Source organism: Culex quinquefasciatus, chromosome 3, assembly GCF_015732765.1.
Source record: "Culex quinquefasciatus strain JHB chromosome 3, VPISU_Cqui_1.0_pri_paternal, whole genome shotgun sequence".
NCBI classification, from domain to species: domain Eukaryota; kingdom Metazoa; phylum Arthropoda; class Insecta; order Diptera; family Culicidae; genus Culex; species Culex quinquefasciatus.
The window spans coordinates 25964991-26167490 of record NC_051863.1 but is presented as its reverse complement, the minus strand read 5'-3'; the positions used below and the strand labels follow the sequence as shown (position 1 = coordinate 26167490).

At 34.3% G+C, this 202500-nt stretch overlaps 7 protein-coding genes and 1 long non-coding RNA gene across 11 annotated transcripts in view; 4 read left to right on the top strand and 4 right to left on the bottom strand.

Annotated features, from left to right (window-relative positions):
• Positions 1–12799, bottom strand: part of LOC6039438 (venom carboxylesterase-6) — a 55405-nt gene extending 42606 nt beyond the window's left edge. The window contains exon 1 of the mRNA XM_038263465.1: positions 12045–12799. Coding sequence (XP_038119393.1) covers positions 12045–12278 — 234 coding nt within the window. The 5' untranslated portion in view covers positions 12279–12799. The remainder of the gene's footprint in view (positions 1–12044) is intronic.
• Positions 12800–17925: 5126 nt separating this feature from the next.
• LOC119770816 lies at positions 17926–19506 on the top strand. Its single transcript, XR_005279003.1, has 5 exons — positions 17926–18130; positions 18458–18719; positions 18789–18940; positions 19008–19093; positions 19173–19506. It is a non-coding gene; the product is annotated as an uncharacterized LOC119770816 (long non-coding RNA).
• A 1940-nt stretch (positions 19507–21446) lies between these two features.
• On the top strand, positions 21447–84781 carry LOC6049288 (DENN domain-containing protein Crag). 4 transcript variants are annotated; one of them, XM_038259259.1, is made up of 9 exons: positions 21447–21504; positions 22320–22629; positions 69047–72358; positions 72418–72747; positions 76978–77061; positions 77204–77642; positions 77703–78158; positions 78220–78398; positions 83582–84781. In XM_038259259.1, exons 3-9 carry the CDS (start codon positions 69120–69122, stop codon positions 83898–83900), a joined length of 5046 nt encoding a protein of 1681 aa, XP_038115187.1. In that variant the 5' UTR covers positions 21447–21504; positions 22320–22629; positions 69047–69119; the 3' UTR covers positions 83901–84781. The 4 variants fall into 4 exon arrangements, with proteins under 4 accessions (XP_038115187.1, XP_038115190.1, XP_038115189.1 ...); XM_038259261.1 differs by lacking the exon at positions 21447–21504 and adding an exon at positions 21733–21970; XM_038259262.1 differs by lacking the exon at positions 76978–77061.
• A 4549-nt stretch (positions 84782–89330) lies between these two features.
• LOC6049284 (dual specificity mitogen-activated protein kinase kinase dSOR1) lies at positions 89331–104683 on the bottom strand. Its single transcript, XM_001866034.2, has 3 exons — positions 103624–104683; positions 90098–90433; positions 89331–90038 (listed from the first exon to the last, which is right to left on the bottom strand). Exons 1-3 carry the CDS (start codon positions 104389–104391, stop codon positions 89925–89927), a joined length of 1218 nt encoding a protein of 405 aa, XP_001866069.1. The 5' UTR covers positions 104392–104683; the 3' UTR covers positions 89331–89924.
• A 3085-nt stretch (positions 104684–107768) lies between these two features.
• On the top strand, positions 107769–124125 carry LOC6049283 (chromatin assembly factor 1 subunit A). The gene is made up of 5 exons (XM_038262585.1): positions 107769–108216; positions 113328–115668; positions 115727–115893; positions 122050–123020; positions 123088–124125. The coding sequence occupies exons 1-5, from the start codon at positions 108133–108135 to the stop codon at positions 123542–123544; spliced, it is 4020 nt and encodes a 1339-aa protein (XP_038118513.1). The 5' UTR covers positions 107769–108132; the 3' UTR covers positions 123545–124125.
• An 11502-nt stretch (positions 124126–135627) lies between these two features.
• Positions 135628–144672, top strand: LOC6049281. The gene is made up of 3 exons (XM_038265807.1): positions 135628–136003; positions 143019–143479; positions 143537–144672. The coding sequence occupies exons 2-3, from the start codon at positions 143033–143035 to the stop codon at positions 144494–144496; spliced, it is 1407 nt and encodes a 468-aa protein (XP_038121735.1). The 5' UTR covers positions 135628–136003; positions 143019–143032; the 3' UTR covers positions 144497–144672.
• Positions 144673–179033: 34361 nt separating this feature from the next.
• On the bottom strand, positions 179034–180399 carry LOC119769817 (SLIT and NTRK-like protein 6). The gene is made up of 2 exons (XM_038263501.1): positions 180200–180399; positions 179034–180144 (listed from the first exon to the last, which is right to left on the bottom strand). Exons 1-2 carry the CDS (start codon positions 180214–180216, stop codon positions 179064–179066), a joined length of 1098 nt encoding a protein of 365 aa, XP_038119429.1. The 5' UTR covers positions 180217–180399; the 3' UTR covers positions 179034–179063.
• A 2685-nt stretch (positions 180400–183084) lies between these two features.
• Positions 183085–184437, bottom strand: LOC6054427 (leucine-rich repeat-containing protein 40). The gene is made up of 2 exons (XM_038266339.1): positions 184263–184437; positions 183085–184206 (listed from the first exon to the last, which is right to left on the bottom strand). Exons 1-2 carry the CDS (start codon positions 184277–184279, stop codon positions 183120–183122), a joined length of 1104 nt encoding a protein of 367 aa, XP_038122267.1. The 5' UTR covers positions 184280–184437; the 3' UTR covers positions 183085–183119.
• Between the last annotated feature and the right edge of the window lie 18063 nt (positions 184438–202500).

Sequence of the window (202500 nt, the reverse complement as noted above, 5' to 3'; positions counted from 1 at the left end):
TTTTTAAAACGTTTTTAGTGTTTTTTTCGATGAAAAATACGTTTTTTCGGAATTCTGAGTATGCCACCAAAGCGGGCGTCTAATTTTACATAAAAGTCACTTTGACACCAAATTTCTATCTCATCACCGTTTCAGGCTGCAAATTATTGAAAAACACCTCTTTTTTCGCATGTTCAAAAATGGAAGGGGTCGTACCGCCCCTCCGTCACGAGATATCAAAAAACGGACCTCGGATTCGTGTTCAGGAACAAAAGTTACCCCTTAGGACAAAGTTTCACGCAAATCGAAGAGAGGTCGGGGCAACTTTTCCCGATTTCCTGTGAGTTGATAGAGAATTACCCATATGTTATGATTAGGGTTAGTGAAATTTCACGATTTCGTGGACAGCGTGAAATCCCGTGAAATTTTATGTTTGTGTGAAACTGTAACGATTGTTCTCACAATGATTTATCAAGTACAAATAGTAATAAACATAATCTTATGAACTACTGTAGAATCAAACGAATGAATACTTTTTTTAATTACTAATATCCAGCTTTAAGCAAGAATGGCGTTCGAATGGCGAACGCTCGAAATGTCAAAATCACGCAGCGGTGCCAACATTTCGAAAAAAGTTTGCCATGGCATGACAGCCGCATTTTTTTCTAATGTTGGTGCTACTGCGCGATTTTGACATTTCGGACGTTCAACATTCGAACGCCATCTCCGCTTTAAAACCTGGATAGTGTTAGTGTTTTTTGACGTATTCGTGGACGACGTGAAATTCTTGAAATTTATCAATTTTGTCAAAACATTTTTTTTTTTTCAAAATTTAACAACATAATAAATATTTCATCCATACAGACTATTCAAGTAAATTTTATTAGTTTTCAATTGGAAAGCTTGATATGAACCATTTGATGAATTGATCATATTTTTATTTTTTTTTATTAACTAAGTTTAGTAATATTGTCATTCGCTGTTATAAAAAAATTACTGCTATTTTATTTGAAAGGTAAAGAAATTAAAAGAATCAAGCTTTGTTTTATTTAAAATAAAATGAAAGCTTTGAAATCAAATTTTAAAAACATTACAGATTTTTTCTGTGTACTGTTTAATTTTAACGATACAGAGAAACCTCTTTTTAAGCAGTGGCGTTACGCTTTTTGTTTCGTAGATTTCTCTTAAACCATACAATATTTTTGCAAGTATCAAAAAGCGTTTTGTAGATCTGAATAAATCTACAAATTGTTTTTAAAAGATTGCAAAAATGTTGCGTCATTCCAGAGAAATCGACAAATTAGAAAAACGTAACGCATCGTGTAAATAGAGGTTTTACTGTATTTGATTATTTGGGTGGTCGATTCCCGTGAAAGATAAATTACTACGTTTTGTTTTGTTTTTATTTAAAATAAAAATGTCAATTTCGTAACAAATTATATTATTTTTGCCTTTTCATTTAAAATTTAAATTTTGTAAAAGGATATAAAAACCTTTAAAAAAATGTGAATGTGCCAAATTTCGCAAAAAAAAATATTTTACTCATTTTTTGCTGGACAAGATTGTTAAATCTTTCTTTGATATGAAATTCAATTAAATAAAGCAAGTCAGCGAAAACTTTTTATTTTATTAGTCGAATATTCAAAAAAGCAGTACAATAAATGAAAATACGAATGCTCTAGATTTTATTTCAAAATATATATAGAGTAGAGCCTACCCATAAACCAGATAAAATCTTTATTAAAAATTAGGAGTTTTTTTTGTGTCACCTTCAAATTTATTAAAGATTTTTTAAGTTTATTGAAGAATAATATATATTGAAGCATAAAAAGTAGTTTCTGTGATTTAAACATAAGAATTTCAGAGTTATTTTAAGATTTTTATCGTTCCGCGAAATTTGCGTGAAATTTTGTGTTTTGAAATTGAGGTCCCCGTGAAATTTGCAATTTTCGAGCGTGAAAAATCACTAAGCCTAATTATGATGTATTGTGTACAAATCAAATATGAGAGGAGACTTCATTTTGAAATTAGGCCGATGCAAATTTTTTTCAAAGTTTACCTCATGAAAAGATGATTTCTATAAAAAGGTGCAAAAAAAGTTTGTACACCTTTCGAAAAATTAACATAAATAAAGTAATTTGTTGACAAATCATCATAAATCCAGTCTCACAACTCCAAATATGCATCCTTGACTGATTAAAAAATAATTTGGATTGAATATAAAGTTTACTAATTACTTAGTATAAAAGTTTATAAAAGTTTGGAAATTCTATATAAAACTTATCTTAACTTATTTTTGCAAAACTTTTAATTTAATTAAATGTCAATATATTATCATAGAGTTCTAAATAAACATTTTGGGGTGGGTATAACACCGTTTTGGGGTCTTTGTACCGATAGAATAGATTTTTCGTTGGAATTTCGTACCAACCCAGAATTACGTCGTCGGAAAATCCGCCGGCATCCGAACCGGTCCACAATTCACAAGTCAACTTTGTGGCATCGGAAATATCGGTAATTTTATGCTGGGAGTAAATGCGTTAAACATCATTCTACATAATAAGTCCTATCCGGAACATCCATCCAGCTCCGCTCTACCGCTCAAAAAAGGAGTGAAAAGTAAAATAAATTGAAATTTAATACGCGCTCTTCATTTCCGCCTCGCAGTTAAAACTGTAACCATCAAGGGAACGCTCGCAAAAGCTGTGAATAAAATTACGCTGGAAAATGCACACATTCTTGAGCTTTACAAACGCGATCCACACCGTCGACGACGGCGTTGATGAGGATGGATCTTTTAATTGCATTTTGCGTCAACTCGCGCTTTTATGGCGCACACACACACACATACTTTGAATAGAAGAGAGGGGAAATCTTTATGACACAGTGAGCGCAAAGGTGTTTTTTGCACATTTGAATTAATACACTTAAAAAATTGTCAAAAATTTGAACTGCTTGGACATTTTTAAGACTGGGTTTTTTTTTCTACAAAGTTATATTTTAGCCAGAAACTTTACTGTAAAAAAGTTTAGTGTGCATATTTCTGACGACTTCCACCGTTTCAACAAGATGAATGTATGCTAATGCAGATAAGCTAAAAGGAGTTCTCAAATGTGGCTGAGATTGTCCTTGCCAGTTTTATGGCACATAAAAAAATTGTCGTTAGGATCTTTATATATGCTGACTTCAACTTTTATGGTATCTTTTTATGGGTTCGACTAGTCTAGCAATCGTCATATTATTCAATGCGTTTTATTTGGTTGTTTATTACATTTTCAAAAGAAATTATTTCACCTCAAAAACGTTGCAAAAAACATATCTCAATAAATCCAACTACCATTAAATAATTACGTCAAACGAAACCGGCTTCGGGCATCCGTCCACCGGTAATGCCACCAGCAGCACTATAATTGACACCCCCTCTGGTGGAGAACCCTCAAACCCTCAACCTTGACCACATCTAGCACGTGCTCCTGGTCCTACCACATTCTGCATGCATGCACTGCAATTACATTTTTGCTCCTAATGACACTTACCAGCAGCGACCAGTGGGCGGTCGCGATCGTCCACGCCGTGCTCTTTTGACGTTTCAGTCATATACAAATTCATGAATAAAATTCACGATTTCATTAAATCATCGTGAACTTTCATTCACGCTGACAAACTGTCAATTGCGCCAAGAGATAACCCAAGCAACGAGTTGATAATTGTCGCCCAAGCCGCAGAACGTTCGGTTCGTTCAATTACCGCGACGCAGTGTCCCTCCCTCGTTAGTTGCTCGACCTGCGTAATACAGTTGTAACCCCCCCGCACTGCTAGATCGACAAACGATGACGTCGAGGACCGGTTTGATTGACCGTTCAACACTACAAAAAACACGTGACGAGGTGCCATAATGGCGTTTCTGTTTGTTTACCATCATCTCAACAACTTTGTATTTCGCAGCCGCAACAGTCATCGAACCGAGCGGCGAATGCGGCACGACAAATTGAGTGTAAACAGCAATACAACAGTGTCGAGTGTCAAAGATCGCGGCCATTTTGGCGAACGGCACGTTTGATGGCGGCCATTATGGCACATTCGTGACAGGGGGTAATTTGAGTAATTTGAGCATGTTTGGCATTATCGATCGCAAAACAATTTTTTTTTTTGCTTTTATACATTTGAAAAAATTAAGCTAGAATGTGTCCAGGTATCGGAGTTCTGCTGTATAGAGTTTCTGCCACGAAATCTGGAGTTGTATTGCGGTAAAACCATTGATCAATCGATTTGTAAGCTCAACAAATCAAGGTCAGAGACAAACACACGTCATTCCAAGGCTTTTGACAGTTGTATTAAACTGTGCTGCGCTTCACTAACTCGCCGCTAGGTGACTCTGTAGAAATATTTATTGATATTTTTTTTTCAACGATTTAAGTCCGTTTGTCTGTAATACGGTTGTGGCGACAAGAACAAGTTAATTCTGCAAAACCACAAACTGCAACCACCACTCGGGACAGGGCAGAAATAAATACAGCCGCGTACGCGCTCGTGTGTGTCTTAATCTGTCAAAAGCAAGTTATTATGTCGCGGTGCGGCGTGACTTTGCGAACTTCATTAGTGGGAAATGGTGCCCGTGATAATGTGACGGCTGGTTAATTATGATTCTTTTCGCAGGTACATTAAAGTGGTTATATGCTTATCAATCCACGTAAAGTGACATTTATTTGTAGCATGCAGATTCCATCAATAATTAAAATTCAAGCCCAACCTTTGAAAATGTCCAAAATAAGTTTGTTAGACAATTGAAAAGGTTACCCTTGATTCTAAAAAAAATAAAATTATGCTTCGATTTCTCCAAAAGTCATCTTTTTCAAAATTTCATAACTTCGGAACCAGATTTTGCACCATCCTTATCTCTGCCGCAGAATATCAATTACAAACGAATAAAAATAATTTGCACAAATAAAAAATAATTTAAAAAAAGTTTTAAAAAAATAGAGATCTAGATTTTTTATTAGGTCTTATAAGGCCGATGCAAATATTTAAAAAAGTTTTTGTCCCTCGGCCCTGGCCGAGGTCAAGGGGGGGGGGGGGGCAAAAAAATAAAAAAAAATTAGAAATTTAAATAACAAGCCATAATCTTCACATTTAAATGATAAAAAGTGTTTTAAAATGCATTTTACACTAGTTCAGTTGTTTTGCAATCATTAGTTTTCAAAAAATCTAAGATCTGACAAAAACAAAAATTGTATCGAAAAAAAAGATTTTGCATCGAAAATTTTCAAAAAATCTTAAGATTTTTTAAATAAACCCAAACATGCTAAAAATGATTTTAAACGCAGGAGAATGTATTTTAATTTGATTTCAGCTGGTTGCACTTGAATTTTCATTGAAATTTTGAAGTTTATTGTAAAAATATTTTTTTTGCCCCTGATTTTTCGGGCCAATTTTGAAGGGGGGGGGGGTGACAAAAACTTTCAAAAATATTTGTACCAGCCTAAACAAATGTAAACATTGAGTGTATCCCACTCCGATGGGCATTGAAATAAGATGTGAAAAAGATACACTCAATGTTCACATTTCTACAGCTTTTTTTTAATAGGTCCGATAAGCTATAGTGTTTCATATGTTTATAGGACCTTTTAAAAATAACTCTAGGTTTTTCAATAAGGTCCTATCACCAAAAAATCGAGAGCTGGAGTTTTTTTTTTATTTTGAAAAAGTCCAATAAACCAAATTTCCAGTTTTTGGTTTTTGAGTGTTTTTGAAACCACCTTGAATCAGGGGTATTAAAAAACACCCAACAAGCAAAAACTGAAAATTTGGTTAAAAAAAAACTCCAGAGAGGTATTTTAACTGAAAGATCGTAATCACAACCATAACCATCATAACTTTGAAGAAGACACCGAATCGATCAGAAATCAATTCTCAAGATACAAATTTTCACATATTCACAGGCCCACTTTGTATGACCAGCTCGCAAAATTGTATGGAAAACTTATGATGCAAAATTACTTCTTATGTCATAGGGAGCGTTCTTTTATTACGAAACACAATAATTTGGATTTTTGAACCCCCTCCTCCACCCCGCCCTCGTAAGAAAATTTCCATACAATTTTTTTAAAGAATGTATGGAACTTAACACGGCCTTCGACCATCCCTCCTTCCTCCCCCTCCAAATGCGTTACGTAATAAAAGATCGCTACCATAAGCAATATTTCATCATTGTCAAAAAGTATTGAACTAACAAAATTAAAAAAACGAATTTCTAGAAAAATAACTCATTTGCAGAATAAAAAATTAAAAATCTATTTTTTTTTTTTTGGATTTCATAAGAGTTTTACAATCGAAAAAAACATGGCATTTGGTGAAAATCTAAGGATTTTGTGATAAAAAATCGAAAATATTGGTTTTTTCACAAAATTTTGCGTCGCACGATACTCATATTGAAAAGTACGAAATTTGAATTAGATTTCAAAAGCAAAGGTATTTGGTACAAAAATGAGAATGTACTATGGGTATCAAATGATCAGGATTTTTTCATAAATTTCGGATGTAAAGACAACATTTTTTGAAAATACTCAAAATTTTCATAAAAAAATTACTAAAATTTTCAGGTTTTGCCACTCATATTCAGAAAAACTGAAATTTTGAGTATTGTTTCGAAAATTCGTTGTTTTGAGAAAATTTTAAGTATTTTCAAAAAATTTTGCCATTACATTAAAAATGTATGAAAAATCCCGATCATTTGAAACCCATATTGTGAAAATCAGAAGTTTTGAGTATTTTTTCGAAAAAGAACGTAGTTTTGTGAAAAAAATTAGAATTTTCAAAAAAATAGAAACATTTGAAATGTTTGACAAAATTCCGATGATTTGATACCCATAAATTTTGAGTATTTTCATAAAAAAATGTGTTTACATTCGAAATGTATGAAAAATTCCGATTATTTGATGGGTATCAAAAAAATAAATTTTAAGTATTTTTCGGAAAATACGTAGTTTTATGAAAATTAAGAGTATTTTCAATAAAAAATGGCATTACATTCGAAATGTATGAAAAAACGTGATCAATTGATATCCATATTGAAATCATACCAATTTTGAGGTTTTTTAAAGAAAAAAGGCATTTTTAAAATAAAGGATAAATACGTATTTTTTTGAAAATTTTCAGGTAATTATAATTGCTATGGATAGCTGCCATAATGGCGATGATTTGGATAGCTGCCATCGTCTCGATTCAAAGCACTTTATTTTTTTTTTGTTCGCATGATTTTTCATACGATGATCGCCACACAGAAAAAAAATCTTGGGAAGGAGATCATTTTTTATGTCAAAAAAATGTGCAACTTTACCTCTGAAAATGTGTAATTTTACAACTTTTCTGTTGTAATGTCACTTTTTCAGTCTAAATTGAGGTAAAATCACATCTTAAAAGAAGTATTTTTTGACCTTCCAAAATTACTCCTTTCAAATTAACACAATTTTTTACTGAGCAATGTCTCCCAAATAGCAAAAATCCCATAAGCTCTATGCACGCGTCGGTTTTGCATGCCCGAGGCATGACAGTACACACTAAATAACAAGGTGTTATGTTGAATGTTAGAATGAGTACTTAATCACACATTTCAACTATAAGCTACACTTTCAAAAGCTTTAACTGAAAACATTTTTTCAGTTAAAGCTTTAGATATCTGATTTTTCTAACATCGCAGGAACTTTAAATCTAAAAATATGTAAATTTTCCAATTTTTTGTGCAATAACACATTTTCAGTCTAAATTGATGTAATATTACATCATAAAAGATGTAATATAAAACCTTCAAAATTTTCACTTTTTTTTAAAGTTAAGTTATCGTCGGATGATGAAACAAATTGAAAAGTGTTTTTCTCTTACTAAACTAAATTAAATAAGGTGGTTTTTCGGCTCAGCAGTCACACCTCGTCACAAATTCCAAACTGAATTGAGTCCCTACGCTCTCTAGCTTCTACGATGTAATTTTTTAACACGGCCGCCTTGATTCAAATAGATAAATTACTGCGTTTGCCACTTTAAACTAAACACATTAAATTTTCTAAAACCAGTTCATTCCAAGAAGGTAAATACAAATTTGTCTGTAGATGCACGCATTTGTCATTCAATTTAATAGCATTAGTTGGTGTTGTTTTTTGCCTGCCGGACAGCTTTGTTTTTGAGTTTAGAATATCAACTCGGGTACAATTAAGCATGAGCTGTATTGTTAAGTCATAAAGTGACTAAGAATTCAATTAACTAACATTGTTTTTTTTTATATTAATAGCAGAATTGCAGTTAATCAGTGATCTTAAAATTTTGTGAATTTGTTTTTATTCTTAATTTGGTTTGAAGTGTCAATAAAAGTAAAGCCATTTAAGTTTTAATGTTAAATTGTGTAAATAAAAACGAGGTTATTTTGCTTAACATGCCCTTAAAACCGTTTGTTTCACATTTACGGTACAATTTACTCAGGAAACGAAAAGTTGCACTAAATTTGCATTAAGATAGCCAATTAAATCACGACTTTACGATTACGGGGAGGGGGAGCGCTCAGCAAACACGCAATGGGGAAACCGCAGCAAACAGTTCCATGCACGAGTAGAAAACTTTTCCAATATCAGAACCTCACATATATTCAGTGGTGTAAAGTTTTGCGATCGAGATTGAGGGTAGGGAATTTACATGTTTTTTTTATGAGTGAACAAACTGGCATTTTGCATCAAGGCTTTTTTAACTAAGTTTCTAATTTTACGGAATTATCAAGTTTATGGGATAAATGCAAAGTTTCCAGGAAAATTCAAGACTTGAAGTGAAACATTGATGGTGAAGCATTTTCAAACCATAAATTAATTGAGTATAACCGCAGCATTTTCTTCTCAAGTGATTATGACTATTTCTTATGTAACTTATGACAAAGATTGTTATTGACAATTTTCATCAATTGTTTCAATTAAAATTTCAAACCTCAACTAAAACAAAACTTCAGGGGAAAAAAACCTCAAGCCCTTCCCAAACACCCCTCCAGATGCAGCCAAGATGCACTTTTGCGCAAAGTTCCCCACTCTGCAGATCCTGTCAAGAGTTCTCAGCGGAGAAAAGTGGTCTGCTGCACAGCAAAAAGTAGCTCGGCAAATCGGCAAACAAAGGAAAGTTTTCCTCCTCGTCTAGAAGTGGTGCCAGCGTTTTTCATTAACGACGAAACAGATAAGGACATCTTACACACAGTCGGAGTGGTATAGTTTACCTGGGCCAGACTCGTTCTCTCTGTGCTTAATTTTTAAGTTTCTGCTTTAGACAATTTTAAGAGGGGGAAACTGAGACGGTATAACTCTGTAAAAGTTTGAGGAATGAAGATGATTTGACAACAGATAAACGGGGGAAACAATTATTTTAAAGTGAATTAAAAACTCCTCATGCAAGTGTAGGTATTATACTATTAAAGATTAAAAAAATCAAAAAGGTAAAATCTTTCGATAAATAATTATAAAATGAAACACATTTTTAAAGAGATATTTTTTAAAGTAACCTGAAAGTGGAGAAAATAATTAAAATTTAACTCAATTCCTTAAGGACCTATTATACTACGGCAAACAAACAACAAACTCGCACTTTATGAGAGTCTGCCAATTTGCCTACTTTGTTAGCCTGTATTTGTCTGCACAAACGTCAGTCTGCATACATTTCGCATTGTTTGCGAGTTTGGCAAACTGTCAAACACGAAAAAGTGCAAGTATGTGTGTTTGTTTGCGGTAGTGTAATGGCTACTTTAGTATATAAATCATAAATTTTATTAAATGGTGCAAAATTTCTTAGAAATATTTTTTTAAGGTAATTTGAATTTTTTATTTAAACGTTAACAACTAATTTTAAATTTCAAAACCTAAATACATTTTCATAAAAAAAAGTGAAGACTTGAAAGAAAAACTTGAAAATTGATATAATTTCAAAACAGAACACTTTTTCAGATTTTCACAAATTTTAAATTTATTTGTTATTTTTCTTTCAAATCCATATCTAAAATACCGTAAAACGTGGTGACTTTGATAGGTTTGAGGTTTTTCTGCAAAATGAAGAGTACAAATTAAATACGTACGGAATGGTATGGAATCATACTGACCGTGGTAGAACGGTATTCTAAGTACCTCAAAAAAAACTTTTCATTAAATTTTGAAAGGTTTAAAAAGTTAGTCAACTATGATTAAGAAAATGTTGATGAATAGCCTTATTTTGATCTTCTCAAAGTGTCATGATTTTTTCAATCATTTTGAATCGGAAAATAGAATGCATTTTCGGATTCTTTGGACAATTTCACACTAGGAAAAGGTAAAAAATAAGTTTGTAAATAATTAATATTATGTGTTTTTGAAAAATATTTCAAAAAAAATCTACAAATTTACAGGAGTTTTCAGTTGAAAAAAATTCATAAAAAATGTGAAAACTGCACAGAAAAAAATCAACTCTCGTAATCGTGAAATAAGTTCACGAATGTGAGTACCACGAAGAAATTTATTTATGAGTATGGTGCATTTGCACTATAAACGTGAATATATTCCTTCGTGATTCTCACATTCGTGAATTTTATTCACGATTTCGAGAATTGGCTTTTTTCAGTGTGTTGATTAGTGCTTCAAATTCAGCAATATAAATCGATAATTTTATAAACAAAACTAGATTTAATTTATTTCAGGCAAATTCTGACTTTTTAACAATTTTTCTAAAAGTTTATTTTTATTTTGTTAAAAAGCTTTTAAACTTAGGCAACTCAATAAAAACATTAATTTGTTTCTCAAACCCTATATCAGCAACCTTAGTGACGTAAAAAAATGTTTGAACAGCCTAAATCTGATTTTAACGAAAAAAAACTATGACCATCAAGGTCACCTGGAATTCAAAATATTATTTTTTACGTAACTATTATTAAACACAATTGAAAAAAACTTTTTTTTTTTCAAAAATAATGCTTGGATTTGTGGGGTCTACCCTAGTACATGGTTTTAAAATAATTATCTTGAGAAAAACCTTACCTGTTGGAATAATTCCTATTTTTCTACTTTTCAGCACTGAAAAAAGTTCAACTTTTCGGCACCCATGAAAAGTTGAACTTTTTTAGCACTTGTTTCGAAAATTTAAAATTTTCAATATTGTTTTTATTTTATCGGTGAATTGAATAAACACATAGATAATTGACTTAAAATTCCATTCAAAGAGTATTTTTTGGAATTTAAAAAAAATTGTTTGGAACTCTTTGCAAAACTTGATTTTTTCAGCACTCGTCGTATTTATCCAACTCGGTAAACCTTGTTGGATAAATATACGACTCGTGCTGAAAAAATCTTATTTTTGCAACTTGTTGTATTTTACACTCATTTGGGTGCTATTTTACTATTCAGTAGTTGTTTCAAAAAATAACAAATTTTGTCACTTTGTTGGTGTTTCAGTTTCGGAGAAAAACGTTTCTCTGATAAATCCAATTCAAAGTGTTTTTTTGATTTCGGAATTATAAAAAAACTTGTATCCAGCTTGTTGCAAAATTTCAATTTTCAGCCACCGTTATAATGATTTATGACTATTTTTTTTTTAAATAGAACCAATTATTTTCAAAAAAAAAAACGGTAACACCAAATCGATTTTTTTTCTTTGTAGATTAATTGGAAAAGTCTATCACGAGATACAGATTTTCGAATACTTTACAAACCTATGTATGGAGAAGTAGTTTTCATTTCTACAAAGTTTAACAAAAATTCAAAGATTTAGGTTTCACGGAATCAGCTAATTTTGCAGTGAATGACCAACTATACATTTAAGATATTGTCTATTTTCTGTTTTTAAATTGAATAATTACACTATGAATAAAATATTTAAAAATATCACATCATTTTTTCTATGCTATGAATGGGTTGGAACAAATGGTAGAAGACTGAAAGTGCAGTTATTTTGTTTGCAGCAGTTCTGGGCAAGTTTCTGGACAAGTTGTTGAAACTATGATACTAAACAAAGTTATAGAGTTGTGCAAATTTATGATCAGTAAGCTGACTGCTGACTATTGAGACAAAATAATCTGAAATTACCTTGAACCTTAGGTCGCCAACCGGTGGCTTCGCGTACGGAACTCCCAAAAACGCCAAAATGCCTCGGCCTGTGAAGGAGTGTAAATACCGTCCCACCAGCACTCCACCGTGCGGCATTGTCACCTTAAGCCGGTCCGAAGTCCTGGCGCGAACATTGTAGTTCAGCACCACCAGTAGTGACAGCAATAAGAGCAGAGATTTGCTCCAGTTTCCGAAGATTTTCTTATGAGACATATTCACTTCAGCTGTTAGATCATGACCACTTCAGAGCTAACACTAAACAACACTTCTTCAAATCTTCACGAAACGCAGAAACTAACAGTTGAAGATCACCAAACCGGTTCCACCTGGACAAACCCCGAAAGCACTTTGACGCCGTTTTCTCTCGAACCGAACCCGTGTTGCACAATTCTTCACAATAAAACTGCTCACAGCTCACAACTTCACGCGCGTCAATTAATTAAACGCTCCTAAGGTCCATTTGGGTCTCCCCAAACGGTCAAAATTAGACAACCTCACGCCGCGGACTAAGCTTCCAGCGCGATCGACGCCTCAGTTTTATATGAGCGGCGTTAGACGTCTCGAGTCTCGTCGAAGGCTCTCCAAGCCAAGCAACTACTAAAACGAACATCGCCCAACTGACTCAACCTAACGAGCTGACAAAGTGAGCCTCCGCGATCACTCTCGATCTCGACACACGCGAGGATTAATTGCCACTCCGCGAGGTGTCGCTACCTGAATGCACAAGCAGCTAGTTCAAACCTAACCTAGAATTTCCAGCAATTACGGCATTCAGAAAACGGTTGAGGGTTAATCTCCCGCAGTGCTTTCGATTTCGAAATTTGTTTTTCTCGCACTCGGTCGAACAATTTTGTTCTAAGATCTAGTTTGTCCACTTCCAACGCACCAGAGGTAAAGCACTATTCAACAAACTTGATTCCATAACTCGTTAATTCCAGTGAAGATTAATCAGTTTGATAGATGGTCTTCGTACTGCGTTGCTCAGTTCTATAAAATCTACAGCGACTCCAAAAAAAACCAGTATTTTTGGTAGGAAACTTGTCGTGGTCATCAGAACTTGATCAGAACTTCACTTTCCATGGAACCTGCCCCAACACGGAATCGTCGAAATGTTCTACCGGTGAGTTGCGTTTTGGGAACCGGTTAGGAGGAGCCTGCGTAGGCGTTTGAGAGATCTCCGAAGCTGCAGCAGAGTATGAGATGATAAGTTATGGCTTCTTTCATCCAATGACGGGAATTGCTCCGGTTACAATTTAAACGTCGTAGACGAATTGCTTGGATATTGTATTTCAATAGTTCTCGTGTCAATTGCAAGTCAGATGAATGAATTTCATTAGAGGAATTCTATGGGAAGTCCAAACTAAAAACTAAAAACTAAAAACTAAAAACTAAAAACTAAAAACTAAAAACTAAAAACTAAAAACTAAAAACTAAAAACTAAAAACTAAAAACTAAAAACTAAAAACTAAAAACTAAAAACTAAAAACTAAAACTAAAAACTAAAAACTAAAAACTAAAAACTAAAAACTAAAAACTAAAAACTAAAAACTAAAACTAAAAACTAAAAACTAAAAACTAAAAATAAAACTAAAAACTAAAAACTAAAACTAAAAACTAAAAACTAAAAACTAAAACTAAAAACTAAAAACTAAAACTAAAACTAAAAACTAAAACTAAAACTAAAAACTAAAAACTAAAAACTAAAAACTAAAAACTAAAAACTAAAAACTAAAAACTAAAAACTAAAAATAAAAACTAAAACTAAAAACTAAAAACTAAAACTAAAAACTAAAAACTAAAACTAAAAACTAAAAACTAAAAACTAAAAACTAAAAACTAAAAACTAAAAACTAAAACTAAAAACTAAAAACTAAAAACTAAAAACTAAAAACTAAAAACTAAAAACTAAAACTAAAAACTAAAAACTAAAAACTAAAAACTAAAACTAAAAACTAAAACTAAAAACTAAAAACTAAAACTAAAACTAAAAACTAAAAACTAAAAACTAAAAACTAAAACTAAAACTAAAAACTAAAACTAAAAACTAAAAACTAAAAACTAAAACTAAAACTAAAAACTAAAAACTAAAAACTAAAAACTAAAAACTAAAACTAAAAACTAAAAACTAAAAACTAAAAACTAAAACTAAAAACTAAAAACTAAAAACTAAAAACTAAAAACTAAAAACTAAAAACTAAAAACTAAAACTAAAAACTAAAACTAAAAACTAAAACTAAAAACTAAAACTAAAAACTAAAAACTAAAACTAAAAACTAAAAACTAAAACTAAAAACTAAAAACTAAAAACTAAAAACTAAAACTAAAAACTAAAAACTAAAAACTAAAAACTAAAAACTAAAAACTAAAAACTAAAAACTAAAAACTAAAAACTAAAACTAAAAACTAAAAACTAAAACTAAAAACTAAAACTAAAAACTAAAACTAAAAACTAAAACTAAAACTAAAACTAAAACTAAAACTAAAAACTAAAACTAAAAACTAAAAACTAAAAACTAAAAACTAAAAACTAAAACTAAAAACTAAAAACTAAAACTAAAAACTAAAAACTAAAAACTAAAAACTAAAAACTAAAACTAAAAACTAAAAACTAAAAACTAAAAACTAAAACTAAAAACTAAAAACTAAAAACTAAAACTAAAAACTAAAACTAAAAACTAAAAACTAAAACTAAAACTAAAAACTAAAAACTAAAAACTAAAACTAAAAACTAAAAACTAAAACTAAAAACTAAAAACTAAAAACTAAAAACTAAAACTAAAACTAAAACTAAAAACTAAAACTAAAACTAAAAACTAAAAACTAAAAACTAAAAACTAAAACTAAAAACTAAAACTAAAAACTAAAAACTAAAACTAAAAACTAAAAACTAAAAACTAAAACTAAAACTAAAAACTAAAACTAAAACTAAAAACTAAAACTAAAAACTAAAACTAAAAACTAAAAACTAAAAACTAAAAACTAAAACTAAAAACTAAAAACTAAAAACTAAAAACTAAAAACTAAAAACTAAAACTAAAAACTAAAACTAAAAACTAAAAACTAAAAACTAAAACTAAAAACTAAAAACTAAAAACTAAAAACTAAAAACTAAAAACTAAAAACTAAACACTAAAAACTAAAAACTAAAAACTAAAAACTAAAAACTAAAAACTAAAAACTAAAAACTAAAAACTAAAAACTAAAAACTAAAAACTAAAAACTAAAAACTTAAAACTTAAAACTAAAAACTAAACACTAAAAACTAAAAACTAAAAACTAAAAACTAAAAACTAAAAACTAAAAACTAAAAACTAAAAACTAAAAACTAAAAACTAAAAACTAAAAACTTAAAACTTAAAACTAATGACTAAACACTTTTTATTTTAGATACAAGGCATCAAAATTAAAACAAGATTCAAAAATATCTGGAAAAAATCCAGGTTGTAATGGTTCAATTCACCCACGTGCTTGAAAATTGGATAAAAGCTCGAATAAAGCTTTCGAAGGAATCATTGGCAGTAGCTTTTTTCATACCGGTAGGAAAAAGCTGCAAATGCTTTTCTTACCGTTGCGCACTCTCCTGAAACTGATTTTTTTATTTGCTCTTCATACATTTTTATTCCTACAAAAATATTAAAAAAGATTGGTTTCAAATTAATTAACCCTATGCCGCCCAAATTATTTTTTCGAAATTTTTTATTTTGCGTTTGTTTTATGTTTTTCTTGTTTTGTTTTTAGTATTTATATTTGCATTAATCTTGTTTAGTTTATGCATATGTTTCTGATAGTATTTGGTTTCCCGCATAAAATTATATGATGATTTGCACTGTTAAAATCATGCAGTTACAATAGATATTATAAATTCTATGGTAAGTTTATTGTTGACTTTTTCGAACTTTATTGGAATGACGATAGAGCTACCTTAAAATTCATGGTTACAGCAAATATTATGGTTCTGTTATTGGAAATCTCATAATGCATTTTCTCCAATTATTTTTTACAGTAAGTTTCATTGTAATGTTATAGTTACGTAGTGTAATTTTTTTTAATATTGCGAATCTTGTAATTAAAGTATTGAAAACCGAGTTATATTTTAAATACAAAACATTACAAACTATTTTGACAAGCTCAAATCAAATAAAATCAAATTATTAAAATATTAAAGTACTTAAATATTAAAATATTAAACTATTTTCATTTTAAAAGTATTGAAATACTAGAAAAATAAACTATTTTCTTATAAAATATATTGAAAAATTAAGATGTTAAAATATTTAAACATTGAAATATTAAAAAAAAAATATTAAAATATCAAAATAGTCGGAAATAGAAATATTTCAGTAATAAAATATTCATAAAATAATACTAAATATATGGCAACATAAAAAATATTAGATTTTTTCGAAATTTTTACATTTTAGAATTAAATGTTGTTTGATTGCTTCTACACATTGTGAAGTTTTGATACTCTGAAACTTTATATTTTTTGATTTTATTACACTCAAACTCCGACGGTTTGATACCAACTGTTGTCAAACCAACGGGGTCACTTTTTAGTTTGACACCCCTTTTACATGGAGTTCACATACACTACCAAACGTTCGTTTTGATAGTGTGCGTGAGCGTCGTGTAAAAAGTGACAGTTTATCACTTTTTAGTTTGTTTTTTCAAACGAAAAAGTGACCAACCACCGGGGGTTGAGTGTATTGAAACATTTAAACATTTAAACATTTAAACATTTAAACATTTAAACATTTAAACATTTAAACATTTAAACATTTAAACATTTAAACATTTAAACATTTAAACATTTAAACATTTAAACATTTAAACATTTAAACATTTAAACATTTAAACATTTAAACATTTAAACATTTAAACATTTAAACATTTAAACATTTAAACATTTAAACATTTAAACATTTAAACATTTAAACATTTAAACATTTAAACATTTAAACATTTAAACATTTAAACTTTTAATCATTTCAACATTTAAACATTTAAACTTTTAAACATTTCAACATTTTTGATTTTTGATTATCTACGTGCGTATGTATTGCGTGTACGTACACGAAAACAAGTGAGGTTAAATTTTGTCCGGCCAGCAAAATCATATGGTGCGCTAGTGTGCGTACGCGAAACGTCATAAAGCTCTATATATAGCGCAACCTTCTTGTACCGAACGCACCATTACACCGAAACCGTACGACCCTCTACAAACAAACACAACATGGTTGAGCGAGCTGTCATTTGTTTTAAGGCTATTATGGAGATCGGAAGGAAAGGGGTCAAGAAACAGCTTTACGAACAGCAGAACAAAGGAGAGGGAGCATTTTCTTGGGGCTTTTCTTCACCCTCTCTGGCTTGCTTTCGCTGCCGCTGCTGCCCATTTGAATTTTTTCTTGACCGATTCCTTCCGAAGTGCATACACCGCTTTAATTATAAAGTATAAAAATAGTCCATCTACTCGAGATCTTTCTTGTATCTAATGTAAATCAAGTAAAATAATGTAAATTAGCCAATGTGGATTTGTAAACAACTGTCTATCCTGCTCATTTTGTATGTAAACACGATCTGACGTGATCAAGACAGACTGTTGCTTACAAATCCACATCAGCCCATAACCATTGTTTTGCTTGGAATATCAACTAACGTGAGTAGGATAGAGACTCTTTGTTTACGCTTCGACATTGGCCCAATTATATTTGTTTGCTTGATTGTAGATTTTTCAAGGTATTTATTTTTGTTTTTCTACAAATAATTAAAACAGAGTGAATCAGCTACCAAAAAAGCACAAGCTTACCAAACGAACGCATCAATGCAACTGACATGTAGCGTACTCAAACGAACGCACCATCGAGCTGTCAAACTTTTTCACTCGCGCGTGTTCGATCATGTCCGCGTAGTTGTTGGGTTCGGTGTCGAATTTTCCGCAATAAATCGCGTGTGAAAGTTTATTGGGCGCTTGCCCAAGCATGTTTTGATTTAGTTCCCGTCTTTTGTTGAAAAGCCCCGCCGGGGACCAAGCCGGAATCAGTCCGAGACGATTTTCTGCAACTTTGGTAAGTATTTCGAGAGTGGAGAAATTTGGATCTTGGAATTGTTTTCAACTGTGTTCGTGGGGGAGACCGGAGTCCCACCCCACTTTTTTTTTTGCAAGCAGTGACATTATCAAACTTTTCGGCACCTTCCGCAAACGTCAAACCAGTCCGAAGTTGGTGCCGGATCTCTTCCGGAAAAGATCCGGCAACAAATTGGTATGGTTTGACGATGCGGAGGATGCCGAAAAATGTCAACATATCGCTTGTTGCATTGGAAATAGTAGCGGCAGGCATTTTTCTTGCTTGGGCAGCTCGTTTTAGCAATCTTTTGTATTTGGTTTCCAACAGGGAATATTTCGACCATTGATCATTTGAAGCTGTTGGCGCTCGATTTGGCCGAGGAACGACACCAGCGACGAACTCCAACCACAGAGTAACCCTCTGCGCCTGCCTATACTCAAACTCCTTTCTCCATTCATGTCGTTCATCACCGGCCAATTTCGTCACTGTTGGCAGTATCCGTCACACCGTGCCCCGTGAAACCTGTAACCAGCAGAATGAATCTCTTCTACCCACACCAATGCTGTTTCCGTAAGCGGTTCTCTTTGTGGTAAGCTGATTTAATTTTTAAAAGAATCAATTGTTGAAATCATAACGAGGATAAATTCTCTAATTCCAGCGGACCAGTATGTACAACAAAATTGGACATCCGTCTCCGGATTCTGGTCAGACAGGAAGCAAGAAGAGGAACCTCAACCAGAGCTGACAAACGATGTGCTCATCGTTGAGATCTTGGAAGACACGGATGAGGTCGTCGAGTACAAGAAAAATGTAAGCTTTTTCGTTAATTTGGGAAAATAATTCTCCACATCAACTAAATTATTATCCTGTTCCTCAGGTACTCGTCTATGTACCAAAAGATTAATCCGGCCTTTTCCTTGAAGTCGGTGGCCCGCGGCAGGCTTGAATCTCATTTCTCGTTGGGTAAGTTTCACCGCAAAGCAGCGGGAGTTGCCAAAAAATAATTATTAGGTATTTACCAATAATCATTCGCAATCCACAGAGTTGAATAGAAACCCACATCGGAACACAAAAGCTACCAGAGTTTCCCGAGCTCATCATTCACAACGAGAATTGAGAACGAACGTGAACTGGTCCCGGCTCCAGCATTAAAGATAGATCTCCAAAGAAAAAAAAAGTCGCTGGAGTTGCAGTTTGGAGTGTTGGTAACGCAAATAGAATTAAAACAAAAGTGAAATGTTATCAAAGCGAAATAAAATTAAAATACATTCAATGTTACTGTACCTACAACTCATTGCACTGTTTGAATATAGTTTTTACAGTACGATTTAATAGGAAACAAACCATAATAAACTATAATTTTACTGTGAAATTCACTGCAATGATTATTTATTTCAATGTACGGATACAGTGAAAACAGTACTATTTAATAGGAAAAAAATTATAAAGGACTATAATTTTACTGCGTAATCCATTGTAATGCTTGCTGTTTTAACTGTAAATGTATGATGTTTTCTATAGTCAGGGCGAGTTTTTGAATAAAAATGCAACATTAGATTAACAGTAAAATGCGTCGTATTTGGAAAAAAAATGTATGGAAAAATTTCGAAATTTTTATGGTACCGGTGCATAACAACCCCCCTTTTTTATGGTAAAGTCCCAAAATACGACGCAAATTATCTTAAAAAATGATGCTGTCTACTGTTAAAACACTGTCAAAATGACAATATATTTTATCGTTTTGTAACGTTAAAATTTACTGTAAGTTCATCAGAAATCTTTATGCGGGTTACTCTATCACCTCCTATCATCCTTTTGTCTTATTAGTTTTTGCATGTATTTACAGCAATTTTTTATTTATTTTTTTTTTTTTGCATGATATTCCATTTTTTACTCTGGAATGAAACCATTGTAATTTAAATTGTTTAAAAATACTTAGAGACATATTTTTGGGCAATACAAAATTTACTGAATACTTATTTTTACACATAGTTCAGAAAATATTAGTAAAAAACACATCCAAAGTTGATCCCAGAAAAAAAAATTTTTTTAAACATTGTATTTTACATTACATTTTATACATTTTATAACAAAAACACACAAAAATATGTTGTTTCGGTTGAAATCCAAAATTCATAAATGTGATCTACAGTTGAGCATAAACCCAACCAATTACACTTTTCTGTAGTGATTTGTATACTCAATGGGCCCAGAAACATTTCTCAAAAAAGAATTCATCAAAATAATGATCTGAATATCAAAAACATTGCGGTTTTTGGGAAAGGGGTGTGCAATTTTATCAGAAAATCTCCCAAATTTCCAATAAAACCTTTATAAATTTTTTCCCTTATTTTCAATCACTTTGCGTGCTTTAGGAAAAATGTTCCTTGCATCATTTCCCATAAGAAATGATATGATCTGAACCATAAATCATGTCTATATAGACTTATAACAATACTAAATTGAAATAGACGAAATTTAACCCCATAGGAAAAAAGTCAAAAAACTTCAAATAAGGATAACTTTGATTTTTCCCGACCAAAGATTTTCGTTCGCCCCGCAAATGAACAGGGATGTTCCACACTTTCATATGTATATGAAAGTTTTCTTGCTATTTCTCAAAAAATACTACCCCCCTGAAAAAGACGCCGTGCAATAATTATATTGCTGATATTTTTTTTATATTGGACCTCATTATTTTACAGAGTATAAAATAAATCTAGAGTATTTTTGAATTTAAATTTTATTTGTTTTTTTGGGTGTTTTTGAGTACTTTTACTCAAGGCGCCAAATCAGAAAATAAAAATTTTGTTTATTGGAACTTTAAAAAAAAACTCCAGAAATTATTTCGGTAAATAATTAATGAAAATATATCAACATTTTTCATACACATTTAATTTTTATTTAACTCAGCCCGATATCCAACCGACACACAAGACTTTTATCCAACCGGGATGAACTTCGCCCGAATAAACAATGTGAATAGTAAGGAAGAGGTTATGGAATTATGTTTTAGCTTCAGTGTGTGAAATTTATTTTTTTAAATACACGATAATCTTTTATTTCAACGTTATTATGATTCCTTAGACATTACAATTTGTTTCATTGAGAATTTTACGCTATTCTAAACAAATTTCAAAGTTAAAAATAAATGACAAAGCTGAGTTAACGCTAAATTCCACCACATCGCCACCACCTGCATGTGTGCACCCGTGATGTAAACAGGCGAAATTTCGCCCCTTTACACCCATCTCACACACACTCTCTCCCATTCAAGGTTTTGCTCCATTCACAGAGCCGACCAACCACTCGGCTGTCAGTCTTCGTCGGTCATTCATTCAGTTCGGTCCTGTTTCGCGCGAGCTGCCGTAACTGTAACGATACTCATACATTTAATTTTTTTTATCAAGCATCGTCCTTCTCTTTCTGTTGCACCCACCAACACCACCTCGGCTGAATCCTTACGCTCTCTGTCGCACCGCAACAGTAGTAGGCGCTGGGTGTGTGTTGGTGCGTGTGTTGATAGTTGATTCTTGCTGCACTCGCAGCAACCCGTTCGTTGACAAAAATTGCCCAGTATGAATTACTTTTTTCGTGTTGTTGCGCTTGCTGGTGTTGGTGGAAGAAGAGAGTTACTCTCAAGAAGAAAACGTGTTTCTTTGGTGTTGCATTCTTCTGCACCACAGCAACCCCCTGGATTGTTGTTGACATCGGGTCGGGTTCTTTGTGTGACGGACGCGGTGTTGATCGTGGAATCAACACAGCGAACGTCAAACGTCGGGTTGCTTTGTGACGATCAGTGCTTTGGTAAAATTTAATTTAGTGTGCTGAAAAATTCAGGTGTGTTCTGTCTGTTTTTCCTTGCTGTGTGCAAGGCGGTTCGCCGAAGGGTGTGTGAGTGAGAGGTGCGCGCGGCGGTGGTGTGTTTGTGCGATTCTAGTAAGAAACGGGTGTGTAGGGAAAAAATAAACAGTGAAAAAACAACAAGAGTCGTAAAGAAGCAACAGAGAGCAAAGGACGTAAAACAGATATCGGCGCAGTAATTGACGTAGAAGGCGAGGAAGATCTCGGATTTTGATTTCGTTTTTTGCTAATGACGTCTGCGAATCTCAGTGCCTGCTTAATCATTTCTTTAATTACTAGAAGAAAAGTTTGAGTATCGGAAATTTACGTGTTATTTTATCCATAGAGTGTTTCGAAGAGCTGCAATTCAACCAGGAAAAACATACAAAATTTTGAAAATGAAAACAAGAAAAATCTAGTGGAATTTGACCACCTGTGAAAAGAAGGAAAGAAAAATGCAATAGTGTTTGACACCTCGAAAACCCCTACCGAAGGAGGATTATTTTGGATTTTACTTCATTGACCTGTCATCGTCGTCGGTTCTCCCGTACCAATACAGCGCAACTGAAAGCAGGCCAAAGGAGCGGTGCTGAAGGAGTAAAGAGGCGAGACAAAACGAGAGAGCTGTCATAATAGACGGAACACGGCTAGATTAGGTAATGTACCAGGCAATCCGACACTCGGTGCCAATAATCGGCTAATTCTTGTTATTATAATCGAAATTTGATTGCATTTTTTTTATAAAGAAAAACTCATGATAAAAAATCATCGAAACAAAATGATACTGTAAACATGAAATTATAATAAAAAGACTACAATATAGAATTCTGACTGTTGTTGGAAGGTTGAGGGGGATAAAACTTCTTTACTCATTAACACTGAGTGTTTATAACTTTTGATAGGGTTGTCAAATATTCGACATCTATGGCTCACCAGGTCTTTTGGTCTTTCAGTTCAAGGAGCAAAAGATTCGTTTTTTAATTTGTGATAATGTGATAATGTGTAGAAGAGCAAAAGTTTTTAAAAATCAAACTGGCAAAAATGTAGCGATTTTTGTATTGTGCCTTTTAAAAGTCCTGTTTCAGAGTAACCACTCAAGTCCTGAAAAAGTCGGGAATTCACCAAAATCCGTAAAAAATCGGGAAAAAGTCGGGAATTAGTGATTTTTTGTCAAAAAGTCGGGAAAGGTCGGGAAACCCAATCATTAGAGTTGGTGAATTTTCACGATTTCACGGAAAGCGTGAAATTCGTGAAATTTGAGATTTTCCGTGAAATTTATAAATTTTCTGTAATCAAATCTTCAAATTGATAACATAATAAATATTTCATTCATAAAAGGCTGTTAAAGTAAATTTTATTAGTTTTCAAAAGAAAAGCGTGATATGAACCATTTGAAGAATTGTTAGCAAAACATACATTATCATAACATTGATAGCACATTTACTGAGAAAAATCAAACGATTGACAAGTAAATTGTGATATTTTTTTAAAGATTGCGCCGATTTTTTTTAATTTCATTGATTGGTTCAATCAATTAAATCAATCAATTGAAAGCAAAAAATTATGTAAAAGTAACAATCAGTGAAAATAGTCTTTCCTGTTTTCCTCCAGACAATGATTTAACCGGAGGAGCAAAAAAAAAATGATTGAAAAACTGAAATCTAGCAGAGTAAAGAAAATTATTGAAAAAATAGATTGCAATTTTCGTGACATTCTAAATAATAGTTTGTCAATTTTTCATTAGTCGTAATAACAATTTAACCATTATATAATTTGAAATTTGAAAGATATAATTTTAAATGAAATTAAAATATTAAATCTTGGTTTATTCAATATTATATCAATATTTATATGTTTGTTTTTTTTACTATATATTTTTTCTATTTTGAAAGTCACATTTTGAGAACATTTCAGATTTTTTCTGAGTCCTGTTTAATTTTTACGTTATTTGATTATTTGGGTGAATGGGTGATTATTTTTTTGTATTCTGTTCTGATTTTGATGAAAATTTTGAAGATTTCGTTAAAGATTAAATTATTTTTGCGAAAAGTGAGATAAACCCCTAAAAATATTTTCAACTGAGCAAAATGTCGCAAAAAAGTTATTTTAAGAGGCAGTATTTATAGATTCTGCTCGGTTTGTTCTAGAGATCGTATCGAGGTGCTCCGATTTGGATGAAACTTTCAGTGTTTGTTTGTCTATGCATGAGATGAACTCATGCCAAATATGAGCCCTCTACGACAAAGGGAAGTGGGGTAAAACGGGCATTGAAGTTTGAGGTCCAAAACACATGAAAATTCTTAAAATTGCTCGTATTTCCGTAAAACTTCATCAATTCAACTCTCTTAGATGCATTCGAGTCTTTTGAAGCCCTTCAAAATGTGCTATAGACACCCAGGATTGGTTTGACTTTTTTCATAGCTTTTGCAAATTAGTGTTAAAAATTGATTTTTTAAAACCTTAATAACTTTTGGCAACAGCCTCCACCCATACTCCCATAGGTCAAAAGTTAGGGAATTTCATGGACTATAAGCCTACGGTATTAACTTTTTGGCCAATCGCAGTTTTTCTCATAGTTTTACGATTTTTCTAGAACAAACATTTTACAACGTTAGTTTTTGCCCTGTAGGCCAAGAAGAAGGCACTTTTTGGTCTCAATTGTCATATTCGGAATCTTCGGACAATTTCACGTAAATTAGAAGTATTGGAGTTGTAATTTTGATTTAAAAAATAATTAAATAAAACATTTTTGAAAAAAGAAATAGATTTTATTTACTCTATGATCAATACGTCAAATGCTGTATCAAGTAGGCGAAAACTTGTTTTACCCCTATCTCGACAAAATGCTAAATAAAATTTTAATTAATTTTAAATGGCATTTTTTCCAATCAAATTCAAAATTCTAAAACCTCAATCTAATGTAAAATTTTCTGAGGATTCCGACTATGTCAATATTGAGACCAAAAAGTGCCTCTTTGGAGGCCTACAGGCCAAAAAATTAACGCTGTAAAATGTTTGTTATAGAAAAATCGTAAAACTATGAAAAAAAACTGCGATTGGCCAAAAAGTTAATACCGTAGGCTTATAGTCCATGAAATTTCCTAACTTTTGACCTATGGGAGTAAGGGTGTTGGAGGCTGTTGCCAAAAGTTATTAAGGTTTCAAAAAAATCCATTTTTAACACTAATTTGCAAAAGCTATGAGAAAAAGTCAAACCAATCCTGGATGTCTATAGCACATTTTGAAGGGCTTCAAAAGACCATTCGAATGCATCTAAGAGAGTTGGAATTGATGAAGTTTTACGGAAATGCGAGCAATTTTAAGAATTTTCATGTGTTTTGGACCTCAAACTTCAATGCCCGTTTTACCCCACTTCCCTTTGTCGTAGAGGGCTCATATTTGGCATGAGTTCATCTCATGTATAGACAAACAAACCCTGAAAGTTTCATCCAAATCGGAGCACCTCGATACGACCTGTTTCACATCGGTGAAAAACTCGCTCTTAATTGTAAGATTATGGCTTTGATATGAAATTGAATAAAATAGTAGCAAATCAGCGAAAACTGTTTAGCTTTATATTAGTCGAACATAAAAAAGCAACTCAATAAATGACAATACGCTATACCCCTACATTTTGGTTTCAAAAAAAATATAAAGTCCATCCATAAACCTAGTGATTTTGTTTAAATCATTAAAGGTTTTTTTATGTCTCGTTCAAATTAAGTTAAGATTTTTTCAGTTTGTTGAAAACAATATATATGTAATGCATAAAAAGTGGTTTCTGTAAGTTAGACGGAAGATTTTCATAGTTATTTCAATATTTTTCACGTTCCGCGAAATTTCCGTGAAATTTGCTGTTTTGAAATTAGGGTCCATATGAAATTTGCAATTTTTGAGCGTGAAAAATCACTAAGCCTACCAATCATATTTGTTTGAAAATTATTTTCTAGATCTTAAATAATTTTGTCATATTTTGTACAATTTTCAAATTAAATTAACTATTTTTTTCTTAAGTAACTTATTTTAAATTTAAGGTTCCTTTCGCTATTTCAGTTTATTTCAGGATGAAAAGGCCATTTCAAACATTAATAATACTTATAAACATATGATAAGATAAGCATGTTTAATCGAAAAGTTTATTTTGGCAACCCGAACTGTAATCTTTTGATGCAACTGTCATGCAAAAAAACGCTACTAACAATACGTAAATATAACTGAAAAGAACAAAAAAGGCTTGTTAATAAATATTTACAAAAAAAATTGCGGAGAAAATATCAACCCACACGCTCAGCGTAACAGCGATGGCGTTCAAGCTACGACTTGTTGACATGCCATTTTTTTCAATTTTTTGATGAAAATACGAGAGTAAAAAATAAAGATGCATTTGTCAACGATAAGTTCCTCAACATATTAATAGAATGGATGGAATAATCATCATCAAAAGAAAATCTTTGGATATCCATCGAGTGAAAAAATCCGAAGTGAGAAGGGCTCTCCTCTCTCGCGCACGAAAGATCGGTAAAAGAAATCTAAAAAAATCATCATCTTGATCATTCGACGCAACATCTTTTTCACTACTACACTTACAAGTGTAACGTCACACGTCGAAAAATGACCTGTCGCATTTTGTGGATAGGCAATGTGGGTAAACAAAGTGAAATAAATATGTTTTAGTGGTGCTGATAAGAAAATTCACAAAAGAACATCAGCAGATTGATTGACTGTTAGTTTCTGTTGTTCTGTTGTTTCAACTGAACCCATCATCGGCCCGATAATATTATATATTGATCGCATCGAGGAGAAAGTTTAAGATCTCCTGAGTCCCCCCCAGCAGACCCTAAACGCTTAATCATGCAAAGGTGGATTGCCGAGTCGCCAGACGCCAGACTTTGCGTGGGCAAAACTGGACCCAGTGCAGACAAGTAACCGGCTCTATACTGCAGCCCTTTCGATTGGCCTCAGGATCAATTTTAAAAATGCATAAACTGGACCTGGTCCGAGTTGCCACGGAGGGAAATGTCACCAGAAATAGTCGCCATAAAAGTCACCATCCGTGAACCTTCACGGTGAACTTTATCGACGGCAAATAGCAAATGGCCTACCGCAGTAGCGGTTCTTCTGTACGGTTCCGCGGAGGTTGATGAATTATTCAATCGCTCCGGGTTGCTAATCTACAACCTCGGCCAAAAGTGGCATAAAGTGGCCGATTCGATTCGATCCGTCCCGCAGCACGGTGGTAACAAAGAGGCCAATTCATCAGAGGTTGGTTCTGCTTCTGCAGAATCGTAAAATAATGCGCTTCCGACCGGATCGAGAGGCAGGGCAATTTATGTTACGGCCTGGCGGCGATCCGCTTCTGCGAGATATCACACAAAGAACTGTGCGGAGAGATCGCCCAAGAAACTGGAATGGAATATGCGCGCTGAAACCGTCTGGCCTGAACGAACCGTCCGAGAGTTCAACCAGCGCAGCAGATCAAGAAGCAGTAGCGAAATCTGCGCGCGGCAACCGGTTGAGCCTTGGCGGCGGTTAAGCCAGGTCGGATGACTCATCCGCGCGCCAGTGTACGACGTCTCTTGGGCAAGAAAAAAACACGTTTTATTTCTTAGCCTTTGTGCTCCTTTCGCTTTTAAGCGATATCTTGGTCGGTTTTCTGGAGGCAGAGCTAGCAGAACGATTTTAGTGCGAGTTGATGCTGGGTTAAAAGTGGCCAGATCTGAAGGTTTGGAGTTGCACGCACCGTGGTGCAGATGACAGCCGGTTCCATATTTGGGAATGACCGGCGGAGACGACCCGCAAAACGGCACACGAGACGAGGAAGGAGGTCGTAAAAAGTTTGCGAAAAAGGCTGGGAATCATGAAATTTTCATGACACAGTTTGATCAGTTTCAAACTCAATTCAGTGAAAAGAGTAAAATGATCTCGGTTTGGATTGGGAGGATGAACTTCAGTTTGTATCCAATGAGTCTCATATACAAGGTAATAACATTTCCTTGATGATTGAGTCTCGGTGACCGAAACTGTAAAGGCACGAGTCTGGCGAGTCAAAGGTAACGAGTTCGATTCCTGTTGTAAGTCCTTTGTTTAAGCAACAATAAAAAAAAGGTTTGGTAAAACTAGTTGCCCATCCTCCTTGCCTCAACACCTATACTTCACTCTCAAATTCAGCTCGTTGGAATACATTCAAAGTTCTAATCTAAACCAATCAAGCATCAACAACAAAGCAACCATAAAACGTCGCAAATAAAAGCCAATTCCCGCACGTCGCTGTCAATGAAATTCGCATTCTTGTCGCAGAGCCGTCAAAATGCGTCGCAGCACGCCACGCCTGTTGTTTTTCAACGCGCGGATGACGTTCGCGGTCTATTTTTGAACCCGGCATCTCGTTCAGCTCGAAACGTCACCCACACTCGACGATGACTTTCGGGCCGGGTAAACCCCTTCAAAGGTCGATCTTCTCGCATGACGTCGCAGTTGTTTCGAGCGCGCGCGAGACATTTTGCGCATTTTGCGATCGTTTACTTGGTGATTCAAGCGCGCGTCTTCCTCGTGAACCGAGATTGATTAGACCAAGATCTTCAATGTGGTAGAGCCGGTGTTTACCCGGGCGAATCGGTTAGAACTTGACCTTCTCAATTGCTCAAAGGTTGGGAAACTGTAGATTTGGTCCGGAATGGACGCCGTTGATTACAATGCCGAGAGAACTAATTGACAATTAAATCTATACACGGAGGGAAATCCGTGGTCAAAATTGTGAAAATGCGTACATGAAATTCGGAACCACGAAAAATTGTTCAAATTCCATGAAACGTTTTTAAAAAAACTTACCATGCAATATGAAAACTAAGATAGCGATTCCGAATTTCATGAACGCTTGTTCACAGTTTTGGGAGCTGATTTTTCTCCGTGCGGAGACAAACCCATCAGAGCCGTTGATGTCTCGCTGTATTGAGGGGGGAGTGGCATCTCGTCTGTCTTGTGTGGGATCAAAGGTTAGGAATCTTTTCCTAGCGAGACAAACACACGAAGGCTGCAATTAAAGATAGACGCTTTGCAATTTAGACAATTTATTTGTTTATGTGATTGTTTACGGGGATTCCAAGAAGTTTTAAGATTTGGTGAAACACATCATAAACTCTTCTTCTTCGTTGTAAGTGATATGTTTGCATGTAAAGTGAAATGTAAAGCAGAGAACATTTTTTCCACAATGTTTTATGAGTAAAAAAAAGTTTAATTTAATCATCATTTTATACACAAAAAAACCCATGCAAACACATGCTTATCATATTTTTGAGAAAAGTCATTTATTATAAATAACACAATGAATAACGTCATGTTTCGAATTCTCGGACGCATCGAAACCCGGACACCTCATCTTGTTTTATCAATTATTTGGATATAAGTTCGCTAATTATTGTCAAAAAAAATTATTTAATGAATTCTAACATCAACTTTCATTTGAAATTTGTTTGAACGCTGTAGTTAATGCCAAAACAATAAAATAAAATAAAATTATAAGTTTACCAAAAATATGAAACATTTCACTGAAATATTTCAAAGGCGTCCAAAGCACCGGGAAGGCAAAGCAGAAATTTATGGTTTTGATTTCCTTAAATTCTAGCAAATTTTTATATAAAATATCCATTGTTTTGATGTTAACCAATTATTTAAGACCTAAAGAATGCCATTCACAAACATTTCAGTTCAAATTTGTGCGATTCATACGCAAAATCGAGAGTCCGGAATTCGAAGCAAAAGTGTTCGGATTTCGAATCAGCTTTTATCAGTGTCCGGGATTCGAAGCACAACAAATTATTTTAATTTTAAAATTCTGTTAATTTTTTTTAGAAAAGACATATTTTGCATGCATTTTAGTAAAACTGGCTGTTTATACTACATCCTGATGATATTTCTGAATTTCCAACTTATTACATGATTTTTTGCCAGATATAACAAAAACGATATGCTACTTAGTGTCCGGATTTCGAATCATGGCGTTATTTTTCTACACACATTTTTTTTAAATATAATTCTAAAGGAGGTATTAGACTACGGCAAACACACAAACCCGCACTTTTTGACAGTTTGGCTGATTGCTTGCTTTGTTTGCATTTGTTAGCAGAAACTTCAGCCTGCATACATTGCTCAAAATGCCAAATTTGAAAAAGTGCAAGTTTGTTTGTTTGTCATAGTATAATACCTTCTTATGTCCTATCTGTTTGAAGATACAGCGGCTTTAAAATAAAAAGGTCTAGAAAACAAGATTTTTTATTTAATTTTGTGGCGGTTTTTGGCCTTTTATATATAAGACTTGATTTTTCGGTCTCTAAAATATTTCGTTCCCTTTAGGCCGCTGCAAATATTTTTTGAAGTGTATGTCCTTCGACTCTGGCCAAAGTAATGGGGGGGGGGAATAAAAAAGTCTAAAAATTGAAATAACGAGTCATCGTTTCAACATTTTAATGAAAAAAGTGTTCTAAAATGTCCAGTTGTTTTGCCATCATTAGTTCCGAAAATATCCAATTATTGAAAAAAATCAGTTTATTTGTGGGTTCTTTTTCACATCATTTTTGTTTTACCACCCTTGAAAATTGAGGTTTGTATGTAATGTTTTAGAACAGAATGTGGCCCTGATTTTTTAGAAGCAAGAAAGAATGATTAACTAATACAACAGTACAATATTTCAAAAGTACATTTTCTGAGCCGCGATGGCCCCAAGTTTCCCAAGCTTTCGGAAAAGATTTTTTTCAAATTTAGCTTCTATTTGCTCACCTGCCGCAAACAGCACCGGTATCGTTTTCGAAGATAACACAACATCAACGCTACACACACGCTTGGAAGACTATCAAGCACTCACACACACATCACACTACAAGCATATAAATTGGGGTCGAAATAACTTCTTGTGCGTTGCCGGGCAATTCGCACGACCAGCTGACGGCGACGACCCAATAAAGGCTATCGACCAGCCACATGGGACCACCCATCATCGACAGTTCTGTTTATGTGCCCATCTGTTGTTTACGGTGAATGTCTAGTATTTTGAACTGTCAAACTTTGAATATTTACCTACACCGATTTCAAAACATTAATCTTAAAAAGAATATGATAAAAGTAACTGTCCATTTGGCGGTGTCAAACTATTCAGGTTTGACTGTGGTCCATTCTAGAGCAACTTGGCAAAACTGTTCAGCCGTAACTAAGGGCAAACTGCTATTCTATACTTCAACTGCTATACTATTCGCTGTTGGAGGAAGTATATCGACAGTTCTTACAGCATCGAAACTTTCAACTCCGTAACGAGCAAAGGGCAAAGTTGCCAATACTTGGTAACTTGGTAAAGGGGTTCGCACACCCCTTTATAATGATGATGACAGGTCGCGGCGACTGTCAACGCGTTGCTCTTTATTTTCTTTCTCATTTTTTTTTTCGCTGAGAAACATGTCGCAATCACCTCCGCGCGCGATCGATAAGTGCTTATTGCATCGTCACAGAAGCGCAAAATAAAAAAAAATGTGCTGCGTTCATTAGATAACGACTCCGCAGGGAGGGGACAGCCCCATCGTGTATCAAGGTGAGAACAGCCAATGAACCGGATCGGTTTCGATTGCTGGATGCACTTTTGAGCTGCTCGAGAAAAAAAAAAGTTGCATTGCAGATCACCGCCCAAGCGTCAAATGTCACACAACACACCTGATACTGTTGTTTTGAGCGCACATGCACAAATACATGCAAATGAATACTCGTTTTGACGACCTTGAATTCGACCAACTGCTACCTGCTGCTCTGAAATCGCACACCTCAAGAGCACCATCGGGGTCTGTCTGGCTGCTAATTTGCGCGAAATTGCTGGCGAGCACAATTTACAGGTTGTCGGAAGTCGTGTCAGTCCGGCAATATCGACAGCACGCGACTTTCAGTGTGAAGTCTGTCCTGTGGTGCTGTGGTGGGCACACTTTTTGAAGGACAACGAACCACGTGGACTGTTTGGGTTGATTGGAAAGCGTCCTATATTTTTTGTTAAGATATCAATGTTTGTGCCAAGTTTACCATCGACCGTTTAATACTTTTAAATATACCTGTATGAAAATATGTTGATACTCATAATTACCAAATGAATTTTGCTGTTTGCTTAACAACAGCGTCTTAATTTTTTATCTCAGCAATTTTTTTTCTCAATGTCATCTTAGTGGGCATTATCTTGGAAATTATTGGTTCAATTTTGAATGTAGAAAAATGAAACTTTTCAATTAAAATTAATTTGGACATTCTAACACAGTACTTCAAGTGTCCCAAATCAGTGTTTTAGCCCCCTTCAAAATGTCAATTTCGATTCTTAAATTTTAGAATTAGCTATTTCATAGCAACCAGCAGTCATTTTCAAATTGCCATACACTAAAACAGGGGTGACCAAAGTATGGCCCGCGGACCAAACGTGACCCGCGAGGTGATTTTTTGTGACCCGCGGACCCGTTATGAATTATCATGTAAAATGGCCCGTTGATCACTTGTAAAGTGATTTTATACTTTTTCAAAATAATGGCTTAATTTAAACATTTTTATGCTAATCTTCTATTAATTATCATCAAAACTTTCATCAAATATTTTTTATAGGAATTCTAGCTTTAAGGATCAAGGCAGACAACATGTTGAAATCGGAGGAATTAGGCTGTTCCAAGTATTTTACAAACCTTTTTTCGACATTCCTCCTCTCCCCCCATTATCGAAAATTGAAAAAAAAAATATTGTACAGTATGTAAAAAAAGTATTTACACCCCTTGGGCACTATGCACATTTTGTGATGAAACATGTAAAAAAATTTAAGTTTGACAGGAACCTAGTACTACGTTTTGTTGAGAAACTCATGCCAAACATTTTGCTACAAAAAGCTCATGAAAAGATGATTTCTATAAAAAGTTATATAGCAAATACTATTACGAAAATAAAAAAGTGCAAAAAAAGTTTGTACACCTTTCGAAAAATTAACATAAATAATGTTATTTGTTGACAAATCACCATAAATCCAGTGTCCCAATCCTTCCTGATGAAAAGAATTTGATTGAATATAAAGTTTACTAACTACTTAGTATAAAGTTTATATAACTCTGGAAATTCTATATAAAACTTATCTAAACTTAATTTGCAAACTTTTAATTCAACTAAATGTCAATATATTACCATAGAATTGCTAAATAAACATTTTGGAGTGGGTATAACACCGTTTTGGGGGTATTTGTATCGATAGAATAGATTTTTCGTTGGAATTTCGTACCAACCCGGAATTACGTCGTCGTAAAATCCGCCGGCATCCGAACCGGTCCACGATTCAAAAGTCAACCTATGTGGCATCAGAAAGGGCATAAAATTTCCGATCTTTTGATACTCATACATCCAGGTTTTCTATAAAACCCACGTTTTTAAATACCTAAGCAAAAACGTTGTTATGGTTTCGTTTTAGCAACTTGCCAAAAATGTATGGAATTTCGTAATTTTTGTTCTCGTGGATCAAACTTACTTCTTGCTCAGGTATTTAAAAACGTAGGTTTTAAAGAAAACCTAGATGTATGGGTATCAAAAGATCGGAAATTTTATGCCCTTTCCGATTCCACACAGGTTGACTTTTGAATCGTGGACCGGTTCGGATGCCGGCGGATTTTCCTACGACGTAATTCCGGGTTGGTACGAAATTCCAACGAAAAATCTATTCTATCGATACAAATACCCCCAAAACGGTGTTATACCCACTCCAAAATGTTTATTTAGCAATTCTATGGTAATATATTGACATTTAGTTGAATTAAAAGTTTGCAAATTAAGTTTAGATAAGTTTTATATAGAATTTCCAGAGTTATATAAACTTTTATACTAAGTAGTTAGTAAACTTTATATTCAATCCAAATTATTTTTTTAATCAGTCAAGGATGCCTATTTGGAGTTGGGACACTGGATTTATGATGATTTGTCAACAAAAAACATTATTTATGTTAATTTTTCGAAAGGTGTACAAACTTTTTTTGCACCTTTTTTATTTTCGTAATAGTATTTGTTATATAACTTTTTATAGAAATCATCTTTTCATGAGCTTTTTGTAGCAAAATGTTTGGCATGAGTTTCTGAACAAAACGTAGTACTTGGTTCCTGTCAAACTTAAAAATTTTTACATGTTTCATCACAAAATGTGCATAGTGCCCAGGGGGTGTAAATACTTTTTTTACATACTGTAAATATCGAAAATCATGGCCAAAAATATTGTTTCAAAAAACAACAAAATATCAATGGAAGTTTAAGTGCAACCGTCTGAAATCAATTAAAAATGCATTCTCAACATTTTTTTCAACTTCAACTGAAAATAGTAGTTTTTGCAATTCCGTCGTGAAACTATTTACTTTTTCTGTCATTCTTTAACGACGAAATAGCCTACTCGGTGAACCTCGTTGGATAAATGTACGACTCCTGCTGAAAAAATCCTCTTTTTGCAACAAGTTGTAAAAAGGAGATTTTTTCAGCACGAGTCGTACATAGAAGAACTTTTCAGCACTGGTATTGAAAGGTATTAATTTTCCATTCTGTTATTTTTGGTAGGGAAAAGTAGGCCGTTTCGTTTCTCCAAAAGGACAGAAAAGGTTGACAGTTTCACAACGGAATTGCAAAACTTTTTTTCTAGTTTTTCTAATTAAAATAACGTATTTTTTTAACTATCGACATACCAATCAGCATAGCGCACCAGGTACGCGTGCTATCTTAACTACCTTATCTTGTAAATTTGGCCCGCAAGCTCATTTGAGCTTCAACTTTGGCCCATCTTCCAAAAACTTTGAGCACCCCTGTCCTAAAACTTTGCAGAACTCAATTAGATCAAATCTGTAATTTTTGCGATCAAAAACATCCTTCCAACTCTAGCAAAACATTAATCTACACAGAAAAAAAAATCATGGTAATATTACATCTGGGAAGGGGTACATCTTTTATGTCAGAAAAAAGGTGTAATTTTACCTCTGGAAATGTGTAATTTTACCACTTTTCTGGTGTAATGTCACTTTTTCAGTCTAAATTGAGGTAAAATTAAATCATAAAAGAGGTAATATTCAACCTTCCAAAATTAAAGCTTCCAAATTTACTTTTTTTTTTCTGTGTAGGGTAATAGGGCCGAAGTCGAAGTGTAAACAAAGAGTCTAACCTGCTCGTTCCTAATGTAAACATCAACTGACGTGAGCAGGATAGACTGTTTGTTTACACTTCGGCTTCGGTCCTTCTACATTGTTTTGCTTGAACTTTTTTTTTCGCTTGTAAAAAAAATTCGCCAAAACTTCCGCGGAGGCAGTCTTTTTTTAAAAAAAAAGGTGGAACGATGTTAACGGTGGCAGAAACTACAGATTTGTTCAAATCAAGTTTTGCAAAATTTAAGGATCATCTAGACATTGGGTGGGTCTCGTGGCGCAGGGGTAGCGGCTTCGGCTGCCGATCCCGATGATGCTATGAGACGCGGGTTCGATTCCCGCCTTATCCACTGAGCTTCTTTCGGATGGTGAAGTAAAACGTCGGTCCCGGTTTCTCCTGTCTCGTCAGAGGCGCTGGAGCAGAAATCCCACGTTAGAGGAAGGCCATGCCCCGGGGGGCGTAGTGCCAATAGTTTCGTTCGTTTTTTCTAGACATTCTTACAAATCCCTGGAAACAAGAATCGTCCCGATTGATTGAGTTTTTCCCGAGAACCAGCGAGTTGAAGTAGCCGTCCCAACTTTTTTGAGAGGCTTGGGCGTCCGTGTAAGTTGGACATGCGTTGGGCGTTCCAGTGTCAATTCATACCATAAAATACAAAATGAAAAATCTCGAAAAAATAGCGAAATTCTTGATAATTACACAATTGCTCGTACAATAAAAGATAAGATGCTAATCTTAATCTTTCTAAATTATTAAGGTTCAACTTTCTTTTCTATTTTGAAGGATAGATTCTCGTTAAGACTCGTTTTTTATATGTTTAAGAGGACAAAAAAGGCAACTTTTAAGATAAAGAAAAATACGATTCACGATGATAAAAATTATTTAAATAATCATTTTATTTTCAAACATGTTGAAAATGACCTATTTTTTCAAAATTGATTTTTTAAAGTAAAAATTAGCGATCGAAAAATATTTGAGCAATTCTCTACCAAAACCGGAAATGGATTTTATTTGTATTTTTTTATTTGGCTCAAACTTTGTTAAGACCTTCCCTATGATCAAAGAAGCTTTTTTGTATCATTCACCCATACAAGTAACTTTTGAGTGAATTTTCTGATCAATTTGGTGTCTTCGGCAAAGTTGTAGGTATTGTTGAGGACTATTGAGAAAAAAATAGATACACGGAAAAAAAATTGCGGATTTTTTATCAACTTTTTTTTTTACAAAAGCTCAATTTCCCAAAATACGTATTTTTTGATTTTCGAGATTTTTTAATATGTTTTTTTGGTGTTTTTTTGGTAAAAAAATCTGCCGCCGAGTTATGTTTTTTTGAAAAAATAGTGATTTTTGGAAAAAATCGGAATTTATGCAAAAAAAAAATGACGTAATTTTTTAATGTAAAATTGAATTTCCAATCGAAAAGTACTTTACAGATTTTTTGATAAAGGGCTCAGTTTTCAAGATATAGCCACCAAAAGTTTGATTTTAGCGAAATATTTGCAGTTTTTTTTTTAATTTTTAAAAATAGTGACCATGAGTGACCATTTCTGAAAATATTTGGGTAATTCTCTACCAACTCACACGAAATCGGGAAAAGTTGCCCCGACCCCTCTTCGATTTGCGTGAAACTTTGTCCTAAGGGGTAACTTTTGTCCCTGATCACGAATCCGAGGTCCGTTTTTTGATATCTCGTGACGGAGGGGCGGTACGACCCCTTCCATTTTGAACATGCGAAAAAGAGGTGTTTTTCAATAATTTGCAGCCTGAAACGGTGATGAGATAGAAATTTGGTGTCAAAGGGACTTTTATGTAAAATTAGACGCCCGATTTGATGGCGTACTCAGAATTCCGAAAACGTATTTTCATCGAAAAACACTAAAAAGTTTTAAAAATTCTCCCATTTTCCGTTACTCGACTGTAAAAATTTTGAAACATGTCATTTTATGGAAATTTAATGTACTTTTCGAATCTACATTGTCCCAGAAGGGTCATTTTTCATTTAGAACAAAATTTTCATTTTAAAATTTCGTGTTTTTCTAACTTTGCAGGGTTATTTTTTAGAGTGTAACAATGTTCTACAAAGTTGTAGAGCAGACAATTACAAAAATTTGATATATAGACAAGGGGTTTGCTTATAAACATCACAAGTTATCGCGATTTTACGAAAAAAGTTTTGAAAAAGTTACTTTTTGCGTTTCTCTTTGTTTCGTCGTCCGTGTCTGTCGCGGGTGACCATGAACGGCCATGATCGATGACGACCAACTTTTTTAAAACTTTTTTTCGTAAAATCGTGATAACTTGTGATGTTTATAAGCAAAACCCTTATGTATATATATTAAAATTTTTGTAATTGTCTGCTCTACAACTTTGTAGAACATTGTTACACTCTAAAAATAACCCTGCAAAGTTAGAAAAACACGAAATTTTAAAATGAAAAATTTTGTTCTAAATGAAAAATGACCCTTCTGGGACAATGTAGATTCGAAAAGTACATTAAATTTCCCATAAAATGACATGTTCCAAAATTTTTACAGTCGAGTAACGGAAAATGGGAGAATTTTTAAACTTTTTAGTGTTTTTTCGATGAAAATACGTTTTTTCGGAATTCTGAGTACGCCATCAAATCGGGCGTCTAATTTTACATAAAAGTCCCTTTGACACCAAATTTCTATCTCATCACCGTTTCAGGCTGCAAATTATTGAAAACACCTCTTTTTCGCATGTTCAAAATGGAAGGTCACCGCCCTCCGTCACGAGATATCAAAAACGGACCTCGGATTCGTGATCAGGGACAAAAGTTACCCCTTAGGACAAAGTTTCACGCAAATCGAAGAGGGGTCGGGGCAACTGCTGTGTGAGTTGGCGGAGAATTACCCATTTTTTTTAAGTTCAGAATTTTTTTATGAAATTGTCTAAGAGACATTGAAGATTGGACCTCTGATTGCTGAGATATAGCGGCTTAAAGAAACAGAAACATTAAAATTGAAGTTTTCTAAGTCTCACTCGAACAACCCACCATTTTCTAATGTTGATACCTGCGCAACTAATGGTCCGATTTTCAATGCAAAAACATGAAACATTATTGAAATTTTCCGATCTTTTCGAAAAGAAATAAATCAAGACTAGCATTTTAAATGGGCGTAATATTCAATGTTTGGCCCTTTTAAAATGTTAGTCTTGATTTATTTATTTTTTCAAAAGTTGCGGATTTTTGTCCTTTAAAACATATAAAAAAATTCTTGAAAATAAAAAAATACGTATTTTGGGAAATTGAGTTTTTGTGAAAAAAAAGTTGATAAAAAAAATCCGCATTTTTTTTATGTACCTATTTTTTTCTCAATAGTCCTCAACAATACCTACAACTTAGCCGATGACACCAAATTGATCAGAAAATTCACTCAAAAGTTACAGCTGTTTGAATATTTACGTACTATTTTTGTTTGGGCAGCAGCCAAAATTGTATGAGCCAAATAAAAAAATACAAAAAAATGGTCGAAATCGGCCGATTTTGTAGAGAGTTGCTCATTTAACATTTGGTTTTGTTAAAATGTTAAAAATTTAAATTTTAAAAGGAAAGTATATTGAATTCTGTTCTCTATCTTCATTGGTTTTTCAAAACAACATTTGTGCAGATGAGAACTTTTGATAATTTGAAAAAAACGTTTTTTATACATTTTTTAAATCTTCCAAAAAAAAAATATTTCCAAAATTTAAAAATTAAGCCCGGCTTTTAAAAAGCACATAACAAAATTTTAACCCATTTGTTATGTTTTGCTTGACTTTGAGTTTTGTAAACATATTTAGAATAATAAGTTTTGCCTTTTTGTAAGCAATAATACATTATTATTAAAAAGTTTTTAGTATCATCTTTGTGCCGTTTACGTCATATTGTTAAATACATTTTGCAAGTCAGTTTATAAAATAAAAGTCATATAGTTGCAGTAGGAACTTTAATAATTCGGTAAGTTTATTTTACTAACATGGCTGTATATCGGCTTTGAAATGTCGAAAAATAACTTTAACAAAAAAAGAAGAAATTCGTAAAATATTTTTTTAAAGCTAAAACATGGTTGCAATCAAAAATGACGACTTCATGAATCAATATAAATACAAAGCAATGTTGGTAGAACCCCTAGCTATGATTTGTCGTGAGCTAAAATGTGGATAAAACTTATTTCAGAGCGAGCACTTCATAATTCTTTGAAATCTTTAGATGTATGAAAACAATGTTGTTGGCACAAAAATCTATCAAAATCCGTGTGAGTTAATTTTGGACACCTTAGCGAAGAAAAAAGACTTTTTTTCGGGTGGTCATTTTTGAACAAAGAAATGCAAGATATTTTTACGAAATTTGAGTTATTGTTCAAATTTGAAATTTGAATCACACTTTTTATTTAAGGGTTATCACCCCATCCAACTGCAACAATCACACCAACTTCCACGGAATTCCCCCTCGCCCGTTCCGACGAACCAGTACCAGTACCGTACTGTTTTGTAATCTTTGCACTGATAAGCAAAGCTTGCTTCGCTCAGCAAACAGGAAAGAGATTGATTTTTCCCAGGCGAGTTCACCAAGGGCAGTGGGGCAGCTAATATAAATTAGCCGCCACGCGGAGTACCCTCAAGATTCTGTAGCCGATGCCTTCTCCCGTGTCGTGTAAGTGCATCAAGATGTAGCACACATTTGTCTGTGAAATGTCAGTTTCGAGGGTGCGCTCACGACGACAACAATGATGATGATCATGCAAAATACTAATCAGTCACACCAGGTAAGGTTGTCTTGTTTACGGTGAGCTATTTGACACTGAACGTTGCAGGGGGTTGCCACAAGGGTTGATTAGAGCTTGGAGATGATGTGATTACCGTTGAGAGCGTATAGCTAAGAGTGATTTAAGTGGTTTAAGTGCGCGCTTCAGATACCTGGTTGCTTGCAATAGTTGCACACTGATGAAATCAGACTGCCGGTGACGATGTGTTGGAGTGACACTTCTCGTTTTAGCTGAGGTCAGTGTGAGAGCTGTGTTTACACTAAGACGCACGTGTTTTGCGCAAAGTTATGACTTGTTTTGTTCCGATGAATCATGACTAAGTGCTGCATTCTTAATCGGGTAGTGGAGAGCGAACTCTTCTTTAGTAGAGACGATTTCTTAGAAATCAAATTTTGTTTAAATTTTAAATAATATTGAAGATTTAAAAAAAATAATTTGATATTACATTCAAACTTCTTAATGGAAACTCACCACGATAACTCTCAATTCACCACAGCTCATATACTTGCATTAAATTGCAAGCAACTGTCAAAATCACGTACAAGTTAGCTGTGGTGAATTCAAAGTTATCGTGGTGAGTTTCCGAACTTTTGAGTTTTTCGTTAATTTTTTGATTAATCGATTTTGATAGAGAACCAAGTATGTTTGTCTGTGAATATACGTTTGTTATTAAGTGGAGTTATTTTCCTTTGCATTTTCTTGACATTCAAACAGAAGCTTCCTTTGTATTCACTTTTGCGTCCTACGAGTAACAGTTGCACATACATTAAGCATGGTATTTATATTTTGTTTGCCAACCAACTCTTTCCTCCTCTAACGGAATCGACCTCCACCCCCTCACCTTGTGGGGGAGGGGAGGCCACAAATGTCAAGGTTTGTTCCTTGCAACAACAACAACAACAAATCGAAAACGGACACAGGAAAGTTAGTACGACGATATCCGGTGGAAGTGGATCGCGTGACTAGTGCCCACTAGCGCACCACCACTACTTAGGTCTAGCACTAATACAAGCTCAAATGAGTTCGATTTTTCCCTGTTCTTGCATCACTTCCTTGTGCGGGGTAGAATGTTTGATTACTTTTTTGAAATGAGTTAAATTCCACCAAAATTGTGCAATAATTTAGATTAAATTTAAAGTCACGATTTCCACGAAGATTACATCATGTTATGATGGAATTTTAGAGGTGCTATTTTCGAGCAAATATATTCACCAAACATCATAGTGCATGTTCTTTACCGTTGAAAAATTCTGAAAGAGGGGGAAACCCCATGTTCGTGGAATAAGAACCAAAAAAAAAATGCCAAAGGAAGTGTGCACCAATGTCGAACAAAATGTTACACATTTTACAGAACGGCGAACTTTTGATGCACAAGTATGTTTTGAGGGTAAGAAGTTTGAAGAAGAAGAAGCAGGTGATTCTTGTTTACGGTTCGGTAACCATTGTGTTGAGACTTACAACTTGAGAGGTGCAGTTTTGCTTGGCAACATTTCATATCGATTTGTTGTCGGATTATGAGCTAGTGTTGTAAGGTGAAAATTTGACAGTTTTTTTTCAGAAATTTGATTACAAAACCACAGACAAAACAGGAGCAACTTTATTTAAAACTAAATCGTTCAAAAATTTAACTGTCAATTTGAATTGGTGGAAACTCACCACGGCAAATTTGAATTCACCTTAGCTGAGGCAACTGAGCAGTTCTCTACGGAATCGGTCTTTTTTCTTTAATTTTAATTTTTGTATTTTTTAATCCGGCTAAAACTTTTTTGGTGCCTTCGGTATGCCCAAAGAAGCCATTTTGCATCATTAGTTTGTCCATATAATTTTCCATACAAATTTGGCAGCTGGCCATACAAAAATGATATGTGAAAATTCAAAAATCTGTATCTTTTGAAGGAATTTTTTGATCGATTTGGTGTCTTCGACAAAGTTGTAGGTATGAATATGGACTACACTGAAAAAAAAACGGTACACGGTAAAAAAAAATTTGGTGATTTTTTTATTTAACTTTTAATCACTAAAACTTGATTTACAAAAAATAACTATTTTTATTTTTTTTATTTTTTGATATGTTTTAGAGGACATAAAATGCCAACTTTTCAGAAATTTCCAGAATGGGCAAAAAATCTTTGACCGAGTTATGATTTTTTGAATCAATACAGATTTTTTCAAAAAATCGAAATATTGGTCGCAAAAATTTTTCAAATTCACTTTTCGATGTAAAATCGAATTTGCAATCAAAAAGTAGGGGAACTATACCCTTTCTCAGCCTATTTCTATTATCGGCCTATCAGCACTTTGATCATGAATTACAGCTGTCATAAAATGTTTTTGACTGTTCCAAAGTAATAAATAGCTCAAATAAAAGTGAGCAAGCAACTTTCTATTGTTGATACATCTTAAAATGTTGATTTAATAGCGGAAAACGGCAAAAGTGATGAGAATTGGTCGAACGGCTTAGAGTGATTAAAATGGGCATATTTCCCCTACTTTAGTGAATTTTTGATAAAGTTCACCGTTTTCAAGTTATAACCTTTTTTAGGTAACTTTTTTGAAAATAGTCGCAGTTATTCATTTTTTAAAAATGGTGCCCATGTTTGCCCACTATTGAAAAAAATATTTTTGAAAAGCTGAAAACAGGAAAATTGATGTTTTCTAAGTCTCACCCAAACAACCCACCATTTTCTAATATCGATATCTCAGCAACTATAGGTCCGATGAACAATGTTGAAACATGAAACATTCGTTTCCGATCTTTTCGAAAAAAATATTTTCAAAAATTTTAAATCAAGACTTACATTTCAAAAGGGCGTAATATTCAATTGGCCCGTTTGCAATGTTAGTCTTGCTTTTAAATTTTTGAAAATATCACGAATGTTTCATGTTTTAACATTGTAAATCGGACCTATAGTTGCTGAGATATCGACATTAGAAAATGGTGGGTTGTTTGGGTGAGACTTAAAAAACATCAATTTTCCTGTTTTTTAACCTTTGCATGGCAATATCTCAGCAACTATGGGTCGTATCAACAAAGTTCAAAAAAGCAAAATATAGAGAATTTTCTCTTTTTTTCAAAAATATTTTTTTCAAAGGTGGGCAAACATGGGCACTTATTTTAAAAAATGAAAAACTGCGACTATTTTCAAAAAAGTTACCTAAAAATGGTTATAACTTGAAAACGGTGCACTTTATCAAAAATTCACTACAGTACTTTTTGATTGCAAATTCGATTTTACATCGAAAAATGAATTTGAAAATTTTTTGCGACCAATATTTCGATTTTTTGAAAAAATCTGTATTGATTCAAAAAATCATAACTCGGTCAAAGATTTTTTGCCCATTCTGGAAATTTCTGAAAAGTTGGCGTTTTATGTCCTCTAAAACATATCTAAAAATAAAAAAAAATAAAAATAGTGTTTTTTTTGCAAATCATGTATTAGTGACAAAAAGTTAAATTAAAAATCATCAAATTTTTTTTACCGTGTATCATTTTTTTTCAGTGTAGTCCATATTCATACCTACAACTTTGCCGAAGACACCAAATCGATCAAAAAATTCCTTCAAAAGATACAGATTTTTTAATTTTCATGCATCATTGTTGTATGGCCAGCTGCCAAATTTGTATGGAAAATTATATGGACAAACGAATGATGCAAAATGGCTTCTTTGGGCATACCGAAGGCACCAAAAAAGTTTCAGCTGGATTAAAAAATACAAAAAAAATCGAATTGCCGAAATCTCAGAGAATTGCTCAACTGTCAAATGCTTGTAACTAAGCTGTGGTGAATTCGAAATTGCTGTGGTAAGTTTCCACTAATTCAAATTGACCGTTAATTTTTTGATTTAATTTTAAATTGAGATTTACGTCTTCTTGTCTGTGACAAAACCTTGAAGAAATGCTCGATGCACTTTGAACAACACTGACAACCGCAAAACTAGTCCAGATCTCCAACCAACGTCAACACCAACTTGACGCATGTCGTCGTCGTCGGTGTGAGGTTATGCATTATGCTTCCCAGCTTAATGCTCGTTGTTTTATGTGTAGGCCTCCACCGACCGACCGACATTATTATGCAACGAGAGCGCGCGATTTCTCAACCTCTCCCTGGGCTTATAAAAGTGCAAACTTTAAGGCCTACCTTCGGCATCGATTATAGACACACTCGTGTTCAGCGTCGGCCAACCTCAAAGTGCACTTTAATTTTTGCCTATCAAGTTGCTTTTTTGTGAAACAGTCACTCTTAAGCGTCATTACGTCCTATCAAGAAGCTACTCTAGGGGAGGCTCGTTAACGTTTGACCCACAAAGAAGCGAAAAAAAGCGTGTGTACAACGTGTATATCAAAATGAAGAAAACAAAACTCAACCTTTCGCTAAACATTTTCTGGGGGTGCCAAAGTAAATAATCACAATAGCATAAACAGGAGGTGTGGAAAAGATGGAGAGCAGTGGAAACGCAAAACGGTCGAAAATGGATCCATTTTTGGTCGTATCCAAACAAACGCAACTCACCACCACCAGATGGGCTCTGAAAAAAGGGAGTAATAAAGTCAGTTTTACTGCCTAAAGTGAAGGGGGAAGAAGCTGCTTGGGTTAAGGTGTAAGTGTCACGCAACTAACTAACCAACTAACTTATCCCCTCTTCAATCAACTGCCCGCTGCTGTTTTTGGGGACTTTGTCCATTGGCGTCATATTTTTTTAAATGTTACAGTTAATGTTTTCACTTTTTTTTAGCTTTCTTGAGGTCATTTAGAAAAGAGTAGCTTTTAGTCGTCGTCGTTCCTAGAAATATAAATTGTTTTTTTTTTATGAATATTTTTTACAAAAAATATTCAACATCATTGTACTTTGTTCTCGCAATGACATTTTGTGTATTGTAAAATATTGTCTCAGTTTTGCCTAAAGACATTTTCCATGACAATTTGACCCGCCAATTTTCGCACCACCTTTAATTCATACGAAACATTCAGGGCTGACTTGTTGGCACTAAAAAACGACTTTTCGCAAAAAATATGACTGTTAATTAAGTTTTGGTAAAATTTTCAGTTATGTTTTACGTCATGTAGAAACTGTCGCCATACAATTTTGGCGTCTGATCTAAAAAAATTGTACGTAGGGGAGAGTGGGGAGACTTGTTCCCCTTTTTTTGTATCGCACATAACTCTGTCAATTTCTCACAAAACTATAAACTTTTTGCATGAATTGAAAGCTTAAACATTCATCTATGTTTGGGTAATAAGGGTATTTCATCAGATGAACTCTTCGAATCATGCCAAGCGTTTTGAAAAAATATTTTAAGCCGGCATTTTAAAAATGTTAGGGGTAACTTGATCCCCCTTTCAAAATTTTTAAGAAATCTTAAGCAAAATGTTTCTTATTCATCCAAACTTTTAATTTTCTTTAAGTTACAGCAATTTCACATAAAACCTGTACGTTTGTGTTCAAAATATAACAAGTTTAGTATGTAAAATATTTAAAAACTTAAAATATTATTTTTAAGACCAAAATCAAGCATGATTACAAAAGCTGGAAATATTTGTTTACAAAACTTTTGAAAAATGGTTCAAACTGCAGTAAGTTATGTACAACTATACTAAAGGAAACTATGTATGAAAACCCAGCCCAATTAATTAATCTTGAGGCTGATTCCAGTGACTGTAAAAATGCAGGGATCAAGTCTACCTAAACGCACTTTTTTAAACAATTGATTGTAAAAATAGTATGACGATAAATTTAACATCAAATGCGTAAGGGTTTTGGAGTTGATAAGTTTATCAAACAATTCATATATAAAAAATATTTTTTTGATTATATTTTGAGTGTTTTCTATACATATCTTAACAAAGAAAAAAGATCTCGTGGAAGTTTTATGCAACTCGTTTTAGAAAAATGTGTGTAACTCAATCTAAACATTTTTTAATTTTTTCTTTGTTTTCTACAATGAGTTTTAATTAATTTCACACAACTTTCTAGAACAAAGCTAATTGTTTTACCCACATGCTGACGAGATACAGGCTTGGGATCAAGTGTCCCCGGGGATCAAGTCTCCCCACTCTCCCCTAAATATTCAAAAATCAGTAACTTTTGATGGAATTTTCTGACCATTTTGGGTCTTCACTACTCAGAAAAAAAGTAAAAAAAATCGGCAAAATCAATTCTTCTTTTTTTTTTTTTTTGTTGTATAATTTTTGATATGTTAATGGGACAAAAATCCACTACATTTGAGCCTGGGTGCAGAATAGTTGTCCGCAAAGCGGCCTCAATTTAGAACTGCCAAAGCGGAACCAATTTACTGTTTGAAAAATGATGCCATGAATTGGCAAGTATTGTAATCGATCTATAATTTATTTCGTCAGGAATAAAAAAGTCGAGGGCGTCGAGCTTTTGAGTCAGTCTTAAGAAAAGGGATGAAATCGAGATTGTCTTGATTCGTTGCTAACATTTCCATAAGCGCTATGTCTCACTCAAAACCTATGTTTACAAATTGTTTAAGACGAATTATCAGTAACTGTGAATGGCACCTGCCAAATAACATTGAATAATCTTACTCCTGTATTATCACTGCGCTTCAAAGATACATAATCTCGTAACTTCCATCTGGTTGCTCTTCTGATTCACAAAATTCCCCCACATCTGACGCAATATTTCATCATGTTAAAAACAATGAAGGACTCTTTTAACCGCCCATCATTTAGTCTAGGAACAAAAAAAGCACGAAGAACTTAATTATTCAGCGAAAACTTTAATATCATCAGATCCAAAATGTTTCAAAACGAGTCACTTCAGCAGCAAAAAATATGTCACGCTTGAGCTTGAACAAAGCCTTCTACTTTGTTTATGTTTACAGCTGTAGTGCAGTTGTATTAGTGAGGAGCAGTGGGGATCATTCGGAAATCACGTTACGCATTCTGTCTTTTCAGCACCCAGATTTGAGCCATAGAGTAGTATGGAGAGTTATAATTTTTTGAAAAATATAGTTTTTTGTAAAAATGAAAAAAAAACTTCACGGTTTTTTTTATAAAGTTCAATGTGCCGATTTCAAGATATAGCCACTTAAAGTTAAATGATTGTCCATTCCTGAAAATATGTTTTTTGAAAAGTTTAGAAAATTTTCAATAAAATTGACAAAAAGAGCGAACAGCGAATAAAGGAAATAGAAATAAAAAAATATAAGTTTTTCAGGTCTCATCCAAAAATTCCCACATTTTCCTATGCCAAAATCTCAGCGACTAATGGTCCAATTTTTAATGTCCAATTTGTAGAAAGTATGAATAAATCTAAAAATAATATTTTAGATTCATAAATATGAAGTTTTTTTTATTAATTTTTAATCATGTTTTTAGATCTTGTAGATTCAAATGTTGAAATAGGTAGTGTCAATTTTCGCTTAATAAAATTTTAAATTTTAATGTTTATTTAATCTCAAATTTTAAAATCACGAAACTATAAATTATCAAAAAATAAAATCTATTTAACTTTGAAATATTCGTGTCCTGTATCTCAACAACATAAGAATAAATCAAAAATGTTTTTTAAGAAAATAGTTGAAAATTATCACAATTACTCGAATTTTGTTTTCAGAAATAAAAAAAACCTAGAGTTTTTTTTCTTGAATAGGTCCTATAAACATTGGAAACACAACAGCGTAAAAAAAACTCTTGAAAATGGTGCAATTATTCAAAGTATCACAAGTAATTTTTGAATTTGAAATTTTCAATGATTTTGTTATTAAATACTTTCAAATTTATTTTGCGCAACTTAAAAATAATTATTTTTTAAAATGCATTGATATACAAAAAAAATATGCCAAAAACAATTCGTCCGTCAAACACATTTGATCAAAAATGTTGCAATATCTGGTTCCAGATAAATGAACAGGATTTTCTCAAAAAACTTCAAAATTTCAATGGAAATTTAAGTGCAATCAGATAAAATTGATTTAAAATGCATTCCCCTGTGTTTGAAATCATGTTTAGCATGTTTGCGTTGATTTGAACATCTTTTGATTTTTTTTGAAAATTTTCGATGTTTAGGCCCTTGCAAATATTTTTCAAAGTTTATGTCTTGAAATTCTTGAAATTCTTGAAATTTTAATTCTTGAAATTTTAATTCTTGAAATTTTAATTCTTGAAATTTTAATTCTTGAAATTCTTGAGATTCTTGAAATTCTTGAAATTCTTGAAATTCTTGAAATTCTTGAGATTCTTGAAATTTCTGAAATTCTTGAAATTCTTGAAATTCCTGAAATTCCTAAAATTCTTAAAATTCTTGAAATTCTTAAAATTCTTGAAATTCTTAAAATTCTTGAAATTTTTGAAATTTTTGAAATTCTTGAAATTCTTGAAATTCTTGAAATTCTTGAAATTCTTGAAATTCTTGAAATTCTTAAAATTCTTGAAATTTTTAAAATCCTTAAAATTCTTAAAATTCTTGAAATTTTTGAAATTTCAATTGTTTTTTATTCTTCGATTTACATTTATTGAAAATTTAGTTCGTTTCCAAGGATGCTAGATGCCACCAGAAAAATAGCTTTCTTAAGGCATTTTTTCTGATCTTCTTTTTTGACGCTTGTTTTGATCATTCATTTGCTAAAAAAATAAAAGTTGTCCTTTTAAACAAAAAAATCTGCATTTCAAGACTATTTTATCAAGTGCAGCTAAACGCTACCTCGCTCATTTAAATGAGCGGCTCACAGAAATGAGCGGTTTTGCACACCACTAGCCTCAATAATCAGGGGGCAAAAAAATATTTTTTCGAAAAACTTCAAAATTTTAATGAAAATTAAAGTTTAATCAACTGAAAACCAGTTAAAATGCATTTTCCCGCGTTTATAATCATATTTAGCATGTTTGAACTCCTTTGAAAACATTTAAAATGTACATGAAATACCAATGTCTAACGAAAAGTTTTATTTTTACGAAAAAAAAATCCTTCTTTACTTCGATATTTTTTAAACTTATGATTGGAAAGCAACTGTACGCCTGTAAAATGCATTTTAAAACACTTTTTTCATCCAAATGTTGAAACCTAGGCTTTTAATTTCAATTTTAATATTTTTTTTTTTTGCCCCCTCGACTTTGGTCAGAGCCGAGGGAAATAAACTTCAAAAAATATTTGCAACGGCCTAACTGCAAAACAGCTTAACAAGTGTAAAATGCTTTTTAAACACTTTTCGCATTCGATTTATTATATTTTTATTTTTTTGCGAAATTGAACAAAAATAAATGTTCGACTAATTGAACAAAAAAAATAATCGACTTATTTTGCACCAAGAAAAAAATTATGAAATGTACAAGTTGTTGAATTATTTAAAATGCTCACTTTTCAAATAATTAACGTATACAATCCAGACTCGATCGAAGTTTCGACTATCCAAAGTTCGAATTTTCGAAGGTTTTTATGGGACTTCGGATAATCGAATCACAATAAAAAAAATCGTATTATTTAGTTTTCTTACTTTTGACATCAAATTCGAGTTCTGCCACCTTAATTTAGTCAAATTTGAATATTTTTCATGATTCGATTATCCGAAGTGAAATTTAGCCAAGCAATTTTATTTTTTCTCTAATTATTTTTTTCTTCTCTGTTTGCTTTTAGGTACTTTAACTTATGATTGGAGTTTAACAGTGTAACACCATCATTGTGATTCGGTAAATTATTTGGTCATTTTGCAAAGGTTAAATTTTGAACTAAATTGAATAATTTCAAACAAACACGGATTAGTCAAGCTTACGGGTAACAGTTGTAACACGTCCAACACAATACTGCTGACTAAGCCCGCGGTGTTTCTTGTAGTGCTTCACTCTTCGTCGTCGTCATCATCTACATCACCGCCGTTGTTTCTGCCAATTCACACCTGGTTGGTTGCATGCATCGTGCAGAAGGTGACGTGCTGAGTGACGTTATGTCGACCACCAGCCAGTCTGTTGGAACACAACCAGCAGTTGTTCACACCACGTCATTTCGGATCATTTTGGATTGAGATGTGTTTTTTTTTTAATTTTAAGTGAGCGATAATGTTTCAATTTGTTATCGTGTCGCGATAATGCCACTCAATCATACTTTGGAGGGGAAAGCGTCGAATTGTGCACGAGCAGCGGAAGTCGATTTGATTACCGAGCAATCCGTTCTTCCAGGAAGAAATTCGCTCTGCGAACTTAATCACGTCAAATATCTACCCCGCCGTTGGAAGTAATGAGTTTCGCGCGAGATCTCACTCGCTCGTCGTCGTGCCAACCTTGTAATTAGTGTCGCAATTTGTCATCAACCACCTCGCCGAGAGTTGATGAAGAAACCGTGGAATGCAACCGCACTGGAGTTACGGTGGTTGCGGTTGTGGGCGGAACAACAAAACGGGTTCGACGGAATTGGATTAGCTCGGCAAGTCGCAGGACTAATTAGGGGAGACGAACAAAATCAGGTCAACGTGTTCCTTCAGCGATGCACAAGACAGCGCAACGCTGGAATTGGTTCGTGTCCAGGATAAGATTGTGGCCTACTTGCAGGCGCATTCATTCTGCTACTTGACCCCTTCTCTCGTCGTGGGGCAAATTGATTCAAAAACTCTGCATAAGACGACTTTCCAATTTGCGGGTCGTCTTCCTCGACCCCAACTTCTCCCAGAGAGCAGAATCAGAGGGTTGTCCAATTGAAACGTTTGCACTCAATTCAGTGGGACGATTCCAAGACGAGACACACGGACAAAGTCGTCGTTGTCGTGTACGAAATGAATTTTAATTCGTTACAATTGAACAGCAAAAAAGGGCGAGATTGCTTTTGCTGCTGCTGCTGCTACTGCATGAATAAATATCCAATTTGCCTGATAAAAGTGTACTGTGTCTCATCCTCTTGGATTCAGCATCCGGACCGTTTTTTGTTTGTTTTTTGGACCACAACTCGGTGCATCCTCATTGTCTGGTGATGCACCAAATTGGATTGCAATTGCAGTATGTTTCGCTGTTTTATCGTCGGTCCAACACAGATTTATTGGCTTTTGGGGAAATTGGTGCTGTTTGATTCTGAATAAATTTCGAAACGAAAAATATTTACCAAATAATAAAAATTTTAAATAATATTTAACCAAAAAGTTTTAGGTAATATTTTCAGCTTTGCAACTCGTCGTGTATTCAGAAAAAATAGAATTAAAGCTATATTTAAATTTTATAAAAACCACACGGAAAGGTGTGATTTGTATTGTTTTTTCTACTTTCAAATGTTGTTAATCTATAAAATTATCGTCGATAATATATTCATCTAACGATAAGTTATCGTTATTTGGATAATTCTATTGGCGATAATCTTATCGCCAATACAAAAATACAAAAATACAGAAATACAAAAATACAAAAATACAAAAATACAAAAATACAAAAATACAAAAATACAAAAATACAAAAATACAAAAATACAAAAATACAAAAATACAAAAATACAAAAATACAAAATACAAAAATACAAAAATACAAAATACAAAAATACAAAATACAAAATACAAAAATACAAAAATACAAAAATACAAAAATACAAAATACAAAAATACAAAATACAAAATACAAAAATACCAAAATACCAAAATACAAAATACAAAATACAAAAATACAAAAATACAAAATATAAAAATACAAAATACAAAAATACAAAAATACAAAAATACAAAATACAAAATACAAAAATACAAAAATACAAAATACAAAAATACAAAAATACAAAAATACAAAAATACAAAATACAAAAATACAAAATACAAAATACAAAAATACAAAATACAAAAATACAAAAATACAAAATACAAAATACAAAAATACAAAAATACAAAATACAAAAATACAAAAATACAAAAATACAAATATACAAAAATACAAAAATACAAAAATACAAAAATACAAAAATACAAAAATACAAAAATACAAAAATACAAAAATACAAAAATACAAAAATACAAAAATACAAAAATACAAAAATACAAAAATACAAAATACAAAATACAAAATCCAAAAAAAAAAACAAAATACAAAATACAAAATACAAAAATACAAAAATACAAAAATACAAAAATTCTAAAATTCTAAAATTTTAAAATTCTAAAATTCTAAAATTCTAAAATTCTAAAATTCTAAAATTCTAAAATTCTAAAATTCTAAAATTCTAAAATTCTAAAATTCTAAAATTCTAAAATTCTAAAATTCTAAAATTCTAAAATTCTAAAATTATAAAATTCTAAAATTCGAAAATTCGAAAATTCTAAAATTCTAGAATTCTAGAATTCTTAAATTTAAAAATTCTAGAATTCTAGAATTCAAAAACTCAAAAATTCAAAAATACAAAAAGCTTTATCGCATTAAAATAGTATTTTTGAAAATACTTTTTTTTTAATTACAATGTTTTTTGGAAGTACTCAAATTTTCTAAATATGCAATATTGGTTTCAAATGAAGCGTTTTTTTTTCTTATTAATAGAGTTTTTTTTAAATACAAAAATTTCCACAAAATAACGTATTTTTCGAATGTATTCAAATTTTCATAATTTGATTTATGAATATCAAACGCAGCGAAATTTGGTATGCTTTCCCACTTGAGCAGTTCTCTACGGAATCGGTCTTTTTTCTTTAATTTTAATTTTTGTATTTTTTAATCCGGCTGAAACTTTTTTGGTGCCTTCGGTATGCCCAAAGAAGCCATTTTGCATCATTAGTTTGTCCATAAAATTTTCCATACAAATTTGGCAGCTGTCCATACAAAAATGATATGTGAAAATTCAAAAATCTGTATCTTTTGAAGGAATTTTTTGATCGAGTTGGATTCTTCGGCAAAGTTGTAGGTATGGATATGGACTACACTGTAAAAAAAATGCTACACGGTAAAAAAAAATTGGTGATTTTTTATTAAACTTTTTGTCACTAAAACTTGATTTGCAAAAAAACACTATTTTTAATTTTTTTTTATTTTTTGGTATGTTTTAGAGGACATATAATGCCAATTTTCAGAAATTTCCAGAATGGGCAAAAAATCTTTGACCGAGTTATAATTTTTTGAATCAATACTGAATTTTTCAAAAAATCGAAATATCGGTCGCAAAAATTTTTCAACTTCATTTTTCGATGTAAAATCGAATTTGCAATCAAAAAGTACTTTAGTGATTTTTTGATAAAGTGCACCGTTTTCAAGTTATAGCCATTTTTAGGTAACTTTTTTGAAAATAGTCGCAGTTTTTCATTTTTTATAATTAGTGCCCATGTTTGCCCACCTTTGAAAAAAATATTTTTGAAGAGCTGAGAAAATTCTCTATATTTTGCTTTATTGAACTTTGTTGATGCGACCCATAGTTGCTGAGATATTGCTATGCAAAGGCTAAAAAACAGGAAAATTGATGTTTTCTAAGTCTCACCCAAACAACCCAACATTTTCTAATGTCGATATCTCAGCAACTATAGGTCCGATTTACAATGTTAAAACATCAAACATTCGTGAAATTTTCCGATCTTTTCGAAAAAAATATTTTCAAATATTTAAAATCAAGACTAACATTTCAAATGGGCGTAATATTGAATGTTTGGCCCGTTTAAAATGTTAGTCTTGATTTTAAATTTTTGAAAATATTTTTTTCGAAAAGATCGGAAAATTTCACGAATGTTTCATGTTTTAACATTGTAAATCGGACCTATAGTTGCTGAGATATCGACATTAGAAAATGGTGGGTTGTTTGGGTGAGACTTAGAAAACATCAATTTTCCTGTTTTTTAGCCTTTGCATAGCAATATCTCAGCAACTATGGGTCGCATTAACAAAGTTCAATAAAGCAAAATATAGAGAATTTTCTCAGCTTTTCAAAAATATTTTTTTCAAAGGTGGGCAAACATGGGCACCAATTTTAAAAAATGAAATACTGCGACTATTTTCAAAAAAGTTACCTAAAAATGGCTATAACTTGAAAACGGTGCACTTTATCAAAAAATCACTAAAGTACTTTTTGATTGCAAATTCGATTTTACATCGAAAAATGAAGTTGAAAAATTTTTGCGACCGATATTTCGATTTTTTGAAAAAATCAGTATTGATTCAAAAAATCATAACTCGGTCAAAGATTTTTTGCCCATTCTGGAAATTTCTGAAAAGTTGGCATTTTATGTCCTCTAAAACAAACAAAAAAATAAAAAAAAAATAAAAATAGTGTTTTTTTGCAAATCAAGTTTTAGTGACAAAAAGTTAAATTAAAAATCATAAAAAAAATTTACCGTGTATCATTTTTTTCAGTGTAGTCCATATCCATACCTACAACTTTGTCGAAGACACCAACTCGATCAAAAAATTCCTTCAAAAGATACAGATTTTTGAATTTTCACATATCATTTTTGTATGGACAGCTGCCAAATTTGTATGGAAAATTTTATGGACAAACTAATGATGCAAATTGGCTTCTTTGGGCATACCGAAGGCACCAAAAAAGTTTCAGCCGGATTAAAAAATACAAAAAAAAATCGAATGACCGAAAACTCAGAGAATTGCTCACTTTATTCAAGTTTTTCTTTTGTAAAATATTTTAAAAAATCACAAAATACAGTTTTTTGCATTTTTTTTATTGTGGTATTTTTTCGATTTTTTGTTCAATTTTTTTTTAAATTTTGAATTTTTAAAATCTTTCATTTTTTATTGATTGTGGTTCATTCAAAGCAAATTATAAAAAAAAGTTGAGGTTTTTCATGGTAAATAATATTTAAATCCTCCTCCAAGTTGAAAGCTCAAAAAGTTCTGCAGGTTGCAGCAGGTTCTAGGTGTCCTGAATACTTTGGAACAGGTTATTTTGGTTTGCATGGTAAAACTCAAACCTTGAGGATTTCTAACTACAAAAATCCAGGTTTGGATAATCATTCATTTTTGTTAAAAAAAAAATTACATTTTTTGTTAAGAACCTTCTGCGTTTTTTATAAAATTCTGCTTGCATTATTCAGAATCTTACCGACAGGTGCACAAATCTCCTTGAAAACGTATGAACACACAACTCGTTTAAGAATCATTCACGTAATTTATTCTTGCTCTCAAATCGACAATTCTCTTCCAAACATGGCAAACACGGTGTGTTGTATTTACTCGGCTAGCTTCGGAAGGAGAGGTGTGGCGCCACTTTGGTCTCCAAAGGAAGTTGTGTTTGTTTATTTCAGAATTTTGCAGCCAAGACAATGCCAAATATTGATTTCTCCTAATTGCAGTATGAACAACAACTACTCCGTAAAAGGCAAAGAGAGAAACGGTTCGCGGTGCGAAAATAGTGCAAAACTTTGGTTTTTGTGCTAATGACTGGCAAACGGGTCAATATTAGCATTCCACGAGGCTGCTTCTCTTCCTCTTGCGGGGGGTGATAATTAGTTTGGAATAGGTACACAAAGTGACTTGTGGGTGCAAGTCGATATCACTAGGCATAGGCATAAACTTAGGTCCTGATGTTTTAAAACTCATTCAACGAAAAACTGCAAAAACAACATCAACCATTCTATAGTCCACGTCGTCTCGTTTTTATTGTGACAAATGCTCGGCAATGCATTTTCCAATCAACTTTTTGCGGTGCCATCGTCGAAATGGGGAAATTGACAAACTCATCATCCACTTTTTTCCCCATTGGGGAGTTATAAAGCAGTTGTCGAAGGAGGGTGATGGAAAATTTACAAGCATTTTTGGACGACGTCCAACTTTTCAGGTTTGATGAACTGGCCGTTCGGTGGCCTTTGAGTGGCAAATTTGATTGCATTATTACCCATTTTTTTAAAGATTCAACGTTAGTCAAACCTCAAAAACAGATGGATCTGCCCCAAACCAAACACAAAAAAAGAGCCGATTATCCTCCTCTTCGAAACGAACTAACGACTTAACGAGAGTTCACGAGGTTAACCCTGAACTCAAAACTGGCGCGCTAATTATACAGCGTTCATTATGTTTTCATTGGCGCGGCAGCTTCCATGCAAGCCTCAAATGGCACACTCAAAAAACCTCCAACTCGTCTGGTTGTCTGTCTGCAAAAGTTAACCCTCAGCCGAACTGTTACTTCAACTTTCTTTTGTTTTTTTTTTTATTTTAAGATATTTTTATCATTTGAGATTTCAGAAAAGTGTTCACGTGATTTATGGATGGTCCCTAGTGCTCAAAATAACAAAAAAACAATTTAAATGGATTTTAGGCGTTTTTTTTAAATCTAAGCTAAAGAGATGTTTGGTCGATTGAGGGTTAAACTGACCTCCTCGGACATTAAATTGAAGCAGAAGCAATGAAAACCTAAGAATTCCGCGGTTTGGTCGATAGTCTGACCGTTTGCAATCCCACAACAATGCCTTCGTACTTTGCATTGAAGTCTGCTAAGCTCAACGACATAAATTTTGTTTTACTTTTACTTTTACCGTCTTTGCAACTTTTTTAGATGAATCCACATTAAAACAATTTAAAATGCTGTTAAGCAGTAAACTACGTTTTCGCAAATCGACTTTTCATTGTAGCCTTTAATTTGGGTGAAACTTTGTCTATCGATTTTTTAAGTCCTAATCTAGAGTTTCTTTTTTTAATAGGTCCTATACTGACCCTGATCGCATAAATGTCCCATATGCATTTTCATCGATTTCGAGTTATTGATGCAGTTTGGTTCAAAATTGTGTGCTCTTTCAAAAGAGCCTATAACTTTCAGTACTTTGTTCCAGAAATCAGGAGGAAATCCAGTTTTTTCGCGAAAACTTAACACGTAGCCTTATGTATGGGACAAACTTCAAATGCGTTTTTCTCAGCTTGCTGTTTTTGCTTATGGGACATTTATGCGAACATGGGCAGTATAAACATATGAAACACAATAGCTTATAGGACCTTTTCAAAAAAAACTCTAAAAATAAGCCATTTTCCATTATTGGTTTCTCCATAGAAACTTGAGTGCGATGAAAACGTTCGAAAATCCGTATCTTGAGAAAGGATTTTCTGTTTGATTTGGTACCTTCGGCAAAGTTGTATGTTAGGATTTAAAAAAAGATACGCGGAATAAATCCCGATTTTTTATCACAAAAACTCGATTCTGACAAACTTTGCCCCCTTTGAAATTTTAAATTATTTAAATTAATTAAATTATTATTAAATGCCAAATTTTAAGCTGTATATATATTCAAATAAAATAGTTTTTTTTTTAAATTTCGAAAATCTTCATAAGAAACATTCTTTAGATAATGTTTAATTTAAAATTAAATTTGCAATTAAAAAAACAGCTTATTTGTAAAACACTATATACAATTAAGGTTGATATTTAAGTAAAATTTGTCTTTTTCATATTTATAAAATAGTTCAATTCTTGTCCACCACTGAAAACAAAGCAAATTAAAGATGAAGAGCTGATCTTTTTAACGTAAATGTGATTTAAAGCATTTTTTTTAAACCTGAAGAAATCTGAAAAAAATATGTTAATTGAGAAAATTCTGTGGAATTTTTATTTTTTGAATTGTTGATCCGACCTTTGATTGCTGAGAAAAAGTCTTACGACGAATGAAAATTAGAAAAAAAATATTTCTCAGCCCTAATTTTTCAATGGATAATATCTTGAAAACTATCAATGACAAAAAATTAAACTTTTTTGAAATTTCTAATCCATTTGAAAATAGTAGTTTATGCAACAAGTTGCAAAAAGAGATTTTTTCAGCACGAGTCGTACATTTATCCAACGAGTGCTGAAAAAATCAAGTTTTGCAACGAGTTCCATACAACATTTTTTGCAATTCCAAAAAACACACACTGAGTGAAATTTTATGTCAAATTTTCCTGTATTTTGTCAATAAATTGTTTAAATCAAAAAAATGTTGAAAAGTGTTACTTTTCAAAACAAGTGCTGAAAAGTTCAACTTTTCAGCACCCATTTGAGTGCTGAAAAGTAGAACTTTTCAGCATTTATTTTGTAAAGTGTTGCTATTCGGTTCTGTTATTTTTGGTACAGAAAAGTAGGATATTTCGTCGTTCAAGAATGACAGGAAAAGTAAGTAGTTTCACGACGGAATTGCAAAAATATATTTTCCGAATTTCGGAATCTCGACTCGACATTTCAAAAACGATTTATTTTATTTATTTTGTTCTTTTGAAATTTTAGACGAGATTTAGAAATTATGTAATAATTGTAACAAAATGTGTATTCTTAAGAATTTACATTGAATTTATTTTGGAATTTTAATTTATTTAAAACAAAAAAAACTTATGTTTTGTCGTTTCATTTTAACCCAAGCAAAGCAGGCTGCCAAATTTGATGCAATCTACCAGCTGACACACAACTTTGGCTCTCTTGTCGTACATAACAAAAACAACAGCAACAACGACGGCCATGTTGCACGAATTATTATCGCGTCATTGAACTTGAACCAATTCGAGGGAAAATTACCCAAGCTCAGTAGTTTGATCTGATTCGGGCCGGCCAAGCTTGCGTCATTGTTTACACTATGCTGCAAAAAAAATTACGAATTAATGATTTTTTTTTCAAAATTGAAATTGTCGGTACTTATTTGTAATGTTTTTAAACGTTGTTAATTTTTAATAAAGCGAATAATAAAATATTAAATTTCAAATAAACAGTGATTTTTCAATTTTAATTTTGTGATTTTTTACACTAATCTGACATACATTTTATTTGGTCTTGTTAGAAAGTTCGAGTTTTTTTTATATAATGTCAAAACAGAAACTATATCACTAAATAAAATTTGGTGTGACCTACGGTCCCAAAGATCTCCATCAAATATATTTATATAAAATATGCAGTTTAGAAAAGTTCATGATTTTTTTTTATTTTATTAAAAATGTATCACGACTAAAGCTCAGAAAATTTAACGTGTCTGAGCAATTTCAGCCCAAAACAGGATGTTTTTAGGTACTTTTTTCTCGACCATCTCTGATTTCAATAAAACTTTGTAGACATGTTATCCTACGCAAGTGTTTTAAATATTTTTGTGTTTCGTAATTTAAATATTGCTGTATCTGGAAGCCGTTGGTCAAAGACAAACTTGTAGGAAATTTGAGGCGCTTTCCAAAAAAAATAAAACACGCCACTTTTATGAAACTTTTTGATTCTTAAGTTTAAAAGTAAAATTTGAAGGTGAGCCAACGTTTTTTTTTTTCGTCCGAAAATTTTTGTGAAAATAGGCTAAGATGTTACAAAAAGACTCACAATAATGCAGGATGGAGCAACTCACCTAAAAAATACAAAAATCATTTACTGAAACTGGTTTTTTGAAAAGTGCTCTAAACTTCAAAATTTTCTAAAACTGAATACGGGAATCGATGCTCCAGACAATTTTACATAAAAGTCTCCATATTGACTAATGTTCTAGGTCCAATCCTTGTGAAGCTAGAGCAGTTTTAAAAATAAAAATGCTGAAAAAATTAGGTTTTTGATGGTTTTTGGCAATTTCTATATGACGGTACAACCTATTCCCTATTTGACATGGAATTGCTCATCTTAGTTTATTTTATTTTTTTTCATATTAAATAATTTAATACTGAAGAAAATTTATTACAAATCTGACAACTTTGTCTAACGTTATGTCGTTAATAAAAATAACTTTAAAAACTGCCCAATTTTCAGACATTTATAGATTTTTTTTTTTCGTTATTTTTGTTTAAAATCGCTTTAATCGCTTTTCTATCAAACTAAGGTTATCCAGAAGCAACACCAAAAGATGTTGTAATTATTTATGAATTCAAATTCGTTTTGATGTAGGGATGTCAACAATCATCAACAGGCTGATTAATGAAGGTTTTTCATTTGCTGTACAGTGTAAACCCTCTCTTACCACTCCATGTACTCCAAATTTCGTAATAATTATTATTCAACTGCTTTTTTTTAGATTTTTTTACCTCTTTATACTTTTCGTCGGCTGAGGGGGGGCGCATCCAACCAAACCCATCCACCCGGAGAGTTCAGAGATTCGCATCTCTTCAGCATCATCATCAGCTGCTGTTCAAAGCTTGTTTCGGCAACAGGTGCGCTCGTCAGCGGCTTAGCTCATCTGCCTTCTTTATATAAAGCCGACTCGGTTTGAGTTTGAATGAAGAAAAAGCTCAACTCTTTTCGGTTTCAAATTTCAGCTGACGAGCAGATGATGAGCTGGACAAAAAAGAGCCTGCATGACCAAGCGCCATCAAAACCGTATTTGGATGCAATTACGCGGTCGTTAATCTTCCCTTGAGGGACACTTTTCCGGTCATCCAGTGTTGGACCGCGAGTATCTGTTATTTTTATTGAGAGTTTTGATGCAAATGGGGATGGCTGGATGGCTTCCACTTTTGGGGGTTTATTAGGTTTTATTGAGACCACCCTCACGAGTATGTTCATCACAATTGGGTTTACCGTCAACTGGGGTGAAGTGGGCATTTAATGTTCAAATTCAAAATTATTTTTTATTAACATAAACCAAAGAAAATTATGAAAACAGCAAAACAAAGTTAAACATCTGTCCCTATTCGCCCCAACCAACGGTACCGTTCAATTTACCTTGGAGGAAAACCCGGCGTACGTGACGTGACTTCAACCGCGCTTCATCGCAGTTGAATTTTCCCTCGGGCTGACAAGGGATCTGATCACGACTAGAGAAAAAACATGGTAAAACGATCCGAAAATACCTCAATCAAACGGTGGATTGTGGCTTGGAGAAGGCATTTCAATTATCATGTCTTGGTAGAAATCTTGTAAGCTTTCAATTCTACGAATGTCACGAAAAAAAAATTGATTGATTTTTTTTATGGATAATGCTCACAACTTCAGGCAGAGTTGCCAGTTTATCGTTTGTTTTAATCATAAGAAGATCTTTTCATCAATTAGATTTATAAAAAAACGAAATTATTTTATTTAAATTACGTCGCTCTCAAACATTCACCAAGAACCGCTCAGTTTGAAAGCGGAAGTTCTAACGCGCTTCCTACTTTTGGACTCCAACAATACCGGCTAAAAAAAATTACGCATATTGCATAATACCGTATGCTTCAACACCTCTAAAGCTTTCCTCTGCGGATGTCGTCGGCTTTGTCGCCGTCGTCGTCGCCCATGCCGACATTTATTGGTGCGACTAGAATTTTTAATCGATCCACCGAAGACAGACCTCTCCACAAGAGACAGCACTTTGAAATTGCTTTTCGACACATTTATCGGAAACTTGGCTGGGCAACGGGCCAACGACAACACCGCACGGCAAAAACACTCATTTGGAAAGCATTTCAGGGTAACTTTTTGGTAAGAATGTAATGTTGAAATTTAAACACAATATTTGGTACATAATGCGTTTTAAAAAGTGCCACCCGAGTTGCGATTTGGCTTCTGAAATGACGATGATTATGATGATGGTCACACGTGGCGCCATTTATATACCAGGCGGAACAGGCAGCCAGCTGAAGCTCATGAGCAGAGGGTGCCCTAAACAGGAAGAGAGCCGGTTGTATGCAAATGACCTAATCAAATTACGACGCATCAGGCCGGCTGTCTATTCCGTTTTGGTCGATGGTGGTGGTGGTGGACGAGTTTATAAGGGCATGGAACCGAACCGACGACAGGTGACGAGTGAGCTCTGTTTGCCGTGAAGGGAAAACAAAAAAAAAGTGGATAAATTGAGAAGCATCCAAACATTTTTGTTACAAAAACCAGAAGAATTTTATATTTAGAATTAAAATCACTATAAACAACACATGGTAAAAAAAACCCAAATACCTAGAGTATCTGAAAACAAAATAAGTTGTAATAGCTGTAAAAATGCGTTCCCCTGTCAAATCTTATTTTGTAATTTTGGTGTGGTCCAAACCCGCTAAATTATGCAGATTTGGTGCCTTATGGAATAACTTTTCTGGAAAGTTTCTGATTTTTTCAGCAAGTTGTGAGGCATGCCAATGTAAACAACATTGTTCAAGACACCAACATTTTATTCCGAAATAGGGGAAATTTTCAATATTTAAATAAAATTGATTTGCAAATGATTTTTCATCTAAAAATGTGTAAATTTGTCACTTTCTCAAAATAGTATCACATCATATAAGAGGTATAATTGATTTTACACCTTCCAAATTTACACAATTTTTTACTGTGTTGATATAGGGTAAAAACGCTTTTAAGAAGCTCTTATCGAACGCCAAAGTGCGAATATGCCAAGATTAGGTGCCCGATGAAAATACATGCCGTTCCCCTATACAAACAATTTATCAAAAGCACCGCACAGTCAGCAGAAAAATCATGGTAAAATTACATTTGGGAATGTGGATGTGCCTCTGTAAATTAACATCGTTTTATGTGTAATTGCACTTTTTCCAAATAAACTGAGGTAAGGTTACATTGATAAAAAAGTACCGTAAAACGGGGTGACTTTGATAGCCGGGGTGACTTTGATAGGTTTGAGATTTTTCCGAAAAATGAAGAGTACAACTTAAATACGTACGGAATGGTATTGAATCATACTGACCGTGGTAGAGAAGTGTTCAAAGTACCTCAAGAAAAAAAATTCATAAAATTTTGAAAAGTTTAAAAAGTTAGTTAACTATAATTAAGAAAATGTTGATGAAAAACATTATTTAAATCTTCTCAAAGTGTCATGTTTTTCTCAACGAACATAGTTTTAAATCGGAAAACGGAATGCATTTTCGGATTCTTTAGACAATTTTCCACTAAGAGAAGGTTGAATAAGTTTGTAAATAATAAATATTATGTGTTTTTGAAACATAAATAAATAAAAATCTTTTGTTCCATAGGCATTTTCAGTTGAACAAATTTCATATAAAATGTGAAAACTTTTGATTTTTGCTTCTAATTCAGTTTTAAATGCAATATTTATCGATAATTTTATAAACATAACAAGTTTTAACAAATTTCAGGCAAAATTCTGACTTTTAAACAATTTTACTTAAAATTTATATGTATTTTGTAAAAAAGCTTATAAACTTAGTTAACTAAATATAAACATTGTTTTTTCCTAGAAAACTAAATTAGCAACCTTAGTAATGTTACATTTGCCGTAAAAATAAAGTTTGAACACCTTAAATCTGATTTTAACAAGAAAAACTATGACTATCAAAGTCACCCCGGATTTTAAAAATAGAATTTTTAACCTAACTATTTTTTAAAACACTATTGAAAAACTTTTTTTTCAAAAAAAAAGTATATTGACCATGTGTAGGCTACCCCAGTACATGTTTTAAAAATAATAATCTCAAGACAAGCCTTACCAGTTGGAAAATATTCCAAAAATAAATTGAAATCCTATCAAAGTCACCCCTGTTTACGGTACCTAAGAACCATACGAAATTTTTAAACCTCTGATTTTTTATTGTTCAGTTCTTAAACGAAGCAATTCAGGGTAATGTTTCCGAGAAAAGTGATGTTCCGCAAAACATTTTTTTTTATTAATTAAATTAGTTTTTATTAGCTTACTGTTTAAAAGTTACAGCCATTTATGAAAGCAGTATTAAATGCATTTTTTATTATTTTTGACTAAAACAAGTTTTTTTGATTTCAGTCTGCTTCATAATTAATTCAATCTTAATGTTCATTTTGAGTAATTCTGTGAGATTTTTCAGCCATCTGTTTTAATTTGCATTTTTAAATCTCGCTTAAACTTTTTGGGTGCCTTCCGTATGCCCAAGTTGCCATTGTGTACAACCAGTTAAGGGATTTTTTTATCGATTTGGTGTCTTCGGCAAAGTAGTAAGTATAGATTAGAACTACATCAAGCAAAATGAAACTGGGGAAACAATCTCATGGATTTAAAAAAACACTTTTTTTTAATAAAAAAAAAATAATTTCCAAAAAATACATTTTTTTAAATTTTTTCATGCTTTTAAAAAAAGTTTTGCAGAAAAAACCAGTAAGGCCAACAAATCTTTGACCAAGTTATCACTTTTGAAACAAAGAGATTAAAAAAAATCCTCAAGAAGATACCTTCATACCTTATCCATTTGTAATGTAAAATAAAATTTGCAATCGAAAAGTATCTTAGTTTCATTTTGATAAAGTGCACCGTTTTCTATTTAGAGCCATTTTGAGGTAATTTTTGTGTCCAAATTGCAATTTTCTTTAAAAAATAAATATGTAGTGCTTTGCTTATCTTTGAAGAAAAAACGGATTCAGTCCAGACTCGATTATCCAAAGGCCTCGGAAAAATTTCACTTCGGATAACCGAATCTTCGGATAATCGAATGAGAAAAAAATATTATTTTCGTTGTCTTGTTTTTGATTGCTAAGCTGGAATACGACCTCAAACATGCTTCAAAGTGATTTAGAATTTTTAATTCCAAGATGGCGGTCAAAATGGCGGGGTTGAAATACTGAAAAAATGTATTTGGTATGCTAAAAGGCATTCGACAACTCAATTTTGACTAAATTGGGGTCACAGAACTCGCTCAATGTTCAAAATAAGAAAATAAAAAAAATCGAAAAAAATGTTTTTTTTTGTCATGATTCGATTATTTGAAGTCCCATACAAACCTTCGGATAATCGAACTTCGGACAATCGAGTTCTGTACATTTTCCTTTTTTTAGCTTTGTTTTTTTAACCTTTGGTTGCCGAAATAAATAAAAAACAGGAAAAATTAGATTTTTTCTGTGTGATCCAATCAGCTCTCGTTTTTTGATCACCGATGGTAATTTATGGCCAGATTTTCAATGCTAAAAAAGTAAATTTTGTAATATTTTCTGTATTTTTCAATAAAAAAAAAATCTGTACTTTTTTCTTAGGTCCTATAAACAAATGTACACTTGGAGTGTATCCCCCTCACTCCCATTCACACATTATGTCGAAGTGAGTGGGATGCACTCAATGTTTACATTTGTTTAATTCTTTGGAGACTGAATTTAAAAAAAAATAATTAATTATGAGAGAAAGATTCTTTTGACTATACAATAGTTTTGGAAATTTTAATTTTTCTGTCATATTAAGACCTATCAGGCCTGAAAGGATTAAAGGACCTACTCAAAAAAAAGTCTGGATTTAGTCATTTAAAAATCAAGAAAAACTTTTTAAAAGTCTAACAACACTTACTTTTGAAATTTTCAAATGTTGAGCTTTAGATTGCAAAATTTCTCAAATGGCTGTAAATTGAAAACAGTGCACTTTATCAAAACTTCACTTGAGCTATTTTTATTGCAAAATTAAATTTAACTTTAAAAGAATAAAGTCAAGTTGTCAAGTTTGAATCATTTATTTCAAAAAACATAACTTCTAGCAAAATAAACAAAGAGTCTTTTCTGCTCGTTCCTAATGTAAACGTCAACTGACGTGAGCAAGGTAGACCTTTTGTTTACACTTCGACATTGGCCTCTTTTTCGAATTTTCAAAAGTGATGGCATATCAAGCAAAACAATGTAAATGGGCCAAAGCCAAAGTGTAAACAAAGAGTCTATCCCTAAGGGCAGATCACTTCTGATACTGAGGTGTGTATGGAGTGTGTATGTAGCGAGTATCATACTAGATATCGTGCGTATGATACGCGACCCAGCATTGACCATTATCTATAAAGATTTATTTCAGTGTTGAAACTTTTGACATTTCTCAACGTCAAACTTTTGTGCTGCTTTTGCTGTTAGCTGGATTCAGTTGGCTGGATGTGGAAATGAAGCTAGAGGAAGGAATTTTTCCTCGATTGATTGAAATTCGTCTTTGACGAGAAAGAGCTTACCCCGAGGCTTGCCCCCACTTGTTGGCTGAGGGAATTCATTAGCGAGCTGTAAGATGATGTTGCAAAATTCGTCGGAGCTTCCACACGCATAGAGCTGTACAGTTGGGGCAGATTCTTGATCGGGGAAGCGGTTCTGAGAGGGTTCCCAAAAACCCGAAGGTCAATTTCGAGGAGGTGTTTCTTAAACAGCACGGAATGATTTGGACCACAATCGGTTCCTGATTCTGCAGGGCGAGATTGAGTCGATTTTGATAACAAAACCAAAGGCGATCGCGGAGACCGATTGTGGGTTGTTGGAGTACATGTAGGACATTGTTGGAACGACGCGGTACAAGCAACAGTTGGTGAAGATTTCCGAACGCGTCAAAGCGCTGAACGAGATGGCAGGGGGGGGGGATGTTACTTCGGTGGATCCTGGGGGAAGCCAGGGAACGGGAGCCGTTAGCCCTGGGCTGTTTTCTGAACTTCTGTGCCCCTGGAGGATGTTAGTAGAGGACGGGCCACACGCTGGGTGACCCCTGCCGGAATAGGGCGAAGACACCTCAACGAAGCCGGTGGACATAAGGGTCGCCCACCGGAGGGAGTTGGCACGCTTCGGCATCCGGCTCGGAGACACCTCGGACACGTTACCCGCGCGTTGTGTGTGTGTGTGTGTGCGTGGGGGAGGGGGGGTTCTGGAGAACTCCCTGACACGCACTCGGAACTAATAAATCCAACAGAATCAACGAGTAGCAAAAGAAGGTCTCGTCCGAAAGAAATTAAAACAGTACCGCCCCGAAACAACCATTGGCATCATGCCACAGAAAAACGCAGGCAGCATTTCCAAAATTCTCGTCCGGCTGTAACATCTCAGAGCACTGTGATCCCATTGGATCAACTCGTAGTATTTAGACAAGCTGTAGTACCCTGGACTTTATCTTGGTCAAACCCGAGGTCAAAACGATGAACGACGCTAATTTCCCGGATCTTTGTGTCCAGATCAAGATTCCTTCTACTTATTCATTTTAAATAATAAAATTATAACCATTTGGCCGCCGCAGCTCGATTCCGTCCCCAAATGTGGATGAATTTCTAACAGATCTAACACATTCTTTTCCAGAACCTGGTCTAGAACTCAAAATATCCAAATTTATTTTTCTTATGTTGCCGAATAAACATGTGTTGTGTAAGCAATCTACTCTGTTTATTATTTTGAACGATTTTGACAACTACACTGATATAAATCGTATCAAAAAGTTGACCATACCATGCCAGTATTATGCGCGTATGGTACGCGCATATGGTACGCTGCCATACACAGTATGCGGTATACTCGAAGTGCTTAACCCTTAGGTCTATCCTGTTCGTTCCTAATGTGAACATGCACTGACGTGAGCAGGACAGACTGTTTGCTTACACTTCGACTTTGGCCCATTTACATTGTTTTGCTTGGTATATAAAATATAAAATTAAAAATATTATTTTTTGGCAATACGTTTTTAGTAGCAATGTGATTTCAATTATCAATAAAAAATAAAATTGGTTAATTTTTTTTGGGTGCAGTCTGAAGCAGCTGTTCCCGAGCAGACCGAAATAACTTGGGAATAACATTTTTTTGATATTTGAAAATATTAGGCCAATAACATTTAATGTTATTTTATAACATTTTTAGTTATTCCTCGAACAAATCTTTGTTATTATTTTTTGTTATTTTAACAACTAATCCGATCATCCCAATAACAGTTTGAGGTATTCTTCCATAACAAAAAAATTTATTTCAAAGTTGTTTTGACTTTCAACCAATATCAGGCCAATAACAAATTTTGTTATGATATCATAAACTGTTATTAAACTCTTATGCAAAAATGATTTTTTCAAGAAGATTCCATAACATTTTCTGTTATTTTAACAGTATTTGTTATTGAAATGGCATGAATTCTGTTATTACCGTCTGCCCGGGGAGCGATTTCTTGGGGTATTTCTTCACCCTCTCTGGCCTGCTCCCGCCGCCACTGCTGCCCATTTATTTTTTTTCTTTACCGGTTCCTTCCGAAATGCTGTTCACTAGGGTGCTATAAAAGCTATAAAAGGGAAGAGTTACAAAAGTGTTGCAGACAGTTGACAGCAATCTGACGGAATGACTTTAGTGATAAAGCAGTAAAATATTTAGCGTTTCGTTAAGGGCGATAACCTGACTAAGCACTCTTGTAGTCGCCATTTTGTTTTGTAAGGAAAGTCATTCCGTTTACCCTTATACAATTTAAATTTTCTTTAAGTATAAATTTGTTCAGTGCTGTACAAATTTGTCTAAAAAAATAAATATAATTTTATTATGCCTCATGAACAGTTATTTTGTGTCATTTTGTGTCAGAAATGTTCAACCGGTACAACTATCAAACCGGTTGGATGAACCGGTTCAGCTGAATCGGTTCAATTTTGTTACAGAATGCCTTTTCAGGCAATTTGAAAGAGTTAAAAATGTCGCATGATACATTTTGTGCCAGAAATGTTCAACCGGTACAACTATTGAACCGGTTGGGTGAACCGGTTCAGCTGAATCGGTTCAATTTTGTTGCAGATTGACTATTCATGAAATTTTGAGAAGTTATATATGTCGCATGATTATGTTTCTAATGAATAGTCATGCTTTTATTCTCTTACTGATGTTAGTATATAGAACAATAAAGGTTAACTTAACTTTTTTAGTAAAACTTTATGGAAAACGTAGTCTTTTTATATTTTTGACATAAAGTTCAGGTAACCTTTCCAAAGCACTATAAAACTTTGAGTTTTTGTCATGTTTTGCATAAGATATAAATTTTACAAATTTACTGTAACGCATTTTGCTCGGATATTTTTTGTTCACTCCCTCCCCCCCGAGCCCCGCCCTAAAATCCACTAATTTTCATATTTTTTCCTTAAAGTAGACATTCTGACGATTCCAAAACACTATAAAACATTGAAGTTTGGTGCTATTTTGCATATTCCCCAAGCCTGCGAAAATTTACTGTAACGCATTTTGCAGGCTTCGGGTTTTGACTGTTAATTAGGAAAAGACAATTCGGCACCAAAATTATTCACCATGTGAACTAAGGTGATAATTCTAAGCAACTTGTAAAAGGATTTTGTCAAAATATTGTCAGGGAAAACTTTTGGCAAAGATAGGAAGTCGTTAAGTTGAATCGACTCAATTGTGCTTTGGAGACGCACTCAGATTTTAAAACATATTGTTTTGTAGCATCTTATATCTTATCGAATAGATTAGAAAACATAAAGATGCGCCTTAATGATACTTTACCAAGTACGTTTCTGCGGATAATAAATTCATATTGCATTCGAAATCTCCTCACGTTCTTATCAACACTTTAGCGATCGGCACCATAACTGAATTTTAACAACAAGATTTTTAGAAACATTCAAATGAACCTCATAACCCACCGAGAGATAATCATCGCCACGCGTCCCAAATAAATCCGGAAACTAATCCCAACCAATCTTTTTCTCTCTCTCTTTGTCCCTCCCCTCAGATCGCCGCGGCTGATTGCGGGTGGTGTCCCCCGCTTCTCCCGGCATCCCGCACCGCTCCACCTCTAAGCCAAGATGGACGAGCGGCGGGTGGCGGACTACTTTGTGGTGGCCGGCATGCCGGAGAACCCCAAACTGCTGAAGGAGAACATCTTCAACGATTCGTCGCACCTGCGGTCGGCTGTGACGATCGATCCGATCACGGACATTGGCGTGTTTTTTCCGTCGCTGGGGGAGAAGATTCCGGCGGACTACGAGGTGTTGGAGAATACGCCGAGCGGGCTGTTGGCGGATTTGAACTACGGGTCGGTGCGGACGACGGCTTGTTTTATTTATTACCGGAGGGGGAAGGACAAGTCGCCGCTGGTTGATATTGGGGTGATGTACGAGGGGGCGGAGCGGATCATGTCGGATGCGGAGATTGTGCTGAATACGCCGGGGGATCGGTTGGCGAATGTGAACAACTCGTCGGCGAAGACGTTTATCACTTTTCGGCGGGCGAAGACGGATATGCCGTGCAATGAGTTGGTGGTGACGGATTTGTGCGTGGTGATTCCGTCGAAGGGGGAGAAGCCTCCGCACGCGTTCTGTATGATCCACAAGACGTTGAACAAGGGGATTATGGGGAGTGACGTGTACTTGTGTTACAAGAAGTCGATGAACCGGCCGAAGTTGATTAGTTATCAGCCGGAGATATTGCATCGGTATCCGACGGTGGATCATAATGATTTTCCGTTGAATTTGTGTCCGAGCGTGCCGTTGTTTTGTTTGCCGATGGGAACGACGCTGGAGGCGTGGCCTCACGTGCCGGGTGGCGATGGCAAACTGAAGCGCAAGCCCATCCAACCGATATTCAGTACGTTCGTGCTGACGGTGAACGATGGCACGTACAAAGTGTACGGTTCGGCGCTGACGTTCTACGAGAACTTTAGCGAGCGCCAGCTGAACGAGCAGCAGCGGGAGCTGCTCGAGTGGGGTCCGGAGTCGCACAAGACGCACTCGCTGCACGTCAACAAGTCGATCTGCCTGCTGTCGCGGTGGCCCTTTGGCGATACCTTCGAGAAGTGGCTCCAGTTTCTGCACCAGATTTCGATCTACAACGAGCCGTTGCCAGTGCCGATCGAGCGCTACATCACGCACCTGCTCGACGAAGTGCCATTCCCGTCGCCCAGCATCTTACTGCAGCTGTCGAATTTGAGTCAGGACCGGATCTTGCTGACGTTGCCGGAGGATTCGCCGTTGCCGCGAAGCGGCGCAGGGTTTCGGCAGTTGCTGTCGAATTTAGGGCCGGAGAACTGTCTGCACGTGCTGCTGCTGGTCATGACCGAGCAGAAGATCTTGATTCACTCGTTGCGACCGGCGACGTTGACGGCCGTGGCGGAAGCCGTTTCGTCGTTTTTGTTCCCGTTCAAGTGGCAGTGTCCGTATATTCCGCTGTGTCCGCTCGGGTTGGCCGAGGTGTTGCACGCACCGTTGCCGTACTTGATCGGGGTTGATTCGAGATTCTTCGATCTTTATGAACCGCCGAACGATGTGACTTGCGTGGATCTGGACACGAACAACATCAGTTTGTGTGAATCGCAGAAGCATTTGATAACCAAGTTGCTGCCGAAGCGGGCGGCTCGGGTGTTGAAGCAAACGTTGAGGAATTTGGAGGAGTTGAGCCAGAATGGATCGTACGAGTCGTCGAACAGCTTGGATCGGGACTTTAAGAAGAAGAAGCGGGAGCACAACTTGGAGCAGCGGATACAGGAGGCGTTTCTGCAGTTTATGGCGTCGATTCTGAAGGGTTATCGTGACTACTTGGTGCCGATTTCGAAGGCACCGACCTGCCGGGCGACCGATCCGGACGCGTTGTTCCAGATGAACGCGTTTTTGAGGTCACGCGACAAAGCGCATCACAAGTTCTTTCAGCTGCTGATGAAGACGCAGATGTTTATCAAGTTTATCGAGGAGCGCTCGTTCGTGTCCGACGGGGATCACAATCTGGCGTTCTTTGACGAGTGCGCCGAAAAGGTCAGTGCCTACGAAGATACTCCGACGGAGATCAAACTCATCGACTGGGATTCCGGCCAGAGCAGCGAGCGGACCAAATTCATTCTGCCGCCCGAGTGCGCACCGGGACTGCCCGAGCAAAACTACCAGTACTGCGCGTTCGTGTTAAACCCAGTCCTGCTGAAACAATCCCGACGGACCGTCCTCATGAACGCCCTCCAGCAGCACCAGACCAGCCTGGCGCCCGGTTCCCCCATGGCCCGACGAACAAAACACGAGATTAAAACCGCCCAAAAGCTAGCCCGCAAGAACCAAGCCAACCCGGAACTCTGGGCCAAACATCTGCTCGCGACCTGCTACTCAATCTACTTCATCGTCCTGCCCAGCCTGATCGCGGAAAACTCCGGCCGCGAGCACGCCATCCTGAAAGCCGCCTACGACCTGCTCAGCAAGGCCAGCAAGCTGAAGATCCATTGCGACGAGGTCTGCTACCGCATCATGATGCAACTCTGCGGAATGCACAACCTCCCGGTCCTCGCCGTCCGCCTCCACTACCTGATGAAGCGCTCCGGCATCCAACCGAACGCCCTCACCTACGGCTTCTACAACCGCTGCGTCCTCGAAGCCCAGTGGCCCTCGGACTCGCTGCTCTCCAGCCAAATGCGCTGGAACCGACTGCGCAACATCGTCCTCGGCGCCGCCCACTTCAAGCGCGCCGGCAAAAAGTTCGCCGCCCGCCGAAAACTCTCCATCTCCCACGAGAACAACCTCTCCACGCTGGAATCCGTCGACGGAACGTCCCGCACCAGCCTCGACTCGGGCATCTCCGGCGCCGCCGAACACACCTCCAACCCCGCCATCGACTTTGCCGCGTTCGACAAGCTGCGCGGACGCCTCGGAACGATCGTCCGCCAGTCGGGCGCCCCGCAGGAATCCTCCGACGTAGTCTCCAGCGCCGGCCTGCTCATCAGCGGCGAAGGCACGACCCACCACAAGCTGAACGGCACGGCCGCCTCCGGCGGCGGCAGTCCCAAAGACAAGCAACAGGTGTTCAAATCCCCCTCGTCGTCTTCGACGACCTGCGACCTCAGTCCGCGAATGCTGGCCCGAGCGGACAGCTTCGCCGGAGACTCCAAGTTTATCGACAAACTGCAACGGCACTCGCTGCAGAACGGGGGCACGCCGAATGGCGTGACCGTTGGCGACGGAGCGATTGGAAAGGTTAAGCGAGCGCTCGATTTCGCACCCGAAACGGCCGAGAACAGCTCACAGGAGGAGCTTGTTGAGGGGAAGGACGACTCCAAGGGTAGTCCAACCAAGTAAGTATTGACCAGTAACATTTAAAATCCTCTAATCAACTCGCTTCGCCTTAATATAGGGTCTCCGCCCGCACCGTGGTCACCCAGGACGACCCGCTCGGGGCGCTCAACGACGGCGACGACGAAGTTTTGGAGCTGCAGCGTTCCACCGAGAAGCTTTCGCTAGCAGGTGGTGACAAACCGAACGCCAACGGGGCGGCGTTGCACCACCACAACAACACCATCTACACCGACCAGCCGGTGCTGTTCAAGGGGCAGCGGTCGGCGACGTTTGACGACTCGCTGCAGCTGAACAAGAGCATGCACCGGTCGGAGACGATGCCGGTGGGAAGCTCGGTGACGGCGAGCTTCGCCAGCAGCATCGGGTCGACGCTCAAGTTTAGCTTTGGGTGAGTTTTGGTTTGTTATTGTTGAATTTTATTTTATCTTGAATGAGCAGAGCAATTCTCCCCAAATTTAGCATTTTTGTTGCATGTTTTAAACTAGTCAGAACCTTATTTTACCATTTTAAGATTTTCTCTGAAAATAGCGTAAACATTTTAGTTTTTTGATCATAAAAATGATGATAAAAGCAATAGAGTCAAGTAGAAGATGCAAATCAAATAAACTGAGAATATGAAATAAATAACAAGATTTAATTTAAAAATACTAATAACAACAACAATATTGACATTAAAACCAAAAACTGCTGGTAAAAACCCATCAGTCATGAATATTTAATGAAACCCGATAATACGGAAATGCAAAAAAAAAAAAACTAAGGATAAAAATTACAAAAATTATACAAAATACAGCACTCTGTATGTCTATATCATTATTACTCAATTTTTCTAGGCTTCATCCATAAAGTATGTCACGATGAAATCTGCCAAAATTTACCCCGCCCCCATTTGTCACACTTTTCCTATACTTGACTATTTTTTGAAAATCTAGCATGTTTCTAAGTAAAATATGAACTCAAAACAGTTCACAAAATACTGTATTTTTTCAAAAGTACTCAAATTTTTATTATGTGCAAAATTTTGCGAAGCGAAATTTTGTTTGCTTTTTCACTTTTTTAGAGTTTTTTTTAAAGACTAAAATTTTCACAAAACACTGTATTTTTCCAAAATACTCAAACATTCAAAATATGAAATACTTTGACACCCGTATGCGAAATTTTGTATGCTTTTTTCTTTCATTTTATTAGAGTTTTTTTTGGAAAATACTCAAATTTTCACAAATTACCGTATTTTTTTAAAAATACTCAAAATTTATGGGTTTTAAATGAAACAAAATATTGTTTGCTTTTTCACTTTTTTGAGTTTTTTTTTTGTAAAATAATAAAATTTTCACAAAATATCGTATTTTTCAAAAGCACTGAAATTTTAATACAGTCCAGACTCGATTATCCAAAGGCCTCGGATAATCGAATCTCGAAAAAAAAATTTTTCGTTCCCTTATTTTTGATTGTTGAGCATAGGTATGACCCCTAAACTACGCTAAAATTATTTAGAATTTTTAAATCCAAGATGGCGGCCAAAATGGCGGTGATGTAATATTTAAAAAAATCATTTTATTTCTTAAAAAGGCAATCAACAACTCAAATTTGATTGAAATGGGGTCGTAGAACTCAAATTTTATGTAAAAAAAACAAGAAAATGAAAAAATACAAAAAAATGTTTTTTTGTTCGTGATATGATTATCCGAAGTCCGAAGAAGTTTGATACCCATATTGCATATTTTGTAAATTTTAGTATTTAAAAAAATACGGTAATTTGTTAAAATTTTAATATTTAAAAAAAAACTCTAATAAATTGAAAAAGCATAAACAATTTCAATTCGTTTGCTACCCATATTGCAAACTATAAAATTTTGAGTACATATTTTCGAAAAAAATACGATATTTTGTAAGCAATTTTAAATACATATTTATGCTTTGATACAAACATGATTTAAAAAAAAATATTCCTAATAAAAGCATTGAAAATTTAACATGACATAGTTGAATTAGTCGATTTAAGAAAGATTTTAAATATGAGTTATCGTCCATTATCGGCGATAAGATAATCGTCGATAGAATAATCGAAATAACGATAACGATAGATTATCATTATCATCCCGACGATAACGATAACCATTATCGTTATCGTCAGACGAAAAAATTATCGACGATAATTTTATCGATTGCCAACCTTGGAAGAAAACAACATTAAATCTAAAAAAGTGAGAGCAAAAAAAAACAAAAAAAAAACCTTTAAATTGTAGGTAAAAATTTGAATAAACAATCTTAGAATGCAAAACCAAAATAAGTGAAAATGCAAAAATATTCACAAAGCACAGGATTAAATTGAATTAAAATTAAGTCCAGAAAAAAATTATAACTTAGGAATGCAAATTGAAAATTTCACGCAGAAATTTTAAAAGTAAATAAAATTAAAAATAGGCTACAAAAAAAGATGAAAAATTTATTAAAAAAGGTCAAAATAATAGATAATAAACAAACAAAAAAGTAAAATAATTAAAAGAGTACAACAATAATATATTTATTTATTTTTAACATTTTTTTTTTTGAAAGAGAAAACCTGTTGTTATTTTTTGAATAAATTCTACAAATATGCAGAATAGGGAAACGCAAATAAAAATAGAAAGTAAATAAATTATCAACACACCAAACAATTAAAAATTAAGGATAAAAAACTCTAATCTATAGGATAGGGACCATCCATAAACCACGTGGACACTTTTTTGGGAATCTGTTACCCCCCCCCCCCCCTCGTGGACAATTCTCCATACAAAAAAACTTTTTGTATGGACCGTGGACCACCACAATACCGCCCCCCCCCCCCTAAAGTGTCCACGTGGTTTATGGATGGTCCCATAGGAAATTTTATATTTTTTTCAATTATTTTTGGAAGCGTTTTTTTATCTTATTTTTATTTTGCATCGATTTTATAAATCTAGCCTTTTTAAATTTTAAATTTTAATTTAATTTTTTTTTTTGCGTATTTGTCTTTTTTATTCCCAGATTTACGCATTTACTTTTTTATGCATTCTGCATGTAAAATTAAAATGTATTTAAATCATGTAAAGTTCAACAAACATGGAAAAAAGAGAACAAGTGTAAATTTGGAGAACAGTGTAAATTTGGTGATTCAAATCAATTAAGATAGAAAAATAAAAATTATGTTTAAAAAAACTGCGATGTGCTGTTCAAAAATGAAATATTCAAATACCATTAAATATAAAGATGCAATTCAATAATTTAAAGAAGCAAAATTATACAATTCATTATAGAAAACAATCGAGAACAAGAACAAAAAAAACAAAAAGAGGGCAAAAAATTAAAAAGAAGGCAACAAGTAAAAAAAGTAAACATAAAGTGAAACAGATAATAAAAAATGCTGAAAAAGTTAACAGGTATAAAACCAATAAATTACAAAAAAAAATATATGATTGAAGATAAGGGTCCTGACAGCTAAAAAAAACTCATTTACTCGCAAGCACAAATCGAACGCGACGCTAATTTGCTCTGATGCCGTTTGTCACTTCCAGATTGGTCTGAACAGAAAAAAAATCTGACAAAAAAACTGAAAAAAACGGCCAAGCCACTTTTCTCAAAGTGGTGTGATGTATTTTCACTTTTTATGCATTATAGCTTCACAAAATAAACATCATACGTCAATTCAACAAAGTCCGGAAGAAAAATAAAATAAAATTTTACAAACAGTCACTCAAAAAAAACTGACAATGCCAGGTTTATCTGGCGACCTGGCATCCCTGCTTCCACAACTATCACTACCGAATCCCTCTTTTCTCTCTCTCTCTCTCTCTCTCTCTCTCTCTCTCACTCAAATCGGCGAGTACAGCGCATGGCTCAGAAAGGCTGATTGCACTTTGACGCTCAAAGCTGACTCAAAATTCGTCTTCGATCGGCTTTGTTTTGATAATTTTTTTTTCTTCTCAAAATCAATGTTATCAGAAATCTTTTGCAATTTTGCAACATAAATTTACGGCAAACTGTAAATTCAGGCCAAATGAACGCTGCGCTGGTTTTTTCGTTAGATTCTCTCTTCTCTGAACATATCCGTTTGTGACTGTGGTCGACGAACTAGCGAGCCGTGTTCGCTCACGAATGGTTGCGCGCTCCAGTCGGCAAAGATTCGCTCGGAGATGAGTGAATGATTTCTGATTTTCGTAATGGAAATTAGGACCCTTGATTGGAGTTTTAAGATTAAGTCTAAAACAATTTAAAAAAAACTGAAAAGACGGAATAAAAAAAAACGGTTAAAACGTTATTATTTAGGATAAAAAAAAGAATAAAAAATAGAAAAATAAAAATAGAACAAAAACAATTATTCTTTAGTATTAAGGATAACACAAACTAGATTCAAAAGCTGAAATCAATTGGTGGAGAATTGCTCACAAGCTCTTTTCGATGCCGTGTACGATATTTTTTTTCCGGAATGATGCATGCCAAAATTTTCTCCTAAATTTAGAACCTAATTTGCTCGCTCGATTAATGCGCGATCATCATCAAATACCACCTATCTATAGTTTTGTTGTTTTGTTTAATCGTAACGTTTTTTTTTTTTTTTTTTTTTTTACCATAACCCATTTTACATGTATATTTTCGGTAGCCGTTACTCACCCGCACGTTTATCCATGAAAAAAGATTTCAAATCCCTCTCGACGAATGTGATCGAAAGCATTTCCAGCGTCAGGTAAGTGAAGTGTGTCATTGCTCGTGTATTTTTTTTTCTCTGCCACGTTCGTCCAGTTTTGTTGTGTTTGTTCAAAGCCTCGCTAGAATTTTGAATTTTATTGTGAAAATATTTACTAAATTTAAATCCTAACTTTTCGCAGTCCCAGTCTGACGGGCAAGAAATCGAACGAGATTCTGCAGGGTGGCCTGAGCAGCATCAAGTACGCGGCCACGTCCGTGGCGAAAAAGCTCGACGAAATCAAGGAGGCCATCTCGGCCAACTCGACGCCGGTGAAGACCGGCTCCGGAACGCTCCACAACGGTGGCTCGCTGGACGGGCGCGATGGCCACGGCTCGGAGAGTGATCTGATGGGTAGTGAGCACGATGGAGGTAACGGAACGACGATCACGAACGGAATCAACGGTGGAAGTAGGTCGCGACGGGTGTCGAGCGAGTTTGACCTGTGGGGACGGTTCAGCGAGTCGCGCAAGAGCAGCTACAACAACCTGGTGCCGCTGGGGGAGAACGCGGCCACGTCCAGTAACAGCTTGAACACGTATCCTACGCTGCCGGACAATATCTACCCGGTGATTCCGGAGGTGAGTGGACTGAAAATGTTTTTTTTTTCAATTTTACTTACCAAGAAATGTCCCCGTCAGGTCTCCGAACCGCACGAGTCGGACTTTGTGATCCAGATCACGTCCTGTTCGCAGTGCCACAACTGCTCGGTGCTGCTGTACGACGAGGACGTGATGGCCGGCTGGTCCGCCGAGGATTCCAACCTCAACACGAGCTGCCACGCCTGCCAGAAGGTCACCGTGCCCTTCCTGAACGTCCACATCGTGTCCGAGGACCGGTCCAAGCTGCAGCTGCAACAGAAAGACCAGCAGTCTGGGGGCGATCAACAGGCGGCGTCAGACGTCATCACCGTGCCATACCTGAACCCGCTGGTGTTGCGGAAGGAGCTCGAGAACATCCTCGCCCAGGAGGGGGATTATGCGCTGGGAAAGGCCAGCTTCGTCGAGGAGCATCCGATCATCTACTGGAATCTGGTGTGGTTCATGGAACGGATCGACGTGGCGACGCACCTGCCGAATCTGAGCCTGCCGAAGCAGGTTTGTAACGGTGGCAAATCACAAGTGATTTTTTAAATTTCAAATTACATCTTAATTTTAGGAGGGCGAACACGTGGACCCGCTGAGCACGTTGAAGAATGTGTCCGTGCACTGTCTGTGGGACAACCAGCGGCTGCACTCGGAAGCAGGACCGGCTATGTACATGCTCTGGCGGCAGAATCAACCGGCGAGTCCGCTGCTGAAGGCTCTGCTGACGGATCAGACGTCGATCAATCGAGCGTGAGTAATTTTGTCATTGATTGTCGATTTGTGGAATTACTTGTAAAATTTTAGTTACTCAAGATAGTGTTTTTAGTAAACAAATCCTACATATCTCGGGTTTGTTTGCAATAGGTCCTTAGTGCCATCTCTAAATAAAGCCGTTTTGAGCAATTCTCTACGAAATCGGCCGATTTCGACCATTTTTATTTTTTGTAGCTATTTTGTGTCATTGATTCACCCATACAAGTCTCCATACAATGTTGACAGCTGTCCATACAAAAATGGTACGTAAATATTAAAACAGCTGTAACTTTTGAGTGAATTTTCTGATCAATTTGGAGTCTTCGGCAAAGTTTCAGGTATTGTTTAGGACTATTGAGAAAAAAATAGGCACACGGAAAAAATTGCATATTTTTTGATTAATTTTTTTTAATAAAAAACTCAATTTACCAAAATACGTATTTTTGATTTTCGAGGTTTTTTATAAGGCTGATACAAATTTTATTTAAAGTTTTTGTCCCCCCCCCCTTCAAAGTTGGCCCGAAAAATCAGGGGGCAAAAAAATATTTTTTCAAAAAACTTCAATATTTTTATGAGAATTTAAGTGCAATTAGTTAAAATCAACTTTAAATGAATTTCCCTGCGTTTAGAATCATTTTTAGCATGTTTGGGTTGATTTAAAAATCTTTTGAATTGTTGAAATTTTTCGATGTCTGCTATCGCTTAAGTTTTTTTTTTCGCTAAAATTTTTGTTTTCGTAAAATTTTACATTTTTTGAAAACTTTTATTGCAAAACAACTGAACTAGTGTAAAATACATTTTAAAACACTTTTTCCATTCAAATGTTGAAACTATGGCATGTTGTTTTAATATTTATATTTTTTTATCGAAAAAATCGAAATTTTATGCTTCAAAAAATTTGACCTCAATCTTTTATGTAAAATTGAATTTGCAATCGAAAAGTACTTTACAGACTTTTTGATAAAGGGTTCCGTTTTCAGAATACAGCCACCGAAAGTTTGATTTTAGCGTATTATTTACAGTTTTTCAATTTTTAGAAATAATGACCATGAGTGACCATTTCTAGATTATTATTTTTTAAGGTTCAGAAATTTTGCTATGAAATTGTCTAAGAGACATTGAAGATTAGACCTCTGGTTGCTGAGATACATCGGCTTAAAGAAAAAAAACAAGCTTGCGAGTTTTTGTCCCATAAAACATCCCCAAAAATCTCGAAAATAAAAAAATACGTATTTTGGGAAATTGAGCAAAAAAAATAATCTGTGTACCTATTTTTTCTCAATAGTCCTTAACAATACCTACAACTTTGATCAGAAAATTCAATAAAAAATAACAGCTGTTTAAATATTTACGTACCATTTTTGTATGGACAGCTGCCAAAAAAACCCAACTTTTTGGGCCACCCTATTTTGGACGGAACACCCTAATCTCCAAACAAAAAAAAAAAGAATACGGGACTGATTATTTTGGCCAAGAAAGTCCCATGCCGTTTGATACAAATATGAGCACGTTTTGATCTGGATGCTGTTAATTTGACGTGGAATCGCTGAATACGTTTTTAAAGGAGGTATTATACTATGGCAAACAAACAAACAAACTCGCACTTTTTGACAGTTTTACAATTTGTCTGCTTTGCAGGCATTGTTTGCAGAAATGCCAGTCTGCATTCATTTTGCTTTGGCAAATTGTCAAACACGAAACAATGAGAGTTTGTTTGTTATCTCCGATAATTTTATCGTTATCGAAATTCGATTATTCTTTCGGCGATAACCGACGATAACACATTAAAATTTACTTTTTGCAATTCCGTCGTGAAACTACTTACTTTTCCTGTCATTCTTGAACGACGAAATAGCCTACTTTTCTGTACCAAAAATAAAAGAATCGAATAGCAACACTTTTCAACATAAATTCTGAAAAGTTCTACTTTTCAGCACTGAAATGGGTGCTGAAAAGTTGAACTTTTCAGCACTTGTTTCGAAAAGTAACACTTTTCAACATTTTTTTGATTCTAACGATTTATTGACAAAATACATGAAAATTTGACTTAAAATTTGACTCAAAAGGTGTTTTTCGGAATTGCAAAAAATGTTGTATGGAACTCGTTGCAAAACTTGAATTTTTCAGCAACCTTCGTATTTATCAACTCGGTGAACCTCGTTGGATTAATTTACGACTCGTGCTGAAAAAATCCTCTTTTTGCAACTTGTTGCATAAACTACAATTTTAAAATGAGTTTATTAATACAATAGCCTCTTTAAACTTCAAAAACTAATTACTCACAGTTTTTCACAAAATATACTTTAACTTTAAAATACTCAAATTTGTTTACTGCCGTTCAAATCAAGTCTGTCCCATGTATAATTTCGTCAATTTTGAGTTAATGATGTAGTTTCATTGAAAATTTTGTGAACTATCAGAAAAAAAAAACAATAAAATTTAGTAGTTTATTCCAGAAAACCGCCGCAAATTTCACTTTTTCTTGAAATCCTAGCACGTAACCTTATGGGCGGGACAAATTTGCCTTGCGTTTTTCTCGGCCTGCTGTTTTACATATGAACAATTCTCTACGAAATCGGTCTTTTTTTTTTAATTTTAATTTTTGTAATTTTTAATCCGACTGAAACTTTTTTGGTGCTTTCGATATGTCTAAAGAAGCCATAATGCATCATTAGTTTGTCCATATAATTTTCCATACAAATTTGGTGGCTGTCCATACAAAAATGATGTATGAAAATTGAAAAATCTGTATCTTGTGAAGGATTTTTTGATCGATTTGGTGTCTTCGGCAAAGTTGTAGGTATGGATACGGACTACACTGGAAAAAATAATACACGGTAAAAAAAATTGAGTTTTTTTTAACTTTTTATCACTAAAACATGATTTGCAAAAAACACAATTTTAAATTTTTTTTATTTTTTGATATGTTTTAGAGGACATAAAATGCCAACTTTTCAGAAATTTCCAAGTTGTGCAAAAATCATTGACCGAGTTATGAATTTTTTAAATCAATACTGATTTTTTCAAAAATCGAAATATTGGTCGCAAAAAATTTTCTACTTCATTTTTCGATGTTAAATCGAATTTGCCATCAAAAAGTACTTTATTGAAATTTTGATAAAGTGCACCGTTTTCAAGTTAAATCCATATTTAGGTGACTTTTTTGAAAATAGTCGAAGTTTTTCATTTTTTTAAATTAGTGCACATGTTTGCCCACTTTTGACAAAAATATTTTTGAAAAGCTGTGAAAATTCTCTATATTTTACTTATTCGGACTTTGTTGATACGACCTTTAGTTGCTGAGATATTGCAATGCAAAGGTTCAATATTACGCCCTTTTAAAATGTTAGTCTTGATTTGAAAATTTTGAAAAAAAAAATGTTTTCGGAAAGATTGGAAAATTTCTCAAATATTTGATATTTTAACATTGAGAATCGGACCATTAGTTGCTGAGATATCGACATTGAAAAATGGGTTGTTTGGGTTAGACTTAAAAAACATCAATTTTCACCTTTGCATTGCAATATCTCAGCAACTAAAGGTCGTATCAACAAAGTCCGAATAAGCAAAATACAGAGAATTTTCTCAGCTTTTCAAAAATATTTTTGACAAAAGTGGGCAAACATGTGCACTAATTTAAAAAAATGAAAAACTTCGACTATTTTCAAAAAAGTCACCTAAATATGGATTTAACTTGAAAACGGTGCACTTTATCAAAATTTCAATAAAGTACTTTTTGATGGCAAATTCGATTTAACATCGAAAAATGAATTAGAAAATTTTTTGCGACCAATATTTCGATTTTTGAAAAAATCAGTATTGATTTAAAAAATTCATAACTCGGTCAATGATTTTTGCACAACTTGGAAATTTCTGAAAAGTTGGCATTTTATGTCCTCTAAAACATATCAAAAAATAAAAAAAATTTAAAATTGTGTTTTTTGCAAATCATGTTTTAGTGATAAAAAGTTAAAAAAAACTCAATTTTTTTTACCGTGTATTATTTTTTCCAGTGTAGTCCGTATCCATACCTACAACTTTGCCGAAGACACCAAATCGATCAAAAAAATCCTTCACAAGATACAGATTTTTCAATTTTCATACATCATTTTTGTATGGACAGCCACCAAATTTGTATGGAAAATTATATGAACGAACTAATGATGCAAAATGGCTTCTTTGGGCATACCAAAGGCACCAAAAAAGTTTCAGCCGGGCTAAAAAATACAAAAATCAAAAATAATAAAAAAAAAAGACTGATGTCGTAGAGAACTGCTCAAATATCTTTTAACATGAAAGGGCTATGGAGAAGATTTTTAATAGCGACTTACAAGAAGTTAATAGGGATCAAATGCGACCGGAAGTGTCCAAATCCGTTCAGCCATCTTCGACAATACGAAGTGACATTTTTTTTGACAATTTTCAAGTGATTTTAACAGCATTCCTCGGAAAGGAAGCCAAAACAAATAAAAAAACAGCTTTTTGTATGATTGACTTTATACTTTATACATTCCCAATAAATAATAAATATTTGAAGAACTTGCCAAAAATATCAAAATAGTAATTTATGCAACAAGTTGCAAAAAGTACATTTTTTCACAACGAGGCTCACCGAGTTGAATAAACACTGCGAGTGATGAAAAAATCCGGTTTTGCAACGAGTTCCATACAACATTTTTTGCAATTCCAAAAAACACACGCTGAGTGAAATTTTAAGTCAAAATAAATGAATTTTGTCAATAAATCGTTGAAATCAAAAAAATGTTGAAAAGTGTTACATTTCGAAACAAGTGCTGAAAAGCTCAACTTTTCAGCACCTATTTGAGTGCTGAAAAGTAAAACTTTTCAGCATTTATTTTGAAAAGTGTTGCTATTCGGTTCTGTTATTTTTGGTACAGAAAAGTAGGCTATTTCGTCGTTCAAGAATGACAGGAAAAGAGTTTTTTTTTCGGAATTCCAAAAAATTACACCACGACTCGTACTGAGAAAAAACCTGTTTTTCAACTATAAACGCAGAGAGGTTTCTGTGAACAGTTCACATTTCACAAGATCTATAGAGGAGGAAGGATGCGTGGACATACCGTACCAAAAACTCTGAACATCAATATAAAAATCGACACCATAATTGAAAATCTCAACCTGCAAATGATTTTTGTTTTCTGCCCTCTCTTAAACCCCAGTGTCATGCAGCAGGTGATCGCCTCCATCCGGTGCAACGACCTGCTGACGCCGATCAAGCGGCTCGCCAACGAGCGCCACAAGCTGAAGCACCGCGGCGTCGACCGGACGCACTCGATCTACCGGGACATTCTGTTTTTGGCCTTCATTGCGATTGGCCGGGCCAACATCGATCTGAACTCGTTCCACCGCGAGTACGCGACCGTGTTCGACAAGCTGACGGAGAAGGAGTGCAACGCGTACTACCGGACGCAGGACCTGCCTCCGTCCTCGGCGGCCATCTTTTGCCGCGAGTACTTTAAGCCGTTGATGCTGCCCTGACCCAGCGTCAAGCTGCTACAGCGGCGGAGCAGGTAGCAAACTTACCTCCAAAGGGTTGAGGTAAGAGACGGGACGTGACGTGTAAATTATTAGTTTTTTTTTTAATTTAAAACTCCCCCGGAAAGGACAACAATAAATTTATTTTTTAGTCGATAGAGCATCATTCACACATTCTGCTAGTTAAATTACATCTCATTAAAACAAGAGCACTAAATCAGAAGCTTAAACACGCAGACCAACTCCCCCTTTAAATGAGTGGTAATTAACACTAACGTAATTAGTAACTTATCAAAGAGATTACGGTGTCAAGCTTGCTCAATAGACATACTAAAAAAACACACACAGAAAAAAAAGCCTGACGTCAGCAATCATTCTACTTAACGAAAAAATAAGACATGAAAAAAAGAGTGTTTGTGATACAACTCAAATTAATGAGAGAGAGAAAAAAAAACATATTCTACTTAGAAAGAGGCAAACAATTTTCGTTGGATGTAAAAAAAGTTCTTTTCTGCAAACGAATAAAAAAGATTGCAAGTTTTTATGTGTTGTTGTTGCACACTGCGTGAACAAAATTTCTGTTACAGAGAAGTTGTGTAAAAATCGTTGTAAACCGGAAGGAAAAACAAATAATAATATCTACTTAGAGTTCGATCTTTTAATTATGTTGCTTATTCTGCACACAGAAGATTATTGCAAGGCAAGACAAGGGCTTTACGCAAAACATAACGAAAAAAAATCGCTGTAAAGACAAGTTTGGCTAAGCAGAATAACATTTAAAAAAAATAGTGTTGCTAATGCTAGCAACGATAGTAAAATAGAAAATGACATATACTGGTGAAAAGAAGAAAATATATATGTACGATTCTAAGTGATAAAATTGATTGCTATTTTTGTTGTTTAAAAAACGTAGAAATATCACACGTCCACAAAGTCTTTTTGGAACTTTTGAATGCTTTAGTCTTCTTTATTCTTCTTCGAAATTGATAAAACTGAAATAATAATAATCGCGGCTTTTGGATTCCCCAGCCACCAAATGGCAGATAATGTCAAAGATAAGAAAATCAACGCCACCTAAAAAAAAATAAATTATAAATAAAAATCAAGACAAATTTAATTTAAATATTACATAAAAATATAAAAACATAAAAATATAAAAACATAAATATTATAAAATTAAAAAATTGTCCTGGCCAAGGACAACAATTTTTGAACGCAAATTGTCGCAGAAGCATATCTGGTCAATTTTTACTTTTGACTAACTGTCATTTTCAGTTATTCTGTGAAAATAAAGGTATCTCCAAAAAATGTCCACGGTGTTTAAGATATTAAGATAGATAAGATAGATATTAGATATGAAATTTTTATATTTATTTTAAAGCTCATAAAAATATTCAGGAACTAAAAAATTGAAGAATTCAATAAGGGAATTTTAAAAATAAAAATCAAAGAATTATGGCCGATGACTGAAATTTAGTAAAGTTTATTGAATTTTCATCAACTAAATTTCAGTAATCGATTCAATAATTAAGATTTTACTGTACTCTCAGTTAACTGACATTTGCCACTTTGACAGATAGTTTACTAAAACTTCAGAAAAATGGTTGTCAAAACAACTGAAATTTCAGCAAAGGAAACGTCAAATTATTTTGCTGAAAATTCAGTAAGTTTCTTGTGTCAGTTTGACAGATCGTTTGCTGAAGATTTAACAATCGTTGTTGGTATTTCAGTTATCAAAATTTGATTTTGCTTTTTTTTGGATTTTCTCTCAGCAGCATCCAAACAATAAGGCCGATGCAAATATTTAAAAAAGTTTTTGTCCCTCGGCCCTGGCCGATGTCAAGGGGGGGGGGGGGGCAAAAAAATAAAAAATATAAAAATTAAAATAACAAGACTATGGTCACATTTAAATGAAAAAAGTGTTTTAAAATGCATTTTACACTAGTTCAGTTGTTTTGCAATCATTTGTTTTCAAAAAATCTAAGATCTGACAAAAACAAAAATTGTATCGAAAAAAAAGATTTTGCATCGAAAATTTTCAAAAAATCTTAAGATTTTTTAATAAACCCAAACATGCTAAAAATGATTTTAAACGCAGAAGAATGTATTTTCATATGAAATATAGCCCTTTTATTTTTTGCAAAATTTAAATTTCAGAAAAAAATATTTTCATAAATTTATTGCGAATTTCAAAATTTAAGTTAAAAATAAGGAATTCAGAAATCAAAAAATTAAAAAAATATATAATGATTTTAAAGAAATTAAAAAAATTGAAAAAAAAACTTAAAAAAAACAATAATAATTTGAAAATAAAAAAAGGAAATTAAGAATTGTGAATTTAAGAATATAAGAATTTAAGAATTTAAGAATTTAAGAATTTAAGAAGTTAAGAATTTCAGAATTTCAGAATTTCAGAATTTCAGAATTTCAGAATTTAAGAATTTAAGAATTTAAGAATTTAAGAATTTAAGAATTTAAGAATTTAAGAATTTAAGAATTTAAGAATTTAAGAATTTAAGAATTTAAGAATTTAAGAATTTAAGAATTTAAGAATTTAAGAATTTAAGAATTTAAGAATTTAAGAATTTAAGAATTTAAGAATTTAAGAATTTAAGAATTTAAGAATTTAAGAATTTAAGAATTTAAGAATTTAAGAATTTAAGAATTTAAGAAGTTAAGAATTTCAGAATTTAAGAATTTCAGAATTTCAGAATTTCAGAATTTCAGAATTTCAGAATTTAAGAATTTAAGAATTTAAGAATTTAAGAATTTAAGAATTTAAGAATTTAAGAATTTAAGAATTTAAGAATTTAAGAATTTAAGAATTTAAGAATTTAAGAATTTAAGAATTTAAGAATTTAAGAATTTAAGAATTTAAGAATTTAAGAATTTAAGAATTTAAGAATTTAAGAATTTAAGAATTTAAGAATTTAAGAATTTAAGAATTTAAGAATTTAAGAATTTAAGAATTTAAGAATTTAAGAATTTAAGAATTTAAGAATTTAAGAATTTAAGAATTTAAGAATTTAAGAATTTAAGAATTTAAGAATTAAGAATTTAAGAATTTAAGAATTTAAGAATTTAAGAATTTAAGAATTTAAGAATTTAAGAATTTAAGAATTTAAGAATTTAAGAATTTAAGAATTTAAGAATTTAAGAATTTAAGAATTTAAGAATTTAAGAATTTAAGAATTTAAGAATTTAAGAATTTAAGAATTTAAGAATTTAAGAATTTAAGAATTTAAGAATTTAAGAATTTAAGAATTTAAGAATTTAAGAATTTAAGAATTTAAGAATTTAAGAATTTAAGAATTTAAGAATTTAAGAATTTAAGAATTTAAGAATTTAAGAATTTAAGAATTTAAGAATTTAAGGATTTAAGAATTTAAGAATTTAAGAGTTTAAGAATTTAAGAATTTAAGAATTTAAGAATTTAAGAATTTAAGAATTTAAGAATTTAAGAATTTAAGAATTTAAGAATTTAAGAATTTAAGAATTTAAGAATTTAAGAATTTAAGAATTTAAGAATTTAAGAATTTAAGAATTTAAGAATTTAAGAATTTAAGAATTTAAGAATTTAAGAATTTAAGAATTTAAGAATTTAAGAATTTAAGAATTTAAGAATTTAAGAATTTAAGAATTTAAGAATTTAAGAATTTAAGAATTTAAGAATTTAAGAATTTAAGAATTTAAGAATTTAAGAATTTAAGAATTTAAGAATTTAAGAATTTAAGAATTTAAGAATTTAAGAATTTAAGAATTTAAGAATTTAAGAATTTAAGAATTTAAGAATTTAAGAATTTAAGAATTTAGAATTTAAGAATTTAAGAATTTAAGAATTTAAGAATTTAAGAATTTAAGAATTTAAGAATTTAAGAATTTAAGAATTTAAGAATTTAAGAATTTAAGAATTTCAGAATTTAAGAATTTAAGAATTTCAGAATTTAAGAATTTAAGAATTTAAGAATTTAAGAATTTCAGAATTTAAGAATTTAAGAATTTAAGAATTTAAGGATTTAAGAATTTAAGAGTTTAAGAATTTAAGAATTTAAGAATTTAAGAATTTAAGAATTTAAGAATTTAAGAATTTAAGAATTTAAGAATTTAAGAATTTAAGAATTTAAGAATTTAAGAATTTAAGAATTTAAGAATTTAAGAATGTAAGAATGTAAGAATTTAAGAATTTAAGAATTTAAGAATTTAAGAATTTAAGAATTTAAGAATTTAAGAATTTAAGAATTTAAGAATTTAAGAATTTAAGAATGTAAGAATGTAAGAATTTAAGAATTTAAGAATTTAAGAATTTAAGAATTTAAGAATTTAAGAATTTAAGAATTTAAGAATTTAAGAATTTAAGAATTTAAGAATTTAAGAATTTAAGAATTTAAGAATTTAAGAATTTAAGAATTTAAGAATTTAAGAATTTAAGAATTTAAGAATTTAAGAATTTAAGAATGTAAGAATGTAAGAATTTAAGAATTTAAGAATTTAAGAATTTAAGAATTTAAGAATTTAAGAATTTAAGAATTTAAGAATTTAAGAATTTAAGAATTTAAGAATTTAAGAATTTAAGAATTTAAGAATTACAATCAAGTTTAGATAACAGTTTTTATTTCACACAACAATTAAGTTTATTTTTCTTATCACAACCTCTTTTGACAGAAAGTATCTTGCTTGACAGCTCAATATATGGGGTCACACAGGGTTACAGTTGATTCATTGAATCGCTGTATAATTAAATAAACATAGGGATTTAGGTTAGGACCCAATTCAATCAATTAAGTATAGGTATACAATTATTGAATTCCTAATTTTTGTTTATCCTTAAAATTTAAATTTATTTTTTTTTATATTTTTAAACTCAATTTTGTTAATTTGCATTATGTAAATTTTATAATTGTTTTATTTTTAAACAACTAAATTTTCGTTATTTTTTTTTTTTTTGAATTTATTATTAGAGATTTATTATGGTGTAGGGGTAAGCGTGGTTGCCTCTCACCCAGTCGGCTTGGGTTCGATCCCATACGGTCCCGGTGGCATTTTTCGAGACGGGATTTGTCTGACCACGCCTTCCGTCGAATGGGGAAGTAAATGTTGACACCTAGTTTCGAGAAGGAATCTCGCAATCGAGAACGCCATGGCAATGCTGTAGAGCGAATAATTTGACTTTTTTTGAGTTAAATTATTTTCTGAATTTAACATTTTGAATTTTTGAATATTGATGTCTTTTTTTCTCTTCATACCTTTAGTGACGTGATGAGAACAAGGGCGTTTATGCGACGTGAACCTTCACCTGCTGCAAATTTTCTGGCGCTTTTGGTATGGGAGAGAAAATCAAATTTGTAGCACTGAAAATCGCACAAAAAAAATATACGTTGAAGGGCAGTTCTCCAAGGGACATTTTCTTTCACTGGCAACAAAAAACGCACACCGTTTCGATAAATGTTTTAAAATAGTTTGTGAATATTTATACTGCATCTTATGCTACTATCTAGTTTACGACACTTTTCTTTTCTTTTTTTGCTGGTGCACAGAAAGACAGAAAGACGAATCATCAAAAAGGGCGCGTACGTACACTAATTGTGTGTTTTGATTCTGAAATATCAACTTTTTTCTCTCTCTATATTACGCAATAAACTGCCATTTAATCTCATAATCACATTAAAACGAAGGGGAATGCGTTCACAAATTTTCCACTTATTCCGCGTTTCGACGGAAAACGGAGACGAAAAAATTTAAGAGTCTTGAACGTGCAGTTTCTTTCTTTAAAACGAAATGTACATTTTCCACAGTTTAAAAACGAACCAACTCGGCACACTAAACTAATACTTTCACGCACTGTGCGACATTCCTTTGGAACTGCTCAACTTGACCCTACGCGGAGACATTTTTTAGAGAGTTTCCCTAACTTGGTTCCGAACGACGAGGACACGACAGAAAGAGAGAATGTTCGTACCTGTGATGATGAGACACACATAAGGAGGTTGACTTGACTGAGTTGAAATTTGCAGGTTGCGGGTTTTTTTTTTAGTTCGGCGACGCGTTCCGCTTCGGCGTCGACGGCAGCAGGTCCATCGTTTTGCACACCCAGCCGGCAATGTCCACGTCCTCTTGTTCAATGTTTTTGATCCAGTCGTGGTTCTAGAAAAAATCATAATAATTAATTAACAACAATTAACGAAGCGCGATCATCGTCTTACAATTAGCGTCTTGAGGTCGGCCCGCTCTTCGGGGTTCTTCTGGAGGCACCGGTCGACAAAGTCCTTGAACCGGTCGCTGAACGAGTTGTGCTCGAGCTTGGGCGGTGGCTCGTTGACGATGTAGTCGAGCAGCTCGAAGATGGCCATCGACTTGGGCTCGATCAGGCTGCTCTGGCCGGGCGAGTTGTCCTCGGGGCGCTCCTGGAAGATGAGGTCGAGGGTGCGGGCGTCCGGCGGCGGGATCGGGTACATGCCGATGGCCATCTCGACGAGGGACAGACCGAGGGACCAGATGTCCGACTGGACCGAGTAGTGGGTGCCCTGGAGGCGTTCGGGCTAGAAGGGGGGGAGAAGGGAGAGTGTTAGAAAATTCTAGACGGGTGATCTCAGAGATCTTTGAATTTTGAACAATCATTCCCAAAATCGTCTTCTTTTGATTCAGGATGTTCAACTAGTGATGTACTAATCAAATATCGTTTTCAATTAACACTTTTAAAATCTGAGATTTAAAACAAATAAACAAATAAATTTATTTAATTAAATGCGACTAAATGGCTCATTTTGTTTGAATCTCGATATCGCTCTACAGCAGTGAGGAATTCCCCCCTGGGGGGGGAATTTGGCCATTCTAGGGGGGGAATGAGGGTTCAATAGAAATTCAATGTCTTGAATCATTATTTGAATCATTCTTTGCAACTTTCAGTTTCTTTGATTAGTAATAACAACATTTGTTTTTTTCCCAAAAAATAGTTATTAAAGTTTCAATTTCTGTGAATTTTGACATTTCTTGAAACAATAAAATGATTTTTTTTTAATATTTCTGAGGTATTTGTATTTTTTGGACTCAAGCAGATTTTTTTTGTGACAGATTTGCTGGTTTCTGTGAGATTTTTGCACACTTTTTAACAAGAATGTTTTATTAAATAATTGGCAGTTGACAAAAAGTTTTTCAAATATTATTTAAGTTTGTTTGAATTCTTTACATTTTTAAGAGTAATCTGTCTTTTGCCGCAGATAATTATTAATTTTGTTTAATATTTGTACATATTTTCTAATTGTATTTTTTTATTGTAATTTAAACGAAAAGCAGCTCAGAAAAGTGGCTTTTAATTTTTTTTATTAAAATAAAACATTTTCAAATACCTTCTATAGTTTTTTTTTTTGTTATAAAAACTGTAATCTTTTTGCAAACCTAAAAAAAGTAATTATGTTTGTGCATTGATACCAGTAAATTAAAAATAAGGGGGGGGGGGGGGGGAAATGAAGTTCTTGCAAATCAGTCAAGGGGGGAATGGATCGCAAAAGGTTGATAAACACTGCTCTACAGTGATGGCAGATTATAAAATGTTCAAAAATGGCGACTATATAAAATCGCTTACGCGTGGACAGATATTTTCTTTGTAAAAAGAGCTTGACTGACGGTGCTTTTCCTGATCATACGTTGAAATACACCCTCTATATCAATCATGCTTTAATACTTATTTCTACATTTCTACATTGAAAATCGGACCATTAGTTGTGAAGATATCGACATTAGAAAAAGGTGGGTTGTTTGGGTAACTTCAATTTTCGTGTTTGTTAAAGCCGGTTTGAGCAAGGTTTGAGCCAAATCAAAAAATACAAATAAAATCTTTTACCGGATTTGGTAGAGAACTGTTCAAATTCTCACTCTTTCTCTTTCTTTCTCTTTCTCTCTCTCGCTCTCTCTCGCTCTCTCTCTCTCTCTCTCTCTCTCTCTCTCTCTCTCTCTCTCTCTCTCTCTCTCTCTCTCTCTCTCTCTCTTTCTCTCTCTTTTAAACTCTCTCTTTTAAACTCTCTTTTAAACTCTCTCTTTTTAAACTCTCTTTTTAAACTCTCTTTTAAACTCTCTTTTAAACTCTCTCTTTTAAACTCTCTTTTAAACTCTCTTTTAAACTCTCTCTTTTAAACTCTCTTTAAACTCTCTCTTTTAAACTCTCTCTTTTTTAAACTCTCTCTTTTTTAAACTCTCTCTTTTTTAAACTCTCTCTTTTTTAAACTCTCTCTTTTTTAAACTCTCTCTTTTTTAAACTCTCTCTTTTTTAAACTCTCTCTTTTTTAAACTCTCTCTTTTTTAAACTCTCTATTTTTTAACCTCTCTCTTCCTTGTAATCAGGGATGGAATAATCGCAAAAAAGTCATTTTCGCTTGCGAACTTTCTTCACTCGCGAAAGAGAGAGGAGACAAATCACGCAGAAGAAAATCGCCCACGAAATTCTCCAACAAAATCAATCTGCTGATGATTTTTTGTGAATATCCTTGTCAGCACCACTCAAACATATTTATTTCACTTTGTTTACATACATTGCCCATCTGCAAAATGTGACAGGTTGTTTTTCGACGTGTGACGTTACACTCGCAAGTGTAGTAGTGAAAAAGATGTTCCGCAACAAAACATTGAAAAAGTGTTAAAACATAAAAATGTAATTCCTTTTTTTGATTAATATTTTTTTCATTTATTTTTTCTTCTTTTTTCAAAATTTAAATATTTTTTCTTAAAATTTAACTTTTTCTGTTTTAAAATATTTAAAAATATTTTTCTGATGTTTTTTTTAATTTGTCATATTTTTTTTTATTTTAACATTCAATGATTCGGTTATTTTTTTCTGTTATTGTTTTCAAACAATAAAAAAATAAAAAAAGAAATTCAAAGCAATTGTTTCAATTTTTTAGTAAAAAAGGTGTTTTTTAAAATGCACTTTACATCAGTCTAGAAATATTTCAAAAAACACCATGTACATTTTGACACTTTCAAGATTATTGCATATTTCGAAGGTACTCTTAAAAAACTAAATTTCCACCAAAAATGAGTGAAGTTTACTTCAGTAAAGCTCGTCATAGTATATATTATCTGGGATACGTTTCTACTTGTTTCGTTATCCGTGTCTGTCGCGGGTGACCATGAACGGCCATGATCGATGACGACCAACTTTTTCAAATCTTTTTTTTCGTAAAATCGCGATAACTCGTGATGTTTATAAGCAAACCCCTTATGTCTATATATCAAAATTTTTGTAATTGTCTGCTCTACAGCTTTGTAGAACATTGTTACACTCTAAAAAATAACCCTGCAAAGTTAGAAAAAGACACGAAATTTTAAAATGAAATTTTTTGTTCTGAATGAAAAAATTACCCTTCTGGGTCAATGTAGATTCGAAAAGTACATTAAATTTCCCATAAAATGACATGTTCCAAAAAAATTTACAGTCAAGTAAAGGAAAATGGGAGAATTTTTAAAACTTTTTTAGTGTTTTTTCGATGAAAAATACGTTTTTTCGGAATTCTGAGTACGCCATCAAATCGGGCGTTTAATTTTACATAAAAGTCCCTTTGACACCAAATTTCTATCTCATCGCCGTTTCAGGCTGCAAATTATTGAAAAACACCTCTTTTTTCGCATGTTCAAAAATGGAAGGGGTCGTACCGCCCCTCCGTCACGAGATACCAAAAAACGGACCTCAGATTCGTGATCAGGGACAAAAGTTACCCCTTAGGACAAAGTTTCACGCAAATCGAAGAGGGGTCGGGGCAACTGCTGTGTGAGTTGGCGAAGAATTACCCAAATATTGACGAAAAAATAAAATTTTCGCAAAAATTAGCATTTTGCAAACTTTTTATTGCATTTTTCAGTTTTTTTTTTAAATTTGCGATTTTTGAATTTATTTTATCTTTTTTTCCGTGCATGATTTGATTTGGCAATGCTGTTGATCAATTTATTTTAATTTTTAATATTTTTTTCTCTTTTTATTTTTTTTAATTCTAAGGTTTTTTTATTTCTTTCAACCTTTTAATTTTTTAAAAGAGTTTTAAAAAATAAATTTCTTAAGGGCATTGCAAATTTAAATTTTTATTTCAAGATTTAAAAACAAGTATTTGCTGTCAACTGGTCACTTTTGTATGGGCAGCCCAAATTTTTTATGGACACAGTGAGATTTTTCTCACTAACTGGTGAGACTTGTTTGAAGAAACCAATTATGCAAAGAGGTTTATTTCTGGACATTGAAACAATGTTCGATACGTTTTGCTTTAATCTTGGGTGTTTTTGGAAAAAAAATCCCAATAAATCTTGATAAAAATGACCAGCAAAAATTTTCCACTTCCGATTTTGTTCAAACATTTAGCCACGGTTCGTTGTACACGTGCGTAATATCGCACAAATATGCGATTCAATCCGGCGTTTCAGATCAAAACAAGTCCGCGATCAACTGGAGCGCGCAGAATCATCGCCGTCGGGGGGATTTCGATCGCTTGAATGGTTTTTCGCAACTTGAATTTTTCGCCCAAGGAATGTCCCATTCAACCACAGTCGATAGGCAAATTCTTCCGAGAAAGGATCGAATCTCTGGCGGGAGAGACGATACTTGAACTGGTGAAAAGTGGACTGATTTCAATGTGATTAATTTTTTCTGGATGTTTTCATCATTGCATTGAGGTAATTATGGGATTTGGTAATTTAATTGAGCTCGATGCATGTATTTGAACAAAACTGATTTTTTAGCTCTTCAACTGTTACCTGTTACGCAAGTCTTTGTTACACAATGCCATCGCCAGCTTTCCTGAGGCTCACGATCGTCCTGCTGCTCTACCCAAGTTGGGCGATTGGCCGCGATTACCAGTGCATTCCGTATCCGGTCGAGTCCCGTTGTGAAATCGAGTGGATCGCGCACGATCGACACGAGCCGATAACCTTCCCCAGCGGGTACCAGCACTTCCGGATCGTATCGAAGGACGTCCTCGATCGCGATGTCAGTTTGACGCGGTTCGACAGCGCCGTTTACGAGGCCATGCACAGGCCACTGTCGGTTGAGATTCTGTTTGCCGAGCTGCAGCAGGTGGTACTTCCTGAGCAGCTGATTCTCGGGGGATTCGCCAACAACCAGATAACTGACCTGGTCGTGGATCGCACCCAAAACTACACGATCAAGTACCTGGATCTGGACGTCAACAAGCTGACCGAAATCGGCAACGTCAGCTACCTGGTCCAGCTGGAGACCCTCCGGCTCGAGGCGAACCTGCTGGACTCGTTGGACGGCGCCGCGTTCACCCCCCTCATCAATCTCAAGCGACTCTACCTCAGCTACAACCAGTTCAAAACCATCCCCTGGCGAGATCTTCCCCCGAGTCTGGTCGGAATAGACTCGTACTACGGCGCCCTCAACCAGGTGGACTTCCGCGGGGCCAAACTCGCGTCCTTCAAGCGGCTCGTCCTGACGGGCAACTTCCTCACGAATTTCAACGCCACCGAGCTGCTCGAAGTGGCCCCCAACCTCGAGGAGATCTACCTCGGCCACAACCCAATCCCGTACAAAAACATGCAACGAATCGAGCAAAAGTTCATCATCTGGAACGTGGCCGTCGTGTCGGCGGTCAACCCGGAGTGTCACGGCATGCGCGACCTGGCCTGCCTCATGGAGAAGCAACCGGAACTGTCCGAGGGTTGGAAGCTGCTGATACTGCTGCTCGCGATGGCCATGCTGGTGCTGTTCGCGGTGTTCATTCTGTTGTTGATCAAAAAGGTGGGTCATGATGATGTGCAAATTACGCGTGTGTGACAGATTAACTGACTACTTTTTGGCACCCTCTCAGGTTCAAGATTGATCTCCACCGTGTTCGGAAATGAAGTGATGTGTGATTTGAAACATTTCCGGGATATAGCAATACAATCGGTTAGTTTTAAAGCGTACTTTTCGAAAGGTGTTTTTGTTATCCGAAAATCCATTGCCGTGACATTGATAGGTTTGAGATTTTTCCGCAAAACGAAGAGTACAAAATTTAAATACGTATGGAATGCTCTGAAATCGTACTGACAATAGTAGAGAAGTGTCCAAAGAAAAGGTAAAATAAGTTTGTAAACAACAAATACTATGTGCTATTAAGATATAATTTAAAAAAAAATCTTCAAATTTATAGACATTTTCAGTAGAACAAATTTTATATAAAATGTGAAAACTTTTGATTCAGTTTTAAATGCACTATGAATCTATATATATATAATTTCAGGCAAAATTGTGAATATTTAACAATTTTACCTAAAATTTATATGTGACTGTCAAAATCACCCAGGAATTCAAAATAAGAATAATTTTCAACGCAACTATAAAGAAGAAAAGCAACTCGCGACACATTTTTTAGGCTAGGAATTTTGACAGATATGATTTTCATAAAGTATTCGCCTCCTTTTCTCACCCACAGAAAACCTGGGAACGAAGTAGCTGTCAAACTAGGCCAAAATGTTAAAGTCACTCACAAAATGAACTTTGAGTGGTTTGAGTTCATTTCTGACGTGACGATTTTTTCCTCTATAGAGGAGAAAATCGTGACGTCACAAATGAACTCAAATCACTCAAAGTTCATTTTGTGAGTGACTTTAACATTTTGTGACGTCACGATTTTCTCCTCTATAGAGGAAAAAATCGTCACGTCAGAAATGAACTCAAACCACTCAAAGTTCATTTTGTGAGTGACTTTAACATTTTGGCCTAGTTTGACAGCTACATTGTCCCCAGTTTTCTGTGGGAGAGAAAAGGAGGCGAATACTTTATAAAAATCATATCTGTCAAAATTCCTAGCCTAAAAAATGTGTCGCGAGTTGCTTTTCTCCTCTATAAAGGAGAAAAGCTCGGAACTTAACCTCAAAGGTAAACAACCGAATGAACTTTTTTGACAGGTGTCAGTTCCGGGACTTAGCATTTAAAATTATAATTTTGTTCCGGTTGTTCCGTTTCGCATGGACACAAACCCGGCCAGGAACACGGCATGGACACGGCCACGGGAATGGCCAGGAACAGGCACCTACACGGCCAGGGACACGAAAACGGCCAGAAGCACGGGCACGAACACGGGCAGGAGTCCGGACAAGAACACGGCCTAGATCACGGCCACGGGAACGACCAGGAACAGGCAACTACGTGGTCAGGTGCACATACACGAACACGGCCAGAAGCACGGACAAGCACACGGGCACTAATACGGAAAAAAACTCGGATTATGACGTTTCGCGCAATCGAAAGCAAATTCAAATTAAAATAATGCTAAGTTCCGATTTGACACCTGTCAAACCACTCAAATGGCACTCACAAAATGAATACTGAGTTCCTTGAGTTCATTTGCTACGTCACGGTTTTCTTGTCTATAGAGGAGAAAATCGTGACGTCAGAAATGAACTCAAATCACTCAAAGTTCATTTGACCTCATTTTTTATATAAATATGAATTTGCAATCGAGTGCCTCGTTTTCAAGATATAGCCACCGAAAGTTTGAGTTGAGCAAAATATTAAAAAAAAAAAAAGTTCTGAAATTTTGCTATAAAATTGTCTACGAGACATTGAAGATTGGACCTCTGGTTGCTGAAAGCAAAAGGAAAATAAAAGTTTTCTAAATCGAACCCAAGACCTAGGTAAATAAAGATCGTTCATTCAAGAAGCTCCGCCTTTCACTAAATTGGTTTTTATAAGACTTTTCAAAAGGTTACTCCGCATTCAATAACTCTGAGATTTCAGTCATTCGATTTTTTTTGTATTTTTTAATCCTGCTGAAACTTATTTAATGCCTTTGGTATGCCTAAAAAAGCCATTTTGCATCATTAGTTCGTTCATATAATTTTCCATACAAATTTGGCAGCTGTCCATACAAAAATGATACGTGAAAATTCAAAAATCTGTATCTTTTGAAGAAATTTTTTGATCGATTTGGTGTCTTCGGCAAAGTTGTAGGTATGGATATGGACTACACTGAAAAAATATTATACACAGTAAGAAAAATTGGTGATTTTTAATTTCTTTTTTTGTAAAACTTGATTTGAAAAAAACACTATTTTTATTTTATTTATTTTTTGATATGTTTAAGGGGACATTAAATGCCAACTTTTCAGAAATTTCCAGAATGGGCAAAAAATCTTTGACCAAGTTATAAATTTTTGAATCAATAGATTTTTTCACAAAAACGAAATATTGGTCGCACAAATTTTTCTACTTTTTTTTCTGTGTAAAACTTAATTTGCAATCAAAAAGTACTTTAGTAAAATTTTGGTAAAGTGCACCGTTTTCATGTTCTAGCTATTTTTAGGAAAGTTTTTTTTTTAAATAGTCGCAGTTATACACGTTTTAAAATTAATGCTCATGATTGTCTACTTAAAAAAATAAAAATGAAGAGATGATTTTTTTTCTATATTTTGCTTTTTTGAACTTTGTTAATACGATCCTTAGTTTCTGAGATATTGCCATGCAAATATTTAAAAACATGAAAATTGATGTTTCCTAAGTCTCACCCAAACAACCCACCATTTCTTATGTCGATATCTCAGCAACAAATGGTCCGATTCTCAATGTCAAAATATGAAACTTTCGTGAAATTTTCCGATCATTCCGAAAACAATATTTTCACATTTTTGCGACCAATATTTCGATTTTCGGAAAAAACAGTATTGATTCAAAAATTCAGAACTCGATCAAAGATTTTTTAAACATTCTTTAAATTTCTGAAAAGTTGGCATTTGATGCCCCCTAAACATAAAAAAAATAAAAATAGTGTTTTTTTTTTTGCAAATCAAGTTTTAGTGATAAAAAGTGAAACTAAAAATCATCAATTTTTTTTAGCCTACAACTTTGCCGAAGACACCAAAACGATCAAAAAACTCCTTCAAAAGATACAGGTTTTTGAATTTTCATATACAATTTTTGTAGGGACAGCTGCAAAACTATATGGCCAAACTTTAATGCAAAATGGCTTATTTGAGCATACCGAAGGCACCAAAAAAGTTTCAGCTGGATTTAAAAAAAAATCAAATTAATATAAAGACCCATTTCGTAAAGATTGCTTTATAGAAATGGGTAAAAAAAATAAATATTTGTAGGGGTAAGTACTCTTAATAAAGTTCCTACTTAAAAAGTTTTGTTAAAAAATTAATCAAGATCTATAAGTTCTGATTAAAATTTGTGTTTTAAAAGAATTTTCAAATAAAAAATCGTTAAGTGTAACAATTTTGTATTTAATTCGTTCATTTTGGTTAAAACTTTGTTATTAGTTGTCTAGAAACATGAAATCTTACAAAATCGGTCAAAATCAGGAAGATGGAATAGCAAATTTTGTAAAATCTAATATTGTTAAAATCATGGAAACATTTTTAGGCAAATTTTAAAAATATCAAAAATTCAAAAAAATGTTAAAAAGAATTGAAAAAATGTAAAGCAATTTTTTTTAAATAAAATTATCGATAAAAATATAAAATTAAGCCTGGAATTATTAACGTGAAGACTTCCATCATTGTCATGATTTTTCGTTCAAAGATATAAATTTTGCGTCGCTTTCAATTTTTTGACAAAATTCCTTCAACAAGTTGTTTAGAATAGTGTCCAACACATGCTGATTCCTTTTGGTAACGATTATCCCTTTCCTTGTAATTTTATGGAAATCTTCATTAATCAATGATTGCCAACTAGGACGTCAATGACTGTGCCACAAAAGTATATACATTTTGAAGCACAATTGATTTAGATCAAAAATTCCTTCAGTGGCTTCAAGAAGGCAACAACCGGCACATGCTGATTCCTTCTGGTCCTGAAATTCGTAAAATTGAATTTAATACACATTTTTTTATAGGGATGGTTAATTTTCTTTGAAAATGATCAACGGCTTCACCTTAAATGTTCTTCGAAGAAGCTCCGCCTTTCACTAAATTAGTTTTTTATAAGACTTTTCAAAAGGTTACTCTTCATTCAATAACTCTAAAATGTTGTTATAGAGCAATTCTCTGAGATTTCAGTGATTCGATTTTTTTTGTATTTTTTAGGGCGTCCAATTTTCCCGGGTTTTGAATTTCCCGGGAAACGGGAAAAATATATTTGGAATCCCGGGAATTCCCGGGATCCCGGGAAATTTTTGAATCAGTAATAAAATCTATGTTTCATTATATTTGTTATGATTTCAAGCTTAAAATCATTGAATTAGCTTAATAATATCAAATGGTTATAATCCTCACTTCAATCTAAACAAAGACGACTGTTTTAAAATAGCCTAAAAGAATTTTTTTTTGTCTTTGTGGTGTTTAGGATTTTATATCAACTACTATTTTTAATTCCAGTATGATTAATCATTTTTTTTATTTGCGAATCAAATTACATAATTCTTGAGTTTTTTTTTTTAAGATCCAATAAGCTTTTGTTTTCCATATGTTTATAGGACCTATTCAAAAAAATTTTGGAATTCTTTCATATTTTTTTCTTTTATATATATTTTATATGACATGACTAAAACAGCTAGAAAACAAACAACGACAATAAATAAAATGATACCAGTCAATGTAAAATTTTAGATAAGTTTTGTATTCATTGTTTTATATAAAACATATTTTACAAATTATCTTCAAGTTACTACCGCCAACCGAGGGAAAATCAGAATTACAGTCTAAATAGGTACAGGATATTTTAGAGCAATACATTTGGAAGTACAAATTGTTTTGTTCTGTTACTGTTTCAACCGAAGTAATCCAAAACGTCATGCAAATATGTTTTGCTTTAATAGCTGTATTTATTCGTTACATTTGTACGTATTTGCCCTAGATGCCGGTGTTTGATTATAAATAATTTGATATGAGATTGTTTTTTTTTTAATTTAAAATCGAAAATATACGTAAATATATCCAGTTTTTCAAAAAAATAAAATAATAGAGAAAGCAAATTTAAAGCACTACAGTCATCCCACATATTCGGAACACCCACAAATTCGGAACACTTTTGTCGTAATTTCTCAATAGAATGCAAAATGCAACTTTCCTGCCGACCCTGCTATTTTTAGGGCCTTTATTTGGACACTCTCTTGCTATTTCACCAGTAAAAGTAATACTTTTTAAACAAAAACTGCATTTCCAGACTATTTGATCTAGAGCACCAAAACACTGCCTCCAAATTGCCTGTTCCATGATTGTGGGATGTTATTGTGTCTCCCACAATTGTAAAACACCTGAATTCAACTGATATTTTCACTAAAAAGTTAGTAGACCATTCATAAAACATAACTAAGCTAAACTTATTGGTTTCAGAGTGTAAAGTCATTATTTTGTAAAAAAATATGTACTCCTGGAGAGAAAAAAAAGTTAGTTTACATCGTAAGAAAAAAGTGTTCCGAATTTGTGGATTTCAAGGGTCAATGTTTTTCTTTGAAAACTTGATATAAAACGTAAAAATGTACAACCGGTCTGTACATCAATCGAAAGATCGCAAGAAAAGCTTTCAAATGAAGGTAAAAGCAAATCATTATGTTCAATTATCGATTTTATATGATTTGTTCAACATTGGCCGATCTATAAACTGTTCCGAATATGAGGGATGACTGTAGGCATTTTGCGGACCTGGTAATTCAAATTATAATATTTTTTCCTTAAATGCCAATTTAATGCTGAGATTTGCTGAATACAAATTTTAATTCATTTTATTGTTCTACTATTTTCACAACCAATTTCCAGACCAAAATATGATTTTTTTTTTCAATTTCGGGAATTCCCGGGACAAATTATAGAAAATCCCGGGATTCGGGAATTCCCGGTTTAGGAAAAATCCCGGGATTTTTGTCCCGGGAATTCCCGGGATGGACGCACTAGTATTTTTTAATCCGGCTGAAAGTTTTTTAATGCCTTTGGTATGCCCAAAGAAGCCATTTTGCATCATTAGTTTGTCCATATAATTTTCCATACAAATTTGGCAGCTGTCCATACAAAAATGATATGTGAAAATTCAAAAATCTGTAACTTTTGAAGACATTTTTTGATCGATTTGGTGTCTTCGGCAAAGTTGTAGGTATGGATATGGACTACACTGAAAAAATATTATACACAGTGAGAAAAATTGGTGATTTTTAATTTCTTTTTTTGTCACTAAAACTTGATTTGAAAAAAACACTATTTTTATTTTATTTATTTTTTGATATGTTTAAGGGGACATTAAATGCCAACTTTTCAGAAATTTCCAGAATGGGCAAAAAATCTTTGACCAAGTTATAAATTTTTGAATCTATAGATTTATTCACAAAAACGAAATATTGGTCACACAAATTTTTCAACTTTTTTTTCTGTGTAAAATTTAATTTGCAATCAAAAAGTACTTTAGTAAAATTTTGATAAAGTGCACCGTTTTCATGTTCTAGCTATTTTAAGGAAAGTTTTTTTTAATAGTCGCAGTTATACATGTTTTAAAATTAATGCCCATGATTGGCTACTTAAAAAAAATAAAAATGAAGAGATGATTTTTTTTTTCTATATTTTGCTTTTTTGAACTTTGTTAATACGATCCTTAGTTTCTGAGATATTGCCATGCAAATATTTAAAAACATGAAAATTGATGTTTCCTAAGTCTCACCCAGACAACCCACCATTTCTTGTGTCGATATCTCAGCAACAAATGGTCCGATTCTCAATGTTAAAATATGAAACTTTCGTGAAATTTTCCGATCATTCCGAAAACAATATTTTCACATTTTTGCGACCAATATTTCGATATTTTAAAGAAATATCTGTATTGATTCAAAAATTCATAACTCGGTCAAAGATTTTTTAAACATTCTGGAAATTTCTAAAAAGTTGGCATTTGATGTCCCTTAAACATAAAAAAATAAAAATAGTGTTTTTTTTTTTTGCAAATCAAGTTTTAGTGATAAAAAGTGAAACTGAAAATCATCATTTTTTTTGTGTAGTCCTTATCCATACCTACAACTTTGCCGAAGACACCAAATCGATCAAAAAACTCCTTCAAAGATACAGGTTTTTGAATTTTCATATACAATTTTTGTAGGGACAGCTGCAAAACTATATGGCCAAACTTTAATGCAAAATGGCTTATTTGAGCATACCGAAGGCACCAAAAAAGTTTCAGCTGGATTTAAAAAAATCAAATTAATAAAAAGACCCATTTCGTACAGATTGCTTTATAGAAATGGGTAAAAAAATAAATATTTGTAGGGGTAAGTACTCTTAATAAAGTTCCTACTTAAAAAGTTTTGTTAAAAAATTAATATATCAAGATCTATAAGTTCTGATTAAAATTTGTGTTTTAAAAGGATTTTCAAATAAAAAATCGTTAAGTGTAACAATTTTGTATTTAATTCGTTTATTTTGGTTAAAACTTAGTTATTAGTTGTCTAGAAACATGAAATCTTACAAAATCGGTCAAAATCAGGAAGATGGAATAGCAAATTTTGTAAAATCTAATATTGTTAAAAGCATGGAAACATTTTTAGGCAAATTTTAAAAATATCAAAAATTCAAAAAAATGTTAAAAAGAATTGAAAAAATGTAAAGCAATTTTTTTTAAATAAAATTATCGATAAAAATATAAAATTAAGCCTAGAATTATTAAGGGGATTAGATTAGATAAAGCATCTTTAAAATGGTTTTCCATGCAATTTAACAGGATTTATAGATTTCTTTAAAGACAACCGAATAAAAATAAAAAAAGGGATTTTAAAAAGTTTTTTTTCAGTGCCATCACCAAACACAAGGAAACCTGTCTCCTCAAACTCACCGACATGTAGCTGCGCGTGCCCACGAACGAGTTCGCCATCGAATCGATCAGCTGGCCCGACACGCCGAAATCACAAATCTTAATCTCCCCGCTGCTGTTGACCAGAATGTTGCTCGGCTTCACGTCCCGGTGCATGATGGCGTGCTTATCGCGCAAATAGCTCAGTCCCTTCAGCACGGCGCAGGTTATCTTCGCCAGGATCTGCTCCGGAATGCGACCAGCGCGCTTCAGGATCAAATCCAGCGAGCCCCCGTCCATGTACTCCATGCAGATGCTGATCTCTCCATCGCTGTAAAACGCCCCGTAAAAGCCGACAATGTGCGGAAAGTTACAGTCGTGCAGCACCTTCAGCTCGCGGATGATTTGCTTCTTGATCGCCGGCTTCACCTCCAGGTGGATCAACTTGCGGGCCATTATCAGCTGCGTCGGAATGTGGCGCACCTTCATGACCACCCCACCATTCCCCGATCCCAACTCGCCGAGCTTGTCCAGATCGTCATCGTTCAGCTCGCCAATCTTCTCCTTCTGACTCAAAAACACCTTTATCCGCTTGCGGGCGTTCTCGTCGATCTCCAGCTCCTCCAGCGTCTCCGTCAGCGCATCGATGCTGTTCTTGGCCTTCCCGAGCAGGTTGTTCTTCCCGATGACGTACTCCGTGCCGGAAGGCGTTTTGAACGAGGGCGTCGGCGTCGTTTGCTGGCTTGCGGTCACGTCCACCGAACCCGGCGGCAGCGTTAGATTAAGCTTGTTTTTCGTCATCTTACTCATTGTTGGTCCGTGGCCGGATTCCGCACGGGCAGGAAAAATCGATCAAAACAAACACTTGCTCTCGGTTGGAACAAAACAAAACCGAGAGGATTAAACCCGCTTTTCTGACACAATTTCACTAACTAGCACGCACGAATTCACGCACACGCCAGCGGGACAAATGTTACACTACAAACCGTACACTTTTTCGGAGGTTTTCATTCGCAAAACGCGACGAGTTTCTGGAAATAAAATTCTTCTCTGCAAGCGAAAAAGCAATTTTTCCAATTTGACAGCTCGCGGTGTTTGCAGTTTCCAGCTGACAGGTCTGGGTTGCGGAAGGGAGGCCAGATTTTGTATTTTCGCGTTTGTTTTGATAACGCACAGCAGGCGTTACGAAATTTTGTAAGCGTAATGTTTGAAAATGACCAATATTTTATTTATTTTGACAAATCTGTAAAACTTTGCATTAATAAAAAATAAAGTTTAAATAAAAAATAAAGTTTAAATAAAAAATAAAGTTAAATAAAGTTTTTCAACAAATCTGAAGTTTTTTTTAAAAAAGGTCCAATAAACCAAATTTCCAGTTTTTGCTTTTTGGGTGTTTTTGAAACCGCCTTGAGTCAGGGGTATTAAAAAACACCCAAAAAGGAAAAACTGAAAATATGGTTTATTGGGCCTTTTCAAAAAAAAAAAACTTCAGATTTGTGGAAAAACTTTATTTGAAAATGTTCCATTTCAAAGACCACCAACATTTCTGCGGATGCAGAACATTAAATCAGGGGGATTTGATCAGGGGGATGCTAAAGGCCACCATCTTGTGTGATTGAGATTGATAACGCGCTCAAACTGCGCACAGTGAAAACAAACATATTTCTTTTATTAATAGTTCAATTTTTGTTATAATAATTACTGTAGTAAAAGTCACAGTTCACACAGTAGTTAAGTTAAACGTTTCATGTGATAAAAGTACAACTTTAAAAGAGGTCATCGGCCCGATGTATTCTTAATATCCCAACTTTAGTAGTTTATTTTGCAAATAAATTGATAAAAATCACCTCACAAACATACACTAACTTTTAAACGTACATTACGTAAAATTTTAAAATTAAAAAACAATAATTACTTTATTTCCATTTTATGCCTGCAGTTTTTGTACTTTTTTTTACAGTGCGCAGTTGCTTTGTTTTGATCAAGGGAATGATGGAAAGAGAGTAATCACAAATCCGTATAAATAATTTCAAGATTTTTCAGGTGTAAACCGAAAACGCGATCTAAAATTAAAATGGAAGAATAAAGCTTTTAACTGCTTATTTAATTGTCGGTGTACAGGGCGCCGCACTGTTTAATCATTTTCTGACGTACATTCAATTTTGCAGTCCAAACCCAGTCATTGAATTAGAAAAATAAAATTCTTTTTCAAATTTTCTTTTCTTGATTTGTGTGCACCTAAGTCGAAGACCAAGATTGTTTACTTTTTGCTCTTTGGTCTGACAGTCTTGGTCTGACAGATTTGGTCTGTCAGTTTTATCATGGATTTTGGTCTGGTCTAGGCGAGGGATAGGACACAGCACCTTCCTGGTTTTGATTCCGTAACGAACAGCTGTTCTTTTGTGCTGGAGCCGAAGTTGACATTTCCCTTTTGTTCTGGTACCGAAGTTGACAGCTTGTGTTGGCTACGGGCGAGCTGCCTGTAGTGAGATATAGATGTCACCCCCCTGATTAAATCGTCTGAACTTTGATTTTTTTTCAAAAATATGTAGACAGGGTTGTAACACAGAGTAATCCAGAGAGAACAGCCCGAACAGTTGTCAGCTAATTTGGTGGCTCCGTTACGACTATACCCTTTGGAAAGGTAGCAGCTTTCGGCGTTATGTTTCGAGCGTTACGGGTTTGATGAAGCAACCCGGGTGTGGGGGCCCAGAACAATCAAAAGTTTTGCTGAAGGGGGGATGTACCACGATGTACCGCGTAACGCAACCATAAATTAAATGCCAGTGCTCCCTCTGGGTTACTCTGTGGTTGAAATCTTGGTTGTAATCACGGTTGTAATACTGAAGAGCAGTAGGGAGCATTCGAAAATAACGTTACGCATTCCGTCTTTTCAGCACCCAGCTCTCCATCATCTCCCTGAAAAATGCGGAAGGAAAAGATTAAGAAAAATAATTTATTTTAATTCAGTTGGGTAATAAAATGAAGCTTAGATTGCTGATCTAGTTGCTGATTTTATTGTTTGCAGTGATAAAGATTATTTTTCTGAGTACAATGATTCTTGTACGACCACAAAGAGTGTAAAATGGATTCTTAAATCAACTTTGAAAAATTAACCTCGCGGTCCTTCTTGACAGAAAAACTCCTACTTGACAGCTCGTTCCAAGGGGACCATAGTTGATCCATCGAAAAAATGTTGTCTTGTCAAAAAGAACTTTGCATTAAAAAAAGGGATCAGAAATGGTTTTTAATCGTGTTTTTTACCGTTGTACATAAAAATCGACCTAGGGCTTTAGTACCCAATTAAGGTCGATGCAAATATGTTTTGAAGTTTTTGTCAGTTTTTGTTTTTTTTTGTCAAAATCGGGGGGCAAAAAAATATTTTTTTCAAATAGCTTCAAAATTTTTATTTATAAAGAAGTTTAAAGAACTGAAAATAATTGGATATTCATTTTCCTGCGTTTAAAATCATGTTAAGGATATTTGAGATCGATCAACAATATTTTTTGTGAAATTACGTTGTACAGTACCCTAAAAAGTTTTTTTACGATGAAAAAAAAACCGCCAATAAGGCTTTCTAGTTATGGAAATTTACCAATTCATTTAAAGTACACTCAAACCCCGATGGTTTGACACCAACTGTTGTCACACGAACGGGGTCACTTTTTAGTTTACACCCCTTTTACACGGAGTTCACACATACTACCATACGTTTGTTTTGATAAAGTGCGTGAGCGCCGTGTAAAAAGTGACAGTTCGTCACTTTTTAGTTTGACTTTGACACCCTTTTTACACGGAGTTCACACACACTACCAAATGTTGCCTAAGTTGCATTGTTAATTTGATTTGGTTACCCGCGGTGGATTTTCTTGAAATGCTTCGAACTGTCAAAAATCCACCAAAGCATCTACCGGTAGATACTTTTCTACCACAGTTTTTTGTGTGATCAATGTTGAGTTACTCTAGATTTATCACCGGGCCTAGAACAGCCCTGTTGAAATTTCGATTTCTAAAAATAATTAATTAAATATTACTTTTTACAAAATCATACTTTTTCGACCCACCGTCAGCTGCTAAAATTTCGTAACGCCTGCCTGCGGTGTTCATTTTGACATCGCGCGCGCGCCTGTTCATTTTCGGGGCTGTGTTTATTTTGAAAAGCGCGCTCTTTTGGCCTGTCAAACGCCCGGACTCGTTCGCAGATCAGTGCCCTGTGCCAGGAAAAAACACGCAGTTTTCACGGGTTGGAAAATTATTTGCAAAATTTGGCGGAAAAACGGGCTCGGTTGTGCACGGCAAGTGGTCCAGTTTGCGGGGGAGGAACTTCCGCACGGAACGCGTGTGTTTTTGCGTCGATTTTGGGTGGATTTGGTGCGTTTTAGAGTGAAATAAGTGAGGGCGCAAATTTGCCGGAACGCTTTTCCAAGTTTTTTTTTTCGGGTGGTCTGCACAGGGAAGAACAAGAAGATCGCTGATAACTGAAGAAGTGAGAAAGAGAGGAAGAGGACATCCTACCTGTGCGTTTTTGGAGGAAGGATTTTTTTTTTGACGATGGAATCGGTGGCCACCGGCGAGAGCAAACTCTCGCCATCCGCCGCGGGCAAAAAAATGAAACAGACACGGTTGCCGTTTCAGGTAAGGATTTAAAAATTTATCTAATTTATAGTTAAACTGTTTGTTTTTCGCAAACACAATATTGTTGAAAGATTTTTCTTTTTTCTCAAAATTTTTAGTGCAAAGGAAACATTTTGCATCATTCGTCCGTCCATACAATTTACTTTACAAATTCAGTTGCTACCGTACAAAATGAAGTGTAAAATACATAAACATAAGACATAAACTTTGAAAAATATTTGCAACGGCCTAATCAGTACTTATTTTCTATTTTAAAAAAATGGAAAAATAATTATATATTTTGAAGATTAAACGTAATTTAAAGTTTTGCTAACCAATACATTTAAAAATTCTTGAATTCAAAATTACTAAATTTTGTATATTTCTTAATTTCTGGAAAAAAATATTTAAATTATAAAATTGAAGTTCACAAATTTCAAATTTCCAAAATCTTTAAATGCAAAACAAAAAAAGATTTACAAATTCCAAAAGTGAAACATTCCAATGCTTTAGGAATTTAAAAAGGAAAAATTTCTAAATTTTTAAAATTCAAGAATTTCAATATTTCTGAATTCGCAATTCGCAATTCGCAATTTTCAGTGTAAGAACGGGCCTTGACCGATCTTATGCACTAGGTTCCCGACGAACACGCACTGCCCTTACACCTACATCTCACCCTTGCTCTGAGTCAGTACGAGCAGCACACTAGAACACGCTTTGAGTGTTCGTGCCAGGCATGCACACCTTCTTTTCCGGTTACGCATTTTAACTCGGCCGGGGGTGGTACATTGGGTAGGGTTTGATGTAAGTATAAGCGCCTAACCATTTATAGTGTGCCTATCAACTTTCATTAAAGCAAAAACTGTTTTATTTTTAGTTTGAATTCAAAAACTTATTGTTATTTACTGTGTATTGTTTTCTCCTGAAATCTTCCCTATTGTTGAGTCTGTTGCTATTTCTTTTGTCGCGGTGTTTTGTTACAATTTTTTGGTCCTAAGCATGTTATAAAAGTTTACCAAAAATACAATAGTAATATTTGTGTTAATCCTTTAACCATTCCATAAATTGAGTAAGGGCTCAAACCACACTTGTTTGAAAAAAAGGGTGAAGATTGAAAACAATAGGGATTAGATGTAAAATTAGACAATAGTTAATAAATAGAGATACAAAACAAGCTTAGATTATAGTAATGCTAATTTATAGGAAAGATAAAGAATTATTCAAATAAATAAATTCGAAATAAAATCAAAAAAGATTAGGCGAATGATAAATAGACTTGATATTACTAGAACATTAAGGAAAAGTATATTTTTAAGGAAAAAAAAAAAAAAAAACAAAACAAAGTTTGTTACAGCAGTATCAATTGATAGAAAAGAGTGGAAAAGCTTTGAGAGATAAGAGAATCAAAAGTTAGTAAAATTAAAATCAAATGTTGGATATTAAATATAAGAATCAGTGAAGAATTGGGAATCAGAAGAGCAAAATAAAAATAGGAGATAGGTGGCAGCTGAGAATGAAGAGAAGAGAAACCCAGTTGTGCGATGTTTCAGGTACATCCACAGCAGTTGACTCAACATACTGCGAATCAAAACAATACCGTCTACAATCACAAATTACTTCCCTTTCCCACATTGTCGCGCCCCTTTCTTTTAGCCGTCTCGACTTTGACCCGCGGTGGTCAAAGGTTTACGATCCGTTTCCACAGGCCACCAGCTAGGTCATCATGAAAACCAAGCCAACGTGGAGGTAAGGACACTCGCAAGGAACCAGAGCTATACTGTTCTGATCAAGATAATTCGGATGATCTAACAGAACTACGGATGTAGTTAGTTGCGCTCCTTCCAGGATGTTCCTTACGTGGACGTCAACCGAAGAGCACACAACAAGGTCAGTGCCATTGCATGCTCTTAGGTATCAATCCTTGGCCTGCAAGAATTTCAATATTTCTGAAGCTTATAAATTCAATGCACAATATAATGCATTTAATTTTATTTCCTAAATAAAATTAAATGTTTTAAAATTTGGAATACAAAATTAAGAAATAAAAAAAAAATGAAAAAAATCCAAAATAAAAAAAAAATAATTTGGAAAGTTATAAAATCTTAAATGAATTCAAAATAAATTAAAAATAATTTATGAATTTTCAAAGCTATTAATTAAATAATTTTGCAAAATTACAGGATTTTTGAATCTTAAAACTAATACGAACTAATACATTTAAAAATTCTTGAATTCAAAGTTACTTAATTCGCATTTTTTAATTCTTAATTTTTGGAAAAAAATATTAAAGATTATACTATTTTAATAAATAAATGCAAAACTAAAAAAGAATCACAATTCCAGAAGATAAACGTTCCAAAGCTTTAGGAATTTTTTTAAAATGAAAAAATAGAACTTTGAAAAAAATCAAGAATTTAAATATTTTTTAAACTTATAAATTTATTGCATATTTTAAATTCCCTGGGCTTTGTCATAATGAGTATCATAGGTTTGATGCTTGTTTGGCAAAGAGTATGATTTGATCCGATGTGGAATTAAAATCGAAGTTTTCGGTATATTGCTGAAGCTTCCATTTTTACACATGGACACCACTTCATGCTACGAGAACCCACTTTGACGTAGTCTCAGGGCTTAATCGATGGCCGGTAAGCTGTCATCGAGACAAGGAGGTTCTCTGATAGTGGAAATATCACATTTGTACAATGAACCGCTACATATGTGATTTTTCCCTATCTTAATGTGGGTGTCAGGTTAGGATGCGGGTTTAAAAAAATAGTGTTTGTAGAATTTAGGATTTTAACTATAAATATCAACTTTTTATACTTTGCCTTTAGTTATTTAGGAACAAAATTAGTAACAGTGAATTTAGTAATTCTATCAGAATCGGTGATTTTCATTCAAGTAGCATAAAAACCATTCTGATTTGTCAAAATTTCCATAGAGTCTCGATCAATCAATAGTGAAATGATATCGGACTAAATTCGTTGATCTGTTGAACTAACGGTTGTCGGATTATGATTGTATCGACCATTGTTGCGAATCGAGGATCTACTGGAATTTTGACGAACAAATGGTCGTCTCTTTTTCAATTCACGACTTGTAAAATATCAACTGTTATTTTTTTTTGTTTTTTTAAAAGAAGCCAGACAGGTTTTAAAAGAAACGTTTTTTTTGGTTAATAATTAAAATGTCGGGGATTTGAGATAAGAGTAGCTTTCGGATAGGTTGCTTTAAATCTTGTATTCATCCGCAAATGAATATTTGGACTAATATGAATAATTGAACATTTTGGACTTATGAATAACACACAACTGTGCATTTATTCTAGAGTCAGATCCATACAGCGTCAGTGTTTATTTGGTCGAAGTGTACTAATTCATTGGCAGATCTGATTCTAGTTGTAATGTACGACAAGGCTACTGACGGACGTGACAGGACGAGGGCCCAGTTTAGAGGTTTCGACATCAACAATGTGCGGCTGGATCACCCACCCAAAAAAAAAAAAATATTTCCTTGAAATTTTCAGGAGCCAAAAAGTTTTAAATTTGGAATTAAAAAAAAAAAGAAATTAAAAGAATGGGAATTTCAAATTTCAACAATACAAATATAATAAAATTAAAACGTAAAACAAAAAAAAATAATTTTGTAAATTCAGAAATTTAAAAAATAAAAAAATCTAAAATGAAAAAAAAATTAATTTCGAAACCTTTAAAATCAAAAATGAACTAAAAAATAAATTTAAAAGAATTTAAGAATTTTCAAAGCTACGAATTTTTGAATCCTAAAAATTTAAAATTTCTATCATTCTAAAATTGAAATTTCTGAATTTCGGATTTTAACTATTTTTTTTGTTTAAAACAACATCTGAACTAGGAAAAAACTTAAATTTGGAAAACTTTTGGAATTTGGAAAATAATGGAAATCCGGGAAACACCGGGATAACCCGTAAATCCCAAAATTAAAAGTTTTATTGCCACCCTGTTTCCGGGGTACTAAAACATTTTACGCTAGAGTTTAGACTGGTGCCAAAACTTGAACAGGAGGTATGCACTTTGGAAAAAATGATTTTTGAAAAATGTCTGAAAACAATCTGAATACAAATTACAAAAATCATTTAAAGATGCAAATCAAATAAATGATTTTAAGGGCATTTTGAGGTGAAATTTTCTGTAAATGATTTTTTTTAACAATCTTAAAATATTTTTCAAAGGAAAAGCACCCTTTCTGAAATTTTCTGCTCTTTTCTATAAAAAATAATTTTAATTTTGTGGAATCAAGTGTAACCTTTTAAAAGAGCTGTAAAGCTGATAGAAAGTATCCTTTTTGAGGATTGAAAGTACCCTTTTGATGGATACTTCTGACTTTGAGTGTAGATGTTGAAGTTTTTTTTTGATGGCGCATTTTATTTTGCATTAATAAATGATTTTTTAAATTTTATTTTTGTTTTTAGCAATAAAAAGTCAAACATTTTTCCGTGTACCTTCAATTCAACCCGTCCGCAATTTTTTATGGAAAATGAAAAAAAAAAAAAAACGAATGATGCAAAATGGTTTCTTGAATGCAAAAGGCAATTTTTGACAAAAAAAAAAAAAAAAAAAATTAAAAATACTGTTTTTTATGTCACACATTTTTGAGCAGTCTCAAACAAAATGTAAACTTTGCTGAAGACCTCCGATTGAACACATAATATTCACTTCCATGTGCAACAACTTTTTAGAATTATGTAAAATATGTATTCCTGTAAAGTTAAGGGGCTATTACACTACGGCAAACAAACAAACAAACAAACTTGCACTTTTGACAGTTTGCCAGTTTGCCTGGATTTGTTTGTACAAACGTCAGCTTGCATACATTTTACCTTGTTTGCGAGTTTGACAAACTGTCGAACACGAAAAAGTGCGAGTTTGTTTGTTTGTTTGCGGTAGTGTAATAGCTTCTTAACGTTTTGAAATACCCTTAATGTGAACCACCGTAATTTTCAACCTAACCAAAAGTTGCTCCTTTCTATTTGCATCAACATCAACAATTAATTTTGCATTCTGACCCACCGTGCACCGGTCAGCCCTACCGCGCCGAATTAACCCCCACGACGATTCGTTGAAAAACCTTCTTTCTTTCCCTTTTCTTCGCAGGTCCTCTCCGGATCCCCCACGCCAGCGGCCATCGCCCCGGCCACCGCTTCCCCCACGTCCCTGCGCAGCGAGTCCCGCAAGCGCAAGCCCTCGGTCGAATCGACGGTGGCGGTGGACGCGCTGCGCGCTGCCAAAATCGGTCGCACCTCCGAGGCCAAGGAGAACGTCAAGGACGCGGTGGATGCGGTGATTCTGCTGGACGACGACGATTCGATGCCCGGCGGGGTAGATGACGAGGGGAGTAACAGCCGGGACTTGGTTGATGTGCGGAAGGACGGGAAGTTGGTCAAGGTGGCGACGCCCAGGGGGGATGGCGGCGGGAGCGAGAGCGGGGAGGCGAGTTCGGATCGGAAGATCCGGATCAAGCTGCCGATGGCGTCCAAGAAGCGGAAGAGCGCGGGAGGTAAGGAGGGTTCGGAGAAGAAGAAGAAGGTGGTGAAGGAGAAGAAGAGGGGGAAGAAAGAGGGGAAGGGGAAGGTTGAACCTGCTGCGGATGCGGAACCGATTGCGATCGACGATAGTGATTTGTCCGAGGATGAGAAGGAGGAACCGGAGAAGGCGAAGGAGGTCGAGGAGCAACCGGTGGCAGAGGAAAAAACGAAAGAAGTAGAGGAAGTCGTGGAGGAACCATCAAAAGATCAAGAAAGCGTCAAGAACGACGAATCCAAGACAGAAGACAAGGAAGCGGTTGAGGAAACTCCAGCAAAAACCGAAGAGAAAGCCGAAGAAATGCCGTCGGAGACGGCCAAATCAGAGGTGACACCTCGCCGAGGAAGGCCACGTCAATCGCGTGCTTCCAAGGAGGAAAGCGAAAAGAAAAAGTCGCCCAAACCGAGACGATCCTCTGTGAAGGCTGCTAAGACAACAAAGCAAGAAGAAACATCAGAGGAAGTCAAGGCGGCTGTCGAGGAAGTCGCTGAATCGAAAGCTGAACCAACTGAGAAGGTTGAGGAAGCGAGTTCTGAAGACGTTTCGACTGAAAAGTCGGAAGAAGTAAAGGAGAAAGAACCGGCAAAGATTTCGGACGTCGAATCAAGCGACAAATCAAAGGAACAATCAGAAGAATCCTCCAAGGCAACAGAAGTCGAATCAAAGCCGGAAAAAGAGACAAAAGAAGCAGTAGCCAAGGAAGCCAAGACTCCAACCGTCACCGACAGCAACGGCAAGCGCACGCGGTACTCTCGAGCAGCTTCTGCGAAGAAGTCAGAAGGTGCGGAAGCGACACCGAACAAGGAGACAACCCCGGAAGACAAGAAACCGCCCTCCGCCAAAGGCGCCCTGGACAAGTTCTTCGCCAAGGTGCAGAACGGACCCACCGCCGAGGACAAGCCCAAGATCGTCGTAACGGCAGAGCCGTCAGAAGAGCCGATGGAGGTGGATTCTGCAGAGTCCCGCAACAACACCATCGCCAGCATCTGCCTGAACGACTCGGACGACGGTGAAAACACGGCGGACGCCGAGGAGAATGCGTACATGCTGTGCACGCCCAACTCCAAGGACCGGACGGCGCTGTCCGGCGCCGCGGACAACCGGAAGCTCACGCCCAAGCAGATGGCCCGCAAGATGGAGGCGGAGAAGCGGCTGGCGCTGAAGCAGCAGGAGCTGGAAGATCGCAAGCGCAAGAAGGAGGAGGAACGCGAAGCGAAGCAGAAGGAACGTGAAGAGCAGGAACGGCTGCGCAAAAAGGAGAAGGAAGACAAGGAGGAACAAAAGCGAAAAGAGCGCGAGGAAAAGGAAGAGCAAAAGCGGAAGGAACGCGAAGAAAAGGAGGAGCAGAAGCGCAAGGAGAAGGAGGAAAAGGACGAACAAAAACGCAAGGAACGAGAGGAAAAGGAAAAGAAACGTCAAGCGGAGCTGGACGCCAAGAACGAAGAGAAACGCAAAAAGGACGAGCAGAAGGAGGAGGAACGCCGCAAGAAGGAAGAGGAAAAGGAAGCGGAAGAAAAGCGCAAGCAGAAAACCGCCCAAGCCTTCCAGAGCTTCTTCGTGAAGAAAGCCGGCGGTGGTTCGAAGCACTCGGACGACGAGAACTCCATGGAGTCCTCCGGGGAAGATCATCAGTTCCTGCCACTTCAGCAGCAAGCGTTCATGCCGTTCTGCGTCAAGGGGGACATGCGGCTGGCACCGACCTGTCGAGTAACCCTCCCGAAAGACCGCAAGCTAAAGTTGGAAGACCTGCTCCGGAAGTCCAGCGACGAGCAGGGCAAGCAAGCCGTCGTGGTCGAACGCAGCGAACTCTACCTGGGTCAGCTCAAATCCGCCCAGTACCAAGCCGGAACCATGGACCGAACGTGGATCGCGGAAGAAGAGGACGGAGCGGAGGATGACGTCATGATTGTCGGTAAGATAACCCTTCAACCACCCTAAAACTAAAAAAAATCAATATTCCCAATTTTCAGACGACGACGTGTGCCACCAGATTGAGGAGGACCGGACGGCGGTGCCGAGCAAGCGGTATCGTGCCAAGTACTTTTTGTTTGAGGAGAATCGGCGGCCGCCGTACCGGGGTACGTGGCGAAAGAAGAGCGCCAACATTCGGCCGCGGAAACCGTTTGCGCAAGATACGGTGAGTAATCTACTTGTGGAAAGACTAACCACAAACTTGACCCCGGTAACAAAGATGTAAAGCATTTGATGAAGCGGATGAAAGATGGAACACATAATAGGGAATCACTGTCAAATTTGTGAAAGTAAAACTACTTTCAGGTTGAATTCTTTCATGAATTAAACTTACCTTAAGGGGATACAGGAAAGTCCGCTGACCTTTTGTCTTTCAACCATTTTTTAGGGAGTTTATTTTTGAATAGGGCTAATAAACTAAATATTTATTATTTGCTCTCTGAGTGTTTTGGAAACCGTAAAGTGAGGATTTCAAAAACATTAAAAAAGCAAAAAAAATAAAAATAAAACAAATCCTCAATTGCTCATTTAAGCTGAGTACGCAGCTAGGAGGGAACATGGTCTATTTTTCAACTATATTATTATAGATTATAATTTTTGTACTTTAAAAAGTACTGGAAAGAAGAACTCTTAAAATAATAGGAAATTTTAGGGTTGGAAGTTTGACTAGTTTTATGTGACTTTGCCAATGTTTTTTTAAAAATGACATTTTTTCAGGGGTCAACTTTGGCTGTGTTTTTAACTAACTTTTCCTATAGAGCATTCTACGTGCGTATGTATTGCGTGTACGTACACGAAAAAAAGTGAGGTTAAATTTTGTCAGCCAGCAAAACCAAATGGTGCACTAGTGTGCGTACGCGAAACGTCATAAAGCTCTATATTTAAAGTAAAAGGAAATGTGCAGTAATTTTTGTAGTGTCCCAGCGATGTCTCTATGTTTTTTTTTATTTAAATGACAATGCTGGCATTCTAAAGCAGAAAATGTGAAAACAAGCAAAAAATAGAAAAAAAGGCTGTAAAAATATAAAAATATAAAAATAGATAGGCTGTACTGAGGTGGTAGAGTAGGAAAAAAACAAACACAAACCAAACAAGATAAATGCAGATTAAAAAACTAAAAATGAAACAAGAAAAATCTAGAACGAAAAAAGTAAAAAAAATCGTAGAAAAAAGGTGCTGAAAATGATCTCCTAAACAAGGCAAAATAACAATTTTCGAAAAAAAAACTTGGGCAGTAGAGGGTTGAGTTACTGAGTTTTTGATTGTTATCATTTTTGAATTTCAAAATTCCAAAATTTTAAAATTTTACATGCTACGAATTTTAGAATTTTAAAACAATTATTATATGTGAGAATTAATTTTTTTTGGGTTTTCTTTATTTTTTGATTTTGAGATTTTAAAATTATAGTTTTTAAATTTTTGTATTTATGATTTTTTTTTCTTTTTGAACGTCAGAGTTTTAAAATCTATGAATTTCGCCATTTGGATAATTTGCAAATTGAAAATTTTAGATTGTGTTATAGAATGGGCATATGTTATTTTAGATTTTAAGAATAATTTTAAGATTTTTTAAGAATTTCAACAATTTTAAAAATTTCAACAATTTCAAGAATGTTAAGAATTTTAAGTTTTTTTTTTATATTTTAAAATTGTATGATTTTTAGGTTTTTGATTTTTTTTAAATTTGATTTTTCGAATGTTTGCATCTATTTTTTAATCTCTTTGATGATTTGAAATTTGAATTTAAGAATTCTCGCTTACTTTTTCGAATGATCCTTAGTACATTGGAAATCCATAGCGCATTAGTTGTTTTGAAAAATTATAGATCTAGAATTAAGAAATTTAAGAATTTGAAAAATTTCACTAATTTAAAAAAAAATCCATAATTTTGCAAATTTTAAAAAAGTTCATAAATGTATAGAATTTGAAGACTTTTTAAATATTAAAAAAAAAACAAGTACAAAAAACTCAAGAATTTCAGTTATTTAAAAAAAATCCAAAATTTCAAAACAGTCCAAAATTTAAAAAAAAGTCCATAATTTAAAAAGTTTTAAGTATTAAAAAAATTAAAAAAAGTAGAATTTCAAGAATAACAAGAATTTTATTGATTTTAACAATAAAGAAAACAAGAATTTAAAGAATTTCAACAATTGGGTACTAAAGCCATATGCCAATTTTTATATACAACGGTAAAAAACACGATCAAAAACCATTTCTGATAACTTTTTTTTATTTTTATGCAAAAAAAAAAAAAATAATAATGACAAGACAACATTTTTCCGATGCATCAACTATGGTCCCCTTGGAACGAGCTGTCAAGCAGAAACTTTTCTGTCAAGAAGGACCGCGGGATTAATTTTTCAAAATTGATTTAAAAATCCATTTAAACTCTTTGTTGTCGTACAAAGGGTCATTGTACTCAGAAAAATCAGCTTTATCGCTGTAAAAATTAATATTAGCAATCTGAGCTTCATTTTAGGACTCAATTTCAAAATTTTTAAAAGTTTTGAAAATTTTAGAAATTTCATAAATTTTTAAATTTAAAAAAAATTAATGATTTTTTATGAATTTCAAAAATATTATAAATTTTTTAGAATTTCAAAAATCTGAGAGAAATTTTAAGAATTTCAAAATTTTCAAGTGTTTCAAAATTTGTATAATTTAATTAATTTCAGCAATTTCAAGAATTTTAAGAATTTCAGGAATTTTAAGAACTTTAGAAATTTTTAATTTTTTTAAAAATTTCAAAAATTTTAAAAAATTTAAGAATTTTAAAAATTTTAAGAATTCGAGAATTTCAAGAATTCAAGAATTTTAAGATTTTTAAGAATGTCAATAATGTCATGAGTTTTAAGAATTTTGAGAATTTTAAGAATTTTAAGAATTTTAAGAATTTTAAGAATTTTAAGAATTTTAAGAATTTTAAGAATTTTAAGAATTTTAAGAATTTTAAGAATTTTAAGAATTTTAAGAATTTTAAGAATTTTAAGAATTTTAAGAATTTTAAGAATTTTAAGAATTTTAAGAATTTTAAGAATTTTAAGAATTTTAAGAATTTTAAGAATTTTAAGAATTTTAAGAATTTTAAGAATTTTAAGAATTTTAAGAATTTTAAGAATTTTAAGAATTTTAAGAATTTTAAGAATTTTAAGAATTTTAAGAATTTTAAGAATTTTAAGAATTTTAAGAATTTTAAGAATTTTAAGAATTTTAAGAATTTTAAGAATTTTAAGAATTTTAAGAATTTTAAGAATTTTAAGAATTTTAAGAATTTTAAGAATTTTAAGAATTTTAAGAATTTTAAGAATTTTAAGAATTTTAAGAATTTTAAGAATTTTAAGAATTTTAAGAATTTTAAGAATTTTAAGAATTTTAAGAATTTTAAGAATTTTAAGAATTTTAAGAATTTTAAGAATTTTAAGAATTTTAAGAATTTTAAGAATTTTAAGAATTTTAAGAATTTTAAGAATTTTAAGAATTTTAAGAATTTTAAGAATTTTAAAAATTTAAGAATTTTCAGAATTTTTAGATTTTTTAGAATTTTTAGAATTTTTAAAATTTTTAGAATTTTTAGAATTTTAGAATTTTTAGAATTTTTAGAATTTTTAGAATTTTTAGAATTTTTAGAATTTTTAGAATTTTTAGAATTTGTAGAATTTTTAGAATTTTTAAATTTTTTAGAATTTTTAGAATATTTAGAATTTTTAGAATTTTTAGAATTTTGAGAAATTTTAATATTTTTAGAATTTTTAGAATTTTTAGAATTTTTAGAATTTTTAGAATTTTTAGAATTTTTATAATTTTTATAATTTTTATAATTTTTATAATTTTTATAAATTTTAGAATTTTTAGAATTTTTAGAATTTTCAAAATTTTCAGAATTTTTTGAATTTTTAGAATTTTCAGAATTTTCAGAATTTTTAGAATTTTTATATTTTTAAGAAATTTGAAAATTTTTAGAAATTTTAGAATTTTTAGATTTTTTAGATTTTTTAGAATTTATAGAATTTATAGAATTTTTAGAATTTTTAGAATGTTTAGAATTTTAGATTTTTTAGAATTTTTAGAATTTTTAGAATTTTTAGAAATTTTAGAATTTTTAGAATTTTTAGAATTTTCAGAATTTTCAAATTTTTCAGAATTTTTAGAATTTTTAGAATTTTCAGAATTTTTAGAATTTTTATATTTTTAAGAAATTTTAGAATTTTTAGAAATTTTAGAATTTTTAGATTTTTTAGATTTTTTAGAATGTTTAGAATTTTTAGAATGTTTAGAATTTTCAGAATTTTTAGAATTTTTAGAATTTTTAGAATTTTTAGTATTTTTAGAATTTTTAGAATTTTTAGAATTTTTAGAATTTTTAAAATTTTGAAAATTTTTAGAATTTTTAGAATTTTTAGAATTTTTAGAATTTTTAGAATTTTTAGAATTTTTAGAATTTTTAGAATTTTTAGAATTTTTAGAATTTTTAGAATTTTTAGAATTTTTAGAATTTTTAGAATTTTTAGAATTTTTAGAATTTTTAGAATTTTTAGAATTTTTAGAATTTTTAGAATTTTTAGAACTTTAGAATTTTTAGAATTTTTAGAATTTTTAGAATTTTTAGAACTTTTAGAATTTTTAGAATTTTTAGAATTTTTAGAATTTTTAGAATTTTTAGAATTTTTAGAATTTTTATAATTTTTATAAATTTTAGAATTTTTAGAATTTTTAGAATTTTCAAAATTTTCAGAATTTTTTGAATTTTTAGAATTTTCAGAATTTTTAGAATTTTTATATTTTTAAGAAATTTGAAAATTTTTAGAAATTTTAGAATTTTTAGATTTTTTAGATTTTTTAGAATTTATAGAATTTATAGAATTTTTAGAATTTTAAGAATTTTAAGAATTTTAAGAATTTTTAGAATTTTAAGAATTTTAAGAATTTTAAGAATTTTAAGAATTTTAAGAATTTTAAGAATTTTAAGAATTTTAAGAATTTTAAGAATTTTAAGAATTTTAAGAATTTTAAGAATTTTAAGAATTTTAAGAATTTTATAAATTTTTAGAATTTTTAGAATTTTCAGAATTTTTAGATTTTTTAGATTTTTTAGAATTTTTAGAATTTTTAGAATTTTTAGAATTTTTAGAATTTTAAGAATTTTAAGAATTTGTAGAATTTGTAGAATTTGTAGAATTTTTAAATTTTTTAATTTTTTTAGAATTTTTAGAATATTTAGAATTTTTAGAATTTTTAGAATTTTTAGAATTTTTAGAATTTTTAGAATTTTTAGAATTTTTAGAATTTTTAGAATTTTTAGAATTTTTAGAATTTTCAAATTTTTCAGAATTTTTAGAATTTTCAGAATTTTTAGAATTTTTATATTTTAAAGAAATTTTAGAATTTTTAGGTTTTTTAGATTTTTTAGAATTTTTAGAACTTTTAGAATTTTTAGAATTTTTAGAATTTTTAGAATTTTTAGAATTTTTAGAATTTTTAGAATTTTTAGAATTTTTAGAATTTTTAGAATTTTTAGAATTTTTAGAATTTTTAGAATTTTTAGAATTTTTAGAATTTTTAGAATTTTTAGAATTTTAGAATTTTTAGAATTTTAGAATTTTAAAATTTTAGAATTTTAGAATTTTTAGAATTTTAAAATTTTTAGAATTTTAGAATTTTAGAATTTTAGAATTTTTAGAATTTTTAGAATTTTAGAATTTTAGAATTTTTAGAATTTTTAGAATTTTTAGAATTTTTAGAATTTTTAGAATTTTTAGAATTTTTAGAATTTTTAGAATTTTAGAATTTATAGAATTCATAGAATTTTTAGAATTTTTAGAATTTTATAATTTTCAGAATTTTCAAAATTTTCAGAATTTTTAGAATTTTTAGAATTTTTAGAATTTTTAGAATTTTTAGAATTTTTAGAATTTTTAGAATTTTTAGAATTTTCAGAATGTTTAGAATTTTTAGAATTTTTAGAATTTTTAGAATTGGATTGGTTTAGGTATTAAGCGTGGGTCTCGTGGCGCAGGGGTAGCGGCTTCGGCTGCCGATCCCGATGATGCTATGAGACGCGGGTTCGATTCCCGCCTTATCCACTGAGCTTCTATCGGATGGTGAAGTAAAACGTCGGTCCCGGTTTCTCCTGTCTCGTCAGAGGCGCTGGAGCAGAAATCCCACGTTAGAGGAAGGCCATGCCCCGGGGGGCGTAGTGCCAATAGTTTCGTTTTTTAGGTATTAAGCCTCAAGCCAATCTTGATGACTTAAATTCTGCTCTACTTTTTTGAATACTTCTTTAATTTGTTGTATGTAATTTCAAGAAAACTTTTAACAATTTCAGAAATTCTTCGACTACGAGGTTGACTCGGACGACGAGTGGGAAGAGGAGGAACCGGGCGAGTCCCTGCACGGAAGCGACGACGAAAAGGACGTCGACAAGGAGGAGGAAGACTACGAGGTGGACAACGACTTCTTCGTGCCGCACGGCCATCTCAGCGACGAGGAGCTGCAGGCGGAGGACGACGTCGCCGACGACAACAGTCCGGAGGCGCAAAAGGCCAAGCTGAAGATCATGCAGCAGGAGTTTGCGGCGGAGATGAAGAAAAAGACGGAAAAGATCAAACCGCGGCTGATCGGGTGTTTGTGGGAGAATGGCGGCACCGGGAACGAGCGGTCCGAGTGTTCGGCGGTGATTTGGGAAATTTTGAAGGCCCGCGCCATGCTGTTCGACCCGGAGGAACCGATTTCGTTCACGACCGTGCGCAGCAGCGAACCGGACTCGAACAGTTCGTCGCCGGCGAAGCCGGGTGAGGCGAGCTCGGCGACGGAACGCGTCCCGAAGGCGAAGATGGTCAAACTGGTTGACGAGGGCGTCCGCGAGTTGATCATGATGATTCATGGGTGTGGCCAGAATCGGAGCTTCCTGGTGAAGGAATTTCTTGCGTACTGGGGCAAACGGAGGGACGACGGGGAAAAGGTGCCCCAGTTTGCACCGGACAGCATTCGGACGAAGATTCTGGAGATTTCCAGCTGGCGGCCGTGTCCGGAGGAGGGCCCGATGCAGAACAAGATGTGCTGGTACGTGAACAAAGAGGCGCTGGTGCGGTACGAGCTGACGGATTTGAAGGTGCCCACCGGGTGGGACTACATCCTGAAGCCGATCGTGAAGAGCAAAAAGGAGCGCAAGGAGAAGGATAAGGACGCGGAGGGTGGTGGTGAGGGGGAAGAGGGAGGGGAGGAGAAGAAGACGCCACCGAAGAAGAAGAAGAGCAAGGAGATGGTTAATGGAGAGGAGAAGGAGAAGAAGGAGAGGTGAGTGGTCAATATAGTTTAAAAGTTGATTTTTTTTGGTCCTATCATTTTTTTCTAATTCTTCCAGACAATTATCCACGCCCAGTTCCTCGTTCAAAGCGAAACCCGCCGCCGGCGCCGCCATCACCAAATTCACCAAGAAGCTCTCCGAGGACGAAAAGCGAAAACAGTTTGCCAAGGAGCGAAAAAAATCCATCACCAACGGAGCAGAAGCCACCACCCCAAAATCGAAAACCTCCGAATCAGATCAAAAGCCAAAGGCCAAACCCTCCAGCAGCACCAAGAAGACTCCAACGGCGTCGGCGGCAAGTTCCAGCACAGATTCCCAGCAGCAGCCGAAGAAGCGCGTCCAGCTGCTGATGTCGGTTCCGCGGGGGCAGTCGATTCCGCAGGCCACCAAAAATAACCTGATTAGTCAGTTTTTGGCCAAGAAGCCGGCGGATGCCGGAAGCAGCAGTACCAGCGGCAGCAATAAGGGTCTGGAGCGGATGGACGTGGACGAGATTGTAGTGTTAGACGATTAAAGCGGGACCAGGGAACACGGACGGAGAGATCCGGAACATCTCGGTTTAATGTGTTTCTTTTTTGTGTCTCGTTGCATTACAAGTTGTAAGTTATTATAATTTAAGGATTATTTTGTTTCCCCCGCTGGATCGCGTTTATTTCTTGGCTTTCCTCCAAGTGGCCAACCTTGAAGTTTTTTTTTTTAGGTTTGCCGATTGATAGTTTTGCAACATTTTCCCTAACAATCGGCGCTTCTTAGCTCAGACAGGCACTGCATTATATACATATATACACATTTTAGAAACTAGTTCTATTAGTTCTTACAGTAGCGGTAAGATTGTTGTCTCTCATTGTTCATCCCCCACTCCCAATTTTGCAAATAAAAGCTTTCAACCTTAGACAAAAACTACTGGCAAAAAAAGCTAAGTTTGATTAAATCTTCCCGCTCACAATCAAAGTGACCGTTGCAAATTGAAAAAAAAAAAATCATATCAACCGATCAGAACGAGAGAGAAAGAGACGAGGCGGACGACAGCAAAAAAAAAAAAGAGTTGAATAAACTGTGAATAGTGAATAAAATACATGCATATTTTTAAACGCACTTTAAAACGATGGCGTCGTTTTTTATTTCACTTCTCATTCGAACAGAAATATGCTGGCATGATCATTTCCGTCATTCTTGTGGTCGTTTCGCTTTGGAGTCGGCTGGTTCCGGGTTGATGCGCGCTAAAATGAGGTGGAAAAATGTGGGAAATTTATAATGGGTTTAGAAATAGTTCTGGATGAGGGATGAAATGAGTCAAGAGTTGATTGAACTTCACAAAGTAAACGAAAAACCTTAGGTTTCCGACAACGATCACGAAAACGCACACCCTGAACCTGTTGTACTTCAACCGTGGCACCGTCAAAAGCCGAGACCTGGACGTTGGACGGATTTTTGGGTAAACTGGCGGTTTTACTCCAAGAACCCAAAGGACGTTGCGCAAAGTCTCCATTTTCAGAACTGCAACCTCCAGCCCCCACTGCGTGAAGTGCGGTGAAACACACCTCTCGGAGGAGTGTAGCACGAAAGGCGGAGTTGGGGGATGCGGCGCAGCAAGAAGTCACCGGGGAAGATCTCTTTACCCTGCAGGAGTTCTTTACTTTCGCGGGAGAGATGATGATGCGGTTTCGGACCTGCCTTAACAAGGTGGAGCAACGTCTGGCTCTCTAGTTTTTAGCTTTCTCTACTTCTATCCCCTTTCCTTTCAAATTTTAGGATTCATAGAACTTTGCAGAACTCAATTTGATCAAATCTGTATTTTTTGCGATCAAAAACATCGTTCCAACACTGCACAGTGTTCGGAATGGCAAAACTAAGTGGAATAAATTGATAACACCTTTATTTGACGTCCTAGCCAAATGGTGTCTTCGGAAGAGTTGTTGTACTTGATAAGGGACCATCCATAAACCACGTGGACACTTTTTTGGAAATCTCAACCCCCTCGTGGACAATTGTCCATACAAAAAAACTTTTTGTATGGAGCGTGGACAATCGCCATACCACCCCCTAAAGTGTCCACGTGGTTTATGGATGGTCCCTAAGGGCTATCTTTTGAAGTTATTGACGTACAGGGTGACGACCTTCCTGGGTGTCAACCAAAAACTAACTTTGTTGGATGACGTTGTAGGGCTTTGGTGTCTTCGGCAAAGTTGTAGAGGAGAAAATTTCATGAAAGTTTGTCGAAGGCGCCGAATTTAAAATTAAGTATTTCCTTTTATATTTGGTCACTTTATAAAGGTTGCGTATTTTTTCATAGACAAAGTATTTTCCATAAAAATCGATCAATTTACCCTTCAATTCACCGATTTTCAACTAGTATTCAACATGATTTCGAGTAACATTTATAAATAAATTGATTAAAAACCGTCAAATTCAAATCGAGATATCTTAAAATATACACGGATAGACACGGAGATATTTTCAGGAAATGTAGTAGAAAGTGTGTACTTTCAGGTGCATTGCTTGGTTTTGCGCCAAAATGCGCCATTTTGAAAACATAGCAACTTGAAAATAGGCTCAAAATCACTTAAAAATGGTTATAACTCCTCAATAAAGGCTCAAAACATTTTGCTGTCTTCGGCAAAGATGTGGAACTTTATGTCATAAACAACTCTTTAGAACATAGTAGGCCGCTAAAATGCTAACATTTTGAGTTATCACCAAAAAAGTGCTTTTTTGGACCATTTTTGCAAAAATGGCGTATATCTCGAGTAGATTAAGAGCTACAAATTTGGCGCCTTCGACAAACTTTCATGAAATTTTCTCCTCTACAACTTTGCCGAAGACACCAAAGCCCTACAACGTCATCCAACAAAGTTAGTTTTTGGTTGACACCCTGGAAGGTCGTCACCCTGTATGTCAATAACTTCAAAAGATAGCCCTTATCAAGTACAACAACTCTTCCGAAGACACCATTTGGCTAGGACGTCAAATAAAGGAGTTATCAATTTATTCCACTTAATTTTGACATTCCGAACACTGTGCACTGTTTTGGATAGGTCTCTTGAACGTTATATTAGACGAAACGGCTTGGTTTCTATTCTACCCCGCAGCCTGGAAAGGTTGTTGGTTGTCGTCACATTTTTTTGAAAGTTCATCAAAGAATGTTTAAAGTAAAAATAGTTTATCAGCCAAGTATCAAACATTGAAGGGAATATACTAAAGGAGATATTAGACTGTGACAAACACACAAACAAATTCGCACTTTTTTTGTGTTTGACAGATTGACAAACTCGTAAACAAAGCAAAATGTATGCAGGCTGACGTTTCTACAAACAAATGCAGGCAAATAAACTTCTGAATTGACCGGTGTCGTAACGTAAGAATCGTTACAGCTTGGACTCGAATGTTGGTCAGAAGCGTTTAATACAATAACAAAATGTCTTTTTTAACATACTGTTTAAAACTTTTAAAAATAAATATAAAATCAAGCCTAGAATAAAGCTCATTATTGTGAAAATATCACTGTAGTATCAAATGTTGTTTATTCTTGCTATGAAAGGTTTTTTTTCCAATTAAAAGTAAAACACTTTAACCGATACAACGATTTTGTTCCATAAATGCATGGTAGTATCAAAAACTTTCCAACTTTTAAATTGAAAAGTTTGAACTTTCTACGAATATTCACCAACGCGAACTTTTAATCCAACGAACGACCTTTTTAAATTTAGGGTATTTTTTCTTTGTGTGCAATGAAATATGTTTTTGAAGCAATTCGTACACAGAAAAAAAAGTTGAATTTTGGAATGTTGAAAATTTGATAGGTTGAATATTACCTCTTTTTTGAGTAATATTACATAAAAAATGTGTAAAATGTGAACCTGATGAATATTCATCAAAAACAGATGAAAATTCTGGGGTAAAATTAATCATTTTTTTTGCCACAAAATCTGTCACCATTTCCTGATGAATATTACCATCTTTTTTCCGTGTAATTTTTTCCATACTAAACATTCATGTGGTACACTTGCTTTACTCAAACAAGGTTTTTTAGAAGCTTTCAACAAAAACAACGAAATGATGAAACATTCTTTACCCAGATTTTTAAGCGAAAATGGTGTTCGAATGGTGAACGCCCGAAATGTCAAAATCACGTAGTGATACCAACATTGGGAAAAAGTGTTCCATGGCATGACCGCCATTACTTTTTTCTAATGTTGGTGCTTCTGTGCGATTTTGACATTTGGGACGTTCACCATTCGAACGCCATCTTCGCTTAAAAACCTGGATAACGTATTTGTTCCTATTTTGGGCCTACTAAGCCGAGCGCTCTTATTTTTACCGGCTCCGTGGCTTAATGGTTACGGCTTCTGCCTCACAAGCAGAAGGTTCAGGGATCAAATCCCGGCCGGTACCTTTGAAATTTGGAATCAAGAATTTGAACTTTGAATATGAACAAAAACGAAAATGAATCAGGTGGGATTCGAACTCACACGCACACCTCTGGATTGGTGGTCTGGGACGCTAAGCAGTCGGCCATCAGAAGGTTTACACTCTAGCAGTGAAATTATCCGTAGTGTTGAAACATGTTATCTTCTCATATTATATACGCGCTGATCCCTGATTTGCCTGACGGGATTGGAAGTCTAAATATAGATCGAGTTTCCTTCAGATGCTTGCTTCTATGTTTAGGCGGGGCCGAACAATGCTCAGCGACCTCGGAATTGGACCGCAAGGAGCTCTGACATTCTGAAACGGGTCGTTGGAAGCAGCGCGAGGGCTATCACCACCTAATACCCGGGACTGAGATAAGTTGTATCAGCATTCGGCATATACAAAATCTGATACAAACTATACTTTCCCATAATTTCGCTACCGGTTAGCGGGTATTGGATTGGACCCCACACACACTAAGCCGAGCGCACTTTTTATTTGATGTATTATCAAAGGCTGCTATAGGCAGCCTTGCTTTTATTACATGAATAAGTTGGTTTTTTAATGCTAATGCTCTTACTAAATCACATTTTTGACGAAAATACTTTATGTTTCTGTATAAGCCCGAGAAACTGAAACATTTTTCGTCCCTATTTTGGGGATATTGCTTATAGCAAACGACCTTCTTTGTACATATTTTCGGCCTACCTTCTGATTGGTTGAAATCTCGAAGCACGTGGCGAACTTTTTTGACGTACGGTTCAGCTCCAGCTCGTACAGTACAGCCGCACAAATTTGGTCGACAAACATGTTTAAACATTGTGATGTTTTAAGCCACAAATCAACATTAGAACGATTGATTTCACTTGCATTACGTGCATAATTAGCTTGGGCATGATTTATATCATTCTTTACGAGTTTTAAACATAATTGAACATTTGTTGTGTAGCCAAACAACAAGCCCGTAATATGTAAGAAACACTGTAACTTGTGAAAAGCGCATACACACTGTCAAAATTTGTAGAAGTGTCAAATGGACTGATTATAGAGCCATTCTCTCCGAAATGGACGATGTTATTAATCAGTTATTTTATTGATTTGGTGGCAGTTTGGTGATTGTTTTTGCAACGGGATTGTGCAACCCACCAATAAAAACATTTTGCCGGTGGTTGGAGATTCGGGGGACGGCTCTCATTCGTGTGCTGAGCGATGAAAGCCGGGCGCTGAGTGTCAACAAGCGGTAAGCAAATGTGGTGAAATTTTTCGCCCTAATGGGCAACTAGCGAATTGCCAAGAAAAAAGTGAAGAGTGCTATTTTTATTGCTTTATTTCTAATTTAGAAGGAAAAAGTAAATTATTCTTGCCCACCAAAATGAAGATAATGACTGCACGTATCATTATTTAATGGCAGATTCCTGGCAGATGTGGTGAAATGCTCAATTTCGTTGAATTAAGTTTGGTAGACCCAAAATAGGTACTAGGCCCAAAATAGGGACAAATACCCTAAATAGATGCAAATCATTGGTAGGGACACTACTGATCTAGGAAAAATTGCATTTTGATAAAATGAGCCTTAAAACGAAGCCCAAGCCTTATTTTGTACTTTAAAATATAATGAGACAACAAAGGTTTCAAAACTTCATTCAATTTTTGCCCAGTGACTTTTACGTCGTTTTGGCAGTTATGTGCTAGTAGTATCAACTACAGAGAAACCTCTTTTTACGCGGAGGCGTTACGCTTTTTATTTCATAGATTTCTCTTATACCATACAATATTTTGATGTTGATTGCAAAAATGTTGCGTTGTTCTAGAGAAAGCGACAAATACTTTGGAAAATATTTGCAACGGCCTAATTTCAAAATTTTAAATCAAGCTTTGCCGAAAAGTTGAAGATTCATCCTCTATTAAGAATTCTACAGAATTTCTAAACCCGTACAGGAACTTTAATTTTGAGAAGCTTTGATTCAAACATTTATTTACCATTAAGATTGATCGAATTCGTCACGAATTCCGAACCGGGAATGCACTTTTACTTTCACGTACCAAGCTCACGCTCATCATACGGCAATCGTAATTGGGCCAAATTCATTCTAAATGCAGAATAAAAACCAACCCACCTGCAGAGTGCCAACAAGCATACACGCTTTCGCTGCCCCTGTTACGTACGGTACGTAACTTCCATTTCCGAAACATCACCAAGTGGCAAGTGGCCACACGCCAAGCCAACAACGCGTTTCGCCCCATTAATTTTATGCAAAAATCGAGAACATCTGCATTTGTTGCATTCTTCTGCCCTTTTTGTTTTGTTTGTTTTTCCGCTACAACTCTCGGCTAATTAGCTTTGGCCGCGCGAGATTATGTGATGATAGCCGGTCGAATTTATGACCGATTGTCAACAATCAATCAGCTTTTTCCGTTTTTTTTCAGATTGTAGTAGGCGATTTGCTGGTGGAAAACTCTGGAACGATTCTAATGCGACCAAAATAGGTGCAATGGGTCGAAATTGGGAAATTGGGTTTATCGACACATTTTGAATGGCATTCCAGAACCAAACTTCATTCCAAATCACGAAGTCATCGGCATTGTATTCAAAGTAGGCTCTGAAAAAGTGTCGTCGGTTTTGGCGTCGTCGTGGTTTATGTGGTGACATGGTTTAAATTACACGCATGTTGCACCATTTAATCGCGAACAATCGGCGTTCAAAGTGTTCTGAACTCTGCTATCATGTCATGACGAACGTGCGGCGGCGACACGTTCCGCGGGCAGATGTTTGCGGATTTACGCTTCAGGGGACGGTTACTGACCACTCTCTCGGCGGCGAGCCGGGCTGATTTGGGAATATTTTTTTTCTGAGTGGAGGGAAAGCATAGAAGGTAGTAACATTTTTCGTATACGGGTTGTTGTGATTGAGTCATGCTGCAGTTTGAACACTGTTTTGTTCAGATAGGGCCTAGGTATATGAGTGATGTTTTTGACCTTTTAAATCTGGACGTTTAATTAAACTTATCCAAAATTGAATTTTATTGACTAGTTAGAACTATTTTAGTTGATGTTCGAATAAAAAAATAGGCTTTAAAAAAATTAAAAAATGTCGCCTTCGCTATTTTTTCCATTTTTTTATGAAATAGAATTATAAAACTCCAGTTAAATATTATTTGAAATGAGAAATTCCAATGAAAAGTAAACAAAAAGTTTTTCTTGTCGTGTATTTATTTCATTTAATCTCATTCATAACTAATCATTTTTTGTTTTCCATTAAATTGTTTTTAATTTTTATTTGTTTTATTCATTCAAGTAGTTATTCCCTACAATTTTGCATTTTTGTTTAAGTTTTTGTGTTGTACTCAGAAAACAATTAAGATTTTAAAATTATTATTGAGGGCGTCAATAAGCAGAGTTCACGCGCGTTGAAACGGCCGCAGGAAAATGGCCGCATGACAGCCGCAGAACAAAATGTTGGCTGTTGTCAAAGGTTACCTTGAGTTTTCAACAGACTTTTTGGAAATATTCACAACAAGCCAGGTTGACAGGCAAATTTATGCTGAATTTCAGTTCATCTTGCTGATTTTAACACCGTGTTAGTTCGGCTCCTCCTGTCAGTCGAAGCGAAGTCAGGGTGGCCACTCAAGTCAGGATATCGGTAAAATCAGGAAAAAATCGGGAATTCGCCAAAATCCGCCAAAAATCGTCGGCAAAAGCATTTATTTCAAGCATAAGTATTGTACTAGAAAATTATTTTTTAAAATTAAATTCACTCAATTGTGCATTAGTAAATTACTTTAAATTTTAGGCTCTACTCACTATTTCAATATATTTGAGTATGGACAAGCTGACATTCAAAGCCTTAATAAATATCGGCTGCCTTTGACACAGATTTTCATAATATTTTTAATGAATCAAATGATCTCTATTAATATTTGTTCATCAAACAAACCCGGGCAGACGGTAATAACAAAATTCATGCCATTTCAATAACAAATACTGTTAAAATAACTAAAATTGTTATGGAATATTCATGCAAAATCCATTTTTGCATGAGAGTTTAATAACAGTTTATGTTATCATATCAAAATTTGTTATTGGTCTGATATATGTTGAAAGCCAAGACAACTTGGGAATAACATTTTTTGTTATGGAAGAATAACTTCAACTGTTATTGGGATGATAGGATTAGTTGTTAAAATAACAAAAAATAATAACAAAGATTTGTTCGAAGAATAACCAAAAATGTTATTAGTCTGTTATTACAATAACAATCATAACAATTACAAAAAATTCATAACAGCGAATAACAAATCTTGTTATAAATAACATAAAATGTTATTGGCCTAGTATTTTCAAATATCAAAAAATGTTATTCCCACGTTATTTCCGTCTGCTCGGGAAGGGTAAAGTCGATGAAAAATTAATATAAAAATAGAGACTAATGGCCATTGGCCAGCTTAGAGTTATGATTCTATTTAATTTTGTCACATAGATTGAATATTTAAAAACAGATTCCAACTTGAGTTTTGCAATGGTTTTTTATGGTAAATATGGTAAAAACTTAATCTGTTTTTTTTTTCAAGTGCTGCCCTTGATTTTTTTGTGAGTATGGGTAAATTAACTACTATAGATAAAGCTTGATTTTCAGTTTTCGAAAAACTTAATTTTGTCACATAAATTTATGATTGTTTTTCCACTTATTTAAAGAAAAATGTTTGAATTTCTATATGTTCTTTATGTTTTCAAAACGAAAAAAAGTTTTTCATTTTTAAGTTTAAGTTTTTCGAAAACTGAAAATCAAGCTTTATCGATAGTAGGTAATTTATCAAATTGAAATTTCTTTGAAAAAAAAGGTTGAATACTGACCACTAGATAAATCAACATTCAATATTAAAAATTACAAAAATAAATATGGAACTTGGCGAAAATATGTTTTTATGAATTCCTTATTATTTTGCTAAAACCTTTGAAAGAATAACATCAGCAATTATGTTTTAATCGATCTTTGAATAAAAAATGGTGATGAAATTTGTAAAAAACACTAATGAAATGTTAAATTTAGTTATCTTTGACTTTTTGCCATTTCTATTTGAAAAGAAGTATCAAAAGTTACACGTTTGTCAATTTAAAAAGTTACATTTTTAAAGTTTTTTTTTGTTGTTCAGTTTCCGTGTTTACAAGAATTGCCAACAGTTGGATTTATTAATTCATTTTTTTCGATGATGATATTGACTTTTTTTAAAGAGAGTTATTTGTTTGAAATTATTCTTTAGATAAGAAACACCAATTAGCTTTTTGGAAATGTTTGGAAAAAGTCGTGAATTTGAAAATTGAATTTGAATGGTCACCCTTCACTTGAAGTAGAATCGTGGTATTATCTCGCAAAAAAAATATTCCAAAAATATTATTATTTTATACTTTCGAAATTAGTTGATATGATTACCGGGACTCTATGACATCTGTTGTGCTAGAGTTTAGTATGGCGCAAATTCTGGTGTCGGAGAAATGAATTTTGAAAAAGTACTGACAAACAACATTTAAAACATCATTTTTCGATCCGAAATTAAATGTGCTATCGAAAATGACAGACCTTTATTTTTGATAAATTTTAAAACAAAATTGCTTTTTTCCGGATTTTGAAAAACTGCATATTTTTGCTATTTAAGAGCGAGTTTTCACCAATGTGTAACAGGTCGTATCGAGGTGCTCCGATTTGGATGAAACTTTCAGCATTTGTTTGTCTATACATGAGATGAACTCATGCCAAATATGACAAAGGGAAGTGGGGTAAAACGGGCTTCGAAGTTTGATGTCCAAAAAACCTAAAAAATCTTAAAATTGCTCGCATTTCCGTAAAACTTAATCAATTCCAACTTTCGTAGATGCATTTGAAAGGTCTTTTGAAGCACTTCAAAATGAGCCATAGACATCCAGGATCGGTTTGACTTTTTCCCATAGCTTTTGCAAATTACTGTTAAAAATTGTTTTTTTTAACCTTAATATCTTTTTGCAACAGCCTCCAACACCCATGCTCCTATAGGTCAAAAGATAGGTAATTTCATGTACTATAAGCCTATGGTATTAACTTTTTGGCCAATCGCAGTTTTTCTCATAGTTTTTCGATCTTTCTACAACAAACATTTTACAACGTTAGTTTTTGCCCTGTAGGCCTCCATAGCGGCACATTTTGGTCTCAATTTCGTCATATTCGGAATCCTCGGAAAATTTCACGTTAGTTAGAAGTATTGGAGTGGTAAATTTGATTTAAAAAATAATTAAATAATACATTTTTGAAAAAAGAAATTGATTTTATTTACCCTGCGATCAATGCGTTAAATGCTGTATCAAGTAGGCGAAAACCTGTTTCACCCCTTATCTAACAAATTGTTAAAAAAATATTTTAATTCATTCTAAATGGCAATTTTTCCAATCAAATTTACAACTCCAATACTTCTAATTAACGTGAATTTTTTCGAGGATTCCGAATATGACGAAATTGAGACCAAAAAGTGCCGCTATGGAGGCCTACAGGGCAAAAACTAACGTTGTAAAATGTTTGTTGTAGAAAGATCGAAAAACTATGAGAAAAACTGCGATTGGCCAAAAAGTTAATACCATAGGCTTATAGTACATGAAATAACCTATCTTTTGACCTATAGGAGCATGGGTGTTGGAGGCTGTTGCAAAAAGATATTAAGGTTAAAAAAAAAAACAATTTTTAACAGTAATTTGCAAAAGCTATGGGAAAAAGTCAAACCGATCCTGGATGTCTATGGCTCATTTTGAAGTGCTTCAAAAGACCTTTCAAATGCATCTACGAAAGTTGGAATTGATTAAGTTTTACGGAAATGCGAGCAATTTTAAGATTTTTTAGGTTTTATGGACATCAAACTTCGAAGCCCGTTTACCCCACTTCCCTTTGTCGTAGAGGGCTCATATTTGGCATGAGTTCATCTCATGTATAGACAAACAAACGCTGAAAGTTTCATCCAAATCGGAGCACCTCAATACGACCTCTAGAACAAACCGAGCAGAATTTACAAATACTGCCTCTAAAAAAAATTGAATGAAGGAAAAGCAGCCCTGTAGTATTTTTTCAAATATACAAACCTGTGAAATCGAAGTGCAGGTAACGCAGAGATAGCCTCATTTTTTAAACTGACGTTGTCTCGAAAACTATTACTTTGCTTTGAAGCTTTTAGGAAATATTTTTGAAATTAGAGATTTATATTATCAAGAATATTTTATTTTTTATTTTTGAACATTCAAAAGTAGAACATTTCACAATAGTTCAATTTTAAACATTGAATGTTTCCAAGATATTGTGTGTTGAAAAATAAGGGCCTTGTAAGAGAGCACTGAGAAAAACTGATTGTTCATCAAATTGATACTTGAAAAACTTTTTCTCAGCTACCAGCGGTCACATCAACAATGTAAAAAAATCTTTTTTTCATGTGATTTTTGACCTCCGCAAAATATTTTAAATGTAGGAAAAAACCTGGTATGCTTATAACTTGAAACATGAACATTATCAATAAAAATAATAATAAAAAAACGTGAAGCAGAGAATAGTATTGTTCAAAAATCATTATTTTTCAACAAAAATTGTATTTCCTGTACCAGATTTTGTCATTTTGTTTTAAAAAAATTATAAATATGCTTATTTTGGTAATTAATTTTAAGTGATAAAATGTTAAATATAAACGGGGAAATTACTTTCCGTGTACTTTTTAATGCAACGTCCTAATTATAACTTATAAGTTGGCCGAAGACACCAAATCGATCAGAGAAATCTTCTCAATATATATCTTCGAATATTAACAAGTCCATTTTGTATGACTTTTCCACATATTACTGTAAGGAGACTTTTATGGGAAAACTAATGATGCGAAATGGCTTCTTATGAAATAATATTTAATGCGGAAAGTAAATTAAATTGATCAAAGTGGGCTTAACAGGGTGATATTCAGAACCATCACAGCAAGCCACTCTGTTTCGTATCGTGTACCACGTTCTGGGATGATCTACATGCATGCTGTTTGGTTCCACTGGTGACTTGGATGGCGGAAAATTCTATTGTTCTGGGAGAAGAAAAGCTCGGCTGAAAACAGCTCAGCCGTGGCGCGTGTGTTTTTTTTTCAGGTGCGACAAAAAATAAAACCTTTGACTGAGAATGCGACTGATGAATTTGGACTCCGAGCAGACATTTTCAGTCGTGGTCGAAGTTCGGTACGGGTCGGATCGGTTTGGGCTTTTTTTGCTGGTGCGGTTTTGCGGCAGTTTTGTGCGTGCGAGCCTTAGTTTCGGAGGGAAAGTGGAACTTTTAGAGTGGAATTTTGGGGGAGACAGTTACGAAACCTGGAGCTTTGCGTGCGGAAAATTGGCAAACTGTAGAGTGAGGACAAATTGAGCAGCATTTTGGAAAAGTGTTTGAATTGGAATTGGGAGTCATATAACGGAAAAGTTTTTTTTATCAAACATGAAGACTAGTTGCAAAAGTGACATAATATAAACTGTATTGAGTGAAAATCTTCATATTGGAGCAGGATTAGTTGAAATAGCTGGAATACAAGAAAAGGTAAACATTAAGATTTGGCTTTTAACATAATGGTGAATAATAAGTCATTCTTGTACGACAAAAAGGCCTACTATTCTGTACCTAAAATTACACAATCGAATAGTAACACTTTTCAAAATAAATGCTACAAAGTTGAAATACGTGAACATTTGACTTATAATTCCACTCAAAAGGTGCTTTTCGGAATTGAAAAAAATGTTGTATGGAACTCCTTCGAAACTTGTTTTTTTCAGCACTTGTCGAAAAAAAAATTCTTTTTGCAATTTATTGCATAAACTATTATTATATTATAAGAAATGAGCAATATTAATTTCCATTTGTTAAATTCATATAATTTTGTACAAGTTTAATTCGTATAAACCAGAACAGTTTGATTCAATGTTTTTTTTTCAAAAATATATTAAAACTAATATACAAAAAATAGGCAATTGTGACGTAACTAATCCGGAATAGCGTTCCGTCATTCTAAAACAAAGCTCATCGGTTAATGAGTGAGTGACCTTGTTGGTTGGATGAGCAAAGTATGGCCAGGTTGAGGGGTGACAAATTAAGTCTGAGCATGTTCCGGTACCAATTCATCTCGATCTATAATTCAGTCTGTGCTCATTGACTACGGATTTGAATTGAGGCGAGCTGTAAGTTTCTATTCAAACTGCATCATGTCAATCGTTCAGCTCTAACTTCCTGACAAGTCATGATTGATGTTGGTTTTTGTCAAGTAGATTTGTGCAGGTTTTTTGTGGGTTTGACCCTACCTTTATTTTGATTGTTGGTTTCAATGGCTTTTATTAGACTGATCACTGATTTATATTGTCAGACATAGAAGAAGTGCATGACCTCATTTCAATTTGGTATACCAAATTCCTGTACTGTAGACCGCTGAAATTTGGAATAATCCAAACATATCATTAAACTGTTGCAATAAAAAAGAGTTATTTAAAATAAAAAAAAGCGAACATTATTGTAGTTTGTGCAAAAAGTAGCAAATAGAAAGTTTTTTCAGCATGAGTCGTTCATTTATCTAACGAGGTATACAAATTTGGTTAAAAACGAAGAGTGCGGAAAAATTGAGTTTTGCAAAATTTTAAACAACATTTTTAGCTATCCGACATTTTTTTTTTTAAATTTATGTATATTTATTCAAATTTCTTTTCCATGTACATTCATTCTGTTAAAATATTATTGAGTGTCCAATCACAAACGATGACTTTTCACCTCAATTTTAAATACTAGCAACTTTCATTTATTCATGAAATATTGTAGCTTTCGCTATTCAGTGATTTTAAATGTAGGAGGTCCTACATGTACAAAAGGGAAAAGGGATACCTTAAAACTAACTTATAAACTATATAAAGAGCGGATCAATGTAGCTGAAGACTGCAATGATTTTTTTCGAAATGCATCAATTATCTTATTGGACATAACATCCAAAGTGTCAACTTCGGCTAATTGATGAAGTTCACTGGTGCTGAACCAGGGAGGAAGTTTCAGAATCATTTTCAGAATTTTGTTCTGAATCCTCTGAAGTTTTTCTTCCTGGTTAAGCAACAGCTTGTCCAGATCGGCACAGCATAAAGCATGGCAGGTCTGAAAATTTGTTTATAAATTAACAGTTTATTCTTGAGACAAAGTCTAGAATTCCTGTTTATAAGTGGATACAAACATTTAATATATTTGTTACATTTAACCTGGATACTTTCAATGTGATCCTTGTAAGTAAGGTTTTTGTCAAAACCAAGTCCAAGATATTTCACTTGATCCTCCCACTTTAAATTTACCTCATTCATCTTTATAATGTGATGACTTTTTGGTTTAAGAAAATCAGCCCTTGGTTTGTGAGGGAAAATAATAAGTTGAGTTTTGCAGCATTTGGAGTAATTTTCCATTCTTTCAAATAAGAATTGAAAATATCCAAGCTTTTTTGTAATCTTCTTGTGATGACACGAAGGCTTCTGCCTTTGGCGGAGATGCTTGTGTCATCAGCAAAAAGTGATTTCTGACATCCTGGGGGCAAATCAGGCAAGTCAGAAGTAAAAATATTGTATAAAATTGGACCCAAAATGCTTCCTTGAGGGACGCCAGCACATACAGGTAGTTGATCAGATTTGCTATTCTGATAACATACCTGCAGAGTACGATCCGTCAAATAATTTTGAATAATTTTCACGATATAAATCGGAAAATTAAACCTTTTCAATTTCGCAATCAAACCTTTATGCCAAACACTGTCAAATGCTTTTCTATGTCTAGAAGAGCAGCGCCAGTAGAATAGCCCTCAGATTTGTTGCTTCGAATTAAATTTGAAACTCTCAACAACTGATGAGTAGTTGAATGCCCAAGGCGAAATCCAAACTGCTCATCAGCGAAAATTGAATTTTCATTAATGTGCGTCATCATTCTATTAAGAATTATTCTTTCGAATAATTTACTAATAGATGAAAGCAAACTAATGGGCCGATAGCTTGAGGCTTCAGCCGGATTTTTATCCGGTTTCAAAATCGGAATTACTTTGGCATTTTTCCAACTACTGGGAAAATATGCCAAATCAAAACATTTGTTGAAAATTTTGACCAAGCTACTTAAAGTTGCTTCTGGTAATTTTTTAATTAAAATGTAAAAAATGCCATCCTCACCAGGGGCTTTCATATTTTTAAATAGATTTTATTTCATTCAGATCCGTATTAAAAACTTCATCTGATGAAAATTCTTGGTCAACAATATTCTGAAATTCTATTGAAATTTGATCTTCAATAGGACTCAAAACATTCAAGTTGAAATTATGAGCACTCTCAAACTGCTGAGCAAGTTTTTGAGCTTTTTCCCCATTAGTTAATAGAATATTATCACCATCTTTTAAAGAAGGGATGGGTTTTTGAGGTTTCTTAAGAACCTTTGAAAGTTTCCAAAAAGGTTTGGAATAAGGTTTAATTTGTTCGACATCTCTTGCGAACAGCTATCCGACATTTTTGGTTTGAAATGCTTTAACTAAACTTTTGTTTGTTTCTCAAAATAAATCAAAATCAAACATCAATCTTTATATTTCATTTTGAATTCTGTGAGTAATAATGTCTTTCTCCAGAAAGTCCTTTTATTTAGAGCAAAAATGAGTTATTAATTATTGGTAAAATGTGACATTGTAAAAAAATGCTACACTGAAAAAAAATAATTGTACCAAATTCCTAAATTCTAGAAATTTTGGCTCCTTTCCTTATTAAGTAATCCAAAAAACCCGCTTACTAAATAAGGAAAAGAGGCAAAATTTCTAGAATAACGGATTTTTTTAAATTTCAGTGTATATATTTTTTGGCATTTTCAGGCATAAGAGGGATTTAGATTTAGAGTATTTACTATTGAAAAACTAAATGAGCAGTTCTCTCAGATTTCGGTCATTCCATTTTTTTTTGTATTTATTTATCCGACTGAAACTTTTTTGGTGCCTTCGGTATGCCCAAAAAAGCCATTTTGCATCATTAGATTCTCCATATAATTTTCCATACAAATTTGGCAGCTGTCCATACAAAAATGATGTATGAAAATTCAAAAATCTGTATCTTTTGGAGGAATTTTTTGATCGATTTGGTGTCAAAAATTCAATATTACGCCCTTTTTAAATGTTTGTCTTGGTTTAAAATTTTTTTAAATATTTTTTTCGAAGTTAAGGTTTAAAAATTCTGAAAGTATTTTTTTCGAAAAGATTGGAAAATTTCACGAATGTTTCATATTTTAACATCGTAAATCGGACCATTAGTTGCTGAGATATCGACATTAGAAAATAGTGGGCTGTTAGGGTGAGACTTAGAAAACATCAATTTTCCTGTTTTTAAACACTTGCATGGCAATATCTCAGCAACTAAGGGTCGTATCAACAAAGTTCAAAAAAGCAAAATATAGAGAATTTTCTCAGCTTTTCAAAAATATTTTTTTAAAGGTGGGCAAACATGTGCACTAAAACGGTGCACTTTATCAAAATTTCAGTAAAGTACTTTTTGATTGCAAATTTGATTTTACATCGAAAAATTAAGTTGAAAATCAGTCGGATAAATATATACAAAAAAAATGGAATGACCGAAATCTGAGAGAACTGCTCATTTGGTTTTTCATGGATTCATAGATCTTCAATTTTTTTATTTGACATAAAGTTCACCAATTTTTATCAAAATCTTTTACAAAATTTTGTTCAAGACGCAGTTTTTGATTAACATTCCATGTCCTATTTCGTCATTATTTTTTAAAATTATTTTTCAAAAACTGAAACTGTTCATTTTTTTGATTTTTGAATAAACGTTGCAACATAACCAAAAAAAAAAAAAACGGATCAGTTTTTTTTATTCAAGAGATCCGATGTAAAATTGCAAGCCAATATGCTGATTTTTTTTTATTTTTTTTTTAAGTTTTGGGATTATTTTTCGGAATTCTTCAAAACTTAACATTTTCATTTTAATTCTTTGTTTTCCTAAAAATGAAAAGAAATATCATTTTTGTCAAAATCAAAATCAAATTATTCGCTCTACAGCATTGCCATTTTTGTTTAAAACGTAAAATTTGATTGTGAAAATAACGGTATACATAAAAGTTATATTTTGGATATGACTTAAATCGAACTTTGAGTTGCAAATCTATAAAACTGGAAAACATTTGGTTTTAAGTTTGCATGTAATATCATCAAAAAAATCAAATTATTCGCTCTACAGCATTGCCTTGGCGTTCTCGATTACGAGATTCCTACTCGAAACTAAGTGTCCGAGGCTTGATTGTTGAGGCAATTGCAAACCTCTTTTCACACCTAAGCTTCCATCCACCCCGGGATTCGAACTGACGACCTTTGGATTGTAAGTCCAACTGCCTACCAGCGACTCCACCGAGACAGGACCCAGGGAGACGACTCCTACACCTGGACTGATCTAACGACCTAACCTTTTTAGGTTAGACCGGGGCCAACATTTACTTCCCCATCCGACGGAAGGCGTGGTCAGACAAATCTCGTCTCGAAAAATGCCACCGGGACCGTCTGGGATCGAACCCAGGCCGACTGGGTGAGAGGCAATCACGCTTACCCCTACACCACGGATCCCGGTCCCGGTGTTATATTATATAGAAATCAATTAAAGCGTGAGATTAATTTTTTTATTCTTTTTGCTGAAACTGCGATTTTTTGGAAAATTAAAAATAAATAAGAGAAGTAATATGCTTTTTGTTGCACAAAACAAACGAACAGAGTATTTTTAGGCATAATTATAAGACAACTAGGGGAAATATACCCATTTTAATCAGTCTAAGCCGTTCGACCAATTCTCATCACTTTTGCCGTTTTGCGCTATTAAATCAACATTTTCAGATGTATCAACAATCGAGAGTTGCTTGCTCACTTTTGTTTGAGCTATTTATTACCTTGGAACAGTCAAAAACACTTTATGAAAGCTGTAATTCATGATCAAAGTGCTGATAGACCGATAATAGAAATAGGCTGAGAAATGGTATATTTCCCCTAGTTTGTATGATTTTCACTTCTGCTGGTCACAAGAAAAAATTAATACGATAAAACTTGAGAGTTTTTCTCTCTACAATTGATAAAGATTTAACAAATAATATGTATTAAAAAATGTGTGTGTGTGTGTGTGTGCAACCAACCAAACGGGACCACGCGGTCGCTTCTTACAAATTGAGTTGTTTCCATATATTTTTAGATCTGCATTCTATACATGCAAATAACTCGCATAGGCATTTGGAAGGTGTTAGCTCTGCCGAGCTTCGGTGACCCATTTCTACGCTGGCTAGCCGAGCGCGAGGTACTTTCAGCTTTATCGACAAGCCCCGCCCTGAAGAACGTTTGAACCAATCGGATTCAAACGTTATTTAGAACTTCCGAACCCTTGTCAAATGGACAAGGACCCAGCGCGTATATAGTTGATAGTAACAGTATTCCTAATTCCAATCATAGCTCACCAAGTCGCGATGGCATAGTGGTTAGCATTTTTGCTTACCAATCCAAAGGACGGGGGATCGAACCCCGACTCGAGCGACTTTGATTTTTCGTTCATGTTCAGAGTTTCAAGATTTATATTTCCTATACTTTCTCGTTGGGAGCAGATGGGAATCGAACCCAGGACCATTCGCTTACAAAGCGAACACCGTGACCAGTAAGCCACGGCCGCTCCTAATAATATGTATTAAAAAATACCTTCCAAAAAGAGGTGGACAAAATGGTCATTTCTTAGGAGTCGCTCTTTTTCGAGCGCTTATTAAAATGGGCGGCTCTTTTGAACGGCTCTTTCGTTCTTTTTCGATTTTTTTATGAAAAGTATTTTATAAATCAAATAAAAAAATCGGCTTGAAATCATTTATGTGTAATTCAATTCTAGAGTTTTTTTTTAAAAGGCCCTTTATACTAATGTCTTCCATATGTTTATACGACATTTAAAAAATCTCTAGAATTATTGGCACAAGTGCTATTAAGAGTCATTAAATGTAAATTGATGAGAAAGTTGCAATATATCACGGAATCGATGCAATATACCATCCCCTAACGAAATATGTCGATTCAATAGTCCGGAAATAGCTCCTCTTTAACTTGCACTTCTTATCCTAAATAACTTGAAAAAAAACACCGACAATTTTGACAAACTTGGCATTAAATTATGGAATAACATTTTCATTCCTCAAAATCAAATTAAAAAGTACAATTTGTTGGAAATTCAATGAACTATATTTTTAAACTCAAAAAATATGCAAGTTTAACCATCTTTTTTGTTGAAGCAATTCTTTCAAGAGACCAAGGTTTCAAAAAGAACCACGGCTCTTTTTTGTGAACCTTGGTTTGTTTGCTCTTTTTAGTGAACCGGCTCTTTGAGCGGCTTGCTCTTTTTTTGCCCACCTCTAATTCCAAATGAGTGACAAACAATTTCATCCAAATATTGTACAGTAACAAGGCTAAAACAGCTGTCCCATTTCGCTCCATGTGTCCCGTTTCGCCCCAGATGACGCTAGTAATCTTTATACAATTCAATTTATTTTCCAGATAAACCCCCGAAAATGACGCCCCATCTCCGGTTGGCGCCAACGATCTGCCTGTTGGCAGCACTCGCCCTAACCCTCACCTCCTCCATGCACATCCCCGAGGACATGGAGATACTCGAGGGGTACGACCTGGAGTCCGCCGGCACGGAAATCAACCCCGAAGACGATTTCTACGAGCAGCGCAGTCTGCTGGAACCGTTTTACTACCGGGCGATCCGCGACAAACGGGACGCCCCACCGTACCAGGTGTTGGAATCGCCGGGCTTGAGGAGTCACTTCCGCCAGCGGATGCCGGATGTGGAACTTTCCAGGAAGCGAAGCAGAAGGAGTAGCGGCGACGGTGGGGAGGAGGAGAAAGGAACGGTAACGGAACCGCCGAAACCGACCGAGGAGTTGCCCAAGCCGGAACAGCAACGGATGAACCAACGGACTGTGGAGGCCTGGGTCAAGACGCCGTATCAGGTATGGGTTTGAGTTGGTGTTTTTGGGGGTATTTTAGTAATCAGGATTCTGTTTTAGGTGCAGAAGCCGACTCCGAGCCAGCAAGAGGAGATAGATTCTGAAGCGGAAGCTTCAATGATGAGCGAAGGTATCAAGGCACGTGCTCCGCGCGTCAACTTCATCACCCAGCGTAGACCAAATGAACCGGAAACGCGCGAGGACAAGGACAAGGTCGTTCCGGAGTTGTACCGTAAGCCGCTGGCCAGGTTGTTCTACGAATACCCTGCGGCACCTCGCGTGTACGATTCCTTCTCCGCCCAGTCCCAATCGCCAATGTTCCCCAAGATCTACAACAAGTACGACGAGTACCATCGGGACATGATGGATCGGATGCATCCACCGTCCCCGCACCGTTTCGACGCCTATTACCAACGTCGGTACGACCAAGCCGACTACGATAATTACTTCCCACGCTACACCTTCCCCAGTTACTACTACTATCCGGACAAGCGGTTCGACGTGCCCTCGTACTACCGCGGCGATCGCAACTACCTGCTCTCCAACGACGTCATGGACGTCCCGAACGTCCCACCCCCGGTCTACATCCCGTCCCGCAACCGCCGGATCATCTACTACGCGACCCTTCCGGAAATAGTCCGAACGCCCCCGAACGTAGACCTGCGCTATCGACCGTACCAGAACAAGTTCGCCAACCGGTACGATCCGAACTTCCCCACGAAGGGACCGCTGGGAGGGGCGTACAAATCGTCTACCGTAAATCCGCTTTCCGCGGGTGGAAATAAAGACGACAAGTACGTGAGTTCAACGCCGATCAAGATCGTGCGGGATCTCGGCGTTCAGCAGGACAACCCGGGGCAGAACAACAACAACGGAGGAGCCGGAGGTGGTAGCAACGGGAATGGGGCAGCGGGTCGGCGACAATACTCGGTCAAGATGGGAGGACGACCTAACGGAGGGTACCAGGATCAAGGTGGTCACTACGAGCAGGATCGGTCTTACTATGGAAGGCATCTTTGAAGGGGAGCTGGGATGTTCTAGAGTAGAGAGAGGGTGTGTACTTTTGTAGTAGAAGTAGGACCATTTGTAGATGTAGAGTTTATGTGGTAGAGCTGTAGATCGGTTGTGACTTTTGTACGAAACTTAAATATTTAATATGAGTATTTTTAAATAAAGATCACGTTTTCTACCAACAATTAAACCATTCGACAATCTGAAAAGCTGATGCAAAAAAAGCCAATATTTTACAATTCGACGCTGTCGAGCTAACTTGTCACTTTTTTGACGTTCCGAGAAAAACGCGTTTTAATGTTTGACCTTGAATAAAAAAAAACGAGAGTACGCAATGTAAACAAAAACAAGCACGCTTCGTTTGGTTGACCATTCTGTGCATTGTCCTGAAGTTTGGTTGAATTTGGTTGCTGGAGTCCCTTAAAAATGTTTACTGTAGTCGGTCCGTACTTGTGTCAAACGCGTTCTGACCAGAAATCCCTTTGGCCAGATGTCGCACTTACATCAATTTCCAGGGTGTGTCAAGAAAGCACGACAAGGTTGTAATGAAAAGTGACAAAAATGCACAGAGTTTGTTCGGTTTTAGGGATCTGAGAAGACAAAAGGTGAGGCATATCTAAGTAGGTACGCAGTAATTTAAAGTTTCACACAAACTGTTTGAAACCTTCGTTTTTAAATAATTTAACTATGAAACATTTATATGGGTAATTCTCTACCAACTCACACGAAATCGGGAAAAGTTGCCCCGACCCCTCTTCGAATTGCGTGAAACTTTGTCCTAAGGGGTAACTTTTGTCCCTGATCACGAATCCGAGGTCCGTTTTTTGATATCTCGTGACGGAGGGGCGGTACGACCCCTCCAATTTTTGAACATGCGAAAAAAGAGGTATTTTTCAATAATTTGCAGCCTGAAACGGTGATGAGATAGAAATTTGGTGTCAAAGGGACTTTTATGTAAAATTAGACGCCCGATTTGATGGCGTATTCAGAATTCCGAAAAAACGTATTTTTTATCGAAAAAAACACTGAAAACATTTTAAAAATTCTCCCATTTACCGTTACTCGACTGTAAAATTTTTTGGAACATGTCATTTTATGGGAAATTTAATGTACTTTTCGAATCTACATTGGGTCATTTTTTCATTTAGAACAAAATTTTTCATTTAAAAATTTCGTGTTTTTTCTAACTTTGCAGGATTATTTTTTAGAGTGTAACAATGTTCTACAAAGTTGTAGAGTAGACAATTACAAAAATTTTGATATAAAGACATAAGGGTTTTGCTCATAAACATCACGAGTTATCGCGATTTTACGAAAAAAAGTTTTGAAAAAGTTACTTTTTGCGTTTCTCTTTGTTTCGTCGTCCGTGTCTGTCGCGGGTGACCATGAACGGCCATGATCGATGACGACCAACTTTTTCAAAACTGTTTTTCGTAAAATCACGATAACTCGTGATGTTTATATGCAAACCCCTTATGTCTATATATCAAAATTGTTGTAATTGTCTGCTCTACAACTTTGAAGAACATTGTTACACTCTTAAAAATAATCCTGCAAAGTTAGAAAAAACACGAAATTTTAAAATGAAAAATTTTGTTCTAAATGAAAAAATGACCCTTCTGGGTCAATGTAGATTCGAGAATTAAATTAAATTAACATTAAATTTCCCATACAATGACATGTTCCAAAATTTTTTACAGTCGAGTAACGGAAAATGGGAGAATTTTTAAAACTTTTTTAGTGTTTTTTTCGATGAAAAATACGTTTATTCGGAATTCTGAGTACGCCATCAAATCGGGCGTCTAATTTTACACAAAAGTCCCTTTGACACCAAATTTCTATCTCATCTCCGTTTCAGGCTGCAAATTGTTGAAAAACACCTCTTTTTTCGCATGTTCAAAAATGGAAGGGGTCGTACCACCCCTCCGTCACGTGATATCAAAAAACGGACCTCGGTTTCGTGATCAGGGATAAAAGTTACCTCTTAGGACAAAGTTTCACGCAAATCGAAGAGGGGTCGGGGCAACTTTTCCCGATTTCGTGTGAGTTGGTAGAGAATTACCCTTATTTTAAAGTGATCAGAAATGGTTTTTAAGCGTGTTTTTAATCGTTGTACAAAAAAAATACTTAGGGCTTTAGGACCCTATTGTTGAAAATAACTTTTCCAATATTTTTTAATTCGAAGCTGTCACGCTAACGTGTCGCTTTTTGACGTTACGAGAAAAACTCGTTTTCATGTTTGACTTTTGAATAACCAAAAAATAGAGTACGCAATGTAAACAATAACAAATGAGTTTTGTTTGGCTAACCATTCTGTACATTTTCCTGAAGTTTGGTTGAATTTGGTTGCCGGAATCCTAAGTTATAATTACAAATGGCTACCATAGCCAAGCTCGTACTTACATATGTCAAACGCGTTGTGACCTGAATTCCCTATGCGCTTTGTCGCATTTACACCTATTTCCAGGGTGTGTCAAGATAGCACGACAAGGTTGTAACTTCTTTCATATTAAAAATGTACGGATTTTTTCGGTTTTTCTCTCAGGATTGAAACCGAATTTTGGGGATCTGTGAAGGTCAAAAGATCGGGCCTTGTGTGCTGCACAAATGGTGTTCTTAACTCAATTTGGCTCAAAAATGCACGAGCGACAAGTTAGTGCGACAAGAGCCCGGGTACGCTACTAGGTATCAAAAAAATCAAATCATCCACATTAACGACCCCCGGGTCTTTTGTGGTCTCTATGGCAAGTTTCTGCTCGAACCTAGGAGTCCGAAGGCTTGAATGGGAAGAGCACCCAAACCTCTTTCTACTCCAAGGAACCTTCCACCCCAGTGTTTGAACTGACGACCTTTGGATTGTGAGTCCAACCGCCGCCAGCGATTCCACCGAAGTAGGCTTGGTTTGGTGTGTTGTTTGTACTTATGGCATGGAGACAACTCCTACACTTGGAATGACTTAACGGCCTAACAACCAAGGCTGGGACCGACATTTTACTTCCTCATCCGATGGAAGGTTGGAGCAGATGGGAATCGAACCCAGAATCATCCGTTTATAAAGCGGACAGCGTAACCATTGGGCCACGCACTGCCACGCTACTGGGTATGTTTGTACGCAATTTTTTATAAACTGAATTTATCAGTTGAAAAATTGGTAAAGTTGAGATGGTTTAAACCATCTGTCAAAATTAATAATTTTTTTTTTGTTTTTTTTTTTAAAGTTCAGAAAATTTGCTATAAAATTGTCTAAGAGACATTGAAGATTGGACCTCGGGTTGCTGAGATAGAGCCGCTTTAAGAAAAAGAAACACGAAAATTGATGTTTTCTAAATCTCACCAAAACAACCCACCTTTTTCTAATGACGATATCTCAGCAATGAATGGTCCGAATTTTCAATGTTAATACATGAAACATTCGTGAAATTTCTGATCTTTTCGAAAAAAATATTTTGAAAATTTTTAAATCAAGACTAACATTTTAAAAGGGCCAAATATTGAATATTACGCCCATTTAAAATTCTAGTCTTGATTTAAAAATTTTCAAAATATTTTTTTCGAAAAGATCGGAAAATTTCACGTTGAAAATCGGACCATTAATTGCTGAGATATCGTCATTAGAAAATGGTGGGCTGATTGGGTGAGACTTAGAAAACTTCAATTTTCGTGTTTCTTTTTCTTTAAGCCGCTGTATTTCAGCAACCAGAGGTCCAATGTTCAATGTCTCTTACACAATTTTTTAGCAAATTTTCTGAACTTTTCAAAAAAAAAAATTTTTGGAAATGGTCACTCATGGTCACTATTTTTAAAAATTGAAAAACTGCAAATATTTCGCTGAAATCAAACTTTCAGTGGCTATATCTTGAAAACGGAGCCCTTTATCAAAAAAAATGTAGAGTAGTTTTCGATTGCAAATTCAATTTTGCATTTTTTTTCCAAAAATCACTATTTTTCAAAAAATCATAACTCGGCGGCAGATTTTTTGACCATGTTTCTCTATGGCTCAAAAGTTGCGGATTGTTGTCCCCTTAAACATATCAAAAAATCTCGAAAATCAAAAAATATGTATTTTGGGAAATTGAGTTTTAGTGAAAAAAAAAAGTTGATAAAAAAATCTGCCATTTTTTTCCGTGTACCTATTTTTTTCTCAAAAGTCCTCAACAATACCTACAACTTTGCCGAAGACACCAAATTGATCAGAAAATTCACTCAAAAGTTACAGCTGTTTGAATATTTACATACCATTTTTGTATGGACAGCTGCCAAAATTGTATGGAGACTTGTATGGGTGAACCAATGACACAAAATAGCATATTTGGTCATAGGGAAGGCCCCCACAAAGTTTGAGCCAAATCAAAAAATACAAATAAAATCCATTTCCGGTTTTGGTAGAGAATTGCTTTTATAGAAATATGCTTTTAAAAACCAGATAAATTATCTTAAGTGCAGGCATTTTTACACTGAAATCTTCATAAGGAGTTATTCCTTCGAATGCAATCAAAACTCATTAAATTTAGCTTCGTATTTTCAAAATTCGATTCGATTCAAAAAATCACCAAAAATCCATTTTTCAACAAATTTTCGATCTTTAAAAGGCATTGCACAGTAAATCTCTTAAAGTTTTAGAAAATTTGTGAGTTAGAAGTATTAATTGTTTTATTTATCTTTGCCAATGTTTTTAAAAATGTAATATTTTAGGGGTCAACTTTGGCTGTGTTTTTATCAACATTTCCTATATTTTAAGTAAAAAGAAGCATGTATGCAATAATTTTTCTAGTGTCCCATACTATGCCTCTCGCATTATTTTACAACTACCATTTCATAGCAGAAAATGAGAAAACTAGTAAAAAATTGAAAAAGTGCCTGTAAAACGTGAACAAATTAGATAGGCACAATATTTAATAGGAGGTGATAGAATAGGCCAAATACTACCAAAAACAAAGATAAACTAAATAAGAAAAATTTAAATTAAAATGCTAAAAATGAAACAAGAATGACATAAAACAAGAGGATTAAAATCTTCCGTAGGACAAAAGTTGCTCAAAGTAACCTACGGAAAAAATAAAAGTCTTTAAAAAAAATGCGCCAAAAAAGGGTAAATTTCCCCTAGTTTCCAGATTATTTTTTTTTAAACCCGTCATTTAGCTCTTTTCTAGAAAAATAATTTCGATCTTTATAAATAATTTATTTATTTTGGACATTTTTAAATGTCGGGCTAGATTTTAAAATTATTTCAAATGAAAAAAAAACAGAAAATTTCGCAAAAGCTTATTTTTTATCGTTGAAAATCGAATCAACAGTTTTCAAGTTCTACGAGTTGAAAAATTGTAACTAACTGTATGGTACTGAGAAAAACTGATTTTTCACAAAATTCAAACTTTAGAGCAATTCTCTACGAAATCGGTCTTTTTTCTTCAATTTTAATTTTTGTATTTTTTAATCCGGCTGAAACTTTTTTGGTGCCTTCGGTATGCCCAAAGAAGCCATTTTGCATCATTAGTTTGTCCATATAATTTTCCATACAAATTCGGCAGCTGTCCATACAAAAATGATGTATGAAAATTCAAAAATCTGTATCTTTTGAAGGAATTTTTGATCGATTTGGTGTCTTCGGCAAAGTTGTAGGTATGGATACGGACTACACTGGAAAAAATAATACACGGTAAAAAAATTTGGTGATTTTTTTATTTAACTTTTTATCACTAAAACTTGATTTACAAAAAAACACTATTTTTAATTTTTTTTATTTTTTGATATGTTTTAGAAGACATAAAATGCCAACTTTTCAGAAATTTCCAGGTTGTGCAAAAAATCACTGACCAAGTTATGAATTTTTTAATCAATACTGATTTTTTCAAAAAATCGAAATTTTGGTCGTAAAAATTTTTCAACTTCATTTTTCGATGTAAAATCAAATTTGCAATCAAAAAGTACTTTACTAAAATTTTGATAAAGTGCACCGTTTTCAAGTTATAGCCATATTTAAGTGACTTTTTTGAAAATAGTCGCAGTTTTCATTTTTAAATTAGTGCACATGTTTGCCCAGTTTTGAAAAAATATTTTTGAAAAGCTGAGAAAATTCTCTATATTTTGCTTATTCGGACTATGTTGATACGACCTTTAGTTGCTGAGATATTGCAATGCAAAGGTTTAAAAACAGGAAAATTGATGTTTTCTAAGTTTCACCCAAACAACCCACCATTTTCTATCGTCAATATCTCAGCAACTAATGGTCCGATTTTCAATGTTAATATATGAAACAATTGTGAAATTTTCCGATCTTTTCGAAAAAATATTTTGGAATTTTCAAATCAAGACAAACATTTTAAAAGGGCGTAATATTGAATGTTTGGCCTTTGTGAAATGTTAGTCTTGATTTGAAAATTCCAAAATATTTTTTCGAAGAGATCGGAAAATTTCACAAATGTTTCATATATTAACATTGAAAATCGGACCATTAGTTGCTGAGATATTGACGATAGAAAATGGTGGGTTGTTTGGGTGAAACTTAGAAAACATCAATTTTCCTGTTTTTAAACCTTTGCATTGCAATATCTCAGCAACTAAAGGTCGTATCAACAAAGTCCAAATAAGCAAATATAGAGAATTTTCTCAGCTTTTCAAAATATTTTTCAAAACTGGGCAAACATGTGCACTAATTTAAAAATGAAAACTGCGACTATTTTCAAAAAGTCACTTAAATATGGTTATAACTTGAAAACGGTGCACTTTATCAAAATTTCAGTAAAGTACTTTTGATTGCAAATTTGATTTTACATCGAAAATGAAGTTGAAAAATTTTACGACCAAAATTTCGATTTTTGAAAAATCAGTATTGATTAAAAATTCATAACTCGGTCAGTGATTTTTGCACAACCTGAAATTTCTGAAAAGTTGGCATTTTATGCCTTCTAAATCATATCAAAAATAAAAAAATTAAAAATAGTGTTTTTGTAAATCAAGTTTTAGTGATAAAAGTTAAATAAAAAATCACCAAATTTTTACCGTGTATTATTTTTTCCAGTGTAGTCCGTATCCATACCTAAAACTTTGCCGAAGACACCAAATCGATCAAAAAATTCCTTCAAAAGGTACAGATTTTTGAATTTTCATACATCATTTTTGTATGGACAGCTGCCGAATTTGTATGGAAAATTATATGGACAAACTAATGATGCAAAATGGCTTCTTTGGGCATACCGAAGGCACCAAAAAAGTTTCAGTCGGATTAAAAAATACAAAAAAAAATCGAATGACCGAAATCCTAGAGAACTGCTCTTTAGGAAACCAACTGCGTTCAGAAAAGTAAAAAAAAGTTGTAGCCATTTTGTTAAGCTTTTGAAAACATTTATTGCAGAGTTTTTTTTCATTAAGTATTTTCATATTGCAAAAATTGAAACATTTTTCGAAAAATGGTAAAGTTATTTTTAATTACAAATTCGATTTTGCATTGAAAACGATAATTTTTGTATGATCAGCCTGCAAAATTGTATGAAGTTTGAAGAAACGTATGATGCCAAATGGCTTTTAAGCATTTCCCTACGAAATCGATCTATGTTTTCATTTTAATTTTTGTATTTTTCAATCCGGCTGAAGCTTTTTTGGTGCCTTCGGTATGCCCAAAGAAGCCATTTTGCACCATTAGTTTGTCCATATAAATTTCCATACAAATTTGGTAGCTGTCCATACAAAAATGATATGTGAAAATTCAAAAATCTGTAACTTTTGAAGGAATTTTTTTATCGATTTGGTGTCTTCAGCAAAGTTGTAGGTATGGATATGGACTATACAGAAAAAAATTATACACAGTAAAAGAAAATGGTGAATTTTAATTTAACTTTTTGTCACTAAAACTTGATTTGCAAAAAAACACTATTTTTATTTTTTTATTTTTTGATATGTTTTAGGGGACATCAAATGCCCCTGGCACAAAGTTTTGATTTTTTGAATCAATACTTATTAAAAAAAAAAACGAAGTAAAAAAAAATTTCAACTTCATTTTTGATGTTAAATCGTATGTGCAATCAAAAAGTATTTTAGTGAAATGTTGATAAAGTGCACCGTTTTCTAGTTATAGCCATTTTAGGTAACTTTTAAAAAAGTAATCGCAGTTAATATTTTTTTAAATTAATGCCTATGTTTGCCCACTTTTGGCAAAAATATTTTTAAAGGCTGAGAAAATTCTAAATATTAAACTTTTTTGAACTTTGTTAATACCACCCTTAGTTTCTGAGATATTGCCGTGCAAAGATTTAAAAACAGGAAAATTGATGTTTTCTAAGTCTCAACCAAACAACCCACCATTTTCTAATGTCGTTATCTCAGCAAGTAATGGTCCGATTTACAATGTTTAAATACTAAACGTTTGTGAAATTTTCCGATCTTTTCAATAACAATATTTTTTTTTTAATTAAGACTAACATTTCAAAAGGGCTAAACATTTAATATTTTTTTCTCAAAAAGGAAATCGTGAACAAAACGGAAGGCTCCCCCAAAGCATTGATAACAAAAAACATAATCCCCCAAAATCTTAGAATTTAATTAGCAACAAGTGTTCGAAAGAGCCTGGGTGAAAAAAAACCTCCCTGCCCCGAAACTCCCGGGGACACATGTTTCGGTTAGGTCCCCTCAATGTCCCTCGTTCTTTATCCCACTCCGGTGCCGTACACGTCTTTTTATTACTGGCAATCAATCAGTCAATTCGGGATGGTTAGCCCGAAATGGCCCTGTTTTTGTCCGTTCGGCAGGGGGGACCTGATGTCGTTTTTTATCCCTCTCCCGTTTGGTCACCGGAGGTGGGGGTGACCTCCCGAGGTTGTTGCTGTTGTAGGCTGGTGGTAAAACATGGGAAATTGTTTGATGATAGTCCCCTTTCCGGGCGGATTTTCCCCTCGCAGCAAATGCAGGAAAAGTGACTTTTTTGGGCTTGGGTTTTTTTTTGTGATGGATGCGACTAAATAAAGTAAAGCGACACAAAACGCAACGGGGAGATTGACCGTGTGGGCAGTTGAAGGTTGACTTTTTTGTATTCCTCAGTACGAGCAGGTTACGTGTGGTAGCTTATGCCGGCTAATCTCACCACTTTGCCAAACAAAGTGGCTTGTTTTTTCGTGAGGGGTGATACTACATACTAGTTTTGTGATGGTCATTTTTTATCAATCATTTATTGATTTGCTGGTGTAGTGGAGATTTTATTGGAATTTGGGGGCAATTTGTCTTGCAATGATGGTCAATTTGGTATTTTTTGCTACTATCTCCAATTTACTGGGAAAAAAGTATTTTGTAGCAAATCAATTTAAATTATTTTTAAAATGTTTAAAATTTCAGAACTTACTAACGATTTTCTGTTCATTGATTACAAGTATAGAAGAGTCACCTCCCAAAGAGCTCTGCAATTTCGCGTCTTCGTGTTTAGCACCTTAATTAATTTCTTCCCGAAGCCACCAGCATGGTTCAAATCTCGATCAGTTATTTCGCGTTCTCACACCAGCGTTATTTAATTTTCTCGGTTAAGGTTCTCCCAAGCGATCTTGTTGGTCAGGGGTTGTCATACCTAAATTTAATATTTTAAGAATTAGATTTAGAATGAGAAGAATTAGAATTGATAAGGTTTTAACACATTTTTTTGAGAAATCAATCAAAAAACTGTCGAAATTTTTAAAATAAACAAAAAAACCTGTTTTCGAAACCCTGCTCCCACAATTAAGGTGCAACATTCTTTAAATCCCACTTGTTTTTGTTTTGTTTGCGGGGTGCGGGGTTGTGCTCGAGAGATCAGTAAAAGGTTAACTAATTAAACCGTTTTGTCATGCGACGATCTGGTTGAACACCAGGCGGGAGGTCCCGGGATGGGCGGCTTGGAAGCACCGTTGTTGCAGTAATAACGAAAGTCGTGCAGCTTCTTTTTGGGTGGTTTGAATCACGAGCAAACCAAGGGGTCAAGGTGGTTGAACTTGTATTAATTTAATTGTAATAGAGTCAGGAAAATATGAGTTAAAAACGATTAGAGCATTTAAAAAGAAATGGTTTTGATTATTTCAATCCATTTACCATTCCCTGTAACGTTGAAGAGTCAATATTTCCTAAAATTATATTTTTAACATGATGCACAGCAACAAGCACTCGTGCTTTTTAAGACAGTAGTCCTAAAAAAAATGATCAAAATGCCCTTATTCAGTAATAACTTATGAACAAAAAGTAAACATTGAAATTTATCTGAATGTATAAATCAAGTTTTTATGGCCTTATCCAAAAAGGCCAGATTTCAACAATGCAAAAACTTAAAATAATTAAAAATAGGAATTCATAGAGATCTTAAATCATTTTTTACCAACTATTTTTGGAGCCAAGAACTACTAAAGGCACCGAAAAATCAAAATATTGATAACAACTATGAGTTTTAATCATTTTTATGTGATTGGCCTTGACATTGCTTTACTTTTGTTTTTTTCAAAGAACTTAATTTTTTTTCGTTTTTTCAAGAGTGGGATCTGACAAAAGTTGAGAACCATGTATTTTTTTAAATTTACAGACATTACATTATAAAAAACATAAATACCATATTTCAAGCGATTACTACGATACATCTATCCTTGATGATTTAATCTTAATTATTTTTTGCCTTATTTTTGTTGTTGTTTTACAATAACGAAAGCTCGTTAAAAAAATAGCCCTTAGTAATTAGATATTTATTTTAGAGAAATTTCAGACAAATTTATATCACAATTGTATTGAAATAGTGTTTTAAAAGGAATAATGACAATTTGAAATATATTAAGTATTTTGAAAGAATGATGTAGCTTATAGAAAATTCTCTAACATTGTTCAGTTTCAGCAGAACTTTAACAACTCAAAATAAAAATTTTCCCGTATAAAATTTGAATTGATGGTTGTATTGAAAATTTACAATTCAGCAATAATACATTTTTGAAAATTTCCTTCTCTAGATCTCTTTAGAGTCAATTAAATGAAATCGAAAAAAAACTCCCTGCAATTTTATTTTAATTTTCATTAAATAAGGCTGGCACAAAATTTATTTTAAGTTTTGGCCCGAAAAATCAAAGGGGCAAAAAAATATAAAAAAAACTTCAAATTTTCAATGGAAATTTAAGTACAGTCAGCTGAAATCTACTTAAAATGCGTTAAGAATCACTTTTAGCATGTTTTAGTTGATTTAGAAATCCTTTAAATTTTTGAAAAAATTTGATGTTTGATTTTTTTTTTCGCTAATATTTTTGTTTTCGTCAAATCTTTCATTTTTTGAAAATTAAAGATTGCAACACAACTGAAAAGCGTTAAATGCATTTAAAAACCCTTTTAAATGCAAATGACAAATTCTCTGAGATTTCGGTCATTCGATTTTTTTTTGTATTTTTTAATCCAGCTGAAACTTTTTTGGTGCCTTCGGTATGCCCAAAGTAGCCATTTTGCATCATTAGTTCGTTCAAATAATTTTCCATACAGATTTGGCAGCTGGCCATACAAAAATTATATGTGAAAATTCAAAAATCTGTATCTTTTGAAAGAATTTTTGATCGATTTGGTGTCTTCGGCAAAGTTGTAAGTATGGATATGGACAACACTGAAAAACAATGATACACAGTAAAAAAATTGGTGATTTTTAATTTCACTTTTTGTCACTAAAAATTGATTTGCAAAAAAACACTATTTTTATTTTTTTTTTTTTTTGATATGTTTTAGAGGACATTTTAGAGAAAAAAATTTTCAATTTCGTTTTTCGATGTAAAATCGAATTTGCAATCAAAAAGTACTTGAGTGAATTTTTGATAAAGTGCACCGTTTTCACCCAAAATTCAGAGTCGAGATAATCGTTCTCTCAAAATTTATTGAGGGCTCAGTGCCAAAATCGATAGAATAATGGTACCAACTCACACCATCATAACAAATGAGTTCATTCGTTAGTTGAATCAATAAATCTCCAACAAGTGTCATACATCGACTTCTAACTTCTCCTTGGTAACCAAGCTGTGGTGGCCGAGGCAGCTAAGTCATTGGATTGGTTTGTCAAAGGTCTCTGGTTCGATTCCCGTTGTCGACACTTTTGGTTTTTTGTTTGACGGATGAACTTTTTTTGCAAATGAACCTCGAGAGAATAGTTCTATCGCCCATCTCGAGCTGTGTTCTCTGCGTCCGTGAATGGTACCACTATTCTCTCGACTCGAGACCATCATTCTCTCGGACTAGCGCTGCCAGTTTTGGGTTTAGCCATTTTTAGATAAGTTTTTTGGAAATAGTCGCAGTTCTTAATTTTTTTAAATGAGTGTCCATGTTTTCCCACCTTTAATTTTTTTTTGAAAAGCTGAGAAAATTCTCTATATTTTGCATTGTTGAACTTTGTTGATACGACCCTTAGTTGCTGAGATATTGCCATGCAAAGGTTTAAAAACAGGAAAATTGATGTTATCTAAGTCTCACCCAAACAACCCACCATTTTCTATTGTCGATATCTCAGCAACTTTCCGACCAATATTTTCAAAAAATGTAAATCAAGACTAACATTTCAAAAGGGCGTAATATTGAATGTTTGGCCGTTTGAAATGTTAGTCTTGATTTTAATTTTTTTAAAATATTTTTTTCGAAGAGATCCGAAAATTATACGAATGTTTCATATTTTAACATTGTACATCGGACCATTAGTTGCTGAGATATCGACATTAGAAAAAGGTGTGTTGTTTGAGTGAGACTTAGAAAACATCAATTTTCCCGTTTTTAACCTTTGCATTGCAATATCTCAGCAACTAAAGGTCGTATCAACAAAGTCCGATGAAGCAAAATATAGAGAATTTTCTCAGCTTTTCAAAAATATTTCTGGAGTTTTTTTGAAAAGGTCCTATAAACCAAATTTCGAGTTTTTGCTTTTTTGGTGTTTTTCAATAACCCTGACTCAAGGCGGTTTCAAAAACAACCAAAAAGCAAAAACTGGAAATTTGGTTTATTGGACCTTTTCAAAAAAAAAAAAAAAAAAAACTACAGATTTTTTCAAAAGTGGGCAAACATGTGCACTTGTTTAAAAAAAATGAAAAACTGCGACTATTTTCAACAAAGTCACCTAAAATTGGATTTAACTTGAAAACGGTGCAGTTGATCAAAATTTCACTTGAGTACTTTTTGATTGCAAATTTGATTTTACATCGAAAAATGAGTCAAAAAATTTTGTGACCAATTTTTCGATTTTTTGAAAAAATCAGTATTGATTCAAAAATTCATAACTCGCTCAAAGATTTTTTGCACAACCTGGAAATTTCTGAAAAGTTGGCATTTTATGTCCTCTAAAACATATCAAAAAATAAAAAAAATAGTGTTTTTTTTGCAAATTGAGTTTTAGTGATAAAAAGTTAAATAAAAAATAATTAATTTTTTTTTACCGTGTATTATTTTTTTCCAGTGCAGTCCATATCCATACCTACAACTTTGCCGAAGATCAATCAAAAAATTCCTTCAAAAGATACAGATTTTTGAAATTTCACATATCATTTTTGTATGGACAGCTGCCAAATTTGTATGGGAAATTATATGAACGAACTAATGATGCAAAATGGCTTCTTTGGGCATACCGAAGGCATCAAAAAAGTTTCAGCCGGGAAAATACAAACATTAAAATTAAAGAAAAAAGACCGATTCCGTAGAGAATTGCTCAAATGCTGAAACTCAACCCCAGCCAGAGTCGAGGGACAAAAACTTTTAAAAAATATTTGCATTAGCCTAATGTCCACTCGAAATTTTTTAATGTTTAGAAAATTACCTTTAATTTAAAAAATGTTTGGCACATAAAGATTGATTTTTTTAAAAAGCGTCTTTTGTATTTATAATTCCAGTTCATTTTTTTAAATTATGTTGCACTGAAGAAAGGTGCACTTACCACAACATTATGTAATGAAAATAACAATAGAAAAAAAATTGTTGATTGACACTTTTTGCAGTGCAAATCGGGTTAGTTTCGCTGGTTGCATTCCAAAGCATTTGCTACAGATTTCAAATGAAATGCTCGAAGATTTGCATTCTTGCTCAGCTGATCATAAGCCCTTAAACACTGTGTGACAAATCGTCGCATCACCATGAATAAAAAACGACAAATCCACCGTTGACTGCACGCCGTCATATCTAGATCCACGACGACGCCCAGACCGTGTCCATTTGAATCCTTTTAAGGCTGGGAGAGACCCCTTGACAGCACTGCAGCTCAGCTATCTGGCAAAGATTAACTTTTGTCATCCGTGACCGGAGCGCGCGGTTTCTTTCTTACAGACGCGCGAGGATAAAATGATTAAAAATTTGTCATTCAATCCTTTATGCGGAGCGCGGAACGCTTGTCCGATGACGACTGGAAGCACTCCAGCGGTACAGTAGAACCCCGATGGTTTGACTTCATCCGTCATGATCCGGTTTGGTTTGCGTCATTGGCAAACCAACGAAGACTCGCCGTAGAATAATTTCAAGAGTTCCTTCGTCGGAGACTGATTGTAATCAGAGAACACGAGATTGGCCGTTTTTGTTCCCCGATTCCCCCTTCTGGGTTGTCAGATAGACAGTAGTTCTGAATGGGCCGTTTTGTGAACGCGTCCGTCGACGACAATGACACCCTTTTATTGCTCGGATCTTGGCGCGTCTTTCACGAAAGCTGTTGCGCTCTCGAGTGCAAACATTTGGACAGGACGTGGACGTGTCAATGAACGCCCTCAATGTCCCCTGGCCAGCGAAAAAGGGCACTCGACTCGTGTACGAAAACAGCATCATCAATTCGCAATAAACGGCCAGCGCAGAATCGCTCTATCAGAGTTTGGCCCTTTTGGTCGTAAAACAAAAACACCGATTGTGGGAGGACGACCTTAACGACAGAGGGAATAACACATTTGACATTTAATTTATTCCGATACATTAATTATCAGCCACTGGAACGGGGGGAGCGACGGGAGGAGTCCGGTCCGGTTCTTCGAGAATACTAATCACCTTTTGCGGGCCCCTAACACGTGGACACGTGGCGAAGGAAACAAAAAAAAAGTGAAAGTCCAAATTGACAGCAGCAGCGAAATCAAGAGAGAGTGTACGAAACAATAAAATTAGGATTAGCACCAACGACGAGAAGGAGGCATATGCAAGTCTTCACACCATCATTGTTGGCAGTTTTGGGGATGAAAAGGGAGTGAAAAGGGTCACTTACAGTATTCAGTGAGGTTATGTTGGGAATACAGGGCAATGTTTTGGAACATGATAATCTGAATGGCCACGCAATCAGTAGATTCTTCGAAAAAAAATACAATCAATTTACAAACTTTTAAGCAAATTAAAAAATAAATAAACAAGAATGATAAATTTAAACATGCAAAATAGAAGATAAAAACAAACTCACCCACGTAGTTAATGTCTTGTCTTTTGATTTTAATATTTTTTGAATTTTAATTTTTTTTTTATAATAACTACATTTCGACGTCGTCGTGCTAGATTGTCGCACCCGCCATTTCGACGTTCCGAGAAAAACGCGTTTTAATGTTTGACCTTGAATAAACAAAATCAAGAGCACGCAATGTAAACAATAACAAACACGTTTTGTTTGGCTGACCATTATGTGCATTGTCCCGAAGTTTAGTTGAAGTTGGTTGCCAGAATTCAAAAAAAAAATCCCGAGTTTTAATTACAAATGTTTAAGGTAGTCTAACTTGTACGTGCGTCAAACGCGTTCTCACCTGGAATCCCTTTGGCCAGTTGTCGCACCTGAGCAGTTCTCTCAGATTTTGGTCATTCGGTTTTTTTTTGTATTTTTTAATCCGACTAAAACTTTTTTGGTGCCTTCGGTATGCCCAAAGAAGCCATTTTGCATCATTAGTTTGTCCATATAATTTTCCATACAAATTTGGCAGCTGTCCATACAAAAATGATGTATGAAAATTCAAAAATCTGTATCTTTTGAAGGAATTTTTGATCGATTTGGTGTCTTCGGCAAAGTTGTAGGTATGGATATGGACTACACTGGAAAAAAATGATATTAATGATATTATTATTCAATATTATGCTTTTTTAAAATGCTAGTCTTGGTTTAAAAATTTTGAAAATATTTTTTCGAAAGGATCGTAAACTTTCACGAATGTTTCATATTTTAGCATTGTAAATCGGACCATTACTTGCTGAGATATCGACATCAGAAAATGGTGGGTTGTTTGGGTGAGACTTAGATAACATAAATTTTCCTGTTTTTAAACCATTGCATGGCAATATCTCAGCAACTTAGGGTCGTATCAACAAAGTTTAAAAATGCAAAATATAGAAAATTTTATCAGATTTTCAAAAATGTTTTTTCAAAGGTGGGCACTAATTTAAAAAAAAATGAAAAACTGCGATTATTTTCAAAAAGTCACCTAAAAATGGATTTAACTTGAAAACGGTGCCCTTTATCAAAATTTCACAAAAGTACTTTTTGATTGCAAATTTGATTTTACATCGAAAAATTAAGTTGAAAAATTTTTGCGAGCAATTTTTCCATTTTTTGATAAAATCAGTATTGATTCAAAAATTCATAACTCGCTCAAAGATTTTTTGCACAACCTGGAAATTTCTGAAAAGTTGGCATTTGATGTCCTCTAAAACATGTAAAAAAATTAAAAATAGTGTTTTTTTGCAAATCAAGTTTTAGTGATAAAAAGTTACATAAAACATCACTAAAATTTTTTTTACCGTGTATCTTTTGCCTTTCTTACTAAAGAAAGGTATAGGATTTGCTTTTGGCTCCGACGCCAAATCAAGCTTCGTTCCCAAATCATTTCTCGAGCAATATTCATTCGAAAAATCTGCAAAAAATCATGGACGATCGATTTTCGACGCCCGATCGATTGACAATGACAGAATTGGTCTACCTCCATTATCCGAATTTTGGCGCTTAATTTACTGTAAAGCACGCGTGACGTCCGTGTGTGGTAAAAAGTGCTCAATTTTGTGGTAGGGGTTTCTCAGAGCCCACATTATGGATTTAAGCTCTCTTGGGCGCATTTGAAAGGGGATGTGCTGAACCTGAACCAGTTCCATACCAAATTTGAATTTATCCATTTTTATGGGGACTCGGAGTGTGTTTTCACCAAATCAGGCGGTTTTCAAATGAAAATTCGGTCGAAAATTGAAGTATTGAAATCGTTTATTTATCCAAAAAATTGCATTTTTCCAGCCCTACATCCTCCCAAATTTTCATCTATGTCGGTAATGTGGTTCTTGATTTACAGCTTGTGGACCAATTCACTGTGAGGGGGAAAACCCCTAAAAAAGGTAAAAGCCAATTTTCACCAAATGCCACTATTCCTTTGGCATTTTATCTAATTTTTTTTCTCCACATCATAATCTAGACCATACTCGATGTTCTGAAACAAATTTGACCTCATTCGGATTTACCGTTCAGATTTTAGAAAATTTCCATTTTTGCCTTTCTTACTAACGAAAGGTATAGGATTTGCTTTTGGCTCAGACGCCAAATCAAGCTTCGTTCCCAAATCATTTCTCGAGCAATATTCATTCGAAAAATCTGCAAAAAATCATGGACGATCGATTTTCGTCGCCTCGTCGCCTCGTCGACAAGTTGTCAAGTTGAGCTTCACATGCAGACGCGAGCAATGCTGGCGCGTATAGAGTTTTGATACTAGATTACCCCCTTTTAGTGCAAGTTGCTTTATCGATTGCTCGTTCATCACACATCGCCTATCATTATTTTCTATGCTAAGCTTCAGTGAACGCAAACTTGACGCAAGCAGCTATCTGTTCTGAAGCCTCATGCTCATTCTTTTGCCTTTCTTTTTTGTTTTGCTCATTCTCTGATCGAACTCTGAGCGAACGAATTTCTGGGAAACGTCTAAGCTTCCCATGTGCCAGTGACAACGCACATCGCGGGTTTGGTTTTCTAGCTTCGGTACTAGCCTTTTTGTGTATTAGTATTTTTGTTCATCGTACCAGCGCACCAAGGTGGTTTATTCGGTACGTTTGCGTTTGTCGTAGTGAAGTCCCACCGAGCGCTCAGTCGTTGTATGCTTCCCAATCCCAAAACGCCTAAATGCTTGCTTATTGAAAGCTCACAATTTTGCCTAACGCCTAAATGACAGTTTAGTGAATTACAGTAGGCGTTTCAAAGCTTTCAAGAACATTTATGCGGCTTTACCGTTACATCGTTGTTTACAACACGGCAAATTCTCGGGTGTTGAAACACTTTCTGCCAGTCATTTTGTTACCACTTTAACGCTCTGGAGCAAGACGGAATTATTTTGTTTTCTCGTTAATTTTTAATATTTTGAAAAGTGCAAAAAAACACTCAGAGAATACGAACAATTTAGCGATATGCAGAAAACATTATGAACATCGCAAATTGTGAGCTAAATCTCTGTCGCAAAAACAATGTGTTCTGATTTTAAAAATCGAAAATGCTTGTGTGCGAGCACAGCTTACAACCGGCCATGGCAAATGGGGCAAAAACAAGCGCTTTTCAGTTATATGAAAAAATATGGTTGAGTTTCGAATTGATTAATGAATGGACCATTCTTTATTTTGCTATTTCTTTGAAAAACAAAATCAACTGCCGTTAACTTCCTTTTGTAAGAAAGGCTCTATCTCACCCCAGGTGGGATTAAATCGGGTTTTGTTTCCAGTGTAGTCCATATCCATACCTACAACTTTGTCGAAGACACCAAATCGATCAAAAAAATCCTTCAAAAGATACAGATTTTTGAATTTTCATACATAATTTTTGAATGGCCAGCTGCCAAATTTGTATGGAAAATTATATTGACAAACTAATGATGCAAAATGGCTTCTTTGGGCATACCGGAGGCACCAAAAAAGTTTCAGTCCGATTAAAAATTACAAAAATTAAAATTTAGAAAAAAGACCGAGACCATTTATTTTTTTTCGTTTTATTATTCACTGTTCACATATTTGTTTTATTTGAAATATTTTTACAGTTTTGCATAAATAGAATACGTATATATTGGTTGTAATGATTATTTACGAACTTGATATTATATTTATTGGTTTTGTACGCATAAATGACTTTTTTTCTTCTAAAATGAATGTATGTCATCTAAGTGATAATTTTAATATTGGTGGTAATCTGCATGGACATTTTTTTACGTTTCCCGAAAAACGCGTTAGCTTTATGGACAACATTTTGAAAAAAAATATAAGAAGATATATGGGTCATTCCATCTGAAGCGGAACAGCATTTGAAAATTACCCTCTCCGATCCTGCTCAAATTTGGCAGAGCTGTTGATACTATCAAAACATGCAAGAATCCCGAATTTCATCCAAATCGGACCACCCCCTCCAATTTTGTACCTCCTCAAAAAATCGATTTTTTGGCGATTTTTGACCAAACCTCCTAGTTTCAAACGACAATAACTCAGGAACCACAAATCTTAGAGTGTCGGTCTTAGACTCAATTTTGAAGGAAATTGGACGTAGAATCCATTTCCGTGATCAAAATTTTGATTAATTTATGTTTTCTATCTGTATTGCGCAATTGAAAACTTTAAACGGCCGTATCTCAAAACACCCCAACTTATTTTTTTTATTTGACCTCACCAACGTGTTCCCCGGACAATTTTACATAAGAATCACCTATCGACAGAAATGAATATGTTTCATTCCAGAGATATCGAATTTTAAAATTTTGTGTTTTCGAGATTACCTATATCAGCTTCATTCGCCACATCTGCTAGAAGCACACAGGCGGGCTGATCAATAACTGCTACCTGGCCATTTATTGAAATAATATTTCATCATAAATAATCTTTATCAAATTGGGCAAAAATTGACTGTATAACACTGTAGGAAACTGGAGTTAAATAACGAATGTTTATTTGCTAAAAAAAATGAATGAAGTGAATTTCTGTGCTAACCCACAGGACAGAGCAATAACGACACACAGTAAAGGGCAGAATTGGATTCCGACGGAGCGAGCAGGAAAATGCAATTAATCTTGTTAGTATCCCTGAACAATAAGTGTACGATACATTACTGAGTAAAAAATATGAACTAAAATTAATAAAATTTGTTGACACGTTGTACTCTAGTGAAGGACGATCACAAAGAGTAGGAAAAGGATTTCTGGAAAGTATAAAACTGAAAAATGTAAGAAAATCACAAAGATTGATCTGCTGCAAAGCGGCTAATTCCCCAAATTTAGTTGCGATGATTTCGACACCGTCCGAACAACAGTATTTTTTTCTTACATCATTCTTGGATTCTTTTAATCAAATGGAGCTGGCTCACAATATAAAAATTGATTTAATATGATCAATCTTTTAAACCATAAATCGGATTTGCCAAATTATGGTAAAGTGTCAATAATAAACTATAATAATAATAATAATATAGCAGGTTTTGGGGTTTTTGCTAAATGGCACTATTTTGCTACCGCCCATGATGAAGGCCCTAGTCATGGCCTCGGAGGTACTCTAAAACGCTTAGCAACACGTAAAATAACCCAATAAATATTCCTTTCACAAAAATAGATTGATCAAGGTAGGGGAACAGCATCTAATTCCAGAGTTCCTCTAATGGTGCCATATCAGCGCTTTGGCATTCAATTACAGCTGATTAAAAGCGTTTTCAACTGAAATCAAAAGTTATGCAAAAATTAATGTTCAAATAGTGAAAATGAGCAAATTGGACAAAACTAGGAGCGAGGACTTAACCTGCCAAACATACGAGAATTTCCCCTATTAGCCATTTGAATAAATATTTGCGTAAAATTATAGAAATATAAATTAAATTAATCATCTCCCATAACACCAGGTAGCAGTTATTGATCAGCCCGCCTGTGTGATTCTAGCAGATGTGGCGAATGAAACTGATGTAGGCTATCTCGAAAACACAAAAGTTTAAAATTCGATATCTCTGGAACGAAACATATTCATTTCTGTCGATAAGTGATTCTTATGTAAAATTGGCCGGAGAACACGATGGTGAGATCAAATAAAAAAAATAAGTTGGGGTGTTTTGAGATACGGCCGTTTAAAGTTTTCAATTGCGCAATACAGGTAGAAAAAATAAATAAATCAAAATTTTGATCACGGAAATGGATTCTACGTCCAATTTCCTTCAAAATTGAGTCTAAGACCGACACTCTAAGATTTGTGGTTCCTGAGTTATCGTCGTTTGAAACTAGGAGGTTTGGTCAAAAATCGCCAAAAAGTCGATTTTTTGGGGAGGTACAAAATTGGAGGGGGTGGTCCGATTTGGATGAAATTCGGGATTCTTGCATGTTTTGATAGTATCAACAGCTCTGCAAAATTTGAGCAGGATCGGAGAGGGTAATTTTCAAATTTGCACTTTTTCGTGCACAGTTGAGATGGAATGACCCATATTATACATTATTAAAATCTGCATTAATTTATGAAGTTAAGGGAAAACATTGATTCTTAAAGTTTTACAATTCAGACTTCATTGTGCAAAGCCTCCATTATTCGAAGTCAATTACCCTTGAAGTATTTGGAGCTGCAAATAATCGAAAAATGAAAATATATATTTTTTTCGACTGTACAAGTTTAACACAAAAAAAAGAAAGCAATTTCAAAAATCGATAACTTTAACCAACCTTATTTGTTAAATTTTTCAAATAAAGAGCAGGCAATGAATTAAAGTGAGAAGTGAAAGGAAAATGAAATTTAAGATTGAAGCTTATTTATAAGAAAATGCCCTGGATACCATATCAATAAGAAAAAAACAAACTTAAAGAGTTTTTAATGCAAAAAATGGAAGTTTTTCTTGTTTTATGTGACTTTAACAATGTTTTTAAAAATGTCATTTTTTAGGGGTCAATTTTGGCTTTTTACTAACATTTCCTATATTTTAAGTAAAATGAAGTATCCGGTAATTTTTCTAGTGTCCCATACTAACAAGAAAAAAAATAAAACAAGAGAAGTAATGTTTTTCGTAGAACAAAAGTTGCTCAAAGTGACCTCCTGAACAAGGGAAAAATAAAAATCTTAAAAAAATTGGGCATTACGGGGGTTAATCCAAAAAATTTCCAACATTTAAAAATAAACGCAACCGTTGAAACTAAAATACTGAGTAAGCAAAATAAAAATTACATCTATGTAAAGGGATTAAATACATTGAAATTGACAAAATAAATCAGAGGTTGGTGTGAGCACACACTAAATTCTATTTAAAATCTGTTTTCAGGGCATTATCATATACATTTTCATCTATTATCAAAACAAATTTGAAGACATTTGGTTGTATTATTGCCGAGATATAGCTATTTGATGTCAGCAGTTTCAAAAAACGGGTGCCACGATATCTTAACACTGCCTTAACCAAATCGGCTCAAAATTTTGATGAAGACTCGTTAAACCGGTCCTGTGTGCATGACGAAGGCTGATTTAAAAAAAAATCATTTAAAAAAAGATAAAAATATTTTTATGTTTTTCATATAAAAAATCGAATTTCAGCCAATTTGGTCCATCCCATATCTCAGAAAGTTTGTCCTTCCGCCTTGCGCACGGCAAAATGTTGAGCTTAAAATCATCTCGAACTCAGTTTAACCATTAATAATATCTTCATGAAACTTTCAAAAGTGAAAATCATCTTTTTAATGGATTCAATAAATTTTGTGTATTATGAAATTTTGTGATTTTCTACATGTATTTCACCTCTTAAACTAATTTTGCTCTAAATCACCACAAAATTGGGCAGCTAACAGCATTGCTGTAAATGAGTGAGAAAAAAAACTATCATTTCTTGATTCCAGCACCAAAATATCAGAGGGTATAGCGATCGTCACTATAGCTTGAGAGTTCTCTTCCATTTTTTGTGAATCCCAGCAGGAGCATTCCATTGTTTTCTCTCTTACTCTCCTCATCTCTGCTCTGCCACTACCACTGATTTTTGCGCTCTCTCAGAAAAGTGCAATGAAAGGACGCAAGAAAAGATTTTAAGACGGGAGTGTGTAAACGCGAGATTGAGTCCTGCAATTCTTGGCGCTGAGAATATCGCGACGGAAAAAGGTCACTGATATTTGGGACGTGAGTTTATTGGAGCATGATATTTCTAGTAACTTGGAACTGAGATTGGGATATTTGAGTGCACGGGTCAAAATAAAACTATTGATGTTCAAAATTATAATTTAGTTGATTTTTTTTTAATCAGTGCAGTTCAATATTGACTCGTGGAAAGTCAACTTTATTGCGACATACCGCCAAAATAAAGAAAAAAGTTTCACCACTTTCCTCAATCAAGCAGGCCAGAGGCCAGATCGAACATGACACCGCCACTGACACTGCTCTGCAGTGTGTCATGTAATTTCGACCCCAGGCCGTGGTTACTGAGACCGCAATTCCAAACCCGCTGGCAGACCCAAATAAGGTGGTGGCTGCCATTTTCCCTATCATCATAATCGCAAAACTAGCCTGCCTACTGTGGTAGTACACACGTTGCCGATGTGCAAAGGAATCTGTCAACGTCGTTGCACCAACGGCCTGTGTGCTTGGGCTGGAAAGCTGTAACACCGCGGTCGTGACTCGGGTATCAGATTTGACACATGTGAAGTGAAATGAATTGAGTGGTGCTTGGGAAAATTGGGTCAGTTCAAAGGGCTTAAGTTGTTGAAAATTGTATGAATTCAGGCGTATCTAAGATCGCTTGCTCGACAGTTGCATAATTGAGGGCGTTTCTCCCGTACAAAATTCGCCAATTTTTTTTTTCTCCAAACAACAAGCTTGATGATGTGGTCGCGCCAGAAGCAATAAAATCGATAAAAGCAATTATCGACTCGTTGGCCAGTCTGGCAAGTTTCCCCTGCGTTTTATGTTCCGGAGCAATGATACGTGTCCGTTATCGTCACCCGGGGTATTCTCTCCAGGTCCGTGTCGTGGCCATCAATCGTCCCGGCACCTATTGTGTACTCCGGACCATGTTGGGTTGTTTTTCGCTCTCTTTATCCCTTCCAGAAACCCATTTTGAGGGCAAATCGTGAGGCGAATTTTCAGCACTGGATTATCGTTAGTGTGTGTTGCCTTACCATCACAAGTCGCTGAATGAACTCTTTTGCTTGGGGACTCCTCGTCGTTATCACGGAGTCCCGGACCAAACGAGATTTATCTGCGGGCCATTTGGATGACGACTGGTGCTATCGATTGGGTGGGTTGGGGGAAAACAGCTTCTGAAAGGAAATTCGAGATTGCGAAGGTGATTGTGTTACAAAAAGTGCAGCCAGCACTCAGCTCTCAAAAGGGTTTAATTCTTCAGATCAAACCTTCATGAGCACACAAGTCAACCCTTTTGAAAGCGCTGAAAAGACTTGAGTTTGCTTAATTAAATTTTACCCACTTTCTGTCACATTCATCTTAATGAATTGGTGAGAGGGCAAAGGGGGGGAGCCAAATTGTTATGACAGTTGAACAACAAAAGACGAAGCAAAAGGGTTGACAATGATATTGGTAAACTTTTGCCACTCTTGGAAATTGATATTACCGCTGGAGATGTGTCAGATAAATTGGTATCAATTAATTTTCTTTTGTAGCCTTGGGAGGGAACGGTACAGAGCGATACATTTAGACTTTGGAGAATTGCGACTCCGATAGTCACAGAGTTTGAAAATTTCTCAAATAATACTCTTCACTTTAAATGGACAATTATTATCACTTACCTTATGTTTCTTTTTTTTATGTTTACATGAGTATGTGGCATAACTGAAAGATTTTGCATCATTGTATTACAATAGCACACATTTTACACATTGCACATATTCAACCTACAAAATCGGACCCAAAATCGGACTTAGTTGATCTTTGAAAAATATTTGCAACAGCCTAAATAAATAAAAATTATGTAAACGGCAGTTTACTCTGTACTTGGGAAAATTGCCCTAAAACTTGTCAAACTATCGAATGCAAACAGTAATTCTTATGCAAAATTGTCTGAACTTCACGATAAAAAATATTTTCAGATTTTTAAAATCTGACCTAACATTTAAAAACTGACAAAAATGCTTTTATAGCGAAATTGGAATTATATGGACCTTAGATGATTTTTACGGTGCAAGTGGTTATTTTTACTGGATTCCTGGGACATGGCCGCATAAAGTCTCCGCAAATTGATCCTTTGCCGTTTCGTGTGGTGGACGAAACCATCACCAATCAATTCCCTGGATTTTTTTTTTAAATAAGAGACAATAGTTTTCGTACCAGGGAACCATCCGGGATCAATTAAGTCCGATTTTGGGTCCGATTTCGCCCACTGTGCATTGTCTATCGTTTATGTTGGCAATTTTATTGAAATGTGACCCTTTAATCATCCTAAAAATATACATATTTGAACAACAAATCGGAAAAATACATACGAAATATTTTCATCAATTCTTTGACTATGTTTTGTTTACAAAAATAATAAAAAAAAATAATTTAAAAATAAAAAATAATTTCACAAGCATTTAGTGATTCTTTTTGTTTCAACATTTTTTAATCTCAGTTGTAAATTTGACATTTGATTCTCTTTGTAGCAATTTTGCAACATTTATAATTTTTTTTTTTCAAATTCACTAAAAGATTTGTTCTTCTGAAATTCCCTACAAAAAAAAAAAACAAAAAACACAAAAAATGATGGTAATGTTCATCAGGAAATGGTGACAGATTTTGTGTAAAGAAATGTGTAGTATTACATAAAAAAAATGATGAATTTTCATCAGTTTCTGATGAATATTCATCTGGTTCACATTTTAAACATTTGTTTAGGTAACATTACTTAAAAAAAGAGGCAATATTCATCCTACCAAATTTTCAGCATTTCAAAATTCAACTGTTTTTTGCTGTGAGTCTAAAAACAATTTTGTATTCAGTTTCAAAAATATTCAAACCATGTAACCTTGAAATTGATTGTACAGTCATGCCTCGGTTTTGCACGCCTCGGTTTTGCACTGCCCTGGGTTTGTACCAAGGGTCCTGATTGCTCAAAATCAACCAGCACAGCACAAATAGCAGGCGACGCGATGCTGCCCTGATGAATTCCTACCGTTTGTCACTCTATCACCATTCGCTCCCGAACACTCTCTTTTCTACTCTTCTCTCTCTCTGATCGGCTCAGTCTCCGAACGGTTCAGACAGGCCGATCGTCTCCGATCACTCTGAACTGAAAATATTTTTTCTCTGATGCGCTGCGTTATACTCATTGATTTGGGTTGCCTAAAATCAATGTTATCAATTAAATGTGCATTTATTTTGATTTCATAACATTATGGACACCATTCAAAGAAACTTCCACCAAGAAAAAATCAAATTGATGGCAAACCTAGGGCGTGAAGACAAAAAGGCTGCCGCGCAGGCATTTTGTGAGAGTGGCTCTTCGCTGAGCATGGTAGTGTGTGAGTGTCGTCGAGCGACGGAGTAGGCACATATTTTCACGATGTATTTGTTCGCTGAGTGAACAGTTCGGGCCACTCGCTGGTTGCTTGCGAGACTCATTCACTCATGAATGCTAGCGGGTTGGAATAGGCGACGAATGGATAGGCGATGAGTGAGTGGTTTCTGTTCATTGAACCGAAAATCAGGACCCTTGGTTTGTACCGTTCAGCTGCCTCGGTTAAAAACGGCCCAGTGCTTAACTGAAGCACAGAGCTTATGGGTTTTTGGCTATATGGGAGACATTGGCTTTAATCGTATGAAAAATCATGCAAACATCAAAAAATTATAGTGTTTTGGAATCGAGATGATGTCAGTTATCCATTAAAATTAGTATTTTATGAAAATTTTCACAAAAATAAGCATTTTTCCAGTATTTTGAAATTGCATTTTTTCTCTAAGGGTAATTCTCCGCCAACTCACACAGCAGTTGCCCCGACCCCTCTTCGATTTGCGTGAAACTTTGTCCTAAGGGGTAACTTTTGTCCCTGATCACGAATCCGAGGTCCGTTTTTTGATATCTCGTGACGGAGGGGCGGTACGACCCCTTCCATTTTTGCACATGCGAAAAAAGAGGTGTTTTTCAATAATTTGCAGCCTGAAACGGTGATGAGATAGAAATTTGGTGTCAAAGGGACTTTTATGTAAAATTAGACGCCCGATTTGATGGCGTACTCAGAATTCGAAAAACGTATTTTCATCGAAAAAACACTAAAAAGTTTTAAAATTCTCCCATTTTCCGTTACTCGACTGTAAAAATTTTGGAACATGTCATTTTATGGGAAATTTAATGTACTTTTCGAATCTACATTGTCCCAGAAGGGTCATTTTTTCATTTAGAACAAAATTTTTCATTTTAAAATTTCGTGTTTTTTCTAACTTTGCAGGGTTATTATTTAGAGTGTAACAGTGTTCTACAAAGTTGTAGAGCAGACAATTACAAAAATTTTGATATATATACATAAGGGGTTTGCTTATAAACATCACAAGTTATCACGATTTTACGAAAAAAAGTTTTGAAAAAGTTGGTCGTCATCGATCATGGCCGTTCATGGTCACCCGCGACAGACACGGACGACAAAACAAAGAGAAACGCAAAAAGTAACTTTTTCAAAACTTTTTTTCGTAAAATCGCGATAACTTGTGATGTTTATAAGCAAACCCCTTATGTCTATATATCAAAATTTTTGTAATTGTCTGTTCTACAACTTTGTAGAACATTGTTACACTCTAAAAAATAACCCTGCAAAGTTAGAAAAACACGAAATTTTAAAATGAAAATTTTGTTCTAAATGAAAAATGACCCTTCTGGGACAATGTAGATTCGAAAAGTACATTAAATTTCCCATAAAACGACATGTTCCAAAATTTTACAGTCGAGTAACGGAAAATGGGAGAATTTTAAAACTTTTTAGTGTTTTTTCGATGAAAATACGTTTTTCGGAATTCTGAGTACGCCATCAAATCGGGCGTCTAATTTACATAAAAGTCGCTTTGACACCAAATTTCTATCTCATCACCGTTTCAGGCTGCAAAATATTGAAAACACCTCTTTTTCGCATGTGCAAAATGGAAGGGTCGTACCGCCCCTCCGTCACGAGATATCAAAAAACGGACCTCGGATTCGTGATCAGGGACAAAAGTTACCCCTTAGGACAAAGTTTCACGCAAATCGAAGAGGGGTCGGGGCAACTTTTCCCGATTTCGTGTGAGTTGGTAGAGAATTACCCCTAAAGAATCCAAAAATATATTGTTATTGGAATATGAGTATCAAATGATCAGGTTTTTTCATCCATTTCGGATATAATAACAATTTTTTTAGAAAATACTCCAAATTTTCACAAAACTACGTATTTTCGAAAAAAAATACTCAAAATTTAAATTTTTACAATATGGGTATCAATCGATCGGGATTTTTTCATACATTTCGAATGTAATAACAATATTTTTTTGAAAATACTAGAAAAATTCACCAAACTACGTATTTTTGTAAAACTTTTCAAAATTTCAGTTTTTACAATTTGGGTATCAAATAATCAAATCATTTTTTTTTTAAATACGTAGTTTTGTGAAAATGTTGAGTTTTTTCATTTTTTTAATAACTTTCGAAATGTATGAAAAATCCCGATCGTTTGATAACCACATTGTAAAAACGGAAATTTTTAGTATTTTTTTCGAAAATACGTAGTTTTATGAAAATTTGGAGTATTTTCAAAAAAAAATGTTATTGCATTCGAAATGTATGAAAAAGTCCCGATTGTTTGATACCAACATTGTAAAAACGGAAATTTTGAGTATTTTTTTTTCGGAAATACGTAGTTTTGTGAAAATTTATAGTATTTTCAAAAAATATTGTTATTACATTCGAAATGCATGAAAAAATCCCGATCGTCCGATACCCACATTGTAAAAATGAAAATTTTGAGTATTTTATTCGAAAATACGTAGTTTTGTGAAAATTGTGAGTATTTTCTAAAAATGTTGTTATTACATTCGAAATGTATGAAAAAATCCCGATCGTTTGATACCCATATTGTAAAAAATGAAATTTGGAGGTTCTTTTTTCAAAAAGACGTAGTTTTGTGAAAATTTTGAGTATTTTCTAAAAATGTTGTTATTACATCAGAAATATATGAAGAAACCTGATCATTTGATACCCATATTGCAATAATAATATATTTTTGGTTTCCTTAGAAAAAAAAAATGCATTTTCGAAATACAGGAAAAATACGTATTTTTGTGAAAATTTTCATGAAATAATAATTTTAACGGTGCTAAACCGAGGCATGACTGTAACTGTTCTTAGTGCAAAATTGTTCAATTTTCGTTGAGAAAAACATGTAACTTTCAGAGTATGTGAATAATTCCATTTTATTATTATTCTTTACTATCAAATTACAAAAAAGCTTATACTTTTTGCTGCAAGTGCCAAATTGAACTGTTCTCCGGTTATGCTAAAAAAGTAGTTTCAAAAGTTTGGCAACGATTATGGAATTTTAAATTAAATATCTATGGGTTTAGTCAATTCACCGTTCAAATCAAAACATTATTCAAAAGTATTACATTTCATTCCAGTTCTGAAAAGAATAACTGGCAAACAAATGAAATTCAAATTTCAATAAAAAAAATTAAATATCGTAACAAAAAGCATCAAAAATTGCTTTTAACATCATTACCCTATGCTACTATCAAAATCAGCTAAATAATAATGAATATATGAAAAAATCAAAACTTTAATGTTTTGAACCGATTTGTGGTTTCAAAATTCAAAATATGTAGAAATATTAGAAGCGCAATTATCTACAAAATCGGTCTTTTTTCTTCAATTTTTATTTTTGTATTTTTTAATTCGGCTGAAACTTTTTTAGTGCCCTTGGTATGCCCAAAGAAGCCATTTTGCATCATTAGTTCGTTTATATAATTTTCCATACAAATTTGGCAGCTGTCCATCCAAAGATGACATGTTAAAATTCAAAAATCTGTATCTTTTGAAGGAATTTTTTGATCGATTTGGTGTCTTTGGCAAAGTTGTAGGTATGGATACGGACTACACTGGAAAAAATGATACAAGGTAAAAAAAATTGGGTGATTTTTGATTTAACTTTTGGTAACTTAAACTTGATTTTCAAAAAACACAATTTTTATTTTTTTCTATTTTTTGATATATTTAAGAGGACATCAAATGCCAACTTATCAGAAATTTCATCTTTGAAATCTTTGACCGAGTTATGATTTTTGAAATCAATGCTGATTTTTCAAAAAAAATCGAAATATTGGTCGCAAAAATTTTTCAACTTCATTTTTCGATATAAAATCAAATTTACACTCTAAAAGGGCTCTAGTGAAATTTTGATAAAGTACACCATTTTCAAGTTTAATCCATTTTTAGGTGACTTTCTTGAAAATGTCGCAGTTTTTCATTTTTTTTTTAAATAGTGCACATGTTTGCTTGATTTTGAAAAAAAAAATTTTTTTTGAAAGGCTGAGAAAATTATCTATATTTTGCTTTTTTGAACTTTGTTGATGCGACCCTTAATTGCTGAGATATTGCCATGCAAAGGTTTAAAAACACGAAAATTGATGTTTTCTCTAAGTCTCACCCAAAAACCCACCATTTTCTATTGTCGATATCTCAGCAGATTTACAATGTTAAAATATGAAACAATCGTGAAATTTTCCGATCTTTTTACCGTGTATCATTTTTTTCAGTGTAGTCCATATCCATACCTACAACTTTGCCGAAGACACCAAATCGATCAAAAAATTCCTTCAAAAGATACAGATTTTTGAATTTTCATGCATCATTTTTGTATGGCCAACTGCCAAATTTTAAGGAAAATTATATGGACAAACTAATGATGCAAAATGGCTTCTTTGGGCATACCGAAGGCACCAAAAAAGTTTCAGTCGGATTAAAAAATACAAAATAAATCGAATGACCGAAATCTGAGAGAACTGCTCAGAAGTCTTTGTTTAATTAAAAATGTATTAATAAATGATAGACAATCAATTTTATAAGTGTTTCAATGAAAATATAACTTTAAGTAATTTTTTTTCCGTTGGTAATAATTTGAATAGAAAATGAAAGAGGGGAAAACAAATCAAAACTTTATTCAAAAGTATTATTTTTTATTTCAGTTCTGAAAAGAATAACTGGTCAACAAATAAAAAAAAATTCAATCCAAATTTTAGAAATATAAAAAAAATCTATCAAAAATGACTTTTAACGTCACTTTTCTATGCTACTATCAAAAATTTACTATATAATAATGAATTTATGAAAAAATCTAAAGTTTTATGTTTTAAACCGAATTGTGGTCTCAAAATTCATAATTTGTAAAAAGATTATACATATACATATACATATACACGATATAAAATCAATTTTATAAGTGTTTTCAATGAAAATTTAAATATTAGTAAATATTTTTTTACCATTGCTCATGCCATGTTCAATTTAAGATTCCTAACGAAAATTAAAAAAAAGGGGGAGAAAAGTTTGAATTGAAGGAATTTTCGCATCATAATTTCTTACGAAATTTTATAAGAATCTTTCTATATATAGTTTTATAACATTCAACTTAAAATATTACTAAGCAAATGCTGACAATTAGTTCACTATAACCATCAAACTTTTTTTTATTAAATTTTCTAGGTGCAGAAATCAATTGCACTCCCAATCTTTCAACTATATTTTTATTTATGATACTGCTAATTTTTAAAAGGTTTTGATTGAATTTCTTAAGAGACTTAACAAAACTTTGAACTTTGAAGTATTTTGAATTTCTTGGAATGAAACGACCAAAAAAATGTGTTCCTTCAGATGAAGATGTCAAGTTCCCTGAAATATTAAAATTTAATCCCCAGTCACACAGCCATCTTCAGCCAGCAGAACCTGTCTCCCTGTTTGCACCAAAACAGTGCCAAAGACGACGTTTGTTTTTTTCCCTGAGCTTACACGCTCAATTGCGAATGTTCCTACACTTTTAAAACAAACCCCGCACTTATTTTCAACGGTTGACGGTGGCTGTCTTTTTCTCGCTGTTTTCCGCCGGTCCTAAACTTTTGATGCCAGACCAAATAATGTGGCCCGTGTGCACCCCTCTGGCAGTCTCTTTGGTGAAAATGTTTGTCCTTTAGCTGGTAGGGAGGCACTGTAGGAAAAACTCATTTTTAAACATTGAAGAAAATTTATTATATTTTATTTCTGTTGATTGTAAAACTAAAATGATGTTCTAAATTTGGTTGACAAAATTTTCAAAAAGACTCTAGTTGAAAACTTTATTTTCCCACCGTGTTCACCACTTGAAAAGGAATGAGCAATGAGATCTGAGTTTCTTTCGTTTCCCCTCTGCGAGTTCCACGCGAGCAGGAGATGCTGATTATTCGCGCGAAAATTAAGTAATGCTGCGTGCAAAATTTATCAATCAACACCCCCCTCTTGACTGTAAATGTCACCCCCTTGCTTCATAGGCTGCTACCACGTGGCTGCGAACGGGAGCACAACCTCATAAAGTTTGCATAAACTCCAAACATTCTAAAGTTGTTCGCTCAACCCTGCTTGCTGCTGCTGCTTGCGTTTGGTAAATAACACCGTGTTTAATCTTTGAATCAGAATGTTTGATTATATGCCACGAAAAGCAGGCGAAATCTTGGCTTTGTATCATGGAAAGTGGGGTTGAATTAGCAGAAAAAATATTTAATTCAACTAAAATAGCTGTTTATGAATGACTTTTACCAAATCACGAAATGTCTTGATTTTTATTGTCGCATAATTAAAGAATCTTTTTTTTTCATAAAGCGGTCTACTTAACCTCAATTGCCCCTACCACCGAAATTTGCTAGTAATTTGAAATATAAATCCCTCGACGGCATCGTAATCATGTCGCGTGTGTGACTTTGCCCCGTTTCATGGGGCTGATGTGGGTGAAAGAAGATGTTTGGAGTTGTTGCTAAATCAACAGCTCGTGGATTACCTTCAACAACTTAACCTTTGAACGTGTGCTCTAAAAGATGATTGAGATGTTTTCGGAGTTGTTCAGTAGAAATTGAGCTCTTTGAGATCCATTTTCTTGTTTTTCAAAGTTAACCTTATACGAAAAGGGGTTTCGGTTTGGTTTTTATCGTTTTTTAATATTTTATTTTATTTTTGTATTCTAGTATTTTAATATTTTATTTTATTTTTGTATTCTAGTATTTTAATATTTTATTTTTGTATTCTAGTATTTTAATATTTTATTTTATTTTTGTATTCTAGTATTTTAGTATTTTAGTATTTTAGTATTTTAGTATTTTAGTATTTTAGTATGTTAGTATTTTAGTATTTTAGTATTTTAGTATTTTAGTATTTTAGTATTTTAGTATTTTAGTATTTTAGTATTTTAGTATTTTAGGAGTTCGTTTCGCGGTGCCTGTCCGTCGGGACGCATTTATTTTCGCGTTCCGTTTTCGTCGTTCGTCGTCGGTGTGTATTTCGGGTGAGTTCGTGCGTGTGTGTGTGTGAAGGTGCGGCTAGCTCTGGTTGTCATGATGACAGCAGAGCTGAGCCAGTTCGTTTCGAGGTGCCTGTCCGTCGGGACGCATTTTTTTCGGGTTCCGTTTTCGTCCATCGTCGTCGGTGTGTTTTTCTCGTTAGTCATGTATTTGATACACATCACAGTCGGATTTCTTTGTTCTATGATTTGCAATTGTTTCACGGGAAGATTCTTTTTAAATTGCGTCAGCAAAATATAAATTATTCAATTCGACCATTCGTTTCCCGCGAATCACGGCGACAAATATTGTTTCAACGCGATTGTTCAAGTCCTTCAGATAACATCATAACTCTTCAGTCATTAATTGGTCGCTCATCTTATAATAATTTAAAAGTATAAATAGTCTCAGGGCAACTCTACGTAAATATGTTACGCTGAGTTTAATATTTCACCTTTTAATCACACATAATTTTGATTCTATCTTTCCACAGCCGGCTGTCTAAGATTGAATCATTTATGTTAAACTCAACACCAAATAACCGGGAACGGTCTCATCCGCATCATCCGATTGTTTGCCTTGAGAATACATAATACATCACTCTATTCAACAAAATTCATTGATTATTGGGCCACATTATCATCCTCTATGATGAATCCTGGCCATTACCCTTCCCCACTAACAAAATCCCAAGTAGAAGTAGTTTTCCGGCACACGCGGGGGTGTGGATATCGTATAGAACCCACCCTTGGTAGCAGCCTGTGCTAACTAACATTCCCGTCCCATCCCCTCGAGATCTACAAACTGACATGGCGGGCGCCGTTGGTGGCCAACGACTGTTTCCTATTCGCACCGGCTCTAGTTTTGAAGATCGTGATGTTTTATCTTTTCAGCGCATTCATGCATGCTGTTGATAAGGGAAACATCATTTGATCGTTGAAGCGTGTGACCAGTTGTGCTGATGGGATATTACGGTCCTGTTCAGCAACGGAGAAGGACAACCATGGGTGGTCTCTCATGCTCATGCTCATGCTCATGCTCATGCTCATTTTAGTATTTTAGTATTTTAGTATTTTAGTATTTTAGTATTTTAGTATATTGTTTTTTTTTGCGTGCTTTTTTATTTTTGCTTATCTGTTTAAAATATGATTGTGATAATTCAGATAAAATATTGTAACAGTCTTACCATGTTGCGAGTTTGTATTATTCATAGTAGGTAGATTTTTTGTCAATAATTAAGTTTATCATAGAAATCAAACCAGTCAACACTTGCTCTCAACAAGTCATATTTTTTCTGAAGTTTAGAAACTCCTTCTCCTATTTGTAAAAGTAAGATTTGCATTTTACTAAATTTTCTTTGAATTGCAGATATTTTCCTAGACTCAGCATGAACTTCAATCAATTGCCCAACTGTTCTTTCTAGATTGTTCAGCTTTTCTTCGGACTTATCGATCAGTTCCGGCATTTTAAGTGAAATTGTGTGAACGCTCTCGTTGTCCTTGCACTGTACTAAGCTTTGACTATAGTTCTTCACCATATTTGTTTTTAGGTTAAATTGAAGCGACTCCAATCGACCACAATTCCAGGGATTGTCGTCGTAGTCGATGCTACTCAACGCTGGAAATGATCTGCTCAACTGCAAGGTGTTTATAGATTGAAGCTGGTTGTGCTCCAAGCTTAAGTAGGATAGATTATGAGCTTGCCAATGTTTAGTGTTGAACTCAGTTAGCAGGTTATGCTCGAGAAGCAAGTGTTCAATTGGAAGGCTTTGCATTTGCGCTGACTCTATCGTTTTAATCTTGTTGGAACTCAAGTTGAGAATATTTAAATTGCGTAAATTTTTGAACCAGTGCATTTTCAAAACTTCCAACTTGTTCCCGTTCACACCCAGCGATTCCAACTTGCCCAGCCTGGTCACAAACGAAAGATCCGTCAGTTGGTTATTCTCAGCACTCAAGAACTGAATCTCAAACAGGCTACCCGATTCAAAAATGTCAATTTTTTCCACTCTATTCCCGTCTAAAATCAACACCCGGAGCATTTCCCGTATCACAAACAGTCGCACGTAGCAGTTAAGGATCACCAGCGTGTGGGTTTCCGGCCGAAGCAGCTGGGCCATCTTGGTGTCGAACTCCGGTATCCAGCCGTCGGTCATGCGCAGGTTGGTCGCCGGAAGCAGCAACCCTTGCCCGGTGACATCATCGGTCAGGGTGGCGTACTTCAGCTCGCAGATGTTCAGCCATCCCGTGCTGCACTGGAGTTCCCAAAGGACTTCGTTGGGGTTGATGAAGCCGACGGAGAGTGTCAACCTGGGTGGCGAAATTTTACTTGATTTGCATGGTCTGCTGAAGGTTTCTTACTTACAGATCTCTCAACTGCATTGCTCTGGTGTTATCAGCGAAGTGACGACGTTGTTCATTAGAAAGTGTTGGTTTCTCTCGCTGATTAACAGACTCACATGCATTGCATTAGATTGATGATAGATGAACCGGCAGATTATAAACAAAATTACTTGAGAAGTCAAGTCTGATTGTCTGTGGTGAACCGTCTTTAGATGTGATTAGATTGAGTGCTGGATTATGTGAAAATAAATTTCAAATAGGTTCATGACAAGTCGAATGTCAATCGTTTTAAAAAAAAGAGGTAAAAATTCAAAATATTAGAATTTTAGTATTTTAGTACTTTAGTACTTCAGTATTTTAGTATTTTAGTATTTTAGTATTTTAGTATTTTAGTGTTCCAGTATTTCAGTATTTCAGTATTTTAGTATTTTAGTATTTTAGTATTTCAGTATTTTAGTATTTTAGTATTTTAGTATTTTAGTATTTTAGTATTTTAGTATTTTAGTATTTTAGTATTTTAGTATTTTAGTATTTTAGTATTTTAGTATTTTAGTATTTTAGTATTTTAGTATTTAGTATTTTAGTATTTTAGTATTTTAGTATTTTAGTATTTTAGTATTTTAGTATTTTAGTATTTTAGTATTTTAGTATTTTAGTATTTTAGTATTTTAGTATTTTAGTATTTTAGTATTTTAGTATTTTAGTATTTTAGTATTTTAGTATTTTAGTATTTTAGTATTTTAGTATTTTAGTATTTTAGTATTTTAGTATTTTAGTATTTTAGTATTTTAGTATTTTAGTATTTTAGTATTTTAGTATTTTAGTATTTTAGTATTTTAGTATTTTAGTATTTTAGTATTTTAGTATTTTAGTATTTGGGTAATTCTCCGCCAACTCACACAGCAGTTGCCCCGACCCCTCTTCAATTTGCATGAAACTTTGTCCTAAGGGGTAACTTTTGTCCCTGATCACGAATCCGAGGTCCGTTTTTTGATATCTCGTGACGGAGGGGCGGTACGACCCCTTCCATTTTTGAACATGCGAAAAAAGAGGTGTTTTTCAATAATTTGCAGCCTGAAACGGTGATGAGATAGAAATTTGGTGTCAAAGGGACTTTTATGTAAAATTAGACGCCCGATTTGATGGCGTACTCAGAATTTCGAATAAACGTATTTTTCATCGAAAAAAACACTAAAAAAGTTTTAAAAATTCTCCCATTTTCCGTTACTCGACTTTAAAAAATTTTGTAACATGCCATTTTATGGGAAATTTAATGTACTTTTCGAATCTACATTGACCCAGAAGGGTCATTTTTTCATTTAGAACAAAATTTTTCATTTTAAAATTTCGTGTTTTTTCTAACTTTGCAGGGTTATTTTTTAGAGTGTAACAATGTTCTACAAAGTTGTAAAGCAGACAATTACAAAAATTTTGATATATAGACATAAGGGGTTTGCTTATAAATATCACGAGTTATCGCGATTTCACGAAAAAAAGTTTTGAAAAAGTTGGTCGTCATCGATCATGGCCGTTCATGGTCACTCGCGACAGACACGGACGACGAAACAAAGAGAAATGCAAAAAGTTACTTTTTCAAAACTTTTTTTTCGTAAAATCGCGATAACTCGTGATGTTTATAAGCAAACCCCTTATGTCTATATATCAACATTTTTGTAATTGTCTGCTCTACAACTTTGTAGAACATTGTTACACTCTAAAAATAACCCCAAAGTTAGAAAAACACGAAATTTTAAAATGAAAAATTTTGTTCTAAATGAAAAATGACCCTTCTGGGTCAATGCAGATTCAAAGTACATTAAATTTCCCATAAAATGACATGTTCAAAATTTTTACAGTCGAGTAACGGAAAATGGGAGAATTTTAAAACTTTTAGTGTTTTTCGATGAAAAATACGTTTATTCGGAATTCTGAGTACGCCATCAAATCGGGCGTCTAATTTTACATAAAAGTCCCTTTGACACCAAATTTCTATCTCATCACCGTTTCAGGCTGCAAATTATTGAAAACACCTTTTTCGCATGTTCAAAATGGAAGGGTCGTACCGCCCTCCGTCACGAGATATCAAACGGACCTCGGATTCGTGATCAGGGACAAAAGTTACCCCTTAGGACAAAGTTTCACGCAAATCGAAGAGGGGTCGGGGCAACTTTTCCCGATTTCGTGTGAGTTGGTAGAGAATTACCCATTTTAGTATTTTAGTATTTTAGTATTTTAGTATTTTAGTATTTTAGTATTTTAGTATTTTAGTATTTTAGTATTTTAGTATTTTAGTATTTTAGTATTTTATTATTTTAGTATTTTAGTATTTTAGTATTTTAGTATTTTAGTATTTTAGTATTTTAGTATTTTAGTATTTTAGTATTTTAGTATTTTAGTATTGTAGTATTTTAGTATTTTAGTATTTTAGTATTTTAGTATTTTAGTATTTTAGTATTTTAGTATTTTAGTATTTTAGTATTTTAGTATTTTAGTATTTTAGTATTTTAGTATTTTAGTATTTTAGTATTTTAGTATTTTAGTATTTTAGTATTTTAGTATTTTAGTATTTTAGTATTTTAGTATTTTAGTATTTTAGTATTTTAGTATTTTAGTATTTTAGTATTATAGTATTATAGTATTTTGATATTTTTGTATTTCAGTTTTTTAGTGTTTTAGTATGGAAGTATCTCTGTTTCTATTTCTGTAGTTTTATTTTTTTGAGTATTTCTGTTTTGTTTTGGTTTGCAAAGAAACAAAGTTTTTTTAAACATGTTAAAATTTTAAATTTTTTTAGGTCTTTAAAATCTTAAAAATCATAAAATTGAACTGTTTGTTAATAAAAGGACTTTTTTAATAAGCACATTATTTCCTTGTTTAACTCTCTTTTTATTACTAGGTCATGTGTTATTTTGCTTAATTTTTAATCTTCATTAAAATATTCTTCACCAGTTCAGCTTGTCAAAAAAATCTAACCAATCGACGTTTCTTTTTATTTTATCATGAGTATTTTCCAACTTCCCTAGTCCAGTGGACATCTTCCCAAGTATTTGCTGCGTTTTAGCAACTCTAAACTGCAAACTTGCAAGCTGCTTCCCTTCCCCGTTACCTTCAATGAGTTGCCGAATCCGTCCTCCCAGATCTCCCAGCTTCCTCTCCGACAAATCGATCAGTTCCGGCAGTTTGAGCGCCACATTGTTGACCATATCCCGGTCATGGCACGTGGCAAATCTTCGCGTAAAGTTGTACACCTTGTGGGGTCGCATTTTTATGTAAAATTGAAGCGACTTAAGGCGCTCGCAGTTCCACGGATTTTCGTCGTACTGGAAGCTTGACATTCTAGGGAACGCTTCGAGCAGTTGAACGGTGTTGATGGACTGCAGCTTGTTGACCTGGACGCTGAATGAGGTTATGTTTGGGGCACGCCAGTTTTTAATGTTGAGATCTGCGATTTGGTTGTTTGCAATTCCAAAGAGCTTGACTGGGAAGGTTAGCATCGAAGACGCTTCAATCTTTTGGATTTGGTTTTCCCTCAGTTCGAGTAAACTTAAATTTTTGAGGTTTTGGAATAATTCTATGTTTAGAATTTGCAACTTGTTTTCTGAAACATCAAGGTAGTGTAATTTTTCCATTCGGGACACAAATGAAATGTCCGAAATTTGATTTTTATCAAGTTTCATGAACTCCATCTCAAATTCATCCCCAGTTTCGATCAATCTAACATTCCTAATCGCATTGCTCGTAAGAATCAACACTTTCAGCATCTCTCGCACGACAAAGTACTGCACGTAACACCGCATGATGACGAGAACTTTGGTCTCCTTGCGCAGCATCCCGGCCATCGTCGCATCAAACACCGGAATCCAGCCGTCGATCATCCGGAGATTGGTGGCGGGGAAAAAGGTTCGCAGGTCGGCGATGTCCGCGGTCAGCGTGACGTCGATCAGCTCGCAAATGTTTGGCGAACCGGTGTTGCACCGGATGTCCCACACAACGTCCTGCCGGACGGCGAACCGGGTTGTGAGGAAGAGTCTGAGCGGAGAAGCGGGTGGAATTTGGGTGAATATTAAGACGTCTTTGTTACTTACAGATGAATCAGTTCCATGTTGTTATCAGGGGAAGATGTGCTCAGCACTGTAGATGACTTGAAGTGAGTAAGCTGATAACGCAATTTTTACTCAGCTGTTCAAAGAAGCTTCCGTCTTGTGATTAGTGTGTGTTTATTGCAAAGTTATTTCTTATTAGTTTCAATACACTTTGTCAAAGAAATTAAAGAAATTTAAATCTTTTCTTATCAAATCATATCTTGGCCTCAACTTAGCTAAACTATCCCTCATCACTTGGAGTGACTTTTGTGCCCTGTCAACTCTCGCTTCAACTTGACCAAGTTTAGTCCCTTCACCATCAAACAGCGCTCCAACCGTGGTCTTAAGATTGATCAACGAATCTTCGGACAAATCGATCAATTCCGGCAGCCGGAGCGCAACCCGATGAACATTGTCTTCGTAGCACTGAGCCAAACTGTTATCGTAGCTAAAGTTTGAAATTATCCGTGTTTGAAGGTAAAACTGAAACGACTCCAGCTGGCCGCAGTTCCAAGGGTTTTCGTAATACATTACGTACTTTAAGGAGGGAAAGGACTTGGCGAACTGCACCGTGTTGATTGACCTTAAGCGATTGCCAACGATGTTAAGAAACGTTAAGTTATCCGCTCGCCAACCCTTTGTGTCGAACTCAGTCAGATGGTTGCGGTGAATAGCCAAGTGTTCAATCGGAGATAACCCCATGTTGGCAGTTCCCAACGTTTTAATTTGGTTGGAAATTAACGAGAGATATGCCAAACTGCGCAGATTGTTGAACAAGCTCATGTCCAAATGTTTCAACCTATTATCCCTTAAACTAAGTACATTCAACTTTGTCAGCTTCGTCACAAATGAAATATCCGTTAGTCTATTGCTATCAAGATTCAGGGATTCCAGCTCAAACTGCTTTGCCGACTCAACCAGCTCAACCTTTTCAATCACATTTTCGTCCAAAATCAACACCCGGAGCATCTCCCGAATCACAAACACCCGCACGTAACAGTTTATGATCGCCAACACTCGAGTTTCCGGCCTTAACATCTCGGCCATCTCAACATCAAACTCCGGTATCCATCCATCAACCAGCCGCAGGTTGGTCGCCGGCAGGTGCATTCTCCGGTCCACGCTGTCCAATGTCAACGTGGGATGTTTCATCTCGCAGATGTTCAGCAAACCGGTGCTGCACTGCAGCTTCCACGGGATTTCATTTGGATCGGTAAATCCCACCGAGAGTGAGAGCCTGGAAGAAAGTTGCAAAATTTCGAACTAAATCAAGATCCGCTGAATTGAATATTTGCTCGCGCACTCACATCCAATTCAACTGCATCGCTCTGTGGTTATCAGCGGAGTAAGCGCCAGCACGCAGTTGCGAGAAAGAACTGTGCCAATGCTCTTTGGTTCAGTGCGTTGGCCTACATTTTGAAAAAAGTACACTCAAATCCCGATGGTTTGACACCAACTGTTGTCAAACGAACGGGGTCACTTTTAAGTTTGACACCCCTTTCACACGGAGTTCACACACAGACTACCACACGTTGGTTTTGAATTTGATAGTGTGCGTGAGCGCCGTGTAAAAAGTGACAGATCGCCACCTTTTAGTTTGACTTTGACCAACCAACGGGGTAAAAACTGAAAAAGTGTCAAACGAAAAAGTGACAAACCACAAGTTGAGTGTACTAGTTATGTCTGAAAATCATTTGTCTGCACATATTTACTGAAAATTTGTTTTTTTTTTTCAAAAGTCTGTTGTTTTCTGGAAAATTATTGTTCTCCAAAACAATACAAATATTTTCAAAAACTGAAAATTTGAGCCCGTTTAAAAAATCAAAGTATTGCAATGAGTCTTAAAAAATTTCAAATCAGGATAACTATTGAAAAGGTTTACAAATAGATAGTTTCCCTCATTTCATATTTTGTACCAAATTGTACTAATAGTTTTCGAAATATCGTCAGTCAGAAATTTACAGACGACACATAGAAAACTCATTTTCATCCCCTTCATGAATCTGTACCATAGAAACTACACAGAAAAAAATCGAACCTTTTATGTCAGAAAAATGTGTAATCCTTCCCCTAAACTGTGTAAATTTACGACTTTTCTAGTTTTATCCCACTTTTTCAGTCTTAAATAAGGTTACATTTTGATTTTTGAATTTTTAATACAGCTGAATCTTTTTTGGTGCCTTCGGTTTGCCCAAAGAAGCCATTTTGCATCATTAGTTTGTCCATATAATTTTTCATACAATTTTGGCAGCTGAGAAGTGCGGTGCTTCGGTGGACGCGCAGTCCTGTTTTTTCGTGATAATTTTCGTCTCTTTTGTGTCGCTCTTTGTGTGCATGGGGTGATTGGGCATAATAATTGAATAATGCCATCAGAAGTGCGGTGCTTCGGTGGACGCGCAGTCCTGTTTTTTCGTGATAATTTTCGTCTCTTTTGTGTTGCTATTTGTGTGCATGGGGTGATTGGTTTTATGTGAGTAGGGGAAGGTGGGGCAAGACGACCATATGGGGCAAGAGGAACAATCGCTCGTACGGCAGTAATTTTTACAATTTTGATTATTTACAGTATGAGGAATTGTTGCTAGCAATGCAATTAGCTGATTCTACTACCACATAACCGCCAAAACGACGTAAACGCCACGGGGCATAAGATTTAATGAAGTTTTTTTCAAAACCTTTGTTTTCTTATAATATTTGAAAAGTACAAAATAAGGCTTAGGGTTCGTTTTAAGGCTCATTTTATCGAAATGCTATTTTTCCTTGATCAGTAGTGTCCCTACCAATGACTTGCACCTATTGTAAAATATGATTTAACTTTTGGTTATTTTTGTTGAGAGCTTATAAAAAATCATGTTCAGGTGGGGCAAGTGTACCATATGGAATTTTAGTATGAAAAAAAAAATACGAATTGATGCAACTGCATATTTTATTGGGAAATAAATACATGAAAGTACTTAAAAACTGATAATTAATTGTTAAAAAAAAATGTCCATACAAAATACAGTGATATCATGAATTTTTTTTTTATCATCTAAGTAATATTTTTTTTCGTAGAAACGATATTTTTTTAGTAAAATATTATTATTTAATCTAAAATGGAAGAAACCTTTCAAATGCATTCTAATCTGATGTATCTAACTGATAACAGTTCAATTGTTAGCAAATTAACATGTTTTTTCATGCATTGTTCCTCTTGCCCCAACGGGTTGTTCGTCTTGCCCCACTAGTTGAGTAGAACGTACGGAAAATCAAAAATTTTAAAATAATTTTTTTACATTAAAAAACAGGATTTTTTAAAAACTTGTTCGATCAAAGTCTTAGTCAAGACCTAGAATGAGATGATTATAATAAAATCCGACAGATTTTTTAACTTTTTAATGGGTTATAACGAGCATTTCCTTAGCTTGTTACACTTGCCCCACTTTCCCCTAGGTTTTATGTGATTATGTTTTATTTTTTATGTTATTTTCTTTCTCTCCATTTTCTCAGTTTGATTTGCGATGCCTTTCCGCCGGGTCGTGTTTTTTTTCGCGTTCGTCGTCGGTGTGTTTTTCGTTTTTTTTTCGCGTGCGTGTATGTGTGTAAAAGTGCGGCTGGTGCTGGTTGTCATCGATGACAATTGAGCCAGTCTTATTTGCGATGCCTTTCGGTCGGGTCGCAGGGTTTTTTCGCGTTCGTCGTCGTGCTATAACAACAAAACCTTATCATACCATTTCAGCTCGATAAACATCGTAACTCGTCGTTCGCTTCGTTAATCAGTACCCCACTAAACATGAATCATGTAAAACTCGTAAAAACATCTCAATTAAAAAGTCAGACTGTTAAATTCTTCATCATTTAATTACAAATAATTTTGGTTCTATCTTTCCACAGCCGGCTGTCTAAGATAAATCCATTTCAATTAAAACTTAACAGCCGATAAACGGGAAATGACTCATCCGCAGCATCCGATTGCTTGCCTTGAGATTAAAACATAATACCTTTCAACAAACACTATGATTTTGGGTCGCATCATCATCTTCTATGATGAATCCTGACCAACACCCTATCCTACTAACAAATTTTCAGGTTCCTGGCGCTTGTGGGGTGTAAGCACAGAGTAAATCAGCTGCCCTAGTAGCAACCTGCGCTAACTAACATTCCCGTCCCTTAAAATCGAGATCTACAAACTGACATGGCGGGCGCCGTTGGTGGCCAATGACTGTTACCTATTCGCAACTGATCTAGCTTTAGCAATCATGGTGTTTTATCTTTTCAGCGCATTCATACATGCTGTTGATAAGGGAAACACCACTAGATCGTCGAAGCATATAATCAGTAGTGCTGAAAGGATATTACGGTTCTGTTCAGCAACGGAGGGGCAACCATGGGTGATCTCTCATGCTCATGCTCATGCTCATAATTTTTCATACAATTTTGGCAGCTGTCCACTGAAAAAAAAATTAAACGCTATTAACAAAATTATGGTTATTTTTTATTTAACTTTTTGTCACCAAAACTTGATTTCCAAAAAAAATAATAGTGTTTTTTTTTGCAAATCAAGTTTTAGTGACAAAAAAAAGTAAAAATCCCCCAAAAAATTTTTACCTTGTTTCATTTTTTTATACCACATTTTGAAGTGCTTCAAAAGACCTTTCGAATGCATCTAAGAGAGTTGGAATCGATGAAGTTTTACGGAAATGCGAACAATTTTAAGATTTTTTATGTTTTTTTGACCTCAAACTTCAAAGCCCGTTTTACCCCACTTCCCTTTGTCGTAGAGGGCTCATATTTGGCATGAGTTCATCTCATGTATAGACAAACAAACGCTGAAAGTTTCATCCAAATCGGAGCACCTCGATACGACCTGTTACACATTGGTGAAAAACTCGCTCTTAAGGAAGTTGAAGACGAGATCGTATTTTTTATAATTATGATTAGAACTTGTTTATGGAGTCGATGCGATTGTATCCATCCAGATACTGTCTTTATAGTTTGATTCCGTTTGAAAATCTGGTTTAGTGAAAATCCATTCTGTTTGTTGGATCACCTTCGCAAAAATTAGCCATGTTTTTTCGCTGGATCAGGAAGAGCTGCAGGATTCCAAAATCAGACAAGGAATTTATCTGTGACATCATAGAATTACACTCTCGCTGCAGTTCTTCGTCGATCGAAACGCTACAATTTTCCAGCAAAACATATCAAAAGCTTGAAAAAATAAAACACATACTACTGATTATAAAACAGTTCATTTACCAGTAACAAAAGTCATGCTTGTGCTTGAACATCCTCCTACTTTGTAGATGTAAACAAAGTGGGATCATTCGAAAATCACGTTACGCATTCTCTCTATTCAACACCCAGGTCCAAAGCTAGCAACTTGTGTGTAACTTCAATCGCTGTGCTGTTTTTTGTTCGTTTCTAAAGCTAAGAACAAGATTGTCCGTTCGACGCAGTGGTGAACGTAGAACGCTGTGCCAGTTCGATTTTTCTATCAACTGTCAGTCGAACAATCTGCAGGGGTTGCTTTGTTCAATGGTCGATGACTGGCAGGCTATGATGACAGGCGCAAAATTTTGCGTTTGCGTTCAGGCCTGACGGACAATCTTGTTCTTATGGCCTATCTACAATCACTTAGCTTAGAATAGTTAAGTAAAGTAAAACTTAGAAAATGTACACAACTTACGGCCGTCATCCACAATCAACTTAGAAAATTTGCTGGGCTGATATACGTTGCTATGCAGTTGTTTGTTTACCTTTGATATGGAAACGTCAACTTACCGTAGATTTTGAAATTTTCCAAACCATACGTCAAGTTTCTAATTTTATTCCTTTTCATTGTAGAAGATCAGATTCATTTCCATTGATTCAAACTCCTAAGCTAAGTGAAATTTTCTAAGTTAAGTGATTGTAGATAGGCCATTACCTTAACACGATCAACCTCTCGCGAACGGACAATTCCGGCTCGAAAAAGAGAGCGGAAGCGGAAGCGAAAAAGAGAGCACGGACAAACGGTGAGTTTCTCTCGGCAGCTCGAAACTCGCGGCGGAACTCGAGAGAGAAGAATTTTTCTCCCGAGAGCGGGTTATGCTTGAGATGACTCTCACCGGATTTATGTTATTTTTGGGGTGTGCGAAATCTTTCTTTTTCTTGCGTACCTGCTATTTGTGTACACGTTTTCTCATGCAATATTACATGCTTTTGTTCATAAAGGTGATACTTTTACATGAGATTTTACACGGATTTTTTTACTGTGATAGGATTGGAAACATACACACAAAAAGGGATAGTTTCACAAATTTTGCTTAAATGACGATATGCATACGTGATTTTTTTTATTATAAGAGCGGCTTGAAAATATCTAACCATTCGATGGTGCTGTTTACCATATTATAATTGTTTCTTAATCTGGATACTCCTTCGGCCATCTTCTTCAGCGTTTGCTGCATTCTTCCAAATCTAGATTGACATTCAGCAAGTTTTCCACTTTCGACACGATCATCAATCAACCTGTGAACGCTGCCCCCTAAAGTTTCCAGCGACTCTTCCGTCAGATCTACGAGTTCCGGCAGCTTGAATGCCACCGTGTTCACCTCACTTTCATCCACGCACTGAACAAACCCAAAACTGCTCAGGTTGTGCACTTTGTGGGGTCTCGTTTCGTGGTAGAATTGGAGCGCTTTTAAACGGCCACAATTCCACGGATTTTTGTCGTAACGGAAGATCGACATGTTTGGGAGGGATCTGCTCAGCTGGACGGTGTTCAGAGACTGGAACTTGTTGCCGATAATTCCGAGGGAGGCTAAATTTTTGGCATGCCAGTTTTTCATGTTGAGATCCGATAGTTGATTGTTTCCAAGGTTGAAAAGTTGAACTGGAAATTGGATTTTTGTGGGTGCTTCAATTGTTTTGATGCGGTTATAGGACAATTCGAGTAAACTCAAGTTTGAGAGGTTTTGAAATAACTTGATCTCCAAAACTTCCACTTTGTTTTCCGAAAGATCGAGGTGTTCTAATTTTGTCAACTTGGAAACAAATGAAATATTTGATAATTGATTTTTGTTAAGTTTCAGATATTCCATTTCAAAGTGACCGTCCGTTTCAGCCAATTTAATCGTACTAATCATGTTGTATGTTAAAAACAACACTTTGAGCATCGCTCGCAAGACAAAAAACCACATGTAACAGTTTTGGATGACGAGGATTTTGGTCTCCGGACGCAGCATCCCGGCCAAACGTGAATCGAAACTGGGTATCACGCCGTTGACTATCCGGAGATTCGTCGCCGGCAGGTACAACTCCTGGTCCATAAAACTTTTCGTGAACAGCTTAATGTTTTTGAGTTCACAAATGTTCGGCAGTCCCGTGCTGCACCGGACGTTCCAAACGATATCTTTGCCAGGTTCAAATCTGCGTTGCAGGGCAATTCTGGGAAAAAATATGATTTTGATAATTGAATAGTTCAATCATGAATGTTTTAAAACTTACAACTCGGTTAAATCCACCATATTTTGAGCAAAAGCTGCGTTGATTATGGAGAAGTGCTCGACTCAGAGGTTGAATCGAGACTATTCCAATGAGATTATGAGCCGGTTTGATTAATCCATCTGTTCCCCTTTTTTATACTGGCCAGTTATTGCGTAGATTAGTTTTTGTGCTAATATAGTCCATACTAACTCTTTAAGAGACAGCAATCGTACTCCAACGAAGAGGTTACATTCCACTTCACAAACATGAAATAAACTAGTGTAATTCGATAACATTTAAATTAATTCCTTCTACATAGTTGCTGCCAACCGTTTGAACTACTTTCTCTACAGAAAATCAAATCTAGTCGACGACTTTAGATAACGTCTCGCTCGCAAAGACAATCCCTTCTGTGGCGTGCAATTCAATAAAATGTAAGGCTTTTGCTTACACACATAATTTTATTAGATTTGCTTTGCCTGCTCAATCTCAACTCTGGTGGTAAGTTCCAAGACGAAGACTTCGACGACGACGACGACGGTGGCCAAGTTCTGCCCGGCGGGCAAAACGATTAAGACAAAGCGCACCTCTCTTTGGTGCAGATAGAGGGAGTAGTTACAATCTTTAGAGGGATTTAAATCACTGGGGTGTTGGGATGTCCACGAAATTCCACTTGAAATTTTAAAAAATCGTCTCGTTTTGTTTCAAAAACATCAAAATTCGGAAGAAAAAAATCTCAGGGTAGCTCAAAAATTTCGAATGAAACTTGAACATCCTTAAAAAGCTGAGAAACTAACAAGAAAGGCCTGTTAACGCATTTAAAGCTAAGGAATTGAATTGTGTGCCTTGTGTGGGTGGACGGACTTTCTCAATGAGGTTTGTGCCTGACGGTCGACAGTAGCTTCAAGACGTTTGCACAGGTGGAAAACTAGACTGTCGCCCTCCAGGTGGTGGCCAGAAACTACTTTGCTACGTTGGTGCTACATCTGTAAAGGATTGTTTAATACTATTTGATTTGTTTTAAAAGTCATTTTGATTTACTTACTTCTAAAATATTTTTTTATAGTTTACAAATTGATAAAAATCAACTAGAAAAAGTTAAAGTTCAAGGTTTTATGCTTGACTTTAAAAAGTTTATAAATGATTTCTTCAAATATGAAAAAAAAAAAAATCAAATTATTCGCTCTACAGCTTTGCCTTGGCGTTCTCGATTGCGAGATTCCTACTCGAAACTAGGTGTCCGAAGGCTTGATTGTTGAGGCAATTGCAAACCTCTTTTTACACCTTAGCTTCCATCCACCCCGAGATTCGAACTGACGACCTTTGGATTGTGAGTCCAACTGCCTACCAGCGAATCCACCGAGGCAGGACCCAGGAGACGACTCCTACACCTGGACTGAGCTAACGACCTAACACCTCTAGGTTAGACCGGGGCCAACATTTACTTCCCCATCCGACGGAAGGCGTGATCAGACAAATCTCGTCTCAAAATTTGCCACCGGGACCTTCTGGGATCGAACCCAGGCCGACTGGGTGAGAGGCAACCACGCTTACCCCTACACCACGGTCCCGGCGATCTTCAAATATGATTTGTATCAAATATTTTGAAATTTGAAGAAACAAAAAGTTTGACATTTTCCTGGGAATTGAGCAAAAGTATTCGCATCATAATACATATTGCAACTTAATTTATTTATCAAAAATTCAGATATCCAAAACAAATGAAATATTGCAGTCATCTTTCGGTGAAAAAACATTACAACAGTCCCCAGTCTGAAGATGGCACACTTGGCGTGAAGGCTGCGTAATACTCTTTTGAAGTTTTCCTTTGGCTGCTGTCGTTGTGTTTTTTGCCGTTCGTGAGACAGGATGACGCTTTATCAGGGCTCCATTTTTTGTTGGCACCACCCACCCAAGCAGGGCACGGAGAGAATAATGTGAAAAGGCGGGAATTTTAGTTGTAATTATATTTAGAAAGATCAAAATTTCATTTAAAAATATATGAAGCCAATTAAAATTATTTTGTTTTTCAAATGCGAAATGAAACTTTTGTGGTATATTTTTTTTGTTTTTCAGGCATTGTGAAAAAAAAAACCCAGATTTTAAGATGTTGAATTTGATTGAAATATGATAATTTTTATTCATGAGCAATTCCAGCTCAAATCAGGAATTTCTCTGGTACTTTTGTACCCGACCCCCTCCGATTTCAATGAAACTTTGTAGACATGTTATCCTAGGCCTATATAAGCTATTTTTGTGTATTTTGAGCTGATTGTACTCGAAAATGACATTTGAGAAGGGCGTAAGTTATTTAGATATTTTTGTTATCTGTAATTTAAAACTGACTGTATCTCAAAGCCGTTGCATCGTATCAAAAAGTGGTCAAAGATAAACTTGTAGGAAATTGGACGGACTTTCTGAAAAAAATGCACTGAAAGAAAAATACAGGTCACTTCTATGGGATTTTTCAATTTTTATGTTTCATTTGTTAGATTAGATTTTTCCAAGGATTTTTAATGGGAAATTGGACGAGCTTTCCGGTAAAAATATTTTCAAGACTGAAAAATCAAGTCTGTCACATAGGAAATGCCAAAACCACCAAAAAAGCTGATTTTTCAACATTTTTATTTTTAAAACCGCTGCAACTTCGCAAGAATTGGACTTAGGACAATGATCAATATGGAGCCTTTTATGTAAAATTGTCTGGAGAATCGATTCTCACTATCGGTTTTTGAAAGTTTTGACGTTTAGACCACTTTTCAAAAAAACAGTTTTAGTAAATGATTTTTGTATTTTTTTTAGGAGAGACATACCATCCTGCATTTTTCGTGATTCTTTTTGTAACATTTTAGGCTATTTCCTCAAAACTTTTGAACGAAAAAAAAATCGTGACCTCACCTTAAAATTTAATTTTAAAACATAAAAATTGAAAAATCCCATTGAAGTGACGTGTATTTTTCGTTCAGTGCATTTTCTCAGAAAGTCCGTCCAATTTCCTACAAGTTTGTCTTTGACCACATTTTGGTACGATGCAACGGCTTCGAGATACAGTCATTTTTAATTTACAGAATACAAAAAAAGTCTTAATAACTTACGCCCTTCTCAAATGTCATTTTCGTGTACAATTAGCTCCATATACATAAAAATGGCTTATATAGGCCTAGGATACATGTCTACAAAGTTTCATTGAAATCGGAGGGGGTCGGGTACAAAAGTACCAGAAAGATTCCTGATTTGAGCTGGAATTGCTCTCATATATGATAGGCAGTTGCATATATTTTTTAAAGTATATGTTAGTAAAATCAGAAGGCAAAAAAGGGACTAAAAAAAATTAAAATTTCATACGTGCAATCATCTGAAAACTATTCAAAATGCAGGTATGTATATCAAAAAATAAAAAATAAAATGCAATATTGTGATTGTTTGTGAAGTTTAGATGAACATGTTAAGACACTTTTTTCTTTCGAATGTTGAAATATCCTTGGAAATATCTACATGTTATTTATTTTTTATAAGTTTTTATTATATTTTCTGTTATTTGTAGGCATTCTAGACTTTACTGCGTTCGGCTTGCACTATTCCTTACAACCTAACCACACCTTTAGACAGCCACCGATCCACTATGGGCCATCTCCATACAAACAGGCGGCCAAATTATTTTTTTTGCTTTTTAAATGTTTTTTCATACAAATTTGGGTGATTGTATGGTATTGAAATGATATACGTCGATTTTTATGACTTTTAATGTTTTCAATAGTGGATTGTTTATAATAAATAGTCTTTTCAAACATTTGCAATTGCAAAAGAATTGCGTATATATTTTATTGCAAGTTTATATTATTAAATTATGGATAAGCTAATACATCCCCACTTTAAGGACACAACCCCTCCCTCCACTTTCTTTCACACCCCCCACCCCCTCCCCTCCTCCTGTCCAACAACATTTTGTTAAGCGTAATAAATCCATTTTAAGTCAAATATTTATTATTTACTGCTGTGTGTTTCTTTTTGTGAGTCCATGCCATATGACTTGAGAACTACCGCCCCCACCCTTACGGGCATAAATTGCGAAAATTTTAATTGTTAAATCAAATAACTGAAAAATCATGCTAAGTCAATATTTTGCTGAATACTTTTTTCGGTATCAAACTGAGATTCTCCAGTTTCGCTTGAGAAACTTCGGTACGAATACCTTATTTTGACTAAGGTACTCAATTTTATATGTAGGCAACAGAAAATTCCAATAAAGTCATTTCGAACTTCTTGAAACCAGGTATTGATTTTTGAAGCGACGATGCCCACGAAGTAGGTAGCAAAGCAAGTGAAATAAACGGGCGCATATGTAGATTACAGCAAATTTTGATAAAACGTAAATGTTCAAAATGGCATATCTCCGAAAACGCAACAAATCGCAGGCTGGAAATTTCAGCAATGTTAGATTATGATCCAATCTTTCAAGTGATCTTAGTTTCATGTTTAGCATCGGTTAGCAAAAAAAGTACTCGATTAACAAACACAAAAAAATAAGTTTTGTCAAAAAAATGCTTCTGCATGCAATGGCAATGCATTCTTGTATGTTCTGATATTCAACTTGCATTCAATTTTATTCTCGTCCGTTTCTTGGATTCAACTATATCAGTCTAAGTCCTACTCAAGCTACCAATGCTTCACGGTAAAGTGGAAAGCATTTTGCTTGCCAATCCTAAGGACAGGGGATCGAACCACGCCGTGAGCTTCATGTTTTTTCATTAATTTCCAAATTCAATGAGTCCAGAACTTTCTCGTTGGGAGCAGATGGGTATCGAACCCAGGACCATTCGCATATAAAGCGAACACCGTAACCATTCAGCCACGACCGCTCCTTATTTTTTTCAGAATTCTTTTTAATGCGAATAAATGGCTTTGCGATACAGCAAGAGCAACAATACTTAAATAATTAATAAAATTTATGTTAAAAAAATATTTTAGAACTTTAGACTTTGATAAATGTTTTTTTCTTGTGTTTTAGGTTATAATTTATATATTTCAAGTTATATCTTATTTCTAAAACAATTCGATAACAGTTGAAAGCTTATAAAATATTTTAATAAGTAAAATTGTGAAACACTTATAAAAATTATAAACTGTCTGAAACATTGCTGAAAACGCCAAGTTTTGATAAAAAGAGTAATCAATGAGTTGATTTTTGATGCAATTGTTCATCAATTGATTACAAAAAAAACTTATTTTCTCATGAATTGTATGTTTTACTTGTATCCTATAGCTCGCTTCTTCTGCCATCTAGTAAGTATTATTTTGTTATGTTGAATTGTGAAATAGAGCAGTTCTCTCAGATTTTGGTAATTCGATTTTTTTTGTATTTTTTAATCCGACTGAAACTTTTTTGGTGCCTTTGGTATGCCCAAAGAAGCCATTTTGCATCATTAGTTTGTCCTTATAATTTTCCATACAAATTTGGTAGCTGTCCATACAAAAATGATACGTGACAATTAAAATATCTTTATCTTTGAAGGAATTTTTGATCGATTTGGTGTCTTCGGCAAAGTTTTAGGTATGGATATGGACTACACTGAAAAAAATTATACACGTTAAAAAAATTTTGCTAATTTTTTATTTAACTTTTTGTTACTAAATCTTGATTTACCAAAAAATTCTATTTTTAATTTTTTTCATTTTTTGATATGTTTTAGAGGACATCAAATGCCAACTTTTCAGAAATTCTCAGGTTGTGCAAAAAATCTTTTACCGAGTTATGAATTTTTTAATCAATACTGATTTTTTTTCAAAAAATCGAAAATTTGGTCGCAAAAATTTTTCAACTTCATTTTTCGATGTAAAATCGAATTTGCAATCAAAAAGTACTGAAGTAAAACTTTGATTAAGTGGGGGTGACAAAAACTTTTAATAAAATTTGTACCACCGTATAAGTTTTTTAACGAAATACAAATTGTTAAAAAGTCGGAATTTTGCCTGAATTCGTTGAAACCAGTTCACTTTATAAATTTTCAAAGTCACAATATATTCTACTAAATTCTCGTTAATCTTTAGATAGAATATTTTCATTATTTTCCATTTTCTCCAGTGCCAAACACCTACACACCAGGAAAAGACACCTTTTGCCCTGCAGCATCATCTTACCTCTCCTGCTTCTCTTAACCCTCCCCCCACCCCCGGGGAAGACACGAGCCGATCTGTCTCGCGCATTTCGCGCAAAGAACAAAGTGAAAAATATATACCCCCGAGAGAGTTTTTCCTTCTTTTTCCACCCGAAAAATGACAAAATAATTTCGGAGAGAAGATTAACTCGGCGCGCGCGCTCACGTCACTGCCTGACATCAGGCCGCGGAGGTTAAAGGTGAACAGGGAAAATGTAGACAGGGTGGTGTGGGGGGTATTAAAATTTTCATGGCTCGTTTCCAAAGGAGGTTGGTTCTTCTCTGCCGGCGGGACACGACACAGCAGAGAGACAATTTTCTTTCGCGGGCTTCCTCTCTTGCTGCTAATGAAATATCTCGGGAGGGGAAGGGAGAGGCACAAATTGTGTATAATTTATTCACTGCCGTGAATGTTATTAGCTTGTCAATGCCTATTTTATCACTCGTCGCGCTTTTAGCGCAGCTCGCGCTGCGGCATTTCAGTTGAGGCCGTGAAAATTGCGTGAATTTTTAATAAGGTGTCGTAATATTTTGAGAAAAATGTAATGATTGAATTTTGTGTGCTAAATTGAATAAGTTGTAATTTCGTTTTCGTCAAAAAGGCTAGCAAAAAAAAGAAATTTTTTAAAAAAAATTTCTTTTTTTCTTGTCTAGAAGATATAGAGGACTGCTATATTTTGTCTTAATAGCATTTTAATTTCCTGTTCTATTTTCGTGCAACTTTGTGTTATTTTTTTGTTTCTTATCACGAATCTGAGGTCACATTTTAATTTAGTCTGAATGAAGTACGTTACACCAATTGCAATTTATATCATTCAAAAATAACATATTATTCAGCTGATTACTCGAAAAGGTGATGAACTGAAATTTTAATGTCTGGCTTCATTATTTGATAATGTACTCAAAACAACGAACAAAAATCTTGTTTATGGAAAAGTGAGACCATGAGATATAAAAAAATCTGATGAAGACACCAATTCAGTAAAGTTGTAAGTAATTGCAGGGACCTTTTTTTTAAAAAAAGGTAAGCGCAAAAATCTATATATTTTTACTAGCCATTTTGTTAATTTATATTGAATTTCCATTTTTTTGTATTTTTTTTTAGATTTTTTTTGACATGAGGGACAAAAAGACACCATATACGTTAGAGTTTAGGGTGAAAGGAAATATGGTACCGAAGCAATATATCCCGAGCATGGGTAAATAACAAGGGAAATGCGTAATAATACCTTTCTCTGGTATCAATACCAAATTTTGGTATTCCTGGACCCTTAAAAATTTGTCTTAAGGATTATGCAAGAGCAAAATGTGGTATCATGCCAATTTAAGGTATTGTTTTGATATTGCAAAATTGCAGAATTTGTCAATGGTCGAACACCACATTTTGGTATTATTTTGGTATTAAAGTGTTTTACCAAATTCCTCTGAACCTATGGGAAAATGTTGACCAATTTTGACAAAATAATTAATTTTGCGCTAAAATGATGTCTAAAAGCGAATGCTTTCATTGAAAACCGAAAATTTCAAACTTGATTTTAAACATTTTTGATATACCCCCTACAGAAATGACTTGACATTGTGGAAAAATTTCTAAGTCAGGATGCCACATTTTGGTATTATTTTGGTATTAAGGTGTTTTATCAATTTCCTCTGAAACTATGGATTTTTTTAAATTTTTGACGAGATAATTAATTTTGCGCTAACTTGACTTGAAACCCAAAAATGTTAAAGCTGATTTAAATTTGTTTTTGTGATATACCCACTAATATTTTTTTCAAAAACGTTGAAATTTTTCTAAGTTGGGATAACCAAATACTTTGAAAAACGAGTCAATCAACAGATTATTGAATTTTGGTGAATTTCAATTTAGTTTCATTTTAATAATACTTATTTTTCAATCTTGTTATTTTTCAGAAGCTTCAAGAACTTCAAGTACAGCCGTTCATCAATGACAAATGCATTCGGTGTGGTGAAGAATATCACTAAAAACAACACGGAATCATCAGGTGAGTAGATTTGGTTGTTGCATAAGGATCATTTACGTTTTTTTCACTAACTGCAACTGCTGCACTAAAAATGGTATGAAAATAGCAAATTTTGGTATTACTTGTGCAAATACCAGCGACCAAAATGTGCTCTTGGTTGCCCAGTAATAGATGGTAAAAAACCATGAAATCAAACCAATATCATGTTTGTGGAAGACCACAGGAATACCAAAATATTATTTTCCAAGGGCGCGGGAATACCTAAAATTAAAACCATGACAATACCAAGTTTTGGTATTCAAGCAATGTTCAAAAATCCAGAAGACCTCAACTTGGTATTGAAATGATTTTATTTTGTGGTATTATTTTACCTTTGGAATAACATGGTATGGTATTGTTGTGCCCTTCCACATACAAGCTTTTGGTATGATTTCATGGTATTTTACCATCTATTACTGGGCAACCAAGGGCACATTTTGGTCGCTGTTATTTGCCCAAGTAATACCAAAATTTGGTATTACCGTGTTATTTACCCCTGCTCGGGATTTTATTCAAATGTAATATTTGGAAATAACCGAAAGTATTGCCAAACAAAATTAGAAAAATTAATAAATTAAAAATGACTTGTCAAATATTTTGACAACGTTCACCGTTTTCAAGATATAGGCACATCAAAGTGAATGTTTTTCGAAAAATGTTCAGTTTTAAGCCTTTTAAAATTATTTTTAAACAAATCATTCTGTGAAAACCTAATTAGCCATCAATTTTGAACTTGTGATATCTCGGAAACAATTGGTATGAAGTTGAATGTTTAAAATTAAAACTTCCTACTTTTAACAATCAAATAAAATTATTTTTTTAAATCTTCTTCAACTTTTGAAAATGTATAAATAAGTGATTTTTAGCTTCTTCCAAAAGCTATTCTTGATGCAATAAAAAAGTATTTTTTATTAAAAATAGCGGAAAATATCACAAAAGTTTAAATTTTATTGGAGATCGAATGGTTAAGCTTAATTAAGCTGTTTGTTAGCAACTAACAGTCCGATCAACAGAATCAAAAACAGGAAATTTTCGGGAAATTTTCTAAACTTTTCAAAAATATTTGTTCCTTAATTTTTGAATAACCGTGATATGCTCAAAACTTGAAAAAGGTCTACCATTTTTAGATCCCCTTAACCATTCAAAATGATTCGAATTAAAAATAAATACTAGGGATTCTAGAAATTTATTCAGTAATGGAATCAAAAGTCCATCCATTAATTTCGAATTTGATTTTTAGAGTTTTTCAAACTGATATTCCGTGCATGAGAAATGAGAGAAAGTTCTCTTACAAGTTTCTTTCTTAGTGAGAGCAACGAAAATTTGATAAGTTTTCAAATTTGTTTAAAATTTACACAATTTTATAACAATATTAGGTTTCAAAATATATGGTTCTTGATAAAACTAATTTCCAATAGAGTTGGGACTTAGGATATCCGGATAATTTGCATAATTCATAATTCTATTAAAAAATGAACTAAATTATACAAGCCAGCTTTGTCTCACGACTGTGGGGTGACATAAAGATGAAACAAAATAATTTTGCACGTTTTCAAAAGACCTCTAAATTTGTATCACATGATTTATGGCCGAATTCTATTATCCGAAAAACTATCCGATCCGTTACTTTTTTATTTTTAAATCAATTTTGGGTTCATCAAATCTTTTTATCCAAATAATTTTCAGTTCTGATTCGATTTTCTTATATCTCTTTTGGTTTGGTTTGATTAAAATGATGATATCTGATTTAATATAGAAAACAATGTAAACTATCCGGATATCCGAAGTCCCAGCTCTAATTTCCAAGCATTCTGCAATATTGTTTACTTAATAATTATTTTTAATTTTAAATATTTTTTCGACACTTTGAATTGATTTTTCGGAATTGTAAAATTCAATTTTAAAATATCCGTAAAACTATTTTTGGCATTTAAAATTTAGTTTCTATCGATATGTTTCGGAATTTCGGATAATTTTTTAGTTATTATAAAATTTCTTTATAGATTAGGTTGTTAAGGTTTTCATGGTTTAGTTTAGTTAAAGTTTCAAAAACTTGATCGCTTCAAATATATATTTTTATTGCTTTGAATAGATTGAGTGATTTTTTTCTCACGAAAATACTTCATGAGTTATTTTTTTAAATCTTTATCGTATGTTGATTGTCATCAAATATTATGAATATTGAGATTTGATCCAGCTAAACATAATATGTTTCCAATGTTAAAAGCCAAAATGGTAAAATTAATAAAAAAATCTTTTTTTAATACTACTTGTAATTTAACGCAGAAAAGAACTTTTTCAAAAGTGTAATAATTGGAGTAATTTTCAATGCTCTTAAAAAACAAGTGTTTTTTTCCAAATTGACATTATTTGCATACAAATTTGTTCTAAATAATCACATCATTTAGCAATTTCAGTTAAAAATATTTTGTCGTCATCTCAGAAATTTCTAAATTTAATTGGGTTAATTTCTATCGAAAACTTTTTTTTATGATTTTCTTTCATATCAGGGCTGTGGAGTCGGAGTCGGAGTCGGTGAAGTCGGGTCTTTTTAGGGACCTGGAGCCGGAGTCGGAGTCGGAGTCGTCAAAACTCGAACAGCTGGAGTTGGAGTCGGAG

Coding starts and splice junctions, on each gene's coding strand:
- LOC6049288 (XM_038259259.1), top strand. CDS start 69,120: ATGGACGAGCGGCGGGTGGCGGACTACTTTGTGGTGGCCGGCATGCCG. Junction 77,062..77,203: donor GAAAGCATTTCCAGCGTCAG/GTAAGTGAAGTG, acceptor AACTTTTCGCAG/TCCCAGTCTGACGGGCAAGA. Junction 77,643..77,702: donor TCTACCCGGTGATTCCGGAG/GTGAGTGGACTG, acceptor TGTCCCCGTCAG/GTCTCCGAACCGCACGAGTC.
- LOC6049284 (XM_001866034.2), bottom strand. CDS start 104,391: ATGAGTAAGATGACGAAAAACAAGCTTAATCTAACGCTGCCGCCGGGT. Junction 90,434..103,623: donor GCACGCGCAGCTACATGTCG/GTGAGTTTGAGG, acceptor CCCCCCTTCTAG/CCCGAACGCCTCCAGGGCAC. Junction 90,039..90,097: donor CCGACCTCAAGACGCTAATT/GTAAGACGATGA, acceptor GATTTTTTCTAG/AACCACGACTGGATCAAAAA.
- LOC6049283 (XM_038262585.1), top strand. CDS start 108,133: ATGGAATCGGTGGCCACCGGCGAGAGCAAACTCTCGCCATCCGCCGCG. Junction 108,217..113,327: donor AGACACGGTTGCCGTTTCAG/GTAAGGATTTAA, acceptor TTTTCTTCGCAG/GTCCTCTCCGGATCCCCCAC. Junction 115,894..122,049: donor AACCGTTTGCGCAAGATACG/GTGAGTAATCTA, acceptor TAACAATTTCAG/AAATTCTTCGACTACGAGGT.
- LOC6049281 (XM_038265807.1), top strand. CDS start 143,033: ATGACGCCCCATCTCCGGTTGGCGCCAACGATCTGCCTGTTGGCAGCA. Junction 143,480..143,536: donor GGGTCAAGACGCCGTATCAG/GTATGGGTTTGA, acceptor ATTCTGTTTTAG/GTGCAGAAGCCGACTCCGAG.